Raw genomic sequence first — 272,857 nt, 5'->3', positions numbered from 1 at the left:
TGTATCGAATTTTATCTGAACCTTTATTAGTTATGGTTATTGATCAGTTGTATTTGTGTGGGTTGTGTTATCTAGTCCTTAGTCCCTGATTTTTATTGGAGGGGGATGTTATGCCCACTCACTCTCCCTGCCTCTTCTGTTTGTGCTTTCATTTGCAGATTGGGGACAGGTGGAGCTGTTGGGGTGACAAGTTGCACCTGGGTTTGGGATCAACTAGGAGACAAGTTCCTGGTGCCCAGTCTTGGCTCTCTCCACAAGCACTTTTCTTGTGATCTGGTTGAGTATGTTTTTGATTAGATGCACCCTTTAACACTGACACACATTTTACCTTCATCCATGCATCTCCATCACACCGCTCACATGCCTACTTTCACACTTCACAGGTTATTTTTCCTTTGTAGTTTTATACTTTAGTTACTTAATATTTGTTACTCCTAACTGCCTACGTGGACTCCCTCTCTTGTCACCATCTAAGATCCAGGTTGTGTCAACTGCAGGGGGAGTGGGAGACATGGTAGTGAGCCAAAGACAGCTTTTATTGTGGGGGAGGTGGGTCTTTGGCTTGTCTCTAACGCTGACTCAAAGATGCAAATGTGTGTAAATTGTATTTCAACTGGGAGGAAAAATAAGAGCAGACAGGACAACAGTGAGAATGAGAACTGATGTGTAGTCCTCACAGGAACTTGAGGTCTGTCAGGGGCTTGGAAACTTCTAGAATTTAGAAGTCTGGAGAAGGCGCATGGAATGTGGAATTTGTCAGGGGGAGGGGCTGACGGGTAAGAGACCTCTCTGCTTTGTTAGGATTTCCTGTGCTGAGGTCAGATGGCTGCAACACGAACTTCACACAACTTCGATGGTGCCACACTCGATGTCACTATTTGAGTAATTGTCTTTTCTTCTGACAAAGAAGAAATACTCATATCCCACCTGTTGGGAGTCATGTTTGTTAGTTTTCAGAAATGAAATAAAAACTAAGAATGGATGATCCTACATGGTAAATTCAAACAGCTTAGCTCTGAAACTCAGGAAAATAAACTTACACACAACCTTTTCCTATGTAACCCAACATTCCTCTCTATTGACTTCATCAGAGCCATTTGACAGTGGGAATATATATTTTTATTTAACTAGGCAAGTCAGTTAAGAAAAAATCTTATTTATAATGACGGACAGTTCTGCACCACCCTATGGGACTCCGAATCTCGACCGGATGTGATACACCTTCGGAATATGTATAGCAAGCGTACACCACATGGAATTGACATTTTTCTCTTAGGCAGATGATTGGCTGCATGTCACTTACGTAATGGTCTAGCGTAAAGTGTGCTGACTGCTCACCCATTAGTGATACCTGACCTACAGTATATCCTGAAAGTCCTGTATACAGTATCAAGTTCTGCTGTGGCTTGCAGCAAATAACTGTTCTGTTTATAACCAGGACATCCCATACTTGCATTTCAAAGCCAAGCTGTAAAATACACCTCGTTTTTGTTTTTCTACACACAATTTACGTTTCTATAAATGAGAGAACGCCACAGGTGAAGTTCTCAGCTGTATTCACTGTGGGAGATCCCAGGAGGTTTAGTAGAGCGGTAAACAACAGTGGCTAAATGTTTACGTCTAATTTCACACTGAGCAATAAACAAAATGGCAGGGTAGCTAATTTTATTTTATCTTTATTTAACTAGGCAAGTCAGTTAAGAACAAATTCTTATTTTCAATGACAGCCTAGGAACAGTGGGTTAACTGCCTGTTCAGGGGCAGAATGACAGATTTGTACCTTGACAGCTCAGGGATTTGAACTTGCAACCTTCCGGTTACTAGTCCAACGCTCTAACCACTAGGCTACCCTGCCGCCCTAATGACTGACGTAACTGCACTTTTTCTAACTGCACCTTACTACAGTCTGAATCAAATGTGACGAGAGATACTTTTCATTGTTCAAACAGAAGGGAACTATGAGATTGAAAGCTGCATGACCATTTAAAGAGCATTATGTCTGTTCATACTGTGCATTCCACTGTGTAAACCCCTCAGTAGACTGGACAGAATCTCCCCTCTCTAACAGCTGTACAACATGAAGAGTGTGGACAGTAATTGCAGGCAGACTGCCGCCCCTCTAAAGGCATGGCAGTAAGCCCCTTCCACTGCAAGGTCTCTGGGTTTATTTTCTCATGCCTCTGTTCACGGACAGACAAATGAGGAGATAGTGGGCAGGGGGGTATCAGCCAGCTAACAGCACATTGCCCTGGAGAAGGGGTGGGCACTGCCTGGGAATGGCCTTGAAAGGGTGAGATGCAAGCTGGCTACTAATCTCACATCAGCAGCTCACAGTGTTGAGAGGAGTTTTGTGGTGTTTCATTTTGTGATTGGTGATGCACATGTATTGGGGTTGCAGTCTGAACTCAAAGAACTCTCTTCTGTTCTGATTGTTCTTTGCTCTTCATTCTCTAGTCTTGAGTAAGGTTGGGGTTTGACTCAGCTGCCACATTTCAGTTTTTCCTCATGATTGTTGCAGCACAGCCACATCAAGGACAAACACTGCATGATAGAATATGTGATGACTTGATCTCGCAAAGCCAGACATGTCTATGAATATTGCATATCCTCAGACTACCGTCATAGCTGTATAGTCTGGCATGGGAGTCTTGTTGACAGTTATGTCTTAGCATTATAGACACATGTGTGGACAGAACTGACTAGATAATAAATAATTTACCATTTATTTCACCTTTATCTACATACAGTAGCTGGTAAACTGGGGAAAGTACAGTAATAGAACCACTGAGCTACAGTGTGTATATACAGTGCCTTGCGAAAGTATTCGGCCCCCTTGAACTTTGCGACCTTTTGCCACATTTCAGGCTTCAAACATAAAGATATAAAACTGTATTTTTTTTTGTGAAGAATCAACAACAAGTGGGACACAATCATGAAGTTTAACGACATTTATTGGATATTTCAAACTTTTTGAACAAATCAAAAACTGAAAAATTGGGCGTGTATATATATAGATATATATATATATATAATATATAGAATCCAATGACTATATCCAGGCACTCTGCGTTGCGTCGTGCAAAAGAACAACCCTTAGTCGTGTGACACATGACGCATATGTGGCCTTTATGCTTCATCCAAAACAACTGGGAACTCGGAAATCACCCAATTCGGAATTCCAAGTCGTGATGCATTCTCTACCTTCTTGCCCTTTGTGCTGTTGTCTGTGCCCAATGTTTTTACCATGTTTTGTGCTGCTATCATGTGTTGCTGCCTTGCTATGTTGTCTTCGGTCTCTTTATGTAGTGTTGTCTCTCTTGTCATGATGTGTGTTTTGTCCTATATTTTATTTTTTAATCCCCGTAGGAGGTCTTTTGCCTTTCGGTAGGCCGTCATTGTAAATAAGAATTAGTTCTTAACTGACTTGCCTAGTTAAATAAAAATAACACTTTTTTTTTAAATTCTAGAGCTCCGACTTGCTGATCTGAAAATCACTGATGTCAAAATTTGACTTCGTTTTTTCCGAGTTCCAAGTTGTCTTGAAAGCAGCATTACCAATAAGTAGAGATGGGTCGAAAAAATGGCTCTTTGAATGGTAAAAGAGCTGTTCATTTGGCTCCCTAAATGGCATACTGCTACCCCTACATGTAGAGCTTAAAACAACGTTTTTCTGCAGATAAATTACAAAATGAGTAGTGGGGACAGCGCGTCAATTTGGTCGGCGGGCATTCCGAGACTTTTTGGCACACCGAAAATAGCCGAAGCTCATCACTACTAATAAGTTACAGCAGAGCACCCTCATATGGTCAACAAAGGTACACGCTAGACCAGGATGAACATACATAAACTGCTTGTGGGAGTCCAACTTCAGAGCTGAGACTGTATAAATATGTGAATGTTTTTACTAAACATGGATTTCTTCAAGGTTCTAGTGATGCTGACATGCAACAATTACCATAAATTAAGAATATTTGTGCACTTGATTAAAATGGACACAACAGTGGTAGGCTTGATTACCAACAACGACGAGACGGCCTACAGGGAGGAGGTGAGGGCCCTCGGAGTGTGGTGTCAGGAAAATAACCTCACACTCAACGTCAACAAAACTAAGGAGATGATTGTGGACTTCAGGAAACAGCAGAGGGAACACCCCCCTATCCACATCGATGGAACAGTAGTGGAGAGGGTAGTAAGTTTTAAGTTCCTCGGCGTACACATCACAGACAAACTGAATTGGTCCACCCACACAGACAGCATCGTGAAGAAGGCGCAGCAGCGCCTCTTCAACCTCAGGAGGCTGAAGAAATTTGGCTTGTCACCAAAAGCACTCAAACTTCTACAGATGCACAATCGAGAGCATCCTGTCAGGCTGTATCACCGCCTGGTACGGCAACTGCTCCGCCCACAACCGTAAGGCTCTCCAGAGGGTAGTGAGGTCTGCACAACGCATCACCGGGGGCAAACTACCCGCCCTCCAGGACACCTACACCACCCGATGTCACAGGAAGGGCATAAAGATCATCAAGGACAACAACCACCCGAGCCACTGCCTGTTCACCCCGTTATCATCCAGAAGGCGAGGTCAGTACAGGTGCATCAAAGCTGGGACCGAGAGACTGAAAAACAGCTTCTATCTCAACGCCATCAGACTGTTAAACAGCCACCACTAACATTGAGTGGCTGCTGCCAACACACTGACTCAACTCCAGCCACTTTAATAATGGGAATTGATGGGAAATGAAATAAAATATATCACTAGCCACTTTAAACAATGCTACCTAATATAATGTTTACATACCCTACATTATTCATCTCATATGTATACGTATATACTGTACTCTATATCATCTATTGCATCTTTATGTGATACATGTATCACTAGCCACTTTAACTGTGCCACTTTGTTTACATACTCATCTCATATGTATATACTGTACTCAATACCATCTACTGTATCTTGCCTATGCTGCTCTGTACCATCACTCATTCATATATCTTTATGTACATATTCTTTATCCCCTTACACTTGTGTCTATAAGGTAGTAGTTCTGGAATTGTTAGCTAGATTACTTGTTGGTTATTACTCCATTGTCGGAACAAGAAGCACAAGCATTTCGCTACACTCGCATTAACATCTGCTAACCATGTGTATGTGACAAATGCAATTTGATTTGATTTGATTTGGTCCCCCCTTTGCTGCAATAACAGCCTCCACTCTTCTGGGAAGGCTTTCCACCAGATGCTGGAACATTGCTGCGGGGACTTACTTCTATTCAGCCACGAGCATTAGTGAGGTTGGGCATTGATGTTGGGCGATTAGGCCTGGATCGCAGTCAGCGTTCCAATTCATCCCAAAGGTGTTTGATGGGGTTGAGGTCAGGGATCTGTGCAGGCCAGTCAAGTTCTTCCACACCGATCTCTACACACAAGTTCTGTATGGACCTCGCTTTGTGCACGGGGGCATTGTCATGCTGAAACAAGAAAGGGCCTTGCCCAAACTGTTGCCACAAAGTTGGAAGGACAGAATCGTCTAGAATGTCATTATATGCTGTAGTGTTAATGTTTCCCTTCAATGGAACTAAGGGGTCTAGCCCGAACCATAAAAAACACCCCCAGACCATTATTCCTCCTCCACCAAACTTTACAGTTGACACTATGCATTGGGGTAGGTAGCGTGCTCCTGGCAACCGCCAAACCTAAATTCGTCCGTCGGACTGCCAGATGGTGAAGTGTGATTAATCACTCGAGAACATGGTTCCAATTCTCCTGAGTCTGAAGGCGACGAGCTTTACATCCCTCCAGCCAACTCTTGGCATAGCACATGGTTATCTTAGGCTTGTCTGCGGCTGCTCGGGCATGGAAACCCATTTCATGAAGCTCCCCGACGAACAGTTATTGTGCTGAAGTTGCTTCCAGAGGCCGTTTGGAACTCGGTAGTGAGTGTTGCAACCGAGGAGAGACGATTTTTACTCACTAAGCGGATCAGCACTCGGTGGTCCCGTTCTGTGAGCTTGTGTGTCTTACTGCATATAGTGTTTAATATTCACAGGTGATCAGGCACTGCTCATATCAGGTGAGCAGCTGGAACTTATGATTTATCCACATTTCAGTATAGTATAATAGTAAAGCATAGTCTATTTCACAGAGGTGATGTCAATTTTGAGAAATAGCTTGAAAAACTAAATGTTAGTAATCCTGGTCCTCCACACATTTCCATTTTTTATTTTACCTTTATTTTACCAGTTCGGTCTCATTGAGATGATTTAAACTATTTTACAAGAGAGACATGGCCAAAATAGCAGCACACAGAGTTGCAGACACATTTACAACGTAAAACACAAAGAACTACAGTTTAAAAAACACCAATTTACACACTTAACAGCAAGATGATTTGGGAAAGTGTGGTGCAACTAGGAGTCAAAATATTGACAGCCCCCCACTTCATTTTCCATAACTTTCCATAATTTCCCATTATAGTGTTAACCTAGCTTTTAACTAATATAAAGGGACAAGCTCCTTTCATTTGGAACTGGAATGTTTTTCTCCCTTTCTCCGTACGGGCCTTAGACACAATCACCAAAACACAGTCAAGTGAGCACAGGCGATAGTTTTCATTTGTCTGTTGGACAAAAATGGGAGCTGTTTCAATATGGCCTTATAAATACCAATGATGTAATCGCCGAAGAGCTAATGAAGGCCAGCCCACTCTCATATAGAGGATACAGTGATGTGTGAGCGCTTTAGAGTTAGTAATAAACCTCAGCGCCCCATTGTACACAGTGTCCAGCATACATAAGGACTCCACAGGGGCATACATGTACAAGATATCACCATAATCAATTACAGGGACAAAAGTATCGGAAACAAGCCTCTTTCGCACTTCAAAAGAAAAAGATGACTTATTATGAAAATAAAAACTTAACTTGAGCCTAAGCTTTTTCACAAGACCTTCGACTTGGGGTTTAAAGGTGAGACACATCTATCAAGATAACAAATTCTTGTAAGTTGCCACTTTCTATTTGCTTGTCCTGCATAGTCACTATACATGGAAGAGTATGAGGTTTCATCTTAGATTTTGTGAAAAGCATCTGTACATTACAAGAACATAGTCAAAGTAGGGGGCCTGTCTGACCTCAGATCAACAACGGATGCCACTTTGCTATTGGCTGACAAATTGATCGCATCATCAAACACCAGTGTTCCTCCTCTGACCTCTTTCCCTTTCCAAAGGTGACCTGGCCAACCAGGCGTTTGGATGACTTCCTGGCTGCATGGATCTCGTACACAGAGACCACAATGCAGCACGCCCTGATCTGTGGGTCTGGCAGGGTGAACATCATGACTTCGTTGAAGACGGTCACTTCACACAGGGTCTTAGCAGTGGACTTCTGGTGCCGCAGCTTGAACTGGTTGCAGAGGACACTGATCCGGGCATACAACCGAACTAGAAAAATGAAACTAACTTTTTTTAAACAATCACCAATCAATCCTACCTGTATCTACAACGCAACAGTATGCAACGTCTGCTCAATAATGAGTTTATCACACAAGAAAAGTGGCATTTACCTTTGTCTTTTTCACTTTGCTGAGACAGTGCCCTGATCTTCAGCAGACCCACCTCCAGTCTCTGGAGGGTGTGGAGGTACTTTAGAGAGAGAAGCACCTCTCCAACCATGTCCTAGAAATGGTAATACTGTATTACTAAAGTCATGTCAGTACACTGACAGGTTTGATATCATTTGAACACTCACTCCCCTGTGTATTTATTTGGACAGTGAAGCTAAAAGTTACAATTTGGCTCTTTACTCAAGCATTTTGGATTTGAGATCAAACGTTTTATATTTTTTATTGAAATAACCTTTATTTAACTAGGCAAGTCATGAGGCGACAGTACAGAATGCCACCTTTAATTTGAGGGTTTCTGTATACGTATCAGTTTTACTGTTTAGAAGTGAAAGCACTTTATGTATCTAGTCCCCCCATCTTAAGGTGTCATAAGTATTTTGAACAATTCACTTGCAGTGTATTCAATTTAGTCAAAGTTTAGTATTTGATCCCAAATTCCTAGCACACAATGACTACATAACACGCGTGACTCTACAAACTTGTTAAATGCATTTGCAGTTTTTGTTGTTGTTTGTGTTTCGGATGATGTTTTGCCCAATATAAATGAATGCTAAATAATTTATTGCATCAAGTTGGAGTCACTTTTATTGTAAATAAGAATATAATACACTACCGGTCAAAAGTTTTAGAACACCTACTCATTCAAGGGTTTTTCTTTATTTTGACTATTTTCTACATTGTAGAATAACTATGAAATAACACATATGGAATCATGTGGTAACCAAAAAAGAGTTAAACAAATAGATTCTTCAAAGTAGCCACCCATTGCCTTGATGACAGCTTGCACACTCTTACCAGTCAAAAGTTTGGACACACCTACTCATTCAAGGGTTTTTCTTTATTTTGACTATTTTCTACATTATAGAATAATAGTGAAGACATCAACACTATGAAATAACACATGGAATCATGTAGTAACCTAAAGTGTTAAACAAAAATACATTTGGATTTGTTTAACACTTCTCTAGTTACTACATAATTCCATATGTGTTATTTCATAGTTTTGATGTCTTCACTATTATTCTACAATGTAGAAAATAGTAAAACAAATTAAGAAAAACCCTTGAATGAATAGGTGGATCCAAACCTTTGAATGGTACTGTGTATGTAGCAGAAAAGCTGTAAAAAACAAACAAACCAGATGTGTCCTCCGAAGAGTGGATGGGTTCAAAAAATAACAAATATATATAACACACTATAAGTGAATTTGTCCAAATACTTCAAATTGGGGGACTAGACACATAAAGTGCTTTCATTTCTAAACGGTAAAACGTATGTATGAAAATACCTTCAAATAGAAGATGACATTCTGAGCTGTCGCCTCATAAACATTTGATCTCAAATCCAAAATGCTGGAGTATAAAGCCAAAATCAATGTTTTAGCTTCACTGTCCAAATAAATACGTAGCGGAGTGTAGGTCCAGATAGAGTGTATCATCCACCTTTTGTGGTGTCTGTAGATCCTCCAGTACTTCAAGAGGGTATGAGATGTTCATATCACACAGAGAAACTCTGACCTCTCCCAATAACCCATGCCTGGAGAACTTATCAAAGTCTCTGACCTGCAGAAAAGAGGAAAATATTTTGGTTATCTGATTTAATTAGCTAATCAATGTAACACTACGTTATGTACCTCAAACCTGACGGTGGTGTGAGGGACATCCTCCTCCTCCATAGAGCAGGAGAACTGGTCCCCAAATGTAGGGCTGCTGCTGTCCTTCACCATACGGGACTGCCACTCATGGAGCACACACTGCAGTGAAGGAGAGGACTGCTCCTCCTTCTCCTCCTCATTATCATGCTTGGCCCATAGCAGCCGAACCCTCACAAAGGGGTCCACACTGCGGCTGAAGTCCCTGACCGGCAGGCCCCAGGCCTCCAGGACGGTGACCACCAGTCTGGACTGCAGCTGGTCATAGTAGAGGGAGAAGCGCAGGGAGCCCTTCAGCTGGTTCCCCAGGCCGGGCAGCTCCACATGGCTGCCCATGTACAGGCAACGGCTCAACCTCTGTGCCTCTTCATGGAGCTTCTCCACCTGGGGAACAGATATGGTCATACTGTCTATTTCAGTGTGTTCTCTAAACCACAACTCACTGAGATAAGCCCTCTGTTTGATTTACGTCCATTCAAGAACAGCACGACTGCAAAGATACACACAGAATGTTAGCAATTCATCATAGTAGAAGCTTGTTGCTCCATATTTCAGTGTAGACATAAGACAAGATGGGAGAGTGTTCCTTGTGAGTAACCAAAGGAATTAATAGTTACAAGTAATAGAGTGCTCTAACCTTAAAATTAGGCCTCTGGGTTTCCATGTAGAGGTCTTCTGTCTTTGCTGGCTTGCCATCAGATGAAAGTAAGTCATCCACTGCATTGAATAGAGAATTAAAGCAGCATCCAAAAAATATAGGAATTTGCAATAAAGAATGTTCAGTACTTTAATTATTATTCCATCCAGTTCTACTGTACGTTGGTGCTTGACCCATATATGGTTTAACCAACAACCAACTGATAACTTATTTAGTTAATTTACCAGGTTCCTTTGGAGCCTGTGAGCAGTAGCGGTATAACTGCCACACCAGAATGCCCATAGCAATCAGGAAGAGGGTTACAGAGATTCCCAGGATACAGTACTTGACCTCTTCATTGAAGGGAATGCGTAGGTCCCCAATAGACAGGTCTACAGTGGGAAGGACACGCATGTCTCTCTGCCATCTAAAACCCTGCAGAGCAGGATGCCATATAATTTCAGCACTTGTAATGTTCTATTCAAATCATATATTGACCCTGGTGTCCTACAGTATATGCAAAATTGGTGCAATTCTCAATGGTTAAACAACATTCATGAGATCCAGTAACAAACTTTAGACCACAGTCTCCTCTATGGAATGTTACTTGAACAGTTTCATGTTCGACCCATCATAGGTTCATATTATTAATGCATATTTACATTTTAGAGATACATTTTTTTCGTTAGTGTTGCTGTATAACAACTCTGTCATAACAGTCATAACAAGGAGATTACATCAGATAAGTAAACTAAAGATATCTATCATGTCATCTGGCTCCCCAATAACATGTCACAGTATTACACAATGTACAAGCACTGTACATATCAATAAAGTCACCCTATATCCTTAATCACTCTATTCTGTCCATTCATTTACAATTGGCAGATACAAATATACAGTGACACACTGGCAAACATCATCTGCTAGAACTACAGTTATGGCAAAAGACTAAACACAATGTGATATGTGTGAAGTAAGAAAATAAGACTTAATACCATATGACATCATCCGTCTGTCCCTCTCCATTCACTGTCATCTGTGTTCCCATTACCATACATTAATCCTCTGGCAAAATGACTTACTGATCCTATCAGTACCTGCCTATCCACCACCTGGTTTAACAGGTCTGATTAGTTTCTAAGGAAGTTTCCAGACTGCCTCGTCTTATTGTACTTTCTCCACAAGCAGCCTTGACATTTGTAGATAGACGGTTTCACATTACTCTCTGGCTCATTGTTCCACCAGCACTATTTGCAAAGCCACTGTTAGATAAGGTTTATCACATGCAGTACCCAAATAGCTGCCAGAAGAATGATAAGATAGTGCAAATAAAATAAAACAGGGCTTAAATTATTTCAGCATTTACCTAACAGTGTTTGGATAACTAAAGAGCAAACTAAAGCATTCTTAACATACGGATGAAAACGTTTTTTTTAATCATATCCACTTCCTTGTTCCTCATTTTCTAAAAACTTTTGTGCACAACTTGTATTTCAGATTGATCTAACATCAGAAAAACTCCTACTATGCGTCATAGGGGATAACACATGGGATAAATGTTATTTTGCAGGATTCTTACAAAATGTTCTAAAGACACGTAGTGCAAATAAATACTCTCCATTACTATATTATGTAATAACACCAAAATGCTTTTCATTGGAAAAGAGAGCCGTAAAATGCATCACCCTTTCAGACATAACAGTGGGATATTTCTATATAATGACATAAAGAACTGGATCATTCACTGCTCAGAAATAAAATATTATAATTGAATATCCTCTTAGAATTTGTGGTTTACAAAGAAGTCACATATGCACATATGCAAAAAAAGCTTATTTCGTGCACAAATTTGTCTACATTCCTGTTAGTGAGCATTTCTCCTTTGCCAAGATAATCCATCCACCTGACAGTGGCATATCAAGAAGCTGATTAAACAGCATGATTATTACACAGGTACACCTTGTGCGGGGGACAATAAAAGGCCACTCTAAAATGTGCAGTTTTGTCACACAACACAATGCCACAGATGTCTCAGGTTTTGAGGGAGCGTGCAATTGGCATGCTGACTGCAGGAATGTCCACCAGAGCTGAATGTTGATTTCTCTACCATAAGCCGCCTCCAAGGTTGTTTTAGAGAATTTGGCAGTACGTTCAACCAGCCACAGAACTGTAGAACATGTGTAACCACGCCAGTCCAGGACCTCCACATCCGGCTTCTTCACTTGTGGGATCACCTGCGATCAGCCACCCTGACAGCTGATGGCTTTGCACAACCAAAGAATTTCTGCACAAACTGTCAGACACCCCCTCAGGGAAGCACATCTGCGTGCTCGTCGTCCTCATATTTCTCCAGTTTTTTTCTTCACCTTCTTGCCATTAAATCGAGTTAAGGAGGAAATCAACACCTTTGCAGCCTGAATGGAGAATGTGTCATGTATGAACTGGTCCACGGGAAGTGTAGAAGTGTGTATAATCAGCTGCATGCATTCGCCATCTTCCGGCCTTTGTGCTAGGTTTCTGGCAATAATCTAACCCGGAGTAGAGCTCACATCACCAGAATTCCACTATTTGCAGACCGAGGCCTCGCCTGGGTCCTGTCACCTTTAACGTTAGTCCCCAAAAATTAAGCGTAACTCATGGTTATTATGAAAAGCCATTAGATATTTTGGCCTATTTCTTCATATGCACTGTAGTGACTACTGACTCTACAGTACACAAAGATTTACTTCAGTGGTTTAGCCTAGTCACCTAATTAAAGGCAGAGGGCGCAATAACCACATCAACAGTAGGCCTACATAGCACATCATGGAAAATAAATGTAGCCTAATGTGTGTATTCATTTAGTTCAAAAAAAGTATTAGGCCTAAAGCACCTTATCCTTTTGCCTACCCGACTATGGTAAGACAAGTTTACCTTCTCACTAATACAGTTCACTTTGTGCTTGAATCATTGCTGAAAAGGAAGAATCTGACATTTACACAAACTGCGCAACCATTTTTATTTTACAGAGAACTTACACTGGTCTGACATTACCGAAATCTGAGAAACTCAGAAGATTACAGTGCACAATCACGATGATCAGATTTGTACCATTCAAATTAACTTTGATTTAATGAATCTATGAAACAGATGTGGATAGTGATGTTGGCCAGAAAAAGATCAGGGGTACAGTAGTTAAAAATCTGTGTCTAATTCGGAACAGAAACAGATGCTTCCACCTAATGTGCAAAATAAAATAATTCTAACTCCTGAGACCACATGGTGTCAGTCCTGGAACCTCAGAGCAGGTGATTGAAAACCCATTCAAAGCTTCTACTGACATGCTTTAGAACATTTGTGACCCTGCATTCCATAATGTACAAGGTGGAGTCCACCATTAATCTTGTTCTTTCACAACACAAAGTAAAAACCAGTGCTTGGCTTTGAGGGAAAGTGTGTTACAGGGCGCCTGAACTGTGCTTTCCATGGCCCCTCAGAAACATACACCACAGGAGGCTGCTGAGGGGAGGACGGCTCATAATAATGGCTGGAATGGAGTGAATGAAATGGAATCAAACATAGAAAACATGTTTGCTGCATTCGATACCATTTCATTTATTCTGTTCTAGTGATGACTATGAGCCCGTCCTCACCAATTAAGGTGCCACCAGCAGCCTGTGATGTACAGTACACCACTGAAAGTCAGAGGGCAGTACACACTGAAAATCAGGGGGCATGGGAGTAAACGGCAATGTGCAAGCAACAAAACACCTTTCATGCTCCTGAAATTGAGTCAAGAGTTCATACAGTATACATTACACACACTACCGTTCAAAAGTTTGGGCTCACTTAGAAATGTACTTGTGTTTTCTTTCAATAACATGTTTTTTGTCCATTAAAATAACATCAAAATGATCAGAAATCCAGTGTAGACATGGTTAATGTTGTAAATGACTTTTGTAGCTGGAAACAGCAGATTTTGTATGGAATATCTACGTAGGTGTACAGAGGCCCATTATCAGCAACCATCACTCCTGTGTTCCAATGGCACGTTGTGTTAGCTAATCCAAGTTTATTATTTTAAAAGGCTAATTGATCATTAGAAAAACCTTTTGCAATCATGTGCGCACAGCTGAAAACTGTTGTTCTCATTAAAGAAGCAATAAAATGAGCCTTCGTTAGACTAGTTGAGTATCTGGAGCATCAGCATTTGTGGGTTTGATTAGAGGCTCAAAATGTCCAGAAACAAAGACTTTCTTCTGAAACTCGTCAGTCTATTCTTGTTCTGAGAAATGAAGGCTATTCCATGTGAGAAATTGCCAAGAAACTGAAGATCTCGTACAACGCTGTGTACTTCTCCCTTCACTTAACAGCACAAACGGTCTCTAACCAGAATAGAAACAGGAATGGGAGGCCCCGGTGCACAACTGAGCAAGAGGACAAGTACGTTAGCGTCTAGTTTAAGAAACAGATGCCTCACAAGTCAACTGGCAGCTTCATTAAATAGTACCCGCAAAACACGCCTCTTCATTGTTGACATTGAGACGACTTCGGGATCCTGGCCTTCTAGGCAGAGTTGCAAAGAAAAAGCCATATCTCAGACTGGCCAATAAAAATAAAATTATAAGATGGGCAAAAGAACAGACACTGGACAGAGGAGTAATGGTTGCTGATAATGGGCCTCTGTACACCTATGTAGATATACCATTAAAAATCAGCCGTTTCCAGCTACAATAGTTATTTACAACCCTAACAATGTCTACATTGTATGTCTGATCAATTTGATGTTATTTTAGTGGACAAAAAAAACTTTTGAACGGTAGTGTATATAAATCATCTGTTTAATTAAATGGTACAGTATCCATGGGAGATGTGGCAGTTGTTGATTGTTAGACAGTGCTCTTCCGTTACAACAGCAAAATAACATTCCTAACACATTGTGGCTGGCGGATCATCACAACCAGGGACTCCATGCAGCACATATCATCCCACATAAAACAAGTGCCATGACCCCAGTACCATCACCTAGAAAGGTTCCACTGGCATTAAAGTTGAAACAAAAGTTTGCAGCACCTGACATCTTTTTTGAAAAAGGTTTTGTAAATGAATCCTTAATAAATTAGACGCACATTTCAATACAATTACCTTAAAGAGACAGTATTTTTAGTAAAGAATTTTCTAGAAAAATGTCTTAACCATTATTACTTTGGTGTTCCATATCACAGCCAATAGTTGAGCACAGTTCTTAGAGACAGGGTGTGCTCAGGCCAAGTGAGAGGACATGCTGCAATATAAGACATGATTCCAAACAGTGATATTGTGCTTGTTAGTTTTCATCGTCAAGTATGACTTACACAAGATATGTTGAGCTCATGACCACAGCATGCATGTCTGAGGGAGGGTAAAAAAAAAAAAGATTCAAGAATTCCATGGATATTTTCAGGGAACCACACATTAAAAACCTAGTCACAGATAGTCCAACATACAATATCTAGACAATGCCAAAAGAAAATTCAAAATAAAATAACCCTATGGTATCTTATTATGTTTGATTCTTTCCCTAAAGGAAAGCAGAGGAGAGGGTTCATTTACATAAGTTGTTTTGTTTTTCCTGTCTGACGCTACCGCCCCTCCTTCCTCTGGTGGTGACTACGGTGTGACTCCTGGTTAGCAATCTCACTTGGTCACTGCATGGATACCTTGTGCAAGGTAACCCACATTGCCAGAGGTGACGCCAGCCATGGAGATACGCCCATCCTTTGTCATGTAGACGGAGAACTCCTTTGTGAGGCGCGCCACCTGCACAAGTTGGAATAGTTACTCATTACGACTCATCAACTGCATATTAAGCTATTTAATATCTAGACAGATACTTATAAGTATAGCCACGTTCGATGTTTCATCCAATGATTCCTTACCAGTAAGTAACCCAATGAAAATCACATACTATATTATATTATGAGACAGTGTAGTCTCAGCAACAGTTACTCTACCTGTTCAGGCTTCAGCCCTGTGAAGCAGAACATGCCAATCTGATCAATGACGTGCTGCCAGTTCTGAGTGGAGCCCTCCTTCTTCAGGTTGGCCACTAACAGCTCCCTCATTGTGATGATGCGGTTAGCCATGCCATGCACCTCCCCCAGCCTAGGGAGAGAAGAGCCGTCACTCAACTGGGCCCGTATCATGTTGGCTATGCGACAATTGAAATACGACATTTCGTGGATGACTTACTCACCACTCTTTGTACAGGTCTGGTGTATTGAGGATGGTGGCAGCGATGCGCGCCCCGTTCATGGGAGGGTTGGAGTAGATGGGCCGAATGAGGATCTTCAGCTGGGACTCCACACGCTTGGCCTCCTCAGCATCCTTACACACGACAGTGAAGCCCCCAACACGCTCACCTGAAGACATCACACACCACCACACAAGGCATGTTGCTTAGCTTAAATAATAAATATGGTATTTTGTTTCCCCCAAAACATTATCCTCAAATTTGACCAATGCAAATATCATAACTCACCATAGAGACCCATGTTCTTAGCAAAGGACTGAGAGAGCACAATGTTGTGGCCTTGCTCAATGAAATAACGGACAGCCCAGGCATCACGGTCAATATCACCACTAGCAAAGCCCTGGTAGGCCATGTCAAAGAACACTAGGAGGTTCCTTTTCTGGAAGAGAAAAACATAACTTGTTATGTACAGTACCTTCAGAAATTATTCACAAACCCTGGACTTTAAAAATAAAACAAACAACTTTGAATATCCCTTTGAGCAGTTATTAATGACACTTTAGATGGTGTATCAATACACTCAGTCATTACAAAGATAGAGGCGTCCTTCCTAAGGAGAGGAAGGACACCACTCAGGGATTTCACCAAGAGGCCATTAGAACAGTTAAGAGTTTAATGGCTGTGACAGGAGAAAACTAAGCATGGATCAACAACATTGTAGTTACTCCACATTTTTTTATTTTACCTTTATTTAACTAGGCAGGTCCGTTAAGAACAAATTCATATTTTCAATGACGGTCTAGGAACAGTGGGTTAACTGCCTTGTTCAGGGGCAGAACAGATTTTTTTTTTTTTTTTACTATTATACTAATCTAAATGACAGTGAAAAGAAGGATGCCTATACAAAATAAAAACATTCCAAAACACGCATCCTGTTTGCAATAAGGGACTAAAATAAAACTGCAAAAATGTGGCAAACAAATTAACTTTATGTCCTGAATACAAAGCGTTACATTTGGGGCAAATCCAAACACAGCACATCACTAATTACCACTCCTCATATATTCAAGCATGGTGGATATGCTTGTCAAGAACTAGGGATTTTTTTATTTATAAAAAGAAACAGAATAGGGCTAAGCACAGCCAAAATCCTAGAGGGAAACCTGTCTCAGTCTGCTTTCCAACAGACACTGGGAGACAAATGCACTTTTCAGCACGACAATAACCCAAAACATAAAGGCCAAAATATACAATAGAGTTGCTCATCAAGATGACATTGAACGTTCCGGAGTGCCATAGTTACAGTTTTGACTTAAATCTACTAGCAAATCTATGGCAAGACTTGAAAATGGCCGTCTAACAATGGTCAACCACCAACTTGACAGAAATTTTAAAAGAATAATGTGCAAATATTGTACAATCCAGGTGTGTAAAGCTCTTAGAGACTCACAGCTGTAAACTGTTAGTGCTGAGCAATTAACTTAAATTTCTGTAATTTTTTCAGTTTTTAAACAACTAATTGACCAAATGTCGGTTAAATGATTTGAATTCCATTTCGTTGTTTTTTTTCCTGTGAGCTCAACGCGCACATTGCAGTTTCTCTGGAGATAAATCAGATCCAGCCTGAACTGTGCGATGTAGTAGGGAGTTGTTTCCAACAGGGCAATATTCTATGGTTTAGTGTATAAAACGTGGTAATTAAAATATCGCCACAACCTCGCGAAAAAAAAAACACTAACTTATTATTATTCATCACTACCTTACAAATTCTATTCAATATGTTTCACTACATACATGAGTGGTAAGTCAGTACTGATGATGTTGACTGATTTTGAAATTGTTGTGTTTATATTTTTTTTTCAGTGTAGATATTACATTTCTTTATATTTAAATCATCTTAATATTTCACTACATTTTAGGTCCCCCAGGCTGTCCCAACATGACATGAAAGTGAATTCTGACAGTGTAAAATAACCTTAGTTAACTATAGAATGTATTCAATACCCATTTGAAGAGAAAAATGTTATTGTGTTTGATCAAATTAAAGATTCTCTCAGGGGACACTATTTCAATTTAAGGGGACAACACATGGGCCCAGACCCCGAGTTGGGGAACCATCGTACTACTAACCTCTCTGCCTGCTTGCTTCAATGTTTCCTCTCTCTGTGTATCTGCTTTGCCTCCTTCAGCCTGACTCACCACTGTCTGTCTCACTACTCACTGTAAAGAAAAGGTATTTTGTTATGAGAATTTATACTAGCCAATCTTTTGATTATAGCTAGCTTAATTTCAGTCAACTGCTCCTGCTGAGGTCAGGCTCCGTTCAACGTTAGCTTCTAACTTCATCCTTCTAGCCAGCTAGTTATAGCTAGCTAACTTGCTAACAGCCAGAGCCCTTAACCTACCTAGCCAGCTAGACATCGGAATGAAATATCATCGACTCTTTACCAGTTGTACACTCATTCTCAGAGAGTGAGGTTTTTTTTGTTTTGTGGGATGTCTGTTGACACGGCAGGAGGAGAGGGAAGTTTTTTTTTTTTTTTTACTACAAAAACCACTGTCGGCGGCGTCTCCCTACCACTTGCCACAGTAGGTCTGAGCAGAGGTAGGCCGAGAAGTGAAACTAACTATGTCGTGGTCGGAGTTTCCCATCGGACAGAGTGGTGAGTGAATGCACTGCTGAAAAGGCAAATCCGGGGGAGCAGGAAACATAACGAGCATACATGAATCATTTATGATTCCACTCGTTCAAAGGTAAGTACGATTAGAACTCAGATCAAGAATCCTTCTGAGCGTTGCTCAACGCTGGGAATGCAATAAGAAGTGAGTAAATGAAAATTAAATAAAGAAATGCGAGTAAATGCTATTTCACAAATAAAAAGGTGCGTAAGCGGAATTTATCCTCTACTACATCCCTGGATGGGTCTGGCAAAATCATTCATAAAAATCTATATCCTGCAGGCAGGGTTGAATCTACATTTGCCCGGCATTTAAGCACCTCAAGCAACTTGCGAACCCTGCTCTACCTGAAAATACATGATCTAAGTGATTGATAGCTGTTATTCAGCAGTCGTAAAAGTATGCTTTATTTATTTATTTTGAAGAACTACAAAATAGCGACTTTGTCAGACAGCATATGCAGCAGCTCTAGAGATGAGATGACTTGGAATGAAATAAATAACCAAATGTAACACACACAACTGAAATATGTTAAGCAGTAAAGAGCAGTCACTATCATCATGGGAGTTTTATTAATTGTGTTGTTACAGCATTCAACCTAAATAATCTAAATCCGTGATAATTTAAAAAAATAATCGAACTGACCTCAAAAAGCACTGATCGCTGCCAAAAGTGACTAACATATATTGACTCAAGGTGTGAATAATTATGTAAATGAGATATTTGCATTTCATTTTCAATACATTTGTAAAAATGTCTAAAAACACATTTTAACTTTGTCGTTAAGGGGTATTGAATGTAGATGGGTGAGAATTTGGTAAAATATTGAATCCATTTTAAATTCAGTTTAACAACCAAATTTGGATTCAGTCAAGGGGTATGAATACTATCTGAAGGCACTGTATTTTGGCCTAGTTGGTGGATAATTAGGTTTCATCTGGCTACTGGGTCGTTCCACCAATTTAATACATTTTTTTTGTAGTAGAAAACATTTGTTTCACCTCATTTTAACATTGTCATAAAGAGCACATGTTCAACATAATAAAAAACAAAGTGTAAACTTAAAACGACTAAAACCAGATATAAAGTATGTAGAAAAGATTATGACCTATAATCTTTTTAATAATATAATCTTTGAGAACTAACAATCACCAAATTAAAATCTAGACAGTCAGGGAGAATGGAAAATTCTCCGTAGCCGTATTGATTTTGTTTTATGTTTAAGCAAAAGAACAGCAATAGTCATGGAAAATGTAATAAAATTGCAGGAAATTAGCTTTAAAACTGCAAAATGAAGTATTGCCGCTCTATGGAGAAATGTGTCGAATTGCAGGAAATGGATTTTATAATGCTAAATATTCTACACAGCCAAGATAGGGGCCTCTAAAATGTGTTCTAAAATCCAGCAGCGTCAATGGGCCAGCCGCACCCATTGCCATGCCCACCCCCTAAAACTGTAACCGGGTTGACGTTTAATCTTAAATATCAGCCATAAATCCCCTTGTGACAAGGGGAATAGAAGCTTGTTGTGTGCAACAGAGAGGGGCAATTGAATGCAAGCTTCATCACCCAAAAATTATTGTTAAAAAACATTTCTAGCCTGTTAATCTATGGGTAACAAACAGGGTTGATGTGTTATTCTCGACCCGTTCAGTTTCCCTCCACAAAAAAACAGAAAATGGCCAAAAAGAGTAGAATCAGCTCACCTGCTTTTACACTATGATTTGACTATCAGATGTTCAAGTTTCTTTTAAAACAATTTTTTAAAGGAATAGTTTTACCATATTAAAAGGAGAGTTCAGTTCATTTAACAGGGTTGACCTTAAAATTAGGGACAGGTTTGTTTGTTTTCATGTTGTCTAAATTAAAAAGGGCACTTAATTTAATATAACAGGCTTCTCAAATTCAATATTTGTGCACAATTTCTACCTAAAATATCAAAGGGACGCAAAAGGCACTCATTTCATGGAACGACCCTACTACATCACTTTATATTCAGTTGCGTTTACCTTCACCAGGTTAGCAATCTCCTTCCACTGCTCTGGCCGAGGGTCCACTCCTGTGGGGTTGTGGGCACAGGCATGAAGCATGATGATACTTTTCTCAGGTATTTTCTGAATAAGAGGAAACAATAACACATTTGTTAATCTATAATCCAGCAGTTACTTTAAGTACACATTGATAGGGAGAGTACAATGTGTACACATTGGTAGGGGAAGATTAGGCTTCTGTGCCATGTCTTACAGAGATGTCATTCAGGGCTCCCTGGAAGTCAAAGCCACAGGTCTTTGGGTCATAGTAGGTGTAGGCCTTCAGTTGCATCCCTGCGTCTCTGAAGATGGGTGTATGGTTCCCCCAGGAGGGCTTGGGCAGGTACACATCCCGGGCCTCTGTATGGAAACGGGACTGAGGGAGGGGAGCAGGAAGAAAGACAGTGGGGAAAAGAAGAGACTTTCATTCATTAGCATTCATGATGAAGTTTGTATTTGTAAAAAATAATAATATTTTTTTTTTTTAAAGCAAAAGGAACAGGGCTCTTACCAGGAAGTTGGCTCCGATTCTCAAGGACCCAGTTCCAGAAATTGTTTGGACAGTGATGTTCTGGGAACAAGGAATAAACAACAAACGGTCAAAATAAGGCTGCTAAAGCTGTGCTGTAGAATGTGGAATCAGGATGTCTGAGGTTCCAGGAAAGGCTCGACTTACCCTGCCACTCTTGATAACCTCATTGTTGTCTCCCAAAGCCAGCTTGGCGCATGCCTTGGTAAAGTCCCCCAGACCACCAATAGCCAGGTATTCTTTGTCCAGCTTCTTTGCAGCAATCTGAGCTTCAGCCTAAGAATACAGAGGGTAAATGTCCAGCCAAAGTATGTTGTTCTCTGTGTCCAAGTGATTGTAAGCAGCTAGGCTGATGTCTTTTTAACTTATAGTCTCTCATAAAATTTGGTTGTTTCTCATGTTATGAGGTTTATAATGAGAGTCATCATCATCATCATCATAATCATCAAGCAGTGATTACACACCTTGCGAACACAGCTGAGGACATATGGTTTGCCCTGGTCATCACGGTATGCTCCTACACCCAGATTCATCTTCTTAGGGTTGGTGTCACGCTTGTAGGCCTCTGACACCCCCAGGATGGGGTCAGGGGGACCCATCTGCACCTCGGACCACCATGAGCTGAGACAGTTGGGGAAGGAGATTGAACCATCCCGTAGAAGATAGAAAGGGTCAATTACAGATTTGCATCAACTCAATTTACACCCGATTAAGTAGTCTGATGCCTTTGCACTAAGTAGGATTTGATCCAAATTAGGTGATAATCCCCTAACAGTCTGAAGTTGATTAAGCTAGTCTGCTTTCACACACAGGAATGTTGGATGTGGCAGCATGCATGTGGCAGCAACAACCAACCACTAATGTTGCAAGGATGACATTCTGTCATACACTTACATCATCATTTATTACATCAACGGGTTCATTTGATGGGCCTACCTTTCTTTCAGTGGTCAGCCAGTCACCAGCAGTACAGTAATGAAACATGCTTGACCAGTCATGTGGAGGGGGAAAGCACTACATGCCCAGCTAAGCTCGTTAGTGTTTTGTGACCTTGTTAGTTTGCTACACATTAAAGTCAAATATTTCTAACAGTGCTAAAGCTGTTTCAACTCCTCCAACTGCATGTAGCTACTATAGCTGTGGCTATCTGGTTACCAGTTAGCTGCCAAAACACATCGTTGGATCCTAGTTAAGTAACGTTAGGGTAGCTTGGCAGCTAGCTACTGAACAACCTTGGTTGGTGGCGAGGTTGCAAATAGCCAACCAGCCACACAAAGCCTATGAAATCAGTTACCTGACGTTGTATCATTGGCTACTTTGCTAATTACCCGAAAATGGCTGCGAAAACCAACTAGCTAACATGCTAGTTGTCCATTTGTCTTGAGATAGCTGGCAACCAACCTGCTCCCTTTGAGGGAAAAGACAAAGGGTCGTTCGTCTGCTAGCTAGCTCTGCACTGACTAGTTGTCTATGGCTGCCAGCTAACGTGGTAGCTAGTCAATAAAGCAGTACTCTCGGGGCACATTTTACCTGGCACGAATGGAGAGCGCACCCAACGGAGGGTGTACCCCGACGGTAGAGATGATCTTGCTAGATTTCAACAGGGCCATTGCTGGTACTCAACACAACACGCACGGAAAACCGTCTCCTGAGTTCCCACACACTGTACTACGTAGCTCTGCTGTCAATTGCAGCACACCCCCACGTGCTCAACAGCGCCACGAAGAAGAGTTCAGTCTTTTTGAGTGCACTGTAGGTTTGGGAGTAGCATGTGATACATATTATTGGCCACTTGGTAGCAATACAGCCCCATAGTAGTTTATCAAATACAAGGTCTCCAATGCAGAAGATTCCACAGCCCATACGGGTTTGTAAATGCGATTGTATTTATTAGCCCACCCAGTGTACTTACTGTAAATGTTGACATCTTAAATAAGTTGATAAACAGCTCTTTATTGTCATTAAATATGTCACATTCAAAGATTGATTAGGTTGTACAGACCACAGTCCCAACGGCAATCAAGCATGCACAGCCTTACCTGGAATGCTTTATTTGTTGGTTGCATTCACTGAAAGTGTTACCATTGAAAAATAAGGTTTCTACCAATGCATGCAAATGGTTACTGTAGCTTACCATGTCCAGACATTGCAGTGTCTTTCAGTGCTTTATCACTCCATTTTACAACAAAAAAAAGTATCCTTATGATATAGAATATTAGATGCAATATTAGTCCATCGTTTATAACTGTGAAATAGATGTGTGGGAATGTTTGTAAATGCAATAAATGTAGAGATTCTCTCAATTCAAGGGAGAGATGTTCGGTGGGCTTTTTCTATGACTGAGTGATGAAATTGCAGATAACATTTTCATGCAGGAAGGACTAAGTGCATTCCGCTGTGTATAGCAAAAGTGAGGTGTGAGTTAGGGTTAGTGAAGCAAGAGTAAGTGTACTTCTATCTCCGAGAAGCCTCTCCCTTTCTTCCCCCATCTTGTATTTCTAGCTTACCATCACCCACACGACTTCCTCTCCTGTCTGCTTCTATATTAGTCTGCCTTTCCTCTCTGATTGAAACAGCAAGTCTGATGAAAAGGCCATTTTAATATTGTCATCTACAATCTGTGTGGAAAATGGAATGGATTTGAGTAAGTATAGCAGTGAAATGCTCTGATACCACAATCAATGAATGTGTAAACATAATTGAAGTTGAGAGAATATAGACTACTCCTGTTATATTATTGGATTTCCTTGTTGCCTTTGTACGGCACCATTATTATTTTGGATCTTGTATCTCACCACACAAGAAGCTATGTGTTGGGTTGGCCTAAGTCCATAGCAAATGTATTACATTGCATTATGGGTTTGTGGGAGGATAGTCCCTTAGGATAAAGACGGGTTTGCCTGTGTGCAATTATCAACGATGCAGTGGGATGCTTAGAAATGCCTCTGTCATGTGCTGATGGCATGTTGTCAGTGTTAGATAACATTATTGACTTAATTTACAGTTTGTTAGTTGTCCTGTGCCGGTTCAGTGATTATCACTGGAATTGGGCCAGGCCTCAAAATGTTCCCAATATGGTTTTGTTTTAATTGGGCATTGCCTGCATCTGTCTATCAGCTTGCCCCTTCCCTGTACATATGTACGTATTTCATTATTTAAACCATCTTGAGATTAAGCTTTTCAAACTTGTTTGTTTTACTCACAGGACCATCCATGTGTAGATCACAGGCGGCCGGCTGGTGGCACCTTAATAAGGTGAGGACGGGCCCATATTAATAGCTGGAATGGCATAAATGGAATGGTATCGAACACATCAAGTTTATACTATTCCATTAACTCCATTCCAGCCATTACTATGAGCTGTTCTCCACTCAGTAGCCTCCTATGCATATAGCAAAAGTGCATAGTTTGTAGTATTTTGCACAGTAAAAAGGCTAATTTGTAAATAGGTTCAGTATTTATGTCTTAGTCACCAGAGTGTGTATTGGTGTTTGTGTGTGTGGCACTCAGTGGATATACTGTAGGGAATCTAGGCAGAGACATCCATTCGATTAGTTATTTAATTCACAGGAGCTATATTTAAAGAGTACATCAATAAAACACCAAGTTTCCTTTCATACAATATATGTTTAAATAATGAAAGGTATCGTCATGTATGAAACTGTTCTCCCTTGTTCTCCTCTCCATGTGTCTGATATCTAGTCATAATATCAGTTATTAGTTAAGATCAGGATGGTGATTGCAGATTCAACAAAGCTAAAACACGTCTATGTGAATCTTAATGATAGATTGTTACTTTTGTTCACTCTTTTCATTGACATCCTTACATGTGAAACCTGGAGATAAACATGGTCATCATGAATTTGGAATGCCTCTTTCCAAAGGAGACCTTGATGGGAGGTGCCCATGCAGATAGTAAATTGAGGTAGCACTCTGACTAAAAAATATACAGTATACTAATATGGTCTGTTAATAAGCATCTCATAGAAATTACTACGACATAACGCAAATGCTCATCTCTGTGCATTGCACATTGGATAAAAAAAAGCCAGTCTTTTCCTGCAAAACATGGCTTTCAATTAAATATTTAAATAGTGATTATTAATTGATAGGAATTTCTACAAGCTCTGCTGTGACAGAGGGAAGTTTTACTGCTGAATTATTGAACTTGTTTTAAAAGCATCTGCACACAATTAGAGGGGATTTTTACTCTAAATATGAAGTCGTGCTTCAGAAATACTGATAGAGGAAATTTAGGAATTTATACAAGTATTCTCTTGTCTGGTTACCAGTCTTTTTAGCTAACATTCCACTCCATGCAACTCCTGTCATTTGCCAAAAACCGGAGTGGCAAGGGGTGGAACGTAATACAGAGACTGCAACCAGGCTAGGTATTCTCTTGTAATTATAAAAAAATGTGTGAGTGTTTCTGTGTGTGGTTGCAGTACCTCCCTGATATATGGTAATGACAGGCTCTCTTTATTTGCTACTCATACACCAACTTAATCTTTATTAATACTAATTGATGTACTTTTTTCCAATATCAATATGCAATTTAATGGATTATCAACAACATTTTTAACAACAGGAGTACTATGCCAGATATTCTTTGTGTAAATTCCAAGCACAAGGTGTAGAGAGAGAGTAAGGTGTAGACCCCAAAAAACTGAGATAATCTTAATCGTAATATATATTTTTTAATGCTTTCTATCACATCCTCATTAGAACAGTATCAGCCAGAAAATGCAACATCTACATCATCAAAATCTAAATGTAACAGGGTAATAATATAAGGATGAAACACCAGATATATACATAGACGAACTAGATGGTAATTTTCCATGAAGAAAACTTGTGGGACTTGCTTTAACTCTTTAAAAGTATTTTTGTGGTAGTGGAAGAAGTTTAAAACATTTTAATTAAGCTAATCAGTTAAATATAGTCAAAGCTAAATGTAGTAAAATAATCGGTCTGCTTACTTTGATATACTACTTTATCAACCTTATTACCTTGGATTGTGGGGCAGTTAGATCACACATTTCATCAGAAATAACTACATCCAGACTAAACTTTTATACACTCTCCTACTTGAATATCACAGTATATGACAACTGTAATAACAGATTACAGAAGGTAATGAGGCATTGTTAAAGTTTTAAATAAAACATAACTGTATTTTTTCACAACATATTTGGACGACAGCAGGATGTTCATTAAATCCTCTCTGGGCTGGAGGAGGATAAATGGGAAGAGGGACCCACTGGCCAGAAAGGGGGAACCCCTTCCTTCAGAGCCCCTCTGCTCCCAGGGGGGGACACAAGTTAACTGAGCATAGCATACATCTGATAATCATTATTTGAAATGCAATTGTAGTTTAGTTTTTTTTACCATGAGCATGTAGACATTTAAAAATGTATTTTGCTTTCACAACGTATTTTGACTTTCTTATTTACACTAACATGAAGGAAGAACTAATGCAAGCAGTGAAATGTGATACCAATGTTTTGGTCAAGATTCATACCTGAGAGATGTCTGAAGTGAAAATGCAGTACACATGGTTGTGATAGCTGTAGTACGTCTGCAGCACACCTGAATGGAGGCAATGTTGTGGATGAGAAATTAACACTGGATTCAGCCTGGTATTCTTTTCTGTGGTAGCAGCTTGTATCAACCGTGCGTACCCTCTATCATGAAACAATGTCAAGATGGGCTTGCTTGACCTGGATAGCAGATCCTTGTTGAAGTTGCCACAGACGATGATCGGTTCATTGCCTTTAAACTATGACAATGGAAGGAGTGTGTGTGCGTACTGGTTTTAATGTGTTTATTACTTCTTACCAGTAGAAAATTATCATTTTGGCACTTCAAACAGACTAAGTAAGCAGGGGTATTAATGCTCAGTGAAATCATATGTTGCTGTGGTAACCAGGGAGCTTTCAATAACAAAGTTACATGACAGTGGGAAGTTAGATGAAAGGAAAATACGACTCAAAAATATATTTTGCCATTTGTTTCATTAGTCCACTGTTGATAGTCTAATTTGTTTTGCATGTCAGCAATCAAGTTTTCAAGATATACAACTTTCAAAATACAGAAAGTGTCACAGTATGATAGTATGATATGATACAAAACACATGACACTTTATGCATTTTGAAAGTTCTATATCTTGAAAACTTGATTGCTGATATGCAAAACACTTTGGGACTGTATCAACAGTGTACTAAAGAAACAGATACAAAAAATATACAGTCGTTTTTGAGTGGAATTTTCCTTAATGAAAGCAGTTGATACAATTACTTTAAACAGCTTTACCTCATGATTGGTAGAAGCTATTCCTTTTCTGATTTCAGATTTGAAAAACAGATCATTAGAGGACGTTTTCATATGCTCTGCGTTTTTGTCTAATTTGTTGGAACCTCGGTTACTGAAACACATGTACGTTTGATTGGTAGAATATAATTATGTCCTAATTTCAGTTTTGAATATCAGAAAAGCAGACTTAGATATTTCATGTGCTATGTTTTTTTTTAAAAATTTGTTGGGAAAGTGGCCTGAGTAGCTGATTGTGTCAAAAGAGACATTGTTTACGCCGAATAGAATACGTCTTTATCAATAAAACGTCACAATAAGAGCGTTCAATTTTCCTGCTGGGGGGCAAGGAGACCCCCGGCTCCGGAATTGTTAAATAAATGTTAACTATTTGGCTGTAATGTCATCACCTCTTGAAGAGCATAGTCAGAACTACACATTTCCGATGATTCCATGCAAAACAATTACGCACATTTTAGCTCTATCATCAGAGTTATACAGCAAGTAACTGCATCCTTTTCATGATCAGTGTTAGCTGATGTTTAATTTGCAAGCTATCGTACTGATATAAATGTTGTACAGTTGTCTAAACATAGTGTGTAAGTGGACCTAATGTACTTTTTTTCTCCAACCAACATAGTGCTACCTAGCGAAGTAAGCTAACGTTATCCCCTTTTCAACATTGTTTTTAAGAATGTTAAATCACGATTGCTGCTGACAGACATGATAGGCTACATTGACTGATGGACAACGTCAAATTGGTTAGCTAGCTAATAACACATCACGTCAATATGGCTAGTTAACGAGCTAACTTTCAGGGGATAAACTAGATGGCTATATCCACATATTGTTTGATTTGCTTGCCATCTATAGGGGTGATGACAGTAGTCCAACTGACAACTTTACCACGACGAGGACTTACCGATCTAAAGCTCGTTCCAAAAGCCTCATTTCTGATGAAGAAAGGCTAAATGACACGTTGTTTGCTTAGCTAGCTAGCCTAGCTACTTGCCAAATGGATAGGCTACCCTCTGAACATACATGATCGATTGATGTTTACTGATCATGAAAAACATGCAGTTACTTTCTATATAACTCTGATGATACAGCTTAACGTGGGATAATCGGAAATGTGTAGTTCTGACTATGCTCTCTCTTCAAGAGGAGATTATATTAAAACCAAATACTTATAGCATTTATCCCTTGAAAACGGCACGCAGTTGTCAATGGTTTTAGCGGAGTTGAGGGCTCCTTGGCCCTCAGCAGCCAAATCGAATGCTCTGCACCGTATTGTGACGTTTTATTGATAATGACCTATAGACTACTGGTGTCATAATGTCACAATGGGCCCATTTAGAATGTTGAGGAAATCCCTTGAAAGTTGATGGAGGAAGATAAGAAAAACAAAAAGCTTAATAGTTTAAACAAGTATAAATGTTATCAAAAAGTTGTATAATAGCACACTATTCCAGGCCTGTCTAAGCATTTTAAAGTTTCTATCTTAAACTGTGTAAGAGGTGTAGCGTTCTAAAAATAACTAGAAGTTAGAAATAATTATTGCTGTCGCAAGTCCCATTATGCATGTCCCATTAATAAAAAGTCAGAAGTATGACAAAGATTTAGAGTGGGACGTTTGCTGTCGCAAGTCCCAATTAAAGGGTGGATTTGGGAGAAAAAGAGAAGAGGAAAGTCAAACCAAGCATTGAGAATAAATCATCTTATATTCATTTTCATTCCGCTCCTGTTCACATTGCAATCATAATTAGCAGAAGTACCTTTTATTATCTTTATTCATTTTGTTAAATGTAGAGTTTAGGGATTGAGCCGAAGGCAACGTCAGTCTGTAGGGAAGAGTGTCGACAGGGGTCATGAGGGAGAGCTGGTTTGTGCTTCTCAGTGCACATTCATTCAAAACTCATAAAGGGAATGCCCGGCACATGCACCTGGTTACAGTCGTCAGGCAGCTGGAGGTGGGTGTGATCTGGGGATGGGCAGATAGGGTCATGAAGGTCAAAAAACAGACAGCGATGGTTGTCAGGGTTCACAGCATGGGCTCCCTGCAGAGCACAATCTCCAGCTCGGAGCGGTACAGCTTGCCCCCGTCCGACAGGGCCATGATGCTCTTCTTGTAGCCAGTCAGGTTTTTGGTGTCCACCTCCTGAGAGAAGACAAGACACCCTTATCCATACAGGTGCTTCTGTAATGATGCATTAGAATGAGAGATTCAGCATTATGGGGAATTGAGAGTTAAACTCCAAACCTTCAATATTATCTCACCTTTTTGTTCTTTTCATAGAGGTCACGCAACAGAGCATCGAGCTCCTGCTCATCAATGTAGCCGTTTCCGTCCTGGAAGGAAGAGGGGAAACGTATAATTGTATTTTATTTATTTATTTCACCTTTATTTAACCAGGTAAGCTAGTTGAGAACAAGTTCTCATTTGCATCTGTGACCTGGCCAAGATAAAGCAAAGCAGTGTGACACAGACAACAACACAGAGTTACACATGGAGTAAACAACAAACAAGCCAATAACACAAACAAGTCAATGACACAGTAGAAAAAAGAAAGTCTATATACAGTGTGTGCAAAAGGAATGAGGAGTTATTCAATAAATAGGCCATAGGAGCAAATAATTACAATTTAGCAGACTAACACTGGAGTGATAAATGAGCAGATGATGATGTGCAAGTAGAGATACTAGTGTGCAAAAGAGCAGAAAAGTAAATAAAATAAAAACAGTATGGGGATGAGGTAGGTAGATTGGGTGGGCTATTTACAGATGGACTATGTACAGCTGCAGCGATCGGTTAGCTGCTCAGATAGTTGATGTTTAAAGTTGGTGGGGGAAATAAAAGTATCGAACTTCAGCGATTTTTGCAATTCGTTCCAGTCACTGGCAGCAAAGAACTGGAAGGAAAGGCAGCCGAATGAGGTGTTGGCTTTGGGATGATCAGTGAGATATACCTGCTGGAACGTGTGCTACGGGTGGGTGTTGTTATCGTGACCAGTGAACTGAGATAAGGCAGAGCTTTACCTAGCATAGACTTATAGATGACCTGGAGCCAGTGGGTCTGGCGACGAAAATGTAGCGAGGGCCAGCCGACTAGAGCATACAGGTCGCAGTGGTGGGTGGTATAAGGTGATTTGTTAACAAAAAGGATGGCACTGTGATAGACTCTATCCATTTTGCTGAGTAGAGTGTTGGAAGCTCCCCCCCACAGCCCGGTCCATCCGGTGCCTCCTCCACGCACCAGGCCTCCTGTAGGTCTCCCCAGCCTGGTGGGTCCTGTGGCAGCCCCATGCACCAGGCTGTCTCTCCATCTCCTCCCTCCAGGTTTTCTCTCCAGGCCAGAGCCGCCCGTCTGTCCTGAGCTGCCAGAGCCACCCTTCACTCCGTCGCTGCCGGAGTCGCGCTTCACTACGGTGCTGGGGGAGTCTCCCGTCTGTCCTGAACTGCCAGACCCGCCCGTCTGTCCTGAGCTACCAGAGCCGCCCGTCTGTCAGGCGCTGCCAGAGCCGCCCGTCAGTCAGGAGCTGCAGGAGCCGCCCGTCAGTCAGGAGCTGCCGGAGCCGCCCGTCAGTCAGGAGCTGCAGGAGCCGCCCGTCAGTCAGGAGCTGCCAGAGCCGCCCTTCACTCCGTCGCTGCCGGAGCCGCCCTTCACTACGGCGCTGCCGGAGCCACCCTTCACTCCGTCGCTGCCGGAGTCGCGCTTCACTACGGTGCTGGGGGAGTCTCCCGACTGTCCTGCGCTGCCGGAGTCTCCGGTCTATTTGGGGCCCGCTGTTAGGGTTCCCAGTACGAGGTCAGCGCGAGGGTCGCCGCTCCAAAGGCGCCACTTAAGTGGGCCAAGACTATGGTGGAGTGGGGTCCACGTCCCGCGCCAGAGCCGCCACCGCAGACAGACGCCCACCCAGACCCTCCCCTATAGGTTCAGGTTTTGCGGCTGGAGTCCGCACCTTTGGGGGGGGGGTACTGTCACGTTCTGACCTTAGTTATTTTTTTATGTCTTTGTGTTAGTTTGGTCAGGGCGTGAGTTGGGGTGGGTAGTCTATGTTCTTTTTGCTATGTTGTATTTCTGTGTTTGGCCTGGTATGGTTCTCAATCAGAGGTAGCTGTCGATCGTTGTCTCTGATTGAGAATCATACTTAGGTAGCCTGTTTTCCCCATTTTGGGTGTGGTTTGGGTGTGGTTTGGTCAGTGTTTGCTCCATACGGGACTGTGTCGGTTTCCATTTATTCTCTTATTCTTTTGTTTTCTGTGTTCAGTTATATTTAATTAAAATTATATTATGGACACTTACCACGCTGTGCATTGGTCCGATCCTTCCTACTCCTCCTCAGAAGAGGAGGACGAAAACCGTTACAATGCCCCTTGACATTTCACTCATGAATCCAAAATATGTCTTGTATATGGCTGCTCAAGAGCAATAACTTTAAATGCATAAGGAGATATTATGGAGAGGAAGGACCATGGCACTGAAGATACCGTGGTGTTGTGTTTCTTTGGGAATGCGGGGGAAACAGGCTGTCTTGGTTGCGGGCTGTCAAAAAAGTTTTATTTCTCAAAGCTCTGTGCATTTACATTTTGGCACTGTAGCCATGTTAGTTTTCAGTTGACCTGGTGTGCTTCTTACTATCGCCAGTCTTTTTACCCATAATCCCATAACAGTGACAGCGGCTGCCAGTGATTCAGCTGCAGGGGGAGGTTGAAACAAACACTGAAATAATTATGCACGTAAATGTTTGATGCATATCATGTATACACTGGCGGTGTTTCATTTCTAATTGAGTGTCTACCCCAGTCCTCTCAGCAAGCCTCTAGTCCAGACATCGGCACGCAAATATTTGTTCAACTTAAATACCTTTCTAGCAAACTGTATCCTTTTAGAATATCCAATCACATATCTAAATGTACCTTGTCGTAGAATGTGAAGATAGCACTGAACTGCTCAGAGGTCAGCTTGATATCCTGTAAAACACATTCGGAAATAACAGAGCACCATCATTTTACTGAGTTAAATAGCAAATTAATGATTGTGTTAGGAAATATCTAATTGTCATGTTGCTGGTATGTTTATTAGCCAAAATTACTGTGAAAACTACATTTGTTTGAAGGGATTATCAGTTCCTCTTGCACACTCCTCACCTGGAATTTCAGTAAGAAATTTTCCTGAACTGGGAGAAGCCTTAAAAGAGAAGAACAGAGAATAATTTCCATTAAAAAACTTGTTAGGAGTGTTGGATGCTGAAGGCACACATGAAATATAAAAATGTCTTCTTAGTTGCTGACAGTCACCTCGCCATTTCAGACAGGCCCAGCTTCCCATCTCCGTTTAGATCAAACATCTTGAGCTGCAGAGAGAGAGAGAGAGAGAGAGAGAGAGGGGAGAGAGAGAGAGACAGACATTAAAGCATTGGGCCTTCCGCAGTTGTGACGGCAAGTTTGGCTCTTCACACATTATTATTTTGATTTACCTCTGTTGGCAGTCTGTTGTACATACAAGTTGCTAGTCAACTCTAAGATTGGTAAAGATTGGTTCTCTCCCCAGAGTAATTCAGGTCAAGCTTTAGGCCTTGAGGTTGAAACAGGTGTTTGCACATCTGCTGTAGGAACACACAACCCATAGGACATTGTGAGTCCCACTCCCAACCACTCAACCACATAGCAACCACCAGCATGACGGGACAAGAGTTACATACAGTACACTCTTAGAAAAAAGGGTTTCAAAAGGGTTCTTCGGCTGTCCCCATAGGTGAGCCCTTTTTGTTTCCAGGCAGAACTCTTTTTGGTTCCACGTAGAACCCCTTTGGGTTGCATGTAGAACCTGTGGTTGCATGTGGTGCAGGATGTTGGTTACTTCTCAAATAAGTCTGTGAGGAAGGGCTTGGGTACAATACAGGAAGGGATTCATTTAGACTGAAAAGACTCACTATTGTCTGTGTGTACTCGTGAAGCTTCTGGTCATCGTAATGTCTGTTGGCTTTCTTCAGCAGGTCTGAGAGGAATCCCTGTGGAGTGGAGAAATATGAATAAACTATAATTGACTAATAGGTCAAAAACAATCCTATGACCTTAGCGAGCCTGGCTTGTCTATACTTTAGCCCAGAGGCCTCAGTTATTGGTTTCCGTCGGTTATATAAGTATTGGCTTACATAGAGTTGGAGGTATCACATACTTTCTCAGATCCTTTATTGACAGAAATCACTACCAGCTTGTTTTACAGTAAGACCCTGCTGATAAGACAGCAGAAAATACTTTAGAAATGAATTACAGTTTCAGACAATAGCATAATGGGTGGTATTACAAGTCATGATTTGTATAGTGTCCTCGTCTGACAGCCACTGAGAAGAGAGGAATTTGCATTGTCCCCATTTGCCTCACTGCATCAACACAACAACTATACCTGCAAGCATTTGGGTGTTGGTTTCTAAAGCTTAATTTACATTGTAAAGCATAATGATGCATCTATCTCCTTGTTTTCTTATAGCTGGATCGAATGACAAGGAGAGATAACTATTGACTATGGTTGGAACTCTACCATAGTTTGTAAAAGGACCTACTGTAAATGTCTCTTATGGATGGGTAGTCATTTCCTGCAGTCAAATGACTCATGGGTGGAATGTTATTCATATTCTTCATAATTTCATAATTAATAGAACAGCTGAAAATCGTTTTTTTCTATGTCAAATGGTTTTGTCTTCTGTGATGTATATGGAGTGTAATGTTGGGTTGCAAACTCAAAATGTAACACATTTCAACTGTATCTGACATGGTACTTGTGTCTTCTTTTTCTAAGCCCCTTTGGTTTCAAATTAGATTTGTTTAAGACTACCAAGAAGCACTCTGTGTGACCCTGATTTAGCCCACTGCAGTGAAACGTTAACAAGTGAGAAACCATACCTTCAGTTCATTAGCTTCAATGTACCCACTGCGATCTGTATCGTATCGTCGCCATGCCTATATATGCAAATACAAAGTCACACTCATGAGAAAGAAAGAAAATAGACATAGCCAATCACTTTCTCCCACAGTAGTACCAATCACTTTTTAAATGAGCCACCTCATTCCTCCACTCACAATCAAGCACACTCTAATGTTCTGTGACACCAAAGCAATCGAACTGGATTTTATTAATAGGATTGCATGGGACATGCATTAATTACTCTCTGGCGGGACAGAACATTTTTAAAAGAAGAGGAAGAGCACAAAAAAAATCATTTCCAATTTCTGTGGCTGGTAATTGTTAGCTTTTTCTTCCTGTAATCACACTATGATTCTCATGATACTTTCCAGATTTTCAATTCCGTTCTCCTACACATTGTGAGAGGGCAAGGAGAGAGAAATGCATTTTAATTAATGTTTTAATCTAGCAGCTGTCCCTGATTCCAGAAAGTGCTCTTATCAAAGATAGATGCCCTCCCTCTCCAGGTCTATGGAGAATTACAGCAGCACATCTATAATATATGACTCTGAAAATAGAAGTTTGTACTTCCTCAATCTATCCTTTTAAATGCCTTCCCTACCACACCTGGTGATTAAAAAAGATTCATTTTCTCTTTCTCATTTCAATTTTTCTGCCTTTGACATAATGGGTGTCCATTGGGTGACTGGGTGGTCCCTCCTGTTATTACTGATAATCAAACTCTCTCCATTCACACTATGAGGACTAATCTGACAGAGCTGTCATGTGTCTCTGAAATTGTCTGCTCCATGAGTGAGTGATTGTGGCTTTCCACTTGGCAGAGGACACATACAGTATGACAGAGAAAAATAATCTTTGAGTATGATTTGTTTTTGCAATGTAATTGCAGTGCAATTCAGTAATATGATTTATGTTTGATTTGGGCAAGGCCAGGAATCCTACATTTGGATTGTTATTGGTTTTAATTGCTGTGTCTAATTGTTGTTTTTCATTCTGCCTTATTACAGTAGCTCTATATTATCAATCACAACAACACACATAAACAGCCTGTACCCGTCTTCAAATTCTTAATACTCAAACCATCTATTTTCACCACTTACTGCCATGAATTCAGAACTGGATCCCACAAACTCTCTGAAGCAAAGCAGGAAGTTTTCCTCTGTGGGCAAAATCTGAGCTAGCTGGAGAAAGAAAGAAAGATTAATGAGGGGGAAAAAATGGGAGAAAGAAAGAAAGATTAATGAGGGGGAAAAAATTGAAAACTTTTGTTTCTCTGTGTTTGATAGTGTGAAAAATACTGTGTTAGATGATAGAATCTTATCTGTTAGACAAAGATTACTTGAATAAAGCATCGAGTCATCAACAGTTTCAGAACACATCTACCATAATGTCTGATTGTTTCTGCATTGATATGCAAACTGTCTGAGATCATTAGGAATAATCCTCGCTGGTTTATTCAAATCCTCAATGACCTGAAATAGGAAATGGAAAAATGTCAGCTCACCTCAGACATCTCAATTCTCCCATCTGCATTCTTGTCAAACTTTTGCATGAACTCCTTCATCTTCTCTTTGAAAGTGGAGTTTGATGGGTCCTGTAAAACATGCACAAATACATCCAAATACAGTTTGTCATGACATAAACATCAGTAAAGATCAGTTGTTTTTTAATGCAAACCGTCCTCTCATGATATAGGGCTGTGGTCACTCACATTGCTGTGACAGAGCTAGTTTCAGATGTTAGTGGTTGTTACACTGGGCAGACAGAGATTGTCGCTATTAAACAGACAACCCTCCCCTCCCCAGCTAAAGGGCTTGTCATGTTCTAGTCACAGACTTTATGCAGCTCCATGGAGTTTATGTAACATGATTACTGATGCTCTCTGATTCCTTTGTTGTACACACACGAGATGCGGTGACAGAAACATTATTGTGCTGACTCCTCCCAATAAATTTTTTATTTTCTATCTGTGGGAGAACTCTCTGGAGAACTTTATTTTGATGTTGCTTGAATAATTAATTAGCACTTGGTTGGACAAATCAGTCACATTTTAATTACTGCTAGTGGTCCAAACTCAGTCCTCGGGACCTAAAGTGGTGCACGTTTTGGTTTTTCCCCTAGCACTACACAGCTGATTCAAATAATCAACTAATCATCAAGCTTTGATAATTTGTGGTGCTAGGACAAAAACAAAAACATGCACCACTTGGGGTCCGGAGGACCGAGTTTGGGAAACTCTCTCCTAGACGGACTGGACAGCTTACAGGCATGAGTTCATATCTCTAGGGCTTGTTACGGAACTCAATTAACCACCTACCAGAATAGGCCACAACCTTGGTTAGTGAGGAGATGCCAACATGTGATTGTTGGATTTAAAGAACAATCAAAACACTACCCTCACTGTTGTCAGTAAACGTTTTTGGTAGAATTCCTTTGTGCCATTGCTTGTTATCCTGGTACGGGAAACTCACATGACACCGATTACTATGTCAAATATGTTTTTGCAAGAGGTTGTGGTCCTTTGGTTTCACCTGATAAAACTCCAAACATCGTCAACTTTCTGTTATAATTAAAGACCAGAGCCATGTCACGTTCCTTCACTCAATTCAATCAAACCAGCATTACAGTATATCTGCTGTAGCATACTGTATAATAGCCCTAGAGAAATTATGTAAAAAAAATAGTTTTGGATTGAGTACTGTAAAAAATCCACATAGACCCATCAGAGACAGAATAGGCCTCAGACATACCATAATGGCAGTAGTTATGTAAACAGAAATACTGTATGAACATTGCATTGACATGTTTGATTGAATTGAGCCTTTAGTCAAGGTCCAGGGACCATTCCCTTACCACTCCGGCCCCTTTCCGTGAAATCTCCAACTCCCTGAAGAAGTTCTCCAGTTCCTTGCCCTCGATATAGCCATTGCCTGCAACAGAAAAAAACTGTGATTTGACCAATCATCCCAAGATTGTATCTAACATATAGGTAGACTGTGAAGCATCAAATATCCCCATGTTATATACAGTATAGGACCACTGTGAAATGTGCATAAATGTGAAAAGTGAGATTGTATATACTCTTACATTTTATAGCAAATTAGGTCAATACTTCCCTGTTTTACAGCAATTTTTTCAAGTTTATCTTGCTTACTGGCTGATTGGATGGCTGGCTCAATGACTGACATTATAACTAGCTAATTTGTTGTCCAGGTGGTTAGCATGCTGCGAAGTTGGCTCTGGCTGACGTAATTGGCGAGATAGCTTGCACCCAAACCATGGAAATTGCTTAATTAAATCCCTTGAAGGGGTCTCCCAGTCTTGAAATGCACCACTACTCACTCTCTCTCTCTCTCTCTCCGTCTCTCTCTCTCCGTCTCTCTCTCTCTCTCTCTCTCTCTCTCTCTGTCTCTCTCTCTCTCTCTCTCTCCGTCTCTCTCTCTCCGTCTCTCTCTCTCTCTCTCTCTCCGTCTCTCTCTCTCCGTCTCTCTCTCTGTCTCTCTCTCTGTCTCTCTCTCTCTCTCTCTCTCTCTCTCTCTCAGTCTCTCTCCGTTCTCAGTCTCTCTCCGTCTCTCTCTCTCTCTCTCTCTCTCTCTCTGCCTCTAATTGCGTCTTCCAAAGTCTTTTAAGTCCAGTTATTTGAAAAGACAATGGGGAAATCTCTGCCTGGCATGAAAGTGTAAGAAATCAATACAGTAATCTCAACTTCAAATAAATGAGGATTTCCCATCTGTGCCTAGTTGCACCCTTGCCAGGACTATTTGGATGTCTATAAATAATGGTTAAGGAAATTGTAGCTTTAAAAAAGGCAACACTTAGTGAGATGGTTATTATAGTGGCTTTTGACAAAAACCAACTATGCATTTCTTATCAGTGTCACGATTTAAATGTCTTACAAATGCCTGTGTATTAATTTGCCTGTGGATTCTAGTGACATTTGCAAGTGGCTGAGTAGCGACGTCTCTGGGGAAGCAGCCAGTATGATATTTACCAGAAGAACAAGTATATGTCATTATGAACAAATAACATTTGCATTTTGTGACAGCCCTGAATTTGTCTGAACCTTCTCAGTGCTTCTGCTCCCGATGGGATTACACAGAAAACATGATTTACTCCATATAGTGAGGATTTAATCCTACCAATATCATCATGAATATGAACTTTGTATAGCTATGTGTTAGTAAATCCCTTAAGCACCAACAAGCTGGAGTTGAGCATGTACAGCTGAAGTCGGAAGTTTACATACACCTTAGCCACATACATTTAAACTCAGTTTTTCCACAATTCCTGACATTTAATCCTAGTGAAAATCCCTGTCTTAGGTCAGTTAGGATCACCACTTTGTTATCAAAATGTGAAATGTCAGAATAATAGTAGAGAGAATGATTTATTTCAGCTTTTATTTCTTTCATCACATTCCCAGTGAGTCAGAAGTTTACATACACTCAATTAGTATTTGGTAGCATTGCCTTTAAATTGTTTAACTTGGGTCAAACGTTTCGGGTAGCCTTCCACAAGCTTCCCACAATAAGTTGGGTGAATTTTGGCCCATTCCTCCTGACAGAGCTGGTGTAACTGAGTCAGGGTTGTAGGCCTCCTTGCTCACACACACTTTTTCAGTTCTGCCCACAAATGTTCTATAGGATTGAGGTCAGGGCTTTGTAATGGCCACTCCAATACATTGACTCTATTGTCCTTAAGCCCTTTTGCCACACATTTGGAAGGATGCTTGGGGTCATTGTCCATTTGGAAGACCCATTTGCGACCAAGCTTTAACTTCCTGACTGATGTCTTGAGATGTTGCTTCAATATATCCACATAATTGTCCTACTCATGATGCCATCTATTTTGTGAAGTGCACCAGTCCCTCCTGCAGCAAAGCACCCCCACAACATGATGCTGCCACCCCTGTGCTTCACGTTTGGGATGGTGTTCTTCTGCTTGCAAGCTTCCCCCTTTTTCCTCCAAACATAACGATGGTCATTATGACCAAACAGTTCTATTTTTGTTTCATCAGACCACAGGACATTTCTCCAAAAAGTACAATCTTTGTCCCCATGTGCAGTTGCAAACCGTAGTCTGGCTTTTTTATGGCGGTTTTGGAGCAGTGGCTCCTTCCTTGCTGAGCGGCCTTTCAGGTTATGTCGATATAGGACATGTTTTACTGTGGATATAGATAGTTTTGTACCTGTTTCCTCCAGAATCTTCACAAGGTCCTTTGCTGTTGTTCTGGGATTGATTTACACTTCTCGCAGCAAAGTACGTTCAACTCTGGGACACAGAACGCGTCTCCTTCCTGAGCGGTATGACGGCTGCGTGGTCCCATGGTGTTTATACTTGCGTACTATTGTTTGTACAGATGAACGTGGTACCTTCAGACGTTTGGAAATTGCTCCCAAGGATGAAGCAGACTTGTGGAGGTCTAAAAAACAAATCTGAGGTCTTGGCTGATTTCTTTTGATTTTCCTAGGATGTCAAGCAAAGAGGCACTGAGTTTGAAGGTAGGCCTTGAAATACATCCACAGGTACACCTCCAATTGACTAAAATGATGTCAATCAGAAGCTTCTAAAGCCATGACATAATTTTCTGGAATTTTCCAAGCTGTTTAAAGGCACAGTCAACTTACAGTATGTAAACTCCTGACTCACTGAAATTGTGATACAGTGAATTATAAGTGAAATAATCTGTCTGTAAACAATTGTTGGAAAAATGACTTGTGTGATGCACCAAGTAGATGTCCTAACCGACTTGCCAAAACTATAGTTTGTTAACAAGACATTTGTGGAGTGGTTGAAAAACGAGTTTTAATGACTTCGACCTAAGTGTATGTAAAGTTCCGACTTCAACAGTATATTTCAGAGAATGCTGTGTATGAAAATGTGACATATACAGTACACTAGCCCAGAGTATGTAATGCAATGTCCCATGATCTTTCAATCATCTACTCATTTACTTTTGGGGTCTATTTCATTGGATGAATCCTGAATGTTTGTCTAAACAATTGTGGCAATAGAATGTGGCCAACTGTATTGGTTTAGGTTCCACTTTGTGGCCACAGACATGTCCAACATTACCTGATATTAGCTTCCTATTTATTCTTAAAAGTAAAGGTATCCCTCAGAATGTAACAACTTAATAGTAGCATTCTACTGTTATGCAATCAGAATGCATTATAAGACTTAGTTTGACCCATATGTCTTATCCTCTCATTATGATCTTATCCTATCAGCCATTTTGAGTCTTCTTTTTTTTACATATAGAATGATATGCTATTAGTTTACAATTACTAGGCTAATATCATTAACACATGCTGAGAAACATTGGCAATCATTATGGTGTTATGTGTTTCACGTGCCAGTACATTTGATGAACTGTTCAAAAATACTATCTGATTACCTAATCCCCACAAGACTGGTGGATTCTGATTTCGAAGCCATGCAGAATCTACAAAAGAGTACATTATAACGGGACTACACTACCATGTCAAGTCTTACATTTATAACTGCATCTTAATACACACCTGAAATGTCAATATCAGACACACATTCGTTAGGTATATACAGTAACTCTGTGTGTTCTCCATAGCAAAAATATGAATTTAACATTTTTGTACGCCTAATAATTTCAGCACCATGGACAACGGCGAAATCGGTATCCAAAATTATCTGGCCTAGCCCGTTAGCCATATTTGCACCGAAAAGCACCCCGTAGGCCTACTCTATCCGTATGTCACGTTGTCTTTGCAGCAAATGCTCAAGCCGGAGAGACAGTGCAGTATATGCCCTATAGGGTGGAACCACAGCACCAATCCCTGTTTGCGCTCAGAGAACATAAACACCCAGAGGAAACGTATAGTGATCCAAGAGACTCCTCGCGTTTTGAGGATTCTCATTCCGCTTCAACAACTGGTCGGGACGGAATGGGCAGTTAACACTATTAATGGGGGAGGATGCCCAGATGATGTGAATGGTAATGAGTGTGGAGGGGCGTGGGCTCGTGCGCTTGAAATGGGCTGAGAACTCATTTTATACCATATAATACTGGAAGTATACAGTAGCCTGTCTCCGTTTTAGTTGGGATTTAATCTGTATCGTGAATTACACTAATTTAATACTATTGAATCAAACTTTTTTTATGCCGAAAATGTACGTATACAGTAGGAATTTGATTGACCAACTTCCTCCTCTTTTCAAACATTTTGTTATATTTTAGACGCAACTTTCTAAAGCAGGATTCCAACCATCAATGACCATCAATTATGATGCCTATGGAAACTGTCCTGGGTCCTGACACCATCATCCATTTTTTAAATTTTGTTTAATCCTTTATAAAACAATACAGTTGGATAATATGGCTAGTTTATTTAAGTATTCAGTTAGGTTGTATAAATGATTAGGCTAAGGCCTATACAAAAGTGTAACTTATTGTGTGGTTAGGCTACATATGTTTTATATGGACGACGGACCGTGGCACACGCCCATCCATCCTTTAGCGCACCGTGCACTGAGGTATGGACTAGCCGTCAGATGCGTATTGATTGACCAAACAGACTGATGTACATTGTAATACTGATGTACTACATTTATCTGATTGGATTATTGTAATAACAGAATAAAAGCCATGCATCCATACAATCGACCTTTCTAAATTAAACATTTCCACGAGCAATTCATACACAGTAACCTATTCTAACCTTTCTAAGGATATAATATAGTGGCCACAATGAATTACCTTTATTTATAAATAATAATTTTTAACAATCTCAACAGTAACACCAGGAGTTTTCTAGCTGCTTTCCTAACTGTCAAGCACTTATTTTCTTTTCCACACAAAACGAAAAAAAAAATCGACATTCAAAACATCCAGCGGATTAGACCGTACGATTTTTCATCTTGGACAAAAGTTATGATATACAACACTTTTTAGATAACGCTATCCCAATATCCAAGCTGCATCTTTAAAAAAAACGAAAATCCTTGATAAGCCTATGATATTTTCTTCTTGTAAACCAAAATATGTGATGGAATATTTATATCCTATGTAACCTACTCTATTCGACATGTTAGCTTACATTTATATCTGCATTTGAAACCATACCTAATTTTTTTTTTAAATGCTGGGTAAAATTCAAAGTAACATTTTGGACAACTTTGCTCTCCGGTACTGACCGTCGGTATCGAAATGGTTCCAGATGTCGATGAACTGGGTGGCGCTCAATTCCGCCAGATGAAGGTGTGGAGGTTGCTGTAGTTTGTTTGCCATCTTCCCAACAACTTTTCCTCCTGTGCGCTAGAATATCCCGTGCAAACTTTTTCTCTGTAGGTCCACAATCCACACTGTAACAACCCTGCGCGCTGCCGGAGCTTTTAAACCAAAGTAGAGACTGCAGTTCCCATATAGCCATGCGGGTGGCGCAGTGACACCAAGATCAACGCCCCCACACATCCATTCGTCTGTGTTCGGCTGCTTCTGCGAGGTATCATGCGGAGAGGGATATTTCATTAATAGTCCGAATGCATCCAAAGAACTTCAATGGACTGAACCTTCTGTTGCTGTTCGGGTTTTGAACTCTGCCACCTCGAACCAGATTTCTAGGCTATTTGGTTTAAATTATGTAAATCACAGTGAGAGTCTGTGCAGGAATTGTATTGCTCCATGTGCAGAAAGTGCATCAAATTCCCTCAATGTATAATTTGCTTCTTTTATTTTCATTGTCAATGTGCATGCATGTCGAAGATGGATTGGCATTGAAAATGGTATTAATCCTTACTGTGTGTTTAATTGTTTTCAATAGACTTCATGGACACATCTATGTTTACAATCACAGTAGGAGAATCTGGTAGCAAGGAAATTCCAAAAGGCTTGGGTATTATCCTCAGTCAGGAGAACCAGAGCCCAGGGAGGAGCCATGTCTGTGCAGTAGGACTGAGGAGCATAGTAGTAATTATGGTAGTCTTACTTCTGCTGTACAGCCACTGCACTGCATGAAGCTGTTGCATGCACAACTCACTCAGCTTTAATGCCAATTACTAGGGCTTCGGTGAAAGGATTCAGATTAATTAGAAATCCACACTCTAATCATATTTCATATGGCCCTGGAGGATTCAGTGATAAGGCTGAAATTCTTTGAGGACCAGAGCGTCCAACAAACATATTCCTTTACAATTATGAAACCGCATTTACCATGCAAATCTTAACACACTTGTTATGAGTGGTCATGTCAAGGGTAATGGTAGATCTGGTTTAGGCGACAGCTAGTCAGTCTTCCTGGGATCCGACACATGAAAAAAAGACATTACAGACAAAAATACTTTACAATTTACGTACATTCATTACCATTTACATACATTTAAACATCCTTGGACATGCAGATCGAGTTTCAAAGGTCAAGAATGACAATGATCAACGCCTTATCTGTAGTGAGCTCAGAAATGAGGACACACCTTGCTGTAATAATGTGAGTTTCCATTGAGAGGCTACTGGCTGCAACTTACAAGTGGGCTTTAGTCCATGACTCTGTCTGGACTGAGCTGCCCTGGCTTTGTGGCACAGCGTCACAATATGACTAGTGGTGAAAATTGTGAATTAACTCAGTTACTGAGAAATATGTCCAGTAAATCAATGCATCCACAACCTGGCAGTCTCACACTTCCTCTTATCTCCTCATGACATACTGTGTGTTTTCCTCTCAAGGCCACTGGGGAGCTTATTACTGTACACCCTCATTGAGAATAAAGCAGAGGGACTACACTGGCTCTGACACTGACTATTTATTTTACCTTTATTTAACTAGGCAAGTCAGTTAAGAACAAATTCTTATTTTCAATGACGGCCTAGGAACAGTGGGTTAACTGCCTGTTCAGGGGCAGAACGACAGATTTGTACCTTGTCAGCTCAGGGGTTTGAACTTGCAACTTTCCGGTTACTAGTCCAACGCTCTAACCACTAGGCTACGCTGCCGCCCCACTATGACACTCAATACAGAACAAAAAACCCTCTGAAACATCAATGTAATGTATCCTATTTCTTGCGTAACACCCACCAACCAGGATGGCTCATGAGAACATGTTTAGTGCAACAGACACCATTTAAATGTCACAAAGGCTCAATAACCCATAACTTTATATGGAATGTCAGCTAACATAATCTAAAATTAGCGGTTAGCTAATATGATCTATAACAGACAGTCAGCCAATACCATTTGAACAGGCCCATCCTCCATCAGATCCAGTGCTGTCAGACCGGTTTGGAAATATTGAAAGTCTTTATTCAGCAACAATGTCTCAGTCTATTTCCTCCGCAGGTCTTTTCACCGTGGAATAGTCTCCCGTTTATTGGCAAGACAGGGTCAGATAGATCATCATTCTGAGATGAGAGCTGTCACCATGCATAGAGGTTTAAAGCATTGACCTTATGACAATAGCACTGGTGTTCTTTTCCTTCACCCCTCCATTCTTTTGGTTATCACTCTGGTTCTCTATTCAGGAAATGTTTTTGTCCCCTTCATGAATATAGATTGATTGACACGTAAACAGGGAATAGCAATTGTTCATATATATATATTAAAACCGCCTCTGACTGATAATGTTGTTTTCAATTGTGGTTCCCATCTCTGCTGCTCATGTATCTGTTTTCTTTCTTTCTTCCTCTACTATTTAGCGATTTTAATGAGCAAAAAAGAAAAACTTAAACAAACTTTCAAAAGAGTGTGTGTTGTTCCACGGTGCACTGGTGTGTGTGTAGGCGGGAATCTCCCAAAATAATTTTAAATCCCTCTTATTATTACACTGTATTTTACAGACTCTCCCTCTGGTAGCTTCGAACATTTGATGCAAGAGAGTAAAAAAAAGTCTCTCCGTCAACAGTGGGATTGCTATTTACTGATTACACCAAAATGTGTGTGTGTGTGTCTGTGTTGTTAAGAGATATCTGGGTAGGAGAGACAGGGAGAGCGTGCCTCTTGATCTAAAAATGGGCACAGTTTTTTTTTGGCTTGGTGTGTGTTTATTTAGAAGAGAAAGAACATATTGTCCAAACTAGTATCACGTTCATCAATCATTATCGCATTTTATTGTGAGTGATTTACAAGTTTAGTGACTCATATGGGTTTACTGTTAACTGAAATCTGTTATCCACATAGAGATCTTGGAAAGTGTCCCTGAAATATGGGGCCTGAGAGAACATAGTTGCAGTGACATTAATGTGTAGTGAGCCAAAATGGATTTGGGATCTTTAGGATGATTTAGCAGTTGGTGTTTGAGAGATGGGGGGCTGCAAAAAGATGGAAGATGTGTGTTACGAATCCCTTTTGGCCCGACAGTCTAGGGGGGGATGGTAATGAGACCCGTAACATAACTCATAAAAATTATTATTGTGACAAAAAGTGTGCACGAAATAACCACGACAACAGAAATCTACCGTCAAACTCTAGGTTTATTTATAAACGCACGGTAATGGGGGGAGCAGGAAAAGGGGCTGAGCTGGACCCAAGGAAAGAAACAATAAGCATCCAAAACACCCCTAAGCTAGGCTAGCCTACTTTAACAACAGCTAACTAACGAACCAAAAATACAGTGGGTGGTCCGCCCAGTTCTAACTAGTGTATTTAACAAAGTTTACCTACGGGTAGTGTATGCCCATGGGCGACTTGTCTTGGTTTCCCCTTTTCCCACCAGCAAACAAACAAACACCATAACCCAAAAACAATACTCACAGGTGATGACAAAGTGCTATGGAGGTGCTTAAACAAAAGAGAGGTTAAGACACAAAGCGAGAGTGAAACACAGAGACCTACAGACATGGCATTTACAGAGAGATTGAGCTAGAGATTGAGCTAGAGATTGAGCTAGAGATTGCTCCAGAGCAAACAAATGATGGGGTTTTTAAACCATGGGGAAGGAACTGTGATAGGGTAGGAAATAGGAGGAGGTGTGTCTTCTGATTGATGATTGATTGTTGACTGATTGGGGAGTGATGATTTTCACCTGTGAGGGGAGAAGGAGAGAAAAGAAACACACACACAGGATACACACACACAGGATAACTGTATCCGTAACAATGTGCCTGGAAAAGAGAAAAGAGGGAACAGACAGGAGGAAACAAAAACAATCTCTGACATCTGACACAAAATGAAACAAAGTGTGCAATGTATGGTTAACACAATGTATCTACCGTAGCTTACTCCCAGAGACATCATGATATCATGCAATAAACTATGAGATTGCCCAAACAGCTCTGCAATAGTTACACGCCTGCAAGTGGCTAAATTAAATACTGTGATGTAGCACTATCGCTCATAGCAATGCCAATGTTGCCTTCTCTGTTATAACACAGCACTGTTCCAGACATGTGGTTTTTAATCTAACCTTTGTGTGGTGGTCAAATAGATTTGAATGATAGGAATTCAGTAATGCTTATGCTGGATTCTCCCCAAAGAATGTGAGAGGCGCTGCAGACTGGTTGCACCACGATGCACCATTATGCTCAAAATTTTACCAGTATCATACCACCCTGCATCCCACTGCTGGCTTGCCTCTGAAACTAAGCAGGGTTGGTCCTGGTCAGTCCCTGGATGGGAGACCAGATGGTGCTGGACGTGGTGTTGGAGGGCATGCAAAAGGCATTTGGGTGAAAGAGAAATGGGGGAGGTTTGGGCAAGTTGCTGTGGGGGGTGCAGGGCTGTTGGCCGAGTTAGGGGTAGCCAGGTGGAAAGCATGGCCAGCTGTAGAAAAATGCTTATTGAAATTCTCAATTATCATGGATTTATCGGTGGTGACAGTGTTTCCTAGCCTCAGTGCAGTGGGCAGCTGGGAGGAGGTGCTCTTATTCTCCACGGACTTTACAGTGTCCCAGAACTTTTTGGAGTTTGTGCTACAGGATGCAAATTTCTGTTTGAAAAAGCTAGCCTTTGCTTTCCTAACTGCCTGTGTATATTGGTTCCTAACTTCCCTGAAAAGTTGCATATCGCAGGGGCTATTCGATGCTAATGCAGTACGCCACAGGATGTTTTTGTGCTGGTCAAGGGCAGTCAGGTTTGGAGTGAACCAAGGGCTATATCTGTTCCTGGTTCTACATTTTTTGAATGGGGCATGCTTATTTAAAATGGTGAGGAAAGCACTTTTAAAGAATAACCAGGCATCCTCTACTGTCGGAATAAGGTCATTATCCTTCGAGGATACCCGGGCCAGGTCGATTAGAAAGGCCTGCTCGCTGAAGTGTTTTAGGGAGCGTTTGACAGTGATGAGGGGTGGTCATTTGACCGCAGACCCATTACGGACGCAGGCAATGAGTCAGTGATCGCTGAGATCCTGGTTGAAGACAGCAGAGGTGTATTTGGAGGGCAGGTTGGTTAGGATGATATCTATGAGGGTGCCGGTGTTTAAGGATTTGGGGTTGTACCTGGTAGGTTCATTGATCATTTGTGTGAGATTGAGGGCATCAAGCTTAGATTGTACTCTGTACGACACATAATGTTGTTCTTAACCATTTTTAAAAAGTGTTATTTTATTGGTCTTCATTTTGTTGCATATTTGCAATGGTATGCCATAGATAGAAGCATCTTTGGAGATATTTCTTTATTTCTGGTGGCAGGCTGCTAGGCTCACTGTGTTAATATTTCATCTCAGCTCCACTTCTACAGTGTGTTGGCAGAACTTTTGAATTATGTAATGGATTGGGGATGGGAAATTCCTTTTCATTCACCACATTTTGGAGCATGTTTAGTGTTTATGTTGATGTGTCCATATCTACAGTTGAAGTCGGAAGTTTACATACACTAAGGCTGGAGTCATTAAAACTCATTTTTCAACCACTTTAACAAACTATAGTTTTGCAAGTCGGTTAGGAAATTTACTTTGTGCATGACACAAGTAATCTTTCCAAAATGTAGACCTCCACAAGTCTGGTTCATCCTTGGGAGCAATTTCCAAATGCCTGAAGGTACCACGTTCATCTGTACAAACAATAGTACCAAGTATAAACACCATGGGACCACGCAGCCGCCATACCGCTCAGGAAGGAGATGTGTTCTGTCTCCTAGAGATGAACGTACTTTGATTCGAAAAGTGCAAATCAATCCCAGAACAACAGCAAATTACCTTGTGAAGATGCTGGAGGAAACATGTACAAAAGTATCTATATCCACAGTAAAACGAGTCCAATATCGACATAATCTGAAAGGCAGTTCACCAAGGAAGAAGCCAGTGCTCCAAAACTGGCATAAAAAAGCCAGACTATGGTTTGCAACTGCACATGGGGACAAAGATCGCACTTTTTGGAGAAATGCCCTCTGGTTTGAATAAATAAAAATAGATCTGTTTGGCTATAATGACCATCCTTATGTTAGGAGGAAAAAGGGGGAGGCTTGCAAGCCGAAGAACTCCATCCCAATCGTGAAGCAAGGGGGTGGCAGCATCATGTTGTGGGGGTGCTTTGCTCCAGGAGGGACTGGTGTACTTCACAAAATAGATGGCATCATGAGGGTGGAAAATTATGTGGAAATATTGAAGCAACATCTCATGAAATTGGTCAGGAAGTTAAAGCTTGGTCACAAATGGGTCTTCCAAATGGACAATGACCCGAAGCATACTTCTGAAGTTGTGGCAAAATGCCTTAAGGACAACAAAGTCAAGGTTTTGGAGTGGCCATCATAAATCTTTTACCTCAATCCTATAGAACATTTGTGGGCAGAACTGAAAAAGTGTGTGCGAGCAAGGAGGCCTTCAAACCTCACTCAGTTACACCAGCTCTCTCAGGAGGAATGGGCCAAAATTCACCCAACTTATTGTGGGAAGCTTGTGGAAGGCTACCCAAAATATTTGACCCAAGTTAAACAATTTAAAGGCAATGCTACCAAATACTAATTGAGTGTATGTAAACTTCCGACCCACTGGGAATGTGATGAAAGAAATAAAAACTGAAATAAATCCTTCTCTCTACTATTATTCTGACATTTCACATTTTAAATTAAAGTGGTGATCCTAACTGACCTAAAACAGGGAATTTTTACTGGGATTAAATGTCAGGAATTGTGAAAAACTGAGTTTAAATGTAGGTGGCTAAGGAGTATGTAAACTTCTGACTTCAACTGTATGTTTTCAGTGCTGTGACCCAGTTCTTTCAAAATACTGATAGGGATGGGGAGGAGGGATGTTGCGTGGGGGCGTACCCCCCTTGTCTTTTTCTCTCATTTCATCAGATTCCTTCTTTTTATTGATCAACATTATTGATGATAATCATCTCACTTGCCCTTTTATTTTTCCCCAATTGGTAGTTACAGTCTTGTCTCATCACTGCAACTCCCATACGGACTTGGGAGAGGCGAAGCTTGAGAGCTGTGTGTCCCCCCGAAACACAACCCAACCAAGCCGCACTGCTTCTTGACACAATGCCCACTTAACCCGTAAGCCAGCTGCACCAATGTGTCGGAGGAAATAGCGTACACCTGGCAACCGTGTCAGCGTGCACTGTGCCTGGCCCGCCACAGGAGTCACTAGTACGCAATGGGACAAGACATCCCTGCCGGCCAAACCCTCCCCTAACCCGGACAACGCTGGGCCAATTGTGCACCGCCCCATGGGTCTCCCGGTCGTGGCCGGTCTTCGACAGAGCCTGGACTCGAACCCAGAATCTCTGCATGTGACTCTCACAATAACAGTACACAATTTTATAAGTGTAATTTGCTGGTTTTAAACCTTATATTATGTGAAAATACATTTGATTTTAGGACAACTGAAATTAAAGTAAAGAAGTTCATCTCCTACATACAGTACATTACTACTCCTCAACTGTGAAAAACATCTGACAACAACAGTCTCCTTTTTATGATTACAAAAATAACTGGTCCCCAATATACCTTGACTATACAAAACATTAAGGACACCTGCTCTTTCCATGACATAGAATGACCAGGTGAATCCAGGTGAAAGCTACAATCCCTTATTGATGTCACTTGTTAACTCCACTTCAATCAGTGTAGATGAAGGGGAGGAGACAAGTTAAAGAAGGGATTTTAAGCCTTGTGCCATTCAGAGGGTGAATGGGCAAGACAAAAGATTTACGTGCCTTCGAACGGGGTATGGTAGTAGGTGACAGGCGCACCGGTTTGTGTCAAGAACTGTAAGGCTGATGGGTTTTTCACGCTCAACAGCTTCCCATGTGTATAAAGAATGATCCACCACCCAAAGGACATCCAGCCAATTAGACACAACTGTGGAAAGCATTGGAGTCAACATGGGCCAGCATCCCTGTAGAACGCTTTAAACACCTTGTAGAATCCATGCCCCGACTCAATATTAGGAAGGTGTTCCTAATGTTTGGTATATTCAGTGTATGTTAGAGTTTAAAAAAAAAAGTTTTACTTCTCATCACTCTGAGAAATTTGATTATTCTTATAACCATGATGAGTTTTGGCGATCTCTCCATCAAGGAGCAGTCGGATTCTAGAAAGGTAGAATAATAAGTCTAACAAGGAAGAAATATACATAGTTAATCATTACTAATGAGCAACAACACAATGATTGTTGGTCCACGTGATATACAGACCATTGATTTGTCTTTCAGTGCTTGATCCCATGATCACATTGACCATGAGATTAATTTGTACTTAATAATTGTGCAATACATTAATGTACATGAAGGCTACATATCTTACACTTCAGTGTGATGCATTTTCAGTTTTGTTTTAATTCAATGGAATATATTATTTTCAAGTATTACATTACTTTATAGCCATATGGACAACCCCTTTTTGAAGAGGTGAGTTTGGTTAGTATGCCTCTTTACATTTACATTTACATTTAAGTCATTTAGCAGACGCTCTTATCCAGAGCGACTTACAAATTGGTGCTTTCACCTTATGACATCCAGTGGAACAGCCACTTTACAATAGTGCATCTAAATCTTTTAAGGGGGGTGAGAAGGATTACATCCTATCCTTATCATCCTCAGCCCATCTATTGTCAATGCCAGGAGGTTTGTCATTATTGATCGATAACAATAATTTTCCCACCTCTCCCACACTAACTTTACAAAATTCAAACTTGCAATGCTTTTTTTTAATGATTAGTTTTTTATGCATGAATATAATTGCTCACTGTTTCTGCCTAAGTATGCCCACTTTTCCAATGAAATAATCACAGTGCTTCAGTTTAGAGATTACACAATGAAGACAAATCCTAGCCTATAAGATGTCAAATCAAACTGAAGTAGCAATACTAGCATTAGCCTCTGTGCTGAGAAATGTAAACAAATAAGACATCATTTAAAGCTATCTAGCCTTTCCTTCAAATTACGTATATCATATGATTGCAATGATCTGTCTGCTAGCTATTTCTCTAGAATATATGCATCTGTGCTTTCTGTATATAATCACCTTACAGTAGCTATGTTCCTGGGCAGTTAACACAGACAGACTGGGGCTGATCTACATATTAGCCAGCAGGTTACTGATCAGCCTCTGTAGGTCCTGAGTGCGCATTCTTGTGGTATCCAGTACCTCCTCATGGTTGGCCTTCTCCTGGCTGTCGTAGTCTGTGACCACCTTGTTGGTGATGAGAGACAGGCCAAAGACACGAAGACCACAGTGACGAGCCACCACCACCTCAGGGACTGTACTCATACCTACAGAGCACAGAGAGGGTGAAAAAGAAGACAAGCACTAGAGTTCTGTAGAAGAAATGGACATCTATTGTAAGATTTCAGGGCATTGATAAAGCCCAATGAACCATACTAACCCACAGCATCTGCGCCTAGTTTCTGGAGAGCTCTGCACTCTGCGATGGTCTCAAAGTTGGGACCTGCCACCATGCAGTACACGCCTTGCTGGATGAAGGAAGAACAGCCCTGCTCCTCAGCAGTCTCTTTGGCCAGTATAGAAAGGTCTTTGTCATAGGCGTCCGACATGCAGGGAAAACGGACTCCAAACCTGAAGAGATACATAAAGTCCTGTGTCATATCAGAGACCCTCAATGTCAGGTAAAGGATAAAGTACAATCCAAGAAGTCCACAAGTATAATACCCATGCGCTTTACTGTAATATAATGCCAGTAATCAGGCTTCTCAGACAGCAGGAACGTGCAACATGACCCTTCCTTCCAAAGATCAAGAGACTGCTATTCTAACCAGGAGTGATGGAAGGCTCACCTTTCATCGTTGTGACCACACAGTGGGTTCTGGCCTGCAAAGCCTGGCATGTTGATGTGATCCTTGATCAGCATGATGTCACCGACTTTAAAGTTGGGGTTCAGCCCCCCAGCAGCATTAGTGACAATCAGGGTCTCCACCCCGAGCAGGAAGAACACTCGCACCGGGTATGTCACCTAGAGAGAAAGAAGAACTAGAGATAAGAGATCACATGCTCAGTACTAACATTTTTTAATAGCAAGTCTGCACTGTTTTCATTTAGTGTGTCTCCTCAGGCTACTACTCCACTATCACATATGTACAATACAACATCCATGTGTAGGTGTGTGTAGAGTGTGTGTCTTATCATGTCAGAGTGCAGATTATATTGTGTCCAAAGATTTACGATGAAAATTCAACTCACACTGTCAAAGGTTAACCCAAATTGCCTGGTATGCTACTTTTACAGAGGTTAAAAGCTAACTCAAGACACTAACTGTGTTAATCTAACATTATGGGACTTATGTTCTTCATAAAAGTACAAACTGGTGAAGTATCATTGAGTATCCTCACTACTCATTTGAAAGAATATAGTAGCTCCATTTAAAATTAAATATCATCCCATAAAACAGGTGTCAGGTTTACTATGGGATATACAAGCATTTCAATACACTTCCACAACATATATTAAAAATGTAATGAGGATATGGCTCTGGTGGGTGGAGAGAGTGGAGCTCACTGTGTCAATGTTGTAGCCTTCGTAGAAGTGGAAGCGGCCCTGCATGCAGACACACTGCTTCCCCTGCAGCTCCCCAAAGACCAGCTGACTGGCATGTCCTTGTACTGCAGTGGTGCAACAAGAAAAAAAGGTGGAGCATTTTTATAGAATTACTGAATGTAAATATTTCAGTCAGGTCCCAAGGACAGGAAGCAGCAGCCAGCATTGGGTGAAGGTCTGGTTCTGGGTCACAGTGAAAGACTGGTGTTCTTACTTCAACTTTCAAAACATCCACCTAAACATTTCTTATCTAACATTAAATTATTAAATGCATAAGTTATCAATGATCATTATAACATATATTGAGCTTTGGTCAAGTGTTCACTTAAGCATAACACTGTAAGATAGTATGTAATGTCTACAGGATGATGTAATGATGCATGTACAAACTGAAGACAGAGTGTTGCTGTACATTTTCCGGTGGGACAGTACAGGATAAGGATATTGTCTGACCTGTGCTGTTGGGGAAGCATGGGATGTCCTTGTAGGGAAACACAGTCTTGTTGTCCAGCAGGTCAGCCAGGCCGCCCAGGCCAGAGCCACAGATGATGGCTACTTTAGGCCTCTGCTCAGTGTGGGACAGCAACCAATCAGCTGTTTCTCTATAATCCTCATATTTGTAACTGAGGAAAGAAACATAGTAAGTGCATGCTATTCAGTGAAATATAATAATAATAATATATGCCATTCAGCAGAAGCTTCTATCCAAAGTGACTTACATTAATTTGTGCATATATTTTTACATATGGGTGGTCACAGGAATCGAACCCACAATCCTGACGTTAATTTAAATCATCAAAGATAATCTGTGTTTCAGCTGAGATAGGTTACTATATACCTTTCATCTGAACACAACCAATAGTAACTTTTCTTAGTTGATGAGCTCAACCTGTCAATTACAGAAGGGTGATCTTCAAAAGTATCTTAGCAACTTCTACAGCTGGTAACAACAGAATCACAGACACAACATACCCTGTAACCCCCTCTCTTGGTAGTGTGTGTGTGTGTGTGTGTGTGTGTGTGTGTGTGTGAGAGAGAGAGAGAGAGAGAGAGAGAGTTTATCTACTTGAATTAAATTGAATCGTGAGTTCAACTAAATGTAATTAACTTCTACACATTCAAACTCTACAAGCACATCGACTTCATTTGAGACACATCACTGTTGTCGGCAAACTCATCGGGTGAATGATTGATTGCAAGTCCTGTAATTTAAAAGCAGGCTTACACAGCTTTTATAAGTTACCATAAACCCAATTAGATCACTTGACTAGAGGTCACTCTAACAAACATTAGTTGCAGAAGGCAGTTTGAGTTCTGCTAGTAAAAAAATTAATATCATCCTCATATTCGATGTTAGCAATAAACCTCCAGTCACCATAAACTTTTATATCGGCAGGGCATGTTTTATGGGTTGTATAATACGCTTCATAACAAATCTGGATTTAAAACGGAAAATAGTGGTAATTCAACCTTCTGCTCGCAGTAGTAAAATGGTGGGAGCTACAAAGGCTCAGTGAGCAAGTGAAATAAGCAGCAGGATTGGATGATTCAGTGGCAGCGCAGTGCTGAGCTGTCCGTGGTGCTGCTGCGGGATCAGCGCATTCCATTCAGGATGGTCCACAGAGCCGCGCGACTGCACACTCCTACTGAACCAGGCGCACAATGAACACGCACAATGGCCACTCATTTTATTGACAGACAACGGCGAGTCCCTTTCAAATGAGCTGGCAAAAGCTAGGGCTACTTTCAATGCTTGAATTCGTTTTGCATAGAGTTTGCATGAAAAGGAAGCATGTTTCTTTAAGTGCTGCCCACGCTAACGTGTATCTACGTATGAGGATGTAGGCAGCCTAGTTACTAACAATGATAGGGAGATAAAAAGCTTAAATATTGTTAACCTTATAAACAATATATTTTCGATATGTAAATCAACTATTTGTATTGATATCTATCAAATAGAGCCACGATAATCTCTTGCCATATGTGAAAATATGCCTATTTCATGTAGCCTAATCAACCGACACATTGTTACCTACGATATGACGATTTTATTGACCTAAACTGGCATTTTGGCAGAACTTTCATGGGTTACTGTGAAAATTATTATAAGCTCTACTGTGTAGCCTATCAGGAGGACAACCGTTCACTTCGTTTTACTTCGATATAGACCAATATGTTATCTTACCTGCATTTGTTTGAGGATGACTTGTTCATTGCTGATGATAAGGTAAAGCTACAGTAGAAATGGTTTGTTCGTCAGCCACAGCGTTTAGAGACAAATGGTACTCGTAGGACAAGGTCAGTGATGGGAGGGTGGCGTGACGGAGGAGGAGTCGTTGGACTTGCGGTTCCTTTGAAAGGTCTCGTTGTTCTAATCCAATTGTCTAACAGACTGGGGCGCTCACTGACCCGCGCAATAAACCTTGAGGACTGACACTGACAGCGGGCTAGCCGTTGACAACATAGGGAACTGAAAGGATCCTATGACTAAAGCAGAACAAATAATACATAACTCTACATTAAAGCTTAACCACAAAACAATGGTTTACTGACAGTGAAGGTGCATGAAGGGGAACTTTGTCTACCTGAAACCACGCGCTCACACTGAAAATACCCACGTTAATAGTTTGGTTAACACTCAGAGCAGAGACCTCAATTAGTCAACTATGATTTGGGCTGGGGGGGGGGGGTCCCCCCCCCAAATATACATATAATCAAATATGCCCACTCTTTTGAATGTCTCCATGTGCTCTGACTCATGTGAAATGCAAAAAGTGTGGTTAGAGGTCAGGTTTTGGCCTGGTTGTGTAGGACTACATCAAGAAATATTGCAGTTTGCAGGCTACTTCAAGGTCTTTCTCGGCCCTTTTGCTGAAGTCAATCCCCTACACTGTTGTAATGTTCTAACTCAACCTGACATATGATATCTTATCAATTAATGTGGCATAGGGAGTTAGGCCTGGACTCATACTGTAATTTTTTGGTGATGCAGAATAGGCATGTGCATTTTGAGAGAAATCCCCTGGTATCAGGGTCTTCAGGACAAAATAGTCTGCTACTCTATTATTCATGATCTTTCACACGTTCTACTACCTAGTGCATACTCATGCATATGTCTACTGGGATAAAATAACTGTTAAAGAAACATTAAACATTTTTGATAGCAAACATTACAAATATGCTGGCACCACAATTTATAGATTAATACCCCAAATGTAGCATACATATTGTTTAACAAGACTTCCAAACTCTTTCACATGTAGTTTGAGTGCTCAGAAAGGAATGCATGCATAGCCTACTAATGAAGCCTAGTTAGATAAATCTAACATTTGTGATCTTGATACCCAATTAGAATTATTAACTTTGATCATATCTATTGATTTCAATTATTTACTTAATGGGCTTAACATAGGCGGCTAGATAGAAGACTGGTCACTCTAATAAGAGAGTATGGGTTGGGTTGTCTCAGAGGTACATTTGGATACATTGTTTCTGACGTTGCCTCCCCGAAACCCACCCTTTTATTCCCGCTTTGGACACGTGACCAATGATCAATGAGGACCACGTGACCAAAGAGAAGGAACCAGCACGCCCGTAGAGTCGGTGCCATGGTAACGGCTAAATGCGCTACAAACCGAAAGGAGAGAAAGAGAGGGACAACTATTGGTGACTATTCTGTAAGTTTCAAAACAAATGCCAATGCCTGGTTACTAGGAATATAAAGAACCTAGAACTGAGTATAAAATGTTTGAACTGGCTTGATAATGTAGACACATTTACTGAAGTTTATAGCTAACGTTAGCTAGTTGCTAACGTTAGTTGGTTGCTAGTATAACGTTATTGTACTGTTTGCAGATTTGAACGCCAGACGAAATATTGACAAATTTGGATGGATTCAATATACCTTCGTTACCAATAATAATAAATTACTCAGCCAAAGTAAAGACAATTCTAGTTACAGTGCTGAAGAACTGTTATCTCTGCGCACAGGCTGTAATTGATCCAAAACACGAAATAAATTACTTTTGATCACTGTTTACCACCAGACTTGCCAAGTAACATAACTTCAGCAGGGAGGAAGAGAGAGCTTTGACTATGTACAGACTCAGTGAGCATAGCCTTGCTATTGAGAAAGGCCGCCGTAGGCAGACATGGCTCTCAAGAGAAGACAGGCTATGTGCTCACTGCCCACAAAATGAGGTGGAAACTGAGCTGCACTTCCTAACCTCCTGCCCAATGTACGACCATATTAGAGAGACATATTTCCCTCAGATTACACAGATCCACAAAGAATTCGAAAACAAATCCAATTTTGAAAAACTCCCATATCTACTGGGTGAAATTCCACAGTGTGCCATCACAGCAGCAAGATTTGTGACCTGTTGCCACGAGAAAAGGGCAACCAGTGAAGAACAAACACCATTGTAAATACAACCCATATTTATGCTTATTTATTTTATCTTGTGTCCTTTAACCATTTGTACATTGTTAAAACACTATATATATATATATATATATAATATGACATTTGTAATGTCTTTACTGGTTTGAAACTTCTGTACGTGTAATGTTTACTGTTAATTTTTGTTGTTTTTCACTTTATATATTCACTTTGTATGTTGTCTACCTCACTTGCTTTGGCAATGTTAACACATGTTTCCCATGCCAATAAAGCCCTTGAATTGAATTGAGAGGCCCAACTCCGCAGGAAATCTCTCATTCAAGCAGGTTTAGTTTTTTCGCCCACAATGAATTCGTTTTTTGTATGGCGATTAACGAGAGAGTGGTGAATTTGGTCAACAAAAAATGAATGGTTTATTTGCTAAGTTATTGAGGTTTATTTGATTGAATAGAAGTTTCATAATGCTTAAGTTGTTACGAGTGTACTGATATAAGTAGGATACGAGACATCCAGGTGTTGTGCCGAAAATCTCCCATGTGCCAGAATTCTCCACCCTTCGCGTTCTTCATTGCTGCGACTTGCTTGCTTGCTAGTTGATTTCTGCTCTTCACTCCGTTGTCAGTTTAGCTTACATTTCACTGATCTAAGTAGCAGAAAGCATTTTTGGCTGCAGTTTTCGGTTTGGAGATTTGTTTCAAGTGTATGTGGCGGTTCTAGTTTATATGGCGCCCTGGGCGAACTCCCCTTCAGTGCCCGCATCCCGGGGCGCTCGTGTCCCGCCCCCGGCAACAGACGCCTCACAAGTCCTCAACTTGCAGCTTCAACCAGTCTCAACGTCAACAGTGAAGAGGCGACTCCAGGATGCTGGCCTTCTAGGTAGAGTTGCAAAGAAAACGCCATATCTCAGACTGGCCAATAAAAATAAAAGATTAAGATGGGCAAAAGAACACAGACACTGGACAGAGGAACTCTGCCTAGAAGGCCATCATCTTCACTGTTGATGTTGAGACTGGTGTTTTGCGGGTACTATTTAATGAACCTGCCAGTTGAGGACTTGTGAGAGGTCTGTTTCTCAAACTAGACACCCTTATGTACTTGTCCTCTTGCTCAGTTGTGCACCGGGGCCTCCCACTCCTCTTTCTATTCTGGTTAGGGCCAGTTTGCGCTGTTTTGTGAAGGGAGTAGTACACAGCATTGTCTGAAGAAAGGTGTTTGTTTCTGCCCATTTTGAGCCTGTAATTTAACCCACAAATGCCAATGCTCCAGATATTCAACTAGTCTAAAGAACACAGCGTTGTTTCAGAAAAAAAGGTATTTGTTTCTGGCCATTTTGAGCCTGTAATCAAACTCACAAATGCTGATGCTCCAGATACTCAACTAGTCTAAAGAAGGCCAGTTTTATTGCTGCTTTAATCACCACAACAGTTTTCAGCTGTGCTGAAAACTGTTCTAATGATCTAATGATCAATTAGCCTTTTACATTAGCCTTTTACATGATAAACTTGGATTATCTAACGCAACGTGCCATTGGAACACAGTAGTGATGGTTGCTGATAGAAACTATTACCCTCAACTGAACGACTTGATTAGTGTAGTGTTAGCTAGCTACATAGTTGTCTTTGCTGTCTTCGTATCCAAGATAATTGTGTAGTTTAGAGTGTGTAGTTTTAGAGTGATTATCTTAATTTACCGAGGTTAGCTAGCCAGCTATTTGTCGTCCTTAACGTAGGAGACACTGCTAGCTAGCCAACAGCTAGCCAACGTCTACCGAATAGAACTCAACAACCCGGTCGCATTCCGCCTCGCTCCACAGGTAGTATCACATTTTCATTTCATTTCATTACAGTACAACGGTTTGATTTGTTGATTGTAGCTAGCTACATAGCTAGCTACATAGCCGTCTCTGTATCAAAGATAATTGTGTAGTCTAGAGCGATTTTCTAGGTTAGCTAGCCAGCTATTGTCGTTCTTTTAACGCAACGTAACGTAATCAACACTGCTAGCTAGCCAGCTAGCCCCCCGAATCAACAACGCAGCCACTGCCAGCTAGCCTACAAAGTCAACAACGCAGCCACTGCCAGCTAGCCTACTTCAGCAGTACTGTATCATTTTAATCATTTTAGTCAATAAGATTCTTGCTACGTAAGCTCAACTTTCTGAACATTCGAGACGTGTAGTCCACTTGTCATTCCAATCTCCTTTGCATTAGCGTAGCCTCTTCTGTAGCCTGTCAACTATGTGTCTGTCTATCCCTGTTCTCTCCTCTCTGCACAGACCATACAAACGCTCCACACCGCGTGGCCGCGGCCACCCTAATCTGGTGGTCCCAGCGCGCACGACCCACGTGGAGTTCCAGGTCTCCGGTAGCCTCTGGAACTGCCGATCTGCGGCCAACAAGGCAGAGTTCATCTCAGCCTATGCCTCCCTCCAGTCCCTCGACTTCTTGGCACTGACGGAAACATGGATCACCACAGATAACACTGCTACTCCTACTGCTCTCTCTTCGTCCGCCCACGTGTTCTCGCACACCCCGAGAGCTTCTGGTCAGCGGGGTGGTGGCACCGGGATCCTCATCTCTCCCAAGTGGTCATTCTCTCTTTCTCCCCTTACCCATCTGTCTATCGCCTCCTTTGAATTCCATGCTGTCACAGTTACCAGCCCTTTCAAGCTTAACATCCTTATCATTTATCGCCCTCCAGGTTCCCTCGGAGAGTTCATCAATGAGCTTGATGCCTTGATAAGCTCCTTTCCTGAGGACGGCTCACCTCTCACAGTTCTGGGCGACTTTAACCTCCCCACGTCTACCTTTGACTCATTCCTCTCTGCCTCCTTCTTTCCACTCCTCTCCTCTTTTGACCTCTCCCTCTCACCTTCCCCCCCTACTCACAAGGCAGGCAATACGCCCGACCTCATCTTTACTAGATGCTGTTCTTCCACTAACCTCATTGCAACTCCCCTCCAAGTCTCCGACCACTACCTTGTATCCTTTTCCCTCTCGCTCTCATCCAACACTTCCCACACTGCCCCTACTCGGATGGTATCGCGCCGTCCCAACCTTCGCTCTCTCTCCCCCGCTACTCTCTCCTCTTCCATCCTATCATCTCTTCCCTCTGCTCAAACCTTCTCCAACCTATCTCCTGATTCTGCCTCCTCAACCCTCCTCTCCTCCCTTTCTGCATCCTTTGACTCTCTATGTCCCCTATCCTCCAGGCCGGCTCGGTCCTCCCCTCCCGCTCCGTGGCTCGACGACTCATTGCGAGCTCACAGAACAGGGCTCCGGGCAGCCGAGCGGAAATGGAGGAAAACTCGCCTCCCTGCGGACCTGGCATCCTTTCACTCCCTCCTCTCTACATTTTCCTCTTCTGTCTCTGCTGCTAAAGCCACTTTCTACCACTCTAAATTCCAAGCATCTGCCTCTAACCCTAGGAAGCTCTTTGCCACCTTCTCCTCCCTCCTGAATCCTCCTCCCCCCCTCCTCCCTCTCTGCAGATGACTTCGTCAACCATTTTGAAAAGAAGGTCGACGACATCCGATCCTCGTTTGCTAAGTCAAACGACACCGCTGGTTCTGCTCACACTGCCCTACCCTGTGCTCTGACCTCTTTCTCCCCTCTCTCTCCAGATGAAATCTCGCGTCTTGTGACGGCCGGCCGCCCAACAACCTGCCCGCTTGACCCTATCCCCTCCTCTCTTCTCCAGACCATTTCCGGAGACCTTCTCCCTTACCTCCCTTACATCAACTCATCCCTGACCGCTGGCTACGTCCCTTCCGTCTTCAAGAGAGCGAGAGTTGCACCCTTCTGAAAAAACCTACACTCGATCCCTCCGATGTCAACAACTACAGACCAGTATCCCTTCTTTCTTTTCTCTCCAAAACTCTTGAACGTGCCGTCCTTGGCCAGCTCTCCCGCTATCTCTCTCAGAATGACCTTCTTGATCCAAATCAGTCAGGTTTCAAGACTAGTCATTCAACTGAGACTGCTCTTCTCTGTATCACGGAGGCGCTCCGCACTGCTAAAGCTAACTCTCTCTCCTCTGCTCTCATCCTTCTAGACCTATCGGCTGCCTTCGATACTGTGAACCATCAGATCCTCCTCTCCACCCTCTCCGAGTTGGGCATCTCCGGCGCGGCCCACGCTTGGATTGCGTCCTACCTGACAGGTCGCTCCTACCAGGTGGCGTGGCGAGAATCCGTCTCCTCACCACGTGCTCTCACCACTGGTGTCCCCCAGGGCTCTGTTCTTCTAGGCCCCTCTCCTATTCTCGCTATACACCAAGTCACTTGGCTCTGTCATAACCTCACATGGTCTCTCCTATCATTGCTATGCAGACGACACACAATTAATCTTCTCCTTTCCCCCTTCTGATGACCAGGTGGCGAATCGCATCTCTGCATGTCTGGCAGACATATCAGTGTGGATGACGGATCACCACCTCAAGCTGAACCTCGGCAAGACGGAGCTGCTCTTCCTCCCGGGAAGGACTGCCCTTTCCATGATCTCGCCATCACGGTTGACAACTCCACTGTGTCCTCCTCCCAGAGCGCTAAGAACCTTGGCGTGATCCTGGACAACACCCTGTCGTTCTCAACTAACATCAAGGCGGTGGCCCGTTCCTGTAGGTTCATGCTCTACAACATCCGCAGAGTACGACCCTGCCTCACACAGGAAGCGGCGCAGGTCCTAATCCAGGAACTTGTCATCTCCCGTCTGGATTACTGCAACTCGCTGTTGGCTGGGCTCCCTGCCTGTGCCATTAAACCCCTACAACTCATCCAGAACGCCGCAGCCCGTCTGGTGTTCAACCTTCCCAAGTTCTCTCACGTCACCCCGCTCCTCCGCTCTCTCCACTGGCTTCCAGTTGAAGCTCGCATCCGCTACAAGACCATGGTGCTTGCCTACGGAGCTGTGAGGGGAACGGCACCTCAGTACCTCCAGGCTCTGATCAGGCCCTACACCCAAACAAGGGCACTGCGTTCATCCACCTCTGGCCTGCTCGCCTCCCTACCACTGAGGAAGTACAGTTCCCGCTCAGCCCAGTCAAAACTGTTCGCTGCTCTGGCCCCCCAATGGTGGAACAAACTCCCTCACGACGCCAGGACAGCGGAGTCAATCACCACCTTCCGGAGACACCTGAAACCCCACCTCTTTAAGGAATACCTAGGATAGGATAAAGTAATCCTTCTCACCCCCCTTAAAAGATTTAGATGCACTATTGTAAAGTGGCTGTTCCACTGGATGTCATAAGGTGAATGCACCAATTTGTAAGTCGCTCTGGATAAGAGCGTCTGCTAAATGACTTAAATGTAAATGTAAATGATAATGGGCCTCTGTACTCCTATGTACTCCTATGTAGATATTCTATTAAAAATCTGCAGTTTTTAGCTACAATAGTCATTTACAACATTAACAATGTCTACACTGTATTTCTGATCAATTTTATGTTATTTTAATGGACAAAAAATGGCTTTAAAAAAAAAACACGGACATTACTAAGTGATAAAATCATTGATATGTTTAAAGATAATGATTAAATAATTCTACCCTGAAACGTAACCATTAGCGAGTATAGTTTATGTTGCATGTATAAGGAATACTTAAAGTATTAAACACAAGTCGAATTAGGTTGGACTGGGAGAGAGAGAAATGTGTGTGTGCCTAAGAAAACACAGAAGAACAGTGGTGAGAACTATGGAGAAGGATAAAACTCACCTACTGTTTGTGTGTATGTACAGTATGTGCGTAGGATACCTACTGTTTGTGTGGAAGTATGTGCGTAGCTATAAAATGGATGTCTTTGTATAATGGACTTCAGAATGTTCTCATGAATAAACTGTACTATCTTTTTGCATAAGCTGAGTACTTGACTAATTGTTATTAAACCCATGGTCTTACAGATCTCAGGGATTGGTCAGAGCTATTGATTGTCAGTTATTATCATTGGGATTGAAAATTCTCGTGACACTAAGTGAACCCAAACTTTTGAAGGGTAGTGTATCTACTAGAATAAAGACTCTTAGTGAGTCTGTCTTGTTGATTTCTAAATAAATGAATTTGTTCATATTCAACAGGATCCGCTGTATTCTCAAATGAACTAAACAAAGAAAGATCCAACTTTGCAATGCCCACCTCCAAGGTTCAGGCATCCCATGCGGCTCTGCCAAGCCTGCCTCTGAAAATACCAGAGGGATTCAAGAGCAAAGTGGTGGCACCCAGGAATCCCAAACTAGTTAGAAGAGAGGATATGCCTAAAAAAGTGAGTACATTCATGTGGAGTGTATGTTTTCAATATACACATGACTTGCAGCTATTATTGAATATATCCTCCTACTTCATTATTCATTTATATATATAAAAATGTGTCCCTGACTTTGAAATGAGTGCAGTTCTATGTTTACTTATTGATGAACTAACTGATGGAGAGATGTTATTATGGGGGAAATTAAGCAGAATATGTGTTTGAGTTGACCTATTCTAAAAGGGGAGAATAATAACATTCCAGGAATATGTCTGTGGTCAAGGATGGACATTTTTATTTAATGATCACTCATGGATTCTGTTCATTGAATTCCCTTTCTCAATGTAGTTGACACCATCCGCTTTTGCACAAGAGATGTCTCAATCTACGGAGGAGCGTCTGGCAAATACACATGCGATGCACCCACCACGCATTCTAGAGCTGATAGACATGACTGAGACCACTCACCAGAAGGTAAAGTCTATGCAAATGCACTACAACAGGATTTCCCAACTCGCGGCATACAGGCCGAGTTTGGCCCGCGGGTGATTCTACAAGTTTTCTGATCAAAAATAAATACATTTCCAAAGTATTCCCACACATACTAGAAAGATACAGTACATGTGATTGTATACAAATGTAAGCAAGGTTTGAAATGATTATGTTTTAGTCTAATATTATATATGTTTAGGCTCAGGGGTCACGTTAATGCAGAATTGAGTTTTTCACATAGAACAAAATATATAAAACGCACAAGAAATATCTTACTGGCCTCCCGAGTGGCGCAGTGGTCTAAGGCACTGAATCGCAGTGCTAGCTGTGCCACTAGAGATTCTGGGTTTGAGTCAAGACTCTGTCGCAGCCGGCCGCAACCGGGAGACCCATGGGGCGGTGCACAATTGGCTCATTGTCATCCGGGTTAGGGGAGGGTTTGGCCGGCAGGGATGTCCTTGTCCCATCGCGCACTAGTGACTCCTGTGGCGGGCCGGGCGCAGTGCACACTGACACAGTCGCTAGGTGTACCGTGTTTCCTCTGACACATTGGTGTGGCTGGCTTCCGGGTTAAGTGGGCATTGTGTCAAGAAGCAGTGCAGTCTCTTGGTTGGGTTGTGTTTCGGAGGACGCACGGCTTACGACCTTCGGCTCTGCTGAGTCTGTACGGGAGTTGCAGCGATGAGACAAGACTGTAACTACCAATTGGGGAGAAAAAGCGGCAAAAGTAGGGGGGGGGGAATGAATATCTTGAAGCGTTTTGTAAAGGCAGATCTAAAATGCTTCTCATTGTAATTTCTGCTCGTCATCAGACCAACGTAAATTTTTTTCCACTCTGATGAGAATTCATGAACAGGCATTCTATGAGCAGATGTGTAGCTACCTTTCTCCTGTACTTTTGGTGCAAGATTAACTTTCAGCAAAACATTAGGAAATGTAGCTGGCTACATTAATTCTAAGATAAACATTAGAAATATGATGGCCATGCAACGTTTTTGCAAAAAATACCTTGCTTTTTCATTGTAAGCTCATTTACTTGTGTGGCTGCTAGCCGGATAGCATTGCACTTCTGTTATCATCTGATGAAAATGAAGATATTGTCTGTCGAATGTGTTGTACTAATATATTTTTTGTGAAGGAAAACCATAGTTGCATGCCACAATCACTCGATTGTATTTTCTGTGAAGGAAAACCATAGTTGCATGCCACGATCACTCGATTGTATTTTCTGTGAAGGAAAACGATAGTTGCATGCCACGATCACTCGATTGTATTTTCTGTGAAGGAAAACCATAGTTGCATGCCACGATCACTCGATTGAAGGAAAAAATCTTATAAAGCATCTGCTCTCTGCACCTCTCTTTCTCTCTCTCTCTCTCTCTCTCTCTTTGTCCCTTTCTACCTCCAGCGTTTTCTTGCCTCTGTAATACTAATGTTAGCTAATATAATTATTTTCCAACCAGCTTGTCCTTAAATCTGAGCCCATCTTCTGAAATTGTATACACAATTAAGTCAAATAGGATGAAGAGGGTTCAAATCAAGGCATTCTTTTTTTCACTTACAAGCTGGCCGATTGTGTGGAGTAAATTTCCACAGTTGCAGAATACAGAATGCATCATCATTATGAGATGAAGGTCATTTTGACAGAATTGATATTAAGTTTATGAACCAGGCCTGTAAGCAGCCTTCCCTTAGTCAGCATTGTCTGATGTGACCTCCTACTGTAGTAGTAGAGACCATCTAATGTAACTTAAACAATTGCAATTGTCTACAATTATTATGTGATATTATTTTGTAATATGTGAGTTACTAAAGGCACAATGTGGCTTGCTCAAAAAAAGTATGTTATTGTTCCTACCCTAAGAATCCTGTCTTTTTTACTTTTCCTCTGTGCTGTTCTCAGTTCTCTACCATTGATGTGGACCAGGCCATGTTCCAGCCATACCCCTCGGAGATTGTGTTCCAGAATTATACGCCCTCAGAGACCTATGAGATTTCACTGATTCTCCGTAACAATGACAAGGTAGGGCAGGGCGGGTTTGGGTACCAGGGAAGCGTGGAAGGTTGATGTGAGGCTGAGCGAGCAGTCATGTGGAGAGTGGGTAGTTCTGGAGATTTTCTTGATCCATCTGAATTCCCAGTGATAATTGTATGGCGTACGTTATTAGGACACAATGCCCACTGGTCATTAGTTACAACCCCATATGTGCCACACCAATATGTGATTGGATTCTCCATTAAAAAGTGCTCCACTGCAAACACTCAATAAACTGTAATTAATCAGATGAAAGGGCTGAATCATGCATGGATCTATCATTTAAATGGGCTCGATTACAGTTAGAAAATATGTCTCTCCTAAAACCCTGTCATGGTGTCAGAGATAAGTCAAGGAAATATATTGTTAGGCGTAGCCTATACATTTAATGCATAACCTACCTAGGATTTAGAAGAAATATCCAAATGTAACTGTCAGTCCATTATAAAAAGGTGTAAGTGCATGAAATCTGGAGAAGTTCTGTTTTCGACACATGAAAAGGCATAACAATCTTTTTACAACTCTACAATGATTGATATGCTTTTAACTTGCCTCTCAGTTATGATACCATTGATCAACGATGATGTTATGTCTCTTCTTTCACATGTTGATAATGCATTGTGGAAGTCACAGAGGTACAGTAATTTTACTATGTAATGCAATAGTAATTCCCAACATAATAAAATCTCTGGCCCAGCTATGTGCATTGTGCATTATTACCCTTTTTCTTATAGGCTACAGTGCATTATTACCCTTTTTCTTATAGGCTACAGTGCATTATTACCCTTTTTCTTATAGGCTACAGTGCATTATTACCATTTTTCTTATAGGCTACAGTGCATTATTACCCCTTTTCTTATAGGCTATAGTGCATTATTACCCCTTTTCTTATAGGCTACAGTGCATTATTACCCCTTTTCTTATAGGCTACAGTGCATTCACAATATTCCTCACACAATAACATACCTCTCTTTCCCCTACACTCATCCTTTCAAATACCAACTATTTCTACCGGTTTCATCCTTTCAGAACAGTGAAACTCATTAGTAACTACATTATGTGTTTTTTAATTAGGTCTTTTTTTAGTTTGAACAAAAAGCATTGTGATGAAAGGATTATATAGTGTCAACTGATTTGGTAGTCTACAACCTACATATTTTCTCCCAACCATTTATCTTTCAGGGAGATGGGGTAGACATACTGTAAAGAATATGTATATTAATTCCATAGAAAAACAACCTCTTTATTAAATTTATTCATGACCACATTGAAGCTGTAATGCATACAGTAGTTGGATTTAAAATGCAAGGAGAAAATATATGAAAGATTTAGCTTCGTAGTCAAATGTCTCACTTTCTCACTGCAGTCCCATGTTGATGGCAAATAGATAGGCCTAGAAAATGTTATTGGCAGTAGAGTCAAAGCCACAATTCCTCTTATTTATTGGCCATTTAAATCCTGAATTTCTAAATATACTATGTTGCATGCCTGTCCAAACCCCAAACTCTTTTTTTAGGATGTATTGCATTTGGCTGATTTTTATATCAAACAGAAGTTACACAAGTTAACTTTTACATTGATGCATTTGGTGACGCACTGTTTTGTTCCAGTGTTAATTTCGTCAACAATAACTATGATGAAAAATATTTGTCAACAACCTATTTTACCTCACGAAAACTAATGACGATAGCGAGACGAGATGCCATGAAAAACACAATAACTTTAGTAACAAATTCGTTTTCATTTTAGTTGACGAAAATGTGACGAGACTAGAATTCCACATGAGACTAATGGACATTCAATTAGACATTAATATTTTTTGTCCAATCATAAGCATTCATATCTTTGCAGAATATTTTATGCAATCCTCTCATTGGCAGAATTAACGGCTTTTCAGTCACACAGCTTCCGGGCAGTCACTTCAGTCACTCAGAAATATTTTGAACTGCTGCACAGCCAGCGAACCAGGACACTTTAATTGTAACTAACCTCAACTACAAACTATAATGTTTACTCTCTTACTTTCATGTTGGCTATTTTCGCTTTGATCACATCACATGCTCCATTTTCCCATGTGTGCTGTTATTCATCTGTACTGCTGCTCTTGCAGTCGGCAAATACGAGTCACTGTTATTTAGCCCCATCCCAAGGTTATGATTGGGAGAAAAGAGCTGTACGCTTAAATTGTTTAACCTGTTGCCAAGGTTTTGTAGCCTATGGTAAGTCATGGCTGGCATTGGTTACTATCTTCCACAATAGCAATGTGCCAGCTATATGAGGGGATAGTAGGCCTCGTTGGACAAGGCTATCTTAATGGAAGTTACAAGTCAATTATTTAATGGAAAAAAAATGCACTGACGAATATTTGACAAAAATGACTGTGACTAAAACTACACTAAAATTGTCCTGAGTTTAAGTCGACTGATAATAACTAAAACTAAGAAGGATGAAATGACTAAAATGTGACTGAGACTAAAACTAAATCTAAAATAGCTGCCAAAGTGAACACAGTTCTGTACCTTAGTATGGTCTGTCAAACTGCCACCAGCTGTTGAAATATATATATTTTTAAAACAAAGGAAAGGAATATAATTTCTTATGTTCTTCTTGCAGTTATTTCTCTTAAATATGTTTGTTGTCTTTGAGCTTCTTTTGGGGCTTAGGAGAGTAGGGAGTAGGGATGTTGCAAAGAAAGTGGAGAGTTAGTCATTATGTCCCTCTCTCTTCTGTGTGTGTGTGTGTGTGTGTGTGTGTGTGTGTGTGTGTGTCTTTCTGGTCTTTAGATCCCACGGCTGGTGAAGGTGGTGGAGGGAGACTCTCTGTATTTTAAAGTGGTCAGTCCAGTGGATGTGTGTAGCAAAGTGGCCCCAGGGATGGCGTCCACATTCAGTGTCCTCTTTACACCTCAGGAGAACAAGGTACTGTCAACACAAATCAAATAAAAATGATATGGCAACACACTTAACAAACAGTTGGAACACTGTAAAGTGCAATAAACTATTACTTTTTCTTTTAATGCTATGGATCAAAGCAAACAAGTGTTTCCAACTTTATTCCAACTTTATTCAATCTGTTCATGAAATTTCCTCTTTCTGATTTCAAAAGAAAACAGCTTTCTTATGTTCTGAAAATTACTGAAAGGAATGTCGGCCTAGTTAAGAAACCAGTCTCGTTCATTACCCTTGGTCTGAAGGAAAGATTTCAATGCTTCAGGTTTTCCTCTTCAGTAATGACAACACGGTGAAACATCAATGTCAAAGCTCATATTCCTTGTTAATGCGCCTCTGCACTGTAATTCCATCAGAGAGTGTGCTTTGATGAGCATGGGCATGACAGGGAATGTTTCCACCACCGCCTACTCTCACTCCATTAGCTGCCATTCTCCAGGCTCTAATATGGCCTGGTAATCTGATTTGCTCTGCTTGCACATTAATACAGAGTGTAGTTGTTAGAGAGATTCAGGGGCCTTGGCAACATAATCAGGCCTGGAGCCAACTCATCTGTATGGAGACAATAGGGAGAGATGACTGTTTGGATGACAGACCCCTGAAAAAACAACATATTTGACAAGATGTGAACATTTGGAGCAGTAGTGAACCTTTGGTTATGCATGTGTTATAGTTCCAAGACATTGTTGATCAGGACATGTCCTTCATGCACCACATGAGACAGAATCCAATAAGAAACTGATCAAAGTTGAATCTGAAGTCTACCTCTGTGCTGTCCTGTCCTTGTGAACTTCAAAAAGTAACCTCTCCTCCCCCGTCTCCCAGGACTACATCCACAGGCTCATCTGTGTGACAGAGAGGGAGAGGTTTGAGGTTCCTATCCGGGCGATTGGGGCGCGGGCCATCCTAGACTTCCCTGACCACCTGCACTTCTCTCTGTGCCCTGTGAAATGCTCCTCACAGAAGACCCTGCTGGTGCGCAACATTGGCAACTGTGAGGCCAAGTTTCAGCTAAGCACACACAGGTGAGAGATGATCTATGAAAGGAGTATGTTCTAGCCTTTAGTCTGTTCTAGCCCAAGTACTCTATGCTAAACCAACCATTTCTACCTGTCCATGCCTTTGTTCTGTCAAGACCTTTTTCAGTGGAGCCCCCTCTTGGAACTATTGGAGTTGGAGAGAGCATGCAGGTGACAGTTGACTTTCTACCCAAGACTGCAGGAGACCACAGCCAGGATCTGTTTCTTCACTACCATACAGGTGCAAGACCATAACTATAAAGCAGCAGCTACACCGCACAGGTCTGGCTAGACAAGATTCAGTATCCTTGGAGCTTTATGGTCACCATTATACAGATGGTACACATGCATCTATACTCTACAATCATCTACATCCAAAATTCCCCCCACAAAGGACAAACCATATACAATATACCCCCAGTGAATAAAACATTAGGAACACCTTCCTGATATTGAGATGCACCCTCCCCTTTTGCCCTCAGAACAGCCTCAATTAGTTGGGAAATGGACTCTACAAGGTGTCAAAAGCATTCCACAGGGATGATGGCCCATGTTGACTCCAATGCTTCCCACAGTTGTGTCAAGATGGCTGGATGTTATTTGGGTGGTGGACGTTTCTTGATAAACACGGGATACTGTTGAGCATGAAAAACCCATCAGTGTTGCAGTTCTTGACAAACCGGTGTGCCTGGCACCTACTACCATACCCTGTTCAAAGACACAAATCTTTTGTCTTGCCCATTCAACCTCTGAATGGAACACATACACAATCCATGTCTCAATTGTTTCAAGGCTTCAAAATGATTCTTTAACCTGTCTCCTCCCCTTCATCTACACTGATTGAAGTGGATTTAACAAGTGACATCAATAAGGGATCGTAGTTTTCACCTGGATTCACCTGGTCATTCTATGTCATGGAAAGAGCAGGAGTTCTTAATGTTTTGTACACTCAGTGTACATGTCTCCCCAGAGTCCCCACCGATAGACCCACTCACTTTGCATTACGCGAGCACACAAGTACTTGCTCTACACCAGTAAGGTACTTCATAGAAACAGATGCATGCACACATTCACATTACATACATTTTTTGCACAAGATAATCAACTACATCAAATGGAGTGGAACTAAAACGATGAATCTGTTTACCATACATTCACTGTGAACACAATAATAAAATATCCCCTTTGTAATGACCCTGCAGCAGGAATGGTAAAACAGTGTTAATCATTTCAGGGGCATTTATTCACAGTCTTTAATCTCTGCTCTTTCACACAGGTTGCACCTAGCGTATAGGGAAAACACCCCAATTAGCATATATCCTATTAACAGATGTATGAGTGTGGATGGCTGGGTGTGCTGGTGTTATCTGTTGCCTATAGCAGTGTCGTCAGCCCAGTTAGAATGGACAGCCCCTGGAGACACGCCTGTCTTGTTTTGTTTATGTGATTATACCAGCTAATGGTTTGAGATATTGATAGAACTCCATTGGAAACCCCAATATGTTTTCTTTTTGGAATGTAAGCAGATGTGCAATTATTTTTGGCTCAATTCAAGATCTTAAACTGTCCCACGTTTGTGATTGTGATGATGGGTAGTGCTGGCAAAGGGACCTTATAGGATTTCAAGGTGATTCCAGTGTTAAAGATTGATAAAAGTGTTTTTATGCTGTGGTGAAATCCAGATTTGATGGAGGATTTAGAGTAGACCCCTTTATCACTTAATTATTTTGACAAGCCTATGGTAGAATTGCAAGTTAATAAAAGGTGAATTTGCAATGTGATGGAGAACTATATCTGTGTGAGATACAGTAAACCAATTAAGTGCCAGAGGAGTATTTGAGTGTGTGTGTGTGCATGTTTATCTGTGTGCTTGTGTGTGTGTGTGCGTGTTTAGGTGCGTGTAAACGCATGTGTGTGTGTTTGGCTCAGGTGGTGCTTGGTGGTCTGCTGTCTCACTACATACACACACAGGTCTAGTGAAGGGCAGCAGCATTAACATTTTATAATGTGCTCTACTCTAAAAAGACCACTCACTGTAAGCCCATCAGGGTTGTATCATTTTTAATTCAGCACCTTTCCGTTTCTGTCTCCTTCTCATCTATGCATCAGATGAAGCTGCTCTGGAAGTTACCCTCTGGAACCAGTGAACGCAGCAAATCATGAGTATCTTGTCAAGTAGTACTGTACATTTTTGACCCATGAACATGTCATTTCAAACATGGTCAAATTTTTGCAGGGGTGGTTAAGCAGTGATTCTACTGTACATACAGTGTCCATCTATTCTAATCAATCCATCTATTGGTGTATTAATTTGCCCTTTAGTAGCCTTCATCTAGGACACATTTACATATTGTATATTTTATTGGATAGTAGCCGAAGCGTGACAAATTAGGTTCCTTTGCTCAAGGTTGTGACTGCTAATACTGAGATTCTATTTGACAACTAAATAGCTATATATGAATCCAGCTCCCCAGTCACTGCTATGTCATTTCCTAAAATTAACACAATAATGCAAACAGATGTCAGGTTTCTTTCATTGCTCCTGCCTGGATACTCGGCTTCTACTTGACAGGAGACAAGAAGTGCTACGTACTCTCTCTCGTTCTTGAAGTGCTAGATCAGGGGTCCCCAATTACATTCAGCCGTGGGCCGGTTTTTCCTTGAGTGGATGGTCGGGAGGGCAGAATATAGTTATAAATATTTTATACACTGCAAATTGAACGCAAACAGATATAGTATCTGACAAAAACAGAATAATTTCAAACCTTGATTACATTGGGATACGATCACATACTGTATGCCTCTCTATTTATGCTTGGGAATACTTGTTTTAGTATCCTTAACGCCAAATCCCTAACTCCTTACCCTAAACCTAACCACTAACCACTAACCATAATTCTAACCCTAATCCTAATTGTATCCCTAACCATAAACCTAACCCCTTAGCTCTGCTCACCCTCTCCTCACCAGCAGCACTCCAGCAGAATCTTCAGAATTTTTTCAAGAGCTGTTCACTGAGGGCTCAAGTCTCCTGTCAAATGCAGCATGGGCAATCAAAGGGAGAACTTCCAACAGCAGTATCGGCTGAGGTTAAAATGTCCTCTGCGTAGCCTGGAAACTGATGGCCGTGCAGAATTCATCTCTTGAGGAAATTAGATGATGAAAGCATGATATTGGCTCGACCAGTGGGGGAGAGAGGCACATTTTTCTTGCCCATCAACCGTTGTCATAGCATCAGGATCTCAGCGATAATTATGGTCCCTCCATTTTCCCCTATTTTATATTCTTTATTTTTTGTATGGCACATCTTACAGCTTTATTGCACATGACACGCTTGTCGTCATTAATATGTGCTGGTTTTAAGTGTATCTTTGCTTTGGTGATGCTGCTAATCATCTACGGTTCCTCCTGAGACAACATTAGGTTCTTTAATTGGGCAGCAACTACCTTAGTGAGCATGCTCACCCACCTTGCGTTGTCCCTTGGTCCCAAAAGAGTGCCGTTCACCGAGATATCACAGTCACACCACTGTAATAGGTCTACTTGGTGTTCCACAAGAGAAATCGGTGGATAAAAGGAAAAGTGGATAGATTTATGAGGTTGTGACATTGATATTCATGTCTTAAAGAAAAAGCTTATTTCCCTGGATTTTGTACTTCATCTTACTTTGATGAAGACTTATTTACTTTGACTTTATCTGCAACACCTATTTAAGAGGCATACTGTCAAGCCAATCCTTTATAGTAAGGTCTTTGAAGTGATTTTGTTATAATGTGATTATTGTACAGTACTGTATAGCCTAATCCACATCCCTAATAAAGGATGTATGGTTCCAGGAGGCCTATATAATGGTTTATGTGCATCTATCTTTCTTTGACTAATCTTTTGAAGAGGTAGAATACTGTATACATACTTATTTGATAGAGACTGACTGTTTTCCAGCATTGGACTTACTGTAGTACCAGGCTAGCCTGGGTACCAGTCTTTTTAGCTAACACTCCTTGCCACTCCTGTCATTTGCCAAAGAGACTGCAGGGTGGTGACCAAGAACACAATGGTCACTCTGACAGAGCTCCAGAGTTCCTCTGTGGAGATGGGAGAACCTTCCAGAAGGACAACCATCTCAGCAGCACTCCACCAATCAGGCCTTTGTGGTGGAGTGGCCAGACATAAGCCACTCCTCAGTAAAAGGCACACGACAGCCCGCTTGGAGTTTTCCAAAAGGCACCTGTAGACTCTCGGACCATGAGAAAAAATGTTTCTCTGGTCTGATGCAACCAAGATTGAACTCTTTAGCCTGATTGCCAAGCGTCACATCTGGAGGAAACCTGGCACCATCCCTACGGTGAAGCATGGTTGTAGCAGCATCATGCTGTGGGGATATTTTTCAGTAGCAGGGACTGGGAGACTAGTAAGGATCGAAGGGAAAGATGAACGGAGCAAAGTAAAGAGAGATCCTTGATGAAAACCTGCTCCAGAGCGCTCAGGACCTCATACTGGGGCGAAGGTTCACCTTCCAACAGGACAATGACCCTAAGCACACAGCCAAGACGCAGTAGTAGTCTCTGAATTTCCTTGAGTGGCCCAGCGCAAAGCCCGGACTTGAACCCGATCGAACATTTCTTGAGAGACCGAAAATAACTGTGCAGCGGTGCTCCCCATCCAGCCTGACAGAGCTTGAGATGTCCTGCATAGAAGAATGGGAGAAACTGCACAAATACAGGTGCTCCAAGCTTGTAGCGTCTATATATACGTATACACTACCGATCAACAGTTTTAGAACATGTAACGGCATTCCTCCTTCTCTTCTGAGGAGGAGAAGCGAGAAGGATCGGAGGACCAATGCGCAGTGTGGTAAGTGTCCATAAAGTTTTATTTTAGGATATAAACTGAACACTATGAAAATACAAAACAATAAACGTGAACATGAACGAAACCCGGAAAACAAACACCCACAAACCAAAAGTGAAACCCAGGCCACCTAAGTATGATTCTCAATCAGAGACAACTAACAACACCTGCCTCTGATTGAGAACCATACTAGGCTGAACTCAAAACCACAACATAGAACAACACACATAGACTGCCCACCCCAACTCACACCCTGACCATACTAAATAAAGACAAAACAAAGGAAATAAAGGTCAGAATGTGACAGAACATCTACTCATTCAAGGGTTTTTCTTTATTTGTACTATTTTCTACATTGTGTATATAGTGTAATGTATATACAGTGTATTTGCATAAACATTGTGATTGGATGATAGGTTATCGAATCAGGATCACATACTCTGATATCCTAGAACTCATTAATGATAGAATGTTATTTGAAGATTGCCGGAAGGCCAGTCTTATTTCGCAATGACAAGGAGTGGAAAGGAGTATAATTTTAGCTAAAGAGACTGGTACCCAGGCTACCCAGTATCAAGCTACTTGAAAGAAAAGAAAGAAAAGAAAGAAAACAAATATGAAGAAGAAGGCCTGAAAGAAAAGAAAGGAAAAAAATATTTAAAATGTTGTTTGTATGTATGTGCTGGGCTTCATGGATTGTTTATTTGTATGTTTTGGGCTTTAGTTGAGATTATTCTTTACGGAGTCAGGCATATTTGTCCTGGCCTCAATTGTTCCTTGACTAGCATTAATTCTCACTGTCTATAATTCAAACCTTTTAACTTCTAATAGTAACTGTATCTACTGGCAAATTGAGAGAGAGTGGGGTGATTGCCCTCTAAGGACCAACATCTTTTTTGCAGCAGCAGCAGTTCTGCCTGCCAGCAGTAATCATCTCTGATTGACTGAGAGATTTAAGAAGCTATCATCGTTAATTAACATAGTAGATGCAACGCATTAAATATTTACATTTGCACTTTGTAATGAATTTTGTAACTTTGTCCCGGAAGCATTTAACTGCAGGGCACGTCCACATCATATGAAGGAATGTGCCCATCTGATTTAGGGGACAGAGTGAACAGTTGGGAGTTTGGGCCAATTTCATCCTACACTTTTCCTTGGTTTTACAGTCTGTGAACAAAACAAAGTTGATTGTTCAGATTACAGGATGCCAAAGTTATATTTTTCCATATTTTGTTCCACTTAAAGGGATGTTCAGATTCATTTAGCTCTGTGGCCCATACTTTTTTAATGGCTAGCTCAGAATATGAGCTTTCCAAAAGTTGTTTATATATTATAGAGATCAGTCCTTTTGGGAGCCCAGATCATTTATTTATAAATCCCAACATTGGATGGTTTGGTAGTTGGGTTTCCCAAGGGAATCCATATGCCAGCATAGCTGTTAATGTGTACTGTCCATGATATCGGCAAGGGTAAGGATTCCAAATTTGGACCACTGGGGGGATGGAAAAGGCTGCCCTCCAGATCGCAAGGCATGCCATTTTGATTCCCAGTTACATTGTTTTTCAATTTTGCGCCACATAAAAATTGTGTGAGCAATAACAGGACCAAAGCGTAGTTTACATTGTTTAAGGGATATACAGTATCAGTGTAGACCACCTCTTCCACGGGAATAAGATACACCATTTTTCTCTATATACTCAGCCAGAGAGTGGAAAAATCCTGTCTAAAGCAAATTAGGATGGGACAAAATGCTAGTTCCTGGAAATACAATTTAAAGTTTGGTACAAATAGTCCTCCTACATCTCTCCCTCGTTGTAAGTTTTTATCCAGGGTCACTTACCTTGCCATATACAGTAGTATATAACCATATGTATTTCGAAACCACACTATGGATTTATCCCTATAGCCAGAAAGGGGAGACAAGGGAAGCATAGAACTACAGAAATTAATCTGTGGCAATATATTCATTTTAAAAATAGATATTCTGCCTTCTTCTGAGGTCAGATTGAATTGATTTAAGCATTCTGTAAAAGTTTTGAGGAAAATATGAATAATGTAATGTACGACTATACTGTTGTGGAAAAATTGTTAGAATAATACACCTTATTGGGTAATGATCCACACCGTCACATTGTGTTTACTTGTGGTGTATTACTCTGAATTTAACATGAACCATGTTTTTGCTTAATGAAGTTTGATGGCTGCCTGGTGCTTACTGCCTGTTTTAAAACTCAGGATGCAATTTGAATACCAGCCTATTTCATTTTGGGTTACATTTTTGCTCGGTTCACTCATTAGGGTCAGGTCAGGATCTCTTCTAAAGCACCATGACTCTGCTTTGAATGTAACCAAACTAGCCAAACAAAAAGCTAGAGGTATTTACATATTCCACATGCTGATTTATGCAATGATTTTGCATTGTATTTTTTTTTTCATTCTGTTGGCTGCTCCGGTGGGAACCATGTGACTTGTGCTAATGTCACTGGGTCCCAGAGAGACTCTGTTATTGTTGTGGATGGCTCAGACAGTATAATCTACATGTCATGCTAATCCAACAGTGCCATCTCCATGACCAATTATGAAGCACTGACCAATAGTATCACGCTGACTAGGCTATAGCATCACATTTTGGGGCTTTGCCATAAAGTCCTGAAAAATTAAAATAAATAAATGGAAAAGCCTGTATTTTAGAACTACCCACATGTACTTTTGACTTTCTATAAATATATTGGACAGCTACAGTGCTCTTGAATAATTCAGTTGCTGTTTGTGTCTGGGCTTTGTTGTTTCTCCTAAGGGGAGGATGTTGGCATCAGTCTGTATGGAGCGTCTGCAGACGTGAATGTGAGGCTGGACAGGAACTCTGTCATAGTGGAGAAAACCTACATCTCCATGGCCAACCAACGTTCAGTCTCCATAGTGAACAGGAGTGATACTCTAGTCCACTACCAGTGGAAGAGCTTGGCCACTAAAGAGGAGGAAGAGCAGCAGAAGCTAAGGTGGGATGTCTGTTCATGCTCATCTCCATGATTTACATAATATACACATGATCAACACATCAACAGACATTGATTTCCTGTAAACAAACATCCGAAGTGACCCTTAGCTAATGGATCATCGTAAAAATTTGAGTATCAGTCCACATCAATGCTGTTTTATGTAGCCTGTTCAGATGCTCCTCTGTTCCCCATCCCCCACCTCATCCCCATACTCTCTCTCTCTGTGTGTATCTCTGCTCTGCTCTAGGTTCTGTTCCGAACTGCAGCGGGAGGAGGAGGATGACATGGATCAGTTCCTGACAGAGTGTGACGCAGACCCCACTCTACGTGACCGTCTCTCCCTGCTCTCACGCACCTTCCAGGACCGACGCAGGCAGCTGAAGGAGGAACGACTGTCCTTCTCAGACAACTACATCACAGTGGAACCTCTGGTGTGTGATGTAGAGTGGGGGTGGAGGGAGGGGAATTTACTGTGTACTGATAGCAAATGTTTTGATATACACTGTAGAGTCCAATTTTCCTGTCATACAGGACTTTGTGCACGCACACAGTCAAACAAAAGAGGAATTACATGATATAATCACTCCTGGTGATCCTCCTCTAGGAAACCTACAGTATGTGTTGAGTCACGAAGTGCAGTGCATTGAAGGTACAGTTTTCTCAAATATCATCATATTTTCTTATACAACAGTAGCCATGCCAACTTGCATGCCAAAATCCTCAATAATCATTGGTTTGCATTGCAATGCCTAAGGAAACTTTATACACTAAATTAATGGATGCACTTTATTACACCACACCATGTACTAGTATTCTGTACCAACCACTATAACCCAGTGTGGTGTCTGCTCACACCTCCAGCCTCAGGTGACAGTGACAGATCTGGCTCTGTGGATTACTCAGCTGTGGTGGAAGACAAACCGCAGCCTTTAAAGCACATTTAAAATTATCTGCTTATAATTCTGCCACCTAGCAGTGAGTCACTGCTCCACAGCAGCTATAGAAGTCCCATGAATATTCCTATATTTCATTTCATATTCTTCAACCCCATTTGTGTTTGTGGCAATGCACTTATGAGGGGCCATGTGTTCTTGTGTGTGTGAGAAGTATCAGTGTTCCCAAACACTGTGGGAGACTGCCTGCTGAGTCAGAGGCATGGCCACGTGGATCTAATTAGCCTCTAACCTGATTTCACCTGCTGTCTCGGAGTCTGACCGATGGGCTGAGACGCCCCTGGGGAGACAGCCACTCATTCTCTCATCCATCCTGACGAAACCCAACTCGCCCTAGGCATCTGTTAAGCACACTAGGTCCTAAGGGAACTCTCACAATCATTTGACCTTGATGCCTCAATGTCGGAGAGATGGAAAACAGAGGGGAAAACAAACTCAACCCTCCCTACCAAAAAAAAGCAAGGCATCCAAAAAAGCATTGCTTTCCAGGGACAAACTGCACCCAAATATTCTGTAAAGCACCTTGAAGAGCTGTGCTCCATCAGCACAGAGTGAGGCCAGAACCCCACCGTTACCCTTAGGCAAACTTTTCCTTCTGCTCTCCAGAGCTCTGCTGATTATGATTGCATTAGTGTCTTTCTAACTAATAAGTACTACATCCATTAGCACTCAGCTGCTTTTATTTTCCACTTGATGACTTTATCTATTTGACTGACACTATCATTTAGACAGAAGCTTTATACATATCTTTCATCAGTGTTGAGTTGTCTTTGCTCTTGCATAATCACAAGTGTATAAAGGGGAAGTATTATAATATATATTTTTAATTATATATCAAAAGTATATAATTTAGCTACTCTACACTGTCTTGACACATTTGACACATGATGGACTGTACCACTTTCTCCTCCAGCAGGATTTCAGTAATCGTGTTGCTACTGTAAGATGCACATTGTTTAAAGTTACCTCCTCTTTTGCCTTTGTGTTACCTGCAGGAGGGGGACATTTGGCCAAACACCACCTCAGAGGTCAACATAATTTTCAAACCACAGGAGGCAAAGATTTATCAACAGACGGTCTATTGCGACATCACAGGTGAAGTTTGATGTAATTTGATCAGAGAGAGGGCTCATGTATTTACTACAGTATTAGCTAAGTTGTGTTTGATGTTACAAACAGAAGTATGATGAACAGAAATAAAATGGTGCATTGATGAGAAAGCCCCACCTTGGATTTGATCAAAAGTGACAAGGCCTGAAAATGTATTATATTTATGCATTTTGTAAAAGGTGTTTTCTGGTATTATAGTCAAATCATATAGCCTACAAGCCATAAGGCAAAAAACATGTGTTAGTTCACAATTATAATTCTATCATCTCATACTGACAAATCAGTTGTTGGTTGATTTGCATTTGGTATCCATCTATATTTCCGGTGCCGGAGGTCAGATTTCCATTAATTTCCATGACTGACTGAGTTTCATGGGCAGGTGGTGACCTCAATAACACAAGTCATAGAGAGTTGATTTTTGCCTAAAGGGCAATGTACAGTATGTGTAGATGTTTTCATTACACACCTGCAGATGTGCTTGATTCATGCTCATTTGTTTACATATATTCCGTTTGTTTATTTAATTCCGTCTTTGTATTCTCTGCCTTTGTGCTCTTCGTTATCCACATTAGGCCGTGAGTCTCGCCTACCACTACGGATAAAGGGGGAGGGGTTAGGCCCCAAATTACAATTCAACTTTGACCTCCTTGACATGGGTACCATCTTTATTGGCTCCAAACACAGCTATGAGGTACTTAACATTTACATTTACATTTAAGTCATTTAGCAGACGCTCTTATCCAGAGCGACTTACAAATTGGTGCTTTCACCTTATGACATCAACCTTAGTTAGGAGATGTACTAACAATATTAAACAAAGCTAAGACACAAATATTTCTACACTTACACTGAATGAGAGTTTTACACCTTTGTTCCAGATTATCAGCCCTCCCAACAAATGATACTCATAATGTGCAAGGTCCCAGCTGTTGGAGGTGCAGAAGAGTTAGACAGGAAATAGAGATGTACTAGAAATAACAGCACTGTGATTATCCCCTGTAATAAGATGTGTCTCACATGAAAATAAATCACATTATTGCTGCTGGTAGTCTGCAGATAACCATACTTTTGAGTAATTGAAGTATAATTGTTATAACTGTTAGTCTTATAATAGAACAGTACATGGCAGGCTCTCTATGAATTCACTGTTAGATTAATTATTTAAGGTATGCCTACCCAGTCAGCCCCTTTTGTTTTTAGGGCATTCATGGCATCCTTGCTGTAAAACACTGTGATACTGGTTCCCACAGAACAAGACTGTTGGATCATGCATTGTTAGCGTATTGCTAGCTTTCCAAAGCCAGCAAACAAGTATAGATAAGACCATGGAATATACACTGCAGTCACAATACACATGAATTCTGATTAGGCTAAATAAAAAAGTGAGAATATGAACACACAGAAAACAGTGCTTGGTTAATCAAATTCTACATTTACATAGTTTGGTTTTCCCTACAAATGTCAACTCGCCCTGTTTAAACCTGATTTGACTCCACTATCCATCCATGCACTCTCTTCTCAGGTGCTTCTGTCTAATAATGGGCTCATCGAGGCCACCTTCAAGCTGGTGCCTCCCAGCTCAGGGTTTGGCCAGTGTTTCTCCTTCAGCCCTACTGAGGGGATGGTTCCCGCTGGGGCCTGCCAAGCCATGGAGGTCTGCTTCTCCTCCAGCACCCTGGGGGTCTTCTCTGAGGAGTTCATCTTCACTGTGGGGGGAAACCCACAACCTATCAGCCTCACGTTTAGGTAACACTCGCCCTATCACCCCACTCATCCATCCCAGCACAGTCCTCAACCTCTCCATCATTGTCTTGTTAGGGTCTGTACAGTACATCACCACTGCGGTAGATAAAGCATTGGCAAGCATGTCCAGACACATATATCACCCCATACCACAGCAGCTGGGTGATTCTCATGAAACCAGTTTTAAACATGTCTGTTACAAAACCATGAAGCATCTGCAAAAATCAAATATCATTGGAAAGACTAAGATGTCTAGTGTTTGACAAATTGTCTAATTTTAAATACATTTGACATTTTCGACAGAATTGAGAAAATCTTCACCCCAAATTCTCATTACCAACATTTGTCCGGATTAAATTCTCGGATCATTTTATACAATTTTACATAACTTATTTGAATAAAACAAAAAATATGTAACGCATAATAAACTAGGGGTTATGCATTATATGGATCATTAAGGACGTGGAAGGTGTGTTCCATGACACGCTAATGGAGTAGAACTGACCTTCCACGGAGTTGCATTATTTTCCATAGAACACTTAGAGCCCCGAGTTGATTATCCCTTTTTTACAATGGCTATAATTGAACACATTTGCCGTTTGCCGGTAGAAATGTGTTCAACATCCACTGAAGTAGCTAGCAAGTTTACTAGATAGCTACAGTAGTTTCCAAGGTAACCAAACAAACAGACTTGGTTTACCAAACCATCAGTCCTAGCTTGCCACGATAAAAATCGAATTTAACAATGCCAATGACGTTTTCAATTCGACTTTTGCTTTCAAAAGCAGCTCAAACACAACGTGGAAGAATGAACTTTGCCATTGAATTCTACTGTCCAAATATACTGTAGCGACCCGCACAGACAGCTGGGTGTTATGTGTTAGGCTAGGAGGTGGTTGTGTTGTACTGACCAGTACCCGGTGTTCGCGGGGTCCGACATGTCAATCAACCTGCTATCTGCCAATCACGGGAATGCCTGGAATGTTCTGATGCCGGGCATCCTGGTGGTTGGCGGAGTGGCGTGGAGGGGGGTTGGGCAGGGGGGTGGAGCATTGGAAGTTAAGACCAGGTTCAGCTTTTGTTCTCTCTCTTACGTCTGGGCTTCACAAGAGAAGGTCACGATTGGCTTGTGGGTTATCTGTCATCTTTTTGGCGTGTGCTACGGCCCAAACAGTAGCCTGTGTAAAGTTGGTTTAATAAACCGTCAATTCGCAAACTCAAGCCTCTGCCTGGACAATTGTTCATTTATGATCTAGTCAGGTCATTACAATACCATGTGTTATAGGGAAATAATTTACACTCTAGAATACCAATGCCATGGTATATGTTACTGTAGTTTAACCATAAATAATAAAAAAGAGTATACTAGTTGAAGTTTACATTAAACTATAATATTTATTACGTAAAAACACAGTGTCTGTGGACATGTGCCTCATTACTATACCACCTTTTCAAGTTCCTGAAAAAACTTTAATCGCTTTTTAAATCAAGTTTTATTCAACCATTTTTAAAATTTAGCTAGGCAAGTCAGTTAAGAAAAATTATTATTTACAATGACGGCCTACCCCGGCCAAACCCTAACGACGCTGGGCCAATTGTGCGCCGCCTTCAAAATTATGTTCTTATTCTCAAACGCCCCCTTTACCCATCTGTGCCTTCTCATGACCAAAATGTCTAAAAAGCTCAAATTGGGAAAAAGTTAGAGAACCATTACCTTACCAACATGGAGTGTATGAATGGGCTTAGTGATGTGGTCAATTGCTTGCTCACTCATTACAGCTGTCTCCTATTACTTGCAGATTAAGCTAAGGTCCTCTCATTACCAAAACACAAATGTCTCATTACCGTGTCATTTTTCGGGTCGTTTCGGTAATGAGAACCTTAATTTCTGTATTGATTATATGCTAATTGTAATGTATAGTCAATGGGTGTGCTGTGCTGGTAACTTTATTTATTTACTAGGACCACTAATACCTATTGTATAGATTTTTAATAAAACAACAGTTATTTGACTAAGTAGGGTTTGTCAAGAAATATGGGATGTTTAAACCCCATTTAACTTACTTTAAGCCACAATCTGCAATTTGTGTTTCAGCAAAGAGTTACCCCACTACTTAAAGGAGGATATCCCCCATTGTGACATGTGTACCTGTTTTCACACTTAAGTACACTGAGTGTACAAACATGAGGAACACCTACCTAATATTGAGTTGCACTCCCTTTTACCCTCAGAACAGCCTCAATTTGTCGGGGCATGGACTCTACAAAAGTGTTCTACAGGGATGCTGGCCCATGTTGACTCCAATGCTTCCCACAGTTGTGTCAAGTTGGCTAGATGTCCCTTGATACACACAGGACACTGTTGAGTGTGAAAAACCCAGCAGCATTGCAGTTTTTGGCACACTCAAACCAGTGCGCCTGGCACCTACTACCATACCCTGTTCAAAGGCACTTAAATATTTTGTCTTGCCCATTCACCCCCTGAATGGAACACATACACAATCCATGTATCAATTGTCTCAAGGCTTAACAATCATTCTTTAACCTTTCTCCTCCCCTTCATCTACACTAATTGAAGTGGATTTATCAATAAGGATCATACCTTTCACCTAGATTCACCTGGTCAGTCTAGGTCATGGAAAGAGCAGGTGTTCCTAATGTTTTGTACACACAGTGTATTTTTTATTTTAATTTATTTAACTAGGCAAGTCAGTTAAGAACAAATTCTTATTTTACAATGACGGCCTACCCCGGCCAAATCCCCCCCTAACCCAGACAACGCTGGGCCTATTGTGCATCTCCCTATGGCGGGCCCCGATCACAGCCGGTTATGATACAACCCAGGATTGAACCAGGGTCTGTAGTGACACCTCTAGCACTGAGATGCAGTGCCTTAGAGTGCTGCTCCACTCAGGAGCCTAAAAATACTGTTGTTGTTTGATGTCCCTAGAAAAATGTTGGCATATATATTGTGTTATGCTTTTTGCCCATAGGAACCCATTCAATCCAGAAATATATATACAATTCTTTACAATCATAAATATCCACGTATTAATACACCAATATTACCTGTAAAGACCTTGGATATTTTCTTTTGTCACTTTGTTACGTTTTAGTCTACTTTTGACTTTTGAAAATACTGTACGTGCATGTACTTACATTACTTATACTGAAATAAGGTTTATTTTAGTAAATTGCATTAAGATCAGTGATTTTAGTATCATGCAAATCATTTGGGATTAACACATGGCACACTTTGATGATTTGTTGGCTTACTGAATCTCTGATAGAGATCAGTCAAATTTTACTAAACGATGCAACACTCATTATCAAAACATGTAGTCTCATCTCCGAAACCTGCTTATCATTACCGTAATGCACCAATATTTAGGAAATATTAAGAAAAATTGTACTTTAATTTAGCAATTTTGGCTTAAATCGGATTGTGTGATTTTTGTTCTTTATCCAAATATGTGTGCATAAATAAAATGCATAAATAACATGCATACATACATACACAAGTGATTATGACAAAAAAATATTCTAAAAAGGTTATGTGTTAAAGGTAATGAGATAAATGACAAAATAAATGTTAATAATTTATTTGTAAATATTTTTATTTTCAGAGTTATGTTTAACTTAGGTCTTTTCATTAGACTTTAGACTTTTTGCATTGTTACGGTATTTGTGGAAATTGTGCTAAAATACATCATATCTGATCAAAAAACATAATAATAATAATAATTAAATAAATTACTACAGATCCTAATCTCAGTGATCCGAGAGGAAATTTCATGGAAAATCACAGTTTCATGAGAATGACCAAATTACCTACATGAATCCACCGAATGCTTCGTCTCCTGAATGCTTGAATACTTGCTCTCCCTGACTTACATGTTTTATTAGCACATTTTCATACTCTAGGTTTGAGTAAGTGACTCCCTTAACGTTGTGTTTAAACTACAGAATTACCCTTCCACGCTGTCATCCAAGATATTGACTGATCTTGTTTCTTTCTTCAGTTGCTCTATACTTGCCCAACCCAGTGTAATTATTATGCATTACCCAGTGACCTTCATGCTTGCTGGTCAGCACAAATGTATTCTGTATTTCCTGTCTCTTTTATCTCTTGTAGGGGTTGCGTAATAGGCCCCACTTTTCACTTCAGTGTTTCAGAGCTCAATTTTGGGGATGTGTCCTTTGGTGAGTTAAGCTATGGTTTGTTTTTCATTAATCCTCATTGATGATGCCTGTTACTCACGCTAGATGCTTGTGTTAGGCTTGGGGGCAGATTTATCAAACAGTGCATTTGAGACACACTGATAATACCTACTGCTTTGTATTTACAGTATAAAGCACAAGCATAACAATGAATGACAGATGCAAATAAACAACCATTACTGCAAGTCTATGAAATAGATGTAGCCCACAATATACACTGAGTGTACAAAACATTAGGAACACCTTCCTAATATTGAGTTGCACCTCCTTTTGCCCTCAGAACAGCTTCAATTCGTCAGTTATGGACTCTAAAAGGTGTCAAAAGCGTTCTACAGGTATGCTGGCCCATGCTGACGCCAATGCTTCCCACAGTTGTGTCAAGTTAGCTGGATGTCCTTTGGATGGTGGACCATTCTTGATACACACAGGAAACTTTTGAGCGTGAAAAACCCAGCAGCGTAGTAGTTCTTGACACACTCAAACCGGTGTGCCTGGCATCTACTACCATACCCTGTTCAAAGGCACTTAAATATTTTCACCTTCTGAATGGCACACATACACAGTCCATGTCTCAATTGTCTCAAGGCTTACAAATCCTTCTTTAACCTGTTTCCTCCCCTTCATGTACACTGATTGAAGTGGATTTAACTTTAAGTGACATCAAAAAGTTATCAAAGCTTTCACCTGGATTCACCTGGTCAGTCTATGTCATGGAAAGAACAGGTGTCCCTAATATGTTGTACACTCAGTGTATAATTAAGCAATAAGGCCCGAGGGGGTGTGGTAGATGGCCAATATACCACGGCTAAGGGCTGTTCTTACACATGACGCAATGACACAGCCCTTAACTCTGGTATATTAGCCATATATCACAAACCCTCAAGGTGCGTTATTGCTGTTATAAACTGGTTACCAACGTAATTAGAGCTGTATATGCTTGTGGTATATGGTCAGATATACTACGGCTTTCAGCCAATCAGCATTCAGGGATCTAACCACCCAGTTTATAATTGGCAATGTGTATTGTTTTGCAGTAATAGTCCCATACAAACAGTATTGGCACACTATACCTTCTTGCAACAATTACTGCACACATTTACTCCCACTCTTCACTGCAAAGTTGTCATTCTGGATCTCCTAAAATAGGCCTTACACACTATTTGACCCTTCCAAAAATTGTCCAAGTTGATACATTTGGCATTGGATGTATTTTGAGCAGGCCTATCTCTCCTACATTTTTATGGTCCACTCAATTCTCTGCCTGCAATGCATCATGCATGTGCATGGCTTACAAATGGCTTACTGTAGAATGAGACTAACACACTATTAGCCACGCTAGAATGCACATTTTTCTTGTGATCAATAACAGCAAAGGTCTTTGCAGACAGATAATATTTAAGTATACCATGACACTTTTTTAATCTCAGTGGTTATTTGTGTGGCAATTCTCCCCACACAAACCATACATTTTAAAACCTTACAGATAAATCAAAGTCTCGATTATGAGTTGCCCTGTGGCATTGCAGCTGTATATCAGATAACAGTGTTTGGAATTATCTCTGCACTAACCCTTAGAACTGTAACATTGCTTGCTCTCTGTTTCATTCCTTATCCCTCCTTTCCTACAGGTTTCCCTCACACACTGAGCTGCAGTCTGAACAATACTTCTCTGGTTCCTATCAACTTTGTGCTGAGGGTTCCAGGGGATGGCAGTGGCCCTTCCAGCATCACCAGTGTCTCCCAGGTGTCAGACATGAGTAGGACAGAGTGGAGCTCCAGTACTGTACCAGACCGGCCCATTGAGTTCACCCTGACACCCAACTCAGGAACTGTGCGTCCTCAGGGACTGGTTGACATCCAGGTGTGTTAGAGGAGCAGGGAGCATTACCAGAAAGTAATCAAACATTATTCAAATGAAAATGTGCTAATGTACTCACTGTAGAAGAGTACCATTTAATTATGTTATTAAATGTAGGTGCTGTTGGGTCATGCTGAGTCAGCTAGCTTTCCAATTAGTGCTAAAGTGTATGCTGTAGGTTTTTCATTTGAGATTTAGAATAAACTAATAATTCGATTAATTACCTCTGATCGAAACGGATTTAATCAATGATAGCCCCTGAGGGGGGCAGAGCGTAATTGTAATCATCCTGTGGAGAAGTTGAATATAAAAAAAATCTGTTGCAGATAAATGCCTGGGGAAGCTGCCTTTCTCCTTGTGGCTCTGCAGAGCTCTGATTATTACATCAGCCTGCTCTGGTTGCCTCTGGTTACTGAGTGTCATACGCTGGTCTTTTCCTATCAATGGGAGACTGTTTGGTCTTTTCCCATCACTTTAAGCTGTCAGCAGCCCTGCCGTGGGCATATCAGGGAATCTGTGCAGCTGTCTTCGGTGCTTTGTATAGGGTGTCTCCTGTCTGCCGCCCTCCCTTTGGCTGTCTGCAGCATGCTGCTCTGCTCTCCAGCCTAGTGACAGCACAGTGGCACTCCGGGGCTCTAATGAGATCTCTTACAAGACCAGAATAATGTATGTAGAAGAGGTCAGGGGAAGTCAAATGTGCTGGAGGGAGATAATCTTCATTACCTAGACCAGAAAATGGGCCCTGGCTAACCTTTCAAAGTATAGGAAGTTACTCATGGATGGATGGTGCAGAGATAACTGTTTCTCCCCATATGCAGGCACCTTTGACCATGCAGTCTACTCTACTTCCTCTGATGAAAGTAGCTTAGTAGGGTTCTACTGTATGTAGTATAGGCTATGTCAAGAAGTGTAAAGAAAAAACAAAAGGAACATGATTGCAAATTATTGTAAATTAAAACACTAGTGTAAACTGTAAATATATTTGCAGGGTTCTCCCCCAGATATTTGAAGAAGGTGGTGCTGCTGAGTACGGCCGGGGGAAGGCCCAGAGGGCGGAAGTTTATGAACACCTGTAACTGCCATTTCCTGCCATCTAGAGCAAAAAGTGGTCTTATATGATAACACATAAGTAAAAAAAAAAAAAAATGTTTACATAGTGGTGCAGCCAGTCCACAAGTTGGAGCAGCGCCTCTCTTACATTCTTTGGGGAGAACCCTGATTTGCCAAACAAGCACAGTAGAGGTGCCATGGTTATGTCATGGTTATGTTTGACTGTTTAACCAGTATGTCTGCTGTGTACCTCCATCTGTAGGTGACTCTGTGCTCCAACAGTGTGCAGCGCTACAGCCTGGCTTTAGTAGTGGACGTACAAGGGGTTGGGGAGGATGTGCTGGCCCTACCCATCAATGCCAGGTTAGAGGTCTAGATCCAGGGTCAAAACACACCTCTTAGCTACAATAATGTCCCGATTTATGATCAGGGGGGGAACTCCTCATTCAGAGAAGATGATTAATAGTCCTTTCATTCATTTCAATGTCAGAGACCCCTTATAGAAAACTACTTCATAACCTCAACACATCAATGTAGAGCTGTAAGCACATAGGGATAATTATTCTACTGTGCAGGCCAATATGTGTGAGTGGTGTATTAAGCTTGGGTAAATGTCTGTGTCCGTAGGTGTGTTATACCAAATGTTCTTCTGGATACCCCAGTACTACAGTTCCAGAGATGTTTCCTGAGTTACCCTTACGAGCAGTCAGTGAAGCTTACTAATGACAGTGACCTGCCTGCATGCTATGGCCTTCTGTTCCAGGTTAGATTTGAAGTGTTACTGTTTTATAATGTTTCAGTGTCTCTGACTTTCTGGTCTCTCCACCATCCATTTGTCTTTGCTCTACGCTTGGTTTCCCTTGATCACTGCCAAGGGGCCATTCTATTGTCTTTGACAGACAAGTTTATCAGGCCACTTACTGTTTGGGTGTTTCAGTGCTTCAGGCATTTCTCTAACACTGTGTCTGTGGTCCCTCTCTCCAGGAGTATGAGGAGTACCCGTCTCTGCTCTACTCCAGTGCCCACCCACGAGGGGTCATTCAGCCCCACAGTGCTGTGGACATCCCCCTGGCTCTGCGGGCTAAGACTGTTGGCAGGCTTCAACAAACTGCACAGATTGCTATATTTGGGAAGAAGGAGCCTCCTCTGGTGAGATCGTGTGTGTGTGTGTGTGTGTGTGTGTGTGTGTGTGTGTGTGTAGCCTTGCATTTATACCCCTGGTCCCTCTTAATTTCTTGGAATTCCATAGAACCTGCAACTGTCCTGCATTGGGGAGGGTCCGGTAGTCCATGTGATGACCACAGAGGTGGCATTTGGCAGCATACCAGTTCTGACCGATGTCTCCAGAACACTGCAGCTCTCAAACCAGTCCCCGATACCAGCATGCTTTGTGGCTCAAATGGTGGGTCAAACTTAACAAGGGGAAATTCTCTCTCCCTTAACTTCTCTCTCACATTGGCTCTTTTTACCTCTGCTCATTTTCTGCTACATGCTGCCTCTGATTAATTTCTAACCTAATTCAGTGTGTAATTAATTAGTTAATTGGTTCAATTCTTTGTTAGCTTTCTGGATATCAGGCTGCCAGTGCAATCTAATCCCAATGGCAACTCATCAGACTTTTACATTTGCTCCATGGTCCTTCCTTTATTACCGTGTTACATCTGTCCTCCTAAATCTTCATAGTCTTTACCAATAGGCACAAATTAGAAACATAACAATCAGAATTTCATCGTCTTCAATTCATTAATTCTGCAGACCTTTTGCGATAGATGGGGCTTTGTTTACTCTCGCCTTGAGATGTTTTACACAGTAATGTGGGTTTGTTCTATTACACATACTGTACATTGTGTTACTAATGAATCCACTGAGTATAGTGTTTGCTCTGTCTCTATTTCTGTTTGATGCCTCTTTTTTGATTGGAACCCTGCTATGCTGGGGCCTTCTAGTACTGCAGTCTACACAAACACACACACACACACACACACACGCACACGCACTCACACACACACACACACACACACATGGTATCTTGGATTGCGCTTAAATCCTTAAAGTGCAGTGCTGTGGAAATGAGCGAACACTCTTTTGTCCTCCAAGGCTAAAGAGATGTGTGTCGATAAGGCAGGCATTTTTATAGAGCAATTTCAAGCATCAATTGTTGGTGATTCTTCCAGAATGATATTCGAGTCGATTGATAGCATGGCAAAGAGCCAGCCTACTGGGCACAGACGTCAGTTCACCATCTAGTTTTGATTTACATTTGGTTGAGGCAGGCATTTTTATCGTCATGTCATTGGCTTAAGATTCAAAGTTGGGTGAAAAGAAATACGAAATTCCTTTACATTGATTACTTTTTTAAAAAACCGATCAATGTCATCACATTGAATGTATTTGCTAAAATAACATGGAAACAATATTGATTCAACAAGTCTTTGCCCAGTGGGAAGTACTACTGGATAGCAAAATAATGTGAAAGATTTAAAAACAAAGTATACATTCTATTTGTACTTTGTCATTAGTATATTCTAGACTGTTCATGATGGCGCTATACTGTTCAATCTACTGAGTTTTGCAGTGGTTTCCATTCTAAACCTCATTGGCTGTGTTTACACAGGCAGCCCAATTCTGATCTTTTTCCCAATCACATTAGATCTTTCACATCAGATCTTTTTCAGAGCTGATCTGCTTGGTCAAAATACCAATTAGTGAAAAAAAGATCAGAATTGGGCTGCCAGTGTAAATGCAGCATTTGACATGCCATGGTTCAAAACAATCAATTTTATTAAGCCTCTCTAATGCAAGTCTGATCTGATTATTGAAATTTCAGCTGGGTTGTTCTTCACTCAGTTCCCCATCTCAGCGAAGACACCCCTCCATGATCACCTTTGTATCGACCGGCGGCTCATCTCTCACTAGCTCTCTGCCACATAAAGCCTGAGAAAGTGAACTATGACGCTCAGGCTGTGTTTACACAGGCAGCCAAATTCTGATGTTTCTTTCACTAATTGGTCTTTTGACCAATCATATCAGCTCTGAAAAACATCTGATGTGATTGGTCAAAAGACCAATTAGTGGAAAAAATATCAGATGACTCCAGAATTCACACAACGCTCACATGGATGGTTAGCGTGTGTCTTATATGTGAGGTGTAGTGGATCATTCTTTCAAGGGCAGTTTACTCCCCTTTCTCTGCAGGTCTATCTGTAATGAGCTGACATCCCACTTTGAACTGCAAGTGAATATGAAATACACTGTAGTGTACGCTCTTAGAAAAAAAGGTGCTATGTAGAACCTAAAAGGCTTCTTTGGCTGTCCCCATAGGAGAACCCTTTGAATAATCATTTTTGGTTGCAGGTGTTCCATGTCCAATCCTTTCTACAGAGGGTTCAACATGAAACCCAAAACTGTTCTACCTGGAACCAAAAATGGTTCTCCTATGGGGGCAGCCAAAGAACCCTTTTGGAACCATTTTTCTGGGTTCCAAAAGAGTGTAGAGAGTATATTAGAATATATTCGTTATGACTAGACATCTTCCTAAAAATCTACCCTCATTCTGTCTTACAGGCTGACAGAATATGTTTATTTCTGAATGATCGGTTGGTTCTACATGACTGCTAGTAACATTAAGATCTTCTGTCTCCAGCAGACCATGCTCTGTTCAATAAGGTCTCCTCCACACTCCAACACACACTGAAACTCCAATTAAATCCAGTGCATTGCACAATGTCAGTGTAAGGAAGTTAGTTGCATGTTGTAAAAAAAGTGAGTATTACTGCCCTTGTTTATCTAGTTTGTAGACTAGCGAGTTTGTTAGATAAGATAAGGCCCCTGCAAACACTGAGCTCATTCAGGTTCTTTGGTTGCTGTTCAAAAGCAAACGTCATGATCGTAGTCAATTGTGATGATTCTGCTTAGTCCATGGAAGCATCCAGATAGTTGGATGATGCCTCCAGTGTGGTGGTGAAATAAAGCATCAGCAATCAGAAAGCCCAATCCAGTGTCCCAGAGCTGGATTCAGTCAGAATATCCCAATTAAAGCACTATGTGTATCAATCAGGATGCTGCTGCATGGAGAATTGATTTTAGTCCTCTTTCAGCTAATAGCTAAGATATAGAGAGCTGCTGGTGCACTTTGGGCTTATCTCCTGATGTGAACAAGGCTGAAGATGTGGTTGTAGAGAAGATTAATGTGTCTTCTTTTTAGGAAGAGTTCCTTATTGAATGTAAATTCATTCAAATCGATCAGAAATCTGGAATGGAGCAGAATAGGTTGGGGAAAGTAGGTTTCTCATCTTTTTTTCTTTAGATGAAACATACTTTCAGATAAAGATCCAATTTTCAAACTGAATTAGAAGGAAGGCTATTAGTGAAAAACAAGCACAGCGGGGTGATCCTTGTATCTATATCAACACAGCTTTTGGGCCGTTAATCTGATAAAACCTGTCTGTTATTGTTTCAATTAGCAGCTTCACATTCTCTGTAAAACTGATAGACGAGTGAGCTTCCCCACTGCAGCCTTCCTCTGCCTCCACCAGGCTACCAAGAGGCCCACAGATAAGACAGTATAAGTAGGGAAGAGACTGGAGGGAGCCCGGACATGCTATTACTACATGGCCTCTCATTGTAAAACACTGCATGGCTCTAGAGCCAGATAAGGTTCTGCTAAAGGTGTCAAATTGCTTCTTGTGTGCTGCCCTCGTTTTATTTCTCAATCTAAAGCACTCAGACACTCTGTAAGAATGGGCCAATAATAGAGTTTAATAGAACATATGATCTCTATTGGCCTAATCATAAAAGGGTTCTATGCCTGTTGTTGCCTTTGGCTAACCTCCTGGGTGTTTGGCTAACCTGAGGATGTTTAATCAAAATTACAAACATACTCTTACAAAGCCCCTCAGTGAATCTATCGTGCATTTGTTTTGGCTCACTGCATACTTTATACTGTATTCTTTTTCTATTACCACCTCAAATGTTATAACCTATGTAACAGAAGTCCACTGTATTTTTCCAGGTGCGCAGCAGGTCTCTGTGGCGGGTGGAGCCAAGTGAGGGAGAGGTTCCACCCCAGGGGAAGCTGGAGCTGAGGCTAGTGGCTCACCTGGATGACACCCTGCATTTCCAGGACAAGCTGCACCTGTCCATCCAGAATAGTGAAACACACACCATCCCTTTTTCTGCTACTGGCAAGGGCACTACTATTGTCACCAACCGCCCTTTTGCCCCCAGTCTGGACTTGGGAGCTCATTTCAGGTAGGCATAGCTACGAGTGAGGAAATACTGAAAGTGCATACTTTACATATTCAATCAAGTCAGTCATTCAAATCCTTTTTATTCTTTCCCCCTGAAACCTTGTCTTCTGTCCTCTCATCCCCAGCTCTGGTCCATGTCAGTACCATTTTAGAGTGACCAACCGAGGTCGCCGCTCCCACCAGCTGTACTGGACAACGGATGGGTACCCCCAGTTTCGCCGAAGAGTTCCCCCACCCGCCAACACAACCAGGGAGGGAAAGGGTCGCAGCTCCCTGGTACCCCCACCTGTAGATGGGCCAGTCTTCAGCCTGCACCCCATGCGTATGGAGCTGGCCCCGGGACACACTGCCGACATGGTGCTGGAGGGCTCCTCTGACTCTCCCAAGGTGGGAACATTAGACAATGGTTGAAAACACTCCTCTGTCAGACACAACCTAGATATTCAGTTGAGATCTAGAAACATACACACTCCCTCAAGATACACATACGGTATGCTTCTCAATGAAAATCTATGCGGATCATGCATTGTGTGTTACGTGGAAAAAATGCGTTGGAGTCGACATTGGCGACAATGTTCTTCCTCAACACCTAAAGTTGTTGAACTTTGAATAAATTATTTAATTTTCTTCCCAAGACCTACTATGTTTCACCATATTATACCTTTATGAACTCCAGTTTTTTCAGCCAAACCAGTTCCATTTAGTGGAGCATTACCAGTGTTTGGTGATCGTAAACACAGCTGGTTATTAACATTTGCTAACATTTGAACAAACATGTGAAATACAGTCAGTGCACTCTTAGCTAGCATATTAGATCACGACACAGGGGGTTCAAGGTTGAATTCTACAGAGATAAAGGTGTAGAATCTTCCCAAAGTAACACTGCACAGGCCTGGGTGTTGAGTTCCTCTCTGGGGTATTACTGGGATGCCTATTGATTGAAAGAAGGAGAGGGAATGAAGCAAGAACCAGAGATAAGCCCACGCCACTGCAGCCTCTGCTGATCCCTTATATCTTTGAATGACTATTGTGGAGTTGTAATTCAGGAAAGCCCAAGCAAAGCAGAGTGTGGCTATGTCTCAGAAAAGCTTTGCCAGGGCTCTATTTCTGTTGGGTAGTTATAGGAAACTATGTCACATTTATACCTAAACAAGGTCAAAAGCTGAGCTTAAGTGCAGAATTGTATCTGCCCGGGAAAGGTTGTGTTAGCAGTTCATGTTATTCTTCAATAACACAGGCCCCAAAGCAAATCAGTGGTAGAAAAATAGGTTTATTCAAAGAGAAAGAAATCAGTTGTTATGTTGGGAAGTAGATGACAGTTGTTCTTTCTTCCCTGTCCTCAGGTGGTTAACCTTGTGGTTAACTAATTAGAATTCCTTGCAGTAAAATTGGGCCAATGGTCAAGTACCAAGTATTCTGTTTCAGGTTCAATGTATAGACAATTCGAACCAATGAGAACTTGCCACATGTAGCTATGAGTCCAGGACTGAAACCCCTACACAGATTCTAAACAGATGTTGAACTGAAAAACAGCTATTTCCATTGATCGTTAATTCCCTATTGACCTCTAGTCCACTGTGTTGTGTATTATCTTAAAATATTCTTACAGTTGTCTTGAGTTAATGGGATGTGTGAACTGAATACCTGTGTTTCTAACCCAGGTGGTCCGAGAGAGGCTGGTGTGTCACGCCATCCTAGGTCACCAGAGTGGGAAGGAGCGCATCATGACGGTGGACGTCACATGTCGGTTTGTCTCACCCATCCTGGATATCTCCTCCCAGCAGCTCAACTTCTATGTGGAGAAGGTGTGTGACACCAATCACCCATCACCCACATTTGCTGCCTCTCTGCTCACAATGCAAGTGCATTGAAGCCTTACTGCATGGAATTCTTCTCATAAGCTTCTACAGTCATGGTGTAGCCATCCATGCCCAATGACACATATTTCATAATGCTTGCAGTGTTTCCCCTATATGCATTTAGCAACGGCGTACCATCACTGCTAAATCATGGCCGCCACTGTAAAAAATGTTTTATATATAATGTAGCTGTATAGATGTATGCCACAGGATGACCCCGTCCGCCGCCCCGCAGGAAGACCCATCCTCCCTACTAACTCTGCCACCGCTGCTGAAAAAAATCCTATGGGAAACACTGGCTTGAAACATTAGACCTCACATCAGTCATTTGTTCATTGAAGGCATTCAGTGTTCAGCAGATCAATGATTGAGTTCTGTTGAGACATTGTGTTTATTCAATGTTCTCCAGCTCCAGTGTCAGGAGTCCATTGCTCCATGAAGCTGGATCATAGTGATTATCTCCTAAGGAAATTAAACTGTATACTTCTGAACCAGTTCGTTCCTGATTTATGATGTGAAGATGGAAATGGTTCTGACAGAGCACAACACTTTGCCCCAGATTATGTTAGTGTAACCAATAATATATGGACCCAGTGGACATGAGAGGAAGTTGTTGACCAGAGGGGTTCGGCTCAAATCCAAAATTAGTCCACTTATTGCAGTATGCTTAAACCTGAATACACATTATGCCTATTGGAAGATGAACTTGGGTTTAAGCTATTTTCAAGGATTCTATGGGGATAGCAAAAAGCACTTTGCACTCTCCATCTCATATCATCAGAATGATTGAATTCTGAATGAGAGAAAGAATGAGGCGTCACCTCTATCATCATAATGAAATTATTTCCTGTCCCCCCTATTTTACTTTTATTATCACTAGCACAAACTCTATCGCAATGTTTGTATTAACGCCCCTTTTCATGCTGAACCTGTGCATATTTTTACACATACCTAACATCTCCTGGAAGCTGCTTTCAGGTTCTGTTGCTGATCAGCCTTTCAGAAATAAAAATAATAATTTATTTCAGTGGAATTCTTTTATCTGACTCTGTCCCATTCATCTATGTGTTGACAGCCTTTCCTCTAGATTTACAGGCTGCATGTGCAGCAGACCTCTCCGGGATAAAGCAATTAGAGAGAGGGAAATGGGATGGGGGAAGGAATGGAGAGGGAGAGGGAGAGGGGGGGAAAGGAATGGGTAAGGAGAGACAGCAAGAAATAAAGGGATAAGAAATGCAGTAGAGTTGAGAGGAGGAGGGAGAGAGGCTGAGAATAAATTGCAGATGTATAAGGCCTGCTGTAAATTGTGTTGCCCACACAAGAAAGTGATAGATAGAGATTATAGATTGAGTTATTTCTGCTTTGCTTAACCTTTAAGAAGTGATTAACTACAGGGCAGCTTTTATATGGGCATTATAGTCAATTGACTTCAAGTATCTAGAGTTTACTGTATTGAATACCGGTAGTTACTCTTAACTTATTCAATTCATCTTCCCAATCAGTCTTATCTTTCATTTTCTAATGTGTGTTTGTGTGTTAGAATTCTAAACGTGTGACTGTTGGTGCCCCCACTGCAGGCTCCAGGTGTCTCTCTGCTTCCTCTGTACCAAAAGCTGCTCCTGAGGAATGTGTCGTCTCTGGCCCTCTCTCTGCAGCTCACTCTGGCTGAGCCCTTTGGTCTGTCTGACCACGATGGTGATCACACATGTGTCACTTCTAAGGTACATCCTTCTGCAGGCAGTACTTGTACAATACATCGCAGGGATTATAGCCTTGGTTCATATTTAACATAATGTGACACGTTTGTTTATTTACATTTTTTAGGTGGGTATCTGTACCTAGTATTGAGGGGCAGGTACCATATTATGTCCATGTCTCTGTGTTGGTAGACTTTGGTACTGGCTGTAGGAGTGCAGACGGAGCAGTGGGTACGCTTCGATCCCTTATACCGCCAGGACAGTATAACGCGGGTGGCTGAGGAGGTGCTGGAGGTGCGCTACTCAGACCATCCTCAGCAGGACACGGTGGGCCTGAGGGGAGAGGTCCACTTCCCCAACCTGCACTTCTCAAGTGCGGCTCTGGACTTTGGCTGTGTACTGAACCACACCGAGGTTCAGCACCAGCTCACCATGACCAACTGCAGCCCTCTGTCTGTGTCCTACCACTGGGCCTTCCTGGTCGACCAGCTACAGTACAATATCAGGTAGAGAGCCTAGTCCACCTCAACAACGTCACTGTTAGACTTGTTTAGCCACCATCCCTGGGAAAGAAAACTCAAGATTTGAGCAGAGAATATCCCTGACCTTTGTATGTGTATTCCTAAACACTTCATTACCTTCCCTATATTGGATGGCATATTGTTATAAATGGTTAGGGTATTGTTTATTGTGGTTCCACTGTTTATTTGAGATTCTATTGAGGCATAGGAGGGCTCCAGTTTTCATGTAGTTCCAGGAGGGGACAGATGGTGCAGAAGCCGCTGGCATAGCCGAGGAAAGGAACTCCTTATTAAGACTTCATTTAATCAAGCTGTTCATTTCCCCTTCAACTGAAAAGATGCTGAGCATCAGACTGCTCATCAAGCCACTTTCCTTCCTCCTAAGAGGCTGATACGAAGTTCCACTCCTGTAAACTGTGTGTTTGAAATGTGTAAGCACATACCATACTGTACTGTACTGGAGTGGCCACCTCTGGGATTATGGATTTAAAGTTGTCTGAGATGGGAAAAGCAAGATGATTGCACCTTTAGTAAAGCCAAATCCAGCCATTCTCTAAGGAAACCAACAGGAAAATATTTATCTGAGACGCTTCAATAAAAAGTTTCATCTACTGACGGTGCACACGTATTGCTATTTTCATCTACATCTCTACCTTGGCAGCCATTCCTTGGATCCATCTTGAGAACACAATGTACACCAGTCCAAAAGCCTGTCCTTGCAAGTGGCTACTCAGCACCACACTCCCTTAATCTCCTCACACCAGTCAAGAAGGGATCCAATCTGTTACACTACAACTCTTTGGCTACTATTTCAAGCTATCTATTTTGAGGGAATATGAACCTCAAACAGCTCCACAATATGGAGTTGTCTTCAGTAGATATCAGTTCATTATGCACCGAGATATATAGACTCCATATCAATGATGTCCTGCTTTTTGTGATCACAGCAGGGTTTCTGTAGTGTGTACAGATAACAGATTTTCTGCAAAATAATTTGATTGTAGAAATTATTATAAGTTTATTATTATAAGAAAATAAAATATACTACACTCTAAGCACTCAAAGTAGTCAATGCCCATGTTGGCTCTGATGTTAAATCTGAGCTGTCAATACAGCTCCAATCTCTGGCAGCGTATTGTTGAGTTTTTATAGTTTTTAATTGTTCTTCAGCTGCTGCCATGTCCTGCCTCAGAGGAATCAATAGTGCTGTACGTGGGGCTAAAGTGCAGGCCAGTGAAGATTTATCACTCAGTCTCCTGCTTTTCATTTCTCCAGACCCACCCCCTTAGAAGTGGATGACCCTTCCTATCAATATTCACTTGGCTTACACAATGCATAGGCCAACCTGCTAATTAAATACCTATCAGTAATTCAATCATTGGTGATCCTGCTATTATTATTGCACCATTTTCATCCGCTTAGCTAACTGATTTATGGTGTATATGTTTCTGACGGACAGTTTGCCTTGCTGTCCATTTCTGATTTGGTGCTGATATATTTCACTTCCCCAGGTTTCCTGAGCAGACCAACGTGAGTGAGGGAAGAGTGACCACACATGAGGAGGAGAGGGATACGCGATGGGACCTGTCCAAAAATAGAAACATTGACATCAGAGTGGACTCAAACAGGTCTGATCCTGCCGTTCACCAAGCTCCAGCACTTGTACCCTGTATCTGAATAGAATGAGCAATATAATGTATTTACATCATGCCAACATATAGAGAGATATTTGAGATCAGAGATTCACACAGCAGGCTTATTTCATACGATAGTGGGCGCATATGGAATCCAATTTTTTTAACTTTACATTAACTGGAAATAATTCCAAATGGTTGAAGAACTGGATTGTCAGCATCTAGCCCAATTATAGCAGAGTATAATAATTTCAGGCATCTCCCATGAGGGTCTTCACTTCAGACAATCTTTGAAAAGGCATTGGGCTTCGTGGGGTACATTAACGATATAAAAAATATATATATATATATATATATACTTTTCTCTCTCTGCTGACAGTTTTGTGTAATTGAAATGTTATTTGTTCCAGAGACTTCTGAGGTGTCTGGGGATTAGTGTGATGGAATGTCAGCACATACACACACTCGTGCACAGACACATACATGCACATACATGTGTACACACACACACACACACACACACACACACACACACACACACACACACACACACACACACAAATAATTACAAATGAGAGCAATGGGACACGATAGAAAGCTTAAAATCCTATATTGTATAGTGAGACAAAATATGATGGTTCCTCCTGACAGTGGTCCTCTGGAGTATATTAATTTAACCTGTTAAATGATCTTTGCTGGTGGCACGAACTGCCATAGAATTCCCCATACAACACTGCCCCCTGCTGTTACTCCCCAGAACACCTACTCTTACTATAGCGACCTGCTTTGTCTCTTTCATCACCATGTCTCCTTCTATTTTGTATCTCTGTATGTATCTGTGTGTTTCTCTATGTCGCCATTTCACTACATTTCTCTCAATGTGCATGTCTGTCTCTCATTTTTTATCTGGCAACATCTGTCCGGTCCCCTTTCTTGCAAAATATGTTTTCAGTCCATTGGAGCATTTTTATTAAAATGCCATTAATTAATTAGCATTCTGTAAGGAATTAACCTCATGGACGTACCAAGCGTGTAGCTACCGATTACTTTGTTAATGTGTCTGTTAATTGGATCCCTTACTTGATCCAAGATTAAATATCCAGTGAGTTGTCTTTATTACAGTTCAATACTATAGATATAACATAACACATTATATACTTATTCTTCAGGGAAATTGAGGTTCCCAAACTGTTCCTGGATGAGAAGGTGGAGGACGAGAAGGGAGACCAAGAGAATGAGACTAAGGAGGGTAAGGGCTCTCCCAAAGATCCCCTGTCAGCTCCAGTCACCCTCACTCTCATCACAGAGGGGAGGCAGAGCCAAGGGCGAGGCAGCTACAACCCCAGCAGACAGGAGATCAACAGGACCTCATCAGCACAGTGGCCAGACAGTACTGATCAGAACACAGGCACAGCAAGCCGCACTACAAAGGACCATCCCAGTGTTGGAGTGGAGGAGGTACAGTACACACTATCAGGTGCCCAGCTGATAAGCTTTCTTCTCTGTTTTGGTAAGATGGAGTTTTGGCCTTCCATGGTGACATCACCAGGTGGTACATTCATTAATAGACCAATACGAAAGAGTTCCGAACCTCTCTGCCAATAACAGCTAGTTTTCAGTTTTCCCCTTCCCTCCCCACCCAGACCAGACAGTCCTAGCAGAATTCTTGTTTGAGAAATTGATCTTTGCTAAGAAGCTATTTTCGTTTATTTTTCACCATTTTAATTGAAATCAGTCACAGTAAGGTACTTAATTGTTACTCAGAAATAATTTAATATTGAGATAAAATGGCTGCATTGGACCAACAGAGAACATTGTTGAATTGAATTACAGTATTGTATCAAAGTTTCTCACCTCTTATCAACTATTCCTTTGTGCATCCCCTACCCTCTCACTATTGTTCTATCCATATGTCCTTGCCTTTCTCTATCGGTCTATCATTTTTCTGACCTACTGTGTACCTCCTTATATGTCTCTCCTCCTCTCTCCTTGATGCAGGTGTTTGATATCCTACCTATATATGGGGTGCTGCAGCCAGGTGAAAGCCAGCTGGTGTCCTTCTCCTTTTACGGTCATGCTGACATCAGTGGTCAGGTTCTGGCTCTGTGTGAGGTCGAGGAGGGCCCCACATATGAAATCACACTCAAAGGAGAGGCTTCACTAGTCACCTACAGCCTGAACAGAACAGAGATAGACTTTGGCCTTCAGGTATTTGTACTATGGTCACCCTGAGGCTGTGTTAGTTGAGTCCAGTTCACTTGTGAAGGATAGAGATATCTGTGTTGGCTTTCTTTGCTTGTGTTTTTCATTCGTCCCTGTTTGGGTATGCAATGAATGCATTCAAGGCAATTGTCATTGATATTCAAACAAGGACTTATTGATTTTTTTATTTTTAAAGGAGTGAATCAGCAGAATCTTATCCTTGCGGGTTCAGCATACATTGTTTGGATCCATTCCCGCTCTTCTTCTTCTTCCCTTCTTTCTCCTGCAGTTGTTTGACCATGTGGCCGAGGCAGAGATCACCCTGAGGAACACAGGGAAGGTGGGCTTTCAGTTCAGTGCTCTGTTGGGTGAGGATGATGTGTGAGGACCCTCGGCCTGGACATCCCCTGGTCATCCCCAGAATGGTGAGACAGCCCACAGCACAGGGGATCCCTCCCTTTTACAGTCTGCTTTCTCTACCAATCCTTTAGTGTAACTACAGTACATACACCGTTTATGTAGCTACTTTCAAGGGATTTTGGCAGAGCCAGATGAACTTGTGGATACCATTTTTATGTATTTTATGTAACCCTTTGTTTGTCTCTCATTACTCAAAGGGTTACATCGAGGCGAATGCAGAGCAGAAGCTTTCAGTGTACTATCTCCCTGGGGTCCCTGAGGTCTTCCACAAGACTTTCCAGCTGCAGGTGGCTTTCTTTGAGCCAGAGAGCCTCACTCTCAGAGGAGAGGGCATCTTCCCCAGGGTGTGCCTGGACCTACCCAGAGAGCTCAGTATGTGCCTTTGGTCATTGTGGAGGTCTATCGCGATACTCTAAAACTGTTTTGTTGCAGTGTGTAACTCACTATTCTTGTATTGTGTAGATGATGAGAGGTATACTGCAGTGGTGAAGGAGGCCAAGGAGGCTCTGGAGGAGGACAGGAGGGATGTGGGCATCAGCCGGCCTGCTACTGGAAATGGCCTCCTGTCAGACAAGGACTACATCCCTACAGTCAGTACCTACTGTATCACAATCACTCAGCACTTTCACCTTGATTCATGTACAGTGCATTTGGAAAGTATTCAGACCCTTGACTTTTTCCACATTTTGTTACATTACGGCCTTATTCTAAAATGTATTAAAATGTATTTTTTTTAACATAGATCTCACCATTATGATTGTCTTCATAAGACGAAACAAAGCTAATGTGTTCAGTTTGTATGGCAGACCTGTGCTGTGTGGACAGATGTGTGAAAATTGATTTCTGTCTCTCTGTGTGCAGTATGATGCCCTGCTGCAGATGGAGGTAGAGAGGCTCTTGGTGAAACAGAATGCCATGGCTGTTGAGAACAGACAAGTGGATAATAGAGACACACCTGCGTCTACTAGCAAGTGGCGCAAGAAGCTTAGCAGGTAGGCTCACATGCAAATGCACCATCTCTCCTCCATGGCTATGCATACTGTATATGTGACTCATTACTGAAAGTGGGATCTCATTGTGTCTCATGTTTAGATTCCTCCTACCGGAGTACACACTGGATTTTGGCTATGTGATCCATGGTAGTGTTCCTAACCACATAGTCAAAGTGACAAACACTGGACCCATGTCTGTGTCCTTCCGGGCTGACCGCCGCCCACTCACAGGCACAGGTAGGTTCTCCAGTATTCCTTAAAGTACGCTACATATGGAGCTGTGTGGCTGTTTGGGGAATATTATGGATCATTTTTAACAATAGATTTGTTTTTTTCTCCAGGATTTGTTGTAGAGCTGGATAGAGTAAAGAATCTGCCATATTGTGAGACTGAGACCTTTGAAGTGAAGTTTGACCCACGTGGAGCAAATCTGAATTTAGGGGAGATCAACACTGTCATGCCTATACAGGTACAGCAGGGAAACTGTACCTTTAGTTCTCTACTTCATTATATCCTATTTATTTTCTTTAGCTTCTTGAGTGTATTTGAAGTTTTATTGTTTTTCCACCACATTAAATATTTAGACCCATCTTTTTTAAGGTCAAACAGGCTGAATGTGCCATGGTGTCATTATGCTGTGTGTTGTGATTACCAGGTGGTTGGGGGCCCTGCAGTGCAGGTCCATCTGTGTGCCGTAGTTACCATGCCCTCCCTCACAGTCTCCACGGATACGCTGCAGTTTGACAGCATCCAGTGTGGGCTGTGTCAGGTAACCACCGTCCAGCTGTTCAACCCCGAGCCTGTCCCCTGTGAGTGGAGCATCGCAGAGGAGCAACGGCCCAGGAAGAAGGTACACTACCCAACTTATGCACCAATATACTGTACTCTATTGCCTCCTGCTATTTTAGATACTTGTGCTTTTGAACCTTTTACTGCAGTGGGCTAAATCAGGGTCACACAGAGTGTTTCTTGGTAGTCTTAAAATCTACTTTGAAGCAAAAGTATACACCTCACACACATGGTTATGGACTTAGAAAAAGAAGACAAGTACCATGTCAGATACAGAGTTGAAATGTGTTACATTTTGAGTTTGCATCCCAATATTACACTTTATATACATCACAGAATACTGAAATGTAACAAAACCGTTTAAATAGAAACATCGGATTTTCAGCGTTGTATTTTATTAATACAACATATTAAAAACATTCCACCTGTGAGGCCACTAGAGGGCGATTTGGTCATTTGACTGCAGGAAAAGTCAAACAGTAGGCAGCAACACTGTAGAGTAAAAAATAACATGACCTTCAAATAGAGTGTGTTTAACCTAAATGATGTGCTGTTACCGTTAACACAAATAGCTAATTAAGTGCATTTTTGTTCATTATCTCGTGTTTTATGATGGATTAAAGCTTTTAAAATGGGATATTAAGGGCATTAGCTGCAAGGCTTTGGCTCATTTTTCTTCTTGTCTTGTGTCTTCAGAGGATAATTATAGACCCCAGGCCCCACACTGAGTCTAATGAGAAGCAGTCAAGCTCATCTCATTCATATTTTGGGCTTTATCTTTACCAATAAGACGTCCTAGTATTACAGAACATACCACATTTACATTACATTTAAGTCATTTAGCAGACGCTCTTATCCAGAGCGACTTACAAATTGGTGCATTCACCTTATGACATCCAGTGGAACAGCCACTTTACAATAGTGCATCTAAATCTTTTAAGGGGGGTGAGAAGGATTACTTTATCCTATCCTAGGTATTCCTTAAAGAGGTGCTTGGCTGAGGGCATGTCCTCATAGGCATTGCCACAGCTCTCATTGGTGCTGTCTTCTGCCTGGGCTCTGGAGAGTTGGGGGTGGGGAGAACGGTCAGTCAGTGACAAAACATGACATAGAGCACTATTCTAGTGGAGAACAAGAGCTGGATATGTTCTTGAGGACTAGGTACTTTGAGAGAGAGTAAGAGATAGCTGATTGTTAGATTGTCTGCATTTAGAGGGGCAAACTCAGGGTCACCATATTCTCCGTACCCCCACTTAGACACCTCTAATTCCACTAAGTCTGCAGGCTGGAACTCCGGGGCTTCCAATACCGACATCATGATACATATATTCCTCTTCAGTAATGAAGTTATCCACATAGTTATTCATTTAGGATTCTCTAATTAGTCTAGGGTATAGATATTGTATCTCTGTTATTTATGACCTGTTAATAATTGTTAAAAACTCAAGGAATATGTGTCTATGGCCTGTGTGTAGATTGACAAACATGTCCCCCTCCACCTGAGACGGAAGGCCAGATTGGAACAGTGTCCTCCTCCAGTGGTATTTGAAATGCTACCTTCAACAGGCGTGCTGTATCCTGGAGATAGAGTCAACGTCCAGGTCAAATTCAGCCCAGCCGAGGGGGTAAGGAAGACCAGGGGCCCATAACATTTCAATATATTTAAGCTGTCATGACTACAAGGAACACTGTTCTCTCATAATGACAGAAACAGTTTGACCGTGTCTCTGTCTCTCTTGTCTGTTCTGTTAACACTGCATGTTCACATTTGCACAATATTTCCAGAGCTCATCTTTCTCATGAATGATGGAGTCAGGTTGAGCTGGGAGACACAGATAAGAGACTAGACTAACAGAGGGCATTATCTCTCTCTGCTGCAGTATGGATCTCCTCCATCAGATACACACACACCACACACACCCCAATGACAGGTCTGCTGCCTTAGAGTCTTGATGGTGTCTCATGGAGATTAGCTGAACTAAACTAAAAGCTTGGTGAAGCCTCTACAGTACATGACTTGTTGGTCTAAGTAATGTTCTAGAGTCCGGGAGAGACACACCACAGGGAATACTGCGAGAGAGACTGTTGGCTGGGCTGCAGATGGTGTCTGGTTGCTTCCTTGGGATGTACTGTAACTGTCATCTTGGCTGTGTTGTTCGCCATAGAGGGCGTACAGCCAGAGGCTGGTGGTGTCAGTGGCCCAAAGCACCCAGAGGATGTTGCTGCTGGCCCAGGGGCAGGGAGAGGAGCCCCAGCTGGAGTTCTCCTCCTCTGTGCTGGAGCTGGGACCCACCCTGCCATTCAGTGCTGGAGAGGAGGCTGAAGTGATCGTACGGAACCCCTGCCCCTTTCCCATTGAGTTCTACTCCCTGGAGTTTGACAAGAAATACCTGGAGGAAGATAAGGTGAAATCAATTGACTGCCTCTAATGGTGCACTCTGGAAGACATGGTTCTTTTAACTCATTAAGTTATCTCCTTTGTTCCGTTTCTCTTTTCGTACCTTTCAAGCACTAAGAAAGAATGTTTGGATTTAATTTCTCCCTCTCTCTTAAGATTCTGCGTATGATGAAGGGCTATGATGTCCAGAACGTCCTGCTGTTGCCCCCACGCGCCCCAGGAGAGTCACTACCTCCTGAGATAATCGACTATTACAATGAACATAACTGTGAAGAGGAGGATGGTAGGTCTGCTCTGCAGTGGAACCACACTCTCATTCTGCAACCAGACTGTTCAATTATCTCTTATCAGGATGGATAAGACATATCTACAAAATGGGAGCCTCTGCAGAGCAGTAGATTAATATTTACTGATGGCTTACTTATTTAGAGGTCATGTATAATCCATAGGGGTGAGATCTGGGACTTACTGTGTAAAGGGCCTAGTTTGAGCTACAGTGTAAGCTTTGATTTGATCTGGGATCATCTGTAATGGAAGTTCTCACTGACGCAGAGCTTTGTCTGGTTCCCCAGAGTCCAAGGCTAGCTACCCTAAAGATGAGGAGGCATCTGAGGCAGGGGACAAGGGAGAGCAGGAGGAGGAGCAAGCCACCCCACCCCTTCCAGAACGACTCGTGGAGGAGGAGAAAGAGGCAGCTCCCTCCAAGGATGGGACTCCATGTGGAGGTACTGAACAAGACCAAATATATAACATTAACATCACAACACTCAGAACAGTACAGATTACCTTGAAGAAACAGACAGAATAGCTGAACAGCTCTCACACTGCTCACAGTACACAACTTTGCCACAGGATACCTCAGACACTGTAATAGTTATAGAGATAAAAGACAGCAGGTATCATGTTGCATTCTGTCACAGACCTGATCAAAGACACAGTGGAAAGCAGGACTGCCAGTGTGGGGGACCTGGAGGTCAACCCAGTGTCCAGAGCTATTGCACGCCACATGGGCATTGACCTGTCACCTGAGGGCCAGGCTGCACGAAACCGCCGGGGCATCGCAATCATTGTGCATGGGGCTCCCCTCTCAGGTAAAGAGTGGCACATCCACCAAAAGATTTCAACACTTTCAACACTCAGTTTTTTCTTTCAACCATTTGCACATATCTCTGTGCAGGTAAAACAGGCACAGCAGTGACTCTGGCCAAATACTATGGTGCAGCGTGTCTGAACATTGATGCTGTAGTGCTGGAGGCACTGTCCTCAGGGATGACCTCTGCTGGCCTGCGGGCCCGAGAGCTGTGTGCCAAGGCTGCTATGGAGCATGCTCAGAAGAGGGTGGAGGAGGCTGGTGAGTCTCAGCTTGATGGATAGGATGTTTTTGGTGTGTCTCACTCTCTCAGCCAATGATAACTGTATCAAACAAATGGTCATTTATTGCATTAAAGCCTAACAGTAAATTATCTGTGGACGAACTAGGCTATATGCTTTGTTTGTAATTGTCTAACTGTAGGTGTAATGTTTGTGTGTGTGTGTGTGTGTGTGTGTACAGCCCAGGCTGTGGTGGAGGTGATGGGGCCTGCTGGTCAGGGTGCTGGTACTCTGAGTGTGGAGGCTGTAGCCAAACACACAGCTGAGGGCAGTCAAGTCATTGACCCCAAAGCTCCAGCCTCTTCCATCTCTACACGTCACAAGAACAGTGTTGTGGGAGGGAAGAGGATCGACGGATCACAGCCCACCGCCCCCTCAATGGTACCCTGATCATCACAATAGTGTGTATTACTATATCAAAGCTAGGACACAGTTTGTAATGCCTCTTATTAGTGCTTGCTTTCTGTGCAGGGTGGTGGCCCTATCCACCGGCAGCTCAGCATCAGTGTGAGCCAGGTGGGAGAGCTGGGCCTGATGAGCTGCCTGCTACCAGACCAACTGCTAGTGGACATCCTCTCAGAGAGACTGCAGGTGACATACAGTACTGAGAGACACAGCCTATATGGGCCTCCCAGTCCTTGGTCTGGGATGGACCCTCGATGAATCTCATGTGTGATCCTCGAGAGTGTTGATGATGAATGGGATGTATGTGTTGTCCCCTGGCAGCTGAGTGACTGTCACCGGGGTGTTGTGATGGATGGGCTGGAAACGCTGTACAGCCTCTCCCCCAGCAGCACCCTTCAGATCATCCTCAAGGCCTTCAACAACAGATCCTTCATCTACATGGTCAATCTCTCCAACAACTACTATGCCTTCAAGGCCAAGGAGAGGGCACAGAGAGAGGCAGAGGGTGAGGACAAGCTAGGCCAAAGGAGCTGGGAGCTGTGCTAAACTAAACAATAGTTTGAGGTAATTACTACGGTGACTGGTAATAACACTCCTTCCGTCACAGAGGTCTTACAGAGGGAGCACGCTGAGAAGGAGAAGCTGCGCTTGCAAGAAATGGATGAGGAGGAGTATGATGCCCTGCCAGAGGAGGAGAAAGAGAGCATCGATCTCAGACACCTTGTGGCACTGAGAGAACGAAAGCGCAGGTATTGGATGAAAAATGCTTATGCACATATTAGGTATAGCAATGTGTCTGACTTAGAGAGAATGGTTTAACCAGACTGGAATGTGAATAATTATGTATGTAATTGTAGAGTTTATGTTAATGTATGTAAATGTGAAAGGGAACAAGAGCGGGCAGAAAGGGAACAGGAGGAGAGGAGACAACAAGAGGAGCTAGAGAGAGTGAGAGAAGAAGAGGAGATGAAAAAGAAAAACAAGAAAGGCAAGAAGGAGCCTGCCAAGGACGACTCATCAGGGAAGAAGAGTCAGCTTGGAGGAAAGCAGGTCAGTGTTTCGTCAGATCAGCCAACTGTGTCACACGGTATTATAGAAGCATTGGAACTGTACATCTGTATATTCTCTATTATTTTTTGTGAATATTGGCTATAGTTGAAGTGTAATCAGCATTATCTGTGACTACATATTATAATCGTTATTTATTTGTATTATTGGAAATGTGAGGACTTTTTTCTGTTGTTAATGTTTGATTGTTGTTATGTTTTTGTCTTTATCTTTGAGTTGGGGGGGTAATAGTATTTCTGTAATTGTTGATTGTCCTATTTAGAACTAATAAAAATGTCTTTAAAAAAAGCTGCATCACATGGTGCTCATTGCAGTGCATAGGAGAAGTGGTAGCATAATAAATGACATTTCTTAATGTGTTCCTCCCTTATTTCCACTTTACACTGACAGTCTGCAAGTGCCCTACGCTCAGAGACAAAACTGGACCAGCCGGTGAAAGATGGGAGAAAAATGTCCTCCTGTGCTGACGGCAAGGAGTATAAAGACTCTCCCACAGAGGGCACTAGGGAACCAGAGGAGGGACCCAAGAAGAAGAAGCCAAAAGAAGGCAAGGCAGGGGGTCAGGATGAGTCTCCATTACCAAGCGAGGACCCAGAGAGAGAGCTGGTATGTTACCCTCATAAATACCAAGTGAAGCATAAGAACGCACAACCATTACGTGACAAACATATTTTGAATATGAACTAGTTCCTTTCCTCCTTTTACGATTGTACCTCATATTGTTTAAACAATAGCTGACACCCAGATGAATAAAACATATTTAATAGCTGTTTAACTGGCCTGTAATTGAAACTCCTCTACTCCTTCTGTTCCCTGTAGTCTAGTGAGGGTGACCGACTGCTGCTGTCTCGGTTCAGGCTCTATGAGCAGAGCCAGCCCCAGCTTCTCCACATCCTACAGTTCTGGGACCGAGCCCAGGGTCAACTCCTCCAGCCCCTGTTCTCTGAAGACAACATCCAGGAGCCAGAGGAAGTAGTCCCTGAGAGACAGGCCCCCTCCGGCAAGAAGACCAAGAAAGAGCGGGAGAAGGAGAAGGTGGAGAAGGAGAAGGAGCGCTTGGAGAAGGAGAAGTTGAAGGCAGATGCCACAGATGTGAAGCTGGTGTCTCCAGCCCCTAGCCAGGCCCTTCTAGCAGTGGAGGGGTCTGAGGGAGGGGACAGGGAGGCTGCACCTGAGACTGTGCCCCACATCCTCCTTTCTGTTACTGGGAGGGACTATCTTAGCGGAATAGAGATCCTGAAGAGCAACAAACTGCCCCCTCTTGAAGAGGTACAGTAGATACTTGCAGTAATACTCTCCCTTCATTTTATATTTTATCCCTATGACGATCTTTGATAAAAAAGCTTTACATGATGTCAACTTACTCTGTTCCTCAGGTGTTGGATGGTTTAGGGCTGGGACCCAAGGGCCCTCCTATCCCCCCCTCCACTATCTTCTCTGTCATCCCCTACCCTAAGAAGAGGCCTGTGCCCAGTGCACAGCAGATCACTAGTTGCTTCACCTTCATGGTGCCCTCAGTTCCAGAGGATCCAACAGGGGAGAAGAAGGATACAGACATGGAGGCTGAAGCTCAAGGCTCAGTCAAGGTATAATTGGTCCTCCATGGAAAATAGCATAACCTCACACATCAAACCACTATTGCCACCATATTCACTCGTTTATTTTTTTAAACTTCTTGCTCACTTTAAAAAACACCATTGATGATACAGTAATAACACTATGTCAAGAGCAGGGATGGACAACTGGCGGCCCAACTCAGTAGGGATCTCAACTTACTGTTGAGAGTTAGAATAGTAGAATACACAAGGTGCAATTTCAAAATTTGGTTGTGCATCAGCAGTTGTTCTCTTGTGTCAGTCACTTACAGTCACTCAATTTGCCCATGTCAGCAAATTTTTTTAGATTGATAAGTAAGTATAGCGGCCAGCTATCTAAACTTATTAATGGTTGAATTACCGCCCGGGGGACCCCCCATTGATTTTGTCAGTTACTCTCACTTAGATATCATATTAAAAACAGCAAACATTTCTCTCCACCCTATGGCAGAATGTGTAGAATTGCAAGAAATGTGTTATAAAATTGCTGAATCTTCTCTACGCCCCATGGAAGAATGTGTAGAATTGCAGGAAATTAACTCTAAAACTGCTTAAATGTTTTGCTCACCAATTTGCATGTGGGTATGGATGTGGGTACACAGACCTGCGAGCCACTGCAGCCTCTCTTGGTTTAATTAATGAAGCTATTCATCATAGTCGGGTCTAACTGAATGGGTCTTACAGGAAGAAGTGGTGACTCCTACCAAAGGACGGGGGAAGAAGGCAGACACAGGCAGAGAGAGTCAGAAAGACAAGAGACGCACCCCAGCCAAAAAGGGGGCCAGGTCCAATGACTCTCGCTCCCCTCCTCTCAACGCTGTGACTCCCTTATCTGACACTGAGCATTGCCAACAGGAGTCCCAGCAGGACCGCAACCAGCGGTGAGATCATCTATACACTACATAAGAATATACACTAATGTGCATAAATGTGACTTAAATGTGTTGTTTTCTATAGGCTCACCACATTCCGCTGGAATGTCCCACCCAATGGAGAGGTGACGCTGAAGATCTGGTTCCACTCCCAATTGCCTGGCAAGTTTGACCAAACACTGAACTTTGAGTTGTTGGGTACAAAGAGACGGTACCAAATGTACTGTAGGGGCATCTGTGCATATCCATCCATCAGCAAAGATGTAAAGTGAGTATTGTTATTTGTTTCTAGAAGACATTTGTGAAATAGAACCAATTTCTATACTTAAAGATGCACTATGCAGAAGTTGCCCCATTTCCTGGTTGCTAATAGTTAGCCTAATTTCAGTTTATGTGACAAAACAAGCAAGTATAGTATAGAGAATCATTTTACTATCTAAACCGGTGTGAAATATATTTTCCATAAACCAAAAATATTGTATTTTCAGATGTTTGAAGCTGGTGTACAAAACCGACAGTAAAAGACTAAAAACCAAATCTTAAGAATTGGGAGCATAGAAATAGCACACATAGAAAAGATCTAGCACTTCTTAGACTTGCTTTCAATTAGAATGAGAGATCTATAACACACATGTCTATGTGAATTTGGTCAGGTCACCCAAAAAGTTACATATTGCAGCTTTTCCAATGCAGCTGTTTTTATCTCAATAACAAAAAATGCCAGAGTAACAATTAAGTATCTTACTGTGATAGTTTTCAATTAAAATGGTCAAAAAGAAACAAAAATAGCTTAGCAAAGATCAATTTCTCACATAAGAATTTTGCTAGGACTGTCTGGGAGTGGTCTGAGTGGGAGGGTAAAATGGAAAACTAGCTGTTATTGGCAGAGAGGTTTGGAACTCTCTTTCTTATTGGTCTATTAGCTAATTTACTGCCTGGTGATGTCACCAGACTCCAAAACTCCATCCCACCGAAACATGCTGAAATTTCAGGCTGTCTTTTCAAACAGCTCTTACACTAAAAGGGAATTATCATAATTTTCACAATTTCACAGTATTATTCCAACCTCATTGTGTGGAAATATATATATATATAAAAAACACATGAAAATCAAATTTTTGACTGCGCTGGGCCTTTAACTGAATTTTGTCAGAGCTGTTCTAAGTTTTATTATAGATATATATGTTTTATTATCACTGTAAATGATGTGTTGAGTGTGTGTCATTTGGTCTCTCCCAGGATGGTGTTTGCCCACAGTAAGAGGGTCCTTCAGTCTGATGAGGTTCTGCAGAAGACCTACATCATCCGCTCTGGCCTCTATGAGTTTGGCCCGCTGCTCTGTGGGAAGACCAGAGATAGGTAAGAGGATTATTTTTATTTTTATTTATTATTATTATTTTGAGTTTATTCACTGTAACTCCATAGAGGACAACATGTGTGATGTATGTCTGTGTGTTACCTGTCTGCGCCATAGGTATAAAGAGAGGAAGTATCCAGAGAACATGGAAAGGCTGGTGATACACAATAACTCCCCACTGGATGCTGAGATTCACTTCTGCTTCCAGCATGACACCAAGGCTACCACCTACCTATTGGACCCTCCCAACATGACCCTCAAGCCCAATGAGAGACAAGTAGCCAATCAGAACTACTCTTAACATAGTTGAATGTAGTCAAACATACCAGGAAGGTGTCATTGTCACTAATATTATCAATGAATAGTTTCACATCCATACATTTTTCATGTTATCAGTATACAACTGTAATAACCACATTTTGTTATGAGACTTTGTATGGTAATCACAGAGTACCACTTATCCATGTTGTGCCCTTGCAGGAGCTGACAGTGTGGGCATACCCTACGAGCCCGGGGCAGATAGAGGACAGTGTGGTGTGCTGTATTAAAGAGAACCCAGAGCCAGCCATCTTCCGCTTCTCCTGTCGCGGGGTCCGGCCCGAGCTCGAGATCGAACGCAAGCAGCTGCATTTTGATAAGATTCTACTGCACAGGTCAGGGAATTAATTAATGCTGTAGTCCACATTGCACAGAACTACTGTAGTGCTTTTTAACGTGTCAGGTTCAAAGTAGAGGAATTTGTTTTTGTCATGGTAGTTTTCTGTTGATTTTCCTTTCGCCACTATACTCCATTCTCCCTGTGCTGGTTGTGAATCTCAGGAAGGACACAAGGAATCTGTGCCTGCGTAACAACACGCTGCTGCCTGCAGCCTGGAGGCTGAGTGGGCTGGAGGTGCTGGGGGATGAGTTCAGTGTGTCTCAGGACCAGGGCATCATCCTGCCACACTCTGAGTTCTGCTTGCAGATGCATTTCAGAGCCATGAAGCCCATAAACCTGAAGAGAGCCATTCGCCTCGAGGTACAGTACTGGGTGATAATTAATTTGATGATTGGTATCATCATGTTGCATTATTCCTGTTTATCTCATATTGTTGTTGTGTGACTTTCTGTCTGTGTGTTGCTGTGTGTGTTAGGTGTCCGATGTGGAGAACATCCTGGGTATTGTCCATACAGAGAACATTCAGATCCTTGCTGAGGCCTACGACGTGGCTCTGGACATCACCTTCCCTAAAGGTCTTTACAGGAGTTCTCACAGACAGATACGCTTGTTTCTTTCACACATGCATCATTTTACCAGCTCCCTTTGATTTGGATGAATTCCTTTTCCTGTTTGTGAAAGGGAAATTAATGGTGTTTCCCTTGATCTACCATACGTGTGTTTGTTTTTTAGGGGCTGACGGCGGTCTAGACTTTGGAACCATCAAAGTATCTGAGGAGGTCAAGCTTTCTGTGAACATGAAAAACAAGGGCAAATATGAGATAGCTTTCAAGTGAGTATCAATAAACATACACTATCCTAAAGCTAACTGCTAATCATGTTATTTTTTTTTACCATATTAAGCACATTATCCACCAGCCCTCCCTTTGCCTCCACTTTCCCAGGTTTATCCTGGAGGCCACAGACCCAGCCGTGCCAGACCTGAACCAGATCTTCACCATCACCCCACAGAAGGGCTCCCTCAACCCCAACGACCGGCCCACATGCGTCCAGTTTGTGTTCCGCCACAACAAGGAGGTGTCCATCCGAGAGCAACCAATTCTGCGCTGTCAAGTTAGTAGACTCAACCAATAAAACTTGTGAAGAGTTTCAGTAGTGTGCTGTTTCAGTCTCAGTATCCATTGGTGCCTTACAGGTGTCTGCTTTTTCTCAAAGGTGATTGAGCCAAATATTGCAGAGGGTGGAGAGACCATTGCCATCATTCCCATCAAAGTTTCAGTCCAGTCCCTCTTCTCGAAATACAACATCATGCCCTCCAGTGACATTAACTTTGGCCCACTAGTCTACGGCTGCCGCAAGACACAAACCTTCACCATAGAGAACAAAGGAGACTTTGAGATCCGCTTCAACATCAGCAGGATGTGTAAAGACCTGCCACAGCCTGCCCAGAGGAGAGGGTATGACCACCACTATGAACTCTAACCTTACTGTATCTCACTCCTAATACTTCCTCACTTTCTCTGTATAACCCAAAGTCATGGAATGCCTCTTTATGTCTCACTGCAGCATTGTGGGGAAGAGAACATCACGTGAGAACCACTCTGCTAAACCCCTCACTGGAAACAAAGTGCGGCGAACTGAATCCATCCAGAAGGACATGGGCATGTCCACTCTGGTAAGAGTTCCTCCTCGTATTACAACATACCTAGAAACTAACTTCAGCAGATATAAATGACCTTAATGAAGATAAACATTTGAATATGGATCCATAATCCACCACTGCCCCATCCCCATGCCTCCCTCTCTTCCCCGGTGTGCAGGCCCGTTTCACCATGGGCGTGTTCTCATTGGTGCCTGGTTTTGGTACCCTGGCGCCGGGCGCTCACCAGGTGGTCACGGTAGACTGTGTGGCAGAGCAGGCAGGACGCTGGCAGGAGTGCCTGGCCCTGGACATCACTGACCGAGACCCCTCAGACAATCCAGGCGGTATCCCCTACCGGCTTGTAGCTGAAGTCTGCATGTCAGGTGTGTATATGAGTTAGCAATGGTTGAGAAGGAAATGTGATGTAACGTTACCCCTGGCCCTGAGTGCTTATGTTGAAATTGGGACTCACTTTCCAAATGTCTGTTTTTTTCTACAGGGATTGCATACAAAGACATTGCCTCTATTTTTGAGGAGCACCGTATCTGCAAGACCAGCACCATGTTGTACTGTGAGCAATTCCGTGATTCCATGGGCATCTATATCCAGGATGAGAACAAATTTGTTTTCAATAATGTTCTGGTGGGTCGCCCGGCCAAAGCCCGCTTCCGCCTCACCAACAACGGCAAGGTGCCCTGCGAGCTGAGCCTCGCAGTTAAACCTGTACTTACGAAGGTATGGGTGGTTTTCTGATGAACATGTTTATGAAACAGAGATTGATTGTGTTTGTAGGCTGTAAGGCAGCAGGGCGAACAGTGACTGTTTGTCTGTTACAGATATCAGTGCGTAGCACGGAGGTGTTTGAGTTGACGCCTGGCAGGCTTTCTATACCCAGTCACTCTCATGCCTTTGCCATCATCACCTTCGCCCCTCAGACCATGCAGACCTACCATGCTGTGTTTGAGGCCACCCTGGAGGGAGCTACCAGGTACATACCTCCGTTTGCGTGTGTGTGTGTGTGTGTGTGTGTGCATACCTGTGTGTGTGGGTAAACTTTTCTCTCATCATTCACTCTCCTGTATTTCCTAGTCTGCAACCCATGGCCAAGTCCAAGGTGTTGGTGTTTGATCTGATGGGTGATGGCAATCTGCCCAGTGTGACTATTCTGAGACCAGTCCTGAGGACCAGCCGTGGACACCCTCTGCTGCAGTTCAAACGGCTGCTGGTGGGCCGGGCCCAGACCCTGCCCCTGGTGCTAAAGAATGATGTCAATGTACCCGCTCAGGTGAGAACATCCTCTGTTTATATTACGTTTTTGGAACAGTGCTGTTTATACATTGGCATTATTTGACTGCTTTGCAGATTCACATTGATCTTCTGGATAAGATGGGGGTGTTCACTTTGAGAGCTGCTCCCAACACCATCTGCAGCAACATCTCCTCATCACAGATAGATGCAGAGGTCGGGACAGGTTGGTACAGTATACAACTGGTCCATGAGAAAACCAGCAGAGAAACTGTGTAGAGACACTGTATAGTACGATTGTTTCAACTGTAAAGTTCATCCTATCCATCCTTCCTCTCCCCTTAGAGAGACAGATGGCACACACTGCCTCGTTGGTGCTGTTAGGCGGTCAGCAGGCGGAGTTTGAGGTGGAGTTTAGTCCCGTGGTGGCTCAGAGCTTCGAGGCCAACATGCGCCTCCTAGTGGTGGACAACCAGTATGAGGAGACAGTGGTGCGGCTGCTGGGGGAGGGCTACCATGATGTCATCTCCCTGGACAACATCAACAGCAAGGCTCAGCAAAAGGAGTACTCACCAGATGGTAAGGCCTCAAAGCTTTTTAGAATGATACAGCAAAGGTGTGCATGTTTTCCACTACTTCAGGCCCTTAGTTGAATATGTGTCCCTCCCTTGTATTTTGTACCCAGGTAAGGGGGACCTGCTGTTCTTTGGAGACTGTGACGTGTCCAGGCCCTACCAGGAGACCTTCACCATGACCAACCTGAGCAGCAATAACGTGCTGAGGTTCGAGTGGCCCGCCGATGGCCCCCAAGTCTCCTTCTCCCCCCAGGTGGGCCACCTCCATGCAGGCTGTGCCAAGGAGGTGACCGTGACCTTCTGTTCAGAGCAGCCCGTGGTGCTGATCGCCCAGCCTGTGAAGTGTAAGCTGTGCAGAGTGGTGTTCCAGCAGCCAGTAGACCAGGTGCCAGACTGGGACGACCGCCTGAGGACCGTCAAGTGGGTCGACTCTGGAAAACAAGTGGGCAGTCAACAGCCTACAAAGAAGAAGGTGAAGTCACCCAAATATCTGTGACTGACCACCCAGTCATAAAACAGCTGGGATAAAGCAGAATATTTCATGATCTTTTTTTTATTTATAAAATGGAAACACATTTTATTTATCCAGAAGCTTTACTTGCACTGTATTTATGTGTATAATGACCCATGAAGGAATGAGAGGCAATTCAATTTAAACACTGATAGAGAGCTCAATATTAAATTGTGTGTGTCCTGTCTGTCCCCAGGTGATTGAGACAGACCCAGAGCCAGTCCATTCTGTAGTAGAGAAGTCATTCAGGGAGACGGAGCTACGCATCAGTGCTGTGTGTGATTATGCTAAGTTCACCTGCAACGCAGAGACCATCCGCTTCAAGGACACACTGCTCTATCAGACCAGAATGTTCCAGTAAGTTAATGTCTATTTGGGTTTCTGTGCCTTTCATATGTAAGTCAGAAATACAAATTATGTAATTTTAGTTCGTCTAATTTTCATCATGTCCCATGGTGTGCAGGCTCCAGATGGTGAACAAAGGCAGTGTGAAGCTGGAGTACTCATGGCAGGTCCTAATGGACAGATATGGAAAAGGTGTCAACTTTGATCATGGAGGTAACTTTCAGACACTGTCTTCTGGTTTTAAGGGAAAATGTAAAAATATGCTATCAATATACTGTATGTACTGTATATCAGCAGACATTGTAACTGACATGATCTGTGCTCTATATTTCCAGACGTTAGCCCTCGCTCCTGTCAGAGCAGTAGATTAGGGGTGAGACCTGCCAGCTCTTTGGAGAGCGTGTCATGCCTGATGCTGGGTGACCCAGACCTGCCACCCTTCTCCGTGGAGCCCAGTGTGGGTATCATCAGCCCTGGAGCCACCCAGACCTTCAGGATCAAGTTCTCCCCCTTCGAGGTAGCAGAGTGTGAGGCCAGGCTGGTCTGCAGGTCAGGATTAGGAACATAGACACACACTTACAAATCAAGGCGGAGTGAATTTTTGAATTTTTGTGTGTATTTTATGACAGCATCCCAAACCTGAAAGATGAGCAGAGCCCCACCATGGTGGTGTGTGGTCGCAGTTTACTGCCCTACTGCCACTTCCACCTGGAGGACTCAGACTACATCAGTGGAAACAGACGTAACCCAGAACTGCGTGGTCCTCATGGGGCCCTGCCCAGGGCCCCCCTGGACCCCAACACTAGGGTCATAGAGTTCAGATCTGTGGGCATTGGCTCCTCCATCCTTAGGTGGGTTGTAGCTTGATCACTCAAGCCAAAATGTTTACTACTTTTGAATAGTATATTTCATTGTATCTTTTCCCCCCATACAGGCAGTTCAGCATTGTAAACCCCACCAACAAGCCTTACTCCTTTATCTGGAGATGTGAGGATGCAGGTGCCTCCCCTTTCCAATGTCTCACACCCAATAACTCCATTCAGCCTGGGAAAAAAGTAGAGGTATGGCTTGTGTATATTGTGCTTCACTTTGAGGTCCTTGATCACTGATAAAATGTCAGCTACTCTTACTGCTTTTAGTGCATCTCCAGCGAACCCTGTTCTCTGCTGTTTTACTATTTTACTGGGAGAAAATGTCAGCTGTAAAATCTCTAATTCTTCCCGCTGCAGGTATCTTTTGAGTTCCAGGCCCAGGAGCCAGATACAGTGGAGTCATTCTGGACCTTCCTGATCCCAGATCAGAACCTGTCTGTGCCCTTCCTGCTGGTTGGAACAGCTAGTGAGCCTGTTGTCTACATGGACCATGCCCATCTTAACCTGGGAAACCTGCTAGTGGGTAAGTGCAATAAAGCAACTAAGGTAGAAAATACCCACTACACTAGAATCATTATCATATGAGATAATTCTTAATAACATTATCCTAAACACAACATCAGTCTTAACCTGTGAACATTTGTTGTGACAACATGTTTCTGTGAATATGTCTCTGTAGGACACAAGGCTCACCAAACAGTGTATCTGCTGAATGGAGAGAATCAGCCCTTTCAGTTCTTCATTAAGGAAACGTCCCGTTACTCAGAGGCCTTCCTGGACAGCCTGCAGCTGGAGCCCATGGAGGGGGTGGTGCCACCTAAAGACAGGTGTGTAACTCAACTTCATCGGTGATACACCTGAATCTAATTTAATAGAATGGTGTATCAGCCTAAGAGGGACTGTCTGTAGTTATAGTTACTATATTGTCAGAGTGATACCCTTGACACACAACATCCTCTCTCCTGGTGTCTTGCAGGTTCCCTGTGTTTGTGTCTTTCACCCCGACACAAGATGGAGTGGTGACCTTTAACCTGCTGGTCCAGGTGAAGGGGAAGGTCCAGCCCCTCAATATGAACATCAAGGCAGAGGGTTACAGCATGAATGCCTGTGTGCAGTGTGAGAGCACCGAGGGAGGCGTCACCGAGCTGTCTCCAGGCAACTCTTATCATCAGGTGGACTTCAAACAAGTGAGAAATGTCCACTTCAAAGCTTAAGACTCAGACAGAAAGGCTAATTATACACCGAACTCCCCTTAAGCCTTTGTTGTGTGAAGTACAAACTCATGCAAATTCAGAGGTACTTTTTCTCCCCTTTGCCCTGTTTGAGTTTTATAATTACATTTTGTTCTCTTCCTTTTGCTTTTTGTCCTTGTTCAGGTGGAGCTCAGTGATACAACATTGTGTACCTTCTTAGTGTCCAACCTGGGGAAGTTCAGTCTGGATGTTCAGTATGAGTTATGGGGCTCGGCGGAGATGCAGCGCCACCTAAAGGTGGAGACAGACAAGGGGAGTGTTGAGGTGGGCAGACAAAGCCGCTGTATTGTCACATTCTTCCCCCTGCAGAAGTGTGTGCTCAAAGACGTGGGCCTCAACATCAAGGTGAGCATCTCATCTTAGCATCATTGCTCTCCCTTTTCCTCCTTATATCTACTGTGTGTATGATTCCAATCTATGAATGATTCCGTCTCTCTTCTCTCTTTCTCTCTCTCACTTCTCTTCAGATTAAGAACGGGCCTGTGTTCAGCTGCTCCATCCTGGGTTCAGCGGTTGCCCCTGGCCTGGATTTCTCCTTCTCGAAACACAACTTTGGAATGAGCTTTATCTACTGTGCAGGGATGGTGCCAGCCACACATACACTGATCATAAGCAACAAGGGAGAGAGAGGGATCAGGTACCAGCTGACAGGTTGTCTGGCACTTTGCCTGTGTTTGAGCGACAACTTCAAAACCTAAACAAAACAGCATTTTTCCATTATCAGGCTCGCTGTCAGACCATTTAATTTCCTCTCAACTACCTAAATGAAATGTAATGAAAAAGGCCTCACTGCACTTACAGGGAAAGGCATACTTTATATATCAGTGTTTCTCATTGAGGGAGCTGCCATAGCAGGTTATTGTCCTCTCCAGTCTAGATTGTCAGTTCTCCAACACCCCATTCCTGGAGGTGGGCTTCCAGCCAGAGGTGCTGCCCCCTGGTGGGTCCATGGAGGTGCCCATCACCTTTTACCCACGGGAGGCCATGCGCTACCATGAAAGAGTGGTCTTCGAGATCAATGACTGTGCCAAGCAGATGGTCGAGATCCTAGGTCAAGGCATTGAGATGAAGGTGAGGTGTGCGTGTGTGGGAGCTTGCGTGTGTGTGTGTTCATGCTTGTGTGTGTCTTTATGCATACCTCCCCTGTGAACTTCCTGCTACCAGGTTGACTTTGAGGACCCCAGACACAAGTTGGTGAATCTGGGGGCTCTGCAGATTGGTCAGAAGATCAGGAAGGTGATTCCCCTGGTGAACAACAGCCACTCCTCTCTAACTTTCTCCCTGCTACTCAGCTCTACTGTACACACTCTGCTGGACTCCAGGGTACGCCTCACAGCCACCTCCACACCACTGACACTATTCCCTCTCACTGACACACAATAGTACAGTTGCTAGATTAATGTATATTTTGCTCAGAATTAATCGATAAAGAGAACACAGTTGAGCCAAAAAGACTGTTCCTTTTCATGGGGTTGCCATTCTAGATGTGAGTGTGATGAGACGTGTTCCTCTTCTGTACCGTAGGTGCTGTCAGTGAACCCGCCAGGTGAGGTGACCCTGAAGCCGTTTGGGGGCCGCTGTCTGGTGGAGGTGCTGTTCTCTCCCAGGCAGCGCATGGCTCCCTTCACGTCAGAGCTGCAGTTTGAGTGTCTGGGCACGGTTCGCCCCTTGCTGGTACTGAAGGGCTGCTGTCAGGGAGTGGAGGTCAAGCTGGACCAGGACTACCTGCCCTTTGGAGCTGTGGCTCAGCGCTGCAAGGTCACAAGACGCATCATCATGCAGAACACTGGAGACATCGGAGCCAGGTAGGTACTCTGACATTAATACTGAGTGATTAGTGCTTTTTGAGGTTCATTCGGTTTCGATTCAATTATTAAAAAACAATCACGTTTTTTTTTTTTTTAGTTTTGCACTATGCACTATCTGGGTTGAATTCTGTAACAACACAGCATTAAAAAAATGTGTCCCATGATCGTAGTGACTGCTTATCACTTAATAACCATAATTTATTCACATGACTTTACTTTAATAAAATATTTCAGTTGTATATATTACATTTGTTTTATTTGATGACTTTATTATTTCATTCTAAGTCATCTCATCTCTAGAGCTTCTTTCTATGCTGTCTGACATCACTATTTTAACAGTTCTTCTAAGTAAATAAGGCATACTTATAAAACATGAAGAACACCTGCTGTTTCCATGACACAGGTGAATCCAGGTGAAAGTTATGATCCCTTATTGATGTCACTTGTTAACTCCACTTCAATCAGTGTAAATGAAGGGGAGGAGACAGGTTAAAGAAGGATTTTTAAGCCTTGAGACAATTGAGATATGGATTGCGTATATTTATTTTATTTTTATTTAACCTTTATTTAACTAGGCAAGTCAGTTAAGAACAAATTCTTATATACAATGACGGCCTACCCTGGCCAAACCCTAAGGACGCTGGGCCAATTGTGTGCCGCCCTACGGGACTCCCAATCACGGCCTGTTGTGATACAGCCTGGAATCAAACCAGGGCCTGGTGGGACGCCTCTAGCACTGAGATGTAGTGCCTTAGACTGCTGCGCCACTCGGGAGCAAATATATGTGCCATTCAGAGGGTGAACGGGCAAGACAAAAGATTTAAGTACCTTTAAATTGGGTAAGGTAGTAGATGCTAGCCACACCAGTTTGTGTCAAGAACTGCAACGCTGATGGTTTTTCACGCACAACATGGGCCAGCATCCCTGTGGAATGCTTTCGACACCTTGTAGAGTCCATGCCCTGACGAGGGCAAATGGGAGAATGCAACTCAATATTAAGAATGTGTTACTAATGGTATACTCAGTGTATATGACTGCTGAATACCAACTATCAATCAGTTAGATCATGTATTTTCAGGTAGAGATACACTATATATACAAAAGTATGTGGACACCCCTTTAAATTAGTGAATTTGGCTATTTTAGGCCACACCCATTTCCGACAGGTGTATAAAATCGAGCACACAGACATGCAATCTCCATAGACAAACATTGGCAGTAGAATGGCCTTACTGAAGAGCTCAATGCCACCTTTCCAACAAGTCAGTTCGTCAAATTTCTGCCCTGCTAGAGCTGCCCCGGTCAACTGTAAGGGCTGTTATTGTGAAGTGGAAACATCTAGAAGCAACAACAGCTCAGCCGCGAAGTAGTAGGCCACACAAGCTCTCAGAACCAGACCGGCAAGTGCTGAAGTGCGTAGTGTGTAAAATTAGTCTGTCCTCAGTTGCAACACTTACTACCGATTTCCAAGCTGCCTCTGAAAACAACGTCTGCACAAGAACTGTTCTTTGGGAGCTTCATGAAATGGGTTTCCATGGCCGAGCTGCCGCACACAAGCCTAAGATGACCATGTGCAATGCCAAATGTCGGATGGAATGGTGTAAAGCTCGCCGCCGTTGGACTCTGGAGCAGTGGAAACTCGTTCTCTGGAGTGATGAATCAGGAACTGCACAGAGCCCTGACCTCAACCCCATCGAACACCTTTGGGATGAATTGAAACGCCGACTGCGAGCCAGGCTTAATCTCCCAACATCAGTGCACGACCTCACTTATGCTCTTGTGGCTGAATGGAAGCAAGTCCCAGCAGCAAAGTTCCAACATCTAGTGGAAAGCCTTCCCAGAAGAGTGGAGGCTGTTATAGCAGCAAACTGGTGACCATCTCCATATTAATGCCCATGATTTTGGAATGAGATGTTCGACGAGCAGGTGTCCACATACTTTTTGTCATGTAGTGTACCTTGCGAGGCAACTGCTCTCTATCCCTCTCGAGCGCACGTTTTTCTCTCATCTCTCCATCTCTGGGCCCACACAGACCGGACAAGTAGGCACGTAATGGATTATGTAGTTAATTACCACGTTTTCTGCACTAAACTATGTAGAATATTGGCCTGTTTGAAACTTCAACGCCATATTACATCACACAGTTGGGGCTTGATCTGATTTCTGTAGAGAAACTACGCATTGAGCTCAGAAACCCCCGAAATAAATGGAATTCAAATAATTGAACCGATGTCAGTCAATGATAAAGTTGAATACTTTATTAGATACTGTATGCTCTCCTATTATTGATGGTCATAAAAATGTAAACGTATGCTATGTTACTGCTACATACTTATACAATAGGTAATAATGGCCATTATCTAGCATCCGTTGTATTGATGTATCCATCCTTGTGACTGTGTCAGGTTCCAGTGGGAAATGAAGAAGTTTGGCAGAGACTTCTCCATCACCCCTGTAGAAGGCTACATCTGCCCCGGCATGGAGGTGCCTTTTGAGGTGACCTTTTCCCCTGTGGAGCTGAGCCATGAGCTGAGATATGATGACCTGCCCTGCTCTATAGAAGGAGCCAAGCCCATCAAACTCACCCTGGCAGGCTCCTGTATCCTACCCCCGGTCACCAAAGAGGTACGGCTGCTTGGAAATCTCTTTAATACAACGCATGTGCACAATATAAACCCAAAACCTGCATAGAAAATGAGACCTGTGTTTAATAATGATTGTTCCCTATCGCTTGTTCCCCTTTCTCTACCCGTCTCATTCTTCACAGGTGTTGCATTTTGTGTGTCAGGTGCGCTGTCAGCACATCCAGTCACTGACCCTGTCCAACCGCACCAACCAGCGCTGGACTCTGAAGCCTGTGATGGAGGGGGAGCACTGGAGTGGCCCTCCCTCCTTCATCATTGAGCCCTACCAGCAGAACAAGGCCTACGAGATCACATACAAACCCATGGTCACGACCGCCGATGGCAAGAAGCACCTGGTGAGACACTTTCACTGCAGCGCTTTCTTGGCTCTAGAACAGACTGAGCATATTTGTAGTGTGAAGAACCTTGAATAGGATGGCAAATTATTATAGTTGCCAACAATTAACATATTTTAGTTTTAGTCAAATAGTATGTTCATATGATACAGCATATTATTGCATTATGTACTATAGATGCATCCTGTGATTTGTCTCTGTTGCTTGACCCTACTGTCCTCCTGTGCCTCTTCCAGGGCTCTGTATTCTTCTCCTTTCCAGATGGGACAGGCATGCTCTACACTCTGCATGGCACTGCTGAGGCCCCCAAGGCTGTAGCCACCATCACCCACGAGATGCCCTCCAAGACCCAGTACACTGAGATGGTTCCAGTCCAGAACTGGCTCTCCAAACCTCAGAGGTACCACCATTCTACTACTTTAGCAGGACGTCTATCTGATTCTTACTGATTCTACCACTGTCACACTACACTCCTAATACGTTGCCACAATTTTGTTAGCTGCCAGTGTTAAGCTGTTCTGTGTGCAGGTTCCGTGCTGTAGTGGAGATCATGAAGCCAGAGAGGCCAGACAGCACTGTGTCGCTGAAGGGCCTGGACTATCTGGATGTACCAGCTCTGGCCAAGAGGGACTACAAGGTCTCCTTCTTCACCTACAAGGAGGGCCAGTACAACGCCAAGGTGAGTGGAGATCTACATTATAAATGCATACAGGAGAATGCTATCTATCTTCAGGTACTGTATGTTTAGATTGCAAAACCCAGATCATTACTCTACCCTGCTACCTACACATAGATGAAGAATGCCAAAGGCAGCTGTTTTCCAAGTTGACTTTGTATTTAACCATATGTGTCCTGTCCTCCTCTACTCCCTGCCCTCCAGGTGACATTCCGTAATGAGTCTACAGGGGAGTACCTGTTCTACTACCTGAACTTCAAGGCCACAGCGCCGGGTGTCATCAGCACCATAGAAATGGTGACTCCGGTGCGCCAGACAGCCTCTGCCTCTGTCAGGGTGGAGAACCCCCTGCCCATTAGCCTGTTCTTCAGTGCTGAGTGCCGCAGCCCAGACGTCAGTGTGCCTCCACAGCTCTCTACGCCTGCACTCTCCAAGGTGGGTCTACACGCACCTGACTTCATCTATTATCTTGACTAGGATTGCCTTTCCTAAGCTTATACACTGTATCAAACCAATGCTTGATTGTTCCATTTTTGTTTGGTTTTATTTAAATCGCAGGCCACTCTTTCATTTGAGTACCAGCCGCTGCGTGCGGGCGAATCCACTGCTCGTCTCATTCTTCATAATGGAGAGTTGGGCTACTTCCACTATGAGCTGTTGCTGAAAGCCCTGCCAGCGTCGCATGAGAAACCGCTCTACTTCCGTGCTCCGCTGGGCAGCGGACACTCCGTCTCTGCCAAGTTTACCAACTACTCCCGCGTCAAGGCAGAGTATGCCTGCAAGGTACTGGATCCACCTTGTAGACGTTGGACAATACAAGCTATAGCATTTCCATTATAGATTTAATTCATTATCTCGGGGAATGCATGATCATAAAATGATGTCTCTGATGATATGATATCTCTCTTAGACGGACAGTCCTGACTTCATTGTGGAGAAGAACATCAACGCTGCAGCTGGCTACCAGGCAGGCACAGACATCAGCCTGGAGGTTTACTTTGAGCCCTGTCAGTTGGGAGAGATCCGTGGCATGCTCACCCTCTCCTCAGGGTTTGGAGGAGAATACATGTTCCCTCTCTTTGGGTGCTGCACCCCTCCCAAAGCCCAGGGCCCCTTCACCATCCGCGCCGGATCCAGCGTGTCCATCCCCTTTAAGAATGTGTTTGTCCAGACCACAGCCTTCTCCTTCCAGGTGGACAGCCCATCCTTCACTGTGAAGGGCGTGGAGACCATCCGGTCCAAGAAGACCCACAACATTCTTGTTATGTTCGAGGGGCCTCCCCCTGGCTCCCGAGGGCCCTGCAGTGGTAAGCTGACCATCTCCAGCCCGCGCTCCGAGGGCCACGGCCAGAGCATCTCCTGGGTCTTCTACCTGAAGGGCTACTGCCCTGAGCTGGCCCAGAGGGACAAGACCTCCTAGAGGAGGGTGAACCTCTTCTATACAGTATCTACAGTCCAATGCACAATGTGGTTGATACTACAATATGTTTACTCCACACTGATATAGTTTTAAGCAAATGTCAAGCTAATAAATGTCATATAGATGGGTGTTTTTCTTCTGTTGCACTTACATTTGTACTTTTAGCACAGAATCATATTTGTTGAATGTGTTTTAAATCAGTAGGCTACAGTAATCACATTTAGTTATTGATTTTACAAATAAGAATGTGTTGTTGTCCTATTTATAAAGCCTTAGGAGATTTATACATTGTGAGAGTAAATAATAAATATATTTATAGCAGAAATGGTCTATCGTATCAGCTGTGTTGGATTTGATCTCTTCTAGATCATGTCCCTCTCAGAGCCACTAGGGAGAGCACTTACTCCTCCAAATAGCAATCATTATGTGTCAGCACCAGTGACTTCCTACATTCATTTGTGGGAACAGGATGGGTGTTCAAGATGCATGAAATATAAAAAGAGTTTCGATTTGCATAAACAGCAGTTGAATAGGTGTGTCAGAACGAGAGAGCGCGTGTGTGTGTGTGTGTGTGTGTGAGCATACAGCTAGCAAGCAGGATGAGTGCCTGTGTTTTGGGACAGATAACTATTGCAATTTTCCCTCATTCTCTCAATCAATGAGATGTTAAATTCTTTCATATTTAAATATTGCGCAGGGGTTTGAAGTCTCCTGGCAGAGCTTTTAATCTGGTGAGTAGGAGAGCTTTAATGAGGGAGTGGGAGGGCATTGTACAGACACACGTACATATATTGGCTCTTTTTCCTAACCACGGAATTCAAATTGTTCTTTGGTCTCAATAGAAGGCGGTGACCAGAAGAGGATGAACAGTTTTGACAGAAAGGACATGTGTTGTGTTTATGATTTTCGGTTTGAAACTGGCTAGCAGTTATGATGCAGCTGAACTGTAATCAGAGTAGACAGATAAGATGATCCAGTGAAGGAGCTCTCTCTCTCCTCTATGGAACGCTCCAAGCTCTTTGCTAAGGGGCATCACATCTATCTGGGCCTGACCACAGGAGAGGCCTGTGTATGCTGGGCTGCCTGTATTGGGCTTGTTTGCCTGATCTGTGTAGGGTAGCAATGAGGTAGATGAAGCTCAAGTAACCAGAGTCACATAAACAGAAGTTCTGAGATCCATTTAGTGTAACCCAGCCAGGTCTGACTGGCTGTGCTCTGCTGGGCATCAGGCCTTCTGTCAAGAGACCAGAAGCGGATGGATGCACTTCTAGTCGCCTGAGGCAAGACTTCCTCTAAGAATGGGTTCCTCCTCAACTGCTGTGGAGGATTTCCATATGCAGTTTTATGCCACACATTAAAATGGCAATAATTATATCTAAATATTTCTAAAGGCAGAGCATTCTTCCTACTCTGGTGGATTTGGCTAATTAAAGAGAGGGGCCTGGAATGACTTAATCACCTCTCTGAAAAGGGCAGGACCAGGGAGTCTTTCAACTCACAAAGGTTATCCTGCATGGGCCTTTATAGTTGCACACATCACACACTAGTAATGAGGGACATTCCTCAAAATGTAGAGGGGCTCAGATGAAACATGTAGGTGGGGAATTCTGCGCTCTATGGTGAGGCCCAATGTCTCTGATCATCATCAGCCAAACTTTTCATCTAGCAGAGATTATGAATGCAACAGGGGGCCTAATCAGTGGCTTAATTAATGAACCACATACACTGGGTGACACCACCCCACTCAACCATGCCACTATCCTAATGGCAACGTAGTTAGCTAGTGACTTGATTAATTTGCCCCACAACTGATAGAGATCTGTTAGAGGTAGTGTTGTAAGGACTCATACTTTTCTTTAACTTAATTCATGGTGCTTCAGTCCACTTTGTACAATGTCTCTCAACACGTTTACTTACATTTCTTTACAATAACTTCTACATATACAATCACTTCTCATATATTTAAGCAAGTAGACCTGTATCAGGCAAGATGCTGATTAGTCTAATCGAATATTGCCACGGCATCAACAGACAGTCACCTGGAATAGTCCACTAACCCTCTTAAAGTTTGAAGTGATGTTGAGGAGAGGTGTGTTTTCGGAGATGTTCGGAGGGTCGATGATGATGTAAGAGAGGAGGGAGGGATTGGCCCCATAGCGCTCAGCATGAACGCTCCGGTGCAAAAGGATGTGTGAGCAAGCAGCGCGCTACTGCAGGGACGGTGTCCACAAACTGCTCCAAAAAGAACAACCGAAACTCCGGGCTCAGGACAGCAAAGAGCAACCAAAACCCGTGGACCAGGACAGCGAGTCAGCAACGGCTGCACAGTCCGGAAACAGCGGCGCCCAGCCCGGTGCAATTGACGGGCTCGTCCGCTGGATAGTCACCAAGATGAGCGACAACAAAAGCATCTCTACCCGGGAATACGCGAAGGAGGAGGCGTCGGTTGCCCAAGAGCAGTTCTTCGCACCAGAGCCACGGAAAGGCATCTCTGTTATATTGGATGTAGGTATCGCTAACTTGATTGTAGGGTTACCAGATATCTTACCTGCACATGATTCGTTAATATGGTAGCTGAGGTGGAATAGTTTGCGGGAGAAAGTCCCATTTTAATTCAGTGCGCACTTACGCTCAAAGATCATCCTCAATGTTGTGCAAATACTGTACATTAATTCTAGCTTCTCTGAATACACATGCACTCACTATAAATATCTTGAAAATAAAGTTTCTCTGTAATCAGTAGGCCTATCTGGCCCATATTTTCCATAAATAGTGGAATAATTCTAAGCACCCATAAACAAATCAAATAGGCTACTCAGAGTTACGTCCCCCCACATTTGAGTGGTCTTTTATAGGCTATACATGCTAGAATATGTATCACATCCGACAGTGATTGGGAGTCCCGTAGGGCGGCGCACAATTGGCCCAACGTCGTCCAGGTTTGGCCTGGGTAGGCCGTCATTGTAAATTAGAAATTGTTATTAATTTTGTTGCCTAGTTAAATAAAGGTTACTTTTTTTTTAACAATTAAAAAAACGTTTTTATCCATGCTCCAAATTGATATCAATAGATGTAAATGCTCCTACATGTGTGCAGTTTGTTACATAATTGGCCACAGCATGCATATACAGTAATTTAAAGCTACAATGAGCAACTGTTTGAGAGACCTGGACAAATTCACATAGAAATGGGATTTATAGATTTGTCATTCTTATTGAAATCAAGTTTAAGAAGTGGTAGATATGTTATAGGTGCGCTAATTCTATGCTTCCTGTTCTTAAGTTACGTTTTTGGTCTTTTACCTTCAGTTTTGTACACCAGCTTCAAACAGCTGAAAATACAATATTTTTAGTCGTGAAAAATATATTTGACAGAGGTTTAGGTGCAATGATTCTTTAAACTATACTTGCTTGTTTTGTTACAAACTGAAATTAGGCAAACTATTAGAAAATTAACAACCAGGAAATGGCAGAGGGATTTCTGCATAGTGCATCTTTAAATGTTGTCTTAATTAAAAATCTTATAAAGAGCTATAGATTAATATATGACTGATAGTCAGACATCTTGTCTTTACCATGCACTAGCACATCTTTGACAGTCATATCTTATTTTTTATAATTTATTATGATTTTGCTGTGTACCCAGCAATTAGCCTACACTGTCGGGTAGGCTGCTGAAGCTGGTCTCAGCGGTGTTGATTTAATAGGTCAAAGTGTTGCCATAGTATTAGTCATAATTGCCTTATGTGTATCTGATGCTCGTTTCTCTAGGGATCTACATATTGCTTTAATGGATAAAACAAACCTGAGAGTGAGAGAAACTAGTTCACTTTTAGACCAAGACCCAGACCCAGATAAGATGATAAAGAAGTGGTGCATGGAAACTGATTATAGGAGACCAGAGGAGTAGAAGTATCCTAGTGGGTGTGTGTGAGTGTGACTGTGGTGTGTATGTGTGTGACTGTGGTGTGTGTGTGACTGTGGTGTGTGTGTGTGTGTGTGTGTGTGTGTGTGTGTGTGTGTGACTGTGTGTGTGACTGTGACTGTGGTCTGTGACTGTGACTGTGGTGTGTGTGTGGTGTGTGTGTGTGTGTGTGTGTGTGTGTGTGTGTGTGTGTGTGTGTGTGTGTGTGTGTGTGTGTGTGTGTGTGTGTGTGTGCGTGCGTGCGTATACACACGCGCGCATGAGAGAGAGCAAGAGAAAAAGAGAGTGAGGTGAGGGGAGAGAGAGTACTCAGTATATGAAAGTGAGAGAGACAGAGTTGTACAGGGTGAACATTTAAAACCAGACATTCTCTGCTGAGCCCACTTTTAAGTTCACAATAAATTGCACAGCTGATACTGTATAAAGTCTTGACTGCACCTAGTGTACACTGAATGACAATGCAGCCTCATACAGTATACTAGATATACAGTATTAGCAATGTAGTTTGCTTCTGCGTTTGCCTGTCGATGTAGTGTATTGCTCTAGGACATTCTAGCTCTGTGAGTGACTTAGAGGTGATTATTGAAGGTTTTTAATTAAACTGTCCATATAGATCCAGCAAGTGACATTTACAGAAGATTTTAGTTGGATTATTGGCTATGAAATGTAAATGTTGTCATTTGCACCGTTTTTAGCCTCAGCCATACCAGACTTTACTACTTGCTTTAATTGCATGTTATCTCTTTTTGAAGGACAAACATATGGTATTAATTAATATTATTTATTGCTTGCTATGTGCCAGGATTAAAAAATATATATATATATATTTGTCACATGCTGGTGTAGAACAGTGAAATGCTTACTTACGTGTTATTTTCCAACAATGCAGAGTTAAAGATAAAAAACAAAAATATGAGGAATAAATACACAGTGAATAACAATAACGAGTAAAAAATGAAATAACGTGTCTATTTACAGGGAATACCACTACCGAGTCGATGTGCAGGGGTACGTGGTAATTGAGGTAGCTATTGTATGTACATATAGGTAGGGATAAAGTGAACAGGATAGTTAATAGACAGTAGCAGCAGTGGAGAGTGCATTCGGAAAGTATTCAGACCCCTTGACTTTTTCCACATTTTGTTACGTTGCAGCCTTATTCTAAAATATATTTTTTTTAAATCCTCAGCAATCTACACACAATACCCCATAATGACAATGCAAAAACAGGTTTTTAGAAATTCAAATAAAAAAAAAAAACTGAAATATCACATTTACATAAGTATTCAGACCCTTTACTCCGTACTTTGTTGAAGCATCTTTGGCAGAGATTACAGCCTTGGGTCTTCTTGGGCATGACACTACAAGCTTGGCACACCTGTATTCAGGGAGTTTCGCCCATTCTTCTCTGCAGATCTGCATAGCTATTTTCAGGTCTCTCCAGATATGTTCAATCGGGTTTAATTCCAGGCTCAAGGACAATCAGAGACTTGGCTTCTGTCTGATCACAACCATAAAGGCCTGATTGGTAGAGTGCTGCTGAGATGGTTGTCCTTCTGGAAGGTTCTCCCATCTCCACAGAGGAACTTTAGGAAGAGTCTTGGTGGTTCCAAACTTCTTCAATTTAAGAATGATGGAGGCCACTGTGTTCTTGGGGACCTTCAATGCTGCAGATATTTTTTGGTACCCTTCCCCAGATCTGTGCCTAGACACAATCCTGTCTCGGAGCTCTACGGACAATATGTTCGACCTCGTGGCTTGGTTTTTTATCTGTGTGTGCCTTTCAAAATCATGTCCAATCAAATGAATTTACCACAGGTGGACGACAATCAAGGTGAAGAAACATCTGTTGGATGATCAATGGAAAGGATGCACCTGAGCTCAATTTCAAGTCTCATAGCAAATGGTCTGAATACTTATGTAAATGTACTTATGTACTTATGTAAATGTAAATAATAAATATAAATAATATTTCTAAAAACCTGTTTTCGCTTTGTCATTATGAGGTATTGTGTGTAGATTGATGAAGAAAAAAATAATTTTATACATGGAATAAAGCTGTAACCTAACAAAATGTGGAAAAGGTCAAGGGGTCTGAATGCATGGTATGTGGTGAGTGTGAAAGTGCGTGTGGTGTCAGTATGCATATTTGCACATGTTATGTGTGTGTGGCCGTATGTAGGGTGTGTGTTGGGGTGTAAGTGTAAGTATGTGTGAGTTTGTGAGTAGAGTCCAGTGAGTGTGCATAGAGTCAGTGCAAGATAGTTACTGGTACTACGTGTTTTGAATTTTTGCTTGTAAGCAGGAGGATAGAGTTATGGTCTGATTTTCCAAAGGGAGGGTTTCTGTATGTGTTTCTCTGTGTGGAGAAAGGTGATCTAGAGTTTGTCACCTCTGGTTGCACAGGTGACATGCTGGTAAAACATGAGGTAAAATAGATTTCAGTTTCCCTGCATTAAAATCCCCAGCCATGAGAAACCCTTCCTCTGAATGTACATGTTCTTGTTTGCTTATTGCTTGTGTTGAGTGTGGTCTTAATGGCAGCATTGGTTTGTGGTGGGCAGCTACGAAAAATATAGATGACAACTCTCTTGGTAGTAGTATGGTCTACAGCTTATCATTAGGTATTCTAACTCGTTATAGCAAAAACTTGAGACTTCCAGGACCTACTGTATATTTAAAGGTATGTGAGTATTGAAAACCCATCTGATCAGAAGAGAAAACTCACAGTATCTGTTCTTTGTACAGTATTTCTTACAGCCCCATTATTCTCCTTTCTTCTCTCCTCCACACCCCTACTCCACACAGCAGTGACTGCCTAGGGAAAACAGATCCATCCATTCTTAATGAGGAAAAAAGTCAGGGAGAACGCTGCCTCTCTCTCTCTCGCCCTGTTCCCACCATTCTGTGCCTCGCTCTTTCTCACAAATTTTCTTGCTTATTGTTTGTCATGTCTCTCATTCTTTTCCTCTGTCTCTCATTATTACCTTTTCATTTTCCAGGTCATGGTTTGGCTTTTTCAGGAGAGGCTTTATTACTGCCACTTTTAGTGAGTTTGGTACGCATCCGGAGGATAGGGAGGCGTTTATTACTGCCACTTTTAGTGAGTTTGGTACGCATCCGGAGGATAGGGAGGCGTTTATTACTGCCACTTTTAGTGAGTTTGGTACGCATCCGGAGGATAGGGAGGCGTTTATTACTGCCACTTTTAGTGAGTTTGGTACGCATCCGGAGGATAGGGAGGCGTTTATTACTGCCACTTTTAGTGAGTTTGGTACGCATCCGGAGGATAGGGAAGCGTTTATTACTGCCACTTTTAGTGAGTTTGGTACGCATCCGGAGGATAGGGAGGTGTTCCAATTTTCTGGGAGCTTGCTTCAGGGCTCGGGTATTTTCTGTATACCAGGGAGCTAATTTCTTGTGACAAATGTTTTTTGTTTTTAGAGGATATTACACAAGGTTAAATTTAGATCCTTGGTTAGGAGGTTAAACTGATTTTTTAACTCCAACGTCCTTGGGTAGGTGGGAGAAGTCTGGAAGGGCATCTAGGAATCTTTGGGTTGTCCGAGAATTTAAAGTGCAGCTTTTTATAATCCTTGGTTGGGGTCTGAGCAGATTATTTCTTGCGATTGCAAACGTAATGAGATGGTTTTCTGATAGTCCAGGAATATGAGGAAAAACATTTAGATCCACAATATTTATTCCAGGGTATAACTGTGGCAATGCGTAGGTTCGGAGACAAGTTGGACAAAACCCACTGAGTCGATGGTGGCTCTGAAAGCCTTTTGGATTGGTTCTGTGCACTTTTCCATGTGAATATTGAAGGCACCAAAAATTGGAATATTATCTTCCATGACTACAAGGTCCGATAGGATTTCAGAGAACTCAGTGAGGAATGCTGTATATGGCCCAGGGGGCCTGTAGTAACAGTAGCTATAAAAAGTGATTGAGTAGGCTAAGTAGGCTGCATAATAACCGTTCTGTTCTTGAACAGTATTGATCACTTTCATTCTCGGTTCTGTTCCTCTGTAAAAAATATTTTACGGTTTTCAGTTCTGTTCCCTGAACCAGTTCCAACCGCTGGATAACAGTAGCAAACCACACCCTGGCCCCTGGGAACTGAGCTGCTCTAGTTGTTTTATACTTGTCTTAGTAAGTGATACTCTTTGATGTCGTTTTCATTCTATATATTTAGAGGAGCAGTGTGTGCATTTGGTGTTTGTCCCCTTTTTTTGTCAAATATGTTTTTTTTATCTGAAACGAAGTGAAATTGGGTCACCTACATTATGTGACACCATGCTGGTAGGCCTGACAAATGGATGATCAGACAAGCCCCTCAACACCAACTTGGCCAATTCTATACACAAACGTCTGCCACCTTTGTCATATTATTCCCCACTTCTGTTGCTTTAATTGTGCTTTACATTTTGCACGATATGTAATATTTTAATGCACCTTTTCTAGTTGTGTCAGTGAGGATGAGTCTTTCTGGAGAGTAGGTACCTGTATTTCTTTTGCACATTAGTGTTTTACATCATGAATCTTGTTCTTGAGGCAGCTCTGCAGAGTGGTCACTAACTGGCACAGCCACAAAGTCATAAAATCAGATTTTAAACCTAACCTTAACCCTAACATTAACCACACTGCTAACCCTAATGCCTAACCCTAATCTAAAATGAAGCCAATTTTGATTTAGCAGCTGGCCTATCTAGCGGTAATCTCTCAGTTCTGCCTCCAGGACAAGACTCATCCCAATAAATGTCAACCTGCAATTCTTTCTCTCTCCCCATCTAATTTCCCCAATCCTTATTTCGCTCTCTCTCTCTCTCTCTCTCTCTCTCTCTCTGTCTCCCTCTCTCTCTCTCTGTCTCCCTCTCTCTCTCTCTCTCTCTCTCTCTCTCTCTCTCTCTCTCTCTCTCTCTCTCTCTCTCTCTCTCTCAAACCTGACTATTTCATCCACCTCTTGTGTTTGATCTCAAAATGATCTCCTTTCCCTTATTTTTGTATCGCAAAGAAATTCTCCGATAGCAGAAGAAATAAACGATTAAGCTCAGCAAACACCATCACTTCTAAATTATTTCAATAGTGCTCTAGCAGTGCCTTTCGGGTGGAGTGGAAGATTGTGGTATTGATCTGAAATGGTTCCCAAGACGTTTTGCTCAGCTTACTTCACCCTCAGATGCCAAAGATAAACATGGCACAGACTCGTTATAAAGGCTTCAAACATCTGCAGTCACATAATAAAGCCGTAGTAATGTATGGTGTGTTCTCTAAGTCACATGTCCATTTTCATGGTCAATTATTTACCCCTGATTTGTTTTATTAAAACTACTCAAGTGCTCATCAATCTGGTGAAGCAAATAGATAGTATCAACAAACGCACGAAGGACAAACACCTACAGTATACACAGTATTTTATACTGTTGAGCTCATTCATGGATGAAATGCACTCACCGCTTTCAAAAGCATAGAAAGAAACAACACATGAATATGTTTCCCCCACCAGATATAACAATGGTTACAGAAAATGTATTAGTGTTTTAAACTGGTGTGAATACTGCTTTTCCAGTGACAAACGAATGCTTTTTCTTACTCTACCCTGCAGCCTTAACTGTGCTATTACACACATGAGTGCACAATATGGTCAGGCTTTTTAAACAAGACTACACTGGGTTTTCACTTACTCTTAACCAACCATTCAGGCAGGCTTATTTACTGTCTCCGTGTCTGTAGCTAGTATCTTTTTAGGCGTTATGGTATCATTTACCTTTTTTGCCATGTTTTATCATGTTTCATGTCTTGACACTTTTCACGTGACCCTTCGCTAATGCAGAGCTCCTATTTTGTCTTAACAGATTTTCCGGAGAGCTGATAAGGATGGTAAGTGTGTTTTTGTTTGTTAAACTGATCTGTTATCATGTTGTCTGTGCCCTCTCAGTAAGGTAGCCACCCTGTCCAGTGTTGTGGGTTATTTGGGTGTTGGTTCATTTCCAGGCTAGTACAGCGTTTTGTTTGGTGCCAGCGCTTCCCTCATTCCCTCTGTCACTTGTTTGTTCTGCTGTCGTCTCTTGGAGCCTTTGACAAGACTGAAGAAAACGAACAAGGAGACAACTTAAAAAGCTCAGTTTTCATATCAGCCAGATGGCCATCTTCTTGTGTTCTCTGATGTGTGTGTGTGTGTGTGTGTGTGTGTGTGTGTGTGTGTGTGTGTGTGTGTGTGTGTGTGTGTGTGTGTGTGTGTGTGTGTGTGTGTGTGTGTACAGTATGTGTGTGCATACAGTTAGCAAGCAGGATGAGTGCCTGTGTTTTGGGACAGATAACTATTGCAATTTTCCCTCATTCTCTCAATCAATGAGTTGTTAAATTCTTTATTATATTTAAATATTAAAAATAGTTAACTATTCTGTGTGTATGTTTGTTACTAACACAGTAGATACACTACATGGTCAATACACCAAAGTTAATTGTATCTCTTGCAATTTAAGAGTGTGTAACCCTTTTGTAAGGTTACCCAACAATCCTGTAAATGCAAGTTCCCTTTACATTTACCAAATAATTTGCTGTTCTAAAACCAGTGATTTGTCCTTGGTTTTGTTTTACTCAGAGGAATATGGGCTTTTTCTTGTGGGTTCATGAATAAGCTGCGCAATGGTGAAATCTAACTATTTATTTTTCAAAGGGAAAAACAGCTAATCACTGTGAAAAGGACCACAGCTGCCAAAAGCACATAGTTAAAGAGAATCCTTGTTATTTGATGTATGGAACAAGCTCAGTTTGTGCTATTTTTACCCTCCTCTCCTGGGAAATGCTCTGTGGCTGTTTTAACGAGAGAGAGAGATGCTAAACACACACATAGAGAGAGAGATGACTTTCTGTAATCTGCTACACACTGCTAACACTAATATGTGAGAACAATCTTTCTTGTGAACAAATGTTTAATTTTGTCGTTATATATAATAAAGTTGGTAGCAACATGTAAAAATCTTGGTGGAAATCTGTTCCAGCTCAAGTCGACTACAAAACCCATAATGCAATGCTCTCTCTATGGTAGTTAGCTACACACATTAATACCAAAGTATCAGCATGTGAAGTAGCTACAGTAGCTGTAAAATCGCCTAGACAAACTGCATTATCAATTTTGGAGTCTACAATCTTAACATGTTCAACCTGCAGATCGATGTGCCTCGCAGAGTGGAGTCTGACATTCACAATGGCCATGCAACGGCACCATGCAATGCACCTTGGACTGAAGAGGCAGACAAATAGGAGAAATGTGGTGGATTTTCTGTTAAACTACACATTTCTCGAGGTTGGAATATCGCAAAAAATATGGTCAATGGCTCATTGGAGAGAAGACAACCTCCTACGTTATGACATCGGCCACTATTGAAATCAGACATGTATGATAGACGTTTTTGAGATCTAAAAGTCATATTCCTATTAACTTTCTGTGTAGTGAGAGAGACTTTATCACGGTGCCATATCATACTGGACGGATTTCTGCCTGCTTGAACAGATACACATGAAGACATGAAAACATGAAATTACCCTGGGAATCAATAGAACATCTCTCAGAGATGCACTAACACAATATAACATTCAAAATTGGTGAATATTTCCATTAAGACAAAAAATATAAAAGAAAATTCATACATTTTTACAATATAATCCATTTTTACTTTGCAGCTAGTGAAGACATCACTCATCCAAATAAATATCATCTTGCTTATGAAGAGGCAATACAAGACAAAAATGAATATGGCCAATTGAACGACATATTGCAGGATAAATCAATGTTACAGTTTATACATAACTGGCAATAAATATATGTTGCATTTTACTTTATGGGTTTGGTTATATAAACTCAACAAAAAAAGATACGTCCTCTCACTGTCAACATCGTTTATTTCCAGCAAACTTAACATGTGTAAACCAAGGAAATGTGATGTCTGGTGATGACCTGCCTTACAACATGCCTACAAGCCCTCAGTCCAGCCTCTCTCAGCCTATTGCAGACAGTCTGAGCACTGATGGAGGGATTGTGCATTCCTGTTGTAACTCGGGCATTTGTTGTTGCCATCCTGTACCTGTCCCGCAGGTGTGATGTTCGGATGTACCGATCCTGTGCAGGTGTTGTTACTCGTGGTCTGCCACTGCGAGGACGATCAGCTGTCCGTCCTGTCTCCCTGTAACGCTGTCTTAGGTGTCTCACAGTACAGACATTGAAATGTATTGCCCTGGCCACAACTGCAGTCCTCATGCCTCCTTGCAGCATGCCTAAGGCACGTTCACGCAGATGAGCAAGGACACTGGGCATCTTTCTTTTGGTGTTTTTCAGAGTCAGTAGAAAGGCCTCTTAAGTGTCCTAAGTTTTAACTGTGACCTTAATTGCCTACCCTACCCTCTGTAAGCATGGGAAACAATGTTTTACAATGAAGATTTGTGAAGTTGTTTGGATTTTTACAAATTATCTTTGAAAGACAGGGTCCTGAAAAAAGGACATTTATTTTTTTGCTGAGTTTAGGTGTCTTCTAACCCATTACTTTCTACTACAGATAATAATATGATTAGGCTATATCTTTACATTAAAAACAACAGTCCGTCAGATTTCCAGTCATTCCGATTCAATTAATACCCCTTGATATTCAAGAATAAGACTTGGAAATATTTGTCATATTGTATTACCTGAGCATAACCCAAAAACTAGGACCTAATTAGCCTACTCTGTTGTTTATGATTTTGTTGTCATGGAGGACTGCTTCAAGTTGAAGAAATGCTGCTCTGGGAATGTCATGCTTTGAGCACTACCGAAATGTATGCTGCATATGCTGCATTTGCTATTTGTTTACATTTTTGTTGGTGACACTTGATAATTTTTTAGATAAAACTATACCAAATATATATTCACCAAATAACTGATTAAAACTCACTGTTTTGCAATTAAGGTCTACAGTAGCCTCAACAGCACTCTCTGGGGAAGCACCAAGGCATAGCCAGAGGACAGCTATTTTGGGTACCTATGGGTACATTGGTTAGAGTAGAAAACTTAGGAGGCTCATGATTCTCACCCCCTTCCAAAGACTTACACAGTAATTATGACGACTTACGGAGGATGTCCTCCAACCTTTCAGAGCTCTTGCAGCATGAACTGACATGCTGTCCACCCAATCAAAGGATCATAGAATGAATCTAGTACTGAAAGCATAATCAGCGGCTATCTAGTACTGCAGTGCATATAATGTGGTGAGTAGTTTACTCAGAGAGAGAATGACAATAGTTGAACAGTTTTGAACAAATTAATTTAGTCAACAATTAAGGGGAAGCAGCAGAAAGAGAAAGAGTTAACATTTTTTAAACTTTCACTTACTTAGCTAGCTATTGCAGCTAGCTAATTTAGCCTACTTCAAAACCCAGCTCAAACAGAGAGGAATGCCATTTATGTTAGCTAGCTGGCTAAGCCTATCCAACACTGGAACGCTTTAAAATCAAGGTAAGCTTTAGGTTTTATTAATCTATTGCCACCGGGGCCCACCGGTGTAACTGCTAAACTGCTTGCTGACTGTACACTGTACCATGATTGTAGCGGGTTTACTAACGTGTTAGTTCTACTAGCTGTTGACTATGTTGAGTATGACGTTAGCTAATATGGTGAGAACGATATAGGCTGTGTGTAGCGGTTAGCGGTTATGGTATGAATGTTTGGCTTGGAACGTTTTTTTCGCCTGGCCACAGGCGTCTGTTGTGTTGTGCACTAAAGTCCACACGTGAAGGGAAAATGTGAGCGGAGAAGGATTATACAACGAGCAAAGTGATGATGCTGTTTGTATGTGGCTGCTATTAAAGTGAACTGTGTTCGGGTGATTATGGGTGAATACATTCTGCCGAATCTGTTGAAAACGTTTGTTATAAACGTAACCAAACAGGGATTAACCTACCTACATTTGTCCAATAGAAACTCTTGTTTGCAACTGTTTGGACTAATGGTTACACCCTAGGCGGTATTGAATGTGTCATTGTCTGTCACCTTGAATACACCAATTTGCCCCTCGACCTGTGCACCTATGTTATAAACTTTAATTTGAAGGCTAGTTTGTAGCATGTTACATTTGAGCTAGTTGAATGGATTATGAATGACAGTCATCCAATATGCTGTAATAGAAATAAGGCCATGTTCATTAAGAAAAAGTGTCCTCCCTAAACTTAAATGGCATTGACCGGCACTGACCTACAGTATAGGACTACATTTGTGAACAGCCATCCACAACAACCACAATATAGCAAAATAGCCAAATGAGAAAGCAGAAGTGTGAGTCACATCAATGTGCTATGTGTCCTAGATATCAATAATAAGTTATATCTGTATCGCCCATATGCTACACCACTGCTGTTGTCCTTACCTCCAAGCGTTTATTTAACTTGGATAATCTTTGGATGCCGACAGCAGTCGCACCATTGGAAGACAGCGTGAGCTGTAGCCTACAAAGGCCAATTCCTGCTCTTTTACCACAATCCATCAAACACGTTTAGTGTGTCATCATAGGGGTCTCTGACCTATGGTCATTTTTTGCACATTTGAATGTCATTGAGAAAACAGAAAACATCCTTTCTGAATTTATAAGTAATCATCTAGTTTTTCAAAGTATCTGTAATCTTATTACAATATTTTAGCTGGTAACATAATGGATTACAGTTTGTTTTGTAATCCGTTACATATGGGAGGGTACTGTATATTAGGGAAAGAGAGGGGGAGAGAGAGAATCCTTAGCTCTCCTCAACAGAATCCATGTATGGATCGACAAGGGTCAGAGGTTGTATTGCCTCTCCCTTCCTGCCCACCTCCAAAAGTGCACCTGCTAATGAAGCCTATGATCATTTCCATGAGCACCAACATGTGAAGTTCATCGGAGCATATCAAATTGGGTGTCAAATGATAGCTAAGAGTCTATAATTTTGGGAAATGAAGGCATAGATAAAAAATTATAATAACAAACATCTTAAAAATGTGACATAAGTAATGGCTTTGATTTCTGATCAAACAGATGGAAAAGGAGTCTTGGAAAACATCTTCCAGAAAAAGGTATTAGAAATACATCAAAACACAATAATGTTGAAGCAAAGACCCCTGACAACTAATATCAACACATTTATTTTTGGAGACATTTCTCTACCTTCTGTAAGTTTAACTTAGGGATAGCCCCATTTAAATAAAAAAAAATCGCCTAAATGACATACTCAAATCTAACTGCCTGTAGCTCGGGCCCTGAAGCAAGGATATGCATATTCTTGGTAGTATTTGAAAGGAAACACTTTGAGGTTTGTGGAAATGTGAATTTAATGTAGGAGAATATAACACAATAGATCTGGTAGAAGAAAATACAAAGAAAAAATCAACAATTTTTTTTCTATCACCATCTTTGAAATGCAAAGAGAAAGGTCATAGTTTATAGCCTTCACTCTGGTTGTAATTCTGATAGTATCCCGACGATGGCAGCAGTGTATGTGCAAAGTTTCAGATGGATAACTTGAAAAATGAATGAACAACAAGACTTTTAGTGTGAAGTCCCCAGGTACATTTGGGCATATCATGGAGGAGAGATTCGCATTCATATTCCATTTTTCTGCAAGAATATCGTTAAATCTGTATACTTGGACTTTTAGCTTTCCAAGTATTAGTAGCCATATTATAAGTTCAACATTTGCAAAACAACCAGTTTTTATAACTTCATAACTGAATATCCTTATAATTTTTGTCCAAAATGAAAAGGCATGCTGTCGTACAAGGTTAGTTGCTACATTTTTACGACAAAGATACAGTTGTTCAAGTGATGGCCGCTCGCGTCATCGACGTGTCTTGAAGGCGTCGCTCTCTGACCAAATATGGTGTCCTATAGGGTATACTACACCCCTAAATAAATAGTGAAGTCTTGTTACCTTCTAGGAACTCTGAGGAAAACATATGAAAGTGATTTGACTCATTGAAACAACATTTAGGGTGAGATTTTCACAGATTCTATTCTTTGCAAATTGAACGAGTGGAAATACAAAATCGATCGTGCATGCTATATGGATCTTTTTAGGATATATTTAAAAGGATTTTATCTAACAAAACTAACACTTCATGTTATCTCTGGGACCCTTTGGATGATAAATCAGAGCAAGATTTCAGAATGTAAGTACACATTTCACCTTCAGAGGTGAATTTATCAAACCTATCGTGAAGAAAAAAAGTGTTTTGTGGTTAGGAGCTCTCCTCAAACAATAGCATGGCATTTCTTTCTCAATAATAGCTACTGTAAATTGGAAAGTGCAGTTATATTAACAAGAATTTAAGCTTTCAGCCGATATAAGACACTTATATGTACCGACATTTGTTGTTTCTCTCAAATCTGCAATCTTGACATAACTTGCTGTCCCGTTGACGGAACGCCAATCCTTATTAATTAAGTAATAAGGCAAGAGAGGTTGTGGTATATTGCCAATACCACGGCAAAGGGCTGTTTTTAAGCACGTCGCAACGGAGTGCCTGGAAACAGACTTAGCCGTGCTATATTGGCCATTTTGGGGCTGCAGGTATCCTAGTGGTTAGAGCATTGGGCCAGTAACTGAACGGTTGCTGGATTGAATCCCCGAGCTGACAAGGTAAAAATCTGTCATTCTGCCCCTGAACAAGGAAGCTAACCCACTGTTCTCCGGAAGGCCGTCACTGTAAATAAGAATTTGTTCTTAACTGATTGCCTAGTTAAATACAGTATACCACAAAACACCATAGTGCTTTATTGCTATTATAAACTGGTTACCAACATCATTGTCATACCTGTGGTATACGGTCTGATACGTATACCACAGCTTTCAGCTGATCAGCATTCAGGGCTCGAACTACGCAGCTTATAATAATTAATAAACAGAAATGTATATCAGTAAAAACACTATAACTAATTGGTAGGTCTATCTTCCCTTGTTACTTCTGTCACGAACCGGCTCAAAGCCCGTAACAAAGGGAGACAACGTGGAGATAAGGAGTAGCAAAATATGTATTTATTACCTAAAGCAACTAAGTATAATATACAATGGTGTGTGTAATCAGTAATCAGTAGTGTAAGTGAGTGTTTTGCATGCATGAATGTGATAATGCAGGGTGATGAAAGGTGCCAAAGCAAACAAACAAACAAACGGCCACCAAGAACCACAACACAATCTACAAAGGGTGTCTGCATGGAGAGAGTCTCCTCCATGAATGGGGAAGTGGTGTATTTATCCTGGGAGACACCGGGCCCAGGTGTTTCCCATGTAGCTGACGACCCTCCCAACTCCGCCCACCAGCATCCTAATAAGGAAATAACAGAGAGAATACGGCAGACAGAGTGGGAGGGTCGTCACATCCCCCCATAAAACCGGGGACCAACAAGGACCCCGGAACAAAATACCAGCCTCTAAGTTCCAAATTGACACAGCTTCTGCGCCACAAATTGATGAGGGTTTACGTGTTCACACTTACAATTTGCCCCAGCCAACCTCCTCCCCAGACCTCAGCGACCTTCGCACAGGAAGCAACATTTAAGAGGAAAGAAGAAAACAAGACCAGGAGGGAGCAGACAGGACAGAGAGAACATGACAATACGAAACAATGGTCAGTCACGTAAACATTAGGAACAGGGCGCACGAGAGAGCGCATCAGCAATCACGTTTTCAGTCCCCCGGATGTGCCTCACATCGAGATGGAATGATTGTAAAAATAAACACCATCGCATTATCCTCTGGTTTGGACACATCATGGACCTCAAAAAGTGAGGGGGTTATGGTCGGTGTAGACCACAATAGGTACTACCCCCACCCGACATACACTTCAAGTGTTGTAGTGCCCAAATTAGTGCTAGCGCTTCCTTTTCAATAACCGAATAGTTCAACTGATAATCGTTAAACTTTTTGGAAAAAAAAAAAACTAACAGGCCTCTCAATCCCAGACACATCTGCTTGCAGCAAAACTGCACCTGCCCCCACATGACTAGCATCCACCTGCAAGGTAAATGACAAATCCATGCGAGGAGCAGCCAGCACTGGAGTTGAGGTAAGCAACCTCTTTGCCTCTTCAAAAGCGTGTTGACAACGAGTAGACCAAACATAAACAGCCTTAGCTTTCAGCATATCTGTCAAGGGAGCGACCACAGTAGAGAAGTTATTACAAAAACTACGGTAATAACCAATCATGCCCAAGAAACGCATCAGTTCCTTTTTAGTAGTTGGTGGTGGAAAAGCATCAATAGCCACCACTTTAGCCCGAACAGGACGCACTTCACCCTGCCCAACCATTTTTCCAAGGTATGTAACGGTCGCCTGAGCAAACTCACATTTTGCCAGATTGATTGTGAGGCGACCCGCAGCCAGACGTTCGAACAAGGCTTGAATACGGGACAGATGTTCTTCCCAAGTATCTGCATAGATCACTACATCGTCCAAATAAACAGCGCACCCGGTCAGACCGGCGACAACCCTGTTCATAAGTCGCTGAAAAGTGGCAGGTGCATTGCGCAGACCGAAACTCATAACTGAATACGAGTACAGACCAAAGGGTGTAATAAAGGCAGAGATTTCACGTGCCCTACTCGTCAGTGGCACCTGCCAATAGCCTTTTAACAGGTCAAATTTGCTCACAAACTTAGCTGCACCGACTTGATCAACACAGTCCTCCATCCGAGGAAGAGGAAATGAATCTGGCTTTGTGACACTGTTTACCTTACGGTAGTCCGTACAAAACGGTTTGTTCCATCCGGTTTACTGACCAAGATACAGGGAGAAGCCCAACTGGAGAAAGAAGGCTCTGCTATCTTACTCTCCAGCATGTACTTGACCTCAGCATCCAGACAACGTAGTTTCTCTGAAGAAACTCTATAGAAGCGCTGACGAATGGGGTCAGCACCTCCAATGTCAATATCATGTTCTATTAAGTTTGTACGTGTAGGTGTATCAGAAAACAAACCTGGAAATCTCTGAATCAGACCAACTATCTCTTTCCGCCCATCAACAGGTAGGTGAGTGAGAAGACTGTCTAAAATATCCAGTGTTTCTGAATTTTTCAATCTACCCTGCAATATACAATCGTCAGGACCAGGAACATCTTCCTCCTCATGCACAGATCTAGCACGACAAGAACCCAAGGAAACAACGGTATCAGCCAAAAGAACAGGTTTACCGTCCTCTGTAGAATCCCACTGTTCAGTCTCAGAGGAACGTGCATAATAGGGTTTTAAGAGATTTACATGGCACAGCTGGTGTGCTTTCCTCTGTTCTGGAGTGGCAACTAGATAATTTTGCTCAGTGCACTGGCGCACCACTGTATATGGACCTTGAAACTTGGCTTGAAAAGGAGAACCAACAATTGGCAGCAGAGCAAGAACCTGGTCACCTGGACTAAAGTGATGAGGCTCAGTTCGGTGATCAAATATGCCCTTCATCCTCTCCTGTGAAGATGATAACTTCTCTTTAGCCATTTCACCAGCGGCATACAGCCGTCGCCGGAAATCACACACATACGATAACAGGGACTGAGGAGGCTCGGGAGACTTCCAGTCATCCTGGAGAACAGATAAAAGTCCACGCACCCTATGTCCAAACACAAGGTCATTTGGACTGAAACCTGTGCTCTCCTGTGAAACTTCCCTAGCAGCTAACAGTAACCAAGGCAACCCCTCCTCCCAATCCTTATCCATCTCAGTACAATAAGCTCTCAACAAAGACTTAAGTGTTTGATGGAAACGTTCCAGTGCTCCTTGACTTTGCGCGTGATAGGCGCTAGACAAATTGTGTTTAATATGGAGCTGTTGAAGAACCTGACCAAACAGATTAGAGGTAAAATTAGATCCTTGATCACTCTGAATGACCTTAGGGATTCCAAACAATGAGAGAAACTGAGTCAAAGCTTTTAACACCGATTTAGTCGTGATAGATCGGAGAGGATAGGCAGCAGGAAACCTAGTGGTCTGACACATCACAGTGAACAGGTAACTGCTACCCTTTTTAGAACGAGGCAGAGGACCCACACAGTCAATAATCAGATACTCAAAAGGTTGGCTGAGTACAGGAATAGGAAACAATGGTACTGGTTTAATAGCTTGATTAGGCTTACCAGTTAATTGACAGGTGTGACAAGTTTTGATAAAATCAGAAACATCCCTCTTTAATCTAGGCCAAAAGAAATGTCTTAATATGCGATTGTAGGTTTTCCTCACCCCCATATGTCCAGCAACGTCGCTGTGAGAAGTTTCCAACACCAACTCACGAAGCTTAACTGGTACAACAACCTGACTAATTGCCTCCCCCAGAAAAACACTATCATGAGACACCCACTTTCTCATCAGGACATCCTCTTGGAGAAAATAGCCATGGGCGACATCTCCCAACTGTTCTATAGGCACAATTTGATCACGCAACTCTTCCAACGTGGGGTCATCCCGTTACGCATTGATTAGATCTGAGCGGGTTACAGATAACGGGATAACAGGGAAAACAGTGACATACTTTGTATTATTATCATTAGTCGGCGCAGTGACCAGTTCGCCACGGCTCATAGAACGTGTCACTGCACACGCAGAGAACACCTCTGGGAAACTCTGTACACTCTCATCAGGAATCCCAACAAATGACGGCTTAGTGGAAACCACTAGAGATGGAAACACGACAGGCCATACACGCTCACCAGCCAAGTTATTCCCAAGGATAACATCGATACCCTCAATAGGCAACGAAGGACGCACACCCACAACAACTTCACCCTTCACCAGCCCACAATCCAACATCAGTTTATGCAATAGAACTGACAGAGTGTTCAAACCTATTCCCCTAATTAGAACACTATTCCCCGAATCAGTCTCAGCAGAAAAGGGTAACACAGACTCCAACACAAATGATTCAGAGGCACCTGTGTCTCTCAGGATCTTCACTGGCACTAGGTCTTTACTTCCTAACATAGACACAAAACCTTCTGTAATGAAAGGTAAATAGTCTGGATCAATATGGACTTTCACATTCTCCTGGGCCTGAGGAAATGAGTCATGAATGAACTGATGTGGAACAGGTGCAGCTAATGCAGTAGGCTTAGATTTAGCGTAAGCACCCTTTGACCTGAGAAGTGGACATTCGTTTTCCAATGCCCTGAACCTTGACAGTAGTGACACTCCTGCCCAAAGTCAGCTTTACCATGGGAGTCAGGTTCAACCCTAGTTGAATAGAACTCTGCCCGAGAACCAAAGTATCTCGGTGAGCGAAGCCCAAATCTATCCGAATGCCCCCACTCTTTCCGAATACGGGGTTCTGCAAAGACACTTTTGTGAGTCAACACATACTCGTCTGCCAAAACTGCAGCTTCAGCAACATTCTTTACTTTCTGTTCATTAATATACGTGGCAATACGATCAGGAATTGTGTCCTTAAATTGCTCTAACATAATCAGATCACACAGCCCTTGAAAGTCACAACTGCAGAGGCGGAACACCAGCGATTAAACTGTAAAGACAACTGTCGCGCAAACTCAACATGAGTCTGGTTATCATCCCTTTTAAAGTTCTAAATCGTTGGCGGTAAGCCTCAGGGACCAATTCATAAATCTGTAACACAGCTGTTTTAACTTTATCATAACTGGCACTGTCGTGTACACTAAGAGCTGAATATGCTTCCTGCGCTTTACCAGTCAGCACACACTGCAACATTAAAGTGCGGTCAGAATCAGGCCAACTCCTAGCGTCAGCAACCCGCTCAAACAACGAAAAGAATGTCTCGGGTCCCTTTCATTAAACCGAGGCAATAACCGTAAGTTCCCAACAATATCAAATGTCTCTGGGGCACGACCAAAAGCGGAACTACCCCTAGGTAAATCTGGGTCACCTTCCCAAAACAAACTCTCCCCTGAGATCTTTCCTTCCCTAACCAACTCTATACGTTCTTGTTGCAATTTGATTTTAGCACGCTCCATATCTTGTTTAAATGCCAATTCCTTTTCATATTTTACACGATCATGCTCTAGCTTCTCACGATCATGCTGCCGATCATGCTCTCTCTTCTCACGATCATGCTCCAGCTGTAACAAAAGCAGTTCTTTCTGCTGTTCAAAAAGAAGGCTACTAGGACTAACCGATGGAATGTCCATTGTAACGTTATGGGGAGACGACAAATCCTCAGCAGAGGCTGGCCCAGTGGTAACTTCAAGAATACCACTCTCCATCAGATTGGCCTTCAATATCAACCTAATAGAATTCTTTAGACGTTTATCACTAATCTCAACCTTGTAGTGTTCCGCGACCTTTAACAGCTGTTCTTTCGTACCTAAATCTAACAATTCCTCTGATGGAGAGCGAATGAACTTATCTACATAAGACGCCATAATCACACAAAAAAAATTCTCGCTCTTCCCTTCTGCTGAGCACACCAGACCACAACCCGAGAATTGACAATCACCCTGAGCACCACAGAAGAGAGATGAGATACGGAGCTTCCCCAAAACCTACAATAACTCAACCCTAGTCTTCGTGCAGATTTGCGGTGGGAATTTACGCACTGTAGCCCGCTGGCAAGGAAATAGAACTCCCCAGCATGCTGGCAAATTCCACCAAGCCACGGATGTGCCCCCGAGACAACTGCTCTGTCCACAGACACCACACAAAAATAACAAACATTAACCATGCCCAACATATTCCAAAAAATGAAACACGTTGCTAAACCTATCAGGGGAAAAAGGCTATAGCTCCGGGTAGCATGTTCCACTACCCTACCCAAATCTCCCACCGAGGTACACAGCAGATTACTCACCTCAGACTGATGTCCCAACAGAAAGTAGAACAAGAGTTCAGGCTAGGCAGGGCCTGGAAACTAACCATTATAGTCTCTCCAACACAGCACACAAACCAAACAACAAAAGGCAACCAATACTGGGCCTATCAAACACAATATGCAAACCAAACACGTACCTCCACGGTCTCCCAAACCAATAGTTCAAATATCCCGGACGAGCCCCCACTTGTCACGAACCGGCTCAAAGCCCGTAACAAAGGGAGACAACGTGGAGATAAGGAGTAGCAAAATATGTATTTATTACCTAAAGCAACTAAGTATAATATACAATGGTGTGTGTAATCAGTAATCAGTAGTGTAAGTGAGTGTTTTGCATGCATGAATGTGATAATGCAGGGTGATGAAAGGTGCCAAAGCAAACAAACAAACGGCCACCAAGAACCACAACACAATCTACAAAGGGTGTCTGCATGGAGAGAGTCTCCTCCATGAATGGGGAAGTGGTGTATTTATCCTGGGAGACACCGGGCCCAGGTGTTTCCCATGTAGCTGACGACCCTCCCAACTCCGCCCACCAGCATCCTAATAAGGAAATAACAGAGAGAATACGGCAGACAGAGTGGGAGGGTCGTCACACTTCTATGAACGTTCATTATTCTCCCTCTTCATGAGTGAGAGAAATTAGGACATATCTTAAAAGACAGGTAACATAATTACAAGGCACAAGACAATGTTTCTTAAAACTTGTAATTCTGTTACCAAATTGGTAACAACAATTACAGAAAAATCTGTAAGGTAATTACTGCAGTTGAATTGACTACAATGGGAAATCAAAGTAGCCACAATCCACAGTTGGTGTTTGAAACTTGGTTATCCCACCCTGGCCTTGATTTCAACATCCGCAGACGTCGTTTTTTGGGCAAGTCCGGACCAGCCATGATTTCAACGTCTACAGTTTATTACCGGCAATGATTTGGCCCAATCACAGACGTCCATGACCGGACCAAATCTGAACCAATCATAGATGTCTATGTTTCACAAGTTTGGACAGCACAGTACAGTACAGTACTGTACAGCGCAGTGAAGCACAGTACGGTACAGAAAGGTACTGTATAGTTCAGTACAGTAGTGCACACTAGAGTACAGTATAATGTACTATACTGTACTGTACTGAACTCTACTGTGATGTGCTGTACTGTACTCTACTGTGCTACTCTGTTATGTTCAAACTTGTGAAACATAGACGTCTATGATTGGTTCAGATTTGGTCCGGCCCAACCAAATTTGGTTTTGTTTGGGAATAATAGCCGGTGTGTAGAATAATACCCATATATGCAAAGGATGATGTTGCATACAGTGCATTCGGGAAAGTATTCAAATCCTATGACTTTTTTTGTTACGTTATAGCCTTATTCTAAAATTGATTACAATTTAAAAAGAAATCCTCATCAATCTACACAGAATAGCCCATAATAAGAAAGCGAAAACAGTTTTTTAGACATTTTTCGAAATGTATTTAAAATAATACTGAAATACCTTATTTACATAAGTATTCAGACCCTTTGGTATGAGACTCGAAATTGAGCTCAGCTGCATCCTGTTTCCATTGATCATTCTGGAGATTTTTCTACAACTTGGAGTCTACCTGTGGTAAATTCAATTGACTGGACATTATTTGGAAAGGCACACAGCTGTCTATATAAGGTCCCACAGTTGGCAGTGCACAAACCAAGCCATGAGGTCAAAGAAATTGTCCGTAGAGTGCCGAGGCAGGATTGTGTCGAAGCACAGATCTGGAGAAGGGTACCAAAACATTGGGGATGTTTTTCAGAGTCAGGGACTGGGAGACTAGTCAGGAATGAGGGAAAAATGAATGGAGCAAAGTACAGAGAGATCCTTGACAAAAACCTGCTCCAGAGTGCTCAGGACTTCAGACTGGGGTGAAGGTTCACCTTCCAACAGGACAACGACTCTAAGTACACAGCCAAGACAACATAGGAGTGGCTTTGGGACAAGTCTATGAATGTTCTTGAGTGGACCCAGCCAGAGCCCGGTACTTGAACCCGATCGAACACCTCTAAAGAGACCTGAAAATAGTTGTGCAGCGACACTCCCCATCCAACCTGACAGAGATTGAGAGGATCTGCAGAGAAGAATGGAAGAAACTCCCCAAATACAGGTGTGCCAAACTTGTAGCATCATACCCAAGAAGACCCGAGGCTGTAATCACTGCCATAGGTGCTTCAACAAAGTACTGAGCAAAGGGTCTGAATACTTATGTAAATGTGATTATAATTTTGTTTTTGTTTTTCTAAATTTGCAAAACAATCAAAAATGGTTTTGGATTTGTCATTATGGTTTATTGTGTGTAGATTGATGAGGGATTTTTTATTTATCAATCTTAGAATAAGGCTGTAACATAACAAATGTGGAAAATGTCTGAATACTTTCTGAAGGCACTGTATTTCTACCTTTGTGTACCTATTCAGGATACATCAGCATGAGGAGAATGACCTTCATATCCATAATTATGCATTTCTGTGTAGTACAGATCTGGGACCCAGGAAATAATTCCGTTACCGTAATTATTTTACTGGGTTATGCACTTCACTTACAGTAGTTCAATAACCAAGATATTTTTAAAACTCAAGGTGTCATGTCATATCTGACACCCCATTCTTTCTGTGGAGTAGAGTTTTTGGAAAACGTGATCACATTAAAAAATTGAGGGAGATTTTACTGTAATTCTGTTGCCAAACTTTACATCTGCACAGTTCTTCCAGTAAATGTGTTTTTGTGAAATTCTCTGTGTAAATTGTTCAAAGTAGTCATTGTGCATATAGTTCAATCAATCAAATGTATACATCAGCCGATGTCACAAAGTGCTGTACAGAAACCCAGCCTAAAACCCCAAACAGCAAGCAATGCAGATGTTGAAGCACGGTGGCTAGGAAAAACTCCCTAGAAAGGCCAGAACCTAGGAAGAAACCTAGAGAGGAACCAGCCTCTGAGGTGTGGCCAGTCCTCTTCTGGCTGTGCCGGGTGAAATTATAACAGTACATAGCCAAGATGTTCAAACGTTCATAGATGACCATCAGGGTCAAATAAAAATAATCACAGTAGTTGTAGAGGGTGCAACAGGTCAGCACTGCAGGAATAAATGTTAGTTGGCTTTTTATAGCCGATCATTCAGAGTTCGAGACAGCAGATGCGGTAGAGAGAGATTCGAAAACAGCAGGTCCGGGAATGGTTTGTATGGTTTGTTAAACTTTTAAATCAATGTTTTTTGTTTGGCATATATTTTAAAGTGAAATATATGCATAATTACGTTACCATGGAATTGCCCCTACATGTCTCCAAGCGTTAATAACGCAGCTGCAGTGAGAACGGTAATCATTAGTGTGTGTTTTATAGCTGAGCTGACATGCTCCTTTGGCCCTGGAACTTTTATGGCTGCAGACGAGCTCTGCTTACCAGGCCCTGATTAGAGGTTCTGACCCTGCAGGGTAATGCTTCTGGGCCCACCGTCAGAGAGTGGGACGCATCACGCCCCTTTAAATGTGGAAGTCCTGTAAGCGAAACGCTTCCCTGAGAGAAAGAGAGGTATCAGTAATTATAGACAGTGGGTGGTAATGGAAATGTTATTGGCTTCTTTCTCCCACTTTAAATTCTGAGCACAGCTGCCAGTGCTATTCTATGCTCCATTCCCGAAACTGCTCAGGGGGTGCGTGAGTGTTTCCCATCCAGCATTACAGGAAAAAGCTGTACCAGCACCGATAGTTTGTGGGAGAGTGTAAGCCTGTGTACCTGATCAGTGATTTACATGCCTAGATCGTTGTGGAGCTGTAATTCTGTTTTTTTTTTGACTGGCTTGCAGAGAGTATCCCACTACCTATCATATAATCGTTTTCCAGAAAGTTTTCAGAAATGTTGTTTTATTGAAGCACAATGAGGAAATGTTTGCAAATTTCAGCCTTTGAGTCACTAGATTTAGTGTTGAAGTAATTGTTTTTCTGAGAGGTTTGATCCTAATGTTGCCTTAGGTTTCAGTGTGAGTGGAATGTTTGCATCATACAGTATGTTATATCCTAGGGTGAAAAGTATTTGTGCCATTGGCTAGTATAGCTGTGTGTTGCCTCTCAGCGTTTTGTCTCCTCTCGTCTGAACAGATCTAGTGAGACAGATCACTCTGCTGACGGAGTGGAGGGAAGTGTTCTGCTTCAAAGTGACAGGCTACTGACATTTTCATGAGAGAGTGAAGATGGAAACGGAGAGAGGAAGAGAAGGAAATGAGAGGGAGAGAGAATGAGGGAGAGATAATGAGAAATTGAGTGAGAGAAAAGAAGAAAGAAGCAGAGAGAGAGTGAGTGCTGCTCTTTGGGAAGTGGAGAGAACTCTAGAGGGGTGGATTCACAAAGGTTTCTTCTTGCCCTATTTTCCTCTTCTCTTCTCCATGGGCAGACTGCAGGGAAAGTCCCTCTCACAACCCCACAGAGTGCAGCATGAATCTGACCCGCTAACCCAACACTTATTCCTCTGCTATAATGCTCTTTTTGTTCCCCTCTTTATTCCAGTATTTTGGCTCCTGTGCCTTTGGTGAGCTCTCAGGAGTGTTCAATCAATCAAATTTATTTATAAAGCCCTTACTGATGTCACAAAGTGCTGTACAGAAACCCAGCCTAAAACCCCAAACAGCAAGCAATGCAGGTATAGAAGCACGGTGGCTAGGAAAAACTCCCTAGAAAGGCCAGAACCTAGGAAGAAATCTAGAGAGGAACCAGGCTATGAGGGGTGGCCAGTCCTCTTCTGTCTGTGCCGGGTGGAGATTATAACAGAACATGGCCAAGATGTTCAAATGTTCATAAATGACCTGCATGGTCAAATAATAATCACAGTGGTTGTCGAGGGTGCAACAGGTCAGCACCTCAGGAGTAAATGTCAGTTGGCTTTTCACAGCCGATCATTCAGAGTATCTCTACCGCTCCTGCTATCTCTAGAGAGTTGAAAACAGCAGGTCTGGGACATGTAGCACGTCCGGTCAGGGTTCCATGTAGCACGACAGATCAGGGTTCCATAGCCTTTAGGCAGAACAGTTGAACCTGGAACAGCAGCACGGCCAGGTGGACTGGGGACAGCAAGGAGTCATCAGGCCAGGTAGTCCTGAGGCATGGTCCTAGGGCTCAGGTTCTCTGAGAGAGAAAAAAAAAGAGAGAATGAGAGAAAGAGAGAAAGAAAGAGAGAAAAAGAGAAAAAGAGAGAAAGAGAGACAGAATTAGAGAGAGCATACTTAAATTCACACAGGACACCGGATAAGAAATACTCCAGATATAACAGACTGACCCTAGCCCCCCGACACGTCAACTACTGCAGCATAAATACTGGAGGCTGAGACAAGAGGGATCAGGAGACACTGTGGCCCCATCCGACGATACCCCCGGACAGGGCTAAACAGGCAGGATATAACCCCACCCACTTTGCCAAAGCACAGCCCCCACACCACTAGAGGGATATCTTCAACCACCAACTTACCATCCTGAGACAAGGTCGAGTATAGCCCACAAAGATCTCCGACACGGCACAAACAAAGGGGGCGTCAACCCGGACAGAAAGATCACGTCAGTGACTCAGCCCACTCAAGCGACGCACCCCTCTTAGGGACGGCATGGAAGAGCACCAGTAAGCCAGTGACTCAGCCCCTGTAATAGGGTTAGAGGCAGAGAATCTCAGTGGAGAGAGGGGAACTGGCCAGGCAGAGACAGCAAGGGTGGTTCGTTGCTCCAGAGCCTTTCCGTTCACCTTTACACTCCTGGGCCAGACTACACTCAATCATAGGACCTACTGAAGAGATGAGTCTTCGATAAAGACTTAAAGGTTGAGACCGAGTCTGCGTCTCTCACAGATCTAGTGAGACAGATCACTCTGCTGACGGAGTGGAGGGAAGTGTTCTGCTTAGCCGACCATTCCATAAAATGGAGCTCTATAGGAGAAAGCCCTACCTCCCGCTGTTTGCTTAGAAATTCTAGGGACAATTACGAGGCCTGCGCCTTGTGACCATAGCATACGTGTAGGTATGTACGGCAGGGCTATTTAACTAGGCAAGTCAGTTAAGAACAAATTCTTATTTACAATGAGGGCCTAGGAACAGTGGGTTAACTGCCTGTTCAGGGGTAGATTTGTACCTTGTCAGCTCAGGGGTTTGAACTTGCAACCTTCCGGTTACTAGTCCAACGCTCTAACCACTAGGCTACCCTGCTTTGTAGGTTAGCAGTAAAACCTTGAAATCAGCCCTTGCCTTAACAGGAAGCCAGTGTAGAGAGGCTAGAACTGGAGTAATATGATCAAATCTTTTGGTTCTAATCAAGATTCTAGCAGCCATGTTTAACACTAACTAAAGTTTATTTAGTGCTTTATTTATGTAGTCTAACCTAGAAGTGACAAAAGCATGGATACATTTTTCTGTATCATTTTTGGACAGAAAGTTTCAGATTTTTGCAATGTTACATAGATGGAAAAAATCTGTCCTTGAAACAGTCTTGATATGTTTGTCAAAAGAGAGATCAGGGTCCAGAGTAACGCAGAGGTCCTTCACAGTTTTATTTGAGACGACTGTACAACCATCAAGACTAATTGTCAGATTCAACAGAAGATCTCATTGTTTCTTGGGACCTAGAACAAGAATCTCTGTTTTGTCCGAGTTTAAAAGTAGAACATTTGCAGCCATCCACTTCCTTATGTCTGAAACACAGGCTTCCAAGGAGGGCAATTTTGGGGCTTCACCATGTGAAATGTACAGCTGTGTGTCATCCGCATAGCAGTGAAAATTGGTGAAGTCATTTCCGAATGACTTCACCATGAGGTAAAATATATAGTGAAAACAATAGTGGTCCTATAATGGAACCTTGAGGAACACTGTAATTTACAGTTGCCATGTTGCCATGTTGCTTAGAGAACGGCAGTTGTTCTAGTTCCAGCCTACTGATAGAAATGTGCCCATAGAGTGAGTCCTCTATCCCAGCAGTAAGGGAAACTGCACAGAATGCTAACAGAGGTGACCTTGAAGTCTGCTCTATTTGCTGTTGTTTGTTTTGTGTACATGCCCTGGTTATCTCTGTTAGCAGTGGTCACTGTCCCTACATGGTGACCTCTATACTTGCCACCTCACTGCAGGGTAGGCTGATCAGATTCCCTTCTGCCCCATCACAGCGCTTACTTTCCCTGGCCACAGATAGGACAGGAATCAGGACAGAAGAGTCTGGGGAGCTGCACAGGTGAGCTGGAAGCTGATGAAGTGAACAGATAGAGCTGCTACTCTCCTCCCTGTCTTGTCCTCTGTTCAGCATCATCTATTATTCAGGGCCCTATTTGGGAGTTAGAACATCATCTGAACCAGGGCTGTCGCCAGTGTCAGGAAAGGACAGTGCGCATACACACGTACCCATGCATTTCTACCTCATCCATTATCCTCTCCCTCTTTCTCTCTCTCTCTCTCTCTCTCTCTCTCTCTCTCTCTCTCTCTCTCTCTGTCTACCTGCCGCTCTCTCGCTCACTCTGTGTCTGTCTTTCTCTCTCAAAGTTAACCATGAAGTGTACTGTATAAACAAAGATATACACAAAGTGTACACACACACACGCACACACTCTCTCGCTCTCATTCGCTCTCAGTGACTTTCCCTCTTGTATGTGTTTGTCATCATCCCTGTGTGAATACCTGTCAGACACCTCTCCTCTCAGCAGGATAAATTCCTGTCTCTACGCTGCCTGCTGCCTGGTGCCCTTGTCTTGTTCCTCTTTTTGGGGGTTTAATTATTGTTTGTGATGCTCCGTAGATTTCTGACTCATTTAGCTTGAGATAATTATTGTAACTCATGGTGATAAGGAGACAACAGTCATTTAGGGATGTTTGTTTATCCAATGTTCTCTACTTCTGCTTACATAGTGGTTTCAGTATTGGGCTAGGGTGAATGGTGGTTGTAATGGTGATTGGTGGATCTAAATGAGCAGCATTACCTCTGTGAACACTTGTAAACATGTGTTCTTCTAACAGCCAGTCCCAACCTTGCTCATTTATTAATTAACCTGCAGTCAGGCTGGGGAGAGTGCTTAAGAGTGGAAAGGGCTGGAGAGAGGAGAGAGAGGAGACTATGGAAGAGAAGCGCAGGGTGCTCATGGTTTATTCAGCATCAACATCCAGCATGATAGAATCTGCTCACTGACCTTGAGCCTCAGATAGACCATTCTCTTCCCCCTGACCAGACCAGGGCCCGGTTTCCCAAAAGCATCTTAAGGCTAAGCTCATCTTTAGAACCTTTGTAGGAGCATCGTTAAATCTCCAAGATGTATCCCAAAACCATTGTTAACGTTGCACTTGAAAACGCACATAATATAACGCCTGCCTCAGAACACTCGTAGAACAGCTAAGTGCGTCGTTAGATAAAAAAATATTACATTTACATTACATTTAAGTCATTTAGCAGACGCTCTTATCCAGAGTGACTTACAAATTGGTGCTTTCACCTTATGACATCCAGTGGAACAGCCACTTTACAATAGTGCATCTAAGTCTTTTAAGGGGGGGGGTGAGAAGGATTACTTTATCCTATCCTAGGTATTCCTTAAAGAGGTGGGGTTTCAGGTGTCTCCGGAAGGTGGTGATTGACTCCGCTGTCCTGGCGTCGTGAGGGAGTTTGTTCCACCATTGGGGGCCAGAGCAGCGAACAGTTTTGACTGGGCTGAGCGGGAACTGTACTTCCTCAGTGGTAGGGAGGCGAGCAGGCCAGAGGTGGATGAACGCAGTGCCCTTGTTTGGGTGTAGGGCCTGATCAGAGCCTGGAGGTACTGAGGTGCCGTTCCCCTCACAGCTCCGTAGGCAAGCACCATGGTCTTGTAGCGGATGCGAGCTTCAACTGGAAGCCAGTGGAGAGAGCGGAGGAGCGGGGTGACGTGAGAGAACTTGGGAAGTTTGAACACCAGACGGGCTGCGGCGTTCTGGATGAGTTGTAGGGGTTTAATGGCACAGGCAGGAGCCCAGCCAACAGCGAGTTGCAGTAATCCAGACGGGAGATGACAAGTGCCTGGATTAGGACCTGCGCCGCTTCCTGTGTGAGGCAGGGTCGTACTCTGCGGATGTTGTAGAGCATGAACCTACAGGAACGGGCCACCGCCTTGATGTTATTTGAGAACGACAGGGTGTTGTCCAGGATCACGCCAAGGTTCTTAGCGCTCTGGGACGAGGACACAATGGAGTTGTCAACCGTGATGGCGAGATCATGGAACGGGCAGTCCTTCCCGGGAGGAAGAGCAGCTCCGTCTTGCCGAGGTTCAGCTTGAGGTGATGATCCGTCATCCACACTGATATGTCTGCCAGACATGCAGAGATGCGATTCGCCACCTGGTCGTCAGAAGGGGAAAGGAGAAGATTAATTAATTGTGAGGTGGGGTTTCAGGTGTCTCCAGGTGTCGTCTGCATAGCAATGATAGGAGAGACCATGTGAGGTTATGACAGAGCCAAGTGACTTGGTGTATAGCGAGAATAGGAGAGGGCCTAGAACAGAGCCCTGGGGACACCAGTGGTGAGAGCACGTGGTGAGGAGACGGATTCTCGCCACGCCACCTGGTAGGAGCGACCTGTCAGGTAGGACGCAATCCAAGCGTGGGCCGCGCCGGAGATGCCCAACTCGGAGAGGGTGGAGAGGAGGATCTGATGGTTCACAGTATCGAAGGCAGCCGATAGGTCTAGAAGGATGAGAGCAGAGGAGAGAGAGTTAGCTTTAGCAGTGCGGAGTTCCTCCGTGATACAGAGAAGAGCAGTCTCAGTTGAATGACTAGTCTTGAAACCTGACTGATTTGGATCAAGAAGGTCATTCTGAGAGAGATAGCGGGAGAGCTGGCCAAGGACGGCACATTCAAGAGTTTTGGAGAGAAAAGAAAGAAGGGATACTGGTCTGTAGTTGTTGACATCGGAGGGATCGAGTGTAGGTTTTTTCAGAAGGGGTGCAACTCTCGCTCTCTTGAAGACGGGAGGGACGTAGCCAGCGGTCAGGGATGAGTTGATGAGCGAGGTGAGGTAAGGGAGAAGGTCACCGGAAATGGTCTGGAGAAGAGAGGAGGGGATAGGGTCAAGCGGGCAGGTTGTTGGGCGGCCGGCCGTCACAAGACGCGAGATGTCATCTGGAGAGAGAGGGAGAAAGAGGTCAGAGCACAGGGTAGGGCAGTGTGAGCAGAACCAGCGGTGTCGTTTGACTTAGCAAACGAGGATCGGATGTCGTCGACCTTCTTTTCAAAATGGTTGACGAAGTCATCTGCAGAGAGGGAGGAGGGGGGGGAGGAGGATTCAGGAGGGAGGAGAAGGTGGCAAAGAGCTTCCTAGGGTTAGAGGCAGATGCTTGGAATTTAGAGTGGTAGAAAGTGGCTTTAGCAGCAGAGACAGAGGAGGAAAATGTAGAGAGGGTAGGGAGTGAAAGGATTCTAGGTCCGCAGGGAGGCGAGTTTTCCTCCATTTCCGCTCGGCTGCCCGGAGCCCTGTTCTGTGAGCTCGCAATGAGTCGTCGAGCCACGGAGCGGGAGGGGAGGACCGAGCCGGCCTGGAGGATAGGGGACATAGAGAGTCAAAGGATGCAGAAAGGGAGGAGAGGAGGGTTGAGGAGGCAGAATCAGGAGATAGGTTGGAGATGGTTTGAGCAGAGGGAAGAGATGATAGGATGGAAGAGGAGAGAGTAGCGGGGGGGGAGAGAGCGAAGGTTGGGACGGCGCGATACCATCCGAGTAGGGGCAGTGTGGGAAGTGTTGGATGAGAGCGAGAGGGAAAAGGATACAAGGTAGTGGTCGGAGACTTGGAGGGGAGTTGCAATGAGGTTAGTGGAAGAACAGCATCTAGTAAAGATGAGGTCGAGCGTATTGCCTGCCTTGTGAGTAGGGGGGAAGGTGAGAGGGTGAGGTCAAAAGAGGAGAGGAGTGGAAAGAAGGAGGCAGAGAGGAATGAGTCAAAGGTAGACGGGGGAGGTTAAAGTCGCCCAGAACTGTGAGAGGTGAGCCGTCCTCAGGAAAGGAGCTTATCAAGGCATCAAGCTCATTGATGAACTCTCCGAGGAACCTGGAGGGCGATAAATGATAAGGATGTTAAGCTTGAAAGGGCTGGTAACTGTGACAGCATGGAATTCAAAGGAGGCGATAGACAGATGGGTAAGGGGAGAAAGAGAGAATGACCACTTGGGAGAGATGAGGATCCCGGTGCCACCACCCCGCTGACCAGAAGCTCTCGGGTGTGCGAGAACACGTGGGCGGACGAAGAGAGAGCAGTAGGAGTAGCGGTGTTGTCTGTGGTGATCCATGTTTCCGTCAGTGCCAAGAAGTCAAGGGACTGGAGGGCGGCATAGGCTGAGATGAACTCTGCCTTGTTGGCCGCAGATCGGCAGTTCCAGAGGCTACCGGAGACCTGGAACTCCACGTGGGTCGCGCGCTGGGACCACCAGATTAGGGTGGCGCGGCCACGCGGTGTGGAGCGTTTGTATGGTCTGTGCAGAGAGGAGAGAACAGGGATAGACAGACACATAGTTGACAGGCTAGAGAAGAGGCTACGCTAATGCAAAGGAGATTGGAATGACAAGTGGACTACACGTCTCGAATGTTCAGAAAGTTAAGCTTACGTAGCAAGAATCTAATTGACTAAAATGATTAAAATGATACACTACTGCTGAGGTAGGCTAGCTGGCAGTGGCTGCGTTGTTGACTTTGTAGGCTAGCTGGCAGTGGCTGCGTTGTTGACACTACACTAATCAAGTCGTTCCGTTGAGTGTAAAGTTTCTACAATGCTGCTATTCGGGGCTAGCTGGCTAGCTAGCAGTGTTGATTACGTTACGTTGGCAATAGCTGGCTAGCTAACCTAGAAAATCGTTGACTTACACAATTATCTTTGAAACAAAGACGGCTATGCTAGCTACGATCAAACAAATCACACCGTTGGGACTGTAATGAAATGAAATTAAAATGTGATACTACCTGTGGAGCGAAGCGGAATGCGACCGGAATGCGAAAGTTCTCTTCAGTAGACGTTGGCTAGCTGTTGGCTAGCTAGGAGTGACTCCTACGTTAAGGACGACAAATAGCTGGCTAGCTAACCTCGGTAAATTAAGATAATCACTCTAAGACTACACACTCTAAACTACACAATTATCTTGGATACGAAGACAGCAAAGACAACTATGTAGCTAGCTAACACTACACTAATCAAGTCGTTCAGTTGAGTGTGATAGTTACTACAGTGCTACGGTAGACGGTGAATGTTTGCTAGCTGGCTAGCTGCTGGGCAGATAGGAGGACGACGAAATACGATAATTACGCAATTATCACTCTAAGACTACACACTCTAAACTACACAATTATCTTGGATACGAAGACAGCAAAGACAACTATGTAGCTAGCTAACACTACACTAATCAAGTCGTTCAGTTGAGTGTGATAGTTACTACAGTGCTACGGTAGATGGTGAACGTTTGCTAGCTGGCTAGCTGCTGGGCAGATAGGAGGACGAGGAAATACGATAATTACGCAATTATCTTTGATACAAAGACGGCTATGTAGCTAGCTAAGAAGAAATTGCTAAGATTAGACAAATCAAACCGTTGTACTATAATGAAATGTAATGAAATGTAATGAAAAGTTATACAACCTGCAGACCGAAGCAGACCGAAGCGCGGATGCGACCGCTCGCTCCAACCCGGAAGAGTAGCTATCCGTCCCATTTCACTTTATGCAAATAGGATCTCTGCTAAATATTGAATCACTTGGTTATCTGTCTCTCTGTGACCGCCGATAGCTTCAGAACAAAGTTGACTACAAATACAAAGTCGCCAACGTCTTTGCAATTATACAGTACAAACAAGCGAAGTTTAAAAATATGCTTCAAATAAAAACCAAGATATGACTGCATTATAATATATACAGTAAGCTAAAGGCTTATTTCAATCATTTTGAAATACATCTCATGTTCAATTAATTGAGTTCTATTTTGCTACTTGTAGACTACTGTCTAATGTGTCTCAATATATTTAATTATGTGTAGCCTAACGTGCGCAATGATGTGCCAAATCGGTGGTTTAGTGCATTTTTTGGGGTTAGGCAATATTTGCAGCCAGAGGTGGTAATATCTCTCTAGAAGCTGATCCGTCGTCAGTATTGAGAAATAATTCTAATGTTAATTTTAAATTTAAATAGAGAAAGCTGATCTGAAAGCTGATCTGTCCTGTATACATTGTCAATGGTATACATTGTCAGTGGGGAGAGAGAGCTATGGCACTGAAGTTTAGTGCTCAGCGAAAACCAAGACGTCCAGCAAATGAAGGAAACAAAAAACACCTTAGCTGTGTTCAAATACCCATACTAACCTACTGTATACTACATACTTAATGAGTATATACTACATACTATTAGTTCATTTTAGTATACTGTAAACTAAAGGTATCCTTTAAGTTGAGTGTACTAGCGCTTCGCCTGTGTACTGGAAGTCGATGCTGTTGCTATGCAACATCTTGCTAGCTTGTTAGCATAACAAATTACTAGCTAGACATCTTACGACTTTATTAACAATGTCCATTGAGAACGAAAAATGACTATACCACTTAGCTAAGCCAAGAATGACGTGAATAATCAAGGCATTAAACGTTGGGTACTTAGTTAGATAGAATCTAGTTAATATAATATAATATAATATATGGCAAGTTCGATGTATTAGTAGCCAACTAACGTTAGGTAGTTATTATTAACTAACATACCGGTATATACAAGCAATTCCTGTAATTATATGCTCTGCTGTTTGTAAGGCTAGTGTAGCAAAACAAATTGTCGGCCAACATAACGTGTAACATAACTTATTTAAAAAGTCGTTACTTTTTTATTACATTGCTCAACATTTTCTTAACATTTATCATAATTAGTTAAAGCAATTAATATTTACTTTTTGTACTTATATTTGTATCCGCTCTCGTCAGACTTCGGCTGCATATTTTCCGCCATTTTCTTCAAATCTGAAAATGTTGTGAAACCATGCCCATTTTTGGAAGAATTGCAATACGGGCCCTAGAGCACAGAATTGGTGTCCACAGTTTGTATACTTTAGAATTTTGGCGAATGTAGTACGATATCCGGGAAGTTTTGGCATACTAACTATATCCATACTATGACCAATAAGCATACTACATACTCAATTTACGTCACAAATAGTAAGGTTAGTGAGGTTAGTATGAATATTCAAACACAGCTCTTGTGACAATGCAGCAGCAGAACCTAACAACTGTGAAAGATCAAAAATCAGCAGGAATTTTTTAAAGGTGTTTGAAAATGATTTTGGCACCCGCAGGTCTGTTAAAGTCTCACTACCCAATGCCAGGAGTTGCTGGCTAATTAAAACACACTTTGGGCCTCAAGCAAAGAGCTTTGGGTTTGTTCCCATTTAATATGGTTCTGTTTTTCCCCCCTTCTCTCCAGTACTCTATCCAGATGAATTAGGCTTAGATTTTTTGTCTCAGAATAAGCAACAGGGCGCTGCTGTTTTTGAATGTAGAAGTATCAAAAAACGGTAAGCAGGAATGTTTGGGTTTGTGATAAGCACAGTGTTCAGTGGGGGATGTGGGTAGGCCTACTGGGCAAATAGAGTGTGTGTTTCTGACTTTCCTCCAAAGCTGTCTGTCTCCCTGCAGTGTTTAATCACACACAGAGAAACCCTGAATCACAATGCCATGAAACCATGCAGAACATCAAGAGCAACCCAAATCAGTGTTTTCAGACAGACCCAACATCTTTAAGGACTTTGGAGAAATGTGGATTTTTGACTGATGCGTTGGTGGTACCTCTCTCAGTAAATGCCTATGGGAGTGAGCCAGAGCCAGAGCCATCCAGGAGCTGTGCTGCGCATACATACTCTAGGGGATTTAATGTCCCCCGTCCCATCAGACCACACCAGGGAAGAGGAGAGACAGCGGAATGATTAGATGGCTGGGAGCTGCTTGGTGTTTCTGAGGGGGATTGATGCTGGAACTGGACAAGACCTTAGGTCAGCACCATGGTTTATTTATTTTCCATTTAGTGTCTACGGACCACAGTCCCTGTAAATGTGAGGGAAAAATCATCATGCAGCCTTTTGTTTTAATCAGTACCTATACTCTTATACGAGGCAATAGATCCAGGTTTTCCCTATCTAAACTCTATAGCAGCCTTGCCTTGCAGACTGCTTATCTCTGTTTTATAGCTACTGTATAAACAGTATAACATACATTATTACCCAATGATACATCCTACTACATTCTGAAAATGTGTTAGGCTTTGATTGGAGTGAAGAGAGACTAAAAGAGTCTGATATTTTCATGAAATGTCTTGGTTTTATGTATGGATTTTGGATCAAAGGCTCAAAATTAAGATGCCCTTTTGAAGATTTTTTCTCTACCTGAACCTTCTTAAGGTGCTGAAAAGCTTAGCACTGAGAAGAAGGCTTTGCCATCCATCCCCCTGTGAGCTGTAACATCATTCTCTGAGCATTCATGATATGACTCAATATTGGCTAGTATGGAGTCAAATCCGATTCAAAGGTTGAAGATGAAACATCATTGCACAAGTTGAGAGAGAAGAAATGTGGTTGAGGGAATCCGAGGACGGTCCTGCGAGTGCACAGGCCAGTTGAGAGTGGAAATTAAACTTATACATATACTGTAGAACTGTAAGAAAAGAAACGTGATTCAAATGTGTAACAAATACACTTGAACACATTAAATTGTCAACCAGCAATAGTCACAAATTGCTCTCAATCTCAAGTCTTGGCACCTTTTGGGTTTGGATTTCTGGTAGATGGGGGGCAGGCTTAAAAGCGGGTGCGTGTCTAGAAACCTTAGATCCATCACTTTCACTGGCGTGAAGGACAAACTATCAAATTCCTGCCCCTGGCCAGTCCAGTGTTGTGATTGGCTATTACGCTGCCTGAAACCCGTCGTGTTGGTTGGTTGAGCCTTCCGTTTTTTGGCCCCCAAATAGATGCACTGCAGAGCCGTCTGTTAAGCTTTCTAGCCGGCATGAGCAGTTAGCACCGAACGGCTTGGGGAAACCCAGCAGCTTGATAGACAAATTAATTGGGAAATAAATTCAAATAGGTGTACTATACCTTGATTTGAGTGGAATCTACTTGCTAAAGTTAGCTAGCTAATTACGTTCGAGAAACGTTCGTCTGTCAAACGAAAAGCAGACAGTCAGCTCTAGCAAACACCATCAAACGAGTCCACTAATTGAAGGCAGGATCCAATATTTAAGGTATTAAGCCCAAGATCACACACACGAACAGCACATGGGGATTTTTAATTCTATGAAGACACAAAGAGGATAATCTGCTGCTACAGTTCATACAGTAAATAAACCGTCCCAAATAATAGAATGTAAACTGACATATGATAAACCTGTTAAACTCAGGTTAACATGTCAGAATCAGCTTTATTCGCCAAATACATTTGCATGTACAGGAATTTGACTCTGAAATGGTATTAGCAAAATAAACAGAATATACAGAAAGACGATAAACAGAATATACTGACAAAATATATAGACACAGAATTTCCACAGATCCACATACACTATGAACACTAAGCTAAAAACTGTAGACTACACTATGAAAGCTATAAGCAACATTTTAAATTATGCAAGAGATGTGCAAAGAATAATGTGCAGTTCTGTGGTGATAGTGCAGGGTGCATGGTCTGTGGATGAATAGTGCATAGTGCAAAGTCCATGGATGAGAAGACCATCGTGGAACAGGTGGCCGGACGGTGGGGGCCACGGTGCAGGGGAAGGAACTGTTCAGGTGGCGGGAGGTTTTGGTCTGTGGAAGAGGGGGTGGAAGGGGTCGGCGATGGTCTTTCCTGCATGCTTCCTTGCCCTGGAGTCGCGCAGGAGATTGATGGAGGGTAGGTGGCAGCTAATGACCCTCACAGAAGCCCAGACAATCTGTTGCGGTGATCAAGGAGGTGAGGATGGAATCGAAGATGGCTGTTTAGCACTGAATCAGTACACACAGCATTCAAAGGAGGACTGAGGACAAAACAAAGGCATGCATTCACCAAACATTGCGCTGATGAAAACTTGTTTGTTTTACAGTAATTATCTGATTGGGAACTACCATTGTCTATCACCCTCAAAATCAACTCCCAAAGCCAGTTCCACTCCTTTTTTTCATTGTTACCCTCTAATCAGGAACTGATTTTAGACCTGGGACACCAGGTGGGTGCAATTAATCATCAAGTAGAACAGAAAACCAGCAGGCTCCGGACCTCGTAGGGTAAGAGTTGGATACCCCTGCTCTATCAATTACAGAATCTCAATTTATTTCAATTTGGCATATTCACCCCCCCCCCCAGTACCAGTCAAATGTTTGGAAACACCTACCCATTGCAGGATTTTTGTTTATTTTACTATTTTCTATAGTGAAGACATCAAAACTATGGAATAACACATATGGAATCATGTAGTAAACAAAAGTGTTAAACAAATCCAAATATATTTTAGATTTTAGATTCTTCAAAGTAGCCACCCTTTGCCTTGATGACAGCTTTGCACACTCTTGGCATTCTCTCAACCAGCTTCATGAGGAATGCTTTTCCAACAGCCTTGAAGGAGTTCCCACATATGTTGAGCACTCGTTGGCTGCTTTTCCTTCACTCTGCGGTCCAACTCATCCCAAGCCATCTCAATTGGGTTGAGGTCGGGTATTTGTGGAGGCCAGGTCATCTGATGCAGCACTCCATTACTCTCCTTGGTCAAATAGCCCTTACACAGCCTGGAGGTGTGTTTTGGGTCACTGTTCTATTGAAAAACAAATTATAGTCCCACTAAGCGCAAACCAGATGGGATGTCGTATCGCTGCAGAATGCTGTGGTAGCCATGCTGGTTAAGTGTGCTTTGAATTTTAAATAAATCACTGACAGTGTCACCAACAAAGCACCCCCACACCATCACACCTCCTCCTCCATGCTTCATGGTGGGAACCACCCATGTGAAAATCATCCCTTCACCTACTCTGCGTCTCATAAAGACACGGTGGTTGTAACCAAAAATGTTAAATTTGGACTCATGATAACAAAGGACAGATTACCATGGTCTAATGTCCATTGCTCGTGTTTCTTGGCCCAAGCAAGTGTCTTCTACTTATTGGTGTACTGTAGTAATGGTTTCTTGGCAGCAATTCAACCATGAAGGCCTGATTCACGCAATCTCCTCTGAACAGTTGATGTTGAGATGTGTCTGTTACTTGAACTCTGTGGAGCATTTATTTGGGCTACAATTTCCAAGGCTAGTAACTCTAATGAACTTATCCTCTGCAGCAGAGGTAACTCTGGGTCTTCCATTCCTGTGGCAGTCCTCATGAGAGCAAAATTCATCATAGCGCTTGATGGTTTTTGCGACTGCACTTGAAGACATTTTCAAAGTTCTTGACATTTTCCGTATTGACTGACCTTCATGTCTTAATGTAATGAAGGACTGTCGTTTCTCTTTGCTTATTTGAGCTGTTCTTACCATAATATGGACTTGGTATTTTACCAAATAGGGCTATCTTCTGTATACCACCCCTACCTTGTCACAACACAACTGATTGGCTCAAATGCATTAAGAAGGAAAGAAATTCCACAAATTAACTTTTAACAAGGCACACCTGTTAATTGAAATGCATTCCACGTGACTACCTCATGAAGCTGGTTGAGAGAATGCCAAGAGTGTGCAAAGCTGTCATCAAGGCAAAGGGTGGCTACTTTGAAGAATCTCAAATATAAAATATATTTTGATTTGTTTAACACTTTTTTGCTTACTTCATGATTGCAATCCCACTAACGGGATAAGTGTAATCAACAACCGCTAAATAGCATAGTGCTACATTCAATGAATATTACTATAAATATTTATATTCATGAAATCACAAGTGCAATATAGGAAAACAGAGCTTTGGCTTTTGATAATCCACCTATCGTGTCAGATTTTGAAATGATGCTTTACAGCGAAAGCAATCCAAGCGTTTGTGTAAGTTTATCGATCGCACGACAAAACATTAAGTACACTTAGCATCAGGTAGCTTGGTCACGAAAATCAGAAAAGCAATCAAATTAATCGTTTACCTTTGATGATCTTTGGATGTTTTCACTCACCAGACTCCCAGTTACACAACAAATGTTGTTTTGTTCCATAAAGATTATTTTTATATCCAAAATACCTCAGTTTGTTTGGCGCGTTATGTTCAGAAATCCACAGGAAAGAGCGGTCACGACAACGCAGACGAGAATTCCAAATAGATTACATAATGTCCACAGAAACATGTCAAAGTTTTTTATAATCAATCCTCAGGTTGTTTTTAAAATATATAATCGATAATATATCAACCGCAAATGTATTTCACAGTAGGAGAGGGAAAAGCAATACCTATCCAAACTCTGTTGTGCGAGCAAAACTCATGTGACCACTTGACGCGATGTTATCGTTCTGGCTCATTTTTCAAAATAAAAGCCTGAAACTATGTCTGAAGACTGTTGACACCTTGAGGAAGCAATAGGAAAAGGAATCTTGTTCATATCCCTTTAAATCCAGCAAAGGGAGGCTATGGAACCTGGAGTTTTCAAAATAGAAGCCACTTCCTGTTTTGATTTTCCTCAGAGTTTCGCCTGCAATATCAGTTCTGTTATACTCACAGACAATATTTTGACATTTTTGGAAACTTTAGTGTTTTCTATCCAATACTAATAATAATATGCATATATTAGCAACTGAGACTGAGGAGCTGGCCATTTACAATGGGCAACTTTTCATCCAAGCTACTCAACACTGCCCCTGCAGCCATAAAAAGTTAAGAAGGAAAGAAATTCCACAAATGAACTTTTAACAAGGCACACCTGTTAATTAAATGCATTCCAGGTGACTACCTCATGAAGCTGGTTGAGAGAATGCCAAGAGTGTGCAAAGCTGTCATCAAGGCAAAGGGTGGCTACTTTGAAGAATCTCAAATATAAAATATATTTTGATTTGTTTAACACTTTTTTTGCTTACTTCATGACTTAATGTGTTATTTCATAGTTTTGATGTCTTCACTATTATTCTACAATGTAAAAAAATGAGTTGGTGTCCAAACTTTTGACTTGTACTGTATGTAGAAATAAAGACATTAAGGATGTTCTCTCAAGTGTGCTGTTTTGTAGGTAGCACATTTAGGCCTGCCTCTTTAAATGTTTGCTCTTGTGGCTTTCAGTAAGGTTCATGGAATTTGCTACTCAACCATCATAGCTAATGCTATTTTCTCTCTCTAACCTGTGTCTTATGCCTCTCTCTCTCAGCTGTACCATCCTACTGTAGCAAGCTTGGTTGCCAGCTGTAGCAAGAGAGTTGTATACATGTGGCAGTGTATAGTATAGCCCCATAAGTATCCACAAGTATAGTAGTATGTGTCCACTGAGACAAGTGACTGAGATTCTCAGAGCAATTTATCTCAAATGCATTGATGTGAATATAACCTTTTATAGTATCTTGAGGACATTTTCATATCGCAGTAAAATGCCTGTGTCTCACCAGTGATCTCAGAATGTCTTCCTCTGCCTCCTGCAGGGTGGATATACAGTATTTACGTAGCCTAACACCACTATCATATGCCATCCTACTGGCAGTACTGTCACTGGCAGCCTGGGGGAGGGAGTGGGCAGAGACCGCCCTATCCGAAACTCCTCTCCAGCGATCGCTCACAGCAAGGATCCCGATTCTCCATTTAATTATGTGCTTTTTTAATTGGAAGAGAATGAGGACTGCTAGCAGGGGAGACGTTATGAAATAACGAGATTCAGCAAAACTGTTGTTGAAGCCATTTGGTTGTTGCTGCGGGGGGACTGTGCTGAACACAGGTTCATGCAGCATACAGTCTGAGATATACAGTACACACAGTGAATGCACACTGTCAATGCATAAGAACAAGCATACCAGCAAAATAAGTGCTTGCCTGTAGTATTATTATTATATTTTACTTTCATACTCAAATGAAGCAATAGATCCCAGTTGTCCATCCAATTTCCTGTGAGGTGTAGGAATGAATCATCAATGGGACCTTTCTGCTCAAAGCCTCTTAGAAACAGACAGATAGTCTCTCTGACCATACTAACCAGAACAAACAAACCACTCAATACAACACGATTACAGCACTGCACTGTGTGTCCTGGCATAGATTACAGTATATATGCCATTTAGCAGACACTTTTATCCAAAGCGACTTACAGTCAGTGGTGGAAACAGTACTAAATTGTCATACTTGAGTAAAAGTAAAGATACCTTAATAGAAAATGACTCAAGTAAAAGTGGAAGTCAGCCAGTAAAATACTACTTGAGTAAAAGTATTTGGTTTTAAAAATACCTAAGTATCAAAAGTAAATGGAATTACTAAAATGTGCTTAAGTATAAAAATGTCAAAGTATAAATCATTTCAAATTCCTTATTACTCAAACCAGACATCACAATTTTCTTGTTTTTTTTTTTGAAGGATAGCCAGGGCATACTCCAACACTCAGACATCATTTACAAACGAAGCATGTATGTTTAGTGAGTCTGCCAAATCAGATGCAGTAGGGATGACCAGGCATGTTCGCTTGATAAGTGTGTGAATTGGACAATTGTCCTGTCAAAATTAAATGAGTACTTTTGGGTGTCAGGGAAAATGTATGGAGTAAAAAGTACATTTTATTTAGGAATGTAGTGAAGTAAAAGTAAAAGTTGCTAAAAATATAAATAGTAAAGTACAGATACCTCCAAAAAATGACTTAAGTAAAAATACTTGAAAGTACTACTTAAGTACTTTACACCACTGCTTACAGTCATGCAGGCACCCAAATCGACCAAGGGTGTCAGGTAGCAGGATGGAAGAGGAGAGGCGACAGGGTGGCTGAGTTAGACTGAAGGTGGCGGTTAGAATCAGCCTTGGTCGATTTGGGTGCCTGCAATTTCATCATCATCAGCTCTTTCTCTCTATCCTTCACATTTATTTTAGAGCACAGGGGTTGGTGACAGTCAATGAAGTGCTAACATGAGATGATGACATTAAGGAAGATTTGAAATATAAATAATATGATTGACATGCCTGGTATGTGGCCAGAGTGTTGAGATTATCTCTGTTTGTTCTTGGCGAGGTATGTAAACCATCCTGAGGGTAATCTATCTGTGTGTTTCTGTTAATGACTGCCCTTTCTGTGCTCTCACTAATGAGCTGCGGTCATGATGGTGTCAATCACATGACATGGGGGATGGCTGGATGTGATGCGCTTCTCTGCGCCAGGGCTCAGCAGGGTCTCTGTCCAAATGACATTTGGATGCCTGGTAATTAACCAGGCTGCCTTGCTGTGTGTTTGTTTGTGTGTGTGTGTCTCAGAACTCTGTGTGATATCACACAATTGTGTGTGTGTGTGTGTGTGTGTGTGTGTGTGTGTGTGTGTGTGTCTCAGAATTCTGTGTGATGTTACAAAATTAAACCTTTGAGAATGGTAAAAAAAATCATAGTTCGAGCCTTAGAGGAAAAACAGCCCTCCACCTCTTCCTCTCTCTCTTTTTCTCCCATGGCCATGACCACTGTTGTTCAGGAGCAACTTTTATCACTGAAGGAGACTTTTGTCCCTCCAAATGATGCCCCCCAGCATGTAGAGACCTTGACCTAACAAACGGTAATTGCCTTGACATCTACAGGAGACAGGAGTACAGCAGTGGCAGCCTGTAGTCAAGTTGAAAGAACTCATTGCAGCAGCTGTACCCTTTCTCTAGTCCAGGGTTTCATAAACTATTTGGGGGAGGACGGTGAATTTCTCATTTGGGTCTCGAGCTGAAAAAGTGTCAGAACACCTGCTCTAGACAATGACTTTGAGGGGACTCCCCGCTTTATTCCAAGTGCATCTAGTGGTCAAGTAGGGTGTATAGTTTCAGCCAACAAAATGGCAGAGGGAGGCACGGGGAGGGTTGTCAACAGCATTGGCACATAATTGGCAATTATGGTGGTGGAAGGGGGTAAACATACTTTATGTCTGTAGCACGTTATCCACAGACCAATGTCATTGCCAATTTTGTACTGTATATGTTGTGTTGCCTCGGCTGCTTTCTCAGACTTATTTTTCTCTCTGACTATGAAGAGTTTAGAATTTAAACTGGCACAGTACAGTGCATGATGCAACAGTGATAACAAGAAAGTAGTCTGACCCTGGTTGTTGAAGATGTCAATCTCATATCGAGGATTGCAGTAAGAACACTGTGTGAGGTCTGAGGGTGAAGTGACAGCTTGTAGAAGAGCTTTGAAACTTTTCAATTGACTTTATTAGAATGTCCACTCCCCACCAACCTCCCAGTGCCCAGTTGCCCCTAGTTACAGCACTCTGGAATCCTTCTTCTCCCATGAGGCCATTCAGCTCGCTGTTACCATGGTGTCACATTTATCCCTCCAAAATTGCATACTGTATCTCCAGATGGCTGAATGCTTTAATGAAATGAAAATCCAATCCAAGGTCAGATCCTGGCCTTATCTCATGTGTATTATATCTCCATAGAGGTTTGTATCTGCTGATTGAGTAGCACATCCTACATTGTTTTATTCAAAATGTTCATTAACCGTGTAACGATCCTTCCCCTTACCTCATGGAAGACCTGCCATTGAACAGTAGCCTGGTTTAATTAAATGGTTCCTTCCAGGAATTTTTCTTCATGTCTGTTGGTTTCAAAGTGCATGTCCAGTCCAATGTATTCAAATGCTTTCACTGCTTCACAGACTAAGGATTTTCACCGCACAGCATGAACCAAAAAATAATTGAAAATGTTTCATCCTCTGAGGAAATAAGAGTGTCTTATTAGATTAGTGCTCCTCTGAGTGAGTGGGAGTAGAACGTGGGATGTTATTGTTGTCTACAGTCCAGTGTATTGATGGGCTATTCAAATTCTCTCCATTTACACCCCCCTCCTCCTTTCTTCTTTTTCTGTCTTTTACCCCCTCCTTGGTCTGTAATGTTCCAACTTCCAAGTGTCATTTCTAGTACAATATTAGATGCCTCCATATTGCCAATTCTAAAGGCCATTTAGAGACTTAATTTAACCTGCGGAGGAAAAAAACCTTCTGGTTGTGAAATAAGTTTTTTAACAGCAAACGACCATAATGCAGCAAAACTACCACCATACGACCTCCTTTGTGCCCTCAACATTCTATATTATATTATTAAATATATAACATAATTTCTCAACATACAGTGCATTCAGACCACTTGACTTTTTCCACATTTTATTCTAAAATAGATCAACTTAAAAGAAAATCCTCATCAATCTACACATAAAACCCCATAATGACAAAACACAACACATTTTTTGTTGTTGCTCATTTATAGAAAATTCAAAACAGAAGTACCTTATTTACATACAGTAAGTATTTAGACCTTTTGCTAGGAGACTGGAAATTGAGCTCAGGTGCATCCTGTTTCCATTGATCATCCTTGACATTGATTGATTGGAGTCCACCTGTGGTAAATTCAATTGATTAGACATGATTTGGAAAGGCATACACCTGTCTATATAAGGTCCCACAGTTGTCAGTCTATGTCAGAACAAAAACCAAGCCTTGAGGTCGAAGGAATTGTCCGTAGAGCTCGGAGAAAGGATTGTGTCGAGGAACAGATCTGGGGAAGGGTACAAAAACATTTCTGCAGCAAATAAAATAAAATAAAATTTTATTTGTCACATACACATGGTTAGCAGATGTTAATGCAAGTGTAGCGAAATGCTTGTGCTTCTAGTTCCGACAATGCAGTAATAACCAACGAGTAATCTAACCTAACAATTTCACAACAGCTACCTTATACACACAAGTGTAAAGGGATGAAGAATATGTACATAAAGATATATGAATGAGTGATGGTACAGAACGGCATAGGCAAGATGCAGTAGATGGTATCGAGTACAGTATATACATATGAGATGAGTAATGTAGGGTATGTAAACATTATATTAAGTGGCATTGTTTAAAGTGGCTAGTGATACATGTATTACATAAAGATGGCAAGATGCAGTAGTTGGTATAGAGTACAGTATATACATATGAGATGAGTAATGTAGGGTATGTAAACATTATATAAAGTGACATTGTTTAAAGTGGCTAGTGATACATTTTTTACATGTATGGCAGCAGCCACTCAATGTTAGTGGTGGCTGTTTCACAGTCTGATGGCCTTGAGATAGAAGCTGTTTTTCAGTCTCTCAGTCCCCTGCTTTGATGCACCTGTACTGACCTCGCCTTCTGGATGATAGCGGGGTGAACAGGCAGTTGCTTGGGTGGTTGTTGTCCTTGATGATCTTTATGGCCTTCCTGTGACATCGGGTGGTGTAGGTGTCCTGGAGGGAAGGTAGTTTGCCCCCGGTGATGCGTTGTGCAGCATTGAAGGTCCTCAAGAACACAGTGGCTTCCATCATTCTTAAATGGAAGAAGTTTAGAACCACCAAGACTCTTTATAGAGCTGGCTGCCCAGCCAAACTGAGCAATCGGGGGAGAAGGGCCTTGGTCAGGGAGATGACCAAGAACCCGATGGTCACTTTGACAGAGCTCCAGAGTTCCTCTGTGGAGATGGGAGAACCTTCCAGAAGGACAACCATCTGCAGCACTGCACCAATCAGGCCTTTATGGTAGAGTGGAAGCCAGACTGAAGCCACTCCTCAGTAAAAGGCTTGAAGTTTTGTCATTATGGGATATTGTGTGTAGATTGATGAGTGAAAAAAAAAACAATTTAATCAGTTTTAGAACGAGGCTGTAATGTAACAATATGTGGAAAAAGTGAAGGGACTGAATACTTTCCGAATGCACTGTAAAGCCACATTATTGACCATGAGACATTATAACTGCCCATAATGACCATGAGACATCATTCGTGAAAATGAAATCTCCCCTGACCATGGAATGGTGTTAGGAACCATCAGAGTCCTTCTCCCATCGCTGCACGAATCTTCATCAACTTGACACATTGCTATTTTTTACTATAAAGCATAATGACTTAAAACAACATTATGGATATTTGCATGCACATACACACATGCGCTGCGCGTGTGCACACATGCACAATTTGTACTGGGCAGTGACTCTTGTTGATCTACTTGATTGATGATGATTACATGAAAGTCTGTGCTATTTGAATCAGCTCTTAGCCGCTGAATAAGAGGAAATGGTGATCATTTATTAAAGCTTCTTCACCCATCATATCTCCATAAAAAGCCTTAATGTACTGGATTATTTTTATTTTATTTTTTTATTTCACCTTTATTTAACCAGGTAGGCTAGTTGAGAACAAGTTCTCATTTGGAACTGCGACCTGGCCAAGATAAAGCGTAGCAATTCGACACATACAACAACACAGAGTTACACATGGAATAAACTAAACACACAGTCAATAATACAGTAGAACAAAAGAAAACAAAAAGTCTATATACAGTGAGTGCAAATGAGGTAAGTTAAGTTATTGTCTTTGATCATGTTAAATTTCCCATTGGAAGTCTGAGCACAGTGTCCTTTGTTATGATTTTGGGGCTGACTGATTTTGTATGTTGCGAATTGATTGGTTTGACTTCTTAGTAAGTATATTAGGATCCGATTGGTTAGGAGAGCTGTGTGTGCTCAGCTTCTATTGGCAGGTTGCCTGTTCAGAGGTGTTCAGTTTAATCCGTTCACCACAGCCTCATCCAGGCCACTCTGAGAACATGTAGTAGGGGTAGTGTAGATTACATCTGAATAATATAGGGTTATTGTTATCCTGTCAGTGACACTGCTGATCATAATGATGCAGGGTAGGGATGGGATGCAGTCATGAGGGTTGCACTCCCCCCTGTTCCCATCATGACAGATGGTAGCCACTCAGAGGAGACATGGGACTTATACTATAGATAACTCAATCTCTGTCTCTACCAAGCTCTGTACTATAGGAGTCTGCAGTATCAACACTTAATAAAACCACTAATGATACAGTATGTTGATGTATGCTTCACACCCCTACGCTAAATTATTTTATGTGGTAACATCTGTTGGTGAGCATCTGTCCTGCGAGGAGTTTGGTGTATTTCTTTATCGTGGCAGACAGGGCAGGTTTGGCTGTGCTGATTTGATGGACGGCAATAAGGAAAGCTGACAGCCTTGTGAGAGCCACTTGTGTTCCTCATTTATCAGACAAAACAGGTCTCTGGGACCGGCCCTGGCTCTGTGTGGGGCCGGTCCTCGTTGTGCGTGCACACACGCTATCATTTTCAGACTCTTTCTCTCTCTCTCTCTCTCTCTCTCTCTCTCTCTCTCTCTCTGTTACTTCATGTGGAAGAGTAACTTGAAGTTACTTCATGTGGAAGAGTTCCATGTAGTCGTGGCTCTATGTAGTACTGTGCATTTCCCAGAGTCCGTTCCGGACTGTGAAGAGACCCCTGGTGTCAGCTCTTGTGGGGTAAGGTACGGGTGTCTGAGCTGTGTGCTAGTCATTTGAACAGACAGCTTGCTGCTTTCAACATGTCAACACCTCTCACAAAGACAAGTAGTGATGCAGTCACTCTCTTCTCTTCTTTGAGCCAGGAGAGATTGACATGCGTGTTATTGATATTAGCCCTCGGTGTACATTTAAGGGCCAGCCGTGCTGCCCTGTTCTGACTGTAATTTGCTGATGTCTTGCTTTGTGGCACTTCACCATATAACTGGGCAGTAGTCCAGGTGTGATAAAACCTGTAGGACTTGTTTTGTTGATTGTGATGTCAAGAAAGCAGAGCAGCACTTTATCACGGACAGACCTCTCCCCATCTTAGCTACCGTTGATTCATCTGTCACACACACACACACACACACACACACACACACACACACACACACACACACACACACACACACACACACACACACACACACACACACACACACACACACACACACACACACACACACACACACACACACACCTTCACTTTCAGACACTCCCAACCACAGCTTTGTCTCTAATGAAATGTCCCGTCAATCCATCAGAGGAAGATATTCCTGTGTGTGGTAATCTTGCTTGGCAGGGGGCTATTCTCCTGTTCTGAATTGATGGCACAGACCATCTCAGGCAGGAGATAAAAGCTGTAAAAAGGTCCTTTATTAGTCTAGGACTAAAAAAGGAATTGTAAAGAGAGAAAAGATGGGTCACTGGAAATGGGTCTCTACACCCTTTTCCTGGATTGGGTCATTAGAAATGAGGAAGATGGCGAATAGAGGAAAAGGGGAGAGATGCACATGGAGTCTGGTTGCCATGACAACCAGGAAGCCCAGCACCCCAACAATTATATGATAAAGGATAGAAATGAAATACAGAGTCTATGTCTGTTCTTATTCTTGGAAGAGTGCAGGATGTGAGAGCCCTGCTGGAAGTAAAAGTGCTAATTGCATCCCTTTAATCTGTAGCAGCGAGGTCTGCATAGTATCATCCGTATTGCGTCTGCCCACTCAGACACATTAGCAGAACCGTTCCCATCTGTCTGATGTACCCCTGTCTGTCCTCACTAACTCCCCACACTTCTTCCCCACACGCACATCACATTTTATTACAAAATAACACCACTGGATATGAGGTCTTTTCATTGCTTTGAATCTAATCTGAACTCTATCGGAAAAACGTGACCATCTGAGCAGAGCTTTTCATGCAGTTTGGGGTTTATACTGTGTCTTTATCAGATCCTGATGCTTGCATACTGTATGAGTTATAGTCCACCTATCAGCCTGGAACACAGAGAATGTTATTCCCTTTCCCGTTGGTGAACAGAGATAACACTGGAACCAGAGATCTGCCCACATCAGAACCTGATGTCCAGCCCATATCCCACTGTACCCACTGAGCTGCAGTATTGGCCATATCCTCCAGCACACTCTAATTTGGAGAAGATAGGGCTGGGCTGGCGTGCTTCTTCATGCACATGGTATTCCTTAGTGGGAGTACTGCGGTAAAAGTGGGTCAGTGTTTAATTAACTGCTGGTACAGTTGTGCTGTTCTGAGACTCTACTGCCTCATATGGAAACAGGGTGAGACAGGGGGACACAGAAGAGAGGTGAAGATGAGCCTGTGTTTAGTAGAAAGATGTTTCTCCTCTGTTCCAGCAGTTCACTCAGCTCTTAAGTGCCTATGCCTGTCTCTCCGGCGCAAATAAGAGATAAATGACAGTGACAGTGGAGAGAGGAGAGGAGAGGAAAGAGAGGGGGACAGAAAGAGCAATGATGAAGGTAGAGAGAAGAGAAAGAACAGGGGAGGCCCTACACCCAAACAGGGGAGGCCCTACACCCAAACAAGGGCACTGCGTTCATCCACCTCTGGCCTGCTCGCCTCCCTACCACTGAGGAAGTACAGTTCCCGCTCAGCCCAGTCAAAACTGTTCGCTGCTCTGGCCCCCCAATGGTGGAACAAACTCCCTCACGACGCCAGGACAGCGGAGTCAATCACCACCTTCCGGAGACACCTGAAACCCCACCTCTTTAAGGAATACCTAGGATAGGATAAAGTAATCCTTCTCACCCCCCCCCCCCTTAAAAGATTTAGATGCACTATTGTAAAGTGGCTGCTCCACTGGATGTCATAAGGTGAATGCACCAATTTGTAAGTCGCTCTGGATAAGAGCGTCTGCTAAATGACTTAAATGTAAATGTAATGGAGGGATATCAATAGGATAGAGAGGAGGGCAGAAATAAAGAGATGATAAGAGAGAGATGGAGGGAGAAAGAGAGAGAGGAACGTGCTGCTGCAGCCAAGAATGAGGGACAGTTTTAATTCAAAGGACCAGTTTCAAAAGCTTTTCCATTTCAATGTCCCAATAGTTCTGTTAGGTGGCAATAACGAAAACCACTCTCTTTATTTTGGATTGCACGTTAGTCATTTTCTTACACTGGAGATTAGAGCCTACAATGGCTCCAATAGCCAAAAGTCCAGTTGAACAGCTTCAAGGGCGTGGTGCGCCCGGCCACAGCATGGCTCCACAGACTCCTGTAGTCCTAATAATGCTGACTGGAGTCCTCCTGGCTGGGGCTGGGCCTGGAGTCTGGTTCCTGGGGCTGGGCCTGGAGTCTGGTTCCTGGGGCTGGGCCCGAGGGCTAAGTTTGAGGGCTAGGACCTGGCCTGGTTCTGGGGTCTTAGTCTAATTCTAGTTCTGATCTTGGGTGCAGGGCCTCTCACTGAGTCCAGAGTGGCTCAGTGGGAGACTGATGGATCAGGAGCCAGCTCTCTCCAGGTCCAGATACCTGTTCAGGCCTTGTAGTAGTACTGTACATCATTCTGGAATCAATAATTACTGATCCGCAGACCGGTCTGTAACAAAAGCTCTGCAAGTGGTGGCCTCTCAAATGATTTTCACTTTGTTGATCTTACAGCTTGCAAATGCCCAGAGCATTGTGTAAATTCTTTACCATAATCTATAATGGTTCAGAATTGATGGAAGACTGCAGGGTGATTGTGATATATCACGATGCGGAGGAGGAAGATGACGATGATGATGATTATATCATTATTATGGCGATGATGATTATGGCTATTAAGACATTGTTGGTAATGATTCCGGTGATAATGGCGATGATGATATCATGATAAAGACCATGTTCATTGATCACTGTGTGTATACATATTATCACAATGAGCCTAGTGGTAATGACGGTGATCATGGTGTGTAGCTGCATGGTTTATATCCGCTGTTAACCTGATGGATGTCTCCACCTCTCCTATTCTTCTCCTGCAGATGATGGGAAGCTGTCTCTGGACGAGTTCCAGGCGTTCTTCTCCGACGGAACGCTGAATGAGGAGGAGCTGGAGAATCTGTTTCACTCCATTGACTCAGATAACACAAGGTGAGAGCATCATCACGCTGCTGAAGCAAAGGTATTGACCTGCCCATTTGGGTCTGGAGTGCAGGGAGGAGATAGCATTGAGATATATGAAACGATCACAAGTCATCCTCTAGTTTCGGTCTACTTTTGTCCATAGCTGAGACATCCCAGGACCTTTATGTCCCTCTTTTCATGCCAGGAGCCTATTCACTAACATAAGGGCTAAAGAGGATGTGCATGTGTGCATGTGTGCATGTGTGCGTGCGTGTGTGTTTGTGTCTGCATATGTGAGCAAATGGATCTATCCTACCGGGGTGTGTATATATTATATATGCAGTACTGTTTGGTAGGCCAGCCCTGCCTGTGTGTATTTTGCCACATTTCTCCCCCGCTCAGTGTCAGGCTGCCTCAGGAGGGTATGCTGCTCCACTGTGTGCATTGTCTTTAATCACATTTCAGATTGAATTATGTAAAAGGGAGGAGACGAGTGCAGCTGCTGAGCTCAAGTCCCTGTTTGCCAGGTCTAGCGCTTCCCTCTCATTAAATAATGAACCAGCACAGCCAGCCGTGAACAATGCCTTAGCAAGGAGCAGAAGGGAGGAGGGGAGGGAACAGAGAGGAGAGGAGATGAGAGGGAAAAGGAATAGGACAGGGATGACAGTAGTAGGGTGGAATTGAGTGGATGGGGTCACCCTTAGAAACAAAGGTGCTATCTAGAACCTAAAAGGGTTCTTTGGCTGTCCCCATAGGAGAACCCTTTGAATAACCCTAGAGTATGTCAGACAGTATGCACTATGTTTTTACATGATCTATCTCAAATAGTATGTGTTATCTATCTATATTATCTTCAATATGTAGATCATAATCTGCTTTCTAGTTATGATCAGGACTGTTCTAATAAAGTGTGTTACATTTAGGGGGAAATGTCACTGGTCTGAGAGTGTGTGTGTGTATATGTTTGCTTGCAAAGTATACAATTTATCTGTACTCATAAATGTCATATCCACCTTTTCAAGATCTTTTGATATGATTTGGTGTGACCTTTAGCTGACAGGCCTTTGTTGATGACACCTCTAGATTAAAAAGTGAAAAAGAGAATGATGAAGAGAAAGATGAAACACCAGGGAAGAGAGAGAGAGGATGATGAAAGAATTGCAGAGTAAGGACAGTCCTCCAGTTCCTGTGTTACCTGTGGTCTCATCCTCTTATCTCCTCCCTCCTTCCTTTTTCTCTTTCACCTTCTTTCACTGTCCTTCCGGCTGACATTTTACAGTACTCCTGACATGTCATCAGCCTTGTTATTTTCAGACACTAAATGCGTTCTCTCTTTAGAATATTGATTGAAAAAAAGATTGTTCCACTCAATTTCTCTTTAATCATGAATAAATGCTTTTTATGTCATATATATTTCGATTTTATCCGAAGATTTTCTTTCCCTTCGTTACTCAGAAGTATAACCAGTTACTGTTGGGAGATAATTGATTGGCCTGTTTAAAACGTTAAATTACAATGTAAGCATTTGATATTGTTGGATTCTGGGTAAACTTTGAACATTGCTATACTAGAGAGATGATAGATCAGAAGTATGGTATCTGAGGGATGATAGTGAATGGTTATTACATCAGAAGTTAAGGGTTATCTGTAGGAGTCAGATGTCTTTGGAATGTGTAGGGGAGACGGGTGGAGATCTTAGAAACAAACAATGTCACTGAGGGAGAGAGGGTGATGCATAACGTTTACATTATGTCAGGAAATGTGATTGTTAGCCATCAGGGATCCTCTGGGAAGAGAAGAGACACAGTCTGGTATCAATAACCATGACAGCCTTGAGTTGGGGGGGGAGTGAGCACTTTGGGGTAGAGGTCAGGTCAGATGAAGTGAGGAAGAACAGATATCACTAAGGTTCTGTCTAGCAACAGAGATGCATTGGCTGTTCAGTGTGGAGGAGGAGACAGCCTAGGAGAAAGGGTTAATTATCAGTGCTTGTGTGAAATGTGATGTCTGAATACAGCTGTGTCGACCCTTTGGGAATAATTAAACTTGGTTAAGCTTCTCTAGTGTCCGTGAGTTATTTACTCTGGAAAATAAGAACCTAACCATATTTAATGCCAATCTGATTTATCGACTGCCCAGACCACAGCAAGCAAAGATGAACTGTTCTCCTTATTCCTGCTCCTCATCAATCTGGTTCCTACACTGCGCCTTTGTAGAGATTTTTTTTATCAGTGATTTATAGCAGCATCTTCTATGCCAAAGAATAATAAGATACAAAACGAATAAAGATTTAATAACCTGAAGCTGAATTCATGAGAACAGATTTAGGTTAGGGTTTTGTCAAATTATTGTGGACCTGCTGCTCCCCCCTGATGGAGCAATATAGATATAGATGGTTATAGATCATGTTGTGTTGCATGCCAGCCTTGCCTGTTTCTTACCACATTCTCCCACTGCCTTTTCCCTCTCTCTCTCTCTCTCTCTCTCTCTCTCTCTCTCTCTCTCCCTATGCTGCTCCTAACTAACCTGTGGTGTGTTAGTAATGTTGACACTAAGGAACTCTGTGGTAAGTATTAACAGATTAATCTGTGTGTGTATTTGTGAGCTTTACTTGTGTTTGTGTGTGTCTTTGGATGTATTGTATATGTGAATGTATGACCAAATCAATCTGTGAAGTCAATATGCCATGTATAGTTTTCTGGCTTCACAATAATCCCAAACTTCCCAGTAGAATATCTGATTTTGTAGTATTCAAACGAAGACTTGATTAATCACGTAGCTAGTTGGTAGTCTTCTAAGTGTGTGTGTGTACCTGTACCTGTATGCATTTGTATTTGTGTGTACTAGAGCCCGACCTATATGTTTTTTGGGATCCGATATGATTTCGATTTTTGGGGGGACACAATTTACCGATAAATCTGCCGATATACTATTTTAGATTGGGGAAATTAAAAAATGTAATTTTCCCACACTGAATTCTCATAAATTCTCATCCAAAAGAGCAATTGTCCAATAACTATGCTTCAAATGTTGATTTCATACATTGTGACAGTAATGACACACCATGAGAACTGCAGCAAGTGTTCAGATAAGATTGAGATTTCCTTTTTTCATCCTTTTTATTGAATACCGACTATTGTGGAATTACCATCTGATACCGATATAGCAGTAAAAGGCCAATGTCAACCGATAATATCGGTAAACCAATATTTCGGTCGGGCTCTAGTGTGTACCCCTCTTACCTCTGTCTTTTCCCCTGTCCTTCCAGACTACTTTGTCAAACACATGGGTGACTATGAGGGTGTACTGGCCTCCCTGGAGACTCTCAACCTGTCCATCCTCAGAGCCATGGACTTCACCAAGAAGGTGAGTGTCAACCCGGTATGCTACGCTATTAGTTGTGTGTAGGCATGTCTGTCTTGCTTGTTTGTCCTGTCTGTACTACTATATACAGTATATTATTAATTTGCATGAGTTTTCAATGTGGTTTATATTGCAAGGTGGGGACTCACCTCATCCAACACCAGAAAACTTTTCTTTGGAGCTGAGCCTTCTTAAGATGAGGATGTTCGTTCTTATAGACAAATACTAGCAATAGGGGGCTGAAAGCTCCTCTTTCCACCAGTAATCTAAAGTAAAGCCCATGTGCTGCAGATAGGACTGGGAGTTACAGTAGATGTGTGTGGTAAACTAATGTGTTAGTGTGACAGCAGCTCAGATAGGGGCTATATATAGCCTGTCGTTTCAGAGCTTCACTTCCATATTCTGTTTGTTCCTGGCTTCTAATTAGCATTGTGTCTGGGTTCAACCTAATGATTCTACTCTGTAGCTCTGAGCTCCAGGGCATCCAGCGACGCAAAGCCAGCAGCTAGTTACCTCTCCTCATTATAATGAACAACTGCTGTTTTATGTATCAGCTCTCACCACTGCCCTCTTTCTCCAGGGCATACTGTGCAATTTACAGTCCTTGTAATTAATGGAGCCAAGCTACAGGGCCAGCCCGCCCATTAGGCAGGATTAGGCAACCGCCTAGCGCGGCAGATTGACGAGGGCAGCAAATTCCAAGCTAAACTGACCAAGACAACACCTCACATAATTCTTCCCAAAAAACAATGACAATCTCTCTCACCCAGTGGCATATGGGCTATTTAGGTGAGCGTTGATACCCCCTCGTGACAAGCAGTGCCCACTGTCAAAGGCAGGGGCGCAAAATATTTAGCATGTCCATGCCCAGTGCGTTTCTCCAGGGTGCTGTTGGAGAGACACACCGCTGCAGCGTTCCATCATTGTTTCGTCAGAAAATGATCGAGCATAAATCACGTATCCTATAGCCTATGGTAGAATGGGTATGTGGCGTTTTCTGTAGCCTGTCATGAGACACATGTTACATCATGCACGTTTCTCAGATCAAATAGCCAAACCTGGCACTCAATCAAATAAAAACATGTACTTCAATGTGAAGATGACATATCAACAATATATGCTGTATCAAACAATGTATCCTATATCAAACAATATATCCTAAAACAGGACAGGTCCAAGTAAAATGGCGAATATGGAATGAAAAATCATGCTACTCACAACTGCTGTCCGGGAGTTTCACCCTCTGGGCTAAATTGTCATGATAATCAGTGATTTAAGTTTGTATTCCTAAATTTATGACAAGCTGCATAATAGCGAAAAAATAAAATACTTCTGCATTTCCTGCAAACACATGGATTCTCTTTGCAAATACAGTGCCTTAAGAATGTATTCATGCCCCTTATTGTGTATTCATACCCACTTTGTTGTGTTACTGCCTGAATTCAATATATATATATATATATATATATATATATATATATATATATATATATTATATATTTACCTTTATTTAACTAGGCAAGTCAGTTAAGAACAAATTCTTATTTTCAATGACGGCCTAGGAACAGTGGGTTAACTGCCTATTCAGGGGCAGAAGGACAGATGTGTACCTTGTCAGCTCGGGGATTTGAACATGTTTTTAGACATTTTGTCAAATTGATTGAAAATTAAATGCAGAAATGTCTCTTTTCCATATCTATTCACACCTCTGAGTCAATACATGTTAGAATGGCCTTTGGTAGCAATTACAGCTGTGAGTCTTTCTGGGTAAGCCTCTAAGAGCTTTGCACAACTGGATTGTACAATATTTGCACATTATTTTTTAAATTCTTCAAGCTGTGTCAAGTTAGTTGTATCTAGGCCACTCGGGAACTTTCAATGTCGTCTTGGTAAGTAACTCCAGTGAATGTACAAAACCTTAGGAACACCTGCTCTTTCCATGACATAGACTGACCAGGTGAACCCAGGTGAAAGCTATGATATTTTATTGATGTCACTTGTTAAATCCACTTCAATCAGTGAAAATTAAGGATTTCTAAGCCTTGAGACAATTGAGACATGGATTGTGTATGTGTGCCATCCAGGTTGTATCACATCCGTCCGTGATTGGGAGTCCCATAGGACGGCGCACAATTGGCCCAGCGTCATCCGGGTTTGGCCAGGGTAGACCGTCATTGTAAATAAGAATGTGTTCTTAATTGACTTGCCTATTTAAATAAAGGTTAAATACATTTTAAAAATAGGATGAATGGGAAAGGAACAAGATTTAAGTGCCTTTGAACGAGGTATGTGCCAGGCTCACCGGTTTGAGTGTGTCAAGAACTGCAACGCTGCTGTTTTTTTATTTATTACACTGAACCGTTTCCAGTGTGTATCAAAAATGGTCCACAACCCAAAATACATCCAAACAACTTGACACAACCTTGGGAAGCATTGGACTCAACATGGGCCAGCATCCCTGTGGAACGCTTGAAACCTTGTAGAGTCCATGTTCCGACGAATTGAGGCTGTTCCGAGGGCAAAAGGGGGTGCAACTGAATATTAAGGTGTACCTAACGTTTTCTACACTAAGTGTAAATTTGGCCTTGTGTTTTAGGTTATTGTCCTGCTGAAAGGTGAATTTGTCTTCCAGTGTCTGTTGGAAAGCAGGATTTTGGAAATCTAGGATTTTGCCAGTACTTAGCTCTTTTCCGTTTCTTTTTATCCTAGAAAAACGCCCTAGTCCTTGCCGAAAATAAACACACCTATAAACAAGTATACCCATAACATGATGCAGCTACCACCTACCACCATGCTTGAAAATATGAAGAGCGGTACTCAGTGATGTGTTGTGTTGGATTTTCCCCAAACATAAAGCTTTGTATTCAGGACAAAGTACATTTCTTTGCCACAGTTTTTGTAGTTTAGTGCCTTACTGCAAACAGGATGCATGTTTTGGAATATTTGTATTCTGTACAAGCTTCCTTCTTTTCACTCTGTCATTTAGGTTAGTATTGTGGAGTAACTATAATGTTGTTGATCCATCCTCAGTTTTCTCCTATCACAGCCATTAAACTCTGTAACTGTTTTAGTCACCAATGGCCTCATGGAGAAATCCCTACGCGGCTTCCTTCCTCTCTGGCAAATGAGTTGAGAAGGATGCCTGTTAAGGTGTGTGAAAACTTTCTGAAGGCACTGTAGATTCAGGATAACTCCTGATAAGGTTGGGTAGCTGATGCAAAGCCTAAATAGCCAAAATGATTAGTCACAGGAATCAGGACTAATAAACCCAATGCAACTGCTTGTTTTACAAACAGTAGGCCGACCACATGGATGGGCATTCATAAAATGATATGGCGAGCCGATAGTGTAAGCTACACTATTCTAGTTTTGCGTGGGAGGAAAGCGGCAATTTGTTTTGTCTGCCTAGGGTGGCATCAAGGACCAGGACAGGGCTTGCCAAGCTATATATAAGTACTGCAGGTTAGAGTCCTTAAAGAGTTGATGGAATTAATGACTGTTGTAAACTATATACATACACAAGCTGAGTTTACTCTTTAAATATTTACGGTGCCTTCGGAAAGTATTCAGGCCCCCTGACTTTTTCCACATTTTGTTACGTTACAGCCTTATTCTAAAATGGATTGGATTGTTTTTTAAATTAATCAATCTACACACAATAACCGATAACGACAAAGCAAAAACAGGTTTTTAGAAATTCCAGCTAATTTCTTAAAACTAAAAAATGGAAATATCACACATGCATAAGTATTCAGACCCTTTACTCAATACTTTGTTGAAGCACCTTTGACAGCAATTATAGCATTGAGTCTTCTTGGGTATGTCGCTACAAGCTTGGCACACCTATATTTAGGGAATTGTCCCCATTCTTCTCCACAGATCCTCTTAATCTCTGTCAGGTTGGATGGGGAGCATTGCTGCACAACTATTTTCAGGTCTTTCCAGAGATGTTCGATCGGGTTCAAGTCCAGGCTCTGGCTGGGCCCCTCAAGGGCATTCAGAGACCCAAAGTCACTCCTGCATTGTCTTGGATTTGTTCTGTTGGGTCGTTGTCCTGTTGGAAGGTGAACCTTTGCCCCAATCAATTTTGAGGTCCTGAGCGCTCGCTCTGGAGCAGGTTTTCATCAAGGATCTCTCTGTACTTTGCTCCATTCATCTTTGCCTCAATTCTGCCTAGTCTCCCAGTCCCTGCCACTGAAAAACATCCCCACAGCATGATGCTGCCAACACCATGTTTCACTGTAGAGATGGTACCAGCTTTACTCCGTCAGAAGTGACGCTTGACAGTCAGGCCAAAGAGTTCAATCTTGGTTATATCAGACCAGAAAATCTGGTTTCTCATGGTCTGAGAGTCTTTAGCTGCCTTTTGGCTGTCATGCGCCTTTTACTGAGGAGTGGTTTCCGCCTGGCCACTGTACCATACAGGCCTGATTGGTGGAGTGCTGCAGAGATGGTTATCCTTCTGGAAGGTTCTCCCATCTCCACAGGTTCTCCCATCTCCACAGAGGAACTCTGTCAGAGTATCCATCGGTTCTTGGTCACCTCCCTGACCAAGGCCCTTCTCCCCCGATTGCTCAGTTTGGCCGGACGGCCACCTCTCGGAAGATCCTTGGTGGTTCTAAACTTCTTCCATTTAAGAATGATGGAGGCTACTGTGTTCTTGGGGACCTTCAATGCAGCAGAATTTTTTTGGTACCCAACCCTAGATCTGTGCCTTGACGTAATCCTGTCTCGGAGCTCTGCGGACAATCCCTTCGACATCGTGGCTTGGTTTTTGCTCTGACATGCACTGTCAACTGTGGGACCTTATATAGACAGGTGTGTGCCTTTCCAAATCATGTCCAATCAATTGACTTGACCACAGGTGGACTCCAATCAAGTTGTAGAAACATCTGAAGGATGATCAATGGAAACAGGATGCACCTGAGCTCAATTTCGAGTCTGAATACTTATGTAAATAAGGTATTTCTGTTTTTTCTTTTTAATATATTCGCAAAGTTTTCAAAAAAAACTGTTTCACTTTGTTATTATGGTGTATTGTGTGTAGATTGCTGAAAGTGATCAATTGTAGAATACGACTGTAATGTAACAAAATGTGAAAAAAATTCAAGGGGTCTGAAAACTTTCCAAATGCACAGTATGGCCCCTTTTACGGTGTTGCGGTGCTTCTGCTGCTGTGTTCACAAGGTTGGCTGTGCTGCAGTGGCCTCTCAGGACTTATAGGAGGAGAGACACGGAGCTTCGGGTGAAAACCACTCATGTTTGAATGCAGCCGAATAATTACCAACAAGAACACCTTCGATAATATAGAAAAACATTTTTCCACCACTGTCAAGTCCTCCTCCTCCTTCTCTTCCTCCACCCTTTTATCCACCACACCGCCAAAAGTTTGGACATACATACTCATTTTACTATTTTCTACATTATAAAATAATAGTGAAGACATCAAAACTAGGAAATAGCACATATGGAATCATGTAGTAACCAAAACAGTGTTAAATTCATCTAAATATATTTTATATTTGAGATATGAAATTCTTTCAACCAGCTTCATGAGTTATTCACCTGGAATGCATTTCAATCAACAGGTGTGCCTTGTTAAAAGTTCATTTGTGGAATTTCTTTCCTTCTTAAGGATTGGCGTTTGAGCCAATCAGTTGTATCAAGGCAAGGGTGGTATACAGAAGATAGCCCTATTTGGTAAAAGACCAAGTCCATATTATGGCAAGAACAGCTCAAATAAGCAAAGAGAAATGACAGTCCATCATTTCTTTAAGACTTGAAAGTCAGTCAATGCGGAAAATGTAAAGAACTTTGAAAGTTTCTTCAATCAAGTGCAGTCGCAAAAACCATCAAGCACTATGATGAAACTGGCTCTAATCACATAAATGCTTCACAGAGTTCAAGTAAAAGACACATCTCAACATCAACTGTTCTTAGAGTACTGCATGAATCAGGCCTTCATGGTCAAATTGCTGCAAAGAAACCACTACTAAAGGACACCAATAATAAGAAGAGACTTGCTTGGGCCAAGAAACACAAGCAATGGACATTAAACCGGTGGAAATCTGTCCTTTGGTCTGATGAGTCCAAATGTTTTGATTTTTGGTTCCACCCACCGTGTCTTTGTGAGACGATAGTGAACAGGTGATCTCCGCATGTGTAGTTCCCACCGTGAAGCATGGAGGAAGATGTGTGATGGTGTGGGGTTGCTTTGCTGGTGACATATTTATTTAGAATTCAAGGCACACTTAACCAGCATGGCTACCACAGAATTCTGCAGCAATACGACATCCCATCTGGTTTGCGCTTAGTGGGACTACCATTTGTTTTTCAGCAGGACAATGACCCAACACACCTCCAGGTTGTAAAATATCTATTTGAACCAGAAGGAGAGTGATGGAGTGCTGCATCAGATGACCTGGCATCCACAATGCAGAGTGAAGGAAAAGCAAGTGCCTTGCAAGACTGTTGGAAAAGCATTCCAGGTGAAGCTGGTTGAGATAATGCCAAGAGTGTGCAAAGCTGTCTTCAAGGCCATGGTTGGCTACTTTGAAGAATCTCAAGTATAACATATATTTTGATTTGTTTAACCCTTTTTTGTTACCACATGATTCCATATGTGTTATTTCATAGTTTTGATGTCTTCACTATTCTTCTACAATGTAGAGAATAGTACAAATAAAATAAAAACCCTTGAATGAGTAGGTGTGTCCAAACTTTTGACTGGTACTCTATATCTTCTCATTCTCTCTTTTAGTTCTTTTTCCTTCTCTCACAGCAGGTGTTCCTGTTCTTCTCTCTTCTCTTGCAGCACAGACTGCTATGCTCTGTTGTTTCCCTCTTTACGGAGTGTGAAATTCTCAATAATGCTTAAAATGTCTGCCTCATGGTTTGAAGCACAATCCTGTTGCTTGCTGACATTTTACACTTCGTTGTTCTCTCCCTCTCCTGAGTATTGGAAAGGCTATATGGACATGCCTTGTGCCCCTATGGATGAAGTATGGTCGCACAGCGAGAGTTGAGTGGAGATGAACGAATTCGGTTCAGTCAGTTCATTCAGTCGTCCTGATGAGCCCTTCCCAGCTAGCTAGTTTATGTTTGTGGCTAGAAACTTCATTGAGAATTTGAAACTTGTCTGCCAAAGTTGGGACTTGGGAGAGTGTTCAGAATTGTCCCGTTTATCGGAGTAGTTGTTTTGTTTTTCACAAAAATGTAGACGTTATTGCCGTAGTTGTACATTTTCAAGGAAAATCGCGGTCATCCTGGCCTGATATACAGTATACTGCAGCAAGTGGGACCAAACGACACCGTGTCCCGTTTTGTTGTGTGGCTGGCTTGCAGCACAAACTCTACCCATTTAGTAGGCTGTATCACGGTGACATCCAGATGGTTACCACCAATATTACAAGTTATTTCTTGCTTCCCACTCAACTAATGCCCAGTGGGTAGCAACCACCTCGATACAACACATCGTTGTAGTGGTCATTCGCACCGGCTTGTCAATATATTTGCTAATTGGCATGTCACAGTGACATACAGATGTTGATCAATAGGCCTACTTCGTTGAAATAAACATCACTTTCTTTTCCAAGTTTTAACTAGCGCCATGCTGCTGTTGTTGCCAGCATAAACTAGCTAGCTGGGAAGGGCTCATCATCACTGACTGAACCGAATCCATTCGTCTCCATACTCAACTCTCAGCTGCACGACATACTGTACGTCATCAATTTGGGCACCAACCGTGTCCGTATAGCATCTCCCTCTGAGTGTGCACCCTCTAGACAGGCTTCAATGACTGACATTAACCCCTCCCTTTGAATTAAGCAGCTGTGTTCTGCTTTCTACCTTTGAACTTTGGACGCAGAATTGAGTTCCACATCACTTGAGTTTGATTGCAATCATGTCAATTTTGGCGTTTCTCCTGGAGAGTGTGTCAGGTGTTCTCTCTCGCCTCACTGGCGAATAAAGCCCAGGAGATTGATGTGTATTTGATGTTGGCTAATCGAACAACCCAGGCTCAAATCCATGTGGTGTTTGCATGATCGCCTGACTGGTTTATAGAAGAAGCTATTGAGAGTCCCATCACTCACAGTCTATCCTATCCACATCTCAAGGGACACACCACCAATAATTCATGTAAATGTGATATTTACATTCACTTCATTAAATATGAATCCTGTGACAGTCTGCACGTCAATTAGAGGGACAGTTGTAATCCCTTTTTAGGATGGAAATTAAATATGCAAAACAATTCTCAAAAGTGGTTATTAAGTAACTTATAAACAGGAGCAGGATGCATCCTAACCTTTCACACAAATCTTTGGTAAATAAGAATAATGAAGTTGTGTTTAATGGGAAAGTAGGGAGTGATTTACATCTCTGTCTTCTAGTGGTAGTGGTACAGTAGTTTTAACACCTTATCTCTGTCAAGCTGCAAGATTACTCATGTGGTTAAATACTATGCATGCCAGTCTCTCTTGGCTAAGAGTTGAGGAGAAACTGACTGCATCACTTAATGTGTTGAAAATCCCAAAATTGTTTGCATAGTCAACTTAAACCATAGTGCGGCGCACAATTGGCCCAGCGTCGTCCGGGTTAGGGTTTGGCTATTGTAAATAAGAATCTGTTCTTAACTGACTTGCCTAGTTAAATTAAGGTTAAAAAAATTGTTTTAAATCAAGAAAGCGTACAGCATTATATTGAGCCATTATTGCATGGAACTCTGGTTTAAAAAACAGATACAGCAATAACTCAACGTGAGTTATTTGACCTAGTTAGTTTGTGTGTATGTATTGATATGTAGGCTATGTGGGCTTTTTTAATATTGATGTAGTTCTGTCCTTGAGCTGTTCTTTTCAGGAAGAGTAGCTGCTGCTTTCACAACAACTAATGGGGATCCTAATAAAATACCAAAGGATCATTCATTTGTAAAACTCCTGATCTCCTGGGTATTACATGCAAGTCCCAACTTAAGTCTCGGCGGTGCTGTAATGAGTGCAGAATTTACTATGGAGACAGTTGACTATTGAGACAGTCAGTCAGAAACAGTGTTTGTTTGGTGTACCCAGGGCGGGTGTTGTTCCGTTCCCAGCTGCATGCTGAACCCCAGAGCTACCATTGACAAATTCCCCAACAAATGATCCCAATAAGAGAGCTCTCACGTCAGAGCTCCACAGCACTCTCCTCCTCTACTCCTTTCTTTTCCTCCTCTCCATCTCTTCTCTCCTTTGTTTACACGCCCAATGTATGGGAGTAAAGAGAAATCATACGTCAAAACAGATTGCCTTTCCTTGGTTTTATTGATTATAGATAGTCACGTCTATATTAGGCATTGGATGAAGCTCTCCCTACCATCATATCTAAGACAATATGACACCAATCACAATGAAAATATGCAAATCAACTTGATTGGAGGTACACAACACACGCCTCTAGTCATCCATCCTTTACGGAGAACCAGATACCGGATTTTTTAACAGGGTCTTTAGAAATTGAATTTGAAGACTATTTATTGCGCCAACCTAGCTAAAATTCTAGACATTGGATTCAAATAAGACTATAGTGTCCATAAAGTGACCATTGGATTGAAGAAATATCGGATTGACTAAATTTGTAGGGGCAACAGTTTTTATTAATTGTATAATTTAATGCTCTCTCGTGTACATTTTTGTCCATTAAGAAACAATAATGTGCTACCTTTTTGGATTTGTGTCATCCAATATAGAATGATTCTCATATTAGCTGGCCAGTAATAATATTGAACGTTTGTAAGTGCTATACCACCCTGGGGACGAGATCTCTGCAATGTGCTCTTACATATCCAAGAGTTTTTCTTGTTCCAGATAAACTGATATCCGCTTTTATCTATGGAGATAAAAAATACTTTGTCAGAAAGATAGGAATACATTGAAATAAGTGTGAAAATGTACGTAATACATTCATTTAAACAGTGTTAATTCTTACTCCCAAGGAAAGAGAAAGTAAATCCCAGTATTCAAGATCCTGTTTCAGACAACAATAAAGGGAGGGAAATTGGCTTTATAGAGATCTTTGAAATTGTGAATGACCAAATGTCTTTAGTAGAACCTGGATCTCTGGAAGACCAGTTAAAGGGTCGGACATATATAATAGCATGACATCCACATAGAGTGAAACTATCATTTTTAAGCCCCCACTTCGAATACCTTTGATAGTGGTGTTATTACGTATTGCTATGGCGAAAGGCTCAATTGCGGTGGCAAAGAGCTGAGGGGATAGAGGACAACCATGTCTTGTCCCACGTTGAAGTTGGAAATAGGATGGAAGATTATTATTTGTGTGCAATGCAGCCATAGGGGAAAAGTACCTTTGATAGTGGTGTTATTACGTATTGCTATGGCGAAAGGCTCAATTGCGGTGTCAAACAGCTGAGGGGATAGAGGACAACCATGTCTTGTCCCACGTTGAAGTTGGAAATAGGATGGAAGATTATTATTTGTGTGCACTGCAGCCATAGGGGAAGAGTAAAGGACTTTGATCCAGGACATAAAATTGGGACCGAATCCAAATTGTTTGAGAGTATAAAATAGATAATCAAACTGCACCTGATCAAACCCCTTCTCAGCATCAAGTGATAACAATATCTCTGGAGTGTCAGTTGAAGAGGGAATTAAAAACATTAAAAAAACAATACTCTGAAGTCTGGTATGAAAAAGAAAACCCACCCTGGTCAGGTCACCTGAACAAGTTAACCGATAATCCCCAAACAAAGATATCCGCACATAATGTGCTTGTCGTGGGGAACACTAAACCTATCGAGTAGAGAGCCCTGCTGAAATAGTGAAGGATTTAAAACAAGTTATGCATAATAAATCAATAAGAAATACTTACTTACAACCCCAAACTAGACTGTTTTAAAAGAAAGTATAAATAATTGTACAAATCACATCTTACAGCAATACCACTAAATAAGCAATTAAATCGAATTGGTCACATAAACATGGTTAGCAGATGTTAATGTGAGTGTAGCGAAATGCTTGTAGCAACTACATCTTTAAAGAAATGATGTAACCTAATAATAGAACTGTGCTTTGTCTACCCTGGATACATACGGGTACCATCGATAAATAGAATAAAACGTTAAAACAAAAGGAGAATTGACTCACCAGAAATAAGGCACTAACGTAACCTAATAATTACAATATCAACTGATTCCACTGGCAACGCTATACAGTATCTACAAAAGAGAGACTGAGTCTGCAGTGGACACATTCGTCCATTACCCTAATCGCCAAATAGGTGAACATTCAGCCATTTGCTTCGTCTGCCCTCGGTAGAATGTTCGCCTTTATGAAGGCCATCGCCTTATGGGGATCTTGGAAATATGTTATACGGAGTCTGTCAGGAAAAGACACACCATACCGAATGTCGGTCTGTCCACGGAGCAGACTCTTGACATAGTTGAAAGTGGCACGGTCATAAGTAACGCTGGGGGCATAGTCTGGGTAGATAGAGACGAGTGCTCCGTTGCATCAAAGTGGTCCAAATTCTCTGGCACGCCGAAGAACATCAATACAGTCCTGATAGTAGTGTAGTTCAGCCACAATGACGCAAGGCTTTCTTGCTTGAGAGCCCCGGTGTGAGCGTCTACAAATACAGTTAAATGTCGGAAGTTTACATACACTTAGGTTGACGTCATTAAAACCTGTTTTTCAACCACTCCACAAATGTCTTGTTAACAAACTATATCGTTTTGGCAAGTCGGTTAGGACATCTACTTTGTGCATGACACAAGTCATTTTCCCAACAATTGTTTACAGACAGATTATTTCACTGTATCACAATTCCAGTGGGTCAGAAGTTTACATACACTAAGATGACTGTGCCTTTAAACAGCTTGGAAAATTCCAGAAAATGATGCCGTGGCTTTAGAAGCTTCTGATAGGCTAATTGACATAATTTGAGTCAATTGGAGGTGTACCTGTGGATGTAATTCAAGACCTACCTTCAAACTCAGTGCCTCTTTGCTTGACATTGGGGGAAAATAAAAGTGAATCAGCCAAGACCTCAGGAAAAAAATTGTAGACCTCCACAAGTCTGGTTCATCCTTGGGAGCAATTTCCAAACGACTGAAGGTACCACGTTCATCTGTACAAACAATTGTACGCAAGTTTAAATAGCATGGAACCACACAGCCATCATACCGCTCAGGAAGGAGACGCGTTCCTGCGAAAAGTGCAAATCAATCCCAGAACAACAGCAGATAACCCTGTGAAGATGCTGGAGGAAACAGGTACAAAAGTATCTTTATCCACAGTTAAACAAGTCGTATATCGACATAACCTGAAAGGCCGCTCAGCAAGAAAGGAGCCACTGCTCCAAAACCGCCATAAAAAAGCCAGACTACGTTTTGCAACTGCACATGGGGACAAAGATCATACTTTTTGGAGAAATGTCCTCTGGTCTGATGAAACAAAAATAGAACTGTTTGGCCATAATGACCATCGTTATGTTAGGAGGAAAAAGGGGGAGGCTTGCAAGCCGAAGAACACCATCCCAACTGTGACGCACAGGGTTGGCAGCATCATGTTGTGGGGGTGCTTTGCTGCAGGAAGGACTGGTGCACTTCACAAAATAGATGGCTTCATGAGGAAGGAAAATTATGTGGATATATTGAAGCAACATCTCAAGACATCAGTCAGGAAGTTAAAGTTTGATGGCAAATGAGTCTTCCAAATGGACAATGACCCCAAGTATACTTCGAAAGTTGTGGCAAAATGGCTTAAGGACAACAAAGTCAAGGTATTGAAGTGGCCATCACAAAGCCCTGACCTCAATCCCATAGAAATTTAGTGGGCAGAACTGAAAAAGCGTGTGAGAGCAAGGAGGCCTACAAACCTGACTCAGTTACACCAGCTCTGTTGGGAGGAATGGGCTAAAATTCACCCAACTTATTGTGGGAAGGTTGTGGAAGGCTACCCAAAATGTTTGACCCAAGTTAAACAATTTAAAGGCAATGCTACCAAATACTAATTGAGTGTATGTAAACGTCTGACCCACTGGGAATGTGATGAAAGAAATAAAAGCTTAAATAAATCATTCTCTCTACTATTATTCTGACATTTCACATTCTTACAATAAAGTGGTGATCCTAATTGACCCAAGACAGGGAATTTCTTACTATGATTGAATGCCAGCAATTGTGAAAAACCTTAGTTTAAATGTATTTGGCTAAGGTGTATGTAAACTTCAGACTTCAACTGTATCTGAGCTACTGTGTCCAACACACAACCTGTTGTTATGTTGGGCACCTGCTGACCAAAAAAGGATGTTATTATGATATTTTTTTCTAATGACATGTTTGCTAATATAAAGGTTTAAGGAATACAGGCATGCACCACATTACTACAAGACAAAACAGCTGTCATGACGTCATACAGTCATAAATACCTCTTTCCCCCTTTTCCTCTCTCTGCCCTACTGAGGTTACATTTGCAAAAACCTTGGTTAACATAGAGATTCTGGGAACATCAGTAGGTGGGGGAAAATGAACTCTATTCTGGTAATCCGAACAATTGAACATATGCGGTGGTACTTAATGAATATGATGTCAGTTCGGTTGTCATCTGAGACATTCTCAATGATAAGATGACATAAACTCTACAGTGGAAAGTCTATACATCAGAGTTATCGGATTCACATGGAATTGTTGTTCAATTTAAATGTTTGAATATTAAATTATTCGTGATGGGATGAAATGGGATTTTAGCTTCTAAAATGTGAGATTTGGGTTTTCATAAGATATGGCTCTGCTCAATCAGTGGACCTCCCCTGTGAAGGGACATGGGCTATAAAACTTTTCAAACACGCCCTCCTCTCCCTCCCTCTTGACGACAATATAACTTCCTGTTCCGAGGATGTAAGACGACGGTCCTATGTCAGAATAGATAATAACTACAGAACGAAGCCAACATCAGTGTGAGCTTTGGTTGCGAATGGTATGAACTTTGAACTCTTTTTCACTACAGAAGTGATACCTCCTAGCCGTTGAGTTAGCAACAGCAGATGCAACGAGGGTTAGGAAGGAACAGACAGAGTATCCCGTCTATCACCCAACGACGTTACTACAACGTATTCAATTGACAACCAGAGACATTCTTCAAAGGACTCGGTTTGGCAACACGGCCTTCCATCTACCACCAACTTACCGAAGTGCAGCTCAGAGTAAATATTTATTGCGTTTTCCTTTTTCAAATGGGCGGTAATTTAGAATGCATAAGATACTGTATTTACGATAGCACAGCTTTTTCCCTTTGTTCCTCAGTCTTCCCGCTCTTTCACTCAAACCCAGCCCCTTTTCTTTTGTGTAACAAGCTGTCATATCTGTTCCGCCCGCTAGGGACGTTTTCCTTTATGACGTAATTTGTAATCAAGTTATGATTTAATGATGTGTATGTGTATTTCTGTGTGATTGTTTCGGTATTTAGTAAATAAATAATTAAACACAATTTCATATTGCTGATTCAAATTGTTAGCCAGGGTTCGTGCAGATAACCAAGAATTTACAACTTTCAGATGAGACTGAATTAAGATGACGATTGATATTGACTGCTATTGATGTAAAATATTACTAGGTCTTTAAGAGTTTATTCGGAAGATAACAGCTCTATAAATATTATTTTGTGGTGCCCGACTCTCTAGTTAATTACATTTACATGATTAGCTCAATCAGGTGATATTAATTACGGAGAAATTATTTTATAGAATAGCATGTCATATCACTTAATCCGGCATGGCCAAAGACACGACACAGCTCAATCAAGCCTGATGGTCTTGCAAGTATAAAAGCAAAGCTTGCTTTCACAAAAAGCATGAAAAGGTAGTGTAATGGGAAAATGTCTTACAGTGGTGTGTGAAGAATCCAATACTTTACCTTGCATGCAGTACAAATCACATTATTGTGGAAGCACCACCTCTAAGAGTATGAATTAGTCTGTTTGAAAAGGTTTGAATCCTAAGCAAACTGCCTACACATAGTTTGAAGTACAATGCCAACATTGCTACTGTGATAGGTCAAAGCTGTGTGCTGGAAAACCTTGAGCATGGGTGGAAAAGGCATTGTGGCGCTCATGTGAGTTTCCTTTCTTTTTTGGCTTCAAACCAATGCCTATTCTCACTTAAAACATTTTATTTGGTTTTTAATTGTATAGATACTGACGTCACTGCAATGTTCATGTTATCTCTTATGTATTCTTTATTGTTGTTAGTTTAATCCACTTCACGAAGGAGTAGACAGATGGAAATGGCAGTGAAGGGTTTTGAGCCATATCTAAATGTAGCTGCTATACATACCTGTATGTATCCCTAGCCTCTTGGTGTTCTAGAGCTGCCTGTGAACATGTCAGTAGCAGTGTGGGGAGCCGACACCATTATGGGATTGTAACTGCTGGGCTGAATTGCTGCTGATGACAAGCAGGTCACAATGATTGCTCTCATCCCTGTACAGTCAGACTGCTGTGATGTGATTTTTTTCTGTGTCTGTCTGTATCCTTCCCTCAGAGCTGGTAGGAGGCTGTGGGTCAGTCAAGGTCTGTCATTAAGAAAAGATTGGTAGCTCTCTCCCCAACAGGGATCAGTCATTCCTCACCCTGCAGCTGACATACTGACCCAGCACTGGACCACCAGGATTCACTGTAATTATCTGAATGGCAGGGAATGGGTTTGGCTCTGGTGGGACGAGATGATGAGCTAAAGATACAGTAACTCCTTTGGGTAAAAGTTTCCATCCCCATATGACAGTCAGACTCCATGACAACCAAATAGACAACATACAAATATGTACCCAAATAAATACACAGAACATGTGTGTTGACTATTCCAACACCTGTACTTTTAAAGCAGTTATACTAATAAGAAAGTCTGAAATGATTCCATAACATTTTTAATTGGCTCTTTAGCAGGTGGAAATAACTAATGGACACTCCCATTGGGAGAGGATATGAGTCAAATTAAACAGAGAATTCATTAAACACATCTCATCTTCTCCTGTCCGTCCTGCACACATACTGTTTAATGAGCTACTGTAATGATCCTCTTATTTATTCAAGCCTTGACCCAGCACACAAAAATAAAAAAACACACACACACAAACACACTCTATTTCTGAATCCACTCAGGACAATGTTTAATATTGCTAAGTGACCATCCAAGTTCAGCAGGTTTTCCAATAGTACATTTATTCCACTGGCCTGTTGTTGTTCTTTTTTTCCATTTTCTGGCCTTTCTTTCCTTTCGTGTGCACCACTTTCATCTTCTCCTCTCTATTCTCCACCCCTCCCCTCCTCGTCTTGAGAGATGGGGATTATTTATTGTTGTGTTTTTTTATGGCAATGTCACAGGCGTGCAGGGTGAGGTTAAGCTATTGTTTAAAATGGCAATGTAGAGAGACTCGTTTAAAGCTGCAGAGCTGTAGCAGCCCTTTGAACCAGCTCCTCCTGACATATACCTGGGGCGGCAGGGTAGCCTAGTGATTAGAGCGTTGGACTAGTAACCGTAAAGGTTGCAAGTTCAAATCCCCGAGCTGACAAGGTACAAATCTGTCATTCTGCCGCTGAACAGGCAGTTAACCCACTGTTCCTAGGCTGTCATTGAAAATAAGAATTTGTTCTTAACTGACTTGCCTAGTAAAATAAAAATATCTACAGTGCCTTCAGAAAGTATTCATACCGTTTGACTTATTCCACATTTTGTAGTTACAGCCTAAATTTTAAATGGATGTTTTTTCTCTCCTATCTACACACAATAACCCATAATGACAAAGTGACAACATGTTTCTAGAAATTATTGCACATTTACTGAATATGAAATACAGAATATCTCATTTACATAAGAATTCACACCTCTGTGTCAATACATGTTAGAATCACCTTTGGCGCAGTTACAGCTGTGAGTCCTTCTGGGTAAGTTTCTAAGAGCTTTGTACACCCGGATTGTACAATATTTGCACATTATTCTTTTTTAAATTCTTCAAGCTCTGTCAACTTGGTTGTTGATCATTGCTAGACATCCATTTTCAAGTCCTGCCATAGATTGTCAAGCCAATTTAAGTCCAAACTCGATGTCATTTATTTGTGTATATTTGGGCTTGTGTTTTAGGTTATTTGTCTCCCATTGTCTGCTGGAAAGCAGACTGAACCAGGTTTTCCTCTAGGATTTTGCCTGTGTTTTAGCTCTATTTCTTTTGTTTTCATCCTAATAAACTCCCTGGTCCTTGCTGATGACAAGAATACCCATAACATGATGCAGCAACCACCATGCTTGAAAATATGAACTGGTACTTTGTTGTGTTGGATTTTGCCCCAAACATGACGCTTTGTATTCAGGACATAAAGTTTATGTCTTTGCCACATTTTTTGGTATCTTATTGCCAACATTATTTATGTTTTAGAATATTTGTATTCTGTACAGGCTTCCTTCTTTTCACTCTGTCTTTTAGGTTAGTATTATGGAGTAACTTGTTGATCCGTCCTCAGTTTTCTCCTATCACAGCTATTAAAGTCTGTAACAGTTTTAAAGTCACCATTGGCCTCAGGGTGAAATCCTTGAGTGGTTTCCTTCCGTTAGGAAGGGTGCCTGTATCTTTGTAGTGACTGGGTGTATTGATACACCTTCCAAAGTGTAATTAATAACTTCACCATGCTCAAAGGGATATTAAGTGTCTACGTTTATTCTTACCCATCTACCAATAGGTGTCCTTTTTTGCAAAGTATTGGAAAACCTCCTTGGTCTTTGTGGTTGAATCCGTGTTTGAAATTCACTGCTCGACTGAGGGACTTTACAGATAATTGTATGTGTGGGGTACAGAGATGAGGTAGTCATTCAAAAATCATGTTAAACGCTATTATTGCACACAGACTGAGTCCATGCAACTTATTATGTGACTTGTTAAGGAAATTGTTATTCCTGAACTAATTTAGGCTTGCCATGACAAAGGAATTTGTTGTGTTGGGTTTGAAGACTGAAGACATTCCAGCTTTTAATTTTTTATTAATTTGTAAACATTCCTAAAAACATAATTACACTTTGACATTATGGGGCCAGTGACACAAAATCTCAATTTAATTCATTTTAAATTCAGGCTGTAACACAACAAAATGTGGAAAAAGTAATACTTTCTGAAGGCACTGTATCTCCTCCAGTCATGTCTCATTGATCAAGGTTCCTATTCATGCAGCTCCAGTGTATCTATAGTCATCTCCCCAAAACATCATTGATCAAGGTTCCTATTCATGCAGCTCCAGTGTATCTATAGTCATCTCCCCAAAACATCATTGATCAAGGTTCCTATTCATGCAGCTCCAGTGTATCTATAGTCATCTCCCCAAAACGTCATTGATCTAGGTTCCTATTCATGCAGCTCCAGTGTATCTATAGTCATCTCCCCAAAACGTCATATGTATAAATGCGCCCCTCTCTCTGACATGGTTGCACAGCAAGGGAGTTATTTCTGAATTGTTTTGTTGTTGATGTTTATCTCTGTGAGTTAGTTGACTGATGTGGTAGGTCGTATTCCTCCACTCCCATGCCCTGAAGGAGGGAGAGATACCTGTCAGCTACTATCCAGTCTATTCCAAAACATTGCTAATGTAGGTGAGACCAGTGTTGTTGTCACAGTTTTTACTCTTGTGTGTATTTCTCAGCATCATTATATCTTACAAGACTATTTTCAATATGAGGAGAATTTTATGCCTTGAGAAAATAATTGTACCTTTTTTGTAAATGTGTGTGTGTGTGTGTGTGTGTTTGCACATGCATGTGTGCGTGTGTTGTGATTTATTGTATATTGGCAGTGGTAAAGTTGATAGTGACGACCAATCCCACAGTTCATGTGACAGCCATCCCCAACAACTTCCCCCAATGTTAATTAAGATGCTAGTTACCACATGGCTTGACCTAGAAATTCAGAAATTGGTTTGAAATATATCTCTCCCTGTCCTCTTTTCAGCAAACATAATATTCATGGATACTAACATAACTCAAACATTTACAAAGAAAATACCAAGATATCTATTTTTTTGCTTTCACCTATGAAAGAAACATAAATTCCCTTTACCTCATTGTTTTGTCATGCTAACATGACCAGGTGAATGAGTCCTTTCAAAGAATTCACACATTTTAAACCTACAATTATTACACATTTAGATTGGGAGTAATAATCACTGTGACAACCAACCCGTGAGACAACCAACCCCGTTCTCCCCTCACTCTTTGAGTGTCAAACAAGAATAGCTGTATTGGGGCAATAGTTAGAGCATATATACAACCCTATTGAAGTGCGTATGTTATTTTTTATTATTAATCCGTGATTTTACCAGGTAAGTTGACTGAGAACACGTTCTCATTTACAGCAACAACCTGGGGAATAGTTACAGTGGAGAGGAGGGGGATGAATGAGCCAATCGTAAACTGGGGATTATTAGGTGACCATGATGGTATGAGGGACAAATTGGGAATTTATCCAGGACACCGGGGTTAACACCCCTACTCTTACGATAAGTGCCATGGGATCTTTGATGACCTCAGAGAGTCAGGACACCCATTTAACATCCCATCCAAAAGATGGCACCCTTCACAGGGCAGTGTCCCCAAGCACTGCCCAGGGGTATTGGGATATTTTTTAGACCAGAGGAAAGAGTGCCTTCTACTGAGACTGGCTAGGACCAACCCTGCTGAGCTTCAGAAGCAAGCCAGCAGTGGTATGCAGGGTGGTATGCTGTTGTATATATATATATATGCTCAATCTTTTCTTCAGTGTTTTATGCTTTTTTAAACGAGGGACAGTGTAGCTTCAGTGTGTTTTCAATGCTGACACACAGGTCAAACCCAGCGATAAGTCCACTTCAGTGCTTCTGTTTTTGTTTTCCAACTACTTTTCCTTGGATGAGATCATAAATAGTGCTAAATAAGGTTTCCTGAAAATAAGATTCTCAATAGCACCTTGCTTATTGTATGTTTACTGTTGAAGTCAGAGTGTTTTGGTTGGTGTAGCAGTGATGTGATATTAACCATGGCCCTGTGTGCACTCTAGCAGCACCTGCTCTCCTTTCCTCTCGCATAATCAAACCTGGTGACTAGGGTTACTGTGTAACCACGGTAACAGAGGAGGCACCCATCAAGAAGCACTGGCTGGCCTTGCTGTATACTAAAGTTATTGGAGGGGAAAGCCAAGGGATTGATCCTTACAGTGCCTCTGTTTTGACCTTATCCTTCAGGCTCTGGACATATTTCATTAGCAGTGTGTAAATGATTTTGTCATGAAAGTCGTTTGATGGGTAGGTCATGCAACCAACTGTCACATTAACATCTGTTTATCAGCAAAGGTCCCAGTGTGTGTCTGTCTAAGCCTGGCTCTCTGAGTAATAAAGTTCCACCCAGTAAATGAATAATGTAGTGGAATGTAAAAGTGAGAGCAAATAGAGGGAGGAAGGAGTGAGGAAGCTAGACTTCAAGGCAGGGTTAGTGTGTTTCTCATGGGAGGGCACATCCAGAAGAAGCTCTCTCTCATTCCTTCTCTTTCCTCAGGAACGTGCTGCTGCTGTGGTGCACAGGGCTCTCACAGATCTGTCTACGTCTGAATAATCTAATTGGGGAGCTCATTTGAATTTCTATATAGATTACAGAGTTAGTGGTGAGTGTTAGATTTGAATATAAGTCTACAGATGACAGGTTACTGCGCAGCTAGGTATGCTGTTGGCTAATTTATTGTATGTACAGAATAGACAGAAGCTTTTGTTGCTCCCTTAACTAGTTTGACGGTTGGTACCACCAATAGTATATCCTGTTACTCTACCCCACTCATTACTTTCTTTTCTCCACTCAATTGATTTTTTGGTCTAGTTAGAGGGAATGAGAGGTACATCTGAGAGACAAATAATGTATGCATGAGTAATGTCTGTCACTCCCAACTAGAACATGTTCAGGTAATTTCCTCCATTGTTTCATATTATATAGATGGGGTTGAGATTGTCCCGGTACCCTTCCATGGAGGATGGGAGTGGTGGCCAGTGCCATATGAAGTAGATAGAGACATAGCTGAGCAGTAAATCTATGAGGGATTCACTCAAACACCCTGGTATAAACCATAGCAAGATTCATCACCTCCAATACTGCCCATTCTATTGGGGTAGATTGCTGCTGCTTCTGCTCTCTGACAGAATCAATGATGTATATAAAACCTGGATTGCTGATGCTATGTACTGGCCAGTGAGAGAGGCTTTGAAGCCACTAGGCGGCCATATTGCCACTGCCCAGAAGGAGCAGTCGTCAATTAAATTAAATTTCAATTAAATGTTTAAATGACAGAATGTATTTATTTTTGTTGTTGTAGTGGGGACAGTATCACTAGAACTTTCAAAAAATTACACTTTAAGGAAAATGTTTTTATACATGTTTTCATTTTTTATTTCTATGTTTATCTCACAGAATATATTAAAACAATTATGCATTAAGGTGTCTGTAACAGAATAAATGTGGCAAAAACAAATGTAGACATTAATAAATTCCTTTCTATAGCTTCCAAAATATTTTTACAATGGTGGGGGAGTGCCAAGATGGAGGCGTGTTGGCTTTAAAACAGCGCCTCCTGTCAGTCATCTAGTGTATATATAAATAATTGGTCAGAACTCATACATATTTATGTGGAGAGCAGCATGGAATATATATTGATTGTTGCCAGTGACTACTAGGAGCTATGTTTAGTGCAAATGAACCTGGCATCATATCTAAAGGCGCCTTATGTTTTAGATGTTTTAGACTGCCATCGTACCATCATCACACCTTAAACAGTCATGGTCCATCTGTACCCGGATTCAGAACTAAACCAACAAGCAAACGTGGAATTTTAATATTCATCAGCATCTGACATGACTTTGAGCTCTTGGCATGGAGAATGGCATGAAACCATATCTAGAATTCCTGGATCATCAGTGAATAGCACATGTATGATTCTGCAAGGAGAATGTTGAGGGTCTGAATGTGCCATCGAACACCCACTGTAATGTATGTGTCTCAATGAGCCATTGAGATACATACATTATAGTACATGTTTATCCTCATATCATATATCCTTATTAACTTCTTAGATAGGATTGATGAAAGCAAAATCGAGGACCTTCTACCTTGGCCTATTATGCAGGTAGTTATGCACTCCAGAGTGGGGCAGCGGTCTAAGACACTGCATCTCAGTGCTAGAGGCTACACTACAGACCCTGGTTTGATCCCGGGCTGTGTCACAACCGGCCGTGATCGGGAGTCCGGGTTAATAGGGGAGGGTTTGGCTGGGGTAGGCCGTCATTGTAAAATAAGAATTTGTCTTAACTGATTTGACTAGTATAAAGGACTAGTAAATAAATCTAGTCCTGTCTGATCACAGAGGATACACAGGAAATCAAAGATGTATTTATTTATCAAGTTCATTACTACAGTATGTCACCAAATTTAGCAACAGCAGACCATTCATTAGTCATGTGCCCATTTCAAGCAGAATTTGTTTTAAAGTTGGATATAGAGGTTAGGTTTATAACTAACTTAGCTTTCTTTAGTCCTGCAGATGACCTTATTGATAGTGTGTATCTCGTGTGAATGTAAAAATAAACCATACACGACAACACATAATCCTACCCGCTACCTTTAATAAAGAATTCTGTTTGAATTCTCTCTCCAGCCTAGCCATAAAGCTGCGGGCTGTATTGTATTTGTTTAGGGGCACCCCACAGTTACCCTCTCTCTCCATCAGTTCCTATCACACCCCCCTGTTCAAGAGAGAAAGAACCCATTTCCTTTTGGGAATAGAAACCAAAAAAAGATTAAATCCTGTAATCTATAATTCATTGAGGTCAGTGACCTCTGGAGTCACTGCATCGCCCCCTCTATCTGGGATGTTGATTTGCTTTGATTTGCTTTGTTTCTCACCCCCTGTTGTGGTTGGGCTGTTGTGCTGCTAGCACACTGCTAGGACACTATAGTCTACAAACTCTATCACCCAATAGTGAAATGCAGTAATGTAAGCTACTTGAATCTAATTTCCATACCTATGCATTTGAGATGAATACTTTTTCAGTGTTCTGATTTTAACATAACCTTTGAATTTAAGTGCTACAGTATATCAGCAACGGCCATCGGGTACTGAATCAGCCAGCCAATTAATCTGCAGTGCTTTTCACATTGACTGATTAATGATTAGATTTCACCACTCACTATCTTTAACTTCAATATGGTCCAATTACAGCCCAGGATAATGATGACTGGATTGTTACTGCTTGATGAATAGTACTAGTGAATTGAATAATAAGATTAGAATAATCTTTGCTCTTCTCAACTCTTTTCTTCACCAGAGAGAGAAGGGAGAGAATAGGACATAGCTTGACTGGCACTTTGTGTGTTTATTATTACATTTAATCAGTTTGAAATAGGTCAGGGTGTCAAGGATTCTGTCTCTGTCTCTTCATCACTTGTTGTACTCACCTTTATTTGTAGTTTGAGTGTCCCTATCCAACAAGAGTGTGTTGTAGTAACCTCTGTTGAAGTATCACTCAGGGCTCCCGAGTGGCGCAGCGGCTAAGGCACTGCATCTCAGTGCCAGAGGTGTCACTACAGACCCTGGTTGAATTCCAGGCTGTATCACAACTAGCCGTGTTTGGGAGTCCCATAGAGTGGTGCACAATTGGCCCTGAGTCATACGGGTTAGGGTTTGGCCAGGGTAGGCCGTCATTGTACACAAGAATTTGTTCTTAAAACTTATTTGGGATAGGGGGCACCATTTTCACTTTTGGATGAAAAGCGTGGCCAGAGTAAACTTTCTCCTACTCAGTCCCAGAGGCTAATATATGCATATTATTATCGGTATTGGATAGAGAACACTCTGAAGTTTCTAAAACTGTTTGAATGATGTCTGTGAGTATAACAGAACTCATATGGCAGGCAAAAACCTGAGAAAAAAATCCAAACAGGAAGTGGGAAATCTGAGGTTTGTATTTTTTTTTTTAACTCAGCCCCTTTCGAATACACAGTGGGATATTGGTTATGTTGCACTTCCTAAGGCTTCCACTAGATGTCAACCGTCTTTAGAACGTTGTTTGAGGCTTCTACTATGAAGGGGGGCTGAATGAGAGGGGAATGAGTCAGAGGTCTGCCAGCAGTCACGCGCTGGTCACGCGCATTTCACATGAGAGGTAGCTCTCGTTCCATTGCTTTTCAACAGACAATGGAATTCTCTGGTTGGAACATTATTGAAAATGTATGATAAAAACATCCTAAAGATTGATTCTATACATAGTTTGATATGTTTCTACGACCAGTAATATAACTTTTTGGAATTTCCGTCCGACCTTTCCGCTGGACTTGCACGCACACATTTTGATTTGTTTAACAAACACCCTAACAAAAGGAGGAATATGGACATAAATGAACTTTATCGAACAAATCAAACATTTATTGTGGAACTGGGATTCATGGGAGTGCATTCTGATGAAGATCATCAAAGGTAAGTGTATATTTATAATGCTATTTCTGACTAATGTTGACTGCGCAACATGGCGGATATTTATTTTGGCTGGTTTGGGCTCTGAGCTCCATACTCAGATTATTGCATGGTATGCTTTTTCCGTAAAGTTTCTTTGAAATCTGACACAGTGGTTGCCATAAGGAGAAGGAGAAGGAGAAGTTTATCTAAAGTTCCATGCATAACACTTGAATTTTTATAATGAGTATTTCTATGAATTGATGTGGCTCTCTGCAAAATCACTGCATGTTTTGGAACTACTGAACATAACACACCAATGTAAAATGAGATTTTTGGATATACATTTGCACTTTATCGAACAAAACATACATGTATTGTGTAACATGAAGTCCTATGAGTGTCATCGATGAAGATCATCAAAGGTCAGTGATACATTTTATCTCTATTTGTGCTTTTTGTGACTCCTCTCTTTGGCTGGAAAAATGGCTGGGTTTTTCTGTGACTTGATGGTGACCTAACATAATCGTTTGTGGAGCTTTCGCTGTAAAGCATTTTTTTAAATCAGACACTGTGGCTGGATTAACGATAATTTTATCTTTAAAATGGTGCCTAATACTTGTATGTTTGCGAAATTTAATATATGAGATTTCTGTTGATTTGCATTTGGCGCCCTGCAATTTCATTGGCTGTTGGCGAGGGGTTCCGCTCGTTCCCAGACATTAACTGACTTGCCTAGTTAAATAAAGGTTTAAAATAAAATCAAGAGTGCTAGTCCATTAAACATCACTGTCTAACATCTAACATCACTGCTGCTGTCTGCCTCAGAATAGAAAAGTGGAAAATGGAGTTGGGACAATGAGAGACTGAGGTAGGTGGTATGTCTGGAGGATGGGGGGAAGGGGTGTAGGGAACTTGGGTAAGCCAGGTGTAGGGAGGATGGGACAGTGTGGGTGAGGGGTATGTGGGGGTGAGGGTCATAGGGAAGTTGGGAGAGTTGGTAGATAGGTGTAGTGAGGATGTGCAATGTACTGTAGGCAGGAGGGGAAAGTGGAGTAGAGAGATGTTGGTAGTGTGGACGAGAGATATCTTTTGGGGTGTGGAGGGTGAGGATGTATGTGGTAGAGCAGTAGCAGGATGTGGAGGGTGAGGATGTATGTGGTAGAGCAGCAGCAGGATGTGGAGGTTGAGGATGTATGTGGTAGAGCAGCAAATTAAATCTAATTTTATTTGTCACATACACATGGTTAGCAGATGTTAATGCGAGTGTAGCGAAATGTTTGTGCTTCTAGTTCCGACAATGCAGTAATAACCAACGAGTAATCTAACTAACAATTCCAAAACTACTAATACACACAAGTGTAAAGGGATAAAGAATATGTACATAAAGATATATGAATGAGTGATGGTACAGAGCGGCATAGGCAAGATGCAGTAGATGGTATTGAGTACAGTATATACATATGAGATGAGTATGTAAACAAAGTGGCATAGTTTAAAGTGGCTAGTGATACATGTATTACATAAAGATGCAGTAGATGATATAGAGTACAGTATATACGTATACATATGAGATAAATAATGTAGGGTATATAAACATTATATTAAGTAGCATTGTTTAAAGTGGCTAGTGATATATTTTACATCAATTCCCATCAATTCCCATTATTAAAGTGGCTGGAGTGGAGGGTGAGGATGTATGTGGTGGACAGCAGCACTATGTGGGTCGGCCCATCCCTGGCTAATAGAGGAGGGAAAGTTCTGCCACAGCTCTTTCATTAAGCCTGGGAGCCTCCTGCTCTACAGTAAATCTCTCTGGGGCTTTTCTATATGGCTGCAGGCTGCAGTCAGCAAGACAGACTCCTTCACTCTCTCCACCCATCTTCAGTGATGCTGCAGGAGAATGTTTGGCATCCTGCAGACTGGTTAGCTGTCTGAAACGTGGGCAGTTATTCCCCTGAAGTGATCCCTGTCTGAAATATACACATCATGTGAATTGGAGGAGACTGTCAGAAGAGTTTGCCTGTGCACATGTAGGACTTTTATGGACTTTCTTCCTTTACTTACCACACTGCAGTGGAGAGCTCCTTTCATGCAATCATAAAATATTGTCTCGTTATTCCCTTTTGAAGAGGCAGTTGGTCAGTTCAGTGAATTTACTGAATGCAGTCCTTCTGCATCATTACATTCCATTATTTCATTGGCTTGACAAAATAACTACAGCAATGACAATAAGTTAGCCAATCTACATTGTGCCTCATCAGTAACCCTTCTTCTGTGGCAGGGGGTACAGTAGGCACACGTGAAACACAGGCTGAATGCAGAGATACAGCTGCGCTGCATCATGTCTTAATCAAAGGACATAGAAAAAAGCCCCCATAGAGAATGATTTGTTTTCCAGCCTTCACCACTGTCCTAACAAAAGCCTTATCATTACACAATCCCAGGCCTTTTTAATGGTGATTCCTCCAAATAACCCTGCCTGATTAAAATGACCTGGAAAAAGGGCGGTGAGCAGCGATTATAATTAGGCAGGACTCCTTTGGTGGTATTTGGGGCCATTGTTTGTCGTTACCTCCTGCTGCCTTGATGGTGGGTTATAAGGTCTTCACTGGGAGAGAGGTACACCCAGCTGGAGACCACTCTGCACCTGCTAAACTATCAGTCCCAACCTCACACAGAGAACTGCAGAACTACCTCTCTTCCACAGTTTCTTTACTATTACTTTTAATGTTACTGCTTTCACTGTTTTTGCTGTGGCTCGATTGACAGGTAGCTATTTATGTATTTGACTCATGCTTGGGCAGTGCTTTAGTTTATTGATTGTGTATTCATCAGAATCCAGTATGGATGTGGAGATAATGTCAAGAGAGCCTGTAGTGTTCTTAATGTTTTTCTAGGCTTGGCTTGTACATTATTGGAATCCCCCTCTGGTGAATTGGCAGTCTTCCTACAGTACTTTGATCCACACCTGTACAGTATGTCATTTTCCCATATTGACAGTCAAATGTTTAGCCTTTTCTTATTGAATACTTTATTTGGAAATTACACTATATGACTCTCTCCTGGAGGTAAAATCTTTGAGTACCAAATATCTACATTGCTTCAAACATTTCTAAAATTTCTGTCATATCCCTTAAAGGGACAATCTGCCGTTGCTACATCCATTTTTGGATATATACCCATTGATTCTTGAAGAATATACCTTGAAAATATCTAATGAGCTTAGTGTAACTGTTGTATCCCATCAGAACCCAAAATAGCATACGCCTCTTTTACTCCAATGTTTGTAAACATTGTAAATGTAAACAAACACTGTATAGCCTCAAAACATGCTTGAAACTATCATTTTGATATCATGGATGTTCAGTCCCTACATCCAACCTCTGTCTAATAATTTGAGAGTGGTTATATTTAGCCAGTCCCATCCCTCAGCTTTTTACCAAAACAGAAGCAGGGTGTCCACTTTGTCATTTTTTCAACTACGGATTGGCCCTTTAAGTCCTCTCATCCCCAAACCTTCGAATAAGATGGTGGACCATAGCAGGTTTCATCTTCACTGAAGGTGTGACAAATTTAATTGTGAGAAGTCTCCTTTCTGCAGTGGTGTAGTGCTATTTTAGGTTCGAAAGTAAAAAAATAAAAGAAGTACAACGTTTGTTGCAGATGTAAATACAGTTGTAGCCTATTGAATATTATTATAGAATATGAATAAAATGAATCCTCCAATTGCAACGTCTGCTTATGCCCACATGTATTGTCTCAATACGTGTTTATATTTTTAATACCCTCAAACACCAAGTTAGGCTACCTCATTTCCAAATAATAAGTATTCAAGTCTTACCAGTGAAAGTCTGCATCTCAATGCCAATCATTTGATTGATCTCAATCAGTTTCACGGGAACATGCATTTAGATTTTCTTGCATTACTGTTTTGTGGGCAAATTAGAGCAGATGGTGTTAACAAGCTATTAGTCTTTCTTGTATTTTGTTTCAATCGAAGCATACATCCTGCCTAGTGGTGCACGCTGTTGAGATTTGGTCACCTGAGAAAATAAATGTGACTATTCAGCTTCAGCTAACCATCATAAAATCTCACTAGAAATGAGGTGTTTTTGTTTTAACATTAATGTTGTAGGCCTACAATGCTAGGGTATTATATTCAGTTCTGTTTGTGAAATACTAATTACCCACTTGTCACGGAAGTCAATTCAATGTCTATTTCACGTTGGTTCAATGCAATTTCATTGAAATGACGTGGAAACAACATTGACTCAAACAGTGTGTGCCCAGTGGGTCATCATTATGCGATCTTGTGGGACACTGATTCAGCTTCACAAATTATTTTCCAGAAATATTTTGACCAGCTCCTTGTAAATTGAAATCCCTTGCACACTGGCAGCACTACTCCCTTGCCTTTCTGGTAGAACTGCTGCTTCTGTAGAGTAGAAGGGGATGATAAAAGCCTCCCTATGGTTTCTCTCCGTGTTCTGAGGTCACTGAGGCTCAAGTTAACAACAAGCTTGGTTGGGTAGGTTACTTTCTAAATGTAATCCGTTACGGTTACTAGTTACCTGCCCAAAATTGTAATCAGAGTTCGTTACTTTTGGAATACCCAAACTCAGTAACTTCATCTGAGTACATTTAGTTACTTTTAGATTACTTTCCCCTTAAGAGGCATTAGAAGAAGACAAAAATCTATGTTACCAATTGAACAACATGTATTGCAGGATAAATCAATGTTAAAGTTTACATAGCTGGCCATTTATGGATGTTACATTTTACTTTATGGGTTGGTTATGTTGGCTTCTTCTAACCCATCTCTTTCTACTACATATAATACGATTCCCTGATATTTAACATTGAAAACCGAAGTCTATCAGAATTCCAGTCATACCAATAAATGTTATACCCCTTAATCTTCAAGAATAGGACTTGGAATTTTAGGTTAGCCAAATTGTTTTACCTGAGCTATTAGCCAGAGTTATTAGCCAGCCCTACTCTGTTGTTTATGATTTTGTTGTCATGGAGGACTCATTGATTCAAGTTGAAAAATAAATGCTGTGCTCGTGAAATGGCATGCTCTGAGCACTACAGAAAAGTGTTATTTACATGTGAAAAATGCTGCATTTTCTATAGGCCTATTGTTTACCTATAGGCCTATTGTTCATTAGACAATTTAATGTACTTGTCCTCTTGCTCAGTTGTGCACTGGAACCTCCCACTCCTCTTTCTATTCTGTTAGAGCCAGTTTGCGCTGTTCTGTGAAGGGAGTAGTACACAGCGTTGTACGAGATCTTCAGTTTCTTGGCAATTTCTCAAATGGAATAGCCTTAATTTCTCAGAACAAGAATAGACTGATGAGTTTCATTAGAAAGTCTTTGTTTCTGGCCATTTTGAGCCTGTAATCGAACGCACCTGCTGATGCTCCAAATACAGTGGGGCAAAAAAGTATTTAGTCAGCCACCAATTGTGCAAGTTCTCCCACTTAAAAAGATGAGAGGCCTATAATTATCATCATAGGTACACTTCAACAATGAGAAAAAAAAAACAGAAAATCACATTGTAGGATTTTTAATGAATTTATTTGCAAATTATGGTGGAAAATGAGTATTTGGTCAATAACAAAAGTTTATCTCAATACTTTGTTATATACCCTTTGTTGGCAATGACAGAGGTCAAGCGTTTTCTGTAAGTCTTCACAAGGTTTTCACACACTGTTGCTGGTATTTTGGCCCATTCCTCCATGCAGATCTCCTCTAGAGCAGTGATGTTTTGGGGCTGTTGCTGGGCAACACGGACTTTCAACTCCCTCCAAAGATGTTCTATGGGGTTGAGATCTGGAGACTGGCTAGGCCACTCCAGGACCTTGAAATGCTTCTTACGAAGCCACTCCTTCGTTGCCCGGGCAGTGTGTTTGGGATCAGTGTCATGCTGAAAGACCCAGCCACGTTTCATCTTCAATGCCCTTGCTGATGGAAGGAGGTTTTCACTCAAAATCTCACGATACATGGCCCCATTTATTCTTTCCTTTACACGGATCAGTCGTCCTGGTCCCTTTGCAGAAAAACAGCCCCAAAGCATGATGTTTCCACCCCCATGCTTCACAGTAGGTATGGTGTTCTTTGGATGCAACTCAGCATTCTTTGTCCTCCAAACACAAAGTTATATTTTGGTTTCATCTGACCATATGACATTCCCCCAATCTTCTTCTGGATCATCCAAATGCTCTCTAGCAAACTTCAGACGGGCCTGGACATGTACTGGCTTAAGCAGGGGGACACATCTGGCACTGTAGGATTTGAGTCCCTGGCGGCGTAGTGTGTTACTGATGGTAGGCTTTGTTACTTTGGTCCCAGCTCTCTGCAGGTCATTCACTAGGTCCCCCTGTGTGGTTCTGGGATTTTTGCTCACCGTTCTTGTGATCGTTTTGACCCCATGGGGTGAGATCTTGCGTGGAGCCCCAGATCGAGGGAGATTATCAGTGGTCTTGTATGTCTTCCATTTCCTAATAATTGTACCCACAGTTCTTCAAACCAAGCTGCTTACCTATTTCAGATTCAGTCTTCCCAGCCTGGTGCAGGTCTACAATTTTGTTTCTGGTGACCTTTGACAGCTCTTTGGTCTTGGCCATAGTAGAGTTTGGAGTGTGACTGTTTGAGGTTGTGGACAGGTGTCTTTTATACTGATAACAAGTTCAAACAGGTGCCATTAATACAGGTAACGAGTGGAGGACAGAGGAGCCTCTTAAAGAAGAAGTTACAGGTCTGTGAGAGCCAGAAATCTTGCTTGTTTGTAGGTGACCAAATACTTATTTTCCACCATAATTTGCAAATAAATTCATTAAAAATCCTACAATGTGATTTTCTGATTTTTTTTCTCATTTTGTCTGTCATAGTTGAAGTGTACCTATGATGAAAATTACAGGCCTCTCTCATCTTTTTAAGTGGGAGAACTTGCACAATTGGTGGCTGACTAAATACTTTTTTACACTTAGGTTTACATACACTTAGATTGACGTCATTAAAACCTGTTTTTCAACCACTCCACAAATGTCTTGTTAACAAACTATATCGTTTTGGCAAGTCGGTTAGGACATCTACTTTGTGCATGACACAAGTCATTTTCCCAACAATTGTTTACAGACAGATTATTTCACTGTATCACAATTCCAGTGGGTCAGAAGTTTACATACACTAAGATGACTGTGCCTTTAAACAGCTTGGAAAATTCCAGAAAATGATGCCGTGGCTTTAGAAGCTTCTGATAGGCTAATTGACATAATTTGAGTCAATGGAGGTGTACCTGTGGATGTAATTCAAGACCTACCTTCAAACTCAGTGCCTCTTTGCTTGACATCATGGGAAAATAAAAGTAAATCAGCCAAGACCTCAGGAAAAAAATAGTAGACCTCCACAAGTCTGGTTCATCCTTGGGAGCAATTTCCAAACGACTGAAGGTACCACGTTCATCTGTACAAACAATTGTACGCAAGTTTAAATAGCATGGAACCACACAGCCATCATACCGCTCAGGAAGGAGACGCGTTCCTGCAAAAAGTGCAAATCAATCCCAGAACAACAGCAGAGGACCCTGTGAAGATGCTGGAGGAAACGGGTACAAAAGTATATTTATCCACAGTTAAACAAGTCCTATATCGACATAACCCGAAAGGCCGCTCAGCAAGAAAGGAGCCACTGCTCCAAAACCCCCATAAAAAAGCCAGACTACATTTTGCAACTGCACATGGGGACAAAGATCATACTTTTTGGAGAAATGTCCTCTGGTCTGATGAAACAAACATAGAACTGTTTTGCCATAATGACCATCGTTATGTTTGGAGGAATAATGGGGAGGCTTGCAAGTAGAAGAACACCATCCCAACCATGAAGAACGGGGGTGGCAACATCATTTTGTGGGGGTGCTTTGCTGCAGGAGGGACTGGTGCACTTCACAAAATAGATGGCAACATGAGTAAGGAAAATTATGTGGATATATTGAAGCAACATCTCAGGACATCAGTCAGGAAGTTAAAGTTTGGTCGCAAATGGGTCTTCCAAATGGACAATAATCCCAAGCATACCTCCAAAGTTGTGGCAAAATGGCTTAAGGACAACAAAGTCAAGGTTTTGGAGTGGCCATCACAAAGCCCTGACCTCAATCCCATAGAAAATTAGTGGGCAGAACTGAAAAAGCATGTGCGAGCAAGGAGGCCTACAAACCTGACTCAGTTACGCCAGCTCAGTCAGGAGGAATGGGCCAAAATTCACCCAACTTGTTGTGGGAAGCTTGTGGAAGGCTACCCGATGCGTTCTTCTGACCCACTGGGAATGTGGTGAAAGAAATAAAAGCTGAAATAAATCATTCTCTCTACTATTTTTCTTACATTTCACATTCTTAAAACAAATTGGTGATCCTAACTGACCTGAGACAGGGATTTTTTTTTACTATGATTAAATGATGAAAAACTGAGTTTAAATGTATTTGGCTAAGGTGTATGTAAACTTCCGACTTCAACTGTAATTGGCCTCTGTACACCTATGTAGATATTCCATTAAAAATCTGCCGTTTCCAGCTACAATAGTTATTTACAACAATAACAATGTCTACCCTGTATTTCTGATCGATTTTATGTTATTTTAATGGCCGAAAATGTAGCTTTTCTTTCAAAAACAAGGACATTTCTAAGTGATCCAAAAAATGTATGTAGCAACTACAGATTTCCCCTTTAAATATATCAAAAGTGTACAAGTTTGAGCATGTGTCCATTAGGCCTATTAGGCCTGCATTAATAGTTTAGTTTTTCAAAAGTATCTGTAATCTGATTACAATCTTTTTGCTGGTAATGTAACAGATTACAGTTAACGTGTTTTTGTTGTTGTAATCCCTTACATTATTACATGTAATCCGTTATTCCCCAACTCCCCAAAACAGGGTCAGCATGACCTCCTGCAGAAACTCACACAGCCATGGAATGACAGACATCTGCAGCAAGTGGATGAAGAAAACAGAGACTTCATTTCACATTGTGGATTCACATACACAAACACACACACACACACAATAGAAGAGACAGTTTAATGATTGGCTTCTTTGACAGGAGGCTCCTCATCTCCTCCGTTCATTTTCTCCAGCAGTAGATCTAATCCCAGTCTTGTAAAGTCTCTACAACATAGATCCAGCAGCCGCTGAATGGTTGTATCAGTGCCTGAATAACTGGATTATGTCCTGAGTCCTGCTTTTAAACCTGGCTAATGCGATTGAGATTGAATCTTTTCTTTCATTTTCTCGGAAGCTTTGTCTAACTGGGTCTGCAGCAGGACCAGATCAGTTCTACTGATGCAGGCAGCACAGCACCTTTACCTGTCTGTCACTGTTCAGACTCCAGCAGGGAATGAGTTTAAACCCAGAGAACATGACAAACCTTTCTTCAGCCACTCGAGAACGTGATAGTGTGAAAGTGTAACACTCTGTACCTGTGAACTTTCCCTCATGATACAGTAGATGAAATACATTGTGACAAGTCCAACTTCGTCCTTGACTAACTTCCCATATATCTGTCAATTTCAGGTTATGATAACGATGTTTTGCAATGATTAAGTACACAACAGACATCAGGTTGTAATGAAATATTCTTTAATATTGATATTGATTTTGCTTAAACATTTTCAGTCTTATGCAGAGCCTATTCTACAGTAAAGCCTTCCTCAGTCTTGCGCTCTCTCCACAGTCCAGCTGGTATGTAAACCTACCGACAAAGGTGTGATCACTGTTGGGAGATAAATATGCAAAGATAACTTGTGTTTTTAACTATTTTGAGGTTTAAACATTCCTAGTTACAGACTCCAAAGTCGCTGTTAGCTGACTTGAACCAATTAATAGTATCCTAACATCAGTAGTCAATATGTTTCTCAGCAACACCATTTACATATGCAAAAATCATATTTAAGCTAGGCCTTCCAATAAAGTATTTGACGATGCCAAGGCTATGGCTCACACATTATCATTAAGGAATCGTCAGGCAACGTCATCTTAGAAGTCGTAAAAATATTGGTTTCCAGGAGGTTATGTCTAGAAATGGATAAAAGTAACAAATATCACTCAACTCAATCCAGCTCTCTCACTGACTCATACCACATTCAACCCTCAGTATGTCTCACACAGTGACTCGTAGACCTTTCCTGTCTATGTCTGTATCTGTCCCTGGAGGGAGACCCTGTTAATAAAGAGACCATAGTCCTCACCAGGCTCTTCAGCTCACACACACAGAGCAGCAATTAGACCTCTATCACTGCTCATCATCATGAATCAGCCCACAGCAGCCAGGCTTAATGTTATCTATTAATTATCTCTCTCTCCCTGTGTGAAGACCAACAGTGATAGGATCGGTGGCTGGCTGGGCTTTGTCTCAGGTGCTACCTGCTACTCACTGCACACTAATATTTCATATTTAACAATCCCATTAGTTAAAACCAAACCTTGACTGGTTTACCCACCTCTTTCACTCATTTTACAGGGTCACCCAACACAAGATATACCTTATGGATGGCTCTGAACTATATTAGAGATTTTGTGAAATGAGCCCTACAGTATTCACATGCATTTAGAAGCTATTTCTCCAAGCCTGCCATTTGAATAATCAGCATGTCATTTTCCTCAACCCTCGCATAGAGCTAGGAACCTCGTAACTTGTTAACGGTGCACGGTTTTGAACCCACATCCTTTAACAGTCTGCACTCTGCACACACACACACTTCCCTGAGTGTGCTAGATGACCTCTGTGTAATAGAATATGGGCCTGTGAGCCAACACTGTAGTATTCCCCCTGCCTGTGTTACTATTACACTACTAATGGACCTCTCTGTCTGTCTTCCCTAGAGGACCATTCAGCAGGCTGACCATTAGTGCAGTACACAAGGGCAACCACACACAGATAGAATTGCAAGATAAGCACCCTCCTTTCACGTATCATATTTTGCTCTACTTGTGTCTCATTTTGCTTAGATCAGTCAAATAGTCTCTGTCTGTGCATGAAATATAGTATACCAGAGTATACCAAACATTAGCAACCCCTTCCCAATATTGAGTTGCACCCCTCCACCCACCCTTTGCCCTCAGACAGCTTCAATTAACATACACTATGCACTATACACACATGTACACCTGGAGTTTGTGTTGATATGTGGTAGTGGAGTAGGGGCCTGAGGGCACACACTTAGTGTTGGGAAATCTGTTGTGAATGCATTGTAATGTTTTTAAAATTGTATAACTGCCTTCATTTTTCTGGACCCCAGGAAGAGTAGCTGCTACAAATACAAATTTGTCAGGGTATCAACTACAAGATGTCGAAAGCATTCAGGGATGCTGGCCCATGTTGACTCCAATGCTTCCCACAGTTGTGTCAAGATGGCTGGATGGATGTCCTTTGGGTGGTGGACCATTCTTGATACACGTCGGAAACTGTTGAGCGTGTTGAGCAGTGTTGCAGTTCATGACACACTCAAACCAGTGCACCTGGCACCTACTACCATACCCCGTTCAAAGGCATTTAAATATTCTGTCTTGCCTATTCACCTTCTGAATGGCACACATGCACAATCCATGTCTCAATTGTCTCAAGGCTTAAAAATCATTATTTAACCTGTATCCTCCCCTTCAATCTACATTGATTTAAGTGCATTTAATAGGTGATAAGGGATCATAGCTTTCACCTGGATTAACCTGATCAATCTATGTCATGGAGAGAGCAGGTGTTCCTCTTGCAAATAATGGGGATGTTGGCCCTGTCGGGTGTTTGGAGAATGTCTTGTGCGTCTTGCTTGTTGAAGAAGAAATCTTTGTTTAATCCGAGGTGAGTGATCAATGTCCTGATATCCAGAAGCTCTTTTTTTGCAGTAAGATACGGTTGCAGAAACATTATGTACAAACTAAGTTACAAATAACGCGAAAAAAACACATAATAGCACAATTGTTTGGGCGCCCGTAAAGCTGGTGCTATTTCTTCCGGCGCCATTTTGTATAATCAAATTGTATTTGTCACAAGCGGCGAATAAAACAGGTGTAGTAGACCTTACAGTGAAATGCTTACTTACAAGCCCTTAACCAACAATGCAGTATGAAAATACCCCCCCTCCCAAAAAAGTAAGAGATAAGAATAACAAATAATTAAAGAGCAGCAGTAAATAACAATAATGGAGCTATATACAGGGGGTACCGGCACAGAGTCAATGTCAATGTGTGGGGGCACCGGTGTCGAGGTAATTGAGGTAATATGTACATGTAGGTAGAGTTATTAAAGTGACTATTTTTATTTATTTTTTAACCTTTATTTTACTAGGCAAGTCAGTTTAAGAACAAATTCTTATTTTCAATGACGGCCTAGGAACAGTGGGTTAACTGCCTGTTCAGGGGCAGAACGACAGATTTGTACCTTGTCAGCTCGGGGATTCGAACTTGCAAGCATAGATAATAACAGAGAGTAGCAGCAGCTTTCCGGGGGGTAATGCAAATAGTTTGGGTAGCCATTTGATTAGCTGTTCAGGAGTCTTATTGTTTGGGGGTAGAAGCTATTTAGGAGCCTCTTGGACCTAGACTTGGCGCTCCGGTACCACTTGCCGTGCGGTAGCAGAGAGAATAGTCTATGACTAGGGTGGCTGGTGTCTTTGACAATTTTTAGGGCCTTCCTCTGACACCGCCTGGTATAGAGGTCCTAGATGGCAGGTGATGGCCTCGGTGATGTTCTGGGCCATACACACTACCCTCTGTAGTGCCTTGCGGTCGGAGTCCGAGCAGTTGCCATACCAGGGAGTGATGCAACCCATCAGGATGCTCTCGATGGTGCAGCTGTAAAACCAAATATTTTCAGTCTCCTGAATAGGTTTTGTCATGCCCTCTTCATGACTGTCTTGGTGTGCTTAGACTGTGTTAGTTTGTTGGTGATGTGGACACCAAGGGACTTGAAGCTCTCAACCTGCTCCACTACAGCCCCGTCGATGAGAATGGGGTTATGCTCGGTCCTCCTTTTCCTGTAGTCCACAATCATCTCCTTTGTCTTGATCACCTTGAGGGAGAGGTTGTTGTCCTGGCACCACACGGTCAGGTCTCTGACTTCCTCCCTATAGGCTGTCTCATTGTTGTCGGTGATCAGACCTAGCACTGTTGTGTCATCAACAAACTTAATGATGGTGTTGGAGTCGTGCCTGGCCGTGCAATCATGAGTGAACAGGGAGTACAGGAGGGGGCTGAGCACGCAGCCCTGAGGGGCCCCCATGTTGACGATCAACGTGGAGGATGTGTTGTTACTTACAAATATCACCTGGGGCCAGCCCGTTAGGAGGTTTCGGACCCAGTTGCAGAGGGAGGTGCTTAGTCCCAGGGTCCTTAGCTCAGTGAGGAGCTTTGAGGGTAATATGGTGTTGAACGCTGAGTTGTAGTCAATGAATAGCATTCTCACATAAGTGTTCCTTTTGTCCAGGTGTGAAAGGGCAGTGTGGAGTGCAATAGAGATTGCATCATCTGTGGATCTGTTGGTGCGGTATGCATATTGGAGTGAGTCTAGGGTTTCTGGGATAATGGTGTCGTTGATGTGAGCCATGACCAGCCTTTCAAAGCATTTCATGGCTACAGACTGTCGTGGAAATTTCCTCTATTTACCAAATCATGGGAGCAAACCACACACACAAGTCAGAGTTAGTTATAAAAGTCCATCTTTAATTATATGAGCTCTATCACAATCTTGTGACTCTCAGATAAATTCAGTGTCTCTCAGTGAATTCTCTGAGAGCCCCCTTACAATGCAACTGAGTTCCTTTAATAGCAAAGACACACATAGTCAGACAGCATAGACATAATTCATCGTTCAGCTTTGTCTCCTTTCTCAAACCCCAGAACCATAAACCAATCCTCCAAATCAACAGGTATATATCAAATTGTCATTTAGATACAACCAACTCAAAATACAACCAAACCTGGACAAGCTCACGGAGAGGAGAGTGAGGCTATAGGTTAAGATAAAAGGGAGCATGAGAATGATTCCAGACACTGCCACCCTCCTTTCCCCACTAGAAGAAAGTAGGGAGTAAAATATATGTTTACACATGATGACACTTTGACCTCTCCCCTCTCTGCGGCCCATGCAACTTAGTCTCGACATAGAACAGATAACTGCAACCCCGCCACAGTATTATACAAAAATACCATTCTGATGAGAAGTAACTTACACACATTTGATGAATAAATAAACATCTTACATATGTTACCAACAAATTCTGAATCTTCCACGACAAGACGTGAGTGCTACGGGTCGGTAGTCATTTAGGCAGGTTACCTTAGTTTTCTTGGGCACAGGGACTATGGCGGTCTGCTTGAAACATGTTGGTATTGCAGACTCAAACAGGGAAAGGTTGAACATTTCAGTGAAGATACATGGCAGTTGGTCAACGCATGCTCGGAGTACACATTCTGGTAATCCATCTGGCCCTGAGGCCTTGTGAATGTTGACCTGTTTGAAGGTCTTACTCACATCAGCTGCGGAGAGCGTGATCACATAGTCATCCAAAACAGCTGATGCTCTCATGCATGTTTCAGTGTTACTTGTCTCAAAGCAAGCATAGAAGATATTTAGCTCGTCTGGTAGGCTCGTATCACTGGGCAGCTCTCGGCTGTGCTTCCCTTTATAGTCTGTATTAGTTTGCAAACCATGCCACTTAGTCCTGTATTGACGCTTTGCCTGTTTGATGGTTCGTCAGAGGGCATAGCGGGATTTCTTATAAGCTTCCGGGTTAGTGTCCCGCTCCTTGAAAGCAGCAGCTCTACCCTTTAGCTCAGTGTGAATGTTGCCTGTAATCCACTGTAGGGAGGACGAATGTGGTGTACTCCTCAATGACATCGTAATTACATTTACATTTAAGTCATTTAGCAGACGCTCTTATCCAGAGCGACTTACAAATTGGTGCATTCACCTTAAGACATCCAGTGGAACAGCCACTTTACAATAGTGCATCTAAATCTTTTAAGGGGGGGGGGGGGTGAGAAGGATTACTTTATCCTATCCTAGGTATTCCTGAAAGAGGTGGGGTTTCAGGTGTCTCCGGAAGGTGGTGATTGACTCCGCTGTCCTGGCGTCGTGAGGGAGTTTGTTCCACCATTGGGGGGCCAGAGCAGCGAACAGTTTTGACTGGGCTGCGCGGGAACTGTACTTCCTCAGTGGTAGGGAGGCGAGCAGGCCAGAGGTGGATGAACGCAGTGCCCTTGTTTGGGTGTAGGGCTTGATCAGAGCCTGGAGGTACTGAGGTGCCGTTCCCCTCTCGTAATAATCCCTGAAAATATTCTAGTCTGTGCTAGCAAAGCAGTCCTGTAGTTTAGCATCTGCTTCATTTGACCACTTTTTTTATAGACCGAGTCACTGGTGCTTCCTGCTTTAATTTGTGCTTGTAAGCAGGAATCAGGATGATAGAATTATGGTCAGATTTGCCAAATGGAGGGCAAGGGAGAGCTTTGTACGTGTCTCTGTGTGTGGAGTAAAGGTGATCTAGAATTGTCTTTCCTCTGGTTGCACATTTAACATGCTGATAGAAATGAGGTAAAACTGATATGTTTCCCTGCATTGAAGTCCCAGGCCACTAGGAGCGCCTCCTCTGGATGAGCATTTTCCTGTTCGCTTATGGCGGTATACGTGTGGTATACAGCTCATTGAGTGCTGTTTTAGTGCCAGCATCGGTCTGTGGTGGTATGTAGACAGCTACGAAAAATACAGATGAAAACTCTCTAGGTAGATAGTGTGGTCTACAGCTTATCATGAGATACTCTACCTCAGGCGAGCAAAACCTCGAGACTTCCTTAGATATCGTGCACCAGCTGTTGTTCACATATATGCATAGGCCCATTCTATTCTGTCTGCATCTTTACTATACCAGCTCCGCAATGTCCATAGTGTGCAAATAGAGTACACATTTATAACTGTTCTATTAGACTGCTTCAGTAGCTTCTCTAATGTCACATTTAAATACATATTTCATATTTGATGATCAGACTTGGAATAATATTGTCACGATCGTCGTAAGAAGTGGACCAAAGCGCAGTGTGGTGTGAATGCATCATTTTAATGGATGACGAAAACACGAAGTAAACTGAACAAAACAATAAATGAACAACGACCGTGAAGCTATATACCAAATGTGCTGACACAAGCAACTAACATAGACAATCACCCACAACCTACAATGACAAAACAGGCTACCTAAATATGGTTCCCAATCAGAGACAACGACTAACACCTGCCTCTGATTGAGAACCATATCAGGCCAAACACAGAAACAGACAAACTAGACATACAACATAGAATGCCCACTCAGATCACACCCTGACCAAACAAAACCTATAAACATACAAAGCAAACTATGGTCAGGGCGTGACAAATATTAATTATTTGGTATTCAATCACCAGATACACCAATACAAAGATTCAGCACGTTGCCTCACTTTTTCTTTTCATACTAGTATGAAAACTGTTTCTGAACCTACAGCCGACATTTGCTGAGATAATGGTATTCGATATTCACTTTCTGTTTTCTTGGCCTGTTTTTCTGTCATAAGAAATGATCAGTCTGATGTAACAAAGTGTTCCAATTATCTCAAAAATCTTAGTGTGTGTCTGCTTACAAGAGCTGACAATTAAGTTTATCGCAAATAATATAAAGCTTGTTTGACAGCACGGACCATTTCCCCACAATGACAAAGCAGAAAGAATATTGATGATTTCATCCAGTTAAATTAACCTGACAATAGATGAGTATGGCCAAGGCTGCATCCTAGCGGACTACTGCCTTTGAAACAGAAACTGTCCTTAGATCTGTCTGACTGTGCAGTTCTGAGCCAGGTTATAAACTCCTTAAATGTTATCACCCTATTTTTAATATTTTTCTCTTAACCTTAGCGAAAGTGTCTGTCTTCAACTTTGACCAACCCTTAATTAAACACTCAGGAACTTTGAAATGTGCATTTGGCAAAAAGCACTCTGCAGGAGGGAAGCTTTCATAGGCAGTTAAAGACATAGAGGGGGACTTACCTGATATGTGTTCAGGAGATGTGCAGAAAGGTGCCAAGGCTTCTCTCATTCTCTATCTCTTCTCTCCCTAGGTGTACGAGCGAGGGACCAACGTGGAGCAATTTGTTACTCGCTTCCTGTTGAAGGAATCAGCAAATCAGATCCAGTCTCTGCTAAACTCGGTGGAAAGTGCTGTGGATGCTATTGACGAGCAGCATTGTAGCCAATCAGGGTGAGTCGTCGAGGGAGGAGGGAAAGGGAAAGGGAAAGGGGGATACCTAGTCAGTTGTACAACTGAATGCCTTCAACTGAAATGTGTCTTCCGCATTTAACCCAACCCCTCTGACTCAGAGAGGTGCGGGGGGCTGCCTTAATCGTCCTTGTCAGGACGCCACTGCTGTGTCATGGCATTATGTGTGAAATTGAGACTGGCAGTTCCCCAAATCAAAAGTCACTCTGGTTCCTAGCTACACTACATTACCAAAAGTATGTGGACACCGGAATATCGAACATCTCATTCCAAAATCATGGGCATTAATATGGAGTTGGTCACCCGTTTGCTGCTATAACAGCTTCCACTCTTCTGGGAAGGCTTTCCACTAGATGTTGGAATTTTGCTGCGGGGACTTGCTTACATTCAGCCACAAGAGCATTTGTGAGGTCAGGCACTGATGTTGGGCGATTAGGCTTGGCTCGCAGTCGGTGTTCCAATTAATTCCAAAGGTGTTTGATGGGGTTGAGGTCAGCGCTCTGTGCAGGACAGTCAAGTTCTTCCACACCGATCTTGAAAAACCATTTCTGTATGGTCCTCGCTTTGTACACAGATGCATTGTCATGCTGAAACAGGAACTGGCCTTCTCCAAACCGTTGCCACAAAGTTGAAACCACAGAATCATCAAGAATGTCATTGTATGCTGTAGCGTTAAGATTTCCCTTCACTGGAACTAAGGGGCCTAGCCCGAAACCATGAAAAACAGCCCCAGACCATTATTCCTCCTCCACCAAACTTGACAGTAGGCACTATGCATTTGGACACGTAGTGTTCTTCTGGCATTCGCCAACCCCAGATTAGTCCATCAGACTGCCAGATGGTGAAGCGTGATTCATCACTACAGAGAACACGTTTTCACTGCTCCAGAGTCCAATGGCGGTTTGATTTACACCACTCCAGCCGATGCTTGGCCTTGTGCATAGTGATTTTAGGCTTGTTTGCGGCTGCTCAGCCATGGAAACCCATTTCATGAAGCTCCCTACAAACCATTATTGTGCTGATGTTGCTTCAAAAGGCAGTTTGGAACTCTGTAGTGAGTGTTGCAAACGAGGACAGATGATTTTTATGCGCTACACGCTTCAGCACTCAGCGGTCCCGTTCTGTGAGCTTGTGTGGCCTACCACTTCACGGCTGAGCCGTTGTTGATCGTAAAAGTTTCCACTTCACAATAACGGCACTTACAGTTGAACGGGCCAGCGCTAGCAGGGCAGAAATTTGACGAACTGACTTGTTAAAGGTGGCATCCTATGACGGTGCCACATTGAAAGTCACTGAGCTCTTCAGTAAGGCCATTCTACTGACAATGTCACCTGTCAGCAACGAGTGTGGCTGAAATAGCCGAATCTACTCATTTCAAAGGGTGTCCACATACTTTGTATATATAGTGTATGTGCCTGCTGTACTTACTGTGTTCCTCCGTTACCATCCCTCTCTCTCTCATGCCTCTCTCTCTTTATCTCTCTGTCTCTCATCCCTCTCTCTCTATGTGAAGGTATCCCACTAAGGTCAGTCCACGGGTTCCAGAGAAACGTTATGAAAAACCAGTGCCTGACTACCCTCCTAACAACAGAGTCCGTACTGCCAAGGATGTTGCCCCAAGGAACATCAACACTGCTACAGGTCAGACCTCTGCCATGTGTCACGCACATGCTACACTGATGTACATCTCTCATTGACGTAGGTTTGTATTGATTGCAGTCGATTGTCCAGCCGCTTCTTCAACCTGAAGATTCATTTAAGTGATGTACTCTAACTTTTTTCTCCTTTAGTCTCCCCAGAGACACATCACATTTAAGCATAATGTAGCCTTGTCACCTCAACCAAATACAATGTAAATGTTTTCTGGATGAAGTGTGACACATTTGTCGGTTGCATTTGTGATTAGCTTGAAGAGAAGCATGGGAGCATTAATCAAGTGCAATGGAAATCAAAAACTCTGTTCACTTCAGGCAGAGTGATTTATTTCCCATTTTCTATCTCAATCTCAATCAATCATCAACAGAAACATGGAGATGTGCCTGGCAGCTCTAGCTCTCCCACAGAGGAGAGAAGTAGAAGGGAGGGAGGGAGGCAGAGATAGGGAGGAAGTGAGGGAGGAAGTGAGGGAGGCAGAGTGAGGGAGGGAGGCAGAGCGAGGGAGGCAGGGAGGCAGAGTGAGGGAGGCAGGGAGGCAGAGCAAGGGAGGCAGGGAGGCAGAGCAAGGGAGGCAGGCTGAGGGAGGGGGGCAGAAAAAGGGAGGGAGGGGATATACAATGACACAGATCGGTCAAATAGGCATATATATTCTGCACTGCAGCCCTCACTTCGGGGACAAGACACTGTAGAGAAGGTTTAAGCACAAACATCTAGTATATTTATGGCTATCAGTAGCAATAACAAAATGGTCTTCTAAAACCATTGTATATGCCAGACACCATTTTTTAAAGTTTTCCTTCATTTGGAACCACAATGAAATGTAAGCTGTTTCATGGTCTCAAAGTCGATTCTGGAATCATTCCATTTAAATCAGATTGCATAACGTACAGCATTCAGAGCAGTTACAGAAGCCATAAACAAAGAGTGCCCCGTCATCATGCATGCAGTAGATAAGCATTACGTAAGTATCCAGTGGTTTGGAAGTAGACCATAAGTGCTGAAAACGGTAACTTTTCAATGGGGATAAATAATCCCTATTTCCCTGAATCCATTCCTGTATTTCAATTAGAACACAGCTCCACTGCAGAGCTGGAGCTTCTGCCTATGGCCTCACAAATTAATTCCATTTTTTTGTGACACAGATAGAGGCCAATAATTCCCTTTGAAGTTCAGCAGTGTTTTCTACCCATCGCCACTCTCTTCCTCTCTCTTCTCTTCCTCCCTGCTATAGATTCCATCTCTCTCCATGTGTAATGAAACCCTCAGATATCTTCTTAACACTGAGTCACATACTGTGAATACTCATAGGCTATTGATACTCCCTTCCACTCACTTGCTGTAACAAATGATATGTTGTAAGAAAGAAGTGCCACTTTTGAAGGGTTTTCAGAGGTATTCAGTGACTTAATTGATTTAGGAATGACGCACATTGAGAAGGAGGGCTATGAGATTGATTAGCAGTATATCATGAAGTAGCCATTTCATTTCCTGTGCTACCCAGACTCCTTGCTCCGGACAAACGCTACGCCACTCCCATGGATGTTAGTTTCTTCTCCACAATAAGTCTGGATCTGAGTACTTGCCCAACCCTTCAACAAAAGCGAACACTTTTGGGTCCGTCTGATTGGTCCAGAAACTAATGGGTTGGGCCAGAGCCAGAACACTAGTGGGTAAAGCAGCAGTTTGAAAATGTGTCATTGGCTTTGATACTCTGATTGGTTAAAGACAATCCAATTTGCGTATTACTTTGTTTTTTACAACACCCCTCGTGCCTCTCGTCACCAAATCAAATCAAATCAAATTGTATTTGTCACATACACATAGTTAGCAGATGTTAATGCGAGTGTAGCGAAATGCTTGTGCTTCTAGTTCCGACAATGCAGTAATAACCAACAAGTAATCTAGCTAACAATTCCAAAACTACTACCTAATAGACGCAAGTGTAAGGGGATAAAGGATATGTACATAAAGATATATGAATGAGTGATGGTACAGAGCGGCTTAGGCAAGATACAGTAGATGGTATTGAGTGCAGTATATACATATGAGATGAGTATGTAAACAAAGTGGCATAGTTAAAGTGGCTAGTGATACATGTATTACATAAAGATGCAGTAGATGATATAGAGTACAGTATATACGTATACATATGAGATGAATAATGTAGGGTATGTAAACATTATATTAGGTAGCATTGTTTAAAGTGGCTAGCGATATATTTTACATCATTTCCCATCAATTCCCATTATTAAAGTGGCTGGAGTTGAGTCAGTGTGTTGGCAGCAGCCACTCAATGTTAGTGGTGGCTGTTTAACAGTCTGATGGCCTTGAGATAGAAGCTGTTTTTCAGTCTCTCGGTCCCAGCTTTGATGCACCTGTACTGACCTCGCCTTCTGGATGATAGCGGGGTGAACAGGCAGTGGCTCGGGTGGTTGTTGTCCTTGATGATCTTTATGGCCTTCCTGTGACGTCGGGTGGTGTAGGTGTCCTGGAGGGCAGGTAGTTTGCCCCCGGTGATGCGTTGTGCAGACCTCACTACCCTCTGGAGAGCCTTACGGTTGTGGGCGGAGCAGTTGCCGTACCAGGCGGTGATACAGCCCGACAGGATGCTCTCGATTGTGCATCTGTAGAAGTTTGTGAGTGCTTTTGGTGACAAGACAAATTTCTTCAGCCTCCTGAGGTCTTCCCGATGCTGTCTGTGTGGGTGGACCAATTCAGTTTGTCTGTGATGTGTACGCCGAGGAACTTAAAATGACTTCAACGGTGGCAGTCTCAGACTAAAGTATGTAGCAAACAACAGAGAAGAAGACAATTTAGTGTGAGCCGTCAGGCTAGCCTTTTCACACATGGCCTTATGCGGCTTTCCTGATATTGTACTCTACTTGACAAGAAAATATTCCATTGGCCAAGTTGTAACAATTAATTAAAAACCAATAGTCAAAATTGCTCTCCTTTGATAACCCACCGGGCAAAAATTGGTTGAATCGATGTTGTTTCCACATCATTTGACCAAAATAATTAAATGTGAATCAAAGACAACATAACCAACATTTCTATCACCCAACTTTTAACCTAAATCCTGTGATGTGATTTTTTTGTTGTTAATTTCACATTAAATTCATTTTAGTTGACATTGAACTGACTTTGATGCCCAGAGGGAACAGTCTTTATAGAATTGTACTGCAGTTAAATGAACACTTAAGTCTGACACCAGTTTAAATAGTCCTGTTTGGGCCATAAAAGCCAGTGTTACAGCTGTCAGAGGCTGGGGAGAGGACCTTGATTGGATCCAGCTTTGTCTGGCCTGTCATTTGAGAACACCAGAAAGAAAATATTGATCAATACCTCCCTATGCCCGACTCTCTCTGTTTCTCACTCTCACATTCACTTGTTCTTCTCTCACTATCACCCTCTCTCATTCTCTTTCTCCCATTCACACTTTTGTCAAATATATTTATTCTTGCTGTTTGTCCTACTGTTTCTTTTGCTATATATATATTTTTTTTTATCATGGCAGGCAATACATTCTGGTAGCAGAATCTGTCTCTGCCCTCTGTTTACTGATCAGAGAATACTTTGCCAGTGAAAATGCTAAATGTAAACATTCAGTTTTGTATCTGCAGGAGTATTTGACACCTTGGGTGAAAAGTTATTTTTAAATTAGCCATTGTTCATTGTGCAATGCTACCTGAGGCAAGGAACACTCCCCCATGCATTTTGACAAGAGTGTGTGTCTGTTTGTGCTTGTGTGTGTGAGTGTGCAGGCACCAGCCTAGCCTGAGTCATGTACATTTTCCTTGCTCACAGCTTATCTGCAACTGTGCCATATGTTAGACAGTATGCTGAGACAGCTGCACATGGAGACGGCTGTCTGTCGTTAGCATGGCTAGTCAGGACTAATGACTGCTCTCCTGCATTTGACAAAGACCATGCTCAAATAGCGTGGACTGCCATTCAAGCCCAACTGACCAAATGTGCCTGCAATGTGCGTGCTTCAAATGTCTCTATGGTTACAGCTGGTAGGTTCCAAAACACAGCAGCCCCCCTCAGCTGTGTGGTTCTCTGGTAGGCTCATCAACACAGGGGGAAGTGTCATCCTCTAATTGGCTTGGCACCTCGAGAGGTGATGATTTTAAAGAGCAGGAAGCCCATTTTCCACCACTAATTGGCTGTGTGGCATCACATAGAGGGGAGAAGAATGGAATGATTAATATTGTTGTCTCATATTTATTTATGCCTCAATGAAGCTATTCCAGGGCTTCTAAGTGTATTTGACTCTACTGGCCTTTACAGCACACACTACTATCCAGGGTGACTTAAAACGGCAAAGCTAATGACTAGAGCCAGGTGTGCTAGAATACAATGTATTATTGCTTTCTAAACAGAGCTGAAAAGCAATAAAGACCCTTCTCTTCTGAGGGACTGTGAATATATTTCAACTTCAAACCTTGAATAGACATGATTTTTCCTGATTAACAAATGCAGTTGCCTATTTATCAGACCTGGTTGGAACTCTTTATTTCCGTCAAATATTCATATACTATGGAGAAAAGGATCTGTATAATGATTGCTATCATAAAATGTGTTGAATGCTGGGAGTGTGTTGGCGTCAGGTGTTGTGTGCTCTGTTTAATCAGGGGTGGTGGAGGTGAGGAAAGAGACTCTGGAGGCACAGATCAACCGACTGGCTGAGCTGATTGGACGCCTTGAGAACAAGGTAAGAACCCCCCACCCTACTCTACATTAATTCAGGTACAAAGGTAATCTGTCCTGGCTTTGGTAAGTAGTCACATGTGGTGTGGTCACACTTTTCATTGATGTCATGACTGGCTTCTTCAACACAGCCTCGGTCCTCAGCTAGTCAACTCACCTCTGCCGTATCAAAATCTGCTTTATCAATATGGGTCTCCCAATGAAGGTCATTAGCAGCAATTACACCACACAATAGATAAGATACTTGGCGCAACTTGCGGTGTAGAATGTTCAGAATACAGGGCTGGCCGATCTCTAGCACATTTCAGGGCGGCAGGTAGCCTAGGGGTTAAGAGCGTTGGGCCAGTAACTGAAAGGTTGCTGGTTCAAATCTATCGATGTGCCCTTGAGCAAGGCACTAAACCCTAAATTGCTCCTGTAACTCATTAAATTACTAAAATGTCAAATACAATGGTGCCTCTTTAGCACATCTCCAACAACACATCTCATCTGTACCTCCCAGTAATTATGCTGAGAGAAACACAGGGACCTGAGATGAGATTCAGGTTGTGTTGGGGAAAGCATTACTGTAAACCCAGTAATCTCTCCTCTGGTTATTACTGCTCTCTCTCCCCCAGTGGGGGATGTAAAAGACAAAGGAAGGAATTATTGAGCCTTGACAAACTATTGCAATATGTTTAGCTATTTATTTCACCTATCCCTCCCTCCCTCTCACTCACTAGCTTTCTTCTCCCTCTCACTCACTAGCTCGCCCTCCCCCTACTCTTTTCCTCATGCTTTCTCTGTCTCCCTCTCTCATTCTCTGTTCTTTCTTTTCATCTATCCATCTCTCTCTGCTCTGCTCTTTGTCTCTCCCCATTGCCCATGTCTTGTAGGCAGCGAGCATGGTAGACTAATGGAGTCCCCAGTTAATTCTGTTGTCTCTGGCAGGCAGGCAAGTTCTTATTGCAGCTAAGAATAGCTGAACGGGTTTATTCCACGCTCGATGAAGCACCCATTAGAGAACAGGGAAGGAGCTGTCAGATCCCAGTAAAGATTCCTAAATGGGAGGATTTCTGAGTCTTCCCAGGCAGACCCTCTAAGTCACAGTGCTAGGCGCGATCCTGAAGCAGTTAACTGTACTGTACGTTTGTGGTGGGAGCAGACAAACGTTCCCTCACAGGAAAGATGTATTAGCAGTGGGCGGGGCTGTTTGCCACAAGTGCTTATTATCCATGTTATAGGAGAGGGACTGTTCAAATTCCCGGGTGTGAAAACAATTATTACAAAATGGTTTAGAACAGAGCGAGAATTTTGTTTACTGGATGCAGTTATGACTAACATGCATCGCACAAATTGAGTTGTCTACTGCCTCATGAGATCAAAGTAGTAATTCCCTCAGCTATCTCTGTGTGCTATCTCCATACGGAAAAAGCCAATCTTATACAAGTGAATGTACTTTTTTGGTTTGATTTCTCATACAAGCAGACATATGCTTTAAATTGCTAGTCCTAAACAATGTGCCTAATTTGCACACACTGAAGGCCCTGATTTTCATAGCCATGTCCCATCTAGTCATTGTATATTATCTGCAGGATGATTTTACCCAGAGGTGACCTCAGGCCCATCCCAGATGTGCTCTTGTCTAGAATGCTTGCCTGCTGCTTCAAGAAGCATAATTTCCTTTTCCCATTGTGTCATTATAAAGGTCTCAATTACCGTGGCAACTGGAGCACCAGCCCGCTTTCTTCCACAAGCAGCCCTCGTATTGCTACAGTATTTGGTTCTGTATGAAAGAAAATTCCAGGATCTCAAACTCACATTGATACACATCTGCGTTGAGTCATCATGCACCATTATGCACTCAGTAAGACATTTGTGGGAAGGATTCTGCTATACAATACAGTGTTTCACTCCACTCCCACCGGAAAGCAGAGAGTAACTTCAGAAACACCACAGAATGTGACATTTTCTCAGTTTTCAATAGTTGTGGTCCGTATGCGGCCTGCTGTAGACTTCAGAATAATAGGACACAGAGTGACTGCATTGCTCATGCCATTGTTACTTGACTCAGTTGATCCAGCCCATGTCCTCCTATCACTACTTTGGATTGGATTTAAGACTGGGAGATGGGAAATATAGCTCTCCAATACAGTGGTGCCTTTTCTGGGCTTTACATCTCTGATTAAGATCTCTGTGATTACTTGTTTGAGCTCTTGATCGCTAATGTCAACACATGCAATATTAAATGTAGTGTCTACACATGCAATTTTATCTTAAAGGCCCTTCCACATTATCCTTTGTGATAACTACCCTCTGCAGTGTAACATTTTCCTCTACAGTTATGTGAGTATATTAGCTTGCTAAACGATATATCACATTATTCAAGTCAGATGTCTGTTCAAATAGAAAGCAAGCCTTTCTCTCATTACAGCGACAATCCCTTATAGGGGCGGGGGTGTAGTTTGACGGTTTGAAGGGAACTCCATTGTTAACTGTAATGAAGGGGTCATAAAGCAGCAATAAAAGTAGAATTCATGACTACCTTAGTTACTGCAGTTTGTATTCACTTCCTAACCAGATTAATATATTGCTCATGGTTTATGAGCAATACAGTGATTATGTGTTTATGTATTCCAGGAGTGTATTGTTGAATTTCTTGATATTTTTCTAAATTTTGTCATCTGATACATGTATATTATAAAAATATATATATAACAGCACCAGTCAAAAGTTTGGACACACCTACTCATTCAAATATTTTTCTTTATTTTTACTATTTTCTACAATGTAGAATAATAGTGAAGACATCAAAACTATGAAATAACACATATGGAATCATATAGTAACCAAAAAAGTATTAAGGAAATCAAAATATATTTTAGATTTTAGATTCTTCAAAGTAGCCACCCTTTGCCTTGATGACAGCTTTGCACACTCTTGGCATTCTCTCAACCAGCTTCATCTGGAATGATTTTCCAACAGTCTTGAAGGAGTTCCCACATATGCTGAGCACTTGTTGGCTGCTTTTCCTTCACTCTGCGGTCCAACTCATCCCAAACCATCTCAAATGGGTTGAGGTTCGGTGATTGTGGAGGCCAGGTCATCTGATGCAGCACTCCATCACTCTCCTTCTTGGTCAAATAGCCCTTACACAGCCTGGAGGTGTGTTGGGTCATTGTCCTGTTGAAAAACAAATTATAGTCCCAATAAGCACAAACCTGATGGGATGGTGTATCACTGCAGAATGCTGTGGTAGACATGCTGGTTAAGTGTTCCTTGAATTCTAAATAAATCACTGACAGTGTCACCAGCAAAGCACCCCCACACCATCACACCTCCTCCTCCATGCTTCACGGTGGGAACCACACAAGCAGACATCATCCGTTCACCTACTCTGCGTCTCACAAAGACACAGCACTTGGAACCCAAAATCTCAAATTTGGTTCATCAGACCAAAGGACAAATTTCCACTGCTCCTCATGTCCATTGCTCGTGTTTCTTAGCCCAAGGAAGTCTCTTCTTATTATTGGTGTCCTTTAGTAGTGGTTTCTTTGCAGTAATTCGACCAAGAAGGCCTGATTCGCGCAGTCTCTTCTGACCAGTTCTTGCCATAATATGGACTTTTAACAAGGCACACCTGCTAATTGAAATGCATTCCAGGTGACTACCTCATGAAGCTGGTTGAGAGAATTCCAAGAATGTTTCCAAGCGGTCATCAATGCAACTGGTGGCTACTGTGACGATTCTAGAGAACGAGAGAGACGGGGTCAGTCATCAGAACAGTATGAAAGCAAGTCTTCAGTCTGTTGTGACAGTCTAGAGAGGAAATCACTGGATTGAAATCATTTTTTTTCTGTACAGTTGCAAATAAGAAATGTGAGGTGAAAAACCTGCCCAAAGGGGTTTATGCAGTGCAGAGTAGGGTTCCTCTGTTCCCCTGTTCCAGTGCTGCTTAGGGTTAACGCTAATGCAATTGTGGTTCTTGTGTTTTGGTTCTTATTGCAGACAGTTTGGTTTGACCTGCATCAGAGGCTAACAGACACTGATGGCACAGCCAGCGCAGTAAGTAGCATCTTTATGCCTGAGAGCCTAGTAGGGGAACACTGTACAGCAGTGACACTGTGGAGGACTCGCTGCTCCATCCCTCTCTACTCCTCACAACCCCCCCATAGACACATCTCCATTCTGAATTTTCCCGCATGCACAGGGAATCATTGGGATCTCATATCCAACTCCTCTCCAGTAGAAAGCAGCCAACAAGGTTATCTCAAATTTATTTCCCATTTCAATCATGTCTAAAAGTTGCTTTTCGTCTCCATGCATGAAGAGCATGAGTGCATGTCATTTATTTTTTGCTATCAATGTACCGTAGTCAGTTCAAAATATGTATTTTAAGTGTCTCCCATGGGGGGGGTTCTTTTACACTGCAACCTTAGGGCAAGCACACAGTCTGTTCATATTGTTGGCATGGCCTTATGCTTCCATATAAACAATTGCTAAACAATCTGGACTGTTTCCTGCAGTATAGCTAACTTCTTTATATCAAATAAAGTACTTCACCAAAATCGAAGACACTCAAATGTTTATTTACAGTTTGTGTAGTATGCGACAAGCATACTCTCCAAATGCCAAGTGGTATTATGCTCTTATGACCCTTTCATAATTTTTCTTTGATTAAAGAGGCCAAAGTTTCTCCATCTGGTTATTGAAATAGATTCTCTTAATATATATATTTATAAATCTCTCCCTCAGCAGCATGACTGTATGAGATGTGGAGGCAGTGGCCTGTAGAGCTGACAGTATGAGTAAGATGGAGAGATGGCAGTTCACACAGGGACAATCATAGGTCTGATGGCTCTGATGAAAAATACATCTGGTCTGGTGTGTCTAACTGAGCATCAGTGCAGCTCCCCGGCCTCCACTCGCTCCTAGGATCCTACTGCAGCAGTGCACTAGCAGCTCCTGCTCTGATTCTGAACCAAGACACCCGTAACCTACCTCCGAATGTCTTCTGCCTTATTGATGCTTGAGGGATCAGAGCAAATTTAATTATTCCTTTTCACCCATTAATCTTGTTAGCGTCTAGAGCCATCATTTGCACTGACAAACAGGATTAGAGCAGGCTTCACCTGTCAGCTGGACGGTCTGATTGGTGTGGGGCTGCATCTGCGCCCAAAGCTCAATAGGGGCACATTGGTAGCCCAATGGGTATTCTTAAAGTGGGAGAGAAGACTGAACCTTTTGACCCACCGTACTCTCAGCAGGATTTCTCTTAGTGCTGTGAACATTACTGAAAGTGAGCCATCAGCTCAGCATACAATCAAGAATAGAAAGATAGTGCCAAGAGTATTGTTTTTTACAAAAGCATGTACAGCGGAGGTGCTGGAGTTTTGTATGGCATTTTGATACTGATATGGTACCATTACTATATGTGTATTATGCAATGTTTCTTAATGCAAATCCATCCCCTGCAAAAACGGAATCATTCCAGTAATTTCCCCCTCTCCAGCACCCAGGTCACACATATATGAGACTGGGGTCTGATTATTACCTCTTTGACATGCCTTAGTCCCTATTTAATAAAATGCTAGCTTCCAACTTACTGTGCTACAGCTAATGATGCTCTGACCTAGTTTTCTTGCTATTTTCTGAATGTGACAAACATTCTCATTTTACAAATGGATTGCCTGCTTGAGAAACTGCTAGGTATTATACATGTTATCCTAGAGTGGGTGGCAATGTGGTAAAACATTGATTGACATAAAATGGGGGGGTGCATGCCCTCAAGTAGCACTCGGTAACGCATATTACTTACGGGTTTATCTGATTTTACAGAGAGGAAAACCAAGGCCAGTCTATAGCCTAACCTGACAGAACAGAGCACACTTATTTTTTCGTTCCATTACCCAGTTCAGTGATATAATGTACCTGGGACAGACCAGTGCTGCAGACCAGTTATCTGACCTGACTTTAGCCAGCACAATGGACATTGTGTGTAGCACCACTGTTACTTCTGACAGACCTATTTAATCTTGAGTGCAGCAGGGTAATAAACGTTTTCATCCACTCTCCAGTTGTTTGGTGTAGAATGTGAAACTCAACAACAATGTGGTGAGGGATCGGAGCAGTGGAGGGAGTGAGCTGTAGTTATTGCTCACTGTGGGAGTGACTAGTGCTCATACACTATCTCCATCTGGAGAGAGTCAGAATGAATGCTTCGTTGCTCTCGTGTATTGTCAGAAGTTTAAGGGTTTAGAATGCTGTTTCAAAGTTGTTAATAGTCTCCTAGACCACACACAACGTTATTTCAGATTGGCAGACCTGAATATAAATCATGGCCCTTGTCGATATAACCACTGTGCCATGAGGGATGGAGAGAAAGACACAGGGAGAGAGAGAAAGAAACAGTGAGAGAGAGAGAGTCCTTGGAGAAAGCTCTCCTTGCTCATTTGGAGTGTAGTATGGTGGGAAGGGATGTACCACTGCAGGAAGGGAATCGTCCCTCTAGGCACTGTATGGTTCCTTTATCAACACTCCAAGACAGAGCCCTTTAATCTGGTTTTAAGAAAAGCTGAATAAAAAATATATGCAAATGTGTGTGAATAAATTAAGGAATGATTTACTGAGCTGGATTACAGTGAGGGATATCGATAAGGGAGCAAGGCTAGCTGAGAAAGGGGAGATGGAAACCTGAAAAGGGGTGGGGGGGTATTCCCCAGATTCCATGGTAACGGTGTCATTTTGTAATTTCCCTCTGAGTTCTCCCCCATCATATTCCATACCCTATGGATGACACATTCCAATACATACACTACCGTTCAAAAGTTTGTGGTCACTTAGAAATGTCCTTGTTTTTGAAAGAAAACAAATACATTTTTTTGTCCATTAAAATAACATCATGTTGATCAGAAATACAGTGTAGACATTGTTAATGTTGTAAATGACTATTGTAGCTGGAAACGGCAGATTTTTTCATGGAATATAGGGGTACAGAGGCCCATTATCAGCAACCATCACTCCTGTGTTCCAATGGCACTTTGTGTTAGCTAATCCAAGTTTATCATTTTAAAAGGCTAATTACTCATTAGAAAATCCTTTTGTATAATTATGTTAGCACAGCTGAAAACTGTTGTGGTGATTAAAGAAGCAATAAAACTGTCCTTCTTTAGATTAGTTGAGTATCTGGAGCATCAGCATTTGTGGGTTTGATTACAGGCTCAAAATGGCCAGAAAGAAAGAACTTCCTTCTGAAACTCGTCAGTCTATTCTTGTTCTGAGAAATGAAAGCTATTCCATGCAAGAAATTGCCAAGAAACTGAAGATCTCGTACAACGCTGTGTACTACTCCCTTCACAGAACAGTGCAAACTGTCTCTAACCAGAATAGAAAGAGGAGTGGGAGGCCCCGGTGCACAACTGAGCGAGAGGACAAGTACATTAGAGGGTCTAGTTTGAGAAACAGACGCTTCACAAGTCCTCAACTGGCAGCTTCATTAAATAGTACCCGCAAAACACCAGTCTCAACGTCAACAGGGAAGTTGCGACTCCAGGATGCTGGCCTTCAAACAGGATTAATGTTTAGGAATATTTGTTTTATTCTGTACAGGCTTCCTTCTTTTCACTCTGTCATTTAGGTTAGTATTGTTCAGTAGCTACAACGTTGTTGATCCAAACTCAGTTCTCTCCTATCACAGCCATTAAACTCTGTAACTGTTTCAACGTCACCATTGACCTCATGGAGAAATCCCTGAGCGGTTTCCTTCCTCTCTAGCAACTGAATTAGGAAGGACGCCGGTATCTTTGTAGTGACTGGGTGTATTGACACAACATCCAAAGTGACAGTAATAACATCACCATGCTCAAACGGATATTAAGTGTCTGCTTTTTACCCATCTACCAATAGGTGCCCTTCTTTGCAAAGCATTGGAAAACCTTCCTGGTCTTTGTAGTTGAATCTGTGTTTGAAATTCACTGCTCGACTGAGGGACCTTGCAGATAATTATGTGTGGCGTACAGAGATTAGTTAGTCATTAACAAATCATGTTAAACACGATTATTGCAGTTCGTGCAACTTATTATGTGATTTGTTAAGCACATTTTAGGCTTGCCATAACAAAGAGGTGTGAATACTGTCTGAAGGCACTTTATATTAAATGTATTTATTAACTGTTAGAATGCATTGGCTCAGAACAGGATTTCTAGATGCCCAGCTTTTCTTGTGTTAATAACCTACATGACCAAAAGTATGTGGACATCTGCTAGTCGAACATTTCATTCCAAAATCATGGACATTAATATGGAGTTGGTCCCCCCTTTGCTGCTATAACAGCCTCCACTCTTCTGGGAAGGCTTTCCACTAGATCTTGGAACATTGCTGCAGGGACTTGCTTCCATTCAGCCACAAGAGCATTAGTAAGGTCAGGCACTGATGTTGGGCGATTAGGCCTGGCTCTCAGTCGGCGTTCCAATTTATCCCGAAAGGTGTTCGATTGGGTTGAAGTCAGGGCTCTGTGCAGGCCAGACAAGTTCTTCCACACTGATCTTGACAAGCCATTTCTGTATGGACCTCACTTTGTATACGGGGTGCATTGTCATGTTGAAACAAGAAAAGGCATTCTCCAAACTGTTGCCACAAAGTTATTAGCACAGAATCATCTAGAATGTCATTGTATGCTGTAGCGTTAAGATGTTCCTTCAATGGAACTAAGGGGCCTAGCCCGAACCATGAAAAACAGCCCCAGACCATTATTCCTCCTCAACCTAACTTTACAGTTGGCACTATGCATTGGGGCAAGTAGCATTCTTCTGGCATCCACCAAACCCAGATTTGTCCATCAGACTGCCAGATGGTGTAGCGTGATGGCATTGCACATGGTGATCTTAGGCTTGTGTGCGGCTGCTCGGTCATGGAAACCCATTTCATGAAGCTCTCGACGAACAGTTCTTGTGCTGACATTTGTTCCAGAGGCGGTTTGTAACTCTGTAATGAGTGTTGCAACCGGGAACAAAGGTTTCACTTCTCAAAGACGTTTCCACTTCTCAATAACAGCACTTACATTTGACAGGAGCAGCTCTAGCAGGGCAGAAATTTGATGAAATGACTTGTTGGACAGGTCCTATGACGGTGCCATGTTGAAAGTCAATGAGCTCTTCAGCAAGGCCATTCTACTGCCGAAGTTTGTCTTTGGCGATTATAGGGCTGTGTGCTCGATTTATACACTTGTCAGCAACAGGTGTGTCTGAAATAGCCGAATCCACTCATTTGAAGGGGTGTCCACATACCTTTGCATATACAGTACCAGTCAAAAGTTTGGACACACCTACTCATTCCAGCGTTTTTCTTTTGTTTTTCTTATTGTAGAATAATAGTGAAGACATCAGAACCATGAAATAACACATATGGAATCGTGTAGTAACTAAAAAAGTTTTAAACAATCAAAATAGATTTTAAATCTTGAAGTTCCCACGTATGCTGAAGACTTGTTGGCTGCCTTTCCTTCACTCTACGGTCCAATCATCCCAAACCATCTCAATTGGATTGGGAGATTGTGGAGGCCAGGTCATCTAATGCACCACTCCATCACTCTCCTTTGTCAAATAGCCTTTGCACAGCCTGGAGGTGTATTTTGAGTCATTGTACTGCTGAAAAACAAATGGCAGTCCCACTAAGCGCAAAACAGATGGGATGGTGTATCGCTGCAGAATTCTGTGGTAGCCATGCTGGTTAAGTGGGCCTTGAATTTTAAATAAATCACAGACAGTGTCACCAGCAAAGCACCCCCACACCATCACACCTCCTCCATGCTTCACGGTAGGAACATCCGTTCACCTACTCTGCGTCACAAAGACACGGCGGTTGGAACTCAAAATCTCAAATTTGGTTCATCAGACCAAAGGACACATTTCCACCGCTCTAATGTCCATTGCTTGTGTTTTGTGGCCCAAGCAAGTTTCTTCTTCATATTGGTGTCCTTTAGTAAATCAACTCAAATCAATTATTTGTCACATACACATGGTTAGCAGATGTTATTGCGAGTGTAGCGAAATGCTTGTGCTTCTAGTTCCAACAGTGCAGCAATATCTAACAATTCCACAATAAATACCTAATACACACATATCTAAATAAGAACTGGAATAAGAATATAAATATATTGATGAGCAATGTCAGTGCGGCATAGGCTAAGATGTAATAGATCGTATAGAATACAGTATATACATATGAGATGAGTAATGCAAGATATGTAAACATTACTAAAGTGACTAGTGTTCCATTTATTAAAGTGGCCAATGGTTACAAGTCTGTATGTAGCCAGCAGCCTCTCTGTGCTAGTGATGGCTTTGAGTCGGATGGCCTTGAGATAGAAGCTGTTTTTCAGTCTCTCAGTCCCAGCTTTGATGCACCTATAATGACCTCGCCTTCTGGATGGTAGCGGGGTGAACAGGCAGTGGCTCGGGTGGTTGTTGTCCTTGATTATACTTTTGGCCTTCCTGTGACATCGGGTGATTTAGGTGTCTTGGAGGGCTGGTAGTTTGCCCCTGGTGATGTGTTGTGCACATCTCACCACCCTCTGGAGAGCCTTGAGGTTGTGGGGGGTGCAGTTGCCGTACCAGGCGGTGATATAGCCCAACCGGATGCTCTCAATTGTGCATCTGTAAAAGTTTGAGAGTTTTAGGTGACAAGCCAAATTTCTTCAGCCTCCTAAGGTTGAAGAGGCGCTGTTGCACCTTCTTCACCACACTGTCTGTGTGGGTGCACCATTTCAGTTTGTCAGTGATATGCACACCGAGGAACATAAAACTCCCCACCTTCTTCACTGCTGACCTGTCTGTGGACAAGGGGGTGCTACCCTCTGGTGTTTCCTGAAGTCCACAATCATCTCCTTTGTTTTGTTGAGTGAGAGGTTATTTTCCTGACACCACATTCTGAGAGCCATCACCTCCTCCCTATAGGCTGTCTTGTCGTTGTTGGTAATCAAGCCCACTACCGTTGTGTTGTCTGCTAACTTGATGATTGAGTTGGAGGCGTGCATGGCCATGCAGTCGTGGGTGAACAGGGAGTACAGGAGGGGGCTGAGCACGCACCCTTGTGGGGCCCCAGTGTTGAGGATCAGCGAAGTGGAGATGTTGTTTCCTACATTCACCACCTGGGGGCAGCCCGTCAGGAAGTCCAGGACCCAGTTGCACAGGGCGGGGTTCAGACCCAGAGCCTCAAGCTTAATGATGAGCTTGGATGGTACTATGGTGTTGAATGCTGAGCTATAGTCAATGAACAGCATTCTAACATAGGTATTCCTCTTGTCCAGATGGGATAGGGCAGTGTGATGGCGATTGCATCGTCTGTGGACCTGTTGGGGCCGTAAGCAAATTGAAGTGGGTCTAGGGTTACAGGTAAGGTGAAGGTGATATGATCCTTGACTAGTCTCTCAAAGCACTTTATGATGACAGAAGTAAGTTCTATGGGGCGATAGTCATTTAGTTCAGTTACCTTTGCATTCTTGGGTACAGGAACAAAGGTGGCCATCTTGAAGCATTTGGGGACAGCAGACTGGGATAGCGAGAGATTGAATATGTCCGTAAACACACCAGCCAGCTGGCCTGCGCATGCTCTGAGGACACAACTAGGAATGCCATTTGGGCCGACAGCCTTGCGAGGGTTAACACGTTTAAATGTCTTACTCATGTCGGCCACAGAGAAGGAGAGCCCACAGACCTTAGTAGCGAGCCGCATCGGTGGCACTGTATTATCCTCAAAGCGGGCATTTTGCTTATTTGATTGACTTGCTGAGGGAATGACTACTCTGTTTGTATTCTGCCATATTCCAAGTCGCCTTGCCATGGTTGAATGCGGTGGTAATCGCTTTCAGTTTTGGCGAATGCTGCTATCTATTCACGGTTTCTGGTTAGGGTAGGTTTTAAGTCACAGTGGGTACAACATCTGCTATACACTTCCTTATAAACTCACTCACCCGAATCAGCGTATACGTCAATATCATTCCCTGAGGCTACCCGGAACCTATCCCAGTCCGCGTGATCAAAACAATCTTGAAGCGTGGATTCCGATTGGTCAGAACTGTGTTGAATAGTCCTTAGCACGGGTACTTCCTGTTTGAGTTTCTGCCCATAGGAAAGGAGGAGTAAAATGGTGTTGTGGTAAGATTAGCCAAAAAGAGGGTGGGGGAGGGCCTTGTATACATTGCGGAAGTTAGAGTAACAATGGTCCAGTGTTTCTCCAGCGCTACAGTCAATATGCTGGTAGAATTTAGATAGCTTTTTCCTTAAATTTGCTTTGTTAAAAACCCCAGCTACAATAATTGCAGCCTCAGGATACAGTTGAAGTCGGAAGTTTACATGCACCTTAGCCAAATACATTTAAACTCAGTTTTTCACAATAGCTGACATTTAATCCTAGTAAAAATCCCTGTCTTAGGTCAGTTCGGATCACCACTTCATTTTAAGAATGTGAAATGTCAGAATAATAGTAGAGAGAATGATTTATTTCAGCTTTTATTTCTTTCAGCACATTCCAAGTGTGTTAAAAGTTGACATACACTCAATTAGTATTTGGTAGCATTGCCTTTAAATTGTTTAACTTGGGTCAAACGTTTCAGGTAACCTTTTGGCCCATTCCTCCTGACAGAACTGGTGTAACTGAATCAGGATTGTAGGCCTCCTTGCTTGCACACGCTTTTTCAGTTATGCCCACACATTTTCTATAGGATTGAGGTCAGGACTTTGTGATGGCCACTCCAATACCTTGACTTTGTTGTCCTTAAGACATTTTGCCACAAATTTGGAAGTATGCTCGGGGTCATTGTCCATTCGGAAGTCCCATTTGCGACCAAGCTTTAAGTTCCTGATTGGTGTCTTGAGATGTTGCTTCAATATATCCACTTAATTTTCCTTACTCATAATGCCATCTATTTTGTGAAGTGCACCAGTCCCACCTGCAGCAAAACACCCCCACAACATGATGCTGCCAACCCCGTGCTTCACGGTTGGGATGGTGTTCTTCGGCTGGCAAGCCTCACCATTGTTCCTCCAAACGTAACTAGGGTCATTATGGCCAAACAGTTATATTTTTGTTTCATCAGACCAGAGGACATTTCTCCAAAAAGTATGATCTTTGTCCCCATGTGCAGTTGCAAACCGTAGTCTGGCTTTTTTACGGCGGTTTTGGAGCAGTGGCTTATTCCTTGCTGAGCGGCCTTTCAGGTTATGTCGATATCGGACTCGTTTTACTTTGGATATAGATACTTTTTGTTTCCTCCAGCATCTTCACAGGGTCCTCTGCTGTTGTTCTGGGATTTATTTGCACTTTTCGCACCAAAGTACATTCTTCTCTAGGAGACAGAATGTGTCTCCTTCCTGAGCGGTATGACGGCTGCGTGGTCCCATGGTGTTTATACTTAAGGTACTATTGTTTGTACAGATGAACGGGGCATTTACCTTCAGGCATTTGGAAATTGCTCCCAAGGATGAACCAGACTTGTGGAGGTCTACAATTCCTTTCCTGAGGTCTTGGCTGATTTCTTTTGATTTTCCCATGATGTCAAACAAAGAGGCACTGGGTTTGAAGGTAGGCTTTGCAATACATCCACAGGTACACCTCCAACTGACTCAAATTATGTCAATTAGCTTATCAGAAGCTTCTAAAGCCATAACTTAATTTTCTGGAATTTTCCAAGCTGTTTAAAGTCACAGTCATCTTAGTGTATGTAAACTTCTGACCCACTGGAATTGTGATACAGTGAATTATAAGTGAAATAATCTGTCTGTAAACAATTGATGGGAAAATTACTTGTCATGCACAAAGTAGATGTCCTAACCGACTTGCCAAAACTATATAGTTTGTTAACAAGAAATTTGTGGAGTGGTTGAAAAACAAGTTTTAATGACTCCAACCTAAGTGGCAGATAGCCTAGTTGTTGGGCCAGTAACTGAAAGTTTGCTAGATCGAATCCCTTAGCTGACAAGGTCAAGCTCTGTCATTCTGCCCCTGAACAAGTCACTGTTCCTAGGCCCTTATTGTAAATAACAATTTGTTCTTAACTGACTTGCCTAGTTAAATAAAGGTAAAATTATAAATGAAAAAACTTCAGACTTCAACTGTTTATGGTTTCCAGTTTGCATAGTGAAGTCCAGTGAAGTTCCTTGGGGGCTGTCTTGGTATCGGCTTGAGGGGCGATATATACGGCTGTGACAATAAACTAATATAATTCTCTTGGGAGATAATATGGTCGGCATTTGATTGTAAGGAATTGCAGGTCAGGTGTTGTTACAATAACACCATGAGTTGTTAATCATGAAACATACACCCATGCCCTTCTTCTTCCCAGGAAGATTTTTATTCATCCCGGAGGCTGTACTGACTCCGACAGCATATCCTGAGAAAGCCATGTTTCCGTGAAACAGAGTATGTTACAATCTCTGATGTCTCTCTGGAAAGCAATCAGTGCCTTGATTTCGTCAACTTTGTTATCTAAGGACTGGACGTTAGCGAGTAATATACTCGGAAGCGACGTCTGACTAGAAGACCGTTGTTTTAGGTCGGCTTCTGGAATCAGTTCAAATGCCCTGGGTGGTGCGAACAAGACTCCTCTTTGAGGACTTTTAGGTCAGTCCTATTCCTGGTCGTAGTGCTGGTAAGTTGACGCCACTCTGCTATCCAATAGATCTTCCCGGTTGTATGTAATAACACAAGATTTTCTGGGCTAACAATGTAAAATAAAACGAAATACTGCAAAGTTTCCTAAGGATTAGAAGCGAGGCAGCCCTCTCTGTCTGTGCTATTTTCATTAAGTAGTGGTTTCTTTGCAGCAATTCGACCAAGGCCTGATTCACGCAGTTTCATCTGAACAGTTGATGTTGAGATATGTCTGTTACTTAAACTCTGTGAAGCATTTATTTGGGCTGCATTTTCTGAGGCTGGTAACTCAGTAATGAACTTATCTTCTGCAGCAGAGGTGACTCTGGGTCTTCCTTTCCTGTAGCGAACCTCATGAGAGCCAAATTCATCATAGCGCTTGATGGTTTTTGCGACTGCACTTGAAGAAACTTTCAAAGTTTTCCGTATTAACTGACCTTCATTACCTAAAGTAATGATATGGACTGTCGTTTCTCTTTGCTTATTTGAGCTGTTCATGACAAAATATGGACTGGGTCTTTTACCAAATAGGGCTTTCTTCTGTATACCACCCCTTCCTTGTCACACCACAACTGATTGGCTCAAATGCATTAAGAAGGAAAGAATTTCCACAAATGAACTTTTAACAAGGTGTAACCGTATAACTTTAGTCCGTCCCCTCGCCCATACCCGGGCTCGAACCAGGGACCCTCTGCACACATCAACAACTGACACCCACGAAGCATCGTTACCCATCGCTCCACAAAAGCTGCGGCCCTTGCAGAGCAAGGGGAACCACTACTTCAAGGTCTGAAAGCGAGTGACGTCACCGATTGAAATGCTATTAGCGCGCACCACCGCTAACTAGCTAGCCATTTCACATCCGTTACAAAGGCACACCTGTTAATTGAAATGCATTCTAGGTGACTACCTCATGAAGCTGGTTGAGAGAATGCCAAGAGTGTGCAAAGCTGTCATCAATGCAAAGGGTGGCTACTTTGAAGAATCTCAAATCTAAAATAGATGTCGATTTGTTTAACACTTTTTTGGTTACTGCATGATTCCATATGTGTTATTTCGTCTTTTTGATGTCTTCACTATTATTCTACAATGTCCAAATAAAGAAAAACCAAAACTTTTGACTGGTACTGTATATAAATATATACATTGGAAATTATGCAGACAATTACATTGATAGAAGCCACAATCTATTTACAATATTAAAGCTGATCCACCCACTAGTTGTTTAAAAAATAAATAATAATAATAATTAAAAGTGGGGTAAGGTGCGTCAACAGGTGTGTCGTAGGTTATTTCTAAAGAATTGGTTATAATGTTTTTGATTACCATGCGCAGAGGAGTTCATTCATTGAGATGTACATGAGTTACTTGCTGGATAAAGACACAGGAAAGTACTCAAATTCTGTGACACACCCGACTCAAACGCTGAACAGTCAGAACTTAATGCAATATACAGATTTCAGTGGTTATCATGACGTCACATGCATCAATGACCCGCATTCCCAGACGACAGGGAAGTGGGGAAATCCACTTACTTCGCATCTCCACGGGAGAAGTGGTCACCGTGTGGTTCCCCAGATCTGACATCCATCCTGCCTCCGGGGCCGGGAGCTCTTCCATCACTCAACTCACGAGAAGAAACTTGTACGACTGAATCAGACACAATGTACATTCATCCAGTACAGGAGGGAAGACGCCCAGCAAGGAAAGTACAGTGTGGTGTACACAGACCAGCAGTGCCTAGAGCTAGAGGAGTGGCAGTACAGCCGCTACATCACCATCAGGAGGAAGACAGAGCTGGCCCTGGGCCTCAGCCTCTCAGAGAGACAGGTACAGATCTGGTTCCAGAACAGCCGCTACATCACCATCAAGAGGAAGACAGAGCTGGCCCTGGGTCTCAGCCTCTCAGAGAGACAGGTACAGATCTGGTTCCAGAACAGCCAGATCTGGTTCCAGAACACCATCAGGAGGAAGACAGAGCTGGCCCTGGGCCTCAGCCTCTCAGAGAGACAGGTACAGATCTGGTTCCAGAACAGCCGCTACATCACCATCAGGAGGAAGACAGAGCTGGCCCTGGGCCTCAGCCTCTCAGAGAGACAGGTACAGATCTGGTTCCAGAACAGCAGAGCTGCTATATCACCATCAGGAGGAAGACAGAGCTGGCCCTGGGCCTCAGCCTCTCAGAGAGACAGGTACAGATCTGGTTCCAGAACAGCCGCTACATCACCATCAGGAGGAAGACAGAGCTGGCCCTGGGCCTCAGGCTCTCAGAGAGACAGGTACAGATCTGGTTCCAGAACAGCCGCTACATCACCATCAGGAGGAAGACAGAGCTGGCCCTGGGCCTCAGCCTCTCAGAGAGACAGGTACAGATCTGGTTCCAGAACAGCCGCTACATCACCATCAGGAGGAAGACAGCGCTGGCCCTGGGCTTCAGCATCTCAGAGAGACAGGTACAGATCTGGTTCCAGAACAGGTGAGCCAAGGAGAGAAAGATTACCAAGAAGATCCAGCTGTACCAGCAGGCCTCTAAGACCTCAGCCACCCTGACCCTTACCCTATCCAGACTTGCTGACCCCGGAAATGACTCCATGGCAACCAGCTTCAACAGCAGCAGCTTGTTGTCAGAGACAATATCAATCAAAGAGGAGTACTGAGGAGTTCCTTTACTGTGGACAAACTGTACAACACTTGAATACCCGTATTAAACTGCTGATCCCATAAATAAAAAAAGATAGCTAGGTGGGACAACCAAATATTACTGGCAAAGTAAGTACACTTTTCATCAATAAATCAGCAAAGCCGGATATTAGACAACCCTCCCCTATTTTGGACCCCCCTCACCCCAGTAAATTATGAACTGTCCCTAGATATAACACATTAAACCTGAAGATAGCACAAACATTATGCAAATTAGTTTTGTTTATACAGTAAGAGAGGGGTATGACAATAATCAGTTCTCTTTCATATGCCTAAGCTCTTTCCTAATGCTGATATTCAGTGGGAATATCCTACTTGATTTTGCTGGATTAGCTTTAAACATGACTTTCTTTTGGCAACTGCCCTGGCAAAAATGGTAATCTGCAATACCATGGTTATATGGCACACTGCAAGCACTCCATAGAGCATTCCCATCACACGATATAATGGATTTTGTTACCTCTGTCTGTTTTTATCTACCTCTTTTTCTCAACCCCTCTCTCTTCCTTTGTCTTTCTCTTTCCCAGTCTCTGTACCTGATTCGTCAGGAGATGGCGGTATCCCAGAAGCAGCTGGGAGAGTTCTGCGAGGCCCTGAAGCAGTACCTGAAGAATGTCTCTGCCCAAAGAGACTGCTTCCAGTGGGTCCACCTATTTCCCTTTATCTGTCATTGTCAATCTTTCATAATAGTGGCCTTTTGTCTGCTGTGTGTGTTTTATTTATGGCTGATCTATTCCCAACCTCACTGGTTATTTGTGGAACCCTGCTCAAGTACTTTAGCAATCCTCAATACACAATTTAATATGCGAGACTGATTCTTGACTCCAGTGACTTCTGCACTGACACATTTCTCTATTAACACGATTGTGTCATGCCTTTACAAATCCTCATATTCATCTCTGGAGTGATGGGCTGTGCCTTCATAATGCTTGTTTTGTCACAATGCTCAGCAAGGTACTAAACCCATCCCCCGGTATAATGGCAGGAAGCTCAGGGGAGAGAACATGAATAGATATGAGGAAATAAAGAGTACAAATAAGTCAACATTACAGTGACCTTGGTTGAGGGAGATAGGGAGAGACAGAGAGCCTCTGAGTGCTGGTGTGTGCAGGTTAGTAATGGTTGAGAATCCATCTGACAGAGAAAGGATGTGCTGAATGTGGGCTGAAGAGGCAATCAGACCTGGGAAAGGTGTCTGGCCGCTGGATAAACCTGTTAGACACGCTGTTCTCCTCTGCCTCGCCACAACCATCATCAACCAGGAGGAATCTCCATGTGACAAGGGACCATGGAGTGGAAAATAGGGTTGAGCAGATTAGAGAAAGCTGGGTTTAGTTGGACAGAGCCTCTGATCTTTTGCTCTGAGGTAGCCTACTACAAAACCTCCAAGTACACTACAGCACTGCTGTCATAACGAGGATATTTCTTTATCAATAACTGCTTTGAAGAGAAGATGACATGTACAGTTGAAGTCAGAAGTTCACATACACTTAGGTTGGAGTCATTAAAAGTAGTTTTTCAACCACTCCACAAATTTCTTGTTAATAACAAACTATAGTTTTGGCAAGTCGGTTAGGACATCTACTTTGTGCATGACACAAGTAATTTTCCCATCAATTGTTTACAGACCAATTATTTCACTGTATCATCAATTCACTGTATCACAATTCCAGTGGGTCAGAAGTTTACATACAATAAGTTGACTGTGCCTTTAAACAGCTTGGAAAATTCCAGAAAATTATGTCATGACTTTAGAAGCTTCTGATAGGCTAATTGACATAATTTGAGTCAGTTGGAGGTGTACCTGTGGATGTATTGCAAGGCCTACCTTCAAACTCAGTGCCTCTTTGCTTGACGTCATGGGAAAATCAAATGAAATCAGCCAAGACCTCAGGAAAATAATTGTAGACCTCCACAAGTCTGGTTCATCCTTGGGAGCAATTTCCAAATGCCTGAAGGTACCCGTTCATCTGTACAAACAATAGTACTTTAAGTATAAACACCATGGAACCACGCAGCCGTCATACCGCTCAGGAAGGAGACGCGTTCTGTCACCTAGAGATGAATGTACTTTGGTGCAAAAAGTGCAAATCAATCCCAGAACAACAGTAAAGGACCTTGTGAAGATGCTGGAGGAAACAGGTACAAAAGTACCTCGACATAACCTGAAAGGCCGCTCAGCAAGGAAGGAGTCACTGCTCCAAAACCGCCATAAAAAAGCCAGACTACGGTTTGCAACTGCACATATGGGGACAAAGATCATACTTTTTGGAGAAATGTCCTCTGGTTTGATGAAACAAAAATAGATCTGTTTGGCCATAATGACCATCGTTATGTTTGTAGGAAAAAGGGGGAGGCTTGCAAGCCGAAGAACACCATCCCAACCGTGAAGCACGGTGTTGGCAGCATCATTTTGTGGGGGTGCTTTGCTGCATAAGGGACTGGAGCACTTAACAAAATAGATGGCTTCATGAGTAAGGAAAATGATGTGGATATATTGAAGCAAAATCTCACGAAATCAGTCAGGAAGTTAAAGCTTGGTCGCAAATGGGCTGAAATAAATAATTTTCTCTACTATTATTCTGACATTTCACATTCTTAAAATAATGTGGTGGTCCTAACAGACCTAAGACAGGGAATTTTTATGAGGATTGAATGTCAGGAATTGTGAAAAACTGAGTTTAAATGTATTTGGCTAAGGTGTATGTAAACTTCCAACTTCAAATGTACAAATGTATCTTATTTCCTATCATGCGAATCAATGTAGCAGCAGATTCTTAGGCCGTTTAAGACTCAGTTCAAAAGGACTAGTTCCTCTACAGTTCGTTTCAGAGCGACTCCCTGGAGCCAAGTCCAGGAAATGGGCCGCATGTTGTCAGCAGCGTTTTGTAATCTCATCATAATGCACGTAGGGACGGTGAATAATTTATCACTGAGGAATTGGGCTCTGAGTCTGTACTGCTTCTACTGCTGCTGCTGAATAGGCAATTTTCTTGTCTCTTTTCTAGTCTCACTCAACACCACCACAATCTAGGTCTGACACTTTCTTGTCCTCCTTCTCATCTCTTTACTCTCTATATATAAGCGGTCGCATCTGCACTCGGTCCGCAGGTAGTATTACATTTCATTTCATTACATTTCATTATAGTACAACGGTTTGATTTGTCTAATCTTAGCAATTTTTCTTCTTAGCTAGCTACATAGCCATCTTTGTATCATAGATAATTGCGTAATTATCGTATTTCGTCGTCCTAACGCAGTCTACACCGCCCTGCAGCTAGCTAGCTAGCTAACGTCTACCGTTAGCTAGTCCACCGTCTACCGATTAGCAGCACAACTTACACTCAACTGAACGACTTGATTAGTGTAGTGTTAGCTAGCTACATAGTTGTCTTTGCTGTCTTCGTATCGAAGATAATTGTGTAGTTTAGAGTGTGTAGTTTTAGAGTGATTATCTTAATTTACCGAGGTTAGCTAGCCAGCTATTTGTCGTCCTTAACGTAACAGAACTTCCGCACTCAACAATCCGGTCGCATTTCGCTTCGCTCCACAGGTAGTATCACATTTTTCATTTCATTACAGTACAACGGCTTGATTTGTTTGATCGTAGCTAGCTTCTGGTCAGCGGGGTGGTGGCACCGGGATCCTCATCTCTCCCAAGTGGTCATTCTCTCTTTCTCCCCTTACCCATCTGTCTATCGCCTCCTTTGAATTCCATGCTGTCACAGTTACCAGCCCTTTCAAGCTTAACATCCTTATCATTTATCGCCCTCCAGGTTCCCTCGGAGAGTTCATCAATGAGCTTGATGCCTTGATAAGCTCCTTTCCTGAGGACGGCTCACCTCTTACAGTTCTGGGCGACTTTAACCTCCCCACGTCTACCTTTGACTCATTCCTCTCTGCCTCCTTCTTTCCACTCCTCTCCTCTTTTGACCTCACCCTCTCACCTTCCCCCCCTACTCACAAGGCAGGAAATACGCTCGACCTCATCTTTACTAGATGCTGTTCTTCCACTAACCTCATTGCAACTCCCCTCCAAGTCTCCGACCACTACCTTGTATCCTTTTCCCTCTCGCTCTCATCCAACACTTCCCACACTGCCCCTACTCGGATGGTATCGCGCCGTCCCAACCTTCGCTCTCTCTCCCCCGCTACTCTCTCCTCTTCCATCCTATCATCTCTTCCCTCTGCTCAAACCTTCTCCAACCTATCTCCTGATTCTGCCTCCTCAACCCTCCTCTCCTCCCTTTCTGCATCCTTTGACTCTCTATGTCCCCTATCCTCCAGGCCGGCTCGGTCCTCCCCTCCCGCTCCGTGGCTCAACGACTCATTGCGAGCTCACAGAACAGGGCTCCGGGCAGCCGAGCGGAAATGGAGGAAAACTCGCCTCCCTGCGGACCTGACATCCTTTCACTCCCTCCTCTCTACATTTTCCTCTTCTCTCTCTGCTGCTAAAGCCACTTTCTACCACTCTAAATTCCAAGCATCTGCCTCTAACCCTAGGAAGCTCTTTGCAACCTTCTCCTCCCTCCTGAATCCTCCTCCCCCTCCCCCCTCCTCTCTGCAGATGACTTCGTCAACCATTTTGAAAAGAAGGTCGACGACATCCGATCCTCGTTTGCTAAGTCAAACGACACCGCTGGTTCTGCTCACACTGCCCTACCCTGTGCTCTGACCTCTTTCTCCCCCTCTCTCCAGATGAAATCTCGCGTCTTGTGACGGCCGGCCGCCCAACAACCTGCCCGCTTGACCCTATCCCCTCCTCTCTTCTCCAGACCATTTCCGGAGACCTTCTCCCTTACCTCACCTCGCTCATCAACTCATCCCTGACCGCTGGCTACGTCCCTTCCGTCTTCAAGAGAGCGAGAGCTGCACCCCTTCTGAAAAAACCTACACTCGATCCCTCCGATGTCAACAACTACAGACCAGTATCCCTTCTTTCTTTTCTCTCCAAAACTCTTGAACGTGCCGTCCTTGGCCAGCTCTCCCGCTATCTCTCTCAGAATGACCTTCTTGATCCAAATCAGTCAGGTTTCAAGACTAGTCATTCAACTGAGAGACTGCTCTTCTCTGTATCACGGAGGCGCTCCGCACTGCTAAAGCTAACTCTCTCTCTCTCTGCTCTCATCCTTCTAGACCTATCGGCTGCCTTCGATACTGTGAACCATCAGATCCTCCTCTCCACCCTCTCCGAGTTGGGCATCTCCCGGCGCGGCCACGCTTGGATTGCATCCTACCTGACAGGTCGCTCCTACCAGGTGGCGTGGCGAGAATCCGTCTCCACACCACGTGCTCTCACCACTGGTGTCCCCCAGGGCTCTGTTCTAGGCCCTCTCCTATTCTCGCTATACACCAAGTCACTTGGCTCTGTCATAACCTCACATGGTCTCTCCTATCATTGCTATGCAGACGACACACAATTAATCTTCTCCTTTCCCCCTCCTGATGATCAGGTGGCGAATCGCATCTCTGCATGTCTGGCAGACATATCAGTGTGGATGACGGATCACCACCTCAAGCTGAACCTCGGCAAGACGGAGCTGCTCTTCCTCCCGGGGAAGGACTGCCCGTTCCATGATCTCGCCATCACGGTTGACAACTCCATTGTGTCCTCCTCCCAGAGCGCTAAGAACCTTGGTGTGATCCTGGACAACACCCTGTCGTTCTCAACTAACATCAAGGCGGTGGCCCGTTCCTGTAGGTTCATGCTCTACAACATCCGCAGAGTACGACCCTGCCTCACACAGGAAGCGGTGCAGGTCCTAATCCAGGCACTCGTCATCTCCCGTCTGGATTACTGCAACTCGCTGTTGGCTGGGCTCCCTGCCTGTGCCATTAAACCCCTACAACTCATCCAGAACGCCGCAGCCCGTCTGGTGTTCAACCTTCCCAAGTTCTCTCACGTCACCCGCTCCTCCGCTCTCTCCACTGGCTTCCAGTTGAAGCTCGCATCCGCTACAAGACCATGGTGCTTGCCTACGGAGCTGTGAGGGGAACGGCACCTCAGTACCTCCAGGCTCTGATCAGGCCCTACACCCAAACAAGGGCACTGCGTTCATCCACCTCTGGCCTGCTCGCCTCCCTACCACTGAGGAAGTACAGTTCCCGCTCAGCCCAGTCAAAACTGTTCGCTGCTCTGGCCCCCCAATGGTGGAACAAACTCCCTCACGACGCCAGGACAGCGGAGTCAATCACCACCTTCCGGAGACACCTGAAACCCCACCTCTTTAAGGAATACCTAGGATAGGATAAAGTAATCCCTCTCACCCCCTTAAAAGATTTAGATGCACTACTGTTCCACTGGATGTCATAAGGTGAATGCACCAATTTGTAAGTCGCTCTGGATAAGAGCGTCTGCTAAATGACTTAAATGTAAATGTAAATGTAAGTGCTTATATATGGTACTAATACATCCTGTCAAACTCCATAAGAATATGTCCTCCTTTTTAGTCATTTAACTCACAGTCTCAGAGACACACAAACGCTGGCAAAGTTATGGGAAGGAAGCACACAAATGAATGCACAGACGCACACTCAATCAACCTCCCACTGTCCACAGCTTTCTTTTGGATGGACACACACTGACTTGGACAAAATGTTTCTTTGGTTTGATTAATGTGATTGTTGAGCCTTGCACAGCATCTGCCCGTCAAATGAAACAATGTAGTGGTCTAATATAGATGTTACCTCCAACAGAGAGCTGCTAGCCATAATGGAAGCGTTCAGCGGGTCAATAAGACATGTCAGGAGTCTCTCCTGTGGAGTTGTGAGCTCCACTGTGATGGAAGCCATTATAAAACCCAGCTCATACAGTAGAACTGTTCTACTGCACTAAACCCAAGGCACAACTCATCCATCTGAACCACTACTGCCCTCCAGTGGAAGATAATGGGTGGGAAGTGAGTGGAGCTGAAGTCAAGTGACTATGGGTGTCTACTGCTATGGTTTATGTGGTGTGAAAGTGTTTCTTTGCTTAACTACCACACATAACTACTACCACATATGCTTATTGGCAATGAACTCTATTAGGATATTTCATAGTTCTCCAATGTCCACTGCCCATTATTGACTTTCCAATGCCTTACTATCTTTCTTTTTATTCCTTTCTTTCTCAGTGTGACTGCAGTGCGGCTGCCAGATGGACTCTCCTTCGTGGTGTATGAGTTCTGGGATGGAGAGGAGGAGTGGAAAAAGTAAGACCTAGATATGTGTCAGATTTGACCTCGTTCCTCTCTCTCCCACATCTCCTGAACCTTGACTCATTGGTGTTTTTATAATCCCATAGGTCCAATGTTCACACACCTTACAGTCTTCACATTTTTCTGCTTTAAAACGTTTAAAACGTTTAAAATCTCAAAAGGGATAAAAAATAAAATACAAAAATGATACCGATCTACACAACCTACTACTTTCAAAGTTAAAGAAAAAGTATTAAACATTTTCCAAAGGAATAAATATAACAAAACAAAGAAGTTTTGATTGTGTATGTCTTCACACCCCAGAGTTAATATTTTGGCAGCCATAACATCTGTGAATCATTGTGAATAAGATTTGACCAACTTTGCACAACTCTTAGGGCAACATTTATCCACTGTTTTTGTCAAAATTGCTCAAGCTCATTGATGGATGATGGATATTCAAACCTTGTCTCTGTCTTTCAAGCAGATTTTAAGTCAGGACTGAGACTGGACTACTCATGAACACTCAACACCTCTTGGAAAAGCCATTCTGGTTTGTCTTTGGCATTGAAAATTGTAATTGTCCTGCTGAAAAATAAAACTATATCCCAGGGTTAGGTTTTCAGAAGACAGAGGTGGGTTTTCCTCTAACGTTTTGACTAGGCTTTGCTGCTTTCATATTTCTTTAGATCCTGACAAACTCCCCAATCCCGGCAGGTGACATGCATACCCGTAACGTGATGCTGTCACCACAATACTTGAAAATGCAGTTGTATTGGATGTGCCCCAAGCCTGCAGATTTTCATTTAGGCCGAAAAGTGTCTTTGCCGGGTTGTTTTGCAGTATTACTTAGCGGCCTTGTTGGAAACAGAATGGATGACTTTGTTGTTGGTGGCAGCATCATGTTATGGGTATGCTTGTCACCAGCAGGGACTGGGATAGGATAAAAATAAATATCAAAGGAGCAAAAACTGGGTAAAAAGGTTAGAGGAAACCCTGCCTCAGTCTTGTAGAGACCTAACCCCTGGGATAGTTTTCTTTTTTAGCGTGAAAATTACACACATTTTAATGCCAAAGACACACTGGAATGGCTTTCCAATAGGTGTTGTGTGTTCCTGAATGGTCCAGTCTCATTCCAGAGACAAGGTTTGAATATTTCTATCCATCAACGACTCCCAACCAAATTTACTGAGCTTGAACAATTTTGACAAAAACAATAGATATACACTGAGTGTACAAAACATTATGAACACTGCCCTTTCCATGACATAGACTGACCAGGTGAATCCAGATGAAATCTACATTATGGTCCCTTATTAATGTCAGTTGTTTAATCCACTTCAAATAAGTGTAGATGAAGGGGAGGAGACAGGTTAAAAAATGATTTTTAAGCCTTGAGAGAATTGAGACATGGATTGTGTATGTATACCATTCAGAGGGTGAATGGTCAGGACAAAAGATTTAAGTACCTTTGAACAGGGTATGGTAGCCTGGCACACCGTCAAGAACTGCAACGCTGCTGGGTTTTTCACGCTCAACAGTTTCCCATGTGTATCAGGAATTGTCCACCACCCAAAGTTGGTAGAATCTTATTCAAAATGTTTTGCAGCTGTAATGGCTGCCAAAGGTGCTTCCACCAAGTATTAACTCTGGGGTGTGAAGACATATGCAATCAAGACATCCTTTAAAAATATATGTAAATCATTAATTTGGAAAATATCCTATACTTTTTCTTAAACTTTGGAAGTGTGGAGAACAAAAACCTAATTATTATTTATTGTTTTATTTTAAGGCAGCGAAATTTGAAGACTGTGCAAGGGATGTGTAGACTCACTATGCACTGTGTCTGTATTTCTTACATGATTGGGTGGATGAATATAGAAGAGCCATCGTTGCTTAGTGTTTTTGTTGTTCATTCTAAGGTAACATCTGGAGTCAGTCTTTGGTTAAGTAGAGGTCAGTGGAGACTCCTCAGAGGAGGAAGGGGATGACCAACCTCCTCAGTGAATTTCATAGAAATAAAAATAGTGAAACATTTAAAAAGTTATAATTTTTAGATAAAACTATATTAAATATATTCACGTCATAAAATAACTGATAAAATACACTGTTCTGCTATTCCGGTCTACAGTAGCCTCAATGGCTGACAAGGTAAAAATCTGTCATTCTTCCCCTGAACAAGGCAGTTAACCCACTGTTCCTAGGCCGCCATTGTAAATACGAATTTGTTCTTAACTGACTTGCCTAGTTAAATAATGGTTAAATAGAATTTAAAAAACAGAAAAAACGAGCAGTCTGTATGGTAGCACCATGGTGTAGCCAGAGGACAGCTAGCTTACGTCCTCCTCTGGGTACATTGACTGCAATACAAAACCTAGGAGGCTCATGGTTCTCACCCCCTTCCATAGACTTACACAGTAATTATGACAACTTCCCAGAGGACGTCCTCTAACCTATCAGAGCTCTTTCAGCATGATCTGATATGTTGTCCACCCAATCAAAGGATCAGAGAATGAATCTAGTACTGAAAGCATAAGCTACAGCTAGCTATCACTGCAGTGCATGAAATGTGGTGAGTAGTTGACTCAAAGAGAGAGAAAAACAGTAATTAATTTCTGAAAAAATGAAGGAGAAGCAAGAGAGAGATATTTAGTCTTTTTTTTTCATTTTCACTTTCACTTACTTAGCTAGCAAATGCAGCTAGACAGTTTAGCCTACTCAAACACCCGGCTCAAACAGAGGGATGTATGTTAGGTAGCTAACTATGACTATCCAAAACAATACTATGATTTTTCCAAGTCAGGGTAAGCTTTTGGTTTTATTCATTTATTGTCACCGGGGCCCGCCGGTGTAACTGCTAAACTGCTTACTAACTGTATACTGTACAAATGACTGTAACATGTTAAGTAACACGTTAATTCTATTAGCTATGTTGACTATGACGTTACTTTGGCTAATATGGTGACAACAATGTAGGCTGTGTGTAGCGGTTATTATATGGTTTGGCTTGGAAAGGTTTTTTCGCTTGGTCACACGCAGCTGATGTGTTGTGCATTGAAGTCCACAAGTGAAGGGAAAAGGTGAGAGGAGGAGAGTGCGTAAATGCGAGAAGGAATACAACATGGCTGCTATGAAAGTGAACTGTGTTTACGTGTGATCAGGGGTGTATTCATTCTGCCAATTCTGTTGAAAAACGTTTCTTAAACAGAAGCAAACATAATGAAACAAGGATAAATATACCTGAATTTGTCCAATAGAAACTCTAGTTTGCAATGGTTGTACTAATGATTACACCCTAGATCAGCTAGATGCAGGCAAGAAAGAGTGTGCCAGGCGGTATTGAATATGTCACTATCTGTCCATGTGTCACTGTCTGTCACTTAAAAAAATTATCTTGACATGTGTGCACCTACAGTATATTGTAAACTTTCATTCATAGGCTAGGTTGTAACAACCTCATGATGGGTATAGGGAAAATTTGAATATAATGTAGTAGCCTAAACCTATGGACATTACATTGAGCTGGGTGAATGGAATATGAATGACAGTCATCCAATATGCTGTAATAAAAACAAAAAACAATCGTCCTCCTTCATCTTAAACGGCACAGACCACCAAATGTACAGTATGTGACTCTACAGCAGCAGGAATCAATTCAAATCAGTATATTTGTCACGTGCGCCGAATACAACAGGTATACTTACAGTGAAATGCTTACTTACGGGCTCTAACCAATAGTGCAAAAAAGGCAATAGGTAAGTAAAGAAATAAAACAACAGTAAAAAAGACAGGCTATATACAGTAGCGAGGCTATAAACGTAGCGAGGCTACATACAGACACCGGTTAGTCAGGCTGATTGAGGTAGTATGTACATGTAGATATGGTTAAAGTGACTATGCATATATGATGAACAGAGAGTAGCAGTAGCGTAATCTAGCTACAGCTAGAATAAGGCTAACATAATTCCTTATTGATGATTTTGGGGATGTGCTGAGGCTGTAATGCGTCTTTATCTTGTATGTTCTCATTAATATTTTACTGCTCACAATCACAATATAATCTATGGGGCATACTGAAGAAGTGAGTGAGCGTGCATATGTCCTTGTCTGTCTTTGTGTGATTTTATGTCCTCCACCTCTGTCCTCAGACACCTCCAGACTGCATCTTCCAAGGCCTTTCAACATGTTAAAGTGGACACTCTGTGCCAGCCCGAGGCTGTGTCCACTGTCGCTGTGCCAGGTTAGTCTCCTGAGAGGGCAACCAGGTTTCAGAGAATTTCATTTTGTTCTATACATAAATCCGAGACACTCGATTTAGTATGATATGTTACGTTTGCTGTGGTTACATAAGACAGATGCTTACATAAGGCAAAACAAAAGGAGGGTAGTTGGTCGGGGTAGATGGGTGGGCGTAGTAACAAGAGTTGCGAGTTCGAATCTCATCACAGATAACTTTAGCATTTTAGCTTACTTACTACTTTTTTGCTACATTCCAACTACTTAGCATGTTAGCTAACCCTTTTCCTAATGTTAACTATTTTAGCTAACCCTTCACCTAAAGCTAACCCTTTTAGCTAACGCTTCCCCTAACCCTAACCGTTTCACCTAACTCCTAAACTAGCTAACATTAGCTACTATTAGCTACCTATTATCCGTAACATATCATACGAATTGTAATCATATGAAATTGGTGATGGACATCCACAAATTAATACATACCACACAAAACGTAGCATATTGTACTAAATGGAGTGTCTTGGATATACGTAGGAATAATACGAAATGCTCTGAGTCCAGGTTGGAGAGGGATGCTGGCATAGTGCCATGTGTCTGGGATGGATGAGGAGCCCTTAATGCAAGGGAACCTACTGGGGAGAGATGTGTTCAATGTAGAGCAGGAACAGTCAGGGAAGCACATACCTTGATATTTATCGTTGTGGACTTATTGTTATTGGCATGAATGCATAAGGCCTTATGTCATAGACTTACCCCATACAAACCTGAAAATGTATGACATTAAATGTGAATTATATTACACAGTGTATTGTCACATTTGAGCAGAGAAACAGTAGATGAGTGTCAATGTGTGAGTGTGTTAATGATAGACTTGTTTTTTTGTATTCCTGAGCTGCTTGTGTCTTAACTGAACTCCCCCTCTGTCTCTCTCCCTGCAGCCGCCTGGTGCAGCCTGAGCAGAGACTGACGGGGGTGGGGCCAGATTGCCTGAGTCTGCAACACCCACCATCCTTAGCTCCCCCTTAACCTCCCTCACCCTCTCTCTCTCACCCTCACAACCCCTCTCTTTCTCTCTTTTGTAAGTACATGTTTACACAGTGTCTGTTTGATATTGAGGCAAAATGGAATGCGTCAATTGCAGTGAATATTGAACAGTGCATTAAAGCGAGATTACCTCCATCCAATGCATTTCTTCATCATATCATTCACCCTCAAGTCATGGTAGAAATGACGTGAACTGTTAACCTGCTTTTGAGGCTCTCGTGCATGTCATCCATTTTGACTAAAGACATGAACCTGCTACTGCTAATGGTAGACTAATAGAACGCTCAACATTCGTCTCTATCAAGCGGTTAAGGTTGTTTCTTCCGTTGTGTTAAAAGTACATGTATGAATCAGCACTGGATATATTAGCTGTTAAAGTCTAGTAAAATTATATGAAAAAATGTTATATTATAATTATATTTGTATTGATGTCTTTCGTGATACAGTGCAAAATTATGAAGAAAAAGCAATTACTACAAAAGTAGCAAAACTTGGTTTGCTGCAGCAGTTCCCTTGTTGACCAACACAATCTCAAGCCTTATACATCAGCATATGGTTGAGGTTGTAAGTGGGTACCTAGGCAGGATTTCCCATAAACACACACTAATTAGATTTTAAACATCTAACGCACAGCCCCATCTTACAATCACAATGTTCATTGCAATTGAGCAAAAAGGAGATGTTTACACACCTATCAAGCAAAATGATAGTAACAGAAAATATATCAGAATGTTCACCCACCAGCCCAGTTAGAGAAGAACCTCTTGTGCACATCTAGGACCATGACGACTTTGTCCAACCCCAATTTCACTAACCGGAAATCAACATGATCAAACAGAGACCTAGTCAAAAACCACAATGTACATAAATGGAATATAGCGATTAAGATATATAACGTATGAGAGTATTAGAAATTATCAAAATATGAATGTTATCTATAAAGAATAATGTATGAATCACTCATCTTGATCAACCTTTAGAGGGCGGAATATTTCACCTACCTCGCCATTTAATTTTTTTGTTTGTCCTGTAAGCACATGAAGGTCATGGCAAGCCTGTCCTTAACCAATGGGGGAATATCAAACTCTCCCTCCCCAGGATAACATTCTCAGATAATATCAAGTAATAACAAATACTGTCCTTGTGCACTGTAAAATAAATAAAACGGTTTGTTTACTTGCCTTTGATCATAACTAGGACCACCACTGAAATGGAATGAACTCATGTCCAGTTCAATCTCTGGTGCTAGGTCACATTACACTTTACCTTGAGAGAACCCTGGACTTCTCAGTGTTAATGCACCTGTGATATTAATCAATAATGAATAGCACGCCTTGGGCTTTATATTAGCCTCAGCATCAGTATTACAGAATGGAGCAAGTGCATGGATCCCTTGTTGACAGACGTGGGGAAATTCTACTGGAAAGGTTTTCTATTTATCCGTTGCTTCTGTTGGGTTCTGTATGAACAGGTCAGAGCCAGCCAGACAAAAAAAATGCCAATACTATTTCTATAACATTCCTGGCTGTTCCCTAAACTGTGCAATCAATTTTTTCTCTCCTTATCCCTCACTTGAGTGCATGTTCAAATGAATGTCCAGTAACTTATTTGCTGTAGTATTTAGCCATGCTATTTTCAATGGGTTTTGTGTGTTTCTTATTTTTCTTTTATAGTATTCCTATAAAGGACAGACGAAACAAAAATATATATGAATAGAAAATGCCATACAGAATGAACATTCACTTTTATGGCAATGTTTAATGAAATACTAATTCTTATACTTATGTATGTTTCAGTAAAATGGCTTTCTCTCTTTGAGTGTAGAGACTTATTGCAGGGATGCAAGTACTATATTTAGTCTTAACGTTGTTGAAATTCTAGATCATGTAGAGTGATGCAACTCAATAAAATGGTAATACTGAAATAAACCATGAATCTGTTGCTTGATTGCTTTACATTTCTGGGAAAGCATGCAGTCGACACGTATGAAGACAAGCGAAACAAGTGCCAGTGCATATTTCCTATTAAACTTCTTTTTTTAAACTTCTGACAAACATGTCAATACAATGATGAATATCGATATACTGTTCACAGAAGGCCAGTAACCGAAAGGTCGCTGTTAAGAATCCCAGTCGACTAGGTAAAAAAAAGATCTATTGATGTGCCTTTGAGCAAGGCACTTAACCCTAATTGCTCCAAGTCTAGAACCAACAGAACCCTGAACAGCATCTAACCCCAAACCATACAACTGCTAAAGATGTTAACGAAATAGCTACCCACATCTGCATTGAACCTTTTTGCATAAACTGTTTTTACTCACTCACTTGGCTGTTAGCATTATCATGAAAAGGGGCATGAGGGAAGCCCTACAATATTACCTTTTTCTAAGTGGCGAGAACAGTAACCTTTAGAAAAGTAACCTTTAGATATGTGGTACTTCTCTAAAATGTAGTTTTGTAATTTAGTAAAACAATTCGACCTCAAGAAAATTGAGTTTGAAAAAGGTCATGTTTTTGCTGTGAGTCAAAGTAGTAACCTTGGTAACCACAGGTTGTTTTCCCCACAGGCGGGCAGTGCCGCGACGTTATATCTAATACCGACTGGGTCTATAGGAAAACTCTTTGAAGAACCCTTTTTGGTTCCAGGTAGAACCCTTTCCACAGGGGGTTCTACATGGAGACCAAAAGGGTTCTACCTGAAACCAAAAAGGGTTCTACTATGGAACCCTTTTTCTAAGAGTGTGCAGTCGTATAGTCGCTGTGTTCACTACAATCACTTGGTGCTATCAGATAGAGTATTGAAAGGATGAGCCAAGTTAGGGAGTAGATGACCAGGCAGAAGAACACAGACAACACAGAGATGAACACCCAGTGGGACAGGCTTTTGTTCTCCATGCTGCTGCATGTTGCTGTAGATGGCTGTGCAAGCCTCGTGACACTGGAGCACAGAATGATACAGAACAGGACAAGGCAGATTCAGAATGCAAAGCACAGATAAACATGGCTACATAGACCTGAGACTGAGACTTGTGTCACTCATATAGCTCTAATTTTCACAGACAGTTCTCACAGGAAAAAGAGCCCCAACAATTAATCCTTTGAATCATTCTGGTGTCCAGTTAGTCTCAATGTAAGAGCCAGAGAAGCAATCAATAGTATGGGGCTCCAAAGCTGTTAATGCTCATAGGACGTCAAAGCCTTTGTCATGAGCTGAGACAAGCTTCCAATGCAAAAGTATACATTGCATAAGCAAAGTTCTCCCAGGTTTCATCAATATGTTCCTCCAACATTCCTCCATCCCACCTTCCTTCCGGATCTCCATCATTCCTTTTTCTTCTCCAGCTAAGTAATCAATCAGCCTGAGGGTGGAGGGGCTCAGCTAGCTGGGCTTTGTGGGCCTCTTTTAGCTTCGTATGAACCATCCTGATCTCGCAAGCTTAAGTTCGGTTTCGCTAAACGGATAGTTTAACAGAATGTAAGCTTGAGAGATCAGGATGGTTCGTACAACACTAGTTCTCTCTCCCACTGCCCTTTAATTGCATTTCTGATCATCCTCCTGTGTTCCCTTGGTTACTCAGAACATTACAACAAAAAATACCTCTGGAAGAAAAGTGGAAAATAACACTTGTTTTCAATCTTACCTATGTTCAAATATTGAACAGAGAACCAGCTCTCCTTAGCCATTTTAAAGAGCAGGATAGCCTGAGGCTCGACTGGACTGTGATGGGTTTCCAGACAGCTCCTCAATTGACCAGAATTTGGGGTAAATGCCAGACCTTTAACCATTGGCTTCATAAAGAAAATGATCTAACCTCACTAGTAACCTCTTTGAAAACCAGACATGATTTAAGCCGTACTCACCTGAAAGCCAAAGCAGATGGTCGGGATAACGCTGAACATCGAAGGCATAGAGCTTATTCTACAGAGAGCCAACAACAAAACTATGGAAAGGCTTTTTCTGAAGTACCTGGTCTGACCTTTGAGGCAATGTCAGTCTTTTACAGTTCGTGTGTCAATCACACTGAAAAATTACAATGTGTGGGCGGCTGATGGCCATGACTTCAATCCCAAACAGTCAAAATGTTGTTGAAAATTAAACTACCTTTAACAAGAGCAGAATGTTTAGAAGTTACTTTTATTAAAATATCATCTTATATCCTGATCTCACAGACCTAGATGCATAAAAGGCTACATTTAACTTTGACAGCATTTTTCTACCTAGCACATAGACCTATCATAGAGGCCTATCATAAACTCCTATCTATTGTTCACCTCAGATTATATAAAAAAGATAGAAATGACTCATATTAATTGGGATTACAAGCACTCACCCACTACTGTAGAGGGTGGATATGTGCACCTCACGTTCCTCTCTTGTGTGATATTTCAGAACGATGGACACTGTTAGGTATGTAGCGGCCAGAGTACCTAAAATACTTCAAAGAGGGGGAAAGGCTTGAGTATAACATGATATTGAATATGGCAGCAACAGACATGTCAATATTGCAATGTTATGCACCAAGTAGTCTTTGCAATGCCATATTAAACTGCCCATAAATACCTCACCTGATGTACTTCTGAATACTGATCTCTTTAGGGATGGAGAGAGGGAGGATGAGGAAGACACACAGGAGGATGAGGACAAAATGTGGGTCTGTTTACCAGTGGAATGGCATGTCTGCTTCATGTAATCCAGTTATCAACACAAACACAAATGACATCATGAAACATGTATCAGATATAATGTTGACAATCTATATCATTAACCCATTTCCTATGAGCATCATTACATAATGAGAAGGATGGGGGGAAACAAAATCAGATGATTTCAAAGGCTCCAGAAGAAATAATTCAGGAAGGAATTTCTATAACATAATCCAGCAAGAGATCTCAGGGAGTCATGTGGTCACGGAGATGACTCACATTTCTCCAGCTGGTCCGTTACTATGACCAGGAAAGCCACAGAGATCATGAAGAGGTTGAAGAGAACACGACCTCACAGAGTTGCCCGATCGCAGGCCCACACACATCCTTCACCACGGCTTGGTATGTGTTCTGACCACTGATGGAGGAGGAGTAGCCCAGGATTACCAGGCCACTGATGAGGAACACCGGGGACACCTGGGGCAGAGGGATAAAAATACAATCAAGAGGTTGCTCAGTGGGAGAAGAGAGATGTTATTGATCAGTGAATTAGAGAGTAGGCCTATGAAGGATAAAAGTGATGAGAGGAAGGGATAACCAGAGGGAATGTCAGAGGTGAATATCAGTTATTACACTAGTCTAAAGAATGCTTGTGTTCTTTATATTGATTCTATATAAAATGCAATAACTGGAAATCATTTGACCTTTCCCAAAAATAATCACCTACACCCAATTTCAGAAGGTTCACCAGCGCATGAAATTACATGTCAAGTAAGTCAATGGGATTTAGTAGAGATAGAGTAGATTGGATTGTTTAAATTGGTTTGAATTAAGTTTAAAATCAGGAGGAGATTGTTAGTGATGGTTGTAAATGAGTTAAAGAACAGGAATATAGGCTATACATGTTTTGTTTACCAGGGTCAGCAACTTGGTCTCAGAGCATTTAGTATTATTCTGTATGTAAATCTGAGACAGTACATTTAGTATGATATGTATGGTATGTATTAATTTGTGGATGTCCATCACCCATTTCATATGATATGTTACGAATTACAAATCGAATTATATGTTACAAATTTTCAAAACATACAATATAAGTTTATAAGTTTAGGAGTTAGGTTAAAGGGTTAGGGTTAGCTAACATGCTAAGTAGTTGGAAAGTAAAAAAGTAGTAAAAAGTTATAAAGTAATTAGGTAACAGTCTAAAGTTCTCTGCGATTAAATTTGAACTTGCAATCTTTGGGTTGCTAGACGTTCGTGTTATACGCCCACCCATCCAACCACCCTACTTTCATTTTTGCCTTAAGTAACGTTTTGTCTTATGTAACCATACCAAACTTAACATATCATACAAAATACAGTGTCTCAGATTTATGTACAGAATAATACGAAATGCTCTGAGACCAGGTTGGGGTCACTAAAGTCACTAACCATTTCCACGGCGACTGCAGTGTGAAAGCCCAAGGGAAATTGAGAAGTCCCGCACCAAGCGCAGATTTGAGCATGAGGAAAACTGCTCCCATATATGCAAGTCTTGGGCCGTCTGTATCGAGCACGGGCTTGGCCAGCAAGCTGATGCTTTCTCTCGCCAACTCTTCCATGCTTGGTCAGACTTGCTCCAAACTCTTTGAAAAACCTATGCAACTCGTGCCAGGTGGTATTCACATGAATATGCTCAACATGAACTGGAAAGTAGGCTGGAGCAGGGAGGATTGAAAGTGGAGGTGTCTCCCAAGTTTTCAAACCAATGATAACCATGCTCCACTTGTTTCCAATTTCAAAAGAGTCTACCCTTTATGAATTACCACGTGAACAAACTGTCAATGATCAATATTCATTATTTCATTCAGATAGGTGATATGAGTCAGGCAGATCGCTCAAGAGTGACTTTGAAATTGGACGCTGATTCACATCCTGAGGACGTCGGGAAATTCCACAAGGAGCAACAGTGAGCACTACTACCATCAAGTAGGCTTGGGTTTTGATAGGGCGTTATGGGTGGGGGTGGCGAATGGGTGTAATCCCAGAAGGCTGTATATTCGATCCCAGTGGTGGACACTTAATTTAAAAACATTTGTCAACCCGGGGTGTCAAAAAACACTGACATTTGACATTTGGAGCAACTTCAAAATTATATATTTGGAGAAGCATGAATAAATATCTAATTGAGAGCTTGTTGACCTGAGTGACCCAAGTTGACCTGCACTGGTGGCCTCAAGTTAATCAAGGCAGCAACAAGTAGCCCATGATGTTTTTCGAAATACAAAACTATAACCAAATGTTGTAAAGTCGTGATGATCTTACAGCCAGTCTAATATATCCAGTAATTTGTCCAGTAAAGTATATGCCCCTTGATTTTGAAGAATTACTTATAAAGATCATGCTTTTGTTTAGCTTCAAATCATGGTTTAAAAAGTAATGTTGCTCTCATGGAATGTAAGTCCTGTCCTTGAGCACTACAGACAGGGGACAGTGAGACATTTTTTACATTTAGCGTCACTACGACTAGGGAAATATAGTATTTGTTCTAACAAAGATAGTGTATATTTCAGGATGTTGTGTATCCCTGGAAATAATCAGAATTGATAACAGTTATTAAAACATAGCTTGTCCCCCCCTGGAAAAAGAGGTTTCGACACAACTTGTGGTATGTGGTAAGTTGAGCATAGAGGCAGGGTAAGTGGCTTTGGGGTAAGTGCTGGTAGGTCAAAGTTTAAGTAATGGAATATGGGTGTGGTATATTGTATATCTTAAATGTATGCCTACATTCAGATCACAGGAGGTTGGTGGCACCTTAATTGGGGAGGACGGGCTCGTGGTAATGGCTGGAGCGGAATCAGAATCAAATTCAAACAGTTTGATGCCATTCCATTCGCTCCGTTCCAGTCATTATTATGAGCCGTCCTCCCCTCAACAGCCTCCACTGATTCGGATATACAGTAGATCTCTGTTCAATATCCCTTTGTCTTCCATTTCTTGACCAGATGTCTGGGACAAGGATGTTGTTTCGATGTGCCAATTGGGAGACAAGTTCTCTGCATGAGGCTACTAAGCCCAAGAAACTGGTCGGCAAGAATGTGACCACACCGGTCTGAAAATGTGGACACAATCAGAATGTGGATAAGATCAGGACAAAGAATGCATGTCAAAGCTCTGTTAATACCTGGTTCTAGACCCCAAATTATGAAAAAAACTAATTTGGTTTTGTATGCTACCGAGTAGCACAGCAGTCTAAGGCACTGCATCTCAGTGCTAGAGGCGTCACTACAGACCCTGGTTCAATCCCGGGCTGTATCACAACCGGCCGTGATCAGGAGTCCCATAGGGCGGCGAAAAATTGACCCAGCATCATCTAGGTTACTCTGATAGAGTTCAGTGTGTCAAATCGGAGGGTCTGCTGTCCGGACCTCTGGCAGTCTCCACAGGGTTCAATTCTTGGACCGACTCTCTTCTCTGTATACATCAATGATGTCGCTCTTGCTGCTGGTGAGTCTCTGATCCACCTCTACGCAGACGACACCATTCTGTATACTTCTGGCCCTTCTTTGGACACTGTGTTAACAACACTCCAGGCAAGCTTCAATGCCATTACAACTCTCCTTCCGTGGCCTCCAATTGCTCTTAAATACAAGTAAAACTAAATGCATGCTCTTCAACCGATCGCTGCCTGCCCCTGCCCGCTTGTCTAACATCACTACTCTGGACGGCTCCGACTTAGAATACGTGGACAACTACAAATACCTAGGTGTCTGGTTAGACTGTAAACTCTCCTTCAAGACCCACATCAAGCATCTCCAATCCAAAGTTAAATCTAGAATTGGCTTCCTATTTCGCAACAAAGCATTCTTCACTCATGATGCCAAACATACCCTTGTAAAACTGACAATCCTACCAATCCTCGACTTCGCGATGTCATTTACAAAATAGCCTCCAATACCCTACTCAACAAATTGGATGCAGTCTATCACAGTGCCATCCGTTTTGTCACCAAAGCCCCATATACTACCCACCATTGCGACCTGTACGCTCTCATTGGCTGGCCCTCGCTTCATACTCGTCGCCAAACCCACTGGCTCCATGTCATTTTTATTTTTTATTTATTTCACCTTTATTTAACCAGGTAGGCTAGTTGAGAACAAGTTCTCATTTGCAACTGCGACCTGGCCAAGATAAAGCATAGCAGTGTGAACAGACAACACAGAGTTACACATGGAGTAAACAATTAACAAGTCAATAACACAGTAGAGAAAAAAGGGGAGTCTATATACAATGTGTGCAAAAGGCATGAGGTAGGCGAATAATTACAATTTTGCAGATTAACACTGGAGTGATAAATGATCAGATGGTCATGTAGAGATATTGGTGTGCAAAAGAGCAGAAAAGTAAATAAATAAAAACAGTATGGGGATGAGGTAGGTGAAAATGGGTGGGCTATTTACCAATAGACTATGTACAGCTGCAGCGATCGGTTAGCTGCTCAGATAGCTGATGTTTGAAGTTGGTGAGGGAGATAAAAGTCTCCAACTTCAGCGATTTTTGCAATTCGTTCCAGTCACAGGCAGCAGAGTACTGGAACGAAAGGCGGCCAATTGAGGTGTTGGCTTTAGGGATGATCAATGAGATACACCTGCTGGAGCGCGTGCTACGGATGGGTGTTGCCATCGTGACCAGTGAACTGAGATAAGGCGGAGCTTTACCTAGCATGGACTTGTAGATGACCTGGAGCCAGTGGGTCTGGCGACGAATATGTAGCGAGGGCCAGCCGACTAGAGCATACAAGTCGCAGTGGTGGGTGGTATAAGGTGCTTTAGTGACAAAGCGGATGGCACTGCGATAGACTGCATCCAGTTTGCTGAGTAGAGTGTTGGAAGCCATTTTGTAGATGACATCGCCGAAGTCGAGGATCGGTAGGATAGTCAGTTTTACTAGGGTAAGCTTGGCGGCGTGAGTGAAGGAGGCTTTGTTGCGGAATAGAAAGCCGACTCTTGATTTGATTTTCGATTGGAGATGTTTGATATGAGTCTGGAAGGAGAGTTTGCAGTCTAGCCAGACACCTAGGTACTTATAGATGTCCACATATTCAAGGTCGGAACCATCCAGGGTGGTGATGCTAGTCGGGCATGCGGGTGCAGGCAGCGATCGGTTGAAAAGCATGCATTTGGTTTTACTAGCGTTTAAGAGCAGTTGGAGGCCACGGAAGGAGTGTTGTATGGCATTGAAGCTCGTTTGGAGGTTAGATAGCACAGTGTCCAATGACGGGCCGAAAGTATATAGAATGGTGTCGTCTGCGTAGAGGTGGATCAGGGAATCACCCGCAGCAAGAGCAACATCATTGATATATACAGAGAAAAGAGTCGGCCCGAGAATTGAACCCTGTGGCACCCCCATAGAGACTGCTAGAGGACCGGACAGCATGCCCTCCGATTTGACACACTGAACTCTGTCATCTACAAGACCCTGCTAGGTAAAGTCCCCCCTTATCTCAGCTCGCTGGTCACCATAGCATCACCCACCTGTAGCACGC

General features: G+C 42.2%; 7 protein-coding genes and 1 pseudogene across 12 annotated transcripts; 3 read left to right on the top strand and 5 right to left on the bottom strand.

Annotated features, from left to right (window-relative positions):
- Window positions 1-6,195: 6,195 nt before the first annotated feature.
- LOC115109397 (synaptotagmin 1-like) lies at window positions 6,196-11,097 on the bottom strand. The gene is made up of 7 exons (XM_029634236.2): window positions 10,913-11,097; window positions 10,160-10,349; window positions 9,915-9,994; window positions 9,260-9,661; window positions 9,069-9,188; window positions 7,567-7,678; window positions 6,196-7,444 (listed from the first exon to the last, which is right to left on the bottom strand). The coding sequence occupies exons 1-7, from the start codon at window positions 10,913-10,915 to the stop codon at window positions 7,134-7,136; spliced, it is 1,218 nt and encodes a 405-aa protein (XP_029490096.1). The 5' UTR covers window positions 10,916-11,097; the 3' UTR covers window positions 6,196-7,133.
- Window positions 11,098-12,898: 1,801 nt separating this feature from the next.
- On the bottom strand, window positions 12,899-23,076 carry got2a (glutamic-oxaloacetic transaminase 2a, mitochondrial). Its single transcript, XM_029634235.2, has 10 exons — window positions 22,897-23,076; window positions 21,831-21,987; window positions 21,514-21,642; window positions 21,349-21,408; window positions 21,052-21,213; window positions 20,817-20,921; window positions 16,417-16,567; window positions 16,132-16,297; window positions 15,890-16,040; window positions 12,899-15,695 (listed from the first exon to the last, which is right to left on the bottom strand). The coding sequence occupies exons 1-10, from the start codon at window positions 22,974-22,976 to the stop codon at window positions 15,573-15,575; spliced, it is 1,284 nt and encodes a 427-aa protein (XP_029490095.1). The 5' UTR covers window positions 22,977-23,076; the 3' UTR covers window positions 12,899-15,572.
- A 2,971-nt stretch (window positions 23,077-26,047) lies between these two features.
- Window positions 26,048-42,954, bottom strand: calb2a (calbindin 2a). Of its 5 annotated transcripts, XR_010461108.1 has the most exons (13): window positions 42,771-42,954; window positions 37,455-37,531; window positions 36,106-36,195; window positions 35,702-35,782; window positions 34,580-34,636; window positions 33,610-33,687; window positions 32,975-33,030; window positions 32,825-32,864; window positions 32,594-32,647; window positions 29,954-30,025; window positions 28,599-29,834; window positions 26,888-26,955; window positions 26,048-26,664 (listed from the first exon to the last, which is right to left on the bottom strand). XR_010461108.1 is itself a non-coding variant. In XM_029634234.2 (11 exons), the coding sequence occupies exons 1-11, from the start codon at window positions 42,862-42,864 to the stop codon at window positions 29,718-29,720; spliced, it is 816 nt and encodes a 271-aa protein (XP_029490094.1). In that variant the 5' UTR covers window positions 42,865-42,954; the 3' UTR covers window positions 26,048-29,717. The 5 variants fall into 5 exon arrangements, 1 of the variants encoding a protein (XP_029490094.1); XR_010461107.1 differs by having other exon boundaries at window positions 26,888-29,834; XR_003860514.2 differs by having other exon boundaries at window positions 26,048-26,955; window positions 27,048-29,834.
- Window positions 42,955-51,933: 8,979 nt separating this feature from the next.
- On the bottom strand, window positions 51,934-55,891 carry pnp6 (purine nucleoside phosphorylase 6). The gene is made up of 6 exons (XM_029634232.2): window positions 55,686-55,891; window positions 53,954-54,123; window positions 53,462-53,565; window positions 52,744-52,919; window positions 52,335-52,525; window positions 51,934-52,221 (listed from the first exon to the last, which is right to left on the bottom strand). Exons 1-6 carry the CDS (start codon window positions 55,712-55,714, stop codon window positions 52,025-52,027), a joined length of 867 nt encoding a protein of 288 aa, XP_029490092.1. The 5' UTR covers window positions 55,715-55,891; the 3' UTR covers window positions 51,934-52,024.
- A 1,205-nt stretch (window positions 55,892-57,096) lies between these two features.
- Window positions 57,097-128,197, top strand: hydin (HYDIN axonemal central pair apparatus protein). Its single transcript, XM_029634230.2, is given in 86 exon segments — window positions 57,097-57,177; window positions 63,972-64,156; window positions 64,487-64,612; window positions 66,534-66,653; window positions 69,449-69,583; window positions 70,439-70,638; window positions 70,749-70,873; window positions 78,284-78,485; window positions 78,733-78,916; window positions 80,434-80,533; window positions 81,121-81,239; window positions 82,071-82,294; window positions 86,427-86,494; window positions 88,141-88,373; window positions 89,683-89,783; window positions 90,048-90,183; window positions 90,405-90,569; window positions 90,670-90,822; window positions 94,432-94,670; window positions 94,795-95,056; window positions 96,331-96,474; window positions 98,106-98,249; window positions 98,418-98,731; window positions 100,258-100,374; window positions 101,550-101,838; window positions 102,379-102,588; window positions 102,872-102,960; window positions 102,962-103,007; window positions 103,200-103,374; window positions 103,465-103,592; window positions 103,864-103,994; window positions 104,095-104,231; window positions 104,336-104,463; window positions 104,650-104,844; window positions 106,259-106,408; window positions 106,949-107,188; window positions 107,338-107,464; window positions 107,754-107,906; window positions 108,102-108,272; window positions 108,359-108,532; window positions 108,734-108,933; window positions 109,006-109,143; window positions 109,279-109,462; window positions 109,565-109,706; window positions 109,845-110,007; window positions 110,416-110,631; window positions 110,845-111,294; window positions 111,402-111,611; window positions 112,305-112,501; window positions 112,578-112,760; window positions 113,732-113,851; window positions 113,967-114,126; window positions 114,330-114,502; window positions 114,669-114,867; window positions 114,983-115,082; window positions 115,240-115,339; window positions 115,452-115,620; window positions 115,723-115,964; window positions 116,074-116,182; window positions 116,328-116,532; window positions 116,649-116,884; window positions 116,986-117,137; window positions 117,239-117,434; window positions 117,512-117,620; window positions 117,740-117,973; window positions 118,080-118,441; window positions 118,677-118,837; window positions 118,944-119,038; window positions 119,161-119,374; window positions 119,455-119,676; window positions 119,760-119,886; window positions 120,055-120,220; window positions 120,377-120,524; window positions 120,674-120,884; window positions 121,074-121,295; window positions 121,418-121,587; window positions 121,823-122,021; window positions 122,115-122,273; window positions 122,475-122,755; window positions 125,164-125,383; window positions 125,526-125,738; window positions 125,975-126,138; window positions 126,267-126,417; window positions 126,619-126,849; window positions 126,973-127,197; window positions 127,325-128,197. Coding segments are annotated over 85 exon segments (15,327 nt in total). The 5' UTR covers window positions 57,097-57,177; window positions 63,972-64,021; the 3' UTR covers window positions 127,835-128,197.
- Window positions 128,198-129,949: 1,752 nt separating this feature from the next.
- necab2 (N-terminal EF-hand calcium binding protein 2) lies at window positions 129,950-262,830 on the top strand. 2 transcript variants are annotated; one of them, XM_029634228.2, is made up of 13 exons: window positions 129,950-130,339; window positions 137,614-137,638; window positions 181,304-181,412; window positions 183,926-183,951; window positions 184,654-184,751; window positions 226,381-226,520; window positions 228,052-228,179; window positions 232,832-232,911; window positions 236,895-236,951; window positions 250,760-250,872; window positions 257,348-257,425; window positions 261,559-261,650; window positions 262,585-262,830. In XM_029634228.2, exons 1-13 carry the CDS (start codon window positions 130,022-130,024, stop codon window positions 262,611-262,613), a joined length of 1,293 nt encoding a protein of 430 aa, XP_029490088.1. In that variant the 5' UTR covers window positions 129,950-130,021; the 3' UTR covers window positions 262,614-262,830. The 2 variants fall into 2 exon arrangements, with proteins under 2 accessions (XP_029490088.1, XP_029490089.1); XM_029634229.2 differs by lacking the exon at window positions 236,895-236,951.
- On the top strand, window positions 248,857-250,751 carry LOC135564521 (homeobox protein CDX-1-like; annotated as a pseudogene).
- Window positions 262,831-265,422: 2,592 nt separating the features above from the next.
- On the bottom strand, window positions 265,423-269,004 carry slc38a8a (solute carrier family 38 member 8a). Its single transcript, XM_065009932.1, is given in 9 exon segments — window positions 265,423-265,599; window positions 265,601-265,627; window positions 266,551-266,608; window positions 267,021-267,125; window positions 267,256-267,400; window positions 267,604-267,675; window positions 267,678-267,810; window positions 268,765-268,787; window positions 268,790-269,004. Coding segments are annotated over 9 exon segments (885 nt in total). The 5' UTR covers window positions 268,935-269,004.
- Between the last annotated feature and the right edge of the window lie 3,853 nt (window positions 269,005-272,857).

Source organism: Oncorhynchus nerka, linkage group LG25 (assembly GCF_034236695.1).
Source record: "Oncorhynchus nerka isolate Pitt River linkage group LG25, Oner_Uvic_2.0, whole genome shotgun sequence".
Taxonomy (NCBI): domain Eukaryota; kingdom Metazoa; phylum Chordata; class Actinopteri; order Salmoniformes; family Salmonidae; genus Oncorhynchus; species Oncorhynchus nerka.
The sequence above is the reverse complement of the archived record's forward strand: the minus strand, read 5'-3'. Positions and strand labels throughout refer to the sequence as shown.

Excerpts from the sequence above, each read along its gene's own strand:
- LOC115109397 (XM_029634236.2), bottom strand. Across the intron at positions 9,995-10,159 it reads ACAGGCTCCAAAGGAACCTG|TGGATGACTTACTTTCATCT; the intron begins GTAAATTAACTA and ends TATTCAATGCAG. Across the intron at positions 9,189-9,259 it reads ACACCACCGTCAGGTTTGAG|GTCAGAGACTTTGATAAGTT; the intron begins GTACATAACGTA and ends TCTTTTCTGCAG.
- pnp6 (XM_029634232.2), bottom strand. The coding sequence starts at position 55,714 with ATGAACAAGTCATCCTCAAACAAATGCAG. Across the intron at positions 53,566-53,953 it reads ATGCTTCCCCAACAGCACAG|TACAAGGACATGCCAGTCAG; the intron begins GTCAGACAATAT and ends GCACCACTGCAG. Across the intron at positions 52,222-52,334 it reads ACTAGGCGCAGATGCTGTGG|GTATGAGTACAGTCCCTGAG; the intron begins GTTAGTATGGTT and ends TGTGCTCTGTAG.
- calb2a (XM_029634234.2), bottom strand. The coding sequence starts at position 42,864 with ATGGCAAACAAACTACAGCAACCTCCACACCTTCATCTGGCGGAATTG. Across the intron at positions 37,532-42,770 it reads GAACCATTTCGATACCGACG|GCAATGGCTATATCGAGGGC; the intron begins GTCAGTACCGGA and ends TTTCTGTTGCAG. Across the intron at positions 33,031-33,609 it reads ACGAGTACACACAGACAATA|CTCAAGATGTTTGATCTAAA; the intron begins GTGAGTCTTTTC and ends CTCTCTCTGCAG.
- got2a (XM_029634235.2), bottom strand. The coding sequence starts at position 22,976 with ATGGCCCTGTTGAAATCTAGCAAGATCATCTCTACCGTCGGGGTACAC. Across the intron at positions 21,409-21,513 it reads AGGTTATCAAGAGTGGCAGG|AACATCACTGTCCAAACAAT; the intron begins GTAAGTCGAGCC and ends CCTTGTTCCCAG. Across the intron at positions 16,568-20,816 it reads AGATTGCTAACCTGGTGAAG|AAAAGGAACCTCCTAGTGTT; the intron begins GTAAACGCAACT and ends TTTCTCTTCCAG.
- necab2 (XM_029634228.2), top strand. The coding sequence starts at position 130,022 with ATGTGTGAGCAAGCAGCGCGCTACTGCAGGGACGGTGTCCACAAACTG. Across the intron at positions 181,413-183,925 it reads ATTGACTCAGATAACACAAG|TAATGTTGACACTAAGGAAC; the intron begins GTGAGAGCATCA and ends GTGGTGTGTTAG. Across the intron at positions 183,952-184,653 it reads TGACACTAAGGAACTCTGTG|ACTACTTTGTCAAACACATG; the intron begins GTAAGTATTAAC and ends CTGTCCTTCCAG.